Source organism: Lissotriton helveticus, chromosome 7 (genome assembly GCF_964261635.1).
Source record: "Lissotriton helveticus chromosome 7, aLisHel1.1, whole genome shotgun sequence".
Lineage (NCBI taxonomy): Eukaryota > Metazoa > Chordata > Amphibia > Caudata > Salamandridae > Lissotriton > Lissotriton helveticus.
In genome coordinates, this window is record NC_136068.1 from 671,794,851 (window position 1) to 672,083,208 (window position 288,358).

A 288,358-nucleotide genomic window follows, 5' to 3' on the forward strand; every position below is an offset into this window, starting at 1 on the left:
CCCAAGAGCATTACCCGTCCACAGTGCTAATGTTCTGATTAACACACTGCTTGTAAACTAGATTACTGCAACAATCTAATACTGCAACCCAATATACTGTTTCAGAGCACAAGAACATTTTGAATGTTGCTACATATACACTGTTCAAATTGCACCGCTAATCACCAAGCACTGCACAATAAAACGAGGGAGGCTGACTCTAATACACAAAGTGCACAGGACATACCCTTATTTCCTCACAATATTAAATTGTGTGAGTTTCTTTGCCTAAATTGGATGTGCTTCCATCCTACCTGTGCGCCTCGAGGCGCTGAACGAACTGCCAGTAAGACAGACCACCCACACCTCAAGGACAACCCTCCCAGGCCCCTTGTGTAGCGCGGCCTGGGAGGGTTGTCCCAGGCTGGGTAATGTGTGTCCCGGCTGGGTTAAGAAGTGACATGGCGAAGCTGAAGTAAGTAAAGAAACACGTTTAATAGGCAAAGTGCCCAGGACACTGGCTCCCTGTGCCCACCCCTCAACAGAAGACATTACCGTCAAAGACAACCCAACCTGCGTCCAGCAAAAATCAGTTTAAACCAAAATGCACTATTCCACGAAGTGTAACAGCTATATCCATGCAGACTAACACGCCGTCTACATGCCATGTTGCTTTTAGAAAGAAGCAACATTTTTGGGAGATTTGAAAATGAAAAAATAGTTAGACAATTCCGCCATTGTTAGGCATGGAAATAAAACACATACCCTATAATACTGAAACAATGAATGTAAAATGCATTGGAATTTTTCTAGCCAAGTTTGCTCCGGTTTCTGAATCTGCGCATTTGTCTATGTGAAGTGACACAATTAATATAGCCATACATAAGAGGACATCAATGCGACATGTCAGAATGCATACATTATAGCTGATCTTATAGCGCAACGAAGCACATCATGAATGATTTCTCACCACGTTTTTAAAATCTGCAATATAAGTTATGCTGTCAACTATAAACTACAGAGCTCGATGGAGCATTGGTATTACTGTCGGCTATTGTACAGTTTATGTTCAATTATTATCTCTCATGTCAGCAGCTCTTTGCATTTATACCTTCTACTGACGATCACATGTTATTGCAGGTAAAATAGAAGAAACACAGAGATGGCGAATATAATCAGAGTCTGAACAGACAATGTAGCCGCAAAATCTCTGAGAAGGTTACGGGTTAATCCAGATAATACATCTGTCTCAGCCAACTCAGACGCCAGTCATAATGGCTTCAATCTGATGTGAAAAAGCGACGTTACTTCGCCTTTAATGAGCAAAACAATCTAAACTCTTGCATGATCGATCGACCACTCTGAGGACGTAAAAAGTAGGAGCAAGTACAAAATGTTTAAGGCAATGAACGGGTTAAAAGCAGGAGATGTTGGGGGAAAACAGATGGAAAATATGAAAGATGACGGACTTCCCCATTCCACAATGCATAATCCACCACAGTAAACATAATAACAGTACCCCACGTCCCTGCTGCTGCTGCAGAAATGGTCTGGACCATTAGGGATGCCTGGGGTAGACCTTGCAATTGTTTAAATTTCTTGCTAGTATATGTGACCGGAATGCTGTACTATCAACTCTGTTTTCACGAGCGTTGTGACTAAAGGACAACTAACCCTGCTGAAAAAGTATTACTAAATCAGCCGAATTGTTTATTTACATTCCTGTGGCGTGAAAATGGAAACAAATAATAAATAAACTTACCAGGCATCTCCCGCTCCGGTCCCGCGTATCATCACCCACAAGACGTCAGTGGAAATAACTTCTCCCCACTCTTTTCTTTGAAGTGGACTGGCAAATCGGAAGACTGGGGGCGGCTACTCGGCTGTATCCTGGCATGGGACAGGGCATAGGGCGACTCTACATCACCGCCCGAGCAGGATCCTATCCTCAGACTCCACCACTACACTAGGCATGCGCAGCATACCTAATGTAATGTCAATGGAGTGGGGATCTGAAAAACGAAAGCGCCCTTCTCGCAGATGCGCAGTCGGAGTCCAGTTCTGGACTCCTGCTGCTCTCACCTGCATGCGCTGTGCATCTGTTGACTCATGCGCACTTTCACTTGTGAAGCTGCTGCCGGCACATGTCGGAATTGTAAACAGACAATAGTCTGTCTGCTTGCATTCTTGCCCGATTTAGTGAGCAGTTTCTCTTTGTGATTGCTTAGTGGGGTGCTGCCCAGCTGCCCCTATGGACCAGCCACCGCTGCAGGCATCAATGATACCATAACTAATTCCACTGTGGATCTTCCAGGTCGAATATACTCATTTCTGCTTGCTGATCCTTGATTTTTCAACTTTTACAGGACCCTATGTTTTTGCTGGCTTTGCAACTCTGTGCACTTTAACTCTGCTAGCCTGTGGTAAACAGATTATGCTCCCCCTTTAAACATGGTTGAACTGGCATATTCCTAGTTGCTATATTTCACTTGCCTATAGGCTGCTAGTGTACGGTACTCAGTGTACCCATGACCTAGAAGTTAAATGCTAACAGTGGACAGCAGAACCAATTGTGCCATCCAATACAGTGGAACTACAAATATGGCTTCAGTTGTACCATTGTGGCCTGACTATAGTAGTTCAAATACTACAAATGTACCTATCAAAATAAACCATTTTAAGGTCAAAACCAACCTTTCAAATTTTAATAAGTCACCCAATGTAGGCCTTGTAACCCACAAGGCAGGGTGCATGGTATCTAAAAGTAAAACATGTTGAAACTGAATGTTAGCACATACTTACAGTGACTGACTAGCACCCAAAAACTATTTTTCATTGCACAAGGCTGATCTATCTTTTGTAGAAAACCAGAGTACATATTAAAATCCTAATATTGTATCTTGGGAATAGGACTAGCTAGAAAAATAATGACTAATTATTTTTAAAAGTTATTAAAAATCTAAGTCAATTTTGAAGTCAGATTTTTAATAAATAGTAGGGGAAAGTAGCTTTTAGAAAGTTACCGTTTCCCTGTCTGAAGTTCCTGGAGGCTAATTTGTACTTTCTCTACAACTTCTTCATGTCTGTGATTAGCATTTGATAGGTGTGAAAAAATATAAAATGCCTCTCAGAAGCAAACAACAGGCTCTCCTTTAGGGGCAGAGATGACTCCCTTGTGGGTAGAGACGACTCCCTTGAATCTAACAGAATATACAGGGTGGGGGCTGTTGACATCTTCTTTAAAACTACAGTGTCAAATCCTGCTGGAGTGTAAAATTCTGCTTGACCAGTCTTCTGGGTTTACATGTAATACGGGACACACTTGAGTGGAAGAAAACAGGATGCAAACACAATTCTTGTCTATCTACTATCTGGTTGTTGTAAAACCACCGCTTTTGTCTTACTGAACTTCTGTCTCTGGATTTATTGGAGGTACAGTGGCTGATCCAAACTAGATTTTAATGTTAGATGTGGGAGGTCAGCACGATTAGCATTGAACACTTCTCCACACCCTCCCAGCCCTCAGAGGGCAGGTTTTGTGCTGTGGAAGATGTTCATCATCTTGAAAATGCCCAGAGTGGGTAGGGTTGGCCCAAGTAACCCATTGGTTAGGACATGCCTAGAAGTCTTTCTCACCTGCTAGCTTGTGCAAGGTATCATTGTGGCATCTCCAGGAACCCACTTCAGAACACTACTGGACTTGCAGAAGAATAGACGAGGACTTGATCTGCTGTCTCCAAGTTGGGAGGAGAGCTGAAAGGCTGGCCTTACTCCCTCTTGTACTCAGGCCAAACAAGTGGACTTCAAGGGTCATAAGATGGGCCTCTTGTTCAAGCTATAGGACAGAAATCAGAAGGTGCATTCTTTGACAAGGATGAACCATCCCAGTAAGTCTCAAATTGGGACTGGGTCCCTGGCCAACATGACCACTTTGTGCTTCTTAGCTCTATATCTATTTAAAAAATCATATCTCAGTTCCCCCTTATTACATTTTTATCATTTTGGTGTAATTATTATTATGTTGGTCTTTTAGTTTGGGATTTGTATTGTTTAGCAATTTGACTTAATAACTGTTTTTGTACTGCATAAATATTTTACACAGTGCCTGTCTCCTCTGTGCCATTGCTACCAGAGGGTTCAGCTCAGGTCAATTTATTGACTTTGGAGGTTCACCCTGATAACAGTTGTGATTATTCCTTAAGATAGGTAGTCATTCAATCCAATTAATTATCCAATTTCATACGCTGTCATTCTAGAAATAAAAACAGGCTGGTAATCTGCTGGCTCTAAATGGTAGTCTACCACGGCAGCAATTTGTTTTTGAAAGCCTTATTATCACTACAATCAAAGCAACCATCAATGGAACTGGTCTGGGCTTCCTTTCTACCACTGGGTTTCTAGCCCTGATTAAAGAAACTACTACCCTTAAGTGTTTACCCCTGAAGGTAGACCTGGAATGGTGATGGGCATTCTGCAAAACACATTCTGTTTATTCTGCTGAAGTTCTTCTACACAGCTAACTTAGTCAGCTGTTTCACCCTGCCCATTCTGGCCTGCCTTGTTTTGATAATAATTAATCTGCAATTATAGCCACCAGTTTGGAAACCTCATTTGAGATTCAGCCAAGTGGTGCGTCAGCTGCAAGAAACGTGCTATCAACAATAGGATGCAAAATAAGTTGTTGTTTTCCACCTAGACAACCAATCACCAAAATTATATTTTGCCCTTTGTGCCAAAGGCTTCTTGTGTCTCTTTAGCTCTTGCTTGCATTTTTAAAGTTTAGATTGTTTTGGCGTGGCGCGTGCCCTAACCTTTGAATCTCGGTGTCATTCATGCTGCTGTACTCCATCAAATTACTGTGACTCAACTGGTTTTACCTGAGATGGCTTATTTAAGCCATTGTCATTCCTTCGTACTTATGTTCTGCTTCTCACAAGCTCACTCAAATCTAGTTACTTTTTAGTCACAATGAATGAAAACAATTATCTAAGCCAACATTTTACGTTCTTTTCAACACAAATGTACAGCCATGCAGCTGGAGCACTTCAAATTGTCCCTTGCAAAATGAATATAAAATGCAGGTCAATTGATTTACGTTAATTATCAATAAAGGGGACATCTCCCTTTTCCCTCCCACATTTTTCAACCCAACCACCCACCAGACAGCTCCTTCTTGATAGTGACAGGTGGATAAGAGGAGGATTAGGTCAAAGGACAAAGGGCCAGGCCTGGGACCGCTCACCCTTCCCTTCTGCAATCCGGAATCCTTGTCTAATATCCATTGTTTGAAATTGATTTTTCTTTCTGGAAACCCACAAAACAGGGGCGGCTCGTTTGCTAAGGCGGAGCAGTGTCGCCCCACTGCTTTAAAGCAATGAAAAGTATTAATAAAATGATAATAACAGACGTACGTTATTATCATATTTTTTCAATGATTTTAGTTGAATGAATGAAATGAATGAAATGTGATTTATTCACGCGCTACTATGCCCAGTGGGCGTCAAGGCGCCTAACTCAAAAAATTCGCTGCGGGCAGACAGAGACACGAGCTCACTGATAGGCTTTGGAAAAACACCAAGTTTTCAGAGCTTTCTTGAAAAGATCAAGTGAGGGCTGTAATTTGATCTCCAAGGGAAGAGTGTTCCAAAGTTGAGGTGCAAGGATGGAGAAGGCCTTGCTCCCCCATCTTGCCATCTTAGCGCGTGGGACTACCAGTTGATTAAGCTCTAACGAGCGAAGACATCTGGTAGGAACATACCTAGAGAGCAAAGAACCCAAGGCATCAATCGGGCCTGCCCTCAGGGCGCTGTAGGTAAGACAGAGAAGTTTAAAAGAGACTCTGAAAGGGATAGGCAACCAATGGAGACTCTTCCTTGCCGAGGTCGCAGAGGACATCCACGGCAGGGCCAGAACGAAACGCGCCGCGGCATTTTGCACAACCTGCAGGCGTTGAAGAAGGCCCTTGTTGGCCCCGGCATAGAGTGAATTACAGTAATCCAGCCTTGAGCCAACAAGGGCGATCACAACCTGTTTTCGTGCCTGTGGGGAAAGATAGTACGCGATTCTTTTCAGAATCCTGATAACGCCCCAACAGGTGGCCACTGTCCTATTCACCTGCAGTTCCATGGAGAGCCGGGTGTCAAAAATGACGCCTAGGTTCCTAGCAGATTGTGTGGGTGTGGGGCAGATGCCTAAAGATGAGGGCCACCACTCACCTGACCACATTTCCTGGTCTTTGCCGAAGACCAGGACCTCCGTTTTGTCACCGTTCAACTTTAATGAGTTGAGAATCATCCAGTCTGCAACAAGTTGCATACAGGACTTAAAGTTGGACGCGGTGACATTCACGGAGTGAGTCAGGGACACCATAATCTGCGTGTCATCGGCGTACGACACTACCTCCATCCCCTGAGATCTTACAAGTCTTGCAAGGGGGGCCACGTAGATATTGAACAGGGTCGGACTCAATGCCGACCCCTGTGGCACCCCACATTGCAACGACTTGACAGGGGAGAGGTGATCCCCAAGCATCACTCGTTGCTCTCGCTGATGTAGAAAGGAATTCAGGAGACTCAGGGCCGGTCCTGCTACCCCTGCCTCCCTTAACCTAGATGTTAAAGTACCGGGAGACAGGGTATCAAATGCTGCTGTAAGATCCAGCAGCACTAGCACGGTAGTCTGTCCAAGATCGACTTTCCGACTGCAGTACATCCCAGCTGATGGGGCGAGCCGGCCTCCCCTGACGTCGAGGCCTGAAGAGGAGTGGAGGCTGCACCTAAAGAGCGCATGGCAGTTTGGCCGGATGTCTCGGCCAGCCAAACCATAATGATCACTGTGCATGTTCTCCACAGGCTGTATTTTTATCCAGACTTGGTGGAGAACATGGTGGGACAATGCTGCTTAAGGCATCATTGTCATTGGTCAAGGGATTCTGGGAGGCTGGGTGCTTCCTTGTGGAGAAAACTCAGCACCTGCGAATGCGACCATGACTTCCAGGTAAGTTTTCTTTTCTTTGTTCTTATTTATTATTTTTAATTCCCTCCCCCCGCCCCCTCATGCCCGTTCGGTAGCAGCCGCTACTGCCATAAAATCGATGTCATGGTGTGGCACCAATAAGGGCGGGGCTACTTGGGGCAAGATCTTAAAATCAACGTCCACATGCATTAAAAAATATCTCTGCCACAAAGGAATTGCCAACAAGTGCCATGAATAGCAAATCTGTTCTGGTTTAATTAACTTGTTTCAAACAGACTGTTTTTAAAATATCTTACTGTTTAAGACACCTGCTACAGAGATCTTTGTGTACCCTGCTATTTGCCAAGGTATAATAACAGTATGATAACTGTACTTGTTAGTGCACTTGCTACAAAGTTCTGTGTGCAGTCCAGTCACTGGTTTGACTCATCATAAAAAAGCAGAAAGTGTTAATGTCCTTCTTGAAGCACAATGTGTGACATGCATGTCACAGATTTGTACGGTAAGCAGATAGTTCAATGGATTACTGGTTTTGAAGCAAAAGTCCTTGCTTTATCAAAATGTCACACGTTAACATCTTTACATTAGAGCTCAATGAGTTATGAGCATGCATCATGGAGCTTAATGCAAACTGCAGGGCACAAGGATAGAACCTTGCCATTTTTTCTCAATTGTTCATTATTCTAATGTTGCTAGAAAATACTCCTTCTGGCTGTAACAAACACTATAAAGTTAGCACTAAATAAAAGGTTTTCAGTGTATTTATTCATATAGATAGAAATGTCGGACCTGTTTTTGCTAAGCACTCTTACATACAAGACTTGGAAAAGTCAGTAACCTGCACCAAATCATAGCATAGCTCCAGTGCTTCATTTGAGCCAGTAGTTTCCGGTGCTCAGCACTGGCAATAAATCATCAACACAGGCACTTTTCATGAGCACCAGTTAAGACCTCATTAATTAATTAATAGGTAGATTGAGTGATTTGCCAAGAATCACAGGATGTTGAACAGCTCCAAAGAAGTCAGCTCTGGCCTCTACGTCACATCCTCACCCCACTTTCATGGTTAGTAGTTAGTTCTGTTTTAGGTGGGCGAAGAGGAGAAATGGGCTGGTGCAAGCTGCCTCCTGACGAGAGCCCCACCACTTTTTTTTTTTACAAATTAACCATAAATGCACACGTCAAGTGACAATATCAGTGCCCCTGTTTCCAGACATCATGGTCTTAAGCTCCACCTACTTCCCAGACCACACTGAGAATCCTGGCATTATTAGTTTAGGAAAGAAGGGAAAATGTAGGGGTGTGCGAAATTCTCGTAATTTGTTTTTGCGTAACTGGCAGAATTTCAGCAAATTTAAAACAATACATTTATTGTGACGTGTGAAATTATACAAGATTACCACAGTGTAACAAAACTTTTGCCTGGCCTTTTAAAACAGGCGCATGATTGATACAGATTTTTAAAAACAATCAATATATTGATTGATAAAATTATATGGGCTACTTAAAGACAAATCGGTTGCTGTTTACCCTTGGAAAATACATTGTTGCCTGTTAAAGATTGCAGCAATATTGTTGCACAAGATGTAGTCAGTAACATCATAAAAATAAATTAAATGTTTGCCAATCTGGCTGAATTATAAAATTTTACAGCCACTGTTTTTCTTCTAGAATTGCCATGTCATTGCCTCAAACTGTCTACATCATCTTTTATTCCAAGCCTCACTGACGGTGCCATCCAATCAGGTTGGCCGGTTCCACTACACTTTTTAAACTATGGGAGGGACAGTTCCATAAATGCAGTGCTTTCAAAACACAGTGGGAATGTTTACGGTATAACAATGTTTAATGGCAAACATGCTGGCCACTTCAAGGAGCCATGCCACAGACCAGGTTAGGAAGTTTTCCAGCGCACCACTGGGGCACGTGCCTTGAAGCCAGCGCTGGAAGCAGCCTGTGTGGAGTGCAAGAGTCTGACTCCCAAAACTGTTTCCAAACTCCATTGGAAGCAGTCAAGTTACATTAAGAATAATAGAGGTTATTATTACCCAAGTTGGTGGTACTCATCTTACTAGTCTTTGGAGGGTGAAATGTCGAGTTGTCTACCACCAAATTTAAAATGGTGACCTTCAAGTTGTACACAGAATAACACAGAATGAAAATATTACCATCTCTCTATACATTTCTTCAAAGAAAAACAAAATTAAAGTGAAGGTATGATTAACTTTGTTTATGGCACCTCAAGGTATTTTTAAAAGCATCAGAAGTTCACCTAAAGACAAGAGTTAAAGGGTGGCTATGTTTACGAATGAATACCGAAAAACCACTGGAATTCACAAGTTGATTAGGAGCACAATCCATAACTCACGCAACATCCATACAACCATTATTTGCACACCAAGTGCAATGCTCCTGACGCATGGTGTAGCACGGCGCAGCCGAGGGGCAGAGGGCCTTGCGCAGCGCTAAAGAGCTGGCACACCAGACAGCATTTAGGTGGTGGCAGGAAGACCCAGAGCGGTCTCCCGTCATTTATTTAACTCCTTGGGTCGAGCCCGCCCGAGGAATGCATGCATTGGATACATTGTGTGGGAGAGCCTGGATGGCTCTCTACATCCCTCCTTTTCTTTAGTGCCAGTCCAACGGGATCTGCATACTTACGGGGATGTGCACATGAAGTCCTTGAGCTTCTGGCTGGGTGCAGGGTTCGGCCGGAGACCACACTTCTGGCTTCAGAAGTAGAAACAAGCTCCTGCTTCCGCCTGGACATTTGGGCGAGATGCAGCCATTATGCCTTGGTTGGACCTCTTGGCAACAAGGACAGCTTCTCCATTTCCTGCATGCAGAGACCCTGGTGGCGAGACCGCAGGGCCAGGTGAGTCGGTATGGGCATGACTCGTGCCTATGCTGGGTTCCTCGAGCTCCTCCTGGTCGACACTCACCTGGTGTGCCTTTTTGAAACAGGAGACATTCCGGGTGACCACCTGCTGTCCTCTTTGGGTGGTGATCATGGTCTCCTGTACTTGGACCACAGTCCATGTTTCTGGTGCATAGGGTGTCTGGAATTTCCAGTCAAGGTGTCTGTCTCTGACTACTACACAGTCCCCCACTCTCAACTGCAGTTCTTTTGCTCCTCTGGCTGCACTTGCTTTCTGATTGGTCACTGTCCTCCTGGCTTGGGTAGCTGCACTGTCTCTCTCTGGGGGTGTCCACGTGGATTCCGTCAGGATGCTGTCCCGCAGGACTCTCTTAAAGATCAGATGGGACGGGGCTCACTGTGTGGTGTTGTGAGGTGTTTGTCTATAGGCATCCAAAAAATGGTTGAGTGCTGACTCAGCATCCTCCCCTTGATTCACAGCGATGCTCAGGGCCCGGTTGAGGATTTCCATGAAGCGCTCCACTTCCCCGTTGGCCTGTGGCCACAGAGGAGTGATCTTCCTGTGTCAAATTGCTTTCCTCCCCAAATATTCTTGGAAGTCTCGGCCTTGGAAGGGGGGTCCATTGTCGGAGCGGACTTCCTCCGGTAGGCCCATGAGCACAAAGATCTTGTCGAGAGCTCTTTTCATGTGTGTGAACGCTGTTAAGGCGACCGCCTCGACGATTGGGCACTTTGAAAAGGTGTCTACGAGCACCAGCGTGTTGTGACCATCTGGGAACCTCCCAAAGTGGATGCTGATTTTGGACCACAGTAGCTCACTCTGCTCTTCAGTGATGACCGGCACTGGCACATGATTGCCTCCGGTGATGATGCACGAGTGGCACAGCCTCACCATATCTTCCACCATGGCATCCATAGCCGGGAACCAGACTTTGTTCTGCAGTCGTGCCTTAGTCTTTGCCATGCACTAATCTCACGATCCTGTCCTGCAGCACCTTTAGAATGATGATGACATGACCTCTTAGTCTGACACCCTGTTCTCATTCACTCAGCTCGTTTGCAAATTTTCCAGAGCTGCTGCTGGGCATGGCTGTCTATGGCCAAGAGCAACTGAGCCCCATCTAGGAAATGTGCCCATCCATTGTTCAGCAGGACGCTTTTCACTATGACCAGCGTTTCATCATTGGCAGTCGCTATGCTGATGTCTTCCAATGTCATGGCTTTAGGGCATGCTTCGTGGGGGATCATCTAAACGAAGGCTTTTGAGTACGCTACATCCAGGGGTGGCCTTTGTGCGACGGGTGCTTCCGAATATCTGGAAAGGTAATCTGCTGGGTTTTGTGCTCCTGGGCAGAACACAACATTGAAGTTGTACACGTGCTGGTGCACAGCCCACCTCTCGATCCTAGGAGGTGCCAGTCTTGATGACCCTGCGAACAGTGGGAGCAGCGGCTTGTGGTCCATCACCACATTGAATTCCTTCCCGTACAAATACAGATGGAAGTGTTAGCATGCCTACTTAATTGCCAGAGCCTCCCTTTCGATTTAGGCATACCTCGTTTCTGTGTCTGACAGTGCCCGGCTGGCATAGGCAACGGGCTTCCAGGTTCTGTGTTCATGTTCCTGGAGGAGGACTTCTCCTAAACCTACAGGGCTAGCATCCACAACTAATTCAGTGTGCCGTCCTGGATGAAAGTAGGCCATAACAGTTCTATCCATCAGCCGCGGTCGGTCGCGAATTTCGTTGCGTGCACTGCATCACAAATCCGATGCAGTGCGTGCAACGAAATTCGTTTTATTTATTTATATGTTTACTTACCTGTTAAACTCCGTAATCCATACGTTACTACCCCCCACCCTGCCCCTCCCCCTCCCCACGCCACCGCCCTGCAGAAACTCCTACTACCGACCGCGGCTGCTATCCATTACTGCTGATTTGATCTTGTTAAAGGCAGCGTTGGCAGCCACGGTCCACTCCCAGAGATGGTCGCTGTGAGTGAGTACACAATGTGGTTCTGACAGGGACGCTAGGTTCGAAATGAACCTTTAAGAGTAGGTGGCCATCCCAAGGAAATGGCAGACTTCGATGGGAGTGTTTGGGGTGCTGGTCGCCCGGATGGCCGCTGCTTTCTTGGTATCCACCCTTAGCCCTTCTCTCGTGAAAATGTATCCAAAAAAGTCTATCGATTTTTGGTAGAAAGAACACTTTTCCTTGCGGAGGGTCAAACCGCATTTTTCTATCCGTTGAAGGGTGGCCCGAAGGTGAGTGTGGTGGTCTTCCAGAGTGTTCGAGAACACTAGGATGTCCTTGCTCAGATTTATATTGTCTGGCAGGCCGGAAAAAGCTTCCTTGATTGCATTCTGGAAGACTTCATCTGCGAATGACACCCCGAAGCTCAATCTCGTGTACCTCCAGAGGCCTATGTGGGTAGAGAAGGTGGTGATATACCTGCTCTCCAGCTCAAGCTCAAGCTGGTGATATCCAGCATTCAAGTCCAACTTTCAGAACCATTTGGTGCCATTAAGGTCCACTACAATGTCGTCCATGGTGGTGGTAAGATGATGTTCCCTCTTGGCTTGATTTGGGAGTCGCATATCTACACAGAGGCATGGGGCTCCAGGTTGTTTTGGTGTTGGGGCTACGACCAGCAGAGGTGCCCATGGATTCATGCCGTACACCTTCCAGCTTCTGCAGCTCTGCTTCCACCTGCAGGCGGCGATTTAATGGTTCCCTCCGATGTCGTAGGGCTGTGGCCCTTACCGAAGTGTCGATGTGAAGCCTGAACTGTTTCCCCTTCCATTTTCCCAGTCCTGTGAGCAGCTTTGAGAACTCTTGCAAGATGGATTTGGCATGTGACTCATGCACTTGATTCGTGAAGAAGACCAGGCCAAGGTCCTCCGCAGTGTGGCAGCTGAGAGAGTGCCTTTCTTCCCTTCTGTGATTTGAAAGCGGGTCGTCGTAGCAGGCCTGCTGCTGGAAACCGCTGCCTCTATCACACCTCTATGGGGAAGTGGGCGAGTGCCGCCATATGTGTAAATTCATGCTTTCGTAGGTGCAAGCGGAGGCCGCGGAGACAGGCGCTCATATTGCTCAGAGTCCATCACGTTTACAGATGCGCCAGTGTCGATTAGCACTTGGATGGTGGACCCTTCAACTTGGATTCAGCACATCGATGGCAGTCGCCTGTATTTGTCTAATCTACTGACAAAGGAGATGACAAACACGTCATCGTTGTCCTCTTCCAACGTGAGGCGGTGCCCACGTGGTGGGCTGGTATCCTGTGCTTGGGTGTCTTCAAGCGAAAGCTGGTGTTCTTGTTGTGTTACTCCCTGGAGTTTAGCAGTGGTCTGTTGGTATCTACTGCTTCTGCACTTTGGCAAAGTGGTTGAGTTTTCCGCAGTAGGAGCAAGTCTTCCCCTTTGTTCCACACGCTCCTGTCGGCGAGTGTTCTCCACCACAGTTGCCACACTCCCTGCGCAGTGACGGCGGGATGTGCCTGGGCGTCATTGTATGGTCTCGACCCTCTCGTCTTTGATGGATGCATACTTGGGGTCCTGGGACCAAGCGGTTCTTCGGTGCAACACAGTTTCCATTTTGCCCACCCTGGCATCTGAGAGTTCGTGGGACCTGGCTAAGATAAGGATCTTGTCCAGAGATATAACAGGTTGTTGGAGGATCAGTTTTCTCAGCAGCGCCGAGCAGCACCCTTGGATCACTTGGGCGTGAATCTCCTCTCTAGGGTCAGTGAACGTGCATGTGCTCCCTAGCCTGCGCAGCTGCCCATAGAACATATCCACTGACTCTGTGTCTGCGTGCATCACTTGCCGCAACTTGAAACGCTCAAAGTCAGGGTTGAGCTGGCTGTCAAAATGTCTGTTGAGCGCGGGAACCGGCAACTCATAGTCATCATCGTTCCTTGTGTTGGGTAGTGTTTAAAAAACATCGTAGATCTCAGCACCACTACAGTAAATGAGCGGCAACCTTTTTACTGTTTCATCGGTCTCCCTGGTACCTTTAAAATAATGGTTCAAACATCTTATCCATGCCTTCCATCGTGGGGCTACAATTGCTGGGCCAGCGGTTTTGCTGAAGGGGGTAGTGGGAAGACGGCTGCATGAGTGTACCCTGGAGGTGGGGCGTTGGCTCCTCTTTGTGATCCACAGGCCGGCCATGCCCACGGGGGTGACGTGCTCATGGCTTAGGCACATTTGTGCGCAGTTGTAACATCGCAGTCGCTGTGCTGTGGGGTCCAGAGGGCAACTGCAGGTCAGTGTAGGGGCACGTGCCTGTCAGGTCTGAGGCAAGTGTCTAACTTCGTCACTGCAGTAACAGGGCCTTCCTTGGGAGGTGGAGTGACTGTCTTTGCCCCAGGGTGACAGGTGCTGCACTTATTCCCTCTCGGGGGCCTGAATTGTCTGCCCCAGGTGACAGTTGCTGCAGGCACTGTCTGCTGTGCGGGTGCCGTGGTCTTTCACTGTGGTGCTGTTCTTTTTTTCACTTTTCTGTACGTGGGGCACTGAAGTGCTGTGTTCACTGAGGCCTGCTGCCCGCGGCGCTCCCCCAGGGCCCTGATGACTCACCAGCCATGCAGCAGATGAGTCGTCATTGGCGGCAGGCGTAAGACAACTTCAGGCATGACGGCCAAGCGGTACGAGACGCTGCAGCGGGACTGTACACCGCGTGGCTGAAGCTTGCACACGGTGGTGGCGATGACGGCCACAACATAAGAGGGGCTTGTGGGGGCATGGTGAGGCAGCCAGCATCGGGGCATAGGAGGCACGGGCCGGATCGTTGACAACAGGCTCGCAAGACGGGTGCGACCTTGCCCCTCAGATGACAGAACGTCGCGGATTGGCACAGTGTCCTCCACAGGTGGGCTGCTGGGCACAGGGGTTTGACCGGCCTTGTCACCAGTGTAGCGCGGCCAGGGGTCTCAGCTGCCAACCGTGGTACTCCTGGCACTGTTTTACATCTGATGCCAGAGATGGCAAAATCAGAGTCAAGAACACAGGGGCAGAGCTGTATTCCGTATTTTCTGCCTGTTTCTCATTATACTAACAGTGAATAATGCTCTACTAGTGTAATAATAACTGGAGAGGGTCTAGCTGGAACGAGACCTTTGGTGGCTCTTGTAGCAAGTAAAAATGATTTTAAATGTATGTTCTCTGCATGCTTGCATTTCAGAGTATGTTTATGTGAGAGAGCATGTTTGTGTGACCATGTGTGTCTATACATGCAAGCTGTGTGTTTGAGTGAATGAGAGTAAGAGTGACAGGTAGTGAATGTTTTTGTGTGAGATTGAGTGTAGAAAACATGAGTGACAATGAGCGAATGAGATTAAGAGAGAATCAAAGTGAATGAGATTGCATAAGAATGAGTGTTCGGTGTGTTAGAAAGTGAGAGTGTGAGTGAGAATGAATGAATTCAAGTAAGTGAGAATGAGTGGATGTGAGTTTGAATGTGATATGATGCTTGCACGTTTGTCAGAGGCCTTAGCACACTGAAGGTAATTCTTGTTTTATAGAGACAACCAGGGCAAAATACTAATACTGGCAATGGCATACCCGAGGTAATTTTTAGAATGCCAGGCACCTGTGACAAAAAAGTCTGGCACTGGCACACTGGGGGTAATTCTTGGCAGAAAGGGTACCAATGGTAAAATACTGTTTTTTTTGTTAAATAATTTTAATTGAAGCCAGAAATTTTTAACATAAACAAAAGATCAATGCATCATTAAAAACTCCCTTAGGGCAAATACACAAAAAAATTCATAATACACAAAGCATCAACCAAAGATCAATAAATGCATTTACACAATAATAAAATGCAGGACCACCACCCAACCTACTTGAGCATAATAAAACAGTCTCCCAACCCTGTTTTAATCAAAATAAATACCCCAAACCTTGTTGAATTTCTTAATACCTCCCACCCGCAATGCAAAAATACGTTCACTTTTCTTAACTATTTTCATCTTATGACCCCATTCAAAAACAGAGGGAATCGAATCTGTTCGCCATTTTTGTAATAAAAGCTATCTAGCTACTGCCATTGCTATATATAAAAATGTTACCATTGGATCCATAAACGGAAGATCAGGATCGAACCCGAAAATAATCAATTTGTCATTCACAGCCAATTGGATGCCACATTCATACTCCAAATAACTGAATAGATCTACCCAAAACTTATGAATTTTGGGACAACTCAACATAACATGAGACCAATTAGCCAATGAATAATTCATACAGTGAAAACATTGAGAAGATTGGCTGGCATACATTTTTGATAGAGAGTAGGGAGTTCGATAGAGCCACCATTTGCTAAAAAACAGCATCCTTCGCCAATGCGCCCCTCTCAATGTACTAAAGTTGAGTTTATTGATAGCTGACCAAATATGAGATGACATCTCTAAATTTTCATGATCCGACCATTTTTTAATTGCCTTTTGCTCAAGATCCACTCCCTTGACTGTAGCTAGATATTTCTTCCAGGCACCTGGCTTTTTATCCAATGCCCTCACTAGTAATTCATCAACCAACTGGCTCCGTCCAACCAGATGAGAAACATCTATTTCCGCAAAAAATCTATACAATGTGCTGTATGAACTTAGCAAAATAAAGTCATTAAAGATCAATTGTGACATTTCAGCTACAGTCAACCATCTGCCATTTCTCAAAAAATCCAAAACTTTTAAGAATCCGGCCGCCGCCCATTTTGACGCAAGATGTAACGATTGTTTAACCCCAGCCAGTTGCAGGATCCCTTCTAACAATGTAGCTGAATTAATTACAGGAATAGAATATCTTGTGAACAACGCCTGCCGTTTTTAAAAAAAATAGTGAAGGCACTTATAACGAACAAGTTTCGGGGATCTAAAAATCAACAAGAGGGAATGAATTTGACTGTCTTTACACATCAAATTCATAAAACTATTGCCCAAAAATTTGATTGTGGTAAAAATTTAAATCTAGATAAATATTGTGCAAAATACGCATAGTAATAATCCCTAAGATTTTGAAGAGCTAATCCTCCCTGATCCAAATCTTCATATAAAGTGCTAAGTGCTATACAAGGTGTTTTTTTTTGCCCAAAGGAAGGCTGTAAACATGGACTCTATCTGAGTGAAGAAAGAACCTGATAAAGTGCATGGAATAGTTGAAAAAAGAAAATTAAATAACGGAAGAACAGACATTTTAATTAAAGCCACACGTCCCAAAATAGAAAGGGGAAGCGAGCTCCACCGAGAGAACAGGCCCTGAACTTTCCGAAGAAGAGGAGCAAAATTCAGATGATATCAATTGCTGACAGATTCAGTAAAGAATACCCCAAGGTATCTCTTTGGATTAGTATTGACAGAGGTATGAATATCAGGGTGCAGATCTAAAGCTACTCACCCGCATTGCAAAACTTCGGTCTTCCCTTTATTAATACGATAACCACCTAAGGCCTCAAAGTCTTCAAAAAGCTGGAAGACTTTGGCTTGGACCTCTATTTTTGGTTTAATTATAAGCATGATGTCATCAGCATATAATTTCAATTTTGGCATTAATGGAATTGGGGGACAAATATCAGCACAGTTCCTAATTGCTATCGCCAAGGGCTCGATGAAAAAAGCAAATAGAACTAGCGATAAGGGGCACCCTTGCCTTGTGCCTCGTTTAATTTTGAGTGTCCCTGCCACAGCCATATTAATGACTACATTGGCTACAGCATCAGCATATAGATTACGGATCAAGGATATAATCTGCGATGGAATACCAAAATGCTGCAAGATTGGAAACAATGTCTCCCACACCACGAGGTCAAAAGTCTTCTCGGCATCTAATAATAAAACTAAAGCTGGTATCCTCTGTGTGTCAAAATAATCCAAGGTGTTAGACCTGTCTGCCTTTGGGTAGCCCCTCCTATTAATTATTTATTTGTGTCCCCTTTTTGCCCCTCATAACCTTTCATTCTTTTTATGTCCACTAGATTTTTGAGATGTTGGCCTAGGGGTTAGGTGTTCTTGCCCACATAGTCTTTTCTTGAGGCCTTGGCGCCTTTCTGACTAGATTCACAACCCACAAAATGGTGGCCAGTAACTGCCACAACTGCCACCTTAGGGACTGGACCCATGGGTTAGCATAGGAATGTTCCAGAACCCTCTGGATCCTTCTGGACCCTCCGGGGACAGCCTATATAAGGCGGAATGTTTGGCAACCATTTTGAGCAGTGACCAGTGGGTGTTGTGGAGACTGGACACAGGAGGAGTGAGGCAAAATTGGCAGAGGAGAGGCGCATTAAGCTAAGGGAGATCTTCTTTAGATCGACTACCTACTTGGATGACGTTCTCCCCCTGCTATTGGACCCAGCCCTTCTAACAAGGATTGACTCCAGTCTAACTGCGGGTGCCCAGCACGCTTAGAGACAACTGGAAACTATTGAGGAAAGCGAGGCGCAGGAGTCCCTGAAAACGTGGGCCCACTCACGGTGTGGAAGAGGCTGTCGCGTTGTCTCCAGGCGTCTACTGAGACCCCCCATCCGCGCCGAGGTGCGCCGTCATTGTGGTGCGCTCCCTCCATGGTGGCTAAGGAAGGAGTGGGCAAGATCTGTGGTGGCGCTGGCGGAGGCGGAAGAACCCCGTGGAGGCGGCCGAGCAGACGGAGGAGTCGGCTTGAGCGGACTTGGTCAGCTGTATTGCCGGAAGCAGGGAAGCGCCGCAAGCGGCGTGGCGTTGTGAAAGGAGGCGGAGCGGAGGTGTGACTGAGGAAGAAGAAACCAGCCGCATCCCTGGAAGAGGCCGTTTGCCCTTGAGAGAGGCGGAGAGAAGGCAGAGCCTACGACGGAAGGAGCCGGTGAAGGAAGGGTTCCCGAAGTCTCGTCGAGTGCGGTGAGGAACGCCGGATTTCCATTTCCCCCCCCCCTGTTCCCTGAACTGTAGTGAGGAAGAGTGTAGGACCCCCAGCCCCGCCGAGGACGGAGTCATCGGGGACAGGACACTGAACCAGCCAGCTGTCTCGCCAAGTAAGCGGGGAGAGTGGGCGGAGATTGCAGGAGCTGCTGTGACGGATCCTTCGACCGCCGGCAGTCCCGAAAGAGAGGCAAGGGTGTAGGAGCTGTCTGAGTCTTGGGTTGGAAGTAAGCGGGACCATTCCTTAGTTGCCTCTCGGAAGTTCATCAAGAGTGTGTGGAGGCCCGGGGTGTTGACAGGGTGACACTTTGGGCAGGAACCACGCTTGACTGAGGCCTTTTCATACTTGAATGCTGACAGGCCCGAATTGGGGATTTTGTTACCGGTTGAAGCTGAGTGTAGCCATAAAATTGTGGAAATCCCCACCGCTCTTTCTACCTAGAGTGAATAGTAAACTGACCAGTTAATGTGAATAACTTTCTACCTGCACTAATTTACTATTGTGAATTTTCTCCTTAAATGAATGTGAAATGTTTCCATTGTGTAACTGAGCAATTGTTCTATTCTGCAGGCAGCCTTTCAGTTAACATCTCTTGGTTCCTGGAGATAAGATATCAGAGCTGTGGAAGTATTATTGAAAATTGCCCTTTGGCAAGAGGGGTAATGTAAAGAGTTTCTGTTGATAAACGCATTGCTCCTCCTAATTTAGAGAAAGCTGAAATACTTTGCAAATGTAAATTGGACCGGGCTCTTTAGAAAAAGAAGACCTGCTAATGCTAGTGCTCCAGAAGTAATGTTTATAATGTGGTGTATTGAATGAAGTGCAACTGAAAAACTCACTGAAGGAAGGATAAAGCTTTTCTACTTTTATAAAAAGAAAGGTGTAGTGTCATTTTTGGATGGATGGGTACTGAGTTACAGAGTGGGTGTGACGCAAACTTTACACATGTACTGTGGAATTAGACCTTCCTGTTTAGTGCCAAGCTACCCTATGTGACTTGGAGACCCCAGGTCTAACACAAGGCCTCTGTCAAAAAGTGAGTATTAGTAACTAATTGTCTGCCGGTGATAAAACCATTTTGATCCAAGTGTATCAATTTTGCTGCATGCTGATTGAACCTAAGTGACAGAAGTTTGGTGACAATTTTGTAATCAGAATTTAGTAGCATTATTGGGCGATAAGAATTAGGATCCCCACTATTCTTACCTTTCTTCAAAAAGCTCACTATGTTTCCCTGTCTAAAGGATTCTGGAACTACCCCTCCTTCTAACATAGAGTTTACCAATTGAAGAAAGAAATCTGAAAATGAACCAAAAAAACCTTTATAAAATTCTGATGGAAGCCCATCCGCACCACAGGCCTTACCATTAGGTAAATTCTTGACAACGTCCTCCAACTCTTTCATAGAAAAGGGATTTGTCATAGATAATTTCTCTGTTTCCGAGAGTGTTGGTAGTCGATTAACTTGGAGAAATTTTTCTAATAATAGACCATCCACCATCTGAAGTTTACCATAAATGGACTCATAATGATGAAGCGTTATTTCCCCAATTTTCACCGGGTCCACCGGGTCCTCTATAGACTAGGCAGTCAAGGGGCAAGGTAATGCTCTAATTTCATTTCCAGCCGCCTGCTCCCTGGCCTGCCACGCCAAGAATCTGCCCGTGAAATTGCTCTCCTCATACGTCTTCTGACGATACTGTTGATAAACAGTTTCACTTTGAGAATAGCAAGCAGAACTTAGTTCACGTTTAGCCTGATCGAGCCGGCTTTTGTTAGCTTGAATATTCCAAATTTTTCTTATCTTCCCCAACTTTTTTAGAAATTGCTGCATCCTTTCCAATAATTAACCCATGAATAAAAGCCTTAAATGAGTCCCAGACTACATTTATTGAAGCAGACTGATTATTCCGAATTAAAAAATCTTCGATCTCTGACCCCATAGATTTCACCCAGTCCTCATCATTAAAATATTGTTTATTTAATATCCAATGCTTCCGGAGTCTAACACCAACCCCCAAGTCTATTTTCAACGCCAGCATTGCGTGATCGGAGAATCCGTTATAAAAAAACTTTTGCTGAAAAAAATGTAAACACTGGGAAACCCAAAGAAAATCAATACGAGATGAAGAACGAAACAGTCCTGACCAACACGTGTACTTAACTTTAGAAAGACATGCTGCTCGCCAGGGGTCATGCAAATCTAGAATTGCTCCATAATTTTGCAAAACCTTGAGAGACTTAGGTTTCGCCTGTCTTTTCCCTCGTACCGAAAAATCGAATTGGAGATTCATAAGAATGTTAAAATCCCCCCCTACAATTCTGTCATCAGGGGCCTGAATCAAAGATTGACACAACTCCTCGTAGGCTTTAGGACTGTCTTCCACTGGTGCATAAAAACGAATAAATGTTAACGGTCTATATCTCTCTAAATGAACATGTAACCCAGCACCAACGCCCATGTTGATCTTTACCAGCTTGTAGATTTTTACTCACAAATATGGAAGTCCCTCTATGAGAGGCAGAGGACGACGAAAATCCCCTATAAGCTGCCCAAGATCTAAACATGGGAAATTCTGGAAGTTTTACAGTTGAAATATGGGTTTCTTGCAAGAGAATCACCCCCGGATTTTCAGTTTTTAACCACATTTCAATTGCACGTATTTTTTTGTGATTCTTAAGACCAATCACATTAAATGAAACCACTTTCAACAGTTGCTTATTAGCCATAAACTGAACAAAACCAAAACTTAAGCCCACCCACCATCTTACCTAAATTCATTATAGTCAATAGATGCATATAATCAAAACAGACTTGGAAAATAACGGGCTTCATTTTTCCACCTTCTATGCTGTCACCCCCCCGAAACCCAACCCTTCTCCTAACCCTTCTCCTACCCCCCCAGCCCTCCCCCACAAGAGATGAAACCCCTGCTTCCCCACACACTCCACCTCTTACCCTCCCCTGCTACTTTTAGGGGTGCCATGTAATTGCATCCAGGTTAACCCTCACCCTGTGGTATTTTTCTATCTTATAATTAACCTGCCTAGAAATTACAGCCTTTAAAAGCTTGCTAGATTCATTTTGGATTCATTTTCTCATCATCTCATCTTTCCTTTTTCCAAATCATAGAAAGTAAGAAACACAAACACCCCTCTTCAAACCTTTCAGCTAAGAAACAGATGTCAACCACTTTACTGAGGCCCTGACATTTCCTTAAGGAGCTCCAGTGCATCATCTATGTTGGTAAACACGTGGAACTTCCCTTTAACAAGGGCGCGTAATTTAGACTGTTGGGCAATAGATGCCTGCACTCCTTGTGCCTTAAACAGAAAAAGCAATTTAACAAAATACTTCCGTCTCCGGGCAGCAGCTGCCAACATATCTGGAAAAAACCTACATTTCGACGTTTCATTTACTGGAAACTGCTTTTGTTGTATGGCCCTAGTAAGGATCTTCTCCTTAATCCGGTAATCTGAAAAATTAACTAATATCGTACGTGGACCAGTTGAACTTGGTAAAGGATGAAACGGAACCCTATGGGCCCTTGTAATAGTCAAGTCTCCACTGAAATCCGGAATAACCTTTTCTTTAATGAAGGACTCCACCCATTGAGGTACCTGAGCTCCGCCCACCCTCTCTGGTACACCCACAATGCAAGGATTTGATCGCCGAGAGTGGTTCTCCAACTCCTCAAGTTTATTTTCCAGTAAAAGTTTATCCTTATTAGCATCACGCACTTTAGTGAGCAGTCCCAACTTCTGATCCTCCAACTGAGAGATCCGCGACTCTGCTTCCTGTACTCTGCCCGGAAGACATATGACTGCCTCCTCTATTTTATTTAATCTGGAATGTAGAGAAGCGTTTTCATTCGCTTGGGACTTCTTCATTTATCTAATTTCTTCAAGGATAAGATTGAGCAGCGTTCTGATTTCCAATTGTTTAGTAGCACCAGTCACTGCTGCTGGACCCTCAGTAAGAGCATTCAACAATTCCATATCGTGCTCGGGGGTAAGCACTTGCTGGCTTTGTATGGCCTGTGTTTGTGAGAAAGGGGCCAGATTGCTCCCATTTGAGATCTGCGCTTGATTCGCCTGGATAGGCGGAACTGAAGGCTGGACTGAAGCTTGCAGCACTGAATTACTGCAAGATGGAGAGGCCGGAGAGGCCGGATTTGGCAGGTTCAATTCTGGTTCTTGCGGCAGAGTGATGAGGGTTGAGCTTGAGGGGGAAGGTAGCCGGTTTTGATTGTTGAAGCAACTGGCACCACCATGGAATTTTCTGGAGTTGTTGAAGTTGACAAACTTAAGTCCAACGGACACGGGCCAGGAGAGGCAAGATCAGGAGCAGTATTCTGAGATGGAGATAGATTGGGCCGCAGGGGGGTAGGCTGTACCAATTTTTTCACAAACAGGGGGAACTCCTTTCTACCCCCTTCCTCCTTTTTGCCAATTTTGCCCTTTGAAGATGCTTCTATCTGATTTTCAATGTCTCCTGATTTACTAGCAGATGTTGTGGGGGGGTTATGGCTTCCGTAAGAGTCCCAGGAGACTCGGTTGTTGCTTCCAACACTAGCTCCTCCTCTTCTGAGCTCTCAAAGCTGGAATTATGCAGATGAGACTCCCCCATTACTCCTGGCTTACTACCTCCTGCTGCCAAATGTTTATTCTGTGCCTTAGCCAACCGTGTTTTTACTTGTAGGCCAATGATCGTATCCCCTCTGGTTACCAACAGACCCAATTTTTTGTGTCTCCCCATGTTAACCTGATTCAATCAGACTGTAATCATAAGGAAAAGCCAGCGGGCACGCAGCGGCAGCACCACTCCAATGTCCAATGTCTAAAAGCCTTATATTACCAGCCAGCAAAAACTTTTCTTTATCTAGATGTACCAAATGTTCGTTTTTGCTGCTATATTGCTGCACGTTATATTGCTGCACTTTATGCCCCTTTTATATCTCTTTGGAGGCGTTACCTTTCATCCTCTATTCTCCTGCCCCTCCTCACCTGTTCGCCTCTCCCCGTTCTCTCCGCTTCAGAGCCCCGGGCCGCCGGAGCCCACACCTCCTCCTCCTCTACCGCAGGTCACCTGGTAGCTTCTTACTAGCTCTCACCAGACGTTTAGAGCTCCGGCACTGCCCAGGCCTTTTCCCAATTTCGTATTGACTGCTGCTTTGGCAAGCCACTTTCCTTGGTGTTTTTTGTCCCCCAGACCTCTCTGCCGCCGCCACGCTTATGTCCAAAACACCATATCCAGCCGGGTCACAACAGAAGCATTTTTCTGAAAAAAAAGCAGCCGCCTCCTCTCACTTCCTCAGCCGCGGCTTTGAATCTCAAACCAAAGTTTTCGCTGCAATCACCGAAGCGGTCCCAGCATACACACTAGCCAGGTAAACACGGAGAATCGCCATCACTTGGGCGTGGTCACCTACGACTACCCGGAGGTGTGGCTCTCCGGCATAGCCTCCTGACCGCCAGTAAAATACTGTTACTAGCATACTATAGGTAATATAAAGCACCGGTGCAAAAATATTGGCATACTTAAAAAAATTATTGGCATGTGGGCACCAGTGGCAAAATGCTGATAATAGCACACTGGAGGTAATTTTCAGCATAAAGCTGGAAAACATGGTTGGCAGCCATGACATAATGCTGGGCCTGACATACTGAGGTATTTTTTCAAATAAGGGTCACCTATGCTATATGAACGGCTTAAATTGCCAAATTGTGTCATTGCCTTATTTTATATAATTTTATTATAACAGGGCATCCTTGGCTTATGGGGCTTCCATAAAAAATATGCTAGCCCTGACTTTAGAGAGGTAATAGTTTAAATGTGTGGAGCACCCATAGCACATTTTGAAAAAAACGTAAGGTGTCATGTGCGTAGCACACTGTGAAAGGATTTGCATACTAAGGGGCCTATTACGATTGCGGTTTTTCCGCATCCTCCGGGCCGGCGGAAGCCACCGCCGGCCCGGAGGATGCGGAAAAACCGCAGCGGACCCACCAAAGACCCACCGCCACATTAGGATGGCTGGTGGGTCCTGGTTTCCGTCCGCAGCTTTTCCGTCGCAGTTGGCTTACAACCGCGGCGGAAAAGCTCTAATATGGTGGCGGTGTCTCTCAGACACCGCCAGCCATATTAGGATAGGCTTTAAAAAATGCTTTTCCGCGGCGGGTTTTCCGCCGTGGAAAAGCATGTGGAACTTCACTGCGGGGGCCCGTTGCGGGCCCCCTGGGTGAAGGGGGGTGGGGGTGCACATGGGGGTACCTATGGTACCCCCCTGCATTTGTATGCAGAAATTGGCAGGCACCGCACGGTGCCTGTCGCTTTCTGCATACAAATGCAATGTATGCATTTTTACCATTGCATCTTGAAGCCGCACCCGCCGCAATGGTAAAAATAGAGGATGTGACCGCCAGGGTGGCGGTCACATCCTAATTGGACAGGAGGGAACTCCGCAGGCCATGCGGAGGTTCCCTCCTCCTCTATGGTCGCGGACGGACTCAAGTCCGTCCGCGATCATAATGGGCCCCTTAATGTGTGGCTTTTCGGGACCTGTGACATTTTAACAAATTTGTGTGCAAATTGTGCTTTAAAATACACTATTTCACCCCGGAAAAACCACTAGAAGAGGTCTCGCTTAATTGCTTTGCTCACTCACTACACTCAGGGCAAGTATTCTACCCCAAAATTTCAAAGATCAAATTTTAAAACCCAAGAGTTGACAAAGTCAATATGTCTGGCCTTGGTGGTGATGGTGCAATGGTTATTTTATACATTTTTATTACAAACATATGCCAGTGTAAGCCACAAAATGTAAAGAAGAGGAAAAAAAGAAAATAAGTTACCAAAATGTGGCGGCCATATGCTTGCATTAAAAATTGTAAACTTGAAAAAATAATTGCTAGTATTTTTAATAGAATAATATTGGTGCTTCCTAAAAGGTAGGTTTACTAATGGCAGGCGTAGAAAACCTTTTTAGCTTTAGTGCTTATCACAAGAAAGTATGATTCTTAAAGGTAGAAAGACAAGGTACTATTGGCTTGGAGTTACTGTAGTTTGAAGACATCGTTTAAAAGCCAAGAATGACTACAAAATAAAAGAAGATTAATGAATGGAAAGAAAAAATCATTAGCCAAGTAAAATATTGGGCTACAGGCATTTGCACAGGAGTGCCCTTCTACTGTTGATGTGCACATCTTATCAGGCAAAGTGTCATCATTCACAGTGCAAAAGCCAATGGCTGAAGTGGGCTGATTGACTTCCCCATGTTGTATGCTGTGGCGGGGAGTAGTAAAATGTGAATGACAGTGAAATAGACCAGTGTATTAAGAGGGATGACCCAAAGACTCTCTATGTATGAGATACCATCAGAACATCATTGTCAATTTTAGCCAGGATGGAGGAGTGGTCTGGTTACATTATGATGGGGAGGTGGGGGAGGGGGGTGATATGCATCACATGGAATGGGTAGAAGGTATATCATGGAATCTAAAGGATCAAGAAGAACATAAATGAATTTCGGTAACTATCTGGTGCACCTTACCACAAGTACCATAGGATATAATGCACGTGTAATAAGATGGATGGGATATCTCTCACATTTGTGACACAGTAACCCATCCACTAAACTCTAAATCAGGCCTTTAGTCCCACTGAACGGACTTACCTGGTTCCTGTAGGAGAACAGTCCTTAGGGCAAGTAAACAAGGAAGATATAGGATGTTATGTGAGCATAAGCACCGGGTAAGTGTGATCATGGGCTCACTTCCCCCAATCAGAGGTGTAAAAACTAGCCTCCAGTTGTGCAGCTATCCTTCCACAGACTTGGACCCTTTCCTTAGTTACAGCAGGTGGTGGACACCAGCACTCATTTTTGAGGATGCTGACTTATTTTTCATCATCATACTTCCCCCAAACTAAAAAAATAGAAAGGTAGAAACAGGAAAAAGACAGAGCAAAACAATAGGGAAGATCCAAGAAAGCATGAAAGTAGGGATGATAAATATCTTGCAAGGGAAGTGTAGAGTAGTCGAAGAAAGGGACCTGAGGTGGAAACACAACTAGGCAGCCTTGATGTTCGACAACCCTACACTTGGTAGTGCTAGTGGTAGGTTCCTAAGAAAAACTCTGGGCCCTGCCCTCATTTATTCTTTTTCAAACTAAGCAGCGTGTTCACGAGAGTCTATTGGACTGATATTTTTGGGTCAAGACACTTACTCTCTACAGGTCTCTTTTTCTGGCTGCCTCACACAGTTGTATCACATTCACTGGATAGGTGGCAGAATATAAATCAAAAAGGTTCAAATAAGCGATAGCAGAGCACCTCATCGGATCTACAGGCATAAAGCCTACCCTGATTGAGGAACTTATTTTCTGTACTTTGACAGCAAAAAGAGTGTGGCCTTTCACCCTGTCCTGAAATCTTATACATGTTTTTTGGTAACTCATATTGAATGAGGCAGGGGTTGGGCTGATTGTGAGCAGACCCGAGCATTCATTGTGAGTCACACTTGCCAAAGCTATGCCCTATTGATGCTGAGGAATATAAAATAGCATTGTAGTTTAGTTGGGGGCTATACCCTGGCTTATTTGTGTGTCCATGTTCTCCGTGGCTTGGGTCTCCCTGCCTATCCTTCTGACCTCGTCTTTGTGTCTACATATAAAGTTCCTGAGACATCTTGTCCTAGTGTTAATGATCTTGGACAAGTTTCTGCGTCTGTGCCAATTATACTGTCCCATTGTCAGTGTTGCAAGTGACAGTATACCAATGTCACTGTCAGGCTCTGAATTCATCTGTCACTGTTTCAAAACAGTGCATACATTTCAGTGGCCATATAATTATTGGTGTCCCCATGCTTAAATTTGCCATATTCAGTGTCCTGCTGCCAACATCCCGATCTCAATTTCTGTGCCACTGTCCCTGTGTACCTATTCCAATGTTAGTGTTCCCATGACGATTAACTGTCACAGTGGGGAAACCATTACAACCCAGTCATTACAACACATTACTTTTACAACGCAGCTGTTACAACGCAAACACCTTTACATTGCATGCCATTACAGCACAAATGCCGTTACAACACATGTCACTACAATGCATGCCATTACAACGCATACCATTACAACACATGCCATTGAAACGCATTATACGGTAAGTAATGGAGATTTTTCAGTTTTAGGGTGGGTATGGGTTCTGGGGTACATGGGTATAGTAGTTTTCACCCCTACACTATCCAACACTTTCCCCACTGTTTCACTCACAGGAGTATGAATAGTCATTTTACCCCTACACTATCCAACACTTACCCTACTGTTGCACTCACTCGTGGGAATAGTAATAAATATTTACCCGTGCACTATCCAACACTTACCCCAGTGTTACCCTAAAGGTATTATGCTTTGAAATGGTTTGCGTTGTAATGGTAGTTTTAAAAAATGCAATGTAATGACATGCGTTGGAAAATCATGCGATGTAATGGTAGTTGTCATGTAAAAACAGCTTTGTAAAGGCATGCATTGTAATTGTTTGCATTGTAACGTCATATATTTGTCACAGTGCCAGTGTCTCATTGTCTCTAGGTCTCAGTGACAGCAATGGACTTCCCAATGTCTGTACTAGTGTTCCTGTGTCAGTATCCATATCCTTGTTTAACTTTGTCAATGTCAGTCCTCTTTTGTCAGTGTCCCAGTGCCAGCACATGTGTCATTGCCCACTGTCAGTATTCATGGGCAAATGTTAGTTCGGCAAGCAGCGGAGTGTGTTAGGTCGCAGCATTATAATTATCCCACACTGCAGAATTTTTTGTAGATGATCATGCAGAAGCACTTACATTACTCATTTGGAAATTAGTGTAATGGTTTGATGTTTTTTTCACAATGCAGTGCAGGTACTTCATTGCAGCTTGCATGCTGAACATATTCAGAGGTGAGCAAAGTGTTACCTGTGCTAAGCTTTGTTTGGAAAACAACTTCTGTGAGACTCGCCTACTGCCACTCGTATTGGGGGTGGGTTGTCAAACATTAATATGAGAGTGTTAGGTCCTGCCAGGTATCCCGTGTGGCTATGGTCCTAGACATGAGGGGTATAATTGTGAACATGTAAAGCCAGATGTACAATGCTTTTTGTCATTATACCGGCTGCACTGCACAAATGGAAGATTTTGTGATTGACAAATCAAAATTGCTTATATTTTCAGTCTGTAGCCATTCGCACAGCACGATATTTTCTTGAGGGGCAGCTTTTTTCAATGGCAGCTGTGGGCATTGGAGGGAGTAGCCAGCTGATGTACCTTTCACAATGTGCCATAGTTACTAGGTATCACACAGCAGCGGCTCTTCCACTATGGCGGAGGAGCATTGCCCCCCCCACTACCAGCAGCCAAAAAAAATGACAAATAAAATGATAGTAAACCGTTATTTATTATTCTTTTATTTTTGCTTTCGGAGCTTAGGCTTGCAGGCGGGCCACGGTATGAGAGGCACTAGGGAGAGTGGTTGCACTGCTCTCAGTGAGCATGACAGTTTGGCCGGCCATCTCAGTGATTCAGCGGTAAATCAGCATCAGATACTCCAACAACGTATACTCATCTGGGCCCATAAACACACCCTCACACACCTATGCTAGTAAAACCGCTGGAGTCAAAGTTTGTGATGTTTTCCAACTTCAAGACTAGTTACCCATTATTCCTAACTAATCTTTCACTGATCAAAAAGTTCTTTCCTCTGGTCAATGGAACATTAGTTGAACTACTTGATGGTGAAACGACATACATTTTTTCTCTTGACCACAGACTCGGGTAGAAATTTAAAGACTTTATCTAAATTAATTTCATGTTAATCACTTTCAAAGCACAGTACAGTCTCCGTTACTCATAGGAGGAAAGTTTCAATTAATCAGCCAATCAACAAATAATCAATACGTTGCTCAGAAAGGAGAGGATAGAGAGAGGAAAGCACATCTGCACAGACAAGAAAGTATAGTTACCAATGATGGTGTGAAAACCAGTCCCCTGGCCAAGGAGCTGCGAAGGGTCCCCCGGGAAAGATCAGGCGACAAAGGCTTCAGAGCAGGAATCAGGACAGGATAGATGACCTCTCTAACACTGACGCTTGCGTAGCACCCCTCTCTGACACTCTCTTCCTCCTCGAGATTCTTCCGCGATCTTCTTCCAAGTAAATTATTTCTAAGATAGATGGTTCTGCATTTGATTTTCTCTCCGACATCACCCCGAGCTACGCAGCATTCAGAAAATCTTGGTCTCACTCGGGCAGCATCCCGTTTTCAAGTTCTAACTAACTAGCTAAAACTACCTCAATTATACCCTACAATATTAATGGACCACCCATTAATGTTTCAATATCATGAAACTACTAATACTGATTGGACAGGCAAAGGGGAGATGATCATCACACCATGCTTATTTTTCAATTTTGTCTTTCAGTTCATTGTTCAAAGATCCCACCCCATAATTTTTATTCATAACTTTTTATTCCCACCCGTATTCACATTTCATTGGACACAATAGTATAAAATGTATGTGCTCCCATTCGGTTTCATAGGACTTTAGTACTGGTTCCCAGGGTACGTATCATTTTCATCCCTGGACTGTGTCCAAGAGTCACATCACTTCTTCCGGCTCACTCATGCTGCGCATGTGCAGAGATCAGGTGGGTTATGGACTCCACACTTGCACGAGAAGCCCAAATGTATATTATTAGGAAAGCCAAAAAGACAAATATTAATTTAAAAATAAAATGGTTTCACTGTATACCACCTATCTCTACTCTAACCCCCTTTACTTTGAAATGCTTTTCCCGCATTAGCACTAGTAAAACAGCTAAGTTTAGTTTCAGCAGAGCAGATGCTTAGCATGTGAGCTTTCGAGCACCCATTTTAAAAGCGCCTGAGCACGCGCAAGAAATTCCCTCCAAGCGACAGCTCGTCATACTGCGTAGATGCAGTTGACGCATGCGCATTACAGGTTTCCCCGTTAGCGGACATTTTAGAATTTCACTCGAGTTACTTGTTAATAAAACATGTAGGCAAGCTTCTCTTTCTTTTATGTCAAGTGTAATGTGTATTAATTTCACAATACATAGTTAGTACAAGGTCAAACTCTGGGCCGTCCTTCTTGATCTTGGTATACCTACACACCTTTTGATGGTTTTGATGAGGCTCCACGAGGCGAACTTTGGGTAGGTCGGGTGTGGGAAAAATGGTTCACTCTCTTCTAGATTTCCCATTGACAGGGGGGTAAGACAGGGTTGTGTCCTTGCACCGACCCTGTTCTGCCTCTATGTTCACGGAGTGATCAAGCACCTTAATGATGTTCCCCACAACGATGCTCCAAAGTTGGCCGGCAACAGGGTACCGGCAATTATGTTTGCCGATGATACCCTTTTGCTGTCCAAAACCCCGATGGGGATCCAGAGAATACTGGATGGTTTCCAGGATTTTTGTAACATTCGTGGTTTGGAGATCAATTCTTTAAAAATGAAATTTATGATCTTTAATCCTCCACGAATGACCAGGGGGAATCCCAGTTTGGGGCCGACATCCTTGGGTCACGTTAAATGACAATCTTACCTGGGGCCCCCAACAGATAAAATCTCAGTTAAAACTGGCCCAACTTTCGGGTGGCATCCTCAAAACATCTAATAAATCTTCAATCAAACCTCTGAGACCACCTATTGAGATCTATTAGGCAAAAGCCAGGGGTGCTATTATGTATGGGGGGGAACTGTGGAGCTACTCATTGAGGTCTGAAATCATTAAGACTGAGAATAAATTTTTAAGAGGGCTTCTAGCTCTACCACCGAGTACACCGCTGCTTCCCCTGAGGCTCGACCTGGGTATAAGACCAATACAAGAGGAGTTAGCACTTAAACGCTTGAGATTCTGGCGCAGACTCTGGGTTACCCCTGAGCTGCTACACTATAGAAATGAACTCAAGGAGATCTTGTCCTTTCCCGGGTCGGGTAAATTCCCCATGCTTGCTTATATAAAGAAAGAATTTATAAAGTTAAAACTTCCAGAGCTTTGGTACAATCCAGAACAGGGGTGTACTAAACGTTCACGTACACAGCTCACGAATGTCCTTCGTGCAGATACTCTGACCACTTCACAAAGCAACCCTCATACTGGTTCCATAACAGCCTCTTTTCTTTTGGTCAAAGATTCTTATCTCTATGAGGAATTTTTAGATAACATCTATCCTCTACTGGCAAAAAAATCACACATGCAGTGGAGACACAGTGTTTTGCCGCTCCGAGCCATCACTTGCAAGTGGTCACTCTCTGCCCCGTCCAACTGTCTAGCCTGTAATTCTGTCACTGAAAATGAGTTGCATGTCCTATTTTTTTGTCCCGGTTATTCTAAGGCTAGGAACTATTGGTTGGTTCCCCTATGTAAAAACCTGGGCCTTCGAAGAAGCATGCAGGCATTCAGAATTTTAAAGACTGACACTACTGGAGTGACTGTATTTGCCGTGTCAAAATTCTTGGCTGCTATGTGGTTTAAGCGCAGGCTATTGATCGAACGAGCTTAACCCTGTATTCTTAGCTCTTGGTACAACAAGACTTTTTATATGTTCTTAAATGTCAGATGATACTATTTATTGTTTTAATTTCTTTTAAATGACAGCTGATACCTATGTAACCTATTAACCCTTATGTGTTGTTAATTCTGCTGTAATTGCTTCTTTCACGATGAATTTATACTGTTATAATGTCATAATGTTTTTTAACAACTGTTTTCTTTTATGGCGCAGTGCCGAAATAAAGATCTTTTGAATGAAAAACAAGGTTATGAGTTAAATGAGAGGATTACTTTCGAGCAAGTCTCTTTTTACGAGTCCTTGCTCCATCAATCCCCTCTCTGATGGCATTTTTAAGCCATCACAAAATCACCCATCCCAACCAGATGCCAACTTTAACATATCTCATTTTCTTTCTGTTTTTCGTTCTTGATCTCATCCTTATTCTTCAAATCTTTTATCCTATCATATAATTTCCCCTCATTTCCTCTAACTGTATCTCTTCATATTTTCTTTTTGTTCCCTTTTCATTTATTTCATATCGTCTTCTTCCCAATTTATTTGTGCAACATTTACACCATATTACAATTGTTAAGACTATCATCTTTATACCAACCAATGGAAGAACTGCTTAAGCTAAAGAACTTTCTCCCAGGTTTGACAACCAAGTCCCTATTGAGAAAATACTCTTTGGTAGTCTCTCCCATACACTGTCAACCTCCAGTGGTTTCAAATTTTCATGAGGTTTTGATAATATTTCTAATGTAGCCTCTAATCTCTTTACTTTTATCTGGTATGTAAGTGCAACAATGTTTACTCCGCCTTTCTTTGCCAATATTAGTTCAAGCGCAAGTCGATTTTGCATAACCAGACACGTAATTACAACCATTTTCGTATTAATCATCAAGAAACCTCCACCAGTGTCAGTCGATAGACGATCAACTACTGTTGACAGTTGGCAGATTCTATGTGAATTTAGAACAACTCCCACTGAAGGTATCAATGTACTAAATATGTCACCTTTTATTTCTGCAAAACTAGCTCTCTTTCCTCGTGTTAGTTCATTAGTGTTTTCATTACTATTTTTCACAGTCGATTGCCCAGACTGACTAATAATCTCATTTACTTGTTCAGGATTTTCGCTTGTCTTCCTCAAATGATATTTTAATCTTCTGACTCCACCTAGCCAGTTATCACCTTTTCTCACACTATTAGCTTGCACTCCACTTTCACCTTCTTGATCTCTTTCATGAGCTCTTTTATTTTCACTATCTTGTGGCACAATCTGATTTTCTTCTTTTCCAGAGTCCCTTGCTCTCTGTCCTTGCTCAGGTCTGGGTATTGTAGATTCATTTGCCTGAACATATTCTTCGTCCTCTATCTGTTTCTGTTCGGGTATTATCTTATACTGTTCTTCTTCCACCCAAACTTGTTCTTCTCCTCCTAACTGATCCTGTTTAGGACTTACTGCAATTGGTTCTCCTGCTGCCTGAACGTGTTCTTCTATACCTGTCTTTCCTTGCTCAGGTCTCTTGATTGATCTAGTTCCCTGAGTGTGTTCTTCTTTCCCTGTCTGGTCCTGCTCAAGGTTCTCCAGTAGCTTTGTTCACCGTTTCCTGAGCCTGTTCTTCTACACCTATCTGATCCTCTCTAGTTTCTTGTCTTTCTAATCTTGTTCTGCTTCTTCTTTGAATAATCACTTCAAGTATGTCAACCACCGGTATCCAGTCCTCCTGACTTGTGCTCGGTTGTTCTTTGTCAGCCTCTTCAGAATTTGTTACTTTAGATTCTTCGTCTGTACAACCTTCAGCAGGTTCAACAGTTTGGGTCAATTGTGGTCTCTCTTCATCAGGGGCTCGAGCCCTTTTGTGCGGCTAGCATGAATCCAATTGGGCAAACATGCACACTTCACTGCTGTAGTAGTGGCCAGTATAGCCTGCCATGGATCATCCCACATGGGTGATAGGCACAATTTTCTGGTGTGATTCTTCACCACCACGCAATCTCCAGGATTCAAATCATGCGCTTAATCCAGCTGCCTGGCAACTGCGTCTTCTCAAATCTGATAAGAGACAGAACGCACTAGGTCAGCCAATCCTTTGCGATAGTCTAATACCAATCAGATATATTCAGTAATTTATGTCCTGGTATAAAGGCTTGTCTAATTGCTCTTCCCATTAGAATTTCATGGGGACTCAGGCCTGTGTTTTTGTCAGGAATACTTCTGCGTCCCATCAGTACAAGAGGCAAACTCAATGATGTGGATGCACACACTTTTGCCAGGCTTGACTTGATTGTGCCATTCAATTGCCCTACCACTCCAGAAGCCTCTGGGTGGTATGCAGAGTGCAGTTTTTGTTCAATTTTAAATGCTTCACACATTAACTCAATTATTTCATTATTAAAATGAGGTCCTCTATCTGATGATTCCAAAGTTCCAAAATGTGGAATTAACTCTCTGAACAACAATTTGACAACTGTTATACTGTCATTTCTCCTAGTAAGGTATGCCTCCACCCATCGTGAAAACAAACATACTATGACAAGGACATACTTAATTCCCCTGCATGGTGGTAAAGATATAAAATCTAGTTGTAATCTTATGAATGGTCCTTCTGCCTTTCAATTTTTCCCCAACTGACCACTGTTTTCCTACCTGGATTTATTTGTTGTCAAATTAAACATCGCTTGTAAAGACTTTCTGCGACTACTCTACACCTTGGATTATACCAATCTTGTTTGAAAAGTCTGATCATGTTGTCCCTGCCTACATGAATATCTCCGTGAAACATTCTGGCCATTTGTGAGAGCAAACAGTCTGGCATGACTGGTCGGCCATCAGGATAAACCCATACATCATCATCTGCTATCCGTTCACAACCTGAACCAGTTCTCTTTTTCACTCACTTCCACCTCATCCTGCAATTGTCTCACTTCATCCTATGCTTCAAAAGCTGAGAATAGCATACGTTTGCAGCTGATTCCACATGTTAAACCCTTTTTGTTTAATGCTATATAAGTTCTGGCACAGTATTGAGCAATCTGGTCTGCGTATCGATTACCAGCCGCTACATAGTAATTTCCTGACTGGTGAGCAGCACATTTGACCAGTGTAAGTTCCTTTGGCAATTGTATTGCTTCCAAAGGTTCTTTCACAGATTTCCCATTTCTTATAGGAGACCCTGAAGATAGTCAGAAATCCCCTCTGCATCCAAAGTTGGCCAAAGTCATGCACAACCCCGTAACCATATTGGCTATCAGTAAATATGGTCACTTTCCTATTTTCCCCAATTTTGCATGCTTTATAAAGCTATCAATTCAGGTACTTGTGCAGACTTGACTTCTGGTAAACAGGATGCTTCAATGACCCCAGATATCTTGCAAACAGCATAGGCTGCACTCATTCCTCCTCCTTCGAGCCTTAAACAAGAGCCATAGACAAAAAGTCCATGGTCGGGCTCTTTCAGAGGTTCTCCCTGTATGTCAGGGCGGGGCTTAGTACACAATTCTGTCACATCTAAGCAATCATGATCTACTTCATCCTTCACTTCTTCACAACGTGCATCTGGCAATAGGGTAGTTGGATTTATCATTGTGCACCTAATCACTGTCATCCGACTAGGGGTCAGATGCTGTGTTCGAGTTCTTGTTAAAAGAATCTCGGCTGAATGTCGAACATAAACTTTCGCCGGATGTCCCATCACAATTGACTTGCTTTGTCCCAGACTCATACAAGTAGCAGCCACTGCTTTTAAGCAGCCAGGTAATTCTGAGGCCACAGGATCCAAGGTTGCAGAGAAATATGCTACTGGACTTCGGCTTAATCCATGTCTCTGGGTTAAGACTGAAAGTGTACAACCCTCTCTCTCACAACAGAACAATGAAAATGATTTCTTGTAATCAGGCATACCTAGGGCAGGGGTCTCACACAAACAATTTCGCAACTATACAAATGCTTCCACAATTTCATCATCCCAAACTATTGGATCTTTCACTCTTTTTCATGTCATCTGAATTTATGGTTTTGCTAGTAAGGAAAAACCTACAATCGACACTACCGTACCACTCCAAGAAACATTCTGATCTCTCTTTGGGGTATATTATCAACAAACATATTGCCGCTTTTCCGGCACATAACGCCGGAAAAGCAGTGATTTCAGTAAATCACTATTTACAAGGACTCGCTTACGCGAGTTTCCTTGAGTTAGCTGCTTTTTTCCCCCCACTTTGCATGTCAGCGATGAACATCACTAAAGACTTGCAAAGTGGGCGTTCATGCCCACAACTCCATGTAAATACTCGCGTGCATAGTTTCACAATATTTACAACCCTGCAGCAAATCCGCAAAGCTATATAAAAAACCGCGCTAACCTCGGTTTTCACTCTAATTTAATGTCTCCTTTCAAATCGCCTTAGCTATACTGATATTGGGAGGTGGATTGCCTGGTTAGGTCCACGCTCCCCTATCAGCAAGCATTTCAGTAGCGCTGTGAAATCTTCGCCAGATTTCACACGCTAATGCCGATTCCCGCCGTGTATCGCTGGAAATTACATCGCCTGTGCGCTAAGCGTTGCTAATACGCCGCTAATAAGGCAATGTCAACCAGCGATACATGGCGATATTGAAAAACGTGCTAAGCTAGTTTAGCGATAATTATCGCTACTTGTTGTTGATATGACCCTTTGTGTGTCTGTGGTAGTTGCATTTGCTTTATTATTTTAATTCTTTCAGGGGTCACCTTCCTCACTCCCCTTTCTATTTGATGAACCAAGTATTTGACTCCTGCTCAGCAAAATTGCTATTTTTCTGGTGACACCTTGTGTTCCCGTCAGCCAAATGATTCAGTAATGCAATTGAATCGTCTTAGAAATGGGATTCCTGGCTGGCTGAGGTTGGCACCAAAGCCAGACAGAAATCACCACTCCAATCAGGGCAAGGGAACTACTCCTCAGAATGACCCCTGCTCACCCTTTTAGGTAGCGTGGCGCGAGCAGACAAGGCTAAACTTCGGGGCGCTACAGTTAAGCATTCATGACCTCTTACAGTAAAACACACTGATTCCCCCCCCCCCCACAAATAGACACCAGGCTTAGGTTCTGTAAAAATATGGTTCCTTTATGTAAAAATATATCTATGCAGCAATGACTTATCACAAGACCAATTCAACACAGTATTAGGCCACAAGATCTAAGAAAATAGGCAATTGTTCTTTTTGTTATAGTTCAAATTACTAAAGTTCCAACACCCACAGGGTTAGTTTACTTGGCAAGGGTGTTGATCCTTTAAAATGCTTCTTCGAGGGTTTTTAGGTGCTCTCTTATGCCTCAAGATAACCTTTGTAGGGTTTCAGCAATTTTGGGGCCCTTGGGGACAAGCTCTGCATTTCGTAGTGCTTCTGGGAGCTTTAAATGGGTGAAAACATGGACCCCTTCCGATGCTCACACCTCACGCGTGAGCAGGTGTACGCGGCGTACCGCTTTAAGTTACAAGGCGTACGGGGCAGTCACTAGGTCACGCACCAGCTGCGCTCGGCAACTTCAGCGCACAGGTTGGTCACTCTCAAGGGCCGCACAGTCTGGGAGGCAGGGTGCGAGGCGTCCTGGTCCTAACTGACCTGGGGTACGCGACGAACAGAGTGCCAGCAGAGTGCGGGAGGTACCGGTGGAATTCTGGGTGTGCAGCGCTTGGCTCTGATTTCACTGACAAGCGCACACTGCTGTAGACTGCGAAATAAAACGTTGCGGGCCCGAGCCCTGTGAAAGTTAAAATCCTCTTGGTGTAGATGATCGGTGCGCTGCGGCGTCGTTAAGAGGGCGTGCTGAAAACTGGTACGCTTGGCTCTGATTTTAATGACAAGCGCACACTACAGTGGACGGGGAAATAAAACGTTGCGGGCCCCGAGCCTGGTGAAAGTTAAAATCCTCTTGGTGTAGATGATCGGTGTGCTGCAGCATTGTCAGGGGGACACGCTGAGCCCTGGTTGAGGCAAGCGTACTGTCCGCTCAGGGAGGGAAGGTGTGCACGGAGATCCTCAGGGCACCGAGAACCCAGGACAGGCGTACTTGGTGAATTAGTCGTCCCTCGGGCAGCGGGACGGCTCGAGGGAGTCTGGGGCACCTGGGGGCACCAGTGTGGCTTCGGGTCTTCACTGCAGCGATTGTACTGGGGTCTCCCAAAGGGGGCGGCGCGGCCTGTAAAGTCTCAAAGGGGGGTGAAGCTGGGCAGCAGGGCACGTTCCTACGTGCGGGCGGCTGTCCCAGCGACGATCACCAGCCTCGGAGAAATTCCAGCGGGAGGGGCGAGCGAGCGCTTCAGCGCGCTCTTAATGGCAGGCAGGGGCAGAGAAGCAGGCAGCCTGACCCGGGGACAGAGAGCGACTCCAACAGAGCGAGGCTCTCATGGGTAAAGGGCAGGCAAGCTCCCAAGTGCCACAGCCCTAGGAGGGGTCGATGGGGGCGCAGCCTCAGCTCCAGCAAGAGGCACACACGGCTCGCAGTACAAGGCGAGCGAAGGCACAAGGAACCCACTGGTCCTGGGGTTCCGTTCAGGGGGCAAGCTCAGACAAGCCCTTGGAGAAATTCTCAAGCACAATTCTGCAAAGTCCTTTTCATGTCTTCTCCTCTCCTTACTCAGAATGGCAGACAGCAGGCCAGTCCTTCAGCTTCTTCCTTCTAGTTGGGCAGAGGTTCGTTGTGAGAAACAGGATCTGGTTTCTTGGGAGCAGGGCTCCTACGTTTATACAGCTTTTCTTTTGTTCTGGCAGGCCAGGGGGGCCTCTGCCTATCTTCTTTCCGTCCCTGAGCACTGTGTTGGGTAAACTTGGGTCTCTCCTTTCAGGGAGCAGGGATGGCACATCAGACGCTCCACAGGAGGTGAAGCCGGCATTGTGTGGACAGGGGCAGCCAGGAGTACTTTGTTGACAGGCTTCCCCCTTCCTGGGCCAGGTGTCGGGCTGAGTTATCAGTCGCTCCCCAGGAGGTGGAGCCAGCATTGTGGTGGCAGAGCATAGCCCTATTCAGAGTCCAGGGGCACTCCCACCTCCCACCAAGGTGTAATCCTTGCATTCACCACCTTTCATCCCCCAGCCCTGTCAATCACACAACCCAGACAGCAGATCCACATCCTAGCAGAGACGGGCTGAAATGGTTAGGCAAGCAAATGCTAGCTTTCTAAAACTAGCATTTGCAAACACAGGATATTAAAATAAACTTTACTAAAAGAAGTATTTTATTATTCTGAGTTCAGGCATACTAAACTTGATTTTCTACCATGTTCCCTGAGCCTTCTGGGATTATAGGGTGTAATAATTCCAGCAGCCCATCTTGGCCTATGAGAACAGGTAGCCTTACAATAGTGAAAAACGAAATTGGCTGTAATTCACTATTAGGACATGCCGCACACATCAGGGCTTGTCCTACCTTACACTTACAATGCACCCTGCCCTAGGGCCTACCATAGGGGTGACTAATATGAAGCCGAGGGAAGGTTTAGAGGCTGGCAAGTGTGTGCACTTGCCTAGCCAGCATGACAGTACCAGACTGCACGCGGGTTCTGCAATGGCAGACCTAGACACATTTTAAAAGGCTGATTCTGTGGGTGGCGCAACCAGCGCTGCAGGCCCACTAGCAGTATTGGCATTCACAAGCCCTGGCACTCCTGGTGCACTTTACTGGGGACTGACAGTAAATCCAATGAGCCAATCATGGAGATCAATTATAGGTACACTTTACATTGGGAGCACTTGCACTGCGGCGCGGATTGGCCGTGGCGCAGTGCCCTGAGCAGCGAACACCAGCAAAAACATCTGAGGCACATCAGCAAAAAGTGGAAGGGAGACTCACGACAAAGTGCCAGGTCTAAAAAATCGGTAGCACAGTCATCTCGAGATTTCGATGACACACGTAGGTCATTGATATACTGCACTAAGATTGAATTTCTGAGCATAACTAACTTTTCTAGACACTTTTTCAAAATCTGATTGAAAATTGAAGGACTTTCTGTGTACCCTTGAGGAACTTGGTTGCATGACAAAATATGATCCTCAAATGTAAAAGAAAAAAGATACTGGCTATCTGGATGCAATGGAATTAAGAAAAAGGCTTGGCACAAATCAATTACAGGAAACCATCCTGCATTCCAGGGTATCTGATACAGATGCTGGGTTTGGTACTACGGGACAACAAGGCACCACAATTTTGTTTATTTTTCTTAAATCCTGTACTATCCTGCACTTTCCGCTAGGCTTTTTAAGACCTATTATGGGTGAATTACAAGGACTGTTCAATATTTCTTTTAAAAAGCCTGGTTTAATCATTCGATCAATTTCTGAAGCCACTCCTGCTTAGACTTCTGGACTCATTTTTGTATTTTCTGGTGTTGGGGTAAAATGTGCCTTCTTTCACTGTCACTTTTACTGGTTCTACATCTGCCATTAGCCCTATTTCTTTTCCTGTGAAATCCCATACTTCAGAATTCACAGTTGTTTTCAGCTCTTCTGGTAGGTCATCTTTTGTCATCAAAGAATACATCTCATCTATTTCTGTGCCTTGTTTAGCTAACATTATTTTGTCGTCATCAAGGGTTTGAAGAGCAACAACATCCGGTGTACAATATATTGTGCAATTCATTTTGCACAGTAAGTCTCTGCCTAATAGATTCACTGAACTGGATTCGCACACGACAAATTTGTGCATGTCTCTAAAATTTCCGATACGCACCTCCATTGGTTCTGTAATTGGCGTTCTAATCTGCTTATTTGAAACACCTACTACTTGGATGGCTTCTCCCAAGAGGGATATGTTTGGGATGTCTGCTGTTCTCACAGTAGAAAGGGCAGCACCAGTATCCAACAGAAAGTGATATAATTGCCTTCCACTTTCCCATTGATAAATGGACCTGACTGATCTACTGGCAAGGATGCACCAAGTACGCTTTCCTCTTCCTCCCCCCTCAGGCACCATCATTGTTCATGCTCACAGGCACTGTTATTTTACAAAAAGTATTGTGAAATCACAGAATTTTTCTTACCGCTTCCTTGAAATCCGGCGTCTGTACTGTTTTTGATGGTTCACAAAGTTTGGCATGGGGCAGGTGGCACCTGATACTGTTGATTAACAACCTGCTGCGCTTGATTCATAAGCATCTCATTCTGCATCGGTGGATTTAACATTTTGTTTGGGCCATTATTATTCTGAATATTCTTACGCTCATTTTTCCAATGTCCAAGCTTTCTGCACCCATGACATGGAAACTTCTTCTATGCATCCTCTCTACTCATTCGTCCTCTTGATTTACCACCACTCACGGCAATATCACTCTTACCCTGTACTTTAATTTGACCATCAGCCTCACTATTTAATTAAAGTGCCAATTTCACTTGTGCCCACATCATTTTCTCTTGTAACATTTTATGTCTTGCCTCAATATCATCCCTACAGCATTTTGCATATTTTAAAATGTCATCAAAGGGCTTTCCCTGCCAGCACAACATGTGCTGTTGAATCATCTGACTAATTTCTGGTTTCAGACCATACACAAACCGATACACAAAATGACCCATATCTTTATCTCCAATATTCTCAAAGCCACTGTACTGCTTAAATACTTGCAGCAACTGTTCATAAAATGCATGAACAGATTCGTTTGGCTCTTGGGTCGCTCTATCTATCTTTACCCAATCTGTTTCTTTAGGAGGAATTTTCTCTTTCAAAAAAGTAATTACTTTGTGATCTTTCTTCATCACATTATCTGAGGGTGCTCCTGTTTTTGAGTCTCTTGGATACTCTTCACTAGGCCAATCAACTGTGATCTTACATTCTGTCTATAAATCAGCAGGTACCACTATGTCAAACAGACCATCTAAGTCTTTCAACAAAACCTTCAAAACTTTTGCAAACCTTTCAACCTGTTTATACCATTCAACTGGTTTCTCTCTCAACTTAGGAAAATCATTTGTAAATGACAAAATATCTTGTTGACTCCATGGAACATGAACATATCCACCACCAGGTACCTCTCTCATGGGACAGAATCTTTCTACTTTCCTTGACTTTTTTCAACATATATGCATTAGACACCTCCTGTGCCTGTGCTTCCTCCTTCTTCTTTGTCCACCTTGTTCTCCACTTGTCTATGTCTCCCCATGTTTGCAAAATGTTCATCAACTCTTTTAATTGTAATTTCTTTCCAGATACATTCATATTTTCTAAATCTTTGTCAGTGAATTCCACTAGATATGGTTTCTGTAGTAATTTTGATCTCCCTTCATCTAGTCCCATCTCTGAATCAAGTTCTGTACATTTTTCATGAAACAACCTCGCATTCCTGGTTATACTCCTACATATACTTCATTGTAAGTATTTAATCTGTCTATTCCCACATTCCCAGCTATCATTTCTTCCAATTCTACTTTCAGTTTGTAAATATCTAAAATCTTTGGGGGTGAGCTTTGCTTTTCTATTCGTTGTGCCCATCTCTCCAGATCTTATGGAGTTACCACTGTTGCACTTCTGACTCCTGAGGATATTACCGACCTTCGTCTTTTGAACTACTGGGTGTAACTCTTTTCGGGGTCTCATTTACCTGTTCCCTTATTGGCACATCCATTAATAAAATTACTGACTCGCACTCACTGGCTTGATCATAGGTTATTACAATTTATTTTCTAGAATTATTCAAAGGATTTGTTACAGCTTGTGTTATTGGCCAATTTACCTTGTCTCTGTACAATGGAACAATGGGACCTTTAGTTACGGGTATTGTCAATGCTTCAGGGTTTATATTTAGTTGACTTATTTTCTGTGATAATTCATCTCTATGTTTATTCAATGCTTCATTTTCTTTGTCATGAAGTACTCTATTAACTGTCGGATCATGTATAATTTGTGGAATCAAAGGAGTTCCCAGGACTGGTGCACTTGGAATGACTCTACTAGGTCCTTCCTGATATGGGAAAGGGTTCTTAGTTAGAACATCTTCCATGAATTCATCATCTAATTCACCATAACCTGTCACTTGCATGTGCTTTGTTTTCTCTTTACACTTGCCTCCTGTCTGTTCATCAACTGTTAATACTGGATATAACTCTTCTGATACCATTGCTTTTCTCCATTGCTTCATCTGACCTTCACGTGACTCACACAAATACCTAGGAAAATGACCCATATATCTTCCACTCCTTGTCTTCTCCGGCCCATATGATTCAGTCTCCCATTCTTCTAATGCCTCATACTACGTAATCCTGGATCTCGGATCTAAGTCACTCATATGCATTCTCAAATTCTGCAAAATTCTTCCATTAAAGGTACCATGTTCTGGAGAAGCCAAAACACCATCACCTTTTGTGTGCTCTATCCAATTCTCCATCCATACACACTCCATCATCATAAATGAAGCAGGCGTTTTTGGCGGCGATGTAGGAATTCCCTCTCTAGTCAATACAGGCTTGTCTTTCTTAAAGAAATTATTAATTTTCTTTATTAATGACATTTTTGTCTTTTCACCATACATTCTATACTGTGAATACATAAAACACTAATTTGTAAACCCTTGAGCTTTCTGTCGGTGCGACTCACACCATATAGCAAATGAGACTCAAGCATACAAATTTTTCACCAACCAATCTAAAAGCAACTTTTATCCAATCACCCAATTCGATTTGCAGCTCACGCTCCTGAGCTGATCAATACCAGTGCAGCCTCCTCAATGTCGTCACTTCTGCTCCTTACTACTGACCCCTCCTTTACAAATCCGCGTCAGTCACACATCCGCTATTTTAACCTATCCCAGCCTGGCTCACTGTGACGTCAGTGCCACTCCAGCGACTGACCCCTCCTTTACAAGGTAATACGAAAACGTATTTTGTAATACTTTTCATTAAATTCTTTGTTAATAACGACATAAAACATTTGCTACTCTGCCTGTTCCATTAAAACTAACCCTGGGCGAAGCACTACGCTACGCTCGTGGAGTTTGCGAAGTTTTCGCAACTTCGCACTACGCGAGCTGCACGTAGCACAGTGCGAACATGCGTAGTGCAGCGTAGCGTAGTGCAGCGGTCATTTTTTGCTTGTTCGCGGTCCTGAACATCATGTTCGCGACCGCGAGCAAGCAAAATGACATCCCGGCGAGATTCTCAACGCGAGGAGGTCAGGTTTCTCATTGTGAGTAGTTGCGCATGCTCGCGACCGCTCTCAATGAGAAACTACCTGTTCGCGTTGAGAAAGCTGCCGCTCTAGTAATAATCTACTCGAGCAGCAGAAAACCACAGCTCGCACTGTGCAAGATGCCATTTTCAATGCTTGCACAGTGCCGGATGCTTGTCCGCACTGTGCAATCATTGAAAACGCATCTTGCACAGTGCGAACATGCTACTACGCAGCTCGCGTAGTGCTACGTGAAGTTCGCGTAGTGCGAAGTGCACTTCGCGTAGCTTAGCGTAACACTACTTCGCGAACTACGCCCACCCCTAATTAAAACCAAAGGATGGATTATTTTTTTCACTGCGAGTAAAACTTTCCGCTTACTCTTCATACACTGCAAGTAAATCCTTCCGTTTACCTTCCAATCAAGCTCAAATTATCCTGCTACTCCTTCAGTGTTACCCTTTCTTGGTGATATAAGACTAAAGTTTCACCAGTGAACCTTTTTGTTTTTGTTCATGCTCAACTTACATATGAAATAGTCTTTAATTTAACACTTGCAGCCCGGTGTAGCTTCCAGTGCTATTCCAACAGACGAGTAACCTCACTGCAGTATGGCTTCTATCACCACCCGCTATTCATTCCCCGGGAATTTCCCGCCAACATAAAACAAGACGCTAACTCTTTTTGTTAGACACAAATCAATAAATCAATAATTATCACCAAACTAGTCAATAATAACCATAGCTCTGCTACCAGAAAACGGATCCAGGGGTAAACCAGCAACAGCCAAAAAAATGATAAATAAAAAGATAGTAAACCGTTATTTATTATTCTTTTATTTTTGCTTTCGGAGCCGAGGCTTGCAGGCAGGCCACGGTATGAGAGGCACTGTGGAGAGTGGTTGCACTGCTCTCAGTGAGCATGACAGTTTGGCCGGCCATCTCAGTGATCCAGCGGTAAACCAGCAACAGATACTCCAATACTTTATCCTCACCTGGTCCCATAAACACACCTTCACGCACCTAGGCTAGGAAAACTGCTGGAGTCAAAGTTTGTGTTGTTTCCCAACTTCAAGATTAGTTACCCATTATTCCTAACTAATCTTTCACTGATCAAAAAGTTCTTTCCTCTGGTCAATGGACCATTAGTTGAACTAGTTGATGGTGAAATGACATAAATTTTTTCTCTTGCAATGAAATGACCACAGACTCGGGTAGAAATGTTAAGGCTTTATCTAAATTTCATGTGAACCACTTTCAAAGCACCGTACACTCTCCGTTACTCATAGGAAGGAAGTTTCAATTAATCAGTCAAACAACAAATAATCAATACTCAAACAAGGACGTTGCTTAGAAAGGAGAGGATAGAGAGAGAAAAGCCGATCTGAACAGACACGAAACTATAGTTACCAAGGATGGTGTGAAAACCAGCCCCCTTGCCAAGGAGCTGGGAAGGGTCCCCGGGAAAGATCAGGCAATAAAGGGTTCAGGACAGGAATCAGGACATGATAGATGACCTCTCTAACAACGATGCTTGCGAAGCACCCCTCTCTGACACTCTCTTCCTCCTCGATATTCTTCCACGATCTTCTTCTAACTAAATTATTTCTAAGATGGATGGTTCTGCATTCGATTTTTATTCTCTCCAAAGCAACCCGAGCTCCGCAGCATTCAACAAATCTTCGTCTCACTCGGGCAGCATCCGGTCTCAAGCCCTAACTAGCTAGCTAAAACTACCTCAATTATACCCTACAATATTCATTTACCACCCATTAATGTTTCAATATCATGAAACTTCTAACACTGATTGGACAGGCCAACTGGACATGATCATCACACCATGCTTATTTTTCAATTTTGTCTTCCAGTTCATCGTTCAAAGATCCCACGCCTTAATCTTTATTCATAACTTTTTATTCCCACCGCATTCACATTCTATTAGACACAATAGTATAAACTTTATGTGCTCCCATTCGGTTTTATAGGACTTGAGGACTGGTTCCCAGGCTATGTACCATGAATCTCTGACAGAATATCGAGGCTGAAAATATCGACAGACAAAATATCGACGCTGGAATATCGAAGGCAAGTATATCGACACCCTATCTACAACATGGTAAGTACAAAAATATCGAAACTAAAATATCGATGTTAAAAATATCGTAATTAAAAATATCATTTTTTTTCTGTTAAAAAAAGGTAAAATTAAGTAAATAAGACTTATATATAATTTAAACTTATGTTAAAATTTGTTATAATGTTTAAAATGAATAAATAATACATATTTACTATTAAACATTTAATTAAAATTAAAAATACAATATATAATATATACTTAATTAATTATAATATATACATAATTTTTTAAATTATTAAAACATATTAACAAATACTACAAATAAAAAATACATCAACACTCATAAAATAATAACATAAATAATAATAAATAATTATATTTAATACATAACAACAATTAAATATACTTTCAATATTTTTAAAATTAATTAAATACAACATTATGTAACATCTTAAATACATAAATAAATATAAATAATATTGAATAGCATAAGGGTAAAAATTACTATTCAAACTCCAGAGGGTGCAACAGTAGATAAAGCGTTGGATAGCGTAAGGGTAAAAATTACTATTCCAACTCCAGTGAGTGCAACAGTAGGGAAAGCGTTGGATCGTGGGTATGTAAAAATGACTATTCCCACTCCAATGAGTACAACATTAGGGAAAGCGTTGGATAGCGTAAGAGTAAACGTTACTATTCCCACTCCAGAGAGTGCAACAGTAGGGAAAGCGTTGGATAGCGGGTGGGTAAAAATTACTATTCCAACTCCAGTGAGTGGAACAGTAGGGAAAGCGTTGGATAGCGGGCATGTAAAAATGACTATTCCCACTCCAATGAGTGCAACATTAGGGAAAGCGTTGGATAGCGTAAGAGTAAAAATTACTATTCCCACTCCGGAGAGTGCAACAGTAGGGAAAACGTTGGATAGCGGGTGGGTAAAAATTACTATTCCAACTCCAGTGAGTGGAACAGTAGGGAAAGCGTTGGATAGCGGGTATGTAAAAATGACTATTCCCACTCCAATGAGTGCAACATTAGGAAAAGCGTTGGATAGCGTAAGAGTAAAAATTACTATTCCCACTCCAGAGAGTGCAACAGTAGGGAAAACGTTGGATAGCCGGTGGGTAAAAATTACTATTCCCACTCCAGTGAGTGGAACAGTAGGGAAAGCGTTGGATAGCGTATGGGTAAAAATTACTATGCCAACTCCAAAGGATGCAAAAGTAGGGAAAGCGTTGGATAGCCTAGAGGGAAAAATTACTATTCCAACTCCAAAAGATGCAACAGTATGGATAGCGTTGGATAGCGTAGAGGGAAAAATTACTATTCCAACTCCAGAGGGTGCAACAGTAGGGAAAAGGTTGGATAGCGTAGGGGGTAAAATTACTATTCCCACTCCAGAGAGTGCAACAGTAGGGAAAGCGTTGGACAGCGTAGGGAGAAAAATGACTATTCCCACTCCAATGAGTGCAACATTAGGGAAAGTGTTGGATAGCGTAAGGGTAAAAATTACTATTCCAACTCCAAAGGGTACAACAGTAGGGAAAGCGTTGGATAGCGTAGGGGAAAAAAATTACTATTCCCACTCCAGAGACTTCAACAGTAGGGAAAGCGTTGGATAGCGTAGGGGGGAAAATTACTATTCCTACTTCAGTGAGTGCTACAGTAGGGAAAGCGTTGGATAGCGTACGGGTATAAATTACTATTCCAACTCCAGAGGGTGCAACAGTAGTGAAAGCGTTGGATAGCGTACGGGTGAAAATTACTATTCCAACTCCAGAGGGTGCAACAGTAGTGAAATGGTTAGATAGCGTAGGGGGAAAAATAACTATTCCAACTCCAAAGAGTGCAACAGTAGGGAAAGCTTTGGATAGCGTAGGGGGAAAAATTACTATTCCAACTCCAAAGGATGCAACAGTATGGATAGCGTTGGATAGCGTAGAGGGAAAAATTACTATTCCCACTCCAGAGAGTGCAATAGTAGGGAAAGCGTTGGATAGCGTAGAGGAAAAAATTACTATTCCCACTCAAGTGAGTGCAACAGTAGGGAAAGCGTTGGATCGCGGGTATGTAAAAATGACTATTCCCACTCCAATGACTGCAACATTAGGGAAAGCGTTGGATAGCGTAAGAGTAAAAATTACTATTCCCACTCCAGAGAGTGCAACAGTATGGAAAGCGTTGGATAGCGGGTGGGTAAAAATTACTATTCCCACTCCAGTGAGTGGAACAGTAGGGAAAGCGTTGGATAGCGTATGGGTAAAAATTACTATTCCAACTCCAAAGGGTGAAACAGTATTGAAAGCGTTGGATAGCGTGGGTGGGAAAATTACTATTCCAACTCCAGAGGGTGCAACAGTAGGGAAAACTTTGGATAGCGTTGGGGGAAAAATTACTATTCCCACTCTAGAGAGTGCAACAGTAGGGAAAGCATTGGATAGCGTAGGGAGAAAAATTACTATTTCAACTCCAAAGGGTGCAACAGTAGTGAAAGCGTTTAATAGCGTAGGATTTTATTTTAACATACTTATAAATATTGTTTCAATTTGAAATAATGTATAATTCATTTTTTAAATACATCAACATCTATAATAAACAATTAATAATTAATAAAACCAATTACATTTGAATAATTAATTGACAATAAATTAACAACAAACACAAATAAGTATTAATTATTAAATATTAGTCACCAAATAATAACTATAAAAAATAAACTAGGTATCATAAAAACAAATTAATTTTTTTGTAAATTTAAATCACAATTAAAATGTAAGAAACAATATACTAAATAAAAGAAAAATGTTAACAATTAATTAATGAATTTTTCTAGTTGATAAAAAATAACTACAAATTAAAAATATTAATTGCAAATTAAAAAAATTAATTATGTTTTAAATAAATTATTTGCAAATTAATAATTAATTAATACATTAATTATCCCTAACAAAAAATGTATAAATAATTAAATATTTACAATTAAATTACTTCCCACCCAATACCCCTATAAACCCACAACACGCTCCGGTACTAAAACATAACATTTAATAAAAATTAACATTAATTACCAATTAAATAATTAATTTATCAATTAAAATAATTAATTGCCAAATAATAAATATTTACAAAATATATTATACATAAAAAAATGTAATTAATTACAATTAAATTACTTCCCACCCTATTCCCCTATAAACCCACAACCCACTCTGGTACTAAAACATAACATTTTATAAAAATTAACATTAATTACCAATTAAATAATTAATTTATCAATTAAATTAATTAATTGCCAATTAATAAATATTTACTAAATATATTATACATAACATTTTTTAATTAATTACAATTAAATTACTTCCCACCCTATTCCCCTATAAACCCACAACCCGCTCTGGTACTAAAACATAACATTTAATAAAAATTAACATTAATTACAAATTAAATAATTAATTTATCAATTAAAATAATTAATTGGCAATTAATAATTAAATAAAAAATTAATTAATTACAATTAAGTTACTTCCCACCCTATTCCCCTATAAACCCACAACCCGCTCCGGTACTAAAACATATAATTTACTTAAAAATAAATGTATTAATATATAAAAATAATACACATTTAATATAAATTAATTTAAATAGTTAACAAAAACATATAACACATACATAATAAAAATCAAAAAAATAATACAAATATCGATATTAGTAACATCAAAATTAGTTACATCGATATATATGCTATCGATATTACTAACTTCTATATTACTTACATCGATATAAATGAATTCGATATTACTTACCTTAGAGTCGATATTCTGTCCTACGATATTCTTGACATCGATATTCTGTACCTTCGAATTTTTAAACACGATATTTTGGTAGGTCGAAATTTTCAACTCGATATTTTGACTGTGTATCATGTACCATTTTCGTCCTTGGACTGTGTTGAAGAGTCACATCACTTCTTCCGGCTCACCCAGACTGCGCATGTGCAGAGACCAGGCGGGTTATGGACTCCAGACTCGCACAAGAGGCCCAAATGTACACTAATAGGAAATTCAAAAAGACAAATATTAATTTCAGAATAAAATGGTTTCACTATATGCCACCTATCTCTACTCTAACCCCCTTTACTTTTAAATGCTTTCCCCAGCATTAGCATTAGTTAAACAGCTTGATTTAGTTTCAGCAGTGCAGATGCTTAGCGTGTGAGCTTTCGAGCTGCCATTTTAAAAGCGTCTGCACAAGCGCAAGAAATTCCCTCAAAGCGACAGCTCGTCATACTGCGTAGATGCAGTTGACGCATGAGCATTACAGTTTGACCCGTTAGCGGCCATTTTAAAATTTCCCTCGAGTTACTTGTTAGTAAAACACGTAGGCAAGCTTCTCATTCTTTTATGTCAGTGTAATGTGTATTAATTTTACAATACATAGTTACTACAAGGTTATGAGTTATATGAGAGGATTGCTTTTGAGGAAATCTCTTTTCTACGAGTCCTTGCTCCATCATCAGGATGGCCAAATCATCATGTGCACTGAAGCTCTCTCAAACTGAAGCTGTGGTGCTGGGTTGGAAACAGCAGTCACAGGCTCCCTGTCTAATTGGGAGCGCAAATTGAGTGCACTCAGGCCAATACTGATGCTCCTCTCATGCATGAAAGCAGTATCAGTACTGGTCGCAGTGGAGTCTGGGAGCCTGTACCTGCAGTGGAGAGGCGCACGATGCACAGATGTGGAAGGTAAGTGTTTGGTTTTTCTTTGTCTGGCCATCTGTCCGTTTTCCCTCACCAGTCTATTAAGACACCGGCCGCTAAAGGTATGACAGCTATTACAGCTCTTGTCGGATTAAAGTTGAAATACCAACACTGTGGGAATATGAATGCAGAGATGAAGGTGTGCTGCCACTTGACCATCTCCAATTCTCCATTTACATCCTTTTCATGAGTATTTGCCAAGGAAACCCTATTACATGAATATTCATGAATCTGTGTTTTAAGGATTTATTTGCATTGTGATCAACACTAGTAATTCTGTCACATCTACGTTGGCCAAGGTGCGTCACAGACAGTGTGCAAAAATAGGGCTACACTACGCCTTGACAATCGTACATCCAGCCCAAAGGTCAGGAAACAAGTAAGCTTATATTACGAATTACGCGCTACTCGAACATTCACCGCCTTTTACCTTGGACTGCCGTTTGGAACTCTCGCCACCCTTGACTGACTGTGGGGGTTCTCGCTGTATACTGAGGGTATTTGTACCGCCTGTTTGCCGCCGCCTCTTCCATCTCGCGGACCGCATGCTGCGCAGGACTCCACGGTCTCGGGAGAGGCGTGAGGCACTTCCCCCGCCCCAGGGGCTTCAAATTCCTGCGCGGACTCCCACGGCGCAGGACGCGCGCGGGCTCGCCTGGGCAAAGCCAGGGCCAAGAGCGGGCCCGTCCGCTCCCGTTGTAGCCAGGAGGAGGCAGGGCGAGGCCGCCCCCCTTACAACGTTGCAGCGGGGACCCTAAAAGACTTGGTTAGTGATCCCGGACTCTTAAATAAGGTGAACTTGAGCTACAATTGCTAGATAATTGACACATCTACCCATTTGCAGGTAGCATTCTTGATTTGAGGGAGAAAATTGACAAGGTTGTTGCTTGATATATATTTTCGGGGGTACTATTTGTTCTAGCTAAATAGAGTTTATTACTCCTAAGCCCCACTCATGGGGAGACGCAAGACACATGCAAACCAGGATGAGGTTCTGGGTAAAGCAAAAGCAACCGTGACTACTATGGACGCCTTTTTGACTAGAGCGGCCATGGTGATAAATAGGGAGATTGAGCTGGTAAACAGACGCCTTTCTAGATCACCAACGGCAGGCTCAGTAGTGCTTCTGGAGGGGGGTATAATTCAATCAATTAATGGTACAGATGAAATCATGAGCACTACTCATACACAAGGGTTGGAGAATGGTTTTCTTTATTCGGGTATGCTTTCCCCAGTTTTGGAGGTTCAGCAGGACACTATAGCTACTCCCCTATTTCCTATTGTTACTGTGATTAATAAGCAGGGGGTTGCCCACCCGTGCATCCAATTCCTGATAGAACGGGTGTGGGAAATAGCCCGACTGTTACTACTCGTAGTAACACCAAGGCTGTCAATAAGTCTACCTCACTGCAACATTTGGGGGGGGCACGCTGACCTGCTGGTAGCACTAAGAGAAAGGGAAAAGAAATGGACAGTCAAGCGAAAAAATCCAATCAACTGTACCAATGATACCCGCACCACTAAGTGGGGCAGTACCGCCTGCCCTTGATCTCCCATTAATAGAGGTGTTCAAATCTACTCTATATAGCGTACTGGATGATAAACTACGCCCAATCATGATCAAATTGTATAATATTGAGCAAAGTATAGCTGATCAGCGCAAAATTATGCAATCCTTTCAAAACCATAGTCGTACAGCAGCAGCAGTCCCACCTGATACAAATTCTGAATTTACAGAGGCGCTTGCTGAGGGGAAGGTTGGTGCTCCCTGCCAACCAAGTAATTGTGTTCCAACGGCTATAGATTTAATTAATAGTAGTGCGGGGGCAGAATGATAAGATTTTGGATTGTTTGTCAACAGATGGAAATCGTGTAGAAGAGAGATCTGGTGTAGTAACTAATGTTGTGGGAAGGAATGGGGGCTTGTCACAGGATCAAACCATTGATGTCCCACAGATCTACCTTTCATTGATCTACCTCCAACTCCAGAGGGTGCAACAGTAGATAAAGCGTTGGATAGCGTAAGGGTAAAAATTACTATTCCAACTCCAGTGAGGGCAACAGTAGGGAAAGCGTTGGATCGTGGGTATGTAAAAATGACTATTCCCACTCCAATGAGTACAACATTAGGGAAAGCGTTGGATAGCGTAAGAGGAAACGTTACTATTCCCACTCCAGAGAGTGCAACAGTAGGGAAAGCGTTGGATAGCGGGTGGGTAAAAATTACTGTTCCAACTCCAGTGAGTGGAACAGTAGGGAAAGCGTTGGATAGCGGGCATGTAAAAATGACTATTCCCACTTCAATGAGTGCAACATTAGGGAAAGCGTTGGATAGCGTAAGAGTAAAAATTACTATTCCCACTCCAGAGAGTGCAACAATAGGGAAAACGTTGGATAGCGGGTGGGTAAAAATTACTATTCCAACTCCAGTGAGTGGAACAGTAGGGAAAGCGTTGTATAGCGGGTATGTAAAAATGACTATTCCCACTCCAAAGAGTGCAACATTAGGAAAAGCGTTGGATAGCGTAAGAGTAAAAATTACTATTCCCACTCCAGAGAGTGCAACAGTAGGGAAAACGTTGGATAGCGGGTGGGTAAAAATTACTATTCCCACTCCAGTGAGTGGAACAGTAGGGAAAGCGTTGGATAGCGTATGGGTAAAAATTACTATGCCAACTCCAAAGGATGCAACAGTGGGGAAAGCGTTGGATAGCCTAGAGGGAAAAATTACTATTCCAACTCCAAAAGATGCAACAGTATGGATAGCGTTGGATAGCGTAGAGGGAAAAATTACTATTCCAACTCCAGAGGGTGCAACAGTAGGGAAAACGTTGGATAGTGTAGGGGGTAAAATTACTATTCCCACTCCAGAGAGTGCAACAGTAGGGAAAGCGTTGGATAGCGTAGGGAGAAAAATGACTATTCCCACTCCAATGAGTGCAACATTAGGGAAATTGTTGGATAGCGTAAGGGTAAAAATTACTATTCCAACTCCAAAGGGTACAACAGTAGGGAAAGCGTTGGATAGCGTAGGGGGAAAAATTACTATTCCCACTCCAGAGACTTCAACAGTAGGGAAAGCGTTGGATAGCGTAGGGGGAAAAATTACTATTCCTACTTCAGTGAGTGCTACAGTAGGGAAAGCGTTGGATAGCGTACGGGTATAAATTACTATTCCAACTCCAGAGGGTGCAACAGTAGTGAAAGCGTTGGATAGCGTACGGGTGAAAATTACTATTCCAACTCCAAAGGGTGCAACAGTAGTGAAATGGTTAGATAGCGTAGGGGGAAACATAACTATTCCAACTCCAAAGAGTGCAACAGTAGGGAAAGCTTTGGATAGCGTAGGGGGAAAAATTACTATTCCAACTCCAAAGGATGCAACAGTAGGGAAAGCGTTTGATAGCCTAGAGGGAAAAATTACTATTCCAACTCCAAAAGATGCAACAGTATGGATAGCATTGGATAGCGTAGAGGGAAAAATGACTATTCCCACTCCAGAGAGTGCAATAGTAGGGAAAGCGTTGGATAGCGTAGAGGAAAAAATTACTATTCCCACTCAAGTGAGTGCAACAGTAGGGAAAGCGTTGGATCGCGGGTATGTAAAAATGAATATTCCCACTCCAATGACTGCAACATTAGGGAAAGCGTTGGATAGCGTAAGAGTAAAAATTTCTATTCCCACTCCAGAGAGTGCAACAGTATGGAAAGCGTTGGATAGCGGGTCGGTAAAAATTACTATTCCCACTCCAGTGAGTGGAACAGTAGGGAAAGCGTTGGATAGCGTATGGGTAAAAATTACTATTCCAACTCCAAAGGGTGAAACAGTATTGAAAGCGTTGGATAGCGTAGGTGGGAAAATTACTATTCCAACTCCAGAGGGTGCCACAGTAGGGAAAACTTTGGATAGCGTTGGGGGAAAAATTACTATTCCTACTCTAGAGAGTGCAACAGTAGGGAAAGCATTGGATAGCGTAGGGAGAAAAATTACTATTCCAACTCCAAAGGGTGCAACAGTAGTGAAAGCGTTTAATAGCGTAGGATTTTATTTTAACATACTTATAAATATTGATTTAATTTGAAATAATGTATAATTAATTTTTTAAATACATCAACATCTATAATAAACAATTAATAATTAATAAAACCAATTACATTTGAATAATTAATTGACAATAAATTAACAACAAACACAAATAAGTATTAATTATTAAATATTATTCACCAAATTATAACTATAAAAAATAAACTAGGTATCATAAAAACAAATTAATTTTTTTTGTAAATTTAAATCACAATTAAAATTCAAGAAACATAGGAGGAGCTTCGCGCGCGCCCAAGATGGTCGCGTGAGCATGGGCTCCCAGACCCTCACCGCCTCCACCGACTATCCTGTACTTTATCCTGTTTTGGACGACGGGTGTTTATGGGCGAAGATGTGCTGATTCTTTATCTGTTCTCTGAACTTTATTTGGACTTCGGGGTCCAGAGCTACGGATCGCCACATTTTCGGGCCTGCTCCATGGTGACCCCCCGGGCTATCCTGTCTTGGCCGGCTGTCCAGTAAGTGAACAACAACGGATTGCTGGATTCGCCTGGGCTTGGCAATCACTTTCGGTTTCGATTCCTGTCCAGAGACCAGCTTGACTTTGCCAGTTGCGCGGCAAGCCCGAAGTGTTTTTGCTTTTTGGTCTCTCCGTTTCTGATGCCGATCTATTGTGGCTTCCAGTTCTGAGACTGGCACCGACTTCATCCCTCTTGGTCCTGCTCATGCTACCGCAGTAACCATTTTCACCCGACAACAGGCGACCCTCAAGGGTCCGGGATCTAAGATGGCCACCAAGCCGGAAAGTGAGAGACGCAAGACCAAAACGGGCGTTCGAGGTAGTGCTTTACAAACGAACATCATGGACCGGTACACCCTTACTAAAGGATCGCCGGGTGCAGAATCTAAACCCGCGACGACTATTCCGGAGGACTCATCGATTGAAGAAGAGCTCTCGCTGCGGGATGTCATGGGTGCCATTTCCGAAATGAAGGCTTCTTTGGGACAACAATATGAGGCCTTGACTCTCAAACTAGATACTGTTTCGATAGACGTCAATTTGATCAGGACGGACCTGGCGAAGACGAACGAAAAGGTCAAGTCCCTGGATCTCAAGACCTCTAGCCTAATCACTGACGTCTCCGACTTACAAGCCGAAGTCGGGAACTTGCGGAAAGCTAATGATTATTTCTCTGGGCGTCTGGAGGACTTTGAAAGCCGTGCCAGGCGCAACAATATTCGCCTAATTGGGGTCCCGGAATCATCGACTGCTGCCTCGACGGACTTATTGGTGGAAGACCTGGTGCTGAATCACTTGGCACCCAAGGGTCTCAGTAAATTTTTCGCTGTCGAGCGTGCACATAGGGTCCCTGGTGGCAAGCCTAAAGTGGGTGCTAACCCACGTCCCATCATTGCGAGGATCTTCAATTTCCGGGACAGAGACGCTATCCTGCAGGCTTCGAGACAGTCAGGTCCCATTGCCTTTGAGAACTCTACAGTCAGCTTCTATCCAGACTTTACACAACAGGTCCAGAAACAGAGGCTGGGGTTTCAAGGTGTCAAGAAGAGACTCAGGGAAAGATCTATGAAGTATGCCATGCTCTTCCCGGCCCGTCTGCGGGTGGTGCATAATGATCGCACTTTTTTCTTCGACCATCCTGGGGTCGTGAGTGACTGGCTTGACTCGCTGCCTACGGATCATGAACGTTCTGAGGACTCTGGCAAATCGGATCGAGCGGAGGGTGGCCTAATGGAGCAGGAGTAGATGTCGTCTTCGACCCCCGTTCCCTTACAGTTGACTTTGATTTGTGCTAATGCCGTGACATTAATGTCTGCAAGTATTAGTCCATATGGGGGCGGGTGGGGGGTGGGCAGGTCCTTTCTCCTCCTGGGTTTTCTTTTCGTAGACTAGTTGGGTGGTTGGGCGACAGGCACACTGCAAGTTTATGGGGCTCTTTGGTCTTCAGCAGGGGTGCAGGGTGGGGGGTGAAGTTGTTTGGGTATTGTTGGGGAAACGGGGATGTTGGTTTGAATTTTATTGTTATTTGCAAGGCGAAGGAAAGACGAACTCCTGTTTTTTGAAGTTGCCTCGGGTGTGGGGCGGGGGGGATTGACTTCGGGGATGGGGGGTAGGGGACTTCGGGTGCTGTGTTGGAACGTAAATGGGTTGGGGGATGGGATTAAGAGGAGGGTGGTATTGCAACTGCTGAAACGTTTGTCTCCTGATGTTGTCTTACTGCAGGAGACACATTTGCTCGGCAACAAGTGCTATGCTCTGAACAGGCGTGGTTATCGCCTTGTGGCGCACTCGGGTTTCACTTCGGGATCCAGAGGTGCGGGCATTTTGGTTCGGACCTCCCTCCCCTTGGCCATTGATGATGTCATACTGGATGATAAGGGACGATACGCCGCCATTGTTGGGCGTTGGGAAGGGAAGGTTGTTATCCTGATTTCCGTATACGTGCCCCCGGGCCTCCAAGCCACCACATTCGCTGACTTGAGTGGACTTATCCTGGGTCTCCCCGAGGGTCTGCTTCTGGTTGGGGGTGATTTTAATGCAGTGGTCTCGGGGATGTGTGACCGCCACCCTCCCCGGGAACTGCCTAAGGCCCAGACTTGGTTGAGCGACTTTCTGGAAACGCTGGGGCTAACTGACTGCTGGCGTTTGCTCCACCCGGGGCAGTCGCAATATACTTTTCATTCTGGTGCTCATGGTAGTCTCTCGAGGTTGGATCATATCCTACTGCCTTCTGCCCATGCTTCCATCATACGGGAAGTTAAACACCTAGCGAGGGGTATCTCAGATCACTCTCCGCTTTGGCTGGTGGTTGATGCACGGCAGGGTTCGGCGGGCCGTGTGGCTCCGATTAACCCCTGGTATTTGCGGGATCCCAGGGTCAGGGCTGAGCTAGTCACAACGCACGATTGTTATTTTGCTGAGAATGTGGGCTCTGTTTCCTCTCCAAGTTTGCTCTGGGAGGCTTACAAAACTGTCATTCGTGGCCAGGCCCTCTCGTTGATTGGTGGCGTGAAGTGGGCTAACTGTGCTGAGGTGGTTCGCCTCGAGGGAGAGGTCACGGCTTTGGAGGGGAACTTGGAATCTGGGGTCACCGCTGAGGGGCTACACTTGTTGGGGCTGAAACAATATGACTACAGGGCTTTGGTTACGGACGCAGCTAACGAAATGGGCAGGGACCAGCAGGGCCGCCTGTATGATGTGGGTGATAAAGCCGGGAAGCTGCTTGCTTGGCTGGATAAGAGGGAGAACGCAAGTCGAGTCGTCCCTGTGATTGTTGCGGAGAATGGTGAGTGTTATACTGACCCTGCTGATGTGGTTACATGTTTTGCTGACTACTTCCGCGAGGTGTATTCCCCGGTGTCTGATCGGTCTGAGCAGGATTCCCACTTGCTATTGCGGGATATCGCACTTCCCCGATTGTCTGACATTGATAGGGATGCTCTAGATGCGCCGCCTAGTGTGGAGGAGATCGCCGCTGCCATCCGTTCGGTCCAATCCGGCAAGCATCAGGCCCTAATGGACTCCCCATTGAGCTCTATAAACTGCGTCCGGAGACGCTGGCCCCGCACCTACGCTCGATGTTTCTCGAGTCTTTGGAGGTGGGCTCCCTCCCGCCGGACCAGAGACTGGCCTCTATAGTCGTCATTCACAAGGATGGAAAACCTCAGGATCGCTGTGCCTCTTTTAGACCCATTTCGTTGATTAATGCTGAGCCTAAAATCCTGGCCAAACTGCTGGCGATGCGTTTGGCGACTGTCATTGGGGACCTTGTTCACCCTGATCAGTCCGGCTTTATACCGCACCGCAACACGGCATTTGACCTCCGAAGGTTGCACGGAGTCTTGGCGCGAGCCGAGACGCTACGTGAGCCCGCCATCTTGGCGTCCTTGGACGCTACGATGGCGTTTGATACTATAGAATGGCCATATTTGTGGGCGGTTCTTGCAAAGGTTGGTTTTGGTCCGGACTTCGTTCGGTGGGTCAGGTTGCTTTACACCGATCCCATGGCTCAGGTGGTGGTAAATGGTCGGGTCTCTGCTCCCTTTGCATTGGGCAGGGGAACGCGACAGGGCTGTCCTCTGTCCCCTTTGTTGTTTGCTCTTGCCTTGGAACCACTGGCAGCTTGGTTGCGGTGGGAACCGTCCCTGAAGGGCATTAGATGGAATTCGGAGTTTGAAGACCGTGCATCTCTCTACGCGGATGATATTCTGCTGTATCTCACATCTCCCCGTAAATCCCTCATTGTACTGTTTGATGTCCTGACGTCCTTTCGTAAAAATTCGGGTGGGCTCATTAGTTGGTCGAAGTCCTGTATATACGTCCTGTCGGGAGACGCTCCTCTTTTGCCCAGTGGGTGCCCCATCGCGATTGCGCGTGATTGATTTCGATACCTAGGCATTTTTATCACTCTGAAGCCTGAACTGCGGTTTGACCGGAACTTGTTGCCCCCTCTTCAGCGCCTTCGGGCAGATGTTGTTGCTTGGGGGAAACTTCCTCTCTCTCCCCTGGGTAGAGCGGCATTGTTCAAGATGAGGTCGCTGCCCCGCTTCCTCTATGCGTTGCAGAACACACTTGACATAGTCCCGGCCAAATATTTCCGTGAGATTGAGAACCTACAGAGACAATTGGTGTGGGGGGGTAGATCCCGAATCGCCATTGCTAAACTGACGCTCCCGTGGTATGACGGGGGAATTGCCTTACCTGATATCCGTCGCTATTATTGGGCGTCTCAATTGGGGGCGATAAATCACTGTATGTACGGCCCTTCACCGAACCCAGCCTTCGAGATGGATAAGTGGCTATTGCCAGGGGGTGACTATAACAGAGCCCTTTACTCCAGACTCACCCCTCGAAATGTAACGGGCCCCACTAGGACGGCTGTCCAAGTGTGGAGACATGCCTCCATGGCGCTTGGGTGGTCTGATAAATTGACTCGTGCCACCCCATTGTATGCATCTGATAGACTTGGATCTCTCTGGCAGTCGAAGGGGTTTGACAGGTGGGACTTGATAGGCATCAGTAGGGTGGATGACGTTTGGACCAAAGGGAGAATTAAAACGTTTGAGGAATTGAAAACCGAGTACGCTTTGGGCGATTGCGAATCTTTTCGCTATGCGCAGGTCCGTCACGCGGTACTCTGGGTCTTCCCTCTGGGAGTTGAGATACCGGAAGCGTCCCCGCTTGAGGATAGGGTACTGGACGGACATGTTCCTGATAGTACTATTTCGCTTATTTATAAAAAACTCATCAACTCCAGATCCGATCTCCTGTTTCGTCTTAGAGAGCTCTGGACTAGTGATGGGCTGGAGCTTGACGACGAGGATTGGCAAGCGGCGATCTCCTCCCCTAAAGAGGTGGCTATCCCGGCGCGCCTTAGATTTGTTCAGCTCAAAATCCTACATAGAGTGTACGTGACTGGTCCCCGCTTGATACACATGGGCTTTTCTGTGGATGGTTTGTGCCGGCGTGGCTGCGGTCTCCTGGGCACATTTCTGCATATCATTTGGGAATGCCCTGAGATAGTGCGATTCTGGACCCGTGTGCATGAGGTGATGAGTGAGGTTACGGGTGTGCGATCGATGCCGGAGGCTAGGAGATGTTTGCTGAATGTGTGGGAACCGAACGACTATAATGTATCGCAGCTTCGATGGGTGACCTTGGGAAACATGATAGCCAAGAGAGACATTGCGCAACTGTGGGGTGCTCAAGGACCACCCGGGATTCGGAATTGGAAACAAAATATGGATTGGTGCATGTTCAGGGAAAAAACTGTGTATATTTCTCGTGGTACACCCCGTAAATGGGGGAAGATATGGACTCAATGGAACTCTTACCGTGGTGATATATGTACCCCCCCTCTCCCAGACCCAGATATTGAACCTGTGTCCCCATAGCCCGTTGGTTCCTCCACTTACTACTATATACTAGACTATTTTGTGCTTCCTCTGCTCCCCCACACGAGACTCTTTATTTGAATAACCCTTCTGCTCAATGGTTGACCTTTCCCGCTCACACACCACACAGTGCAACGTTATTTGTAATGATGTCTTCTCCTGTTCCTTGTTCCTTGCAAGTTGTTTGTGTTTATAAAATCAATAAAAAAAGTTTCAAAAAAAAAAAAATGTAAGAAACAATATACTAAATATAAAAAAATGTTAACAATTAATTAATTAATTTTTCTAGTTAATAAAAAATAACTACGAATTAAAAATATTAATTGCAAATTAAAAAAATTAATTATGTTTTAAATAAATTATTTGCAAATTAATAATTAATTAATACATTAATTATCCCTAACAAAAAATGTATAAATAATTAAATATTTACAATTAAATTACTTCCCACCCAATACCCCTATAAACCCACAACACGCTCCGGTACTAAAACATAACATTTAATAAAAATTAACATTAATTACCAATTAAATAATTAATTTATCAATTAAAATATTTAATTGCCAATTAATAAATATTTACAAAATATATTATACATAAAAAAATGTAATTAATTACAATTAAATTACTTCCCACCCTATTCCCCTATAAACCCACAACCCACTCTGGTACTAAAACATAACATTTAATAAAAATTAACATTAATTACCAATTAAATAATTAATTTATCAATTAAATTAATTAATTGCCAATTAATAAATATTTACTAAATATATTATACATATTTTTTTTTAATTAATTACAATTAAATTACTTCCCACCCTATTCCCCTATAAACCCACAACCCGCTCTGGTACTAAAACATAACATTTAATAAAAATTAACATTAATTACCAATTACAAAATTAATTTATCAATTAAAATAATTAATTGCCAATTAATAATTACATAAAAAATTATTTAATTACAATTAAATTACTTCCCACCCTATTCCCCTATAAACCCACAACCCGCTCCGGTACTAAAACATATAATTTACTTAAAAATAAATGTATTAATATATAAAAATAATACACATTTAATATAAATTAATTTAAATAGTTAACAAAAACATATAACACATACATAATAAAAATCAAAAAAATAATACAAATATCGATATTAGTAACATCGAAATTAGTTACATCGATATATATGCTATCGATATTACTAACTTCGATATTACTTACATCGATATAAATGAATTCGATATTACTTACCTTAGAGTCGATATTCTGTCCTACGATATTCTTGACATCGATATTCTGTACCTTCGAAATTTTAAACACGATATTTTGGTAGGTCGAAATTTTCAACTCGATATTTTGACTGTGTACCATGTACCATTTTCGTCCTTGGACTGTGTTGAAGAGTCACATCACTTCTTCCGGCTCACCCAGACTGCGCATGTGCAGAGATCAGGCGGGTTATGGACTCCAGACTCGCACAAGAGGCCCAAATGTACACTAATAGGAAATTCAAAAAGACAAATATTAATTTCAGAATAAAATGGTTTCACTATATGCCACCTATCTCTACTCTAACCCCCTTTACTTTTAAATGCTTTCCCCAGCATTAGCATTAGTTAAACAGCTTGATTTAGTTTCAGCAGTGCAGATGCTTAGCGTGTGAGCTTTCGAGCTGCCATTTTAAAAGCGTCTGCACAAGCGCAAGAAATTCCCTCCAAGCGACAGCTCGTCATACTGCGTAGATGCAGTTGACGCATGAGCATTACAGTTTGGCCCGTTAGCGGCCATTTTAAAATTTCCCTCGAGTTACTTGTTAGTAAAACACGTAGGCAAGCTTCTCATTCTTTTATGTCAGTGTAATGTGTATTAATTTCACAATACATAGTTACTACAAGGTTATGAGTTATATGAGAGGATTGCTTTTGAGGAAATCTCTTTTCTACGAGTCCTTGCTCCATCATCAGGATGGCCAAATCATCATGTGCACTGAAGCTCTCTCAAACTGAAGCTGTGGTGCTGGGTTGGAAACAGCAGTCACAGGCTCCCTGTCTAATTGGGAGCGCAAATTGAGTGCACTCAGGCCAATACTGATGCTCCTCTCATGCATGAAAGCAGTATCAGTACTGGTCGCAGTGGAGTCTGGGAGCCTGTACCTGCAGTGGTGAGGCGCACGATGCACAGATGTGGAAGGTAAGTGTTTGGTTTTTCTTTGTCTGGCCATCTGTCCGTTTTCCCTCACCAGTCTATTAAGACACCGGCCGCTAAAGGTATGACAGCTATTACAGCTCTTGTCGGATTAAAGTTGAAATACCAACACTGTGGGAATATGAATGCAGAGATGAAGGTGTGCTGCCACTTGACCATCTCCAATTCTACATTTACATCCTTTTCATGAGTATTTGCCAAGGAAACCCTAATTCATGAATATTCATGAATCTGTGTTTTAAGGATTTATTTGCATTGTGATCAACACTAGTAATTCTGTCACATCTACGTTGGCCAAGGTGCGTCACAGACAGTGTGCAAAAATAGGGCTACACTACGCCTTGACAATCCTACATCCAGCCCAAAGGTCAGGAAACAAGTAAGCTTATATTACGAATTACGCGCTACTCGAACATTCACCGCCTTTTACCTTGGACTGCCGTTTGGAACTCTCGCCACCCTTGACTGATTGTGGGGGTTCTCGCTGTATACTGAGGGGATTTGTACCGCCTGTTTGCCGCCGCCTCTTCCATCTCGCGGACCGTGTGCTGCGCAGGACTCCACGGTTTCGCGAGAGGCGTGAGGCACTTCCCCCGCCCCAGGGGCTTCAAATTCCTGCGCGGACTCCCACGGCGCAGGACGCGCGCGGGCTCGCCCGGGCAAAGCCAGGGCCAAGAGCGGGCCCGTCCGCTCCCGTTGTAGCCAGGAGGAGGCAGGGCGAGGCCGCCCCCCTTACAACGTTGCAGCGGGGACCCTAAAAGACTTGGTTAGTGATCACGGACTCTTAAATAAGGTGAACTTGAGCTACAATTGCTAGATAATTGACACATCTACCCATTTGCAGGTAGCATTCTTGATTTGAGGGAGAAAATTGACAAGGTTGTTGCTTGATATATATTTTCGGGGGTACTATTTGTTCTAGCTAAATAGAGTTTATTGCTCCTAAGCCCCACTCATGGGGAGACGCAAGACACATGCAAACCAGGATGAGGTTCTGGGTAAAGCAAAAGCAACCGTGACTACTATGGATGCCTTTTTGACTAGAGCGGCCATGGTGATAAATAGGGAGATTGAGCTGGTAAACAGACGCCTTTCTAGATCGCCAACGGCAGGCTCAGTAGTGCTTCTGGAGGGGGGTATAATTCAATCAATTAATGGTACAGATGAAATCATGAGCACTACTCATACACAAGGGTTGGAGAATGGTTTTCTTTATTCGGGTGTGCTTTCCCCAGTTTTAGAGGTTCAGCAGGGCACTATAGCTACTCCCCTATTTCCTATTGTTACTGTGATTAATAAGCAGGGGGTTGCCCACCCGTGCATCCAATCCCTGATAGAACGGGTGTGGGAAATAGCCCGACTGTTACTACTCGTAGTAACACCAAGGCTGTCAATAAGTCTACCTCACTGCAACATTTGGGGGGGGCACGCTGCCCTGCTGGTAGCACTAAGAGAAAGGGAAAAGAAATGGACAGTCAAGCGAAAAAATCCAATCAACTGTACCAATGATACCCGCACCACTAAGTGGGGCAGTACCGCCTGCGCTTGATCTCCCATTAATAGAGGTGTTCAAATCTACTCTATATAGCGTACTGGATGATAAACTACGCCCAATCATGATCAAATTGCATAATATTGAGCAAAGTATAGCTGATCAGCACACAATTATGCAATCCTTTCAAAACCATGGTCGTACAGCAGCAGCAGTCCCACCTGATACAAATTCTGAATTTACGGAGGCGCTTGCTGAGGGGAAGGTTGGTGCTCCCTGCCAACCAAGTAATTGTGTTCCAACGGCTATAGATTTGATTAATAGTAGTGCGGGGGCAGAATGATAAGATTTTGGATTGTTTGTCAACAGATGGAAATCGTGTAGAAGAGAGATCTGGTGTAGTAACTAATGTTGTGGGAAGGAATGGGGGCTTGTCGCAGGATCAAACCATTGATGTCCCACAGATCTACCTTTCATTGATCTACCTCCTCAATCAACCCCGCTGGTGTTAATCTTAGGTAATGTGCCACATCTCCCAGTTGGAATAAAGGAGGACTATGGTCAACTCAAAAATAAGGTAACTTACTGGCTGTCCCGCAATACTGCTGTAGGCCTAACTACTGTACACAACATCATTATGGTCCGTTGTGTAGCTTGGCTGGGAAGCTCTAGGAAAACAAGAAGGGGGGACTGCATTGTGGTAAATTCTAGCAACCCACAGCCTGTAGAAAGAATTTTTAGGGAGGCCAATGCAGGTTTGGCATATAGGGTTTAAGGAATTCAGATACTGCCTTTGGGATTCTTCTATAAGGTAGAGAACCCCAGGCAGAACAATCTGAACACAGAGCATCACATTTGGCCTAATAAGCCTGTGGAACAGTGTAGGACTGGTATTTCTAACTCATGGGTAGAAAGGGCTAACCTGTGGGGTGACAAGGATTTTTCCTCCTTTTCCCAGGGGCAAAATAGATTTGCAGTTCTGTCAGAGCTGAATGACTGTGATTGACTGAGTGGAAAAGTAGCTCACTTAGATCAAATACCCCATTGCTTCTGTTTTTCCAGGTCTAGGGCTACCAACCGAAACACCAATAGTGATTTCAAATGGGGAGGCACCAGACGTCATTATAGGCGAGGGGCCAGAGGAACGAGAGCAGACAGGAATATCACCTGTTGCTCCATCGCAGGATTCAAATATTGTGCCCCGTGAGGACCATCTTGAGACTCAGGTATATAATGTGTTGTCGTGGAATAATGCGGGGTTGGCCGAGAAGTTTGCAGACCCAGTATGGGTGCAGTTTGTTAGCCAATTCCCTTTAATATGTCTCCAGGAGACATGGTTGGTTAATTGTAATCTCTTTCTGGAGGGGTATAAAGCGTTCTTTGTTCCTGCAATTCCAGCATCTAGTGGTAGAGCTAGGGGCGGTCTGGTTATTTTTACCTCCCTGTCCCTGAAATGTAGATTTCAGGTTATCTCCCCTGCCCACAGTGATTTTCAGGCAATCGCTCTTGGGCAAGGAAACCTTAGTCTATGTTTGATTAACTTTTATAACGCAGTACATAGACAAGAGGCATGCAAGATAACCGAGCTGGACACCTTTATTAAGCAGTATTGTGGTCCCTTTAGAAATAGTCTTTTGATTGTTGGTGATTTTAACGTTCACCCGTGTGGTGAACCGGAATCTACCAACATGGGTGACCTGGGATGTCCAAGGTTTTGGGGCCTCATTTTGAGCACTCTCCACAGGATGAAGTTCCTAATGATATGCTCAATGAATATGACCTGTTCTCAGCTATGAGTTTTGTATCACTTAGCAAACAAAATGAACCGACTTTTAAAGGTCGTAGTGGTGGATCGTTTATAGACCACATTTTGATTTCCACAAGCGTCCACCCTTTCTTATTGGGCTTCGCAATTTTAGCGAGTGCCTTTAGTGATCACAATCCTGTGTGTGTGCGCCTGGGAGGGACTATACTGAAAAAGAAGGAATCAGTGAGAGTTCCAGGCACACTGAAGCCAACTGATGGTAGGCGACGCCTGAAATGGACCCAAGTAACCCTGTCCCTTTTTCATGAAAAGCTCCAAGAAGTCTGTGCGGTAGAACTTTCCTATTGTATGAATCCTGATTCAACTGCCCTGGGTACCCTTAATGCTTTTAATGGGATTGTTTCCAAAGTAGGGACACTGTTATCTGTCCCGGGCCAAAGTAGGAATACCGATGACCCTAAGTGGTTTAGTCCATCATGCTCCAAAGCCGCAAGAGAACTAAAGGCTGCTCTGAAAGTAAAACCTAGGGATAAATCACAGATCCGCACTCTTCCTATTAACTATAAAAAGATGTTGGCCACTCGAAAAAAGGAACTGAAGGAGGCCACATGGTGGGAGATTCTAGATCCCATGACTATATCCTGTAGCTCCAGATTTTGGAGCCTTATTAACAGACCTCTTTTTACAAGGGAAAGAGATGAGGATTTGGGTACCAATATAACGGAAGAGGAATTGGTGTCTCACTTTAGTGCTATTTTTAAAAGTGTTTCAACTTTACCCCGGCTGCAAGCAAGAACATTGAATGAGGATGCAGTTGTATTCACTGTAAGAGAAGTGGAGGAAGGCATTACCAGTCTTTCATGTAACAAGGCACCTGGTCTGGATGGTATTCCACCGGATCTTTTTAAATCTAACCCCACTCTTTGGGCATCAATCCTGGTGGGGGTGATTAATGCTGCCGCCAAGGAAGGGTGCCCAAAATCATGTGGAGTCTCCACAATTGTTCCTGTGTTTAAAAAGGGAGACCGTAACTGTACCGTGAATTACAGACCAATCTCCCTTATCGACTCCGTGGTTAAGGTCGTAGGCGGAGTCGTATTAAATAGATTGACTGCCTGGGCGGAAGTAAATAAGATTATTTCTGATATTCCGTATGGGTTCCGCCCAGGTCACTCGACCATGGCACAATGTCTTAATCTATATCTAATCCTCGGAAAGTACACCATTGCCCGTCAGGGGACAATCTACATGGCCTTCATGGATCTTTCTTCCGCTTTTGACTGTGTCAATCGGGGAAAGCTGTGGCAGTCCATGAGGGCCATGGGGGTGGAGGCAAACTTGGTGGACTTTCTGATGGAATTACATAGAGATACTAGGGCAAACATTAGATATGCCCAGGATCTGAGGGTCACCAGGTATTTGAATACAGAAAGGGGGGTACGACAGGGGTGTATTTTAGCCCCTTTTCTTTTCAACCTCTACATTAACGACCTAGATAAGACCTTGCTGGAAACTGGGGTTGACTTCCCGGATGTGGGACGCAGGGGCATGCCCGTCTTGCTATATGCAGACGACGCTGTCCTCCTGGCACATACCCCTAAAAGTTTGCAGATCCTGCTTGACACTTTTCGTGGGTTTATGGCCGACCGGTATCTGGTCATAAACAATTCTAAATCCTACGCAATGTAGGTAGGGCTGCGCCCCAAAAAGCAGTATTCCTTTAAGGTGAATGGAGAAAGAGTGCCAATATCTTCGACTTTCTCCTACTTGGGCGTCCTACTGGACGATCGCCTGGACTGGGGTGCTCTACTCAAGAAGAAAAGGGGAGAGGTGACCAGGTCCAATGCAGCGATATTTAACTTTGCAGCTAAAATGGGCAATCGCCCAGTGGCTGCAATGTTAAAGATCTATCAAGCCAAGAGTGTATCGATCGCTAGCTATGGGAGCGAACTGTGGGGATATACAGGTCTGGAGGGTATCCAGGTGACGGAAAATAATTTTTTTAAGCAGTTGCTGGGGGTCCCCAAAGGGACTGCAAATTTTATAGTCCATGAAGAAACTGGCCTTACATACATTTGTGGTTTTCTGGCTATGCGTCCATTGCTTTTTTGGCTCAAATGCTGGTTAACTAAAGATCTTGACCTTACACAAAAACTATTAATAGAGATCTTGAGCCTGGACCACATGATTGATATACCGTGGCTAAAGTATCTAAAGGTGTTCTTTAGTGAGCTGGCGCATCCGGATCTTTTTTTAACACCTGATTGTATTACTAGGGCAGATATGGCTTTTGTGAAACAATCTTTTATTATGCACAAAAAAGCTAAAAGAGAGGAGATGGAATTGATGAAAAATAGTGTCCGTTGCGGGCTCTTTCCGATGAGGGACGTGACCGGCTGGATCTCCCGCTATCGATGGTGGAGCTGGATGCGGCACTCGGATAATTGAACACTGGTAAGGCCCCCGGGCCTAATGGATTCCCTTGTGAATTCACAAAGACATTTCATCTCCAGCTGGGTACGCGCTACAGAAGGGCACTGGAGGCAGCCAGGGACCGTGGGCGCCTTCCGGCGGACTGGCGAAACGCCGAGATTGTGGTCTTCTGTAAGCCTGGGAGACCTCCGGAACAGCATGCATCATATAGGCCAATATCGCTCCTCAATGTTGAAGCGAAAATACTGGCGAAAGCCCTGGCTAATCGCCTCCTTCCATACATTACGGATCTGGTTCATCCTGACCTGGCCGGGTTTATGCCCCATAGGGCGACGAGGCACAATATCAGACGCACGCAGGTGGTGATAGAGGCGGCCCGAGCTGCCGAGATCCCAGCGGCGCTCCTCCTGGCTGACATTGATAGAGCCTTCGATTCGTTAAGTTGGGTCTTTCTCCGTGCGCTTCTGTCTCGCCTGAACCTTGGGCCCCGCTTCCTCTCGTACTTACAGTTGCTATACACGGACCTGACGGCGTCAGTGAGAGTGGCGGGAGCGGTGTCGGATCCCTTGCCTATCGGCCGAGGCACCCGACAGGGCTGCCCCCTCTCACCCTATTTATTCGCCCTGGCCATGGAGCCGCTGGCGGCGTGGGTGCGAATGGACGCGCAGATGCGAATTTCCTAGCGCACCCTGCATCGCAAAATGCGATGCAGTGCGCGGTACGAAATTAGTTTTATTTATTAAATTGTTTACTCACCTGCAATTATCCATATTCCATTGTTTACCACCCACCACCCTGACCCTCCCCCGCACTGCCTCCCTGCCCCACCGAACTCCCTCCAAGGGCCGCGGCTGGGGACAGTGACATGCATGCAAACAATTAGCAAAGCGCTTTGAGGGCCCATTAAACAGAAATAATGTTCCAAAAAACCAAAGCTTCAAAAACTACATGTAGTCGCAACCAGACATTGGTAAAAAATTAGAAATTAGATACAGCAACAAAAACAAGTCCAACGTGCTGAGGCTCACCAGGTTGGGGGCTTTGCAGTAGACACCTCCAGCAGTCGTAGACTACAGTTCCTATGGGGGGGCGTTGAGGGGGTTTGTGTGGTGTGGTTAAGAGAAGATCTTTAGACTTGCACCCAATTGTATTGGACTGTAATTGCTGGGATTACAGTGGATGCAATGTTACCAAACAACTCCAGCACTATACGCTGTACAAAAACTAAAGCAAAGCGTTTGAAGGCACAATAGCTTACCCATCTAATTTTATGCAGGTGCTCTGTAGTTTATGCAATACTTTTGTGGGGCATAACACTCAGAAGTATGGCAATTACAAGATGGTGCATTTTACAATCCTACCATTCATTTCAGTACTTGCAAACATATAGCAGTCCTCTAAAAGGTTTATCACTGCACACATCAGCAGCCTTCCCCTGTAAATTCAAGTGCTGGAGGTCAGTCCAAGTTTAGAAACGGACACCTCCTCCAGCAGGCACCTGCATTATTGCATACACTTCTGCATGATGTTTTTAAAGCACCCTCAACCAGACAGCTGAAGAAACAAGGCTTCCAGTAAGAGTGTAATGGCTCTGAAATGGTGTAATGGCCAGAGCTGCCAACTTGGAGCTGGGGAACCAGGTTTGAGTCTCTGCATTGGCTCAACATCCTGTGATTCTGGGCAGGTCACCAAATCTCCCCATGCATACCAAAAAATGTATGTTTCATCGTGTAAGATAACTGGGGTTCCAATAATGTGCTTTAATACCTTCAAGTCCATTGTGCTGTCTAAAAAAAGGAGGAAAACATTTTTCCACAAGGATTGCGGTGACACTACAGGGAGGGTGACAGACATGTAAACAATCATCGCAGCGCTTCGAGGGTCCATTACACAGAATTGATGTTCCAAAAAACTGCATGCAGTCACAAAAAGACATTGATTACAAAGTAAAAATAAGCTCCAGCAACAAAAAGAAGACCATCGCGCTGAGTGTTCCCGGTTTGGGGCTTCGTAGTGGATACCTCCAGCAGCCGTAGACAACAGTTCCTATGAGAGGGAGGCCATGTTGAGGGGGGTTTGCGAAGTGACTCTTGTGTAAGAAATACAATTTACAGCACGAGTGAAACCAAATCCAGATAACCTAATGAAACATATCAAATGGCGAAAACTTTTGACAAACTAGTTAAGCCTCCAAACAGAAATGACAGCATTTAAAAAATAAAAACTATGCACAACCGTAAGCAAATAGTACCACAAAAGCAGATGGAAACAGTACTTGGTCGCGAGGAAACTAATAAGAAAAGCACACAAGGAAAACATGAGGAACAACAGGAAACAGTATGCTATAGCCAACAGAAGTGGAGGAAAAGTAAGTGGCAAGCACAGGAACCAATGAAAAGCAAGGAAAGCAAGGGGGCGGGGTGTAAACCCTTTTAAGATCTACATTGAATACAATAGATTTCACAAGCACAGCGTGGGAGCGCGAGAGCAAGAAGCAGGAGAGCAGAGCAGAGAACGGCGTGGCGGAGAACGGCATGGCGTGAGGTGGGGGCGACCAGCGGAGATTGGGGATACCGCTGCCCATCGCTCACACACCGTCCTCGCACGGTACAGCACAGCACAGCTGCAACACGAGTGCACCGCCGAGTCCATCACCGAGCCGAGCCGAGCCAAGCTGAGCACCGCGAGCACAGGTAGCTTAGGTGCAAACAGCACAGGTGGTAAGGCGGCGAAAGCAGGTCAGGAGCCCCGAGATCCACACTCCACTGCATCTGCTTCCTGTTGGCCTGTTTGCTGGTTTGCTGGTTGTCTGCTTCTGCCAGCATACAAGTGGCTGGGGCACTCAGAGGCAGAGGCAGGCTGGGAAGGCTGAGAAGGGCTTTGAAGGCTCTGGCGTTCTTGGAGATTTTGGAGGCTCCAGGGAACTCTGCGGCTTGCAATTCCTTCTTTCTGCGGCAGCTTCTGGTCTCTGAGACTCTGGGAGTGTGACGATTCCAGTCTGGGGTTTCTCGTCCGTGTCTGCGCCTGGTCTGGGTGACTGAGCGGACCGAACACGGGAGTAGCAAGAGCTGAGGCAGAGAACCGGTGTGGTGAAGTGGTAGTGGGTGATCCCGTTGGAGAGAACCCCGCGGGGGTCGCCGCTACGGGCCGCCACTGAAGGCAAGGTGAGGAGCATAAGCATAAGCAGGAGCAGGAGCAGGAGCGGAGCAGGAGCAGAGACGCAGCCTGCTTCCCTACTTGCCTGCCACCCCCCACTACTCGGGAGGAGTTGACAGATGGCTTCCTGCAGTGGCCGGAGCTGCGGTCAGTTTCTTTGCGAGGCAGGAGCCGCGAGATCACTTTCATCTGCGGCCGAAAGCCGCTACACATATTCATTCATATGCCCTTATGCCCTTATATTTCTTAACGGCGGCTGCTAAGACACTCTTGCAAGCACCATGAGCCCAAAGCTGTTTGAAACTTTGCCAATGTCCCCCAGCACGTTTTCTACTTTGGAGTAGCCTGACTGCTCAATTGTTGGATCACGGAGTGCAGCAGAGCGCAAGAGCAGCGTGAGCACGTCTCCTGAGCAGGGGGGATCGAGCCCGCAGCAGCGAGGAAAGAGGCGCTAAGTGAGGCGCAGCTGGGAGTGTCGCGAGCCATCCTGCTAGTGACACAGCACTTACAAGGGCACCTAATACCTATAGGTAGGAGCTGGCACGTTAGTCCTAGGTGTTATTGGCGGCCAGCTAGAGTGTTAAGGCTGCTGAGGAGCACTCAGTTTGCCTTTTCCACATCAACCACGTCATATGATATATTGTGGCGTATAATTAAACCAACACTTAATAGTTGATTAAGTAAGGTATCTACCAGAAATGCGATCAGGTAAAGAAAGAACTGTGGGCACTCCAAAGGAACTCGCCCGAAAAAATCAGGCACCCAACGTATTAAAAAAGGCTAGAGCTAAGGCGCAAACAAAGGGGGTGACACAGACACTAATTTCACCAATAGCTAGGATATTTGAAAGATTTACAAAAATCCCACAGAAATTTGATTTTATGAGAGATCCAGCCACGGCACTCATGTCAATGCAATTAGAACCAGAACTAAAAACACTACAGTCCCCAATCAAACCAACAAATGTATTGAAAGAGAACTTGGATTTAATTGATGAAGTTGGGGTTTGTGACCATACTTCAGATCAGCAAGTGAACGTTAGGAACGTTATCAATGGGCAAAGCAATGTACAATTCACTGAACTTAATGAATACACAGAGGAAACACACTTTTTACATCTAGAAAATCCTCTGTATCAAATATTCACACAGGAAACGAAATGTAGAGTATTGGAAAAATAACATGACGGTAGTAAGACCAAAGGATCTTAATCATCTTGAAACCACCAAGAAAACATTCAATGAAGGGGCTCCAATCCCACTAGAGGCCAAAGTGGTCATCAGGAAAAAACAGGACAATATACTCAACGAATATCTACTGGATGCTACAGCAGGGCACCGAAAGAACAGCGAGAAGGAAACAATTGACCATATATTAGGAAACCAACATGCAGACATTATTGGATCAATCAAATTGGAACATGGCCTAACTTTGCAAACAAAAGCTGTCGGAGAAAACATCATAGTGCAAAGCCATGAAAACCAAGAACTATCACAACAGGTGAATTCTAACCAAATGCAGAAATGTGTTATTACCAATGACACAATAGGTAGTAATGAACAACCAGCATCTGCAAACGAACTTGCAACCGTAAATGAAAGTGCCATTAATAAAACCAGTGGCTCAACGGCAAATTATGTATCAGCAACTGTAGACAAAGAAATTGCAGGCAAAGAAAGTAATTATGAGGATACCAATAACATGCCAGGTTTCAAAGAAACAAACTGGAATAAAAAAGCAAAAGAACAAGAAAAATTGGATGCAGGAACGATATGGGACATACACTATCAGACCTCAGTACTAACTCTTGAAGCACTGTCAGCACAGTCAAATAAAATGGACATTCAAATAGACATTCTGGGATTTATAGCTAATGCAGTTGCCGGAATTGAGAATAAATTAGCTGAACCAAATAATCTAATAACAAAAGCACAAAGGGAATCAGCACCAAGTTATATCGAGTGCACATGTGCTCCAATAATTAAGAAACTAGTAACTATACCGGAGGTTGTTAAAACAATCTTGGAGGATGTCAAAGAAATTGTCTGCACAAGAAAAAAGGATAACTGTAAGGAGGATGGTCACCAACCTAACTTAAGGGAATCTACATCAGTAACAAAACAGGAGAAACCAACAAAAATGGGTACCGATGACGTTAATATATTAAACGTGACCAAACAACCAAACACAAATCAAGAAATAAATAACACTAAAGCTAATAAAATATCGTCGGACTCACCGTGTGAACGGAATGAAGAAGGAGTAAAAAATGAGGACTTGGTAGCCTTTGAAACAACAAAAAGACAGAAAAAAGCTGCGTAAAGCAAGAAATAAGGCAATAAAGGAAAACATTTTGCAAATTAATATTGAAATGGCTACATCTAACAAAGAAAGAGGAACAACAATAGATACTAATTTAGACTCATTGCCCAACACAAATGAAGTAGGAAGAAAAAATACAAAGATAAAATCAACAGATGGCAACACCTATGGGATGAAACAAACTAAAGTTAAAAAAAACAGTGATTGAGATGGCAAATATTATGACATTTTTTCTAAACCAACTGGCCAAACGTAATACCAGTACACTAACTGAAATTCCCAACCAACCCTCTAGTCCCCGTAAAGTCGAACAAAACAAAGTCCAGGAAGAAGAAGTAAAACGTAAAATTAATGGAAATGGTTGCACAATAGAAGACCTTACTACTTCCGATATCCGAAGCGACCAAATCAAAAGTATGACGAAAGAAAAGATGTCATGGACTATACCAGAATGCGGAACACCATTACCTATCGAGAATGATTCACAAAATGATACATGTCCATCACCTCGAAAGCTAATAGAGCGAGATGAAAAAAACCTCGCCCGGCCTCGGTAGGAACTGTAACCAAAAAGATGACCTTGTGGCAAGGAACAAAATGGGATTGATAGATCAAAGATATATTCTTAGAAAGAAAAAGAAACAATAAACGACTTGGCATACCCAAAAACCCAAGACAACCTAGTAATTGTAAGAAGAGGTCAGAACAGGCAGATTACTTATGCGGAATACGGAAGAAATTAAGAAAAAAATTGTTATAGTTGGCCACTAAAAAAAAGGTCCACACAACTTGCTCTCCATTGCGATTGCTTCTACAAATTGGCTCCCTTGAGCTTTGAGCCGACGGGCTACTGGACGACGCACCTGCGTGCCGGTTCTGGCATCGAAGCCTTTGACGGTTGTTTGGCGGCCTCCTCTTCCACCCCTAACTATTTTCTCTACTGATGAGGGAAGTTATCCCGAAACCCGAGCCATGTCTCGGGTGATATCCGAAAACCCGGGACATGTATCGGGTCTAGAGATCATCAATTCTACAAGTACTGACTTGCACGCACTGGGGTGAACCACTCAAGAACTCCATGTACCAGAGTCCCTAGGGGCGACCCGGAGGAGGGGCTAGCGGTGTGCGCTCCATTGCGATTGCTTCTACAAATTGGCTCCCTTGAGCTTTGAGCCGACGGGCTCCTGCACGACCCACCTGCGTGCCGGTTCTGGCATCGAGGCCTTTGACGGTTGTTTGGCGGCCTTCTCTTCCACCCCTAACTATTTTCTCTACTGATGAGGGAAGTTTTCCCGAAACCCGAGCCATGTCTCGGGCGATATCCAAAAACCCGGGACATGTATCGGGTCTAGAGATCATCAGTTCTACAAGTACCGACTTGCACGCACTGGGGTGAACCACTCAAGAACTCCATGTACCAGAGTCCCTAGGGGCGACCCGGAGGAGGGGCTAGCGGTGTGCGCTCCATTGCGATTGCTTCTACAAATTGGCTCCCTTGAGCTTTGAGCCGACGGGCTCTTGGACGACGCACCTGCGTGCCGGTTCTGGCATCGAGGCCTTTGACGGTTGTTTGGCGGCCTTCTCTTCCACCCCTAACTATTTTCTCTACTGATGAGGGAAGTTATCCCGAAACCCGAGCCATGTCTCGGGCGATATCCAAAAACCCGGGACATGTATTGGGTCTAGAGATCATCAGTTCAACAAGTACCTACTTGCACCCACTGGGGTGAACTACTCAAGAACTCCATGTACCAGAGTCCCTAGGGGCGATCCGGAGGAGGGGCTAGCGGTGTGCGGTCCATTGCGATTGCTTCTACAAATTGGCTCCCTTGAGCTTTGAGCCGACGGGCTACTGGACGACGCACCTGCATGCCGGTTCTGGCATCGAAGCCTTTGACGGTTGTTTGGCGGCCTCCTCTTCCACCCCTAACTATTTTCTCTACTGATGAGGGAAGTTATCCCGAAACCCGAGCCATGTCTCGGGCGATATCCAAAAACCCGGGACATGTATCGGGTCTAGAGATCATCAGTTCAACAAGTACCTACTTGCACCCACTGGGGTGAACCACTCAAGAACTCCATGCACCAGAGTCCCTAGGGGCGATCCGGAGGAGGGGCGAGCGGTGTGCGGTCCATTGCGATTGCTTCTACAATTTGGCTCCCTTGAGCTTTGAGCCGACGGGCTACTGGACGACGCACCTGCGTGCTGGTTCTGGCATCGAAGCCTTTGACGGTTGTTTGGCGGCCTCCTCTTCCACCCCTAACTATTTTCTCTACTGATGAGGGAAGTTATCCCGAAACCCGAGCCATGTCTCGGGCGATATCCAAAAACCCGGGACATGTATCGGGTCTAGAGATCATCAGTTCAACAAGTACCTACTTGCACCCACTGGGGTTACCCCACTCAAGAACCAGAGTCCCTAGGGGCGATCCGGAGGAGGGGCTAGCGGTGTGCGGTCCATTGCGATTGCTTCTATTCCTTTTAGCTCAGTTCAATCCTTCCTGCAAATTTGCTGAGCCGAGACATCCTGTGCAAGCTCAATTGCATTGTGTTATTTACCCGAGATGATGTTGACATAAACAAACTTCAACAGTGTGAGAACTAAGGACATATTATCAAGGACCGGTGTTAAAATTATCGCCGTTTTATCGGCAGGAAATTGGTGATAAAAGGGCGATAATCGGCTTGATAATACTTCCTTGTTAATTCCCATAGAAGCCCATGTTAACATTAGAACATGGGCTTCTATGGGAATTAACAAGGGCGTATTATCAAGCCCATTATCGCCGTTTTATCAGCAGTTACCTGCCGATAAAATGGCGATAATTTTAACACCGGTCCTTGATAATATGCCCCCTAGTACTCACTCTCCTATGAGAAAATACTAATTGTCAACCTAGTGGAAAAAACTGTTGTTACCAGATTTGGCCAATTTGTTTTTCCAGGTACCACTCACATTGTAGTCCACAGTGGCCAATGATGTGAGATTTATTGATGGAGCCCATAAAAACAAAGGTCCACTCCCAGAAAAAGCTACACAACATTCTCCAGTACACACTGAATCCTGAGGAAGAGGAAGGGATCTGTCCTGCAATAGCAGTTTTGACTGAGCAGGGAGTTTTAGTACCAATTGTACCCCTGACCCAAAAGGGGGAAAGTGCCAACTTGTACAGATATGCATGCAAGTAATAATGGAGGTATCCCAAGTTTCCCCATGGTTCCTTACCCTGCCACCTTCCTTTTCCTGCATCCGTGTAAATTACGAATGGTTCACAGCTGTGGACCAGTGTTCTGCTTTCTTTTCTTTTTTCAATTCACAAGGAAAGCCAATATCATCATTATTTGTCCCAAGCTTTAAAGAAAGATCTGGACACACTGGTTTTCCAACAGTGTTACACTTTGGTTCCATACATTGATGATTTGTTGTTGGCCTCTTTTAGTCAGGAACACCACAAGAGGGACTCCATATACCTCTTTACCAAATTGGCTAAGGCCATAAGGATTCAAAACATAACTTGCAGTTCTGTTGTTTTCCCTGAGTGTGGAACCCTTACAAGATCAGAAAAAACACCCCCGAAACTCTTGCAGTGGACTGGGGAGGCCAAAAATGCATTAGTTAAAATCAAGATGGTATTGGCTTCTGTGCCTGCCCTTGGGCTTTCTGGTGTCCACCCCAGAAATTCTTGATTATGCTAAACACTTTACTTTGTATTGCCATGGCCATAATTGTTTTGCATTTGTAGTGTTTGTTCAGAGCCATGGAGATCAGAAAAATTCTGTAGCTTATTATTCCTTAGACTTGACCTAAGAGCATCTAGGCTCCCACCATGTTTGCGCTCTGTAACTGCCACTACAAATCTTGTTGAAGTTTCTGAAATATTGTACTGAGATACCCTTTAACTGTTGCTGTATCACAAGCTGATGTTGCTTTCCAGCTCACCACAAAGACCCAACACCTCTCAACAGCCCTGTAGACCTGGTACAAGATTATTTTGTTGTCAGCTTCTCACATCCCCCTTGTCAACTCTAAAACCTACTTTCCTGATTCTTACTTTGGTTGTGAAGAATACCTTATCTATTTGCTTGTCACTGCCCATTTTACTAAGCTCCAGATCGACCTGACTTTGAAGATGGTAGTCTTGTTATATGGTATACAGTGTGTCTAGTATACCTTATTGTGGAGAGTTTCCACTTACCAAAACTGATGTATCACCAAATGGTTGAGCTTGTCACTCTTACCAGAGTCTGCATTTTGGCCAAAGAAAAGATTGGGACTGTATACGCAGACTCAAAGTATGTGTTTAGACGGGCAATGACTTTGAGCTACTTTGGATGTTAAGGAGGTTCTTCACAAATGCTGGAAACCACTTTAATAAAGAGCAGTATGTTCAAAATCTTCTCAGTGCACTGTAATTACCAAAGAAGGTGGTGAAGATTGAGAGCAGTGCATACCTACACCCACCTGAAAAAGTTTCTAAAGGGAACACCCTGACTGGATAAGCTGCTAAACATGCTGCCTGGTCTGAACATGCTGATGCTGCCTTGAATGTTGTGAGAACTGTTTCTGATACCATCTCTGGAAGATATGTTTCTGATAAAGGATCAAGTATCTGGATGCGAGAAATAATATTGGATCAAATAGAAATATGAAAAGCAGTGGCAGCCACTAGCATGGAAAAGGGTTGGGGAAGCACTGAGGACAATAAAAAAAAAACTTACCTCCTGCTGCCCACGAAGCTCTTCATCTCCCAATGCATAGGAGCTACACACTAGTGCAAATAGTGTAAATATTCATCATAGGACTGGACACAGTAAAATGAATCACGCACTTGGTGTGGGAAATGCACGATCTCTATTTTGTAGTGCCAGTATCTGAGCTTTTAGTTCCACCAACTGCGCTGTGCAGTCCCCTAGGGACTGAGTGTGTGTTTTCCCAGGACTGAACTTTCCATCATGCATGCACCCTTTCACAATTGCACATGTCGCGGAATATTGCTGTTTTATTCCTACGGCCAACTGGGCTGAACCATCGGTATAAATAATGCATTCATATCGATCTAGATGCATAATTTCATATGGCAGAGGTTATTCTTGCTCGTACTGCAGGAATGCTTGTGTTTGCAATGTAGAGTCGAATCTGTAATCTACATCTGTTGCAGGGAGTGAGTTAGCCCATTGAATCCATCGTGGATGTAATGCTTTTAGCATATGGGATGCTTCCTTTTGCAACGGCCTCTAGGGTCGGTACCGTCGTCACAACAATTATGCATTTCTCCTGCGCTATTGCATACTCTCTCAGTACAGCAATCTGTACTGCTGTCAGTATTTCCTCTGTTGGTTCAAAACGCATTTCAGCGTTCGTGTACACATTTGGTTTGTCTGCAATAGGGACTGTATCGCCTTCATTTAAAGTGATATGTGTGTACCCAGTTGGTCCAACAACTAAGCGCAACACCAGGTTACTTGTGTTAACACATGTATGTAAATGTTTGGGAACTATCATGTCAGATTGTACGGAATGCGGAATAGCTGTATGTTACTGTGTCCAATGATGTACTGAAAATCAGGTCTAATTAAGTCGTAGAAAGGCTTCACCCTTTCTGCGTAATTCAAAATGTTTGTCCTACCAAAATTAAGAAATCCTAAAGGGGATTGGAGTCTTTTCAGAGTCGCTGGAGGCTGGAACAGTGTACATTTTTCTAAAAACGGTGCCACCAGGCTTTTTCCTTCACTTGACAACTCGTCTCCTGGAAATAGGACATTGAGGTGGGCATTTTTTGATTTTTTTAAATTAAATTTGTATCCCAGGTGGGCCAACCCAAGAAATATGTAGTTCACCCTAGACAAGTGTTCCATTAATTCATTGTCCCTCAGATATATGTCATCTACATAGGACAATGCCTCCTCATCCACATTTTGAAGTAACTCCGTTACTCTGGCTCGAAACAGCCCAGGGCTATTCTTATACCCCTGTGGTAATCAACAAAATTGGCTTTAGGAACCTAGCGCTGAGAATGCTGTCAAATATCTGCTCCCAGGTGCTATATTTTTGCAGAAATATCCATTTGAGATGACTAGTGTTGTTTTGCATTTTTTCCACACTAGGTTATTCATTAGAGCGCCACTAAGTGAATTTTGTACTGCAAATGTACATGTGGATGCGTTTAAAATGTCTAAAATCTAAGACTAGACTATGTGAATTGTCGGGTTACATTACTGTAAACTAGGGGTTATTCATGGGTGAGGTGCAATTCTCTATCACACCCTGGTATTCAAGTTGCTCTAGGATCTCCCTGACTTGTCTCTTTGCCTCATGCTTAATTGGGTATTGTCCCTGTGCTTTAGGAATCAATTTTAATGAGGTTTTGTGATGAGGTGACTCATTATCCCACCCAACACGATTGCAGTAAAATGTTGAAGCTAGCCCTAACGCCCTGTTCCCAACACATAAATTTTTAACTGATTCTGGTATGGGGTTGGAGAAAGCAGGTAAAATAACTTCTTCTCCCATTGGGAAATCCACTATAAAATCAGGTGGCCAATCTTTTTCGGCCAAAAGAATGGTGTAAGACACCTTTCACTTGCCTGGGTATGTCCCCCTCAATTTGGAGTGTTTTTTCATTTAAACGATGTGGGACACTTACCCTTGTTTAAGTTATTTCCACTATGATATGCTTACTAAGCGCTACTGCCGCCAGATAAGCAATTAGGTTCCGGCGAGCTATTGTGACCTCTGCTGCACTGTCTAGCAAAGTCACTGACGATTCCCCATTCTGAAGCAGAGTCCTCAGTAGCTCGGGCATTTCTAATTTTAATTCCAGCTCCCTTCTTCTTTTTAAATTGAGGTTTAGAAGCCTTTTGTTTGTCTCCCTGTTTTATGATGTAGTCCGAAGTGTGATGTGACTCCCTTTTTGGCTTGACTCATTCTTCTGATCTGTGCTCTGACCATCCGTCTCTCTCGAAACGTTTCTCGGATGACTTCTGAAAGGAACGAGAGGAATGTGTATCAGTATCCTGCTATATTTCAGGCTTCCTAATATTGTCACGGTTTCTCAAATTGTATTTTTTCTTGGTGTGTTCCTGTTGAGGAGACTGTGTTTTGTTCCGTTTTTTATTATTTTTTATTATCCCATTTCTACTTTGAAGGATCGGCTGCTTGCTTAGAGTTATCCATTTCAGAATTGCTCTCAACCATTGGTTTCCCAAGTCTGGCTCCCAGATTATCTCTACCAAGCAAAGCATATGTATCTTAGGCAATTCTTGCTCCTGCTGTGCTGGAGCGAATTTTCTCAGGCATTGGCATTGAGCCACTGCAGCTGCCTCTCATTTTATATTACTTAACATAATGGCAGATACCTGGGCTAAATTGCCCATCAGTTTCATCCCCAGATCTAGGGCAGGCTCTGCCCTGTACTCATTCTGTATTCGTTTTAGTTCATCAGGTATTACTGCTATAGTGGGGGTACCATGAGCTCTGGTATAAACTGCAGCAAAGATTGTACCCCAAGTGACACAATCTTCTATCGGGGTTGCCATCCCCATTGGCAAACAAGTTGTTAGTATTCTGTGTTTTTCCTGCGGGTCTTTGTGGGAAAAACCTGCTTCAAATCTCTGCTGTTTTCTGTGCTATCCAGAATGGGATTAGCTCCCAGCTGGTGGAAATCTTTCTAATTACAGCATTCAGTGTTTGGGGGCTAATACCTGTAGTAGTAATTTGGGGTTGTTCAGCTTGATCAGCCCTTGCAGGTTGAACTGTCAATGTTCTCATTGTGTATTGTGTAAGATTCATGTACATTTTTACTAAATCTCTATAAAGTGTTTGCATTCCTGCAGCTGTTAAAGTAGCAATGTCTGGATGTGGTGTATATGAAGCTAAGAGCAGCCAGGTAGCTCCTTCCTTGCTGAGCAGACCAAGTCTTCTGTTTTCTTTGGTATGGAGGAGGGCGCGTTTAATCCAAATATTATGCTCTTGGTAAGTTAATGGGACTTCTATGTCCCAGTCCGTTGATCTTTGTTGTAAGTATGGAACAACTGTCTACGTGCATCTGCAGGCAGGAATTTAACCCAGGAGTAGCATACCTCTGTACGGCATGCTTCGTGTACCTCAACCACGAAGGTAACATCTCCACCCATTGCCGGGAGGCAATGTTGTAATCATTTCTTAGTAACAGCCTGTCTGCATTTTTCTGTAATATTTAGAGCTGCTACATGCTCCTTAGCATCCTCAGCTTGTCAGTCATTGTCATAGAAGAAGTATTTTGTTAAAATATTTATAGAGATATGGTATGCACAATGTGGGAACTTCTACTCCTCCAAGCTTGAATTACCTACAGCCCATGCATATGGTATACCTCCTCAGCTGCGGCAGATTTGTTTCCCTTCACCACATCGGACGTCTCCGGTTTAAATGTGAGTAGGGCTCTCTGAGAAAGCAAGACTAAACTACTCAGATTGACCTTTAAATAAGATTCTAATCAACACTTGTGGTGACATAGCATGTAGTTCCTACTAATCTGTAGTGTCTGTGCATTTGTTTGGACAATATAAACCAGGGGCTTGGTGCCAAGACTGATTCTGGACACCCCCGCAAGATATGTCAGCCTATAAACCCGCTAGCTCACAGTGCCACTGTAAGCCCCCCTAACCAACCAGGGAGCGAATGGTTTTTGGCACCCACTGAACAAAACAACCCTGACCCCTCAGGGATCGTGGAAACAGTACAGAACCTGTTGCTCAGTCACTCGTGCTCTCTTATTCTCAGAAGTATACAGAGAATAGACAGTGAGACATTTTCAATACATTTATTGAACCAATGTTATTCTTACATAAAATACACGTGCCGCAATGATTAATAAACAGAAGCAGATAAACATGATTACAAGCACCAAAAGCGTGAATAATAGATGTAGTTCTACCATGGTGCTAAAACAATTTTTATATGCAGGCATATATAACAAGGCAGTAATCAAGCGTACTCTTACTATGCGAACCCAACTCTAAGTGTACCCAGAGTGTGTGTAGGTGTAGAGCCAAGAATCCCCTCAGGGAACGATCTAACCCTATTACCTGGTGGGGTAGAATGAAGGACCCCATCTTGGTCACAAACTGGACACCCATTACGAGATGCCAGACCACTGCATGGTGAAGTCTCAGCATGTAGGGATTCTCTGTGTTAGCTGAAGTGCCTCCTCACTAATCTATTGGGCTGCTCATCTTTTATGATAGAAAGCAGCCTTGCAATGTGTGTATAGATTAATGTTGTTATGGATATGTAGATAGCCCTGTCTCCCCATGGATGAAGATAGAGATGACATTTGTAAATAGTGCAAAAAGAGAACTTGTGCATGATGTTCAGGGCATTGTGATAATGTAGTGCGACGCTAGATGTGTAAACAAGTTTACTTGAACGGAAACTAATCCAAAATTGTCGTGCACGCAAATACAAGCCAAAGGTCACAGCTGAAATGTTATTGTAAGGACAATGTAAGAAATGCTTCGTGACATGGGCCTAACTTGGCAATATAACCACCATTGTCAGTTGATATCCAACTGTAGCTCAATATCTCTAAGAACAGGGTTTCATATGTCTTGCCAACGTTCTGGAGCACAGTCAAAACTGAATGTGATCAAACTACCCGACGGTGAATCTGACTAAATCAGGATTCATCCTCCCATTTTGGTTTCCCACCATTGTTCAAATAGAGAACTGGATGTCGGCTCTCACTTTGGTGCAGGTGACACCAACAATTGTCTCTAATGCAAAGCTGCACTGAGAGCTCCATTTAAAAAACATAACACTAGCAGCACACTTCCAATTATGGCTCAAAGGAATCATACCTGTCATACTCGGCTACAGAACAAATCTTATGGTCTGGCAGCCAAGGTTATTTACAGTACAATCGGATATGTTCACTACTATGTCATTTGCTGATATGTCTTTCAAAAATTCATCTGTAAATATACACATTATTGCTTTCCTCCATGTAAAGCTTTCTGACAAACTAATGACCTGGTTCTTGTAGTGCTGTCTTTCTAGTCTAGTGCATCTATTAACACACAATGCGGGAGATTTACAAAAAAGTCACACAATTCAGCGCAGCCCCCTGCAAGGTTGCGCTGTGTTGTGCAACAGGAAGGGAGCAGGAGAGCACCATATCATCAGACATATGGCTCCCTCCTCCCCATTCCCTTGCGCCAGCGCTGATTTCAGTGGCTGTGTGCATGCACACACCTTAGCGCCATAGCGCTTGGGTGTGCGCATGAGTCTAGCATCTGTTTTGTACAGGAAGGGTACTTTACTTGTAATAAATACTATGCCCAGACCCGATGGAAAGCTTTTCCCACATTGTATGCAGGCTGCACAGTGCAGCATGCATTTAAAGTCGGAAAAGCACGGAGAAATGAAAGCATTTCTTCTGTTAGCACCTCCTTTGAAGGGGCGTTAACTTTTGCCCCAAAACCATGTCTACCAATCTTTGTAAATATGGTTATGCGCCGAAAGGCATGGGTGGTTGCATGGGGACGCCCATGTTCCACCTATGTAATGCCCCCTCGGCGCTAAGTAACGCATAGAAGTGCTTTGAGCTGCTTTGACGCTACTTTGAGGGTGCTTTCCAGCGCAAAACAAGTTTTGCGCTGAAAGTACATAATAAGGACTAGAACTAGATAAAGAACTAGAAACACTAGAAACAACAAGAAGAGGATACCCCAAATAGTCTATATACTATTCACAAGATTCTTTTGCAATCCTCAAATATGGAGGAAAACAACCTGGAACTAGTAAGCAGGAACACTCATATCATAAAATACCCAGCCAAGCTCTCCAAGAATGCAGCCAAAATATTCAAACATAACCTTATGAGGAAAAACCCGGACACCCTGATCTCTGACACTGCCTCCTGCACGGTTAATGGCATCATCACGAAAGATATGATATTCTTCACAAGAAGAACAGCAAAATGGAGAAATGCCGTTATAAAGATGTTTAACATAAAATCCTCAACTAACATCCCACATGGGACCAAATTCATGACCATAGCATCACAGAGAACCAGAGCGGACCTTTGCATAACTATCTTCAAGAACGGAATAGTGATGATCCAAGCTTCCAACAACGAACTAGAAAAATTTGACGAGATATTCCTAACATTACAAAGAATTGTAGAAAACTCAAGTCCAATACAATACAAGAGACCACTAGCACACAATCCAGTCTCATCTGACATCACCATCACAGCTGGCAGTCCAACTAGAGAGCACCTGGAACCAGAACAACTCTCGCAACCAGAAGACACCAACCCACTACTACATCAGGGTCCTATAGAAGACAACCCAGTCCCACTTGATTGCACCAACACAATTAACACACCAACCAGAGAACTACTGGAATCCGATCAATCTTCGCAAACAGGAGACTCAATTCAACCACAGCTCCAGAGACCGCCAGAAGACATCCCAACCTCGTACGTCTCAACCACCTCACCCAGCACACCGATTAGAGACCTCCGGGAACCAGAACACTCCACGCAACCAGAAGACACTAACAGAATAGATGTCTCGTTGATATGGAATGACACAGAGAGAAAACAAAATGCCCTTAGCAACAGAGAGCCTCCTACGAGAGAAGAAGCAACCTTAGACAGCATACCTACAGAATCAGACCAATTACCGCTACAAAAAGGCATTAGCAAAACAGGAGGCCCAACATTTGAGAAAATTAATCAGAGAAAAGAAATGTATACACATCACAAGTATAAGGGTACAGATAATTCCCAGTGGGAAGAAATTATGCCGCACATCAGTGACAAAACATATTATAGGAGCAAATTACAAAATGAAAACCTAGAAATAGCTAACCCGGAAAGAGCCGCCCATTCTATACCCCAAAATATGTCTACACTAAGCTCTCCTAGAGCGGTAGGCTCCTCAATCAAGACCTTAGGAACACAAAACAAAGATAAAGACTCAAACAAGGCAAACAATGGTAAAATAGACAACCGAGATAAGGGCATACAGAACAAGATCCAGGTGAAAAGCTCAAAACGTAAACTGAGGAAGTTGTGAACCTCAAAATGAGCGGATGATCAATCCCAATACGTCTCCCGGGTTCATGAGAAGAAAGATCACAGAGCTCCAAACACAAATGAACAAACTGTCACAGGATTTACTAAGCATCCTCATAGGAATAGAAAGACTGCGGGATATCACGGGAAATACCCACACAGAAGTCGAGCACATCCGAAAACTATTACATACATCTCAAGGTAAGGGCAAAAAGAAGGCAATGCCAATTTCAGAAAGACAAAACAGACTAAATAGGATTCAGAACTGTTTAACCGAAGAAGAGACCCAAGCCCTAATCCACGACTATGAGCCTACTGACCACATTAGAGGGGAGGAAATCAAAAGAGTTCCGATAAATGCCAATAGAATGCCAAAGCTGAATGGAAGGAAACCTAATCATAACAACCTGCAAAAAGTCCAACTGATCACCGAATCGCAAAATACAAACTCAAGTACAACATAAAAATCCTTCAAATGCCTTCTGCTCAACATTCGATCTGCACCTAAACATGCATCTGACATAGCCGACATCATTATTAACCAGGAAATAGACATAACAATCCTCACAGAAACATGGCTATCTGAATCGTCGTCCCCAGTCATGGACCTCCTGGTACCCCCCACTACAACATTGTGAGACTGGACAGGCAAAAGAAGATAGGAGGTGGAATAGCCTGCATACATAGATCGGACTTAGAAATTAGCCAAATTCCATCCGACCCTTTAGAGGCTTGCGAATACCTAGGTCTCAATATAAGATCAGCTAACAAACCAAATTGCATTCTACATGCACTGTACCACCCATCGGGAAACAACAATGCGACCTTCATTAAACAGCTAATGGAGATACTCGCGGCTTACACTAACACCGAAGCTAATAACATATTTTTAGGTGATTTTAATCTACACTGGAACGACAACAACGACAAACAGGTCAACACTCTGAAAGACTTCTTAACCGAACTAAACCTATCCCAAGCATGCCTACAACCAACACACTCGAAGGGAGCAACATTGGACTGGATAATCTCTAAAAAGGAAAATATCTCAATTCTCGCAATAGAGCCTTGCGACTGGTCAGACCACCATGCCATAACCTTCACGATACCTACATGGATGAAGACACAGACCTTTCAACCAATCAAAATTCAAAGATGGATGCTTGATACCAGAGACTCGAACATGGAACTACTAATTGAAAGATGCAAGAAAGACCTAAACCCACCTCTCAACGTGCAAAATGTGGATGAGCTCACGAACCATTACACCACCTTAGTAACGGAAATTGTCAACTCTACCATGCCGCTAAAGCTGAAAAGAGTAACTGAGAAGGATAAAAACCCATGGTTCAATGGATCTTTGAATGAAGACAGACGAAAATTGAGATGTGCGGAAAGAAAATGGAGGCATCACCCATCATCCCCTGAGCTGAAATCCCTCAGAAGAATCAGAAATGAATACAACAAAAAGATCCTCAACGCAAAAAAGGAGTTTATTAGAAATGAACTACATAACGCCAAAAACAGACCACAGAAACTATTTGAGATCATAAAACAGCAATCAAACAAGCAAGCCAAATCTGCCCAAGAAGTCATTAACACGCAACTAAGCTGCAAAGAATTTTCCAACTTTTTCATCGACAAAGCCAACAAGCTGGAAAGAGAACTCAAGATGGCAGCAGACAACCCTGACCACCACACACAATCATGTCACAACACTTCTCCAAAAGATGGGGATATTAAGATAAAAAACAAAGCACACTGGGACACCTTCAAATTATTGAATCAGTACGACATTGCTAAAATGCTAGCCGACATCAAACCGAACAACCACTATAATGACCCACTACCGGCAAAATGCCTAAAAGAAATCAGCCATATCGTGATCCCTATTTGGACAGAAATCGTAAATGCCTCTCTCTCCCAGGGGATCCTTCCAGAATGCCTTAAAACAGGTCAAGTAGTACCAATCATCAAAAAACCTACAGTGGACCCAACAGATCCAAACAACTATCGTCCAGTGACCAACATTCCACTTCTGGCCAAAGTAATGGAGAAATGTGTACAGAATCAGCTGAGCCAACATATCGGCAATTTCTCATTATTAGATGACTGCCAATCAGGATTTAGAACAGGTCGGAGTACAGAAACGGCAATCCTACACATTGTCGATGATGCACTCCAAGCCCTAGATCAAAACCAATCTTGTCTACTCATCCTCCTCGACTTATCATCTGCATTTGATACAGTCAACCACGAAAAATTGCTGAACAGACTCCAGGACAGGATGGGAATATCTGGCAAAGTACTGAGATGGTTCGAGTCCTTCCTACAAAACAGAAGTCAGAGATTCCTGGTCAACCAATCTCTCTCACCTTCATGTCTAAACACAATAGGAGCACCTCAAGGATCTACACTATCTCCATCACTGTTTAATTTGTACATCGAACCCCTCACAGAAATTCTGCGAAATTCCAAAATATCTTACCACATGTATGCAGATGACATGCAGATCTACATCAATATCGAGAACATGGAAGACATCATCTTAATGAACGAGGCCCTCAAAATGACATTAAAAGGGCTAACTACCAATCATCTGAAGCTAAATGCACACAAAACAGAATTCCTACTCATCTCTCCACAAAAGAACCAATCAGAAATGAAGGAATGGTCGAAAACTATCACAGCGTTAAATTGCACCCCCACGCTAGTTGATTCGGCAAAATCACTCGGAATCACACTGGATGAGAACCTAGACATGAAAGCGAACATCAAAGCAATGAAAAAAACCGCCCGTTTTCATCTGAACTACTTAAGAAAAATGAAATCATTTTTAACTGAGGCGGATCTAAAACCTGCAGTACAATCTCTGGTGATCTCGAGGGTCGAATATGGGTGTACTACGTTAGCAGGCTTACCAAAAATCTCCACAGCACCCCTAAAAGCTTGCCTCAACGCATCAGCAAGACTGATCACAGGAATGAGGACATTTGACCATATATCCTCGCACCTGAAATCTTTAAATTGGCTACCCTACGAAGCTAGAATTCAGCTAAAAATGGCATGCATTACCCACAAGGCGATTCATTACAACACACCAAGATACCTAGCTCAGAAAATTGAAATATCGGGAAGAAACAGACCGGCCAGGAAGGCCAAGGAGCTGACGCTGAGACCAGCCATCTTCAAGAAGAAGAAAACCGACGACAGAGCATTTTCAGGAGCGGCCCCTAGAATCTGGAACTCTCTCCCTCCGATCATTAGAAAAATTCCGAACACCGCAACATTTAAGAGGGAAGCAAAGATCTTTCTCATGAGCAAGTTCCTTCCATAGACAAACAGGTCATCATCTAAGCCCGAATTAGAGAGGGCTACTCTACAACCATACAGGAAGAAACTAGGAAATCGCCAATTCTATATTGATAGGAGTGGTCGACATGATACTAATTCTGGGTCTAATAAACACAAGGGACTATGAAAAAGTCATTAAAACTTTATTATACAGGAGAATATAATTATTACCGATCCTACCTCAGATCTTTTTATATTCCTTGTTGTTCTTGTATTGTACATTACCTATTTTACTTCTTTGCTATCTTCCTTTTCATCTAGCATGAGAGGAAGCACACCTATCGAACTTCATTTCATATACTATTGTCTTGTTAAGCGCTCTGATACCCAAGGGTCTTGTTCGCGCTATAGAAAACTTTAAATAAATAAATAAATAAATCTTCGGTGGCAAATGTTTGTGCTTCTAAAACGTTTCTCTGACTACTCTTACCAACAACAGATGATCGGAGGTCAAATTAGCAGTTGTATGAAAAGCGCCCAGACTCCACATTCCGCAGCGCATCTTCTACAGTAGTTTTTTTCAGAACTTAGTGCCAGATGTAGGTAGGCAAATACCGGTCGGTAACGGCCGAAATCGGTCATTTCGGCCGTTACCGACCGGTATTTGGAAAATGAGATGTAGGGCCACCTAAAATACAGATTCGGTAATTTTACAGATTCGGTAATTTTACAGATTCTGTAAAATTACCGAATCTGTATTATGAGATGTAGGTAGCACTGTAATCAGTGCTACAGGGCTTTAAGAATTCGTTATTTACCACCAACTAGAAGTTGGTGGTAAATAATGAAAAGCCTTGAAAAAGCATTTTTTTTGCTTTTCAAACGCTGCTATGTTGCAGACATACATGCCCTTAGGGCATGTATGTCTGCAACATGTGCACCCATACACGATTGAGGGGTGCAACAGGGTGTCAAACTGACACCCTGCCACCCTTCACTGTTTCCCTCAATTACCGAATCGGTATTTACCGATTCGGCAATTGACATTCATTCCTATGGGCCTCCAGGCCTATAGGAATGAATGGCAGTTACCGAATCGGTAAATACCGACTCGGTAATTACCGAATCTTACCGATTCGGTAATTTAAAAAGAGAAATTACCTACATCCCATTTACCTACTCTTAAATACCGAATCGGTATGATTCGGTATTTAAGAGTAGGTAAATCGAGATTACCTACATCTGGCCCCAAGTTTGATTTATAAACTTATTTTTTATTTTGACAAAGCCGGTTGATTCAGCCTAGCACACTTGATTTTTGTACTTGTCGAGGGTGGTGAAAGGAAAGGTGCTCGACGAGGAGCTTTGAAGGCCACAATGGTTCCTATGGACATTTTGGAAACCTTTTAGTAGCATATACTCTGAGCCCTTCTCTTCTCACAGTATTAACCCTGTAACTGCTCCTTTTATTGATCGACCAGGATCAGCCTGGCTGATTCACTTTGAAAACACGGGGGTATCCTCACAATGTTGTACATTTTTGGGTTTTTCTGGGTTTGTCTGCTACACCGATCACCCTGGCTAGTGTTATGTGTGAGACTCAACAATATACTAAACCATGTGTCTCCTGTGCCCAGAATACAATTTGATACTTGCATTAAATCTGGATGGGCAATGGAAGACCTCCAAACAGGCCAAAAGTCAATGGTGCATGCGGGTAGACAACGTCTACCCACTCTTTTCACATGGTGGATGTCATTTCACCTGCCAAGAAGTTGGAACACACAGAAATATGCTGAAGTCATCCCGTTGTGGTTTCAGACAACGTCTACCCACTCTTTTCACATGGTGGATGTCATTTCACCTGCCAAGAAGTTGGAACACACAGAAATATGCTGAAGTATCCCGGTGTGATTTCAGACACCTGGACAGCTTCAGCAGGGCCTGCACGTTGTCTGCTATAATTCCGAGCAGCAACGTTCGTTCGGGGACAGGGCTTATCAGGGTCCATCTGGGTCCATAACAAAGGCAGAAGTTAAGGGGCCATCAGCTCTCCTTTTGTTGGAGTATCCTGGCTGGGAGCTACAGAGATTTTCACACCTTAATGCAATAGGGGGGAAACAAAGGCACACTGATTGTTATTACTTCACATTACTTGAGAGGCACACTTTTGGCTTTGTTCAGTCCCTATAAATAAGACATATGCATGCACTGTAACAATGTCAGATGTGTTGGTCTGTCCCAGTATTTACACAAATATGTGTTGACCTGTCCCAGTCTTTGCAGAAATAACAATGTAAATACCAATATTTAGTTTTATTTATTTTATAGCAATACTCATCCTAATCCATGGTGTCAGAGTGCTTTACATCACATGTACAGATTATACATTGACAATAAATCATATGTGTGTAAATCAATTTATAGGTGTGTTATATAAAACAGTGAGAAATACAAGCTATAGGAGCCACATTTCCTTCATTGCTCACTGTGATATATTAGAAGGATTGCAATTCATGAACTGAAAATAACAAAAGGATCTATGTGTTAAAAGCAGTAACACACTTACCTATCTACATAAAATAAAAATCTGTCAACTGCAGGAGACATAGTAACCATTTATGCTACTGTAATTCATAACTGAGACAAGACAAAACACAGATATTGCCAGCAAGTGCATTAACTTCCAGAGAAGTCTTACCATTATTATTATTCCCTGAGATTTACTGAGCACATACAGATCTATGAAGCAGGTGCCTTAACCCCATAAGGTATGTTTTAAATGCAGACTTTGTAAACAATTAAGCAGAACAGATTTACTGTACTGCCACTTTTCTCCTTGTTACTAACTTCTTTGTGGCAGAGTTTTAAAAAATAAAGATTTATGTTGAAGTCACTATTTCGCTTCAGGGTTGTGTACATTTTTGGCCCAACTCTGACACAAAATCTCATCTGTTAAATACAGCAATGCACTCAAATGTAGTTATGATAGACCAGCTAAACATATGTGTGAGTTCTTAAAGATCTGATGTCACTTCTTGTGAGGTCATGGGTTGTGAATGCATTTGCTGTGATGTCACACTCTGTGATGTCATGCGCTGTGATTTCACTTACATACTGCCTAACGTTTTTAGGACTTGTGCCCTGCCCCCAAATATGAGACATCTTTTTTTCATTAAAAAGGATGGGATTGATCTTGCTGGTGCCAAATATCTGTTCTCACTGACCATTCCTATGCACTATTAATAATGGTTCAATACCTCTTTAACGATGAGGTAAAAACACACGCGCACTAGTGAGTTATTTTATGATTATACCAGTTCTTTCCCCTTCCTGCGCTCAACTCCTCGTGGCCCACCGTTAAGCCACTGAAAATAAAATACAAACAACAATATAGAAGGAGGGCAATACAATTACAAACATCAATAATCAAATATTGAAGTCCATAAATAATCCAGTTCCACTGCAAGCTCCTTTTTTCTAGATCCAGTCTTTTATTGGTATACGTTGTTTTTACTTTTCATCTCCTTTTAATTAGTTCTTCAAGAAGACATTCACAGAATGTGTTATTAAACGTACATTCCACAGCCTTCGTGTTTCGTCCCTCATGGGACATCATCAGGGCTGTAAAGAAAAGAACATAGTAAGAAATTATGTACTCCAATACCTTACTTCGACAAATACTTCATTAGTATTTAGTTTTCTTCGTCTACACCATAACTGTAAATACAAGTATCTTATAAAGTGGAAACCGGCCTATATACCACAATAACAACTGTTTTTTACATTCATGCACCTGCCTATATAACAATCTACTTCACCAATATCCCTTAATAAACCACCAAATGGTTGGAAAATACAAATCATAATATGCATAAAACAAATTCTCAAACCAGCATCATCCAAAACATTTGAAACTTCTTCTTAACCGTGAATGGCCTTATTATAGCATTCCTCCCCTATAAATTAATACTAATACTGCATACTTCCAAAATTGATTAGTCCTTGGGTGGAAGAAAAATATATAGTTTGTGTCTCTGTTAGTGTATCCTTCCGTTCCTGATTCCTATTACTGGTCTTATATCCAAATGTACCACTCTCTGTGAAAACAAAGCTTTGCATGAGGTCGATAGGAAAAGGACTCCCTTTTTTCACCAAAAATCACATTATCTTACTTTATCATATACCGTCCAAGACCTCACCTTGGGTCCTTAATATGATTGATTTTTGTTATATGCTTCCTCCCTTCTTTTTTCTTCAGTGTAGCCCCGCCTAATCAATGTTTCCCTGGTACCTATTATGTAAAAACGAAACTACATTTTAATTTAAACTTAATTTAGTTATGTGCATTAATAATGATAAGGGGGAGCAAGCTCTGAACTATTTTCTAGGTAGTCGTATGGAGAGGATCGAAGAATGATTTGACGGAATATTTTGAATACTTAAATCAGAATGATTTTAATGTAACCTTGACAATAAATCACCATCATGAAAGAATAGAGTTTTTGGACGTGGAATTATTTGTGGAAGGGGATTCTATTAGGAGCAGGTTATACAGAAAAAGTATGGCTAAGAGCTGACAGTGTCTTTGTGTGAATCGCAACTCAAAATAGATACAAAACTATAGGTCACAATAGACAACTATAAGTCACAGGGAAAAGTACATACAAGGAAACCAGCACGAAGATTAGTTTTTTTTAAAAATAAATCTGATTAATTTAATAACAATCATATTAAAAAGTAGACATCAACTGTCATACTGACATATACATACATTTAATAATTAAAAGCAAAAAACAAATTAGACAATTTTGCTATACTTCAATACATCTAAATTGACAAGAAGTAAAAGATAATAAGTAGCAATGATTATAGTTCGACGTGCGTTTCGGCGTTGCAAAAAACGCCTTCTTCAGGAGCCACAATTTTCATCTAGAGAAATAAAAAATGCACATAGTCAACATAACATATATCAAAAAAGCCTTTTCTCTAACAGTCTTTATAAAAGCCAAAAAGGCATAAGCTTCTTTTACAATATTATTAAAATACATAGAAACAATCATAGGTGCAGAACCTTGAAAACACTTTCCCTATATTGTCAAAGTAATCTGGATATTACTCAACATAATACAGACTAATATTTTTATATTTGAGCAGTTGTGAATCAATTGTCCCGAGCCCACTAGACAATAACCTTCAGTAGGCTAGGATCAATTGATAATTTTATATATTGCAATGGTAAAGCAGGGGTCAATTTCTCATTATGACCATTATTTCGAGGCGAGCATCTAATTATAAGCACCTCGGTTTGACATCAACTTGTGTATTCGTCACATGGGGCCTCTTTAAAAAGTAAACTATTCGATGTCTACTGGCCTAGTTCTATAATATGCACTTCATTGATTGTCCTACAATTATGATGCATAATGAGACTAAATTTACATTATTATTGAACCTGGAAGGCCTCGCTTATTCGTTGGTTTTTAAAATCTTAACACTATGGTCTCACTCTTACCAGATAGATATTTGTCGATCACTTGCATCAGCGTTCTAATATGTTATTGGCCAGGATATAACCACCCTTTGCTGTTAATACGGACGAATTATAAATCTATGGCAAAAGATACATAAAATATGCATGTAAGCGCACTAACAGTTCTTCAATTAGTAAACACATTGTTGTTTTCGCCCACTGTTCTTACCTAAAATGAATGGTGCTGCATCTGTGTATAGATAAAAGGTGCACACGGAAGCGGTTTGCGTCTTGCAGTTATTTGGATAGGTGTTGACTGCTCCTGATATGAGCTTGTCTGTACACTCGGGACAAAAACGCCCTGTCTGTCATGAACACAATAAGTTTAAATTTTAACCTTTGAAATTTACAACTATTGCTGTTATTCAACTTTCAGTAATTTCATTGTTAGTACAAACATCCCTATAGAGATGCGCGACTGTGCACAATAAAACGACTTGCGTCCTAAAATCAAATAAATCAGCTCTGCCTATGTGTGATACAAGCTTATCTGTATATTCGATGTCAAAAAACTACCTGCTTTAAAACGCATTAAGTTTAAGTTTGACCTTTAACATTCGCAGCATTCACATTCATTACTTCTGCTGTTGTTATCTGCTCGATGTAAATAGAGCCTTTAACACTCAGTATTCCTGCTGCTACTCGGTTATCAATGAAATAATATGTTACTATACACATTTCATATTTAAAATGCGTAGCTCCGACATCTACTAACAACTATCGGCTTATACACTTTGTTTCAGTTTCCGACGGGAAAACGCTGTCAATGTCGCTAACGAATAACGTAAGGGCAGAAAAAATGCTAACATAGGTTTCTTTAGCTATTCTTACCCATATAAAATGTCAGGCTTGTCCGCCCCGGTTGATTTAAGGGTCCACTAATTGCAGGCACTGCACCTTTTCGTGATGTAAAAGGGAACAAAAAAGCCGCTCCAAACGGAGTCTGTATAAAAAGCAACAGACACGTATGAATTCGTTAGCCATACTGAGTAAAGGCTATTTCTACTTCCTACCCTGGCTCAATCATTCAAAATAGTAGAATATTTACCGTTTTGGTGGTTGGATAGTGCAGAGATACGCCCGGGTGCTGCAAAGGATAACTGCTCGCGACCCGCCGACGGTTAAAATGTTATCGCTAGCAGCAGTTACAAATACGCCTATATACGTGAGGAATGCGTGGCTATTCCCGCTTGCGTCTTACGTTCCCTTGAATCTTAAAGGGGAACCGGCTCTTAAATTATGTGCGCGGAACTTGAAACTCTCCACAACCTCTCGGGCTAATTGTTTGTTTATACGGTGAACTGCAAAATAGCGGCAATTTCTAAATGCTAGCCTGCTACATTAAACAATCTAAAAATGTGAGTTATAGAGTTCAAAAATTAGTACAGATTATTCGTTCATTTCCTTATTTTACTATTTCATTACTTTTAAAGAAGGACACTCATAACCTACTGTGTGCTACTCACAGTTAATTTCTTGTGATCAGAAAAACAACTAATATAAAATATGACAGTTTTTAACCATTACAGGTGAAAATCACAGTGTTTGACTATTGGTCTTATACTGTGAAATTTCATCTGAATGGACTCAAAAAAATAATCTAGAGTAGACCTACACATTACTGAGGATATACTGGAAGAAGATTCATGAAATAGCATTCTCCCACGGGATTTCGTTGTTCAATCCTTTTTTAAAAGTATTAAGAACAAACACCCAATACACTTCTCTTTTCTTTCTGATGGCCTGTCCACCTTTACTGTCAGGTGTCCTAATTCTCTCCAAAATTCTCCAGCTAAATTCGTCGGGTTTGTGGTTTTGTTCCAAAAAATGTTTGACCAAAGGCGCTGTCAATTTACTTGTTCTTATTGCGGATCTATGTTCGGTCAAACGTACCTGGATTGTTCTGCAAGTTTCACCGACGTAGCCCAAGCCACAAGGGCACTGAAGGAAATAAACCACATTAGTGGTTTTACAATTCCATAGCTCATTCGCCTTGGCCACAAAACCGTTATGAGACAGCTCCATGCCACCAAGAATGTTTTTACACGATTTGCATGAGGAGCATGGAACTGTTCCATATACCGGACAGTTGCCCAATAAAGATCTTTGTTTTAAACATGTGCCAGACTGGTTATTACCAAATCTCGAATGCACAATCTTGTCCTTTAAGTTTCTATTCCTCCTATGTGCAAACAGTGGTTTCACTAGTGACACATTGGAGGTAGGATTACAGTTGAGGATGTGCCAGTTAGCGTTGATAATTTGTCTCACACGTTCATTCATTGTGGAGTGCGTTGTCACGCAGACAAGTTGGTCTGTCACTTTTTGTTCTTTCGGACTCAGTAAAGCATCACGATCAAAAAAACGCGCTCTTTTGTAAGAGTTCCTTATGAGCCTATGTGGATATCCACGTTCAAGGAATTTTTTCCTCATGAGAGACGCCTGTCTGTCAAAATCTACCAAATTTGTACAGTTCCTGCGAACTCTGAGGAATTGGGAGAACGGGATACTCTCACGCTGACTTTTCGGATGAAAACTACTAAAATGTAGTAATGTATTTCGGGCCGTGGGTTTCACGAATAAGTCCACCTCTAATTTGTTATTGTTTTCTCTTATTAACAAATCTAGGAACTCAACCTGCTCAGTACTATATTGAGCGGTGAATTTCAAATTATTGTCAGTTAAGTTGATCCATTCGAGGAATTCCAGGAGGGATTCTTTCCCATTGGTCCAGATAAAGAAGATATCGTCAATGTATCTGGACCAATGGGAAATAGATTCAAAGAACGGAGCTATTTCATTATCAATGAATTTGTCCTCAAAGAAAGACATGTAAATATTTGCAACCGAAGGGGCAACAGAGGCCCCCATGCTTACTCCCTTTAGTTGGCGATATAAAAGGTCACCAAATTCAAAAATGTTCTCGGTCAACACGATGAACAAACAGTCAATCAAGAACTTCTTGGGGCAAGCTATTCCATGCTTGTCAATAAACCAATCTGTGGCCCTAATGGCATCATCAAGTGGGATGTTACTATATAAGGACGCAATGTCCATTGTAACCATTATATCTCTGTTGGGTGCAAATTCAAGATTCTCCACTATATTAATCATATGGCTTGTATCTTTCACATATGACTTAATCATTGGTATGCAAGGTCTTAAATAGTGATCTATGAATTTGGATAAAGGTTCAGTTGGTGTGCCGATGGTAGACACAATTGGTCTATATGGGGGGTTGCTAATGTCTTTGTGTATCTTTGGAAGACCATAGATACAAGCAGTTTTGTTCTTATGACTATTCAAGAAATCAAACTCCTTGACATTAATATCACCATTCGACAGGGCTTCATCAGTTAAAAGATGTATCTTTCTTATAACACTTTTGATGGGATTAGAATTGATCTTAATGTAGGTAGAACTATCATTTAACATGGAGATCATATTCCGTTCATAGTCATTTGAGTTGAGAACAACAATGCCTCCTCCTTTGTCACATCCCTTTATGGTTAATTTTTTGTTCTCAGTGATTCTTTTCAAGGCTAAGGACTCTTCCCTGTTTAAATTGTATACTGGTTTAGGGATGAATCCTAATGATCTTTCCAATTTTTGAAGGACTACTAATTCAAAAGCGGCCACTTCCGGACCTAATTGATCTAGCCCTGGACTAAAGGTGGAGGGTAGTGATATCTATCTCTGCCTTAAGGAACCTTGGTCTATATTTTCCTGATCTTGAAAGAACTTTCTAAGTCTAATCTTTCTAAAGAATGATATAATGTCTTTGTACAAATCAAAAATGTTAGCAGTTGCATGTGGTACAAACGAAAGACCCTTGGACAGCAAGGCCTCGCTATAATGATCCAATTCGAAAGATGACAAATTGAAGATAGGAATTACATTCCTTGGCCCCAATATTGTCTGTTCCGTGTCTCTCGGATAAATTGGGGTTCTTGTTGTTGGTGCTGTTGTGGATGCTGTTGGTGTTGTACCTGATGTTGATGCTGATTCATGAGGAAGTTCCCCCTGGTTTGTCCCTGGCCTTGGAACCTCACTCTGGGGCGACCACGTCGAGGCCCCCGGTTGGATAAAAAAGGCCGCCTTTGTGCTCTTGAACCAGCATAGGAATTAAATCCTCCATCTGACTCATAATAGTTGCTGTTAGAACCCTCCCCTTCAGAGTCTGATGTATCTGTAAAGTTATTAACTCTCTGTTGGGTATTCCTGGACTCATCCATATAATGAATCTGCTGATAAAAGTCTTTATGTAGAAAAGGGTAAGCTACTTCTTCTGTATAGAATCTCTTATCTTTATTAAGTTTATCTGTTTTCCATTTGTTTAAATAACTACTAAAGGACTCTATTTCTTTATTGTATTCTTCTATTTTTTTCAAGGCTTCATCTACCCCATTCAATTGCTTAAGTTTTTCTTCTAGATCATCAATTTCGCTCTTTATGGCTGCTGCCAATTCTTTTGAAGTTTCAACGATCAATATCATCAGATCGCGGGAGCATCTGTTAGCTATCAAGCTCCATCTCTCTAGAAATGGTCTGTGATGTACAAAAAGACCGGGTATATTACGTACCCTCAGACCAATTGGGATGACGCCTGTTTTAAGGTAGGATAACATGAACTCACCGTGAGCTTCCATACGGATGAGTTTTTTCTTTAGCTCTATAAGTTTCCTACCTTCATCATTTTCCCTGGTGTGAGAGTTAGTATTACTAGACGTGGCCGAAAAGCCAACCAAAGTGGCAAAGTCCTCATCGGAGAAGCCAAAGGTTTTCATATTGGCCATGGCTAGCTGACCTGACCGGCCACGTCTAGTAATACTAACTCTCACACCAGGGGAAATGATGAAGGTAGGAAACTTATAGAGCTAAAGAAAAAACTCATCCGTATGGAAGCTCACGGTGAGTTCATGTTATCCTACCTTAAAACAGGCGTCATCCCAATTGGTCTGAGGGTACGTAATATACCCGGTCTTTTTGTACATCACAGACCATTTCTAGAGAGATGGAGCTTGATAGCTAACAGATGCTCCCGCGATCTGATGATATTGATCGTTGAAACTTCAAAAGAATTGGCAGCAGCCATAAAGAGCGAAATTGATGATCTAGAAGAAAAACTTAAGCAATTGAATGGGGTAGATGAAGCCTTGAAAAAAATAGAAGAATACAATAAAGAAATAGAGTCCTTTAGTAGTTATTTAAACAAACGGAAAACAGATAAACTTAATAAAGATAAGAGATTCTATACAGAAGAAGTAGCTTACCCTTTTCTACATAAAGACTTTTATCAGCAGAATCATTATATGGATGAGTCCAGGAATACCCAACAGAGAGTTAATAACTTTACAGATACATCAGACTCTGAAGGGGAGGGTTCTAACAGCAACTATTATGAGTCAGATGGAGGATTTAATTCCTATGCTGGTTCAAGAGCACAAAGGCGGCCTTTTTTATCCAACCGGGGGCCTCGACGTGGTCGCCCCAGAGTGAGGTTCCAAGGCCAGGGACAAACCAGGGGGAACTTCCTCATGAATCAGCATCAACATCAGGTACAACACCAACAGCATCCACAACAGCACCAACAACAAGAACCCCAATTTATCCGAGAGACACGGAACAGACAATATTGGGGCCAAGGAATGTAATTCCTATCTTCAATTTGTCATCTTTCGAATTGGATCATTATAGCGAGGCCTTGCTGTCCAAGGGTCTTTCGTTTGTACCACATGCAACTGCTAACATTTTTGATTTGTACAAAGACATTATATCATTCTTTAGAAAGATTAGACTTAGAAAGTTCTTTCAAGATCAGGAAAATATAGACCAAGGTTCCTTAAGGCAGAGAGAGATATCACTACCCTCCACCTTTAGTCCAGGGCTAGATCAATTAGGTCCGGAAGTGGCCGCTTTTGAATTAGTAGTCCTTCAAAAATTGGAAAGATCATTAGGATTCATCCCTAAACCAGTATACAATTTAAACAGGGAAGAGTCCTTAGCCTTGAAAAGAATCACTGAGAACAAAAAATTAACCATAAAGGGATGTGACAAAGGAGGAGGCATTGTTGTTCTCAACTCAAATGACTATGAACGGAATATGATCTCCATGTTAAATGATAGTTCTACCTACATTAAGATCAATTCTAATCCCATCGAAAGTGTTATAAGAAAGATACATCTTTTAACTGATGAAGTCCTGTCGAATGGTGATATTAATGTCAAGGAGTTTGATTTCTTGAATAGTCATAAGAACAAAACTGCTTGTATCTATGGTCTTCCAAGGATACACAAAGACATTAGCAACCCCCCATATAGACCAATTGTGTCTACCATCGGCACACCAACTGAACCTTTATCCAAATTCATAGATCACTATTTAAGACCTTGCATACCAATGATTAAGTCATATGTGAAAGATACAAGCCATATGATTAATATAGTGGAGAATCTTGAATTTGCACCCAACAGAGATATAATGGTTACAATGGACATTGCGTCCTTATATAGTAACATCCCACTTGATGATGCCATTAGGGCCACAGATTGGTTTATTGACAAGCATGGAATAGCTTGCCCCAAGAAGTTCTTGATTGACTGTTTGTTCATCGTGTTGACCGAGAACATTTTTGAATTTGGTGACCTTTTATATCGCCAACTAAAGGGAGTAAGCATGGGAGCCTCTGTTGCCCCTTCGGTTGCAAATATTTACATGTCTTTCTTTGAGGACAAATTCATTGATAATGAAATAGCTCCGTTCTTTGAATCTATTTCCCATTGGTCCAGATACATTGACGATATCTTCTTTATCTGGACCAATGGGAAAGAATCCCTCCTGGAATTCCTCGAATGGATCAACTTAACGGACAATAATTTGAAATTCACCGCTCAATATAGTACTGAGCAGGTTGAGTTCCTAAATTTGTTAATAAGAGAAAACAATAACAAATTAGAGGTGGACTTATTCGTGAAACCCACGGCCCGAAATACATTACTACATTTTAGTAGTTTTCATCCGAAAAGTCAGCGTGAGAGTATCCCGTTCTCCCAATTCCTCAGAGTTCGCAGGAACTGTACAAATTTGGTAGATTTTGACAGACAGGCGTCTCTCATGAGGAAAAAAATCCTTGAACGTGGATATCCACATAGGCTCATAAGGAACTCTTACAAAAGAGCGCGTTTTTTTGATCGTGACGCTTTACTGAGTCCGAAAGAACAAAAAGTGACAGACCAACTTGTCTGCGTGACAACGCACTCCACAATGAATGAACGGGTGAGACAAATTATCAACGCTAACTGGCACATCCTCAACTGTAATCCTACCTGCAATGTGTCACTAGTGAAACCACTGTTTGCACATAGGAGGAATAGAAACTTAAAGGACAAGATTGTGCATTCGAGATTTGGTAATAACCAGTCTGGCACATGTTTAAAACAAAGATCTTTATTGGGCAACTGTCCGGTATATGAAACAGTTCCATGCTCCTCATGCAAATCGTGTAAAAACATTCTTGGTGGCGTGGAGCTGTCCCATAACGGTTTTGTGGCCAAGGCGAATGAGCTATGGAATTGTAAAACCACTAATGTGGTTTATTTCCTTCAGTGCCCTTGTGGCTTGGGCTACGTCTGTGAAACTTGCAGAACAATCCAGGTACGTTTGACCGAACATAGATCCGCAATAAGAACAAGTAAATTGACAGCGCCTTTGGTCAAACATTTTTTGGAACAAAACCACAAACCCGACTAATTTAGCTGGAGAATTTTGGAGAGAATTAGGACACCTGACAGTAAAGGTGGACAGGCCATCAGAAAGAAAAGAGAAGTGTATTGGGTGTTTGTTCTTAATACTTTTAAAAAAGGATTGAACAACGAAATCCCGTGGGAGAATGCTATTTCATGAATCTTCTTCCAGTATATCCTCAGTAATGTGTAGGTCTACTCTAGATAATTTTTTTGAGTCCATTCAGATGAAATTTCACAGTATAAGACCAATAGTCAAACACTGTGATTTTCACCTGTAATGGTTAAAAACTGTCATATTTTATATTAGTTGTTTTTCTGATCACAAGAAATTAACTGTGAGTAGCACACAGTAGGTTATGAGTGTCCTTCTTTAAAAGTAATGAAATAGTAAAATAAGGAAATGAACGAATAATCTGTACTAATTTTTGAACTCTATAACTCACATTTTTAGATTGTTTAATGTAGCAGGCTAGCATTTAGAAATTGCCGCTATTTTGCAGTTCACCGTATAAACAAACAATTAGCCCGAGAGGTTGTGGAGAGTTTCAAGTTCCGCGCACATAATTTAAGAGCCGGTTCCCCTTTAAGATTCAAGGGAACGTAAGACGCAAGCGGGAATAGCCACGCATTCCTCACGTATATAGGCGTATTTGTAACTGCTGCTAGCGATAACATTTTAACCGTCGGCGGGTCGCGAGCAGTTATCCTTTGCAGCTCCCGGGCGTATCTCTGCACTATCCAACCACCAAAACGGTAAATATTCTACTATTTTGAATGATTAAGCCAGGGTAGGAAGTAGAAATAGCCTTTACTCAGTATGGCTAACGAATTCGTACGTGTCTGTTGCTTTTTATACAGACTCCGTTTGGAGCGGCTTTTTTGTTCCCTTTTACATCACGAAAAGGTGCAGTGCCTGCAATTAGTGGACCCTTAAATCAACCGGGGCGGACAAGCCTGACATTTTATATGGGTAAGAATAGCTAAAGAAACCTATGTTAGCATTTTTTCTGCCCTTACGTTATTCGTTAGCGACATTGACAGGGTTTTCCCGTCGGAAACTGAAACAAAGTGTATAAGCCGATAGTTGTTAGTAGATGTCGGAGCTACGCATATTAAATATGAAATGTGTATAGTAACATATTATTTCATTGATAACCGAGTAGCAGCAGGAATACTGAGTGTTAAAGGCTCTATTTACATCGAGCAGATAACAACAGCAGAAGTAATGAATGTGAATGCTGCGAATGTTAAAGGTCAAACTTAAACTTAATGCGTTTTAAAGCAGGTAGTTTTTTGACATTGAATATACAGATAAGCTTGTATCACAAATAGGCAGAGCTGATTTATTTGATTTTAGGACGCAAGTCGTTTTATTGTGCACAGTCGCGCATCTCTATAGGGATGTTTGTACTAACAATGAAATTACTGAAAGTTGAATAACAGCAATAGTTGTGAATTTCAAAGGTTAAAATTTAAACTTATTGTGTTCATGACAGACAGGGCGTTTTTGTCCCGAGTGTACAGACAAGCTAATATCAGGAGCAGTCAACACCTATCCAAATAACTGCAAGACGCAAACCGCTTCCGTGTGCACCTTTTATCTATACACAGATGCAGCACCATTCATTTTAGGTAAGAACAGTGGGCGAAAACAACAATGTGTTTACTAATTGAAGAACTGTTAGTGCGCTTACATGCATATTTTATGTATCTTTTGCCATAGATTTATAATTTGTCCGTATTAACCGCAAAGGGTGGTTATATCCTGGCCAATAACATATTAGAACGCTGATGCAAGTGATCGACAAATATCTATCTGGTAAGAGTGAGACCATAGTGTTAAGATTTTAAAAACCAACGAATAAGCGAGGCCTTCCAGGTTCAATAATAATGTAAATTTAGTCTCATTATGCATCATAATTGTAGGACAATCAATGAAGTGCATATTATAGAACTAGGCCAGTAGACATCGAATAGTTTACTTTTTAAAGAGGCCCCATGTGACGAATACACAAGTTGATGTCAAACCGAGGTGCTTATAATTAGATGCTCGCCTCGAAATAATGGTCATAATGAGAAATTGACCCCTGCTTTACCATTGCAATATATAAAATTATCAATTGATCCTAGCCTACTGAAGGTTATTGTCTAGTGGGCTCGGGACAATTGATTCACAACTGCTCAAATATAAAAATATTAGTCTGTATTATGTTGAGTAATATCCAGATTACTTTGACAATATAGGGAAAGTGTTTTCAAGGTTCTGCACCTATGATTGTTTCTATGTATTTTAATAATATTGTAAAAGAAGCTTATGCCTTTTTGGCTTTTATAAAGACTGTTAGAGAAAAGGCTTTTTTGATATATGTTATGTTGACTATGTGCATTTTTTATTTCTCTAGATGAAAATTGTGGCTCCTGAAGAAGGCGTTTTTTGCAACGCCGAAACGCGCGTCGAACTATAATCATTGCCACTTATTATCTTTTACTTCTTGTCAATTTAGATGTATTGAAGTATAGCAAAATTGTCTAATTTGTTTTTTGCTTTTAATTATTAAATGTATGTATATGTCAGTATGACAGTTGATGTCTACTTTTTAATATGATTGTTATTAAATGAATCAGATTTATTTTTTAAAAAAACTAATCTTCGTGCTGGTTTCCTTGTATGTACTTTTCCCTGTGACTTATAGTTGTCTATTGTGACCTATAGTTTTGTATCTATTTTGAGTTGCGATTCACACACAGTTTTTGTCCCTGCCCTGAGAACTATCTATTCGAATAGCAGGGGGCCCTTGATATTTACAGTGTAAGAGCTGACAGTGCCCATCCGGCGTCCGTAATTAATGGAATACCGTTTGGGCAGATGGTGAGAACTCGTAAGAACTGTAGCTTGAAAAGTGATTTTAGAGAAGAACTGGACAAATTAAATCACATACTACAAAACAGAGGTTACGCGAAAAGAATTTAGAAAGAGCTAAAAATAGAGTTATGTCCATTAAGAGAGAAACCACACTGGTGCAGAAGGACAGGTCTGAATTCAAACAACAATTGACTTTTGTGACTACATTTTGTACACAAAAAGACAACATTTTTAGAGGACTGGGAAAAAATTGGCATTTACTTAAAGGAGTTCCTGGTTTAGTGAATGTAATAGGAGATAAACCAGGAAAAATTTACAGAAAGAGCCCGACCATAGGAAGTTTGATAATGAGGAATTACATTGAACCCACAGTAGGAATTAAAACAAATTGGTTACCGCAGCTGCCGAAAGGTTTTTATATTTGCGGTTCTTGCAGTATTTGTAACTTGGGTATCAATCAAGAGTTCTGTTACAATACAGATAGGTGCTATCAAATTAATGATTTCATGAATTGTAGTAGTAAAATCTACATTGGTAGTACCAAAAGAAATCTGAAAATCAAGATTCAGGAGCACAAACGTGCTATAGTAAATCAAGATCTTAAATCACCCATTTACCAGCACATAATGGAACATCATAGTACACTAAAGGAGTTTAAGTTTCATGGAATACAGAAAATAATTCCTAGGACTAGAGGAGGTGACTGGGAACTCATGATGAGAAAACAGGAAGCAAGGTGGATCAGTCGTTGTAGAACAGTTTCTTTGGGATTGAATATCGTTTCTGAACTGCACTATTTTTTGGAGTAATATTTGGTTGTTAACAGATCATAATGGTCAATTTGTTTTTTCTGCAAGTCTGAACCCAGGAACTCTTTGTGTGTGGTGGAGTGAATGGTTAGAAACAAATGATTGGATTGATAAATTGTGTGGAAATTCATACTTATGGTACTAATGGTGGCAATCACCTTCAGTACTGTTCACAGTAGCAATAGCATAATGCCCAGTAGTAAGGGTTGAGAATGGCACTCATTGATAGATGCTAATAAATATTGTGGTTTTACCCTCAAGATGGCACAGGGTATGGAGGTACTCTTAGGAAATTTGGAATGAATGAAGAAGGAAGTACTAACTTAATGGATTGTTTGTTAGCTGGGAAGCACAGCTACAAGGGTGAGATATGGAAGTAATGACGTAATGATGGGTAACACGAAGCATTGTGCTAATATTATAAATGTTGTTTGGAAGTTGATCAGGCACACACACATGAACAGCAGTAGTGAAAGGAGATGTGGACTTCATGAGGCTTTTATGGTTGGAATGGATTTGCTGTTGACGCAAACATCAAAATATTGCATACACCTCCGTTGGGACGGTAATTAATACTGGAGGTGATAGAGGCAACCAGTGTTGTCCTTTTTTTAGACTCTATCTACTAGGGATGAAAATTGAAGGTTGATGTTTTTTAAGCATTGTGGAAAAAGAAGAAGCAGTGTGAATGAAAATTGCAATAACCAGAGTGAGAAGTACGGGTTCGTTCAAGACGCGAGGAGGCAGGCTGAGCTACATGGCAAGGTGATTGGATGAGGCAGAAATGTCGAGCAATAGTATGATTGGTAGGGCAAGAGACGGTCCTGGTAAACAGAAGTGGGAGAGGACCGGAGAGGAAACCTGTTGGAGGCTTGAAAAATTAGAAGGTGATTGGACGATGCGTGAGGCCTGGATAAATCACCATGTATTTCTGGAACCTAATGGGGAGGATACCGGATGCACTTTGTAGTGGACCGGAATGAGCACCGGGAGGATTCATCAGCTCAAACTAGGGCCTGAATAGGAAAATTATGATTGGTTAATGGGGGTTTAAAAACGGTAATGTCACAGGCCAGTATTCGCAGTGGGATTTATCAGTCCAGGCTGTCGAGGACGGAGGATGCACAACGAGTAGAGCTTTCAGAAGGTGGGAGGTGGAGAGCTTTCTAAAACATTGGATTGTCGATTGCCTGATATTGGGGCAAGTGATAAGCATAGTAAAATGAGCTATTTTGTTTATATTTCAAATAAAGATGGGATGCTATTGACAAATAATAGGCACTTTGAATTAGAGATTGAATGTATTTGGACCATGGTTCTATGACATTGATCATATGGAGGTGAGTGAGTTAAGAGTGTAGTAATTAATGAATACAGTATATGGCTGTTTTGTGCCTGAAAGGGGTTTCTCCTTGCGCTTTATAGGTGCTTCGGAACTAACACTGTGATTTAGGAAGATTGAACATTAATTGAGGAGACTTACCAAGGATATCTTATCGCTGATGAGAGGTGAGAGGGTTGTCTGTGGTGGAGGTAGAGAACAAAGGAAGGAGATATAGGCAGCTTACAGAACATTTACAATAGCTTGTTTTTTTCACAGATAGAGGTGCGTCGTTTATAAAACCATGAATATGAATGGTGGAGCATCGAGGTAAGCTTTTCTTAGGTGAGTCAACTTAGGAGGGAATGAGGATCAATGATATCCCATTTAATCAATATAGGTATATTAAAATTTCGTTTCGTTTTCACATAAAAGGTACCAGGGAAACATTGATTAGGTGGGGCAACACTGAAGAAAAAAAGAATGGAGGAAGCTTATAACAAAAATCAATCATAATAAGGACCCAAGGTGAGGTCTTGGACAGTATATGATAAATTAAGATAATGTGTTTTTTGGTGAAAAAAGGCAGTCCTTTTCCTATCGACCTCATGCAAAGCTTTGTATTCACAGATAGTGGTACATTTGGATATAAGACCACAAATAGGAATCAGGAACGGAAGGATACACTAACAGAGACACGAAATATATATTTTTCTTCCATCCAAGGACTAGTCAATTTTTGAAGGTACACAGTATTAGTATTAATTTAAAGGGGAAGAATGTTATAATAAGGCCATTCACGGTTAAGAAGAAGTCTCAAATGTTTTGGATGATGCTATTTTGAGAATTTGTTTTAATGCAGATTATGATTTGTATTTTCCAACCATTTGGTGATTTATTAAGGGATATTGGTGAAGTAAATTGTTATATAGGCAGGTACCTGAATGTAAAAAACAGTTGTTAGTGTGGTATATAGGCAGGCTTCTGCTTTATAAGATACTTGTATTTACAGTTATGGTGTAGACGAAGAAAACTAAATACTAATTAAGTATTTGTCGAAGTAAGGTATTGGAGTACAGAGTTTCTTATTATGTTCTTTTCTTTACAGCCCTGATGATGTCCCATGAGGGACGAAATGTGTAGGCTGTGGGGTGTACGTTTAATAATACATTCTATGAATGTCCTCTTGAAGAACTAATTGAGAATTAAAAGGAGATGAAAAAGTAAAAACAACGTATACCAATAAAAGACTGGATCTAGAAAATAGGGAGCTTGCAGTGTAACTGGATTATTTATGGACTTCAATATTTGATTGTTGATTTGTGTAATTACAATGCGCTCCTTCTATTTCACTATTAATAATGCTATGCTGGCACTGAAATCAAAGTTGAGAGAGGCAATGTATAAAGTGCATCTACGCTCATGGATTGTGGTGGAGCCCATCATTGGGGAAGCCGTTCCTTGTATCACTCAGTTCACAGCCTCTAATTTATGCAACTTTTGACACAGACTCTGGCTGACTGGTAACCAGATAGGTGCCATTCTGCAGCCTCAGGCTGAAGTGTGGGCCCATAGCCAAGGATCAGGTGGTGCAGATCTGTGTATTGGGACATTTCTTACTAAAAGGCAGCGACAGAGCTGCAGAATACAAGAGACTCTACCTAACTGGCGTGAGAGGCAGGGGAGTTTGCTTATAGACAGCCTAGGCCAGCAGCTGCTGGCACGGTTCCGAGGTAGAGGGGGTGGCGTGAGGGGGGAGCATGGGGTGGAAGCGGGTATAAAAAATAAAATAACAAATCACAACATTCCTTCTCGCCTCTTCCTCGCCTTTTCTCGCTGTGCCTCTCCTCCTCAGTCCCCCTTCACTCGGCCTCAACAGGAAGCACACTCAGGCTCCCTGTCAGCCAATCACAACACTGCCTTAGCAGCACTGTGATTGGTCTGAGCACCATGTTTCGGCGCTCAGACGCTAACTGGGAGCCAGGGCATGGTCACGATGCAGGCTGTACTGCAACCTGCATGGAGAACATGCGAAGGGCACAAGAATGTTTTGAGCGGCCCAAGAGGGCCGGCCAAGCAAACATTGCGCACTTAGGAGAATCATACTACTCCCCCTCTGCCCCCATTCCCTCACTCAAAGCTGCGGTGGTTGGAGAAAATAAAATGATAATAATGCGAGCTATTATCATTTTATTTTCCCTTTGGTTCACTCCAAAAAAAGCAGTGGGGCAATGCTCCTCCACCTTAGTGGAGGGGCCTCCACTGGCCTGGGCTGTCATGTGTAGAGGAGAGTATAGCCCTCCCTGAATAGTATGTGGAAATTGGCTTCACTAGCAGCCGCGGTGCGTCCATTGGGGCGTAGGGGCGTAGCCCCACTAAGCCTCGACGCACCGTGACAAGAGCAGCGAGCACCTCAATAAAATAGAAATAATTACAAATAATAAAGAGCCACAGCGCTGCGCTTCAGTCCGGGACCGGGAAAAAAAACCAGATGGAATGCGGAGTGCTTAGGGGGTGGGGCTGGCCAGCTTGAGTGACAGTCTGAGTCTGCAGCAGGCCAGCAGCAGTACTGTCTCTGCGCATGAGGATTTTAGGGCTGCATCTAGCCCAAGCATGCGCGTTACAAGGCTGACACTGAAGTTCCACTGAGAGGGGCCGGGGGTGCTGCTTTAGCCGGGCCCCGGGGTTTCAAAGGCACCAGAGGGCGAGTAGTCAGTGTGCCCCCCTAGCCAATCCTGGCGCTGCATGCATCGCCAGGATTTGCTGGTCTACCGCGCATAAGGGCAGGCAATCCATTATTGGATGCCGCGCGTGGGTGGTGGTGGGTGGCACACTGCCTCAGCACTGACTGCATATCCTGGCCAATCACAGCATGTGAAGCCATGCAGTGATTGGCCATTCGTGATGTGCGCGCGCCGTGACGTCGTTTTCACTTTTTCAGTAGTTTCTGTTGTTTCCAATCTACTGTACTTTTAGTCCCAGGCATCCGGCCACCTGTCCTGCCCCCTGGCCCGGATTAGACATTTGGTCACCGAGGGACTCTTAAAACCATTTTTGGAGCCTTTCTCGGGGGCCTGATGCTGCGGGGGGATGGCTGAGAGCGCAGTGAGTAAGCTACAGCCTGCAACCCTTCACAATTGGCACCCGGCTCTCTCTGCCCAAATCAAATGAAATGCACCGATGGAGACCCCGGCATGGCCGCCCTGGACAACGGCAGCCTGCACCAGTGCATCCCAACCTTAACGACCGCGTGTCCCTCTACCTGGCGCGGGCCTAAGCGGGTTCCGGCCAGCCCTGCTCCCCCACAGCCGGGGCCCCAAGGGGGGCCCAGCCCCACAGACTCCATCACCGAGGAGGACCAGATGAACCGGAACGCGCTGGCCACCCGCGCCATCAGGAAGATCACTCTGTCCAACTGGAGAGGAGGCCCGACTGGGGTCACCGAGGGGACCCCCAGGGGCTCCCCACCGGGCTCTGAGCGGAACCTCAACAACAACAACAGTCGGATGAGCCGGGATCTACCACGCATGGCCGGCATGCACCGCGAGAACCGACCCCAGGTGAGGGTAAGTCACTGACTGAGCATGCTGCCAACTGAGCGCAGGGCGTGTCTGACAACTTGGGCCAGCAATGGCTCCTTAAACAACACCACTAGGGTTTTTGGGACTTGTAGTTTCAAATTTGCTGTTGGTTTGGGCCTGAAAGACCCAGAAACATAGGCATGGTTCAGTGTCTCACACATGGCATGGGGCTTCTTGAAGCTATGTTTAGAGTGTAATGTAATATATGTTTATCAATTTGTAAAGCCACAGCGCTTACTCTGAGCTCCCAAGCTGTCTCACTGCAGGTGTGAGGTAAATGCTGTTGCTTGTCCATTTACATTCTCTACTATAAACGGAGCAATACAAGTACCAGAATGCAAAGGGACAAACACATACAGTGCTGACTGCACATCAAACCTCACTCCTGACATGGAACGAGCTGCCTCGCTGCTCTGCGCTTTCCACTTACCACAGAAATGTTTTAAAAACACATTTTTTTCTGCTGTCTAATGCCGCTGCCTGGCAGTGTTTGTTCGGTTGCTGAGTCCAGTGAGTCGTCGCCACGTGCGTGCAGTCAGCTGAGTGAGCAGCAGACGTCCGACTCCGACACTTCAGTCACTGGAGCCCGAGCCTACCCTACTCGAGATACAGTCAGACAGAAAGTAAGCTGCTGTGACAGAAGACAGAAGACAATAGAATAGTAGGTGCAGTGCTGCTGTAAAAAAATGTTACTATGAATAGAATTAGAATAATCTGTAGTACTAGTAATTACAAACTCAGTCATTGACGAATTGATCCTCCTCGTCACGTCTCGAAACGCTCTCGGAAAAGAACACAGACATTAGGGCAGGTCGGCAATAAAGCATTTGTGGAGCATATGTGGGGGACAAATTAAACAAAACGCATCGAGCCGCTAGTGACTGACTGGTGCTTCAGAGACAGGATTTTTTTTGCTCAAGCCACCCCAATGACGCCATGTGCCAGTATGGTGTTATTTCGAAAAAAAAGGGTAAGGAAAATGTTGGATATTATGCAAATTACAATAGTCACTGACATTTTGCCTGTTGCTATATAAACCCATTGTCGATTTCCACATGGCCCCATGTTGAAATTATAGTTTTTAATTGTACTAAAAAACATAATATAAATTTCAGCTCCAAAACCACCTAAATATTATTCATGATCATGAATACAGATACCAGAGTCCACAGTTCACCCCCTTCGCCATCCTCTTTACAGAAAAACACAGATGAAAATTAAGAAAAAACTCAAATTCCTCCGCAAATAACCAAAAGCAATAATTATTTGTAATGATGGAGCATGGTCTCCCTCCAGCACCTGCAGAATTATCACAGCTAATGGATTCCTGAGCCTTCATTTCTTGTGGGGTGGTTTTAATTGGAAAATGCACAAAATGCAATAGATGGCTGAGGCTCTTTCTCAAAAGAGTTGAGGTGAGGATTGGCGTCAATTTACCAACTTTTGAGGGGCAGAGGATGTGACATCATGCAGTCTCTAAAACTATTGATTACATCACAGGTTTAATCCTTGGACCAACCATTGCCCCTCAACGGTACCTATTTGCCTTAAAGTAAACGTTTACGATGAGAAAATCACGATGAGATGAGGCAATATTTCTCTCCATGTGTTCCCATTCCTGACGTGTCACACAGTTTGGTGCTTATTTCCCATGTTAAAGAACAATAGATGTTGCAGCACCCAGGCTAATGTGCTGTATAGCTCAATACATATAAGGTCCCAAAGGCGAGAACGATTGGATTGCAAATGCTTGTTGTTGAGTAGACTTGAATACAAATGCAAATTGCAAATGCTTGTTGTTGAGTAGGCTTGAATACAAAAGGCCATGATTTGGGCGTAAAAGAATGCGACATGTGACTTTGGACCGTTCAAACTCTTTCTTATCTGCACTCTTAACAAAGGAATGACTTGGAAGCTGGCCTTGTGATACGACCTCCGCATGCTTTGTCTTGTGGTCAAGATCCTTAGGCTTGTGATATATTTTTAAGACACTATAGAATCTTTCAAAAAGAATATAATGGACAGGGAGGGTCATGGTGTACTTTTAAATTGTTTTGAGGGAGGGATGTATTGAAAAAAAGGCTAGAGGATGGTGGCGCTCGAGGGAAGCTTCCTCAAAAAACACGGGCGAGTTGTTTGTGAAAAAACACGTAAATGGAGCAAGAGCATAAACCAGTTCCCTTGTAGACTGGTTTTATTAATTCTACCTGTAGAAGGCCATTGTGCAGGCCAATAACTATGTTTTGCATTTACTATACAATGAATTGTAGCTACTTTGCAGGTTTGAGACCACACTTCCCACAAAGATGAACAGTAGAGAGTGTGCATGCATAACACAGGATGTAGACTCTGGTCAGTATGCAGGTCAAGGTTTAAACCTTTTTATATGTGTGACCTGTGATCAGTTCACAGTCAAGCAATGTACATTTTCATGAATATGTCTTGTGGTCAGGGTACTGTTCTAGGACTTGATGTTTTGATAGATGTAATGTGTTGAAAATGTGCAGATCTGTTACTGGAAAAGCTCATACATGCGGCCTGTGGTCAGTGCCAGTAAAAGAGTAAAACCTTTTTATTTGTGTGACTTATGCTCAATGTGTGGGTCTCAGATTGGACCTTTTCATATCTGTCACTTGTAGTCAGTCTGCAGGTCTCAGACTGGACCTATCATACATGTGACTTCAGGACCATGTGCAGTCCAAAGACTTGATCATTTCACATATGTGGCTTATAGTTTGCATGTAGGACAAACAATGGACGGTTTGATATACATGATTTATGGTCTGTGTGCAGGCCTACGACTAGACCCTTCATATACAGTTAACTATGACTCTAACCAGAGTAATGAAGCATGGCTTTAATTCAGGGCCATCAACCATGACTCTAATCCAAGGCAATAAACCATGATACTAATCCAGGTTCTGACAATAAATTATGTCGGTGAATTGAACTCAGACCTGCACACTTACCGTGACCACAAGTCACATTTATAAAGTTGCCTAGTCCTAGTCCTGGACACTGACCACAGGTCAGGCCTTCTAGCAATGGCCCACACCGCGGTCATGTTAAATTGTGTCAGGTGCTCTTGAATGGCACATTCCCACCATAACTATGGCCTCAGCGCCTCTTGTGAATGCTGCCGTCTTCGCTGTTCTCTGTTGACTTGGAATTTAGTATAGTTTCTTGTTCTCTTGAGGAGAGTAGTCTTACTGGATAGTGGTTGTCATGGCATGATGGACCCGATTAACGTATTGCCCAGTGATTGACTATGTTGGAGGAGGTGGTGGCTAAATCCTACTACTGGTGTCTGTGTTCACCACCCTCCCTGTCTGTCTTTGCTATTCCTTGCTCCGTGCAGTTGTTTCTGAATTTGTAAAGGCTGTTTCCCAACTGCTGTGCAACTTCTGCTACTCTTAGAGCTGAGATTTTCATGAAAGTCTTATAGTCTGAATTCAGCAGCGTAATAGGACGGAATGTATGAAGCTCTGTGGTTATACTGAATAAGCACCTACCTATGTTATGACATCTATTAATGTAATACCTGCACTTTCACAATTGCTTTATTAACCTTCCGGCTTTCTCAAATTTGCTTGAAAATGCACGATTTATCTTCTTTTTTTCAAAATTTTCTTGGGGGGGGGGTAAGCTCCCCAAACCCCCCTTTTGGGGTTCGGGATCACTCGCTACGCTCGCTCGCTACGGTGCTGTATGCAAATCACTTTGCGCCCCACCACTTTCAAATGTCACCCACCGCCCCTGTTCGCTAGAGCTAGTGTGAATGCACCCTCACAGCAGCGTTTGTGACTCCAGGGAGAAGGCATTGGGACAAATCCCAAGAGGAGAGGAAGTTAACAGCAGGCTGCTGACCCACTTGGGCACTGCTAGTGGTATGGCCTGAATCATGACATGGTATCACACCAAAAAATGTAGTTGAAGAACTTCTTCCAAAAGCTGAACATGTGGATCCTCGGACATCAGTTGGAGCTATAATGAAAGGGCAGTAAGGGATGATGGAGGCACTGGACCCGAGTTAAAAACTAATTGGACAAGGTGGAAAAAACTTCTATGGCAAAGGAGGCATGCGTAGTCAAAATGGAGGCCTCTATGACTGAATTTGGCACAAAGGCTCATCAGACGGAGGTTGAATGTGGTAGGGTTCTTAGTGAGAGGTTTATGGAGCAGTGAGAAGTCTGACGTCAATTCTCTGGTGCATAGTTGAGCTTGGACACTCAGTTGGAGACACATAAGAACCTGAAATGCTCGGATCATATTAGGGTATTGGAATATCTAGTGGTTGACCCTCTAACCTCTGTGGCAGAGGTGATGGTGTTGTTCTCTGGACATCTGTCACTTCCTGATGGTGCTGGTGGAAGCCTGCTGGTAGTCAGAGCACACTGAAGGATTAGACTCTCAGGAATCCTGACATATGGGTGTTCAAGCCTGAAAAAATATGACCCTCCCAAAGCAGCATTTACAAGTGATTTTTTTCTTTTTCCTGATCACTGCTGAACGACACAGACAGGAGAAGGGAGCTTCTGTTGGTTCCAAAGGAGTTGCTGACTCTTAGTATTTCCTCTTCTGGTTGCTGTCCAGTCAGACGCCATGTAATGATGCAGGGTACAACATATGACTTTAAGCATGCCGACGCAGGGAGATCCTATCATGAGGAAGCTAATAATGGAGTTAATTAATGGAACGGAGTTGTTTGCTCACTACTAGATTGCTCTGCTTGGACCATTGGACTTGGGTGGAGAGGAGTTTCTCAGGAATATTCCTCAAGAAGACCCAAGGTACTACCCCAAACTGTCCCCTGTGTCTGTGTTTTTCCTGGTTGCACCTTGTCGTGTACATTATTCCAAGTGTCCTCATTCCTTCATTACTTTCCTTATATGGACTTCCTTGTTTGTGTATTTTACGAGGGACTATTATGTACGAAAATTGTCACTCATATTTCTGAGATGCAATTTCACACATTTAATTGCATGGTAGGAATTACTGTATATGATTATTCTGTGTTTTGATTCTAATAAAGCGAATACAGCTAAGGACCGTGGATTAAGAGAGAAGGATTTGTTAAATTGATATCTTACGTTTCCTCAGAATACTAATGCCAGAACATGAGAATTATTATTTTCCACTTTCTTCTTCCAAAAACTGTGATAAATGTATATGTCCTTCCTTCACTCCCCCAGTTTTTTTTGCAAAACAGATGATGGACAGTGTAGCATGAGCAAACTGTAGGCTTTGGATGATCCCACACACCTTGCAGTGCATCTCTACCACCACTTGCTAGAATTTAGTTTGCTCACATATGTCTTCGGTGATAGTCTGGCTGGGGTTGAAGGAGAAGGTAGTGTTGATTAATTGAATCTCCCTCTGCTTATCAGCATACTTTCTCTCCGCAAACTGCACAGCTTCATGAACACTGTAAAAAGCCAGCTGCTCTGGGTCAGAACCACCCTGGATGAAGTAACCACCCTCTTGAAGGGAACGTCTCACTGAAGGATTGCAATTGGCAAGGAATACACGCACATCAATGTTGTTATAGTCGCTGTAGATCTCCTTTAGCATGAAGAGGCCAACTGTGTCAATGAACTGCATGGCTCCGCAGTCAATGATCAAGGAATGCATGCCAATCTTTGGCATGGGGAACTCAGCTGAATTTTGGTGTCTGCTGGATGATTTTGTGGCAATATACTTGGAGAAGAACCCACAATCAGTGGATTTGGCAACTGCCTCCTGAGCTTTTTTGGCCTTTCGTTGCATTACCGCAATGTCTAAAGGGTTCACCTTTGTCTTCTCGTAGAGCATATTCTTGAAATAGGCCTTGTTGACATAATACAGGGAAGCATCAAAACGAAAGATTTTGATATCTGGAATGTCGCTGAGCTCTTTGTAAGTGAACTGGTCCTCATAGATCTCAGTATTACTTACTTTAGCCAAGAGGGTAGCTCTGGGTCTCTGGGTGCGGAAGATGACGCAGAGTATGGAGAAACAAACCGCCACCAGCAGACCAATTTCAGTGGAAATAAGAGAAGAGGCAAGCATGCTGACCCACCAAATGACAGTGTCAATTTTGCTGAGACGCCACATGTTTGGTGTGTCTGCAAACTTTTTCAGGGCCCCCCTGAGATTTGCAATTGTGATGACACCTAAGATGCAATTCTGCAGGGAGTAGAAGAGTGGGGCAATGGCCAATAGTGTTAGCAAAAGAACCAGGGCAGTGACCAAACCAGTGATTTGAGTCTTGGCTCCTGTTGATTCTCTAAGAAGTGTTTTAGCCAATGCAGCAGAGCATGCAAAAGAGTGGAAGAAAGATGGGATGAAGTTGCACATGCCTATAGCTAACATCTCCTGATTTGCCCTGATAGGGTATCCATGCTTTTTGCCGAACATCTCAGCCAACGAGACCGACATTGCAAAGCTGATGATAGCTATGGGTAAAGCATCTGAAGCTAGGCTGGAAATGAGGCTAACATCTGCTGCCTTGGGTGGCAGGAAGCCTGTGGGGATCTTCCCACAGATAGAAGAATTGTATTTTCCCTTGAAGTTAAAGTAGTGGGAAATCAGTGTGGCCACAACAAGGATCAAAAACTCCACAGGAAATGGAACCTTCATTTTGCTTTTGAATCGGTCATTGATCTCCTTGACAGGTACGATGACAGCCAATGCAACAATGCTGGTAATGAGGTCACAAACATTTGTCTTTCCAATGTATGTGAAGATGTCAATCCAGGTGAGTACAAGGGCCCCTGCTCCATCATGGCTCGGAATTTTCAGTCCAAAGAGATATTTCACTTGGGACGTGAGGATTGTCAGGGAAGATCCTGTCACAAATCCGCTCAGCAGTGGCTCGGACAAATACACAGCTATGAAGCCCAGCTGGAACATCCAAAATAGGATCTAAAAATACAAAGTTAATTATGTTAAACTTTTAACAGCTGTGCAAAAAATATAGAAAGACGTTTTTTAAAAGCCATTACAGGTGTAAGAAGCACACATAAATTACAAACATATTTACAATACATTCTATAGCGAGGTCCTGCCACCATCCCCATGCTGAGCGCAGCCATAGGTCATGCACATTGAAGAATGGCCTCTTGCAGGGGCTTGAGCACAGGGCCTCATTAGAGATGACATTTAACATGCCAGGAGTGATGTAATATGTGAGGTGATAAGTAGTGCATGGCAGGGGAAGCAAGTTATATTTAGATCACTAAAGAACAACTAGTGAATTCTAGTGGTTATTGATTTGTAAACATTCGTTTTTATGTTATTTTAATCCCTACCTATAATGACATTTTAACCTATTTTTATATATATTGTGTTATAGTTAGGATCGCCAGGTATAGGAATACTATGCATTTTTGCATATTAATCCCTTTGCGCCCATTTGACGAATCCCCACTGACTTTGCAAACCTGTAGCTTTTTGTAGAGTGACAGAGGATGCAAAGTTTCATGGTGATTTGCGAAGGGGTTGCAAAGGAAAAAGGGGGGCCCAAACACGTTTTTTCACTAATGCATTTTTCACAGACATACTGTATCTCGCTTAGCACAAAAATGGGCAGTCTGGTTTTGATTAAATTTGGGAGGATTAGAGATTATGGTGTACAGAGGATTTGTTTTGGCATTCCAGGTAAAATGCATTTAAGGGTAGTGAGATCTGTGACCATGGCACTTTTGTGAAATTTCTCTAAATTCCACAAAACTAACTTGGCACAAGTCGATGATAAGTCATTAGCTGATTAGATAATGACTACCTTTACTAAACTTTAAGGCAACCATGTTATTTCAAAGCCACCATGCCTGTGTTCTGGTATAGGGCCTTAGATATAGGTGTTAAGATTATGTTTTTTCGCAGCCTATTCCCACTTTAGTAAAGTGATAATGGATGGGAAAAATAATGATTAGTTTCTATATATTTAAAAAAATATTTACTGAGTATCGTGGTCCTACCTAGGAAGTACCCCAGCACTTGAAAACATATATATATATATATATATATCTTAAGAAATCGAAAACACATTGTAGTACACTATAGTTTACAAATACAGAGTAGTACAAACTATTTACAATTTTTAACATATTTAATTTTCTAAATAAAAAAGTGTATAGAATACTGCAGAAATACTGAATAAATACTGCATAATTACTGCTCAACTTAAAAAAATTAAAAAAGAAACATTTCCCAAAAAATATGGGACTTACTAGGTAATAGTACGGCACTCCGTAAAGTACTATACGTACATTTCCTAACCTATTACCACGTTAATAAAGTGGAAATAGGTAGGGAACAACAATAAAACCTACTACTTACCAATATCTAAGGCCCAAACATAGAACACAGCCAAAGTGTAGCAAAAACAATATGGCTGCCTTTCAATTTCCTAAAGACAGGCATCACCCAATTATATACTGGCTTATCATTGCTATCAACCATGGTATACCTTGAAGTTACCACAGTATACCATGGCCCTAAATATGACTAAGTCCTAGCTGAATTATTGTCTTATGGTACACTTCCCTCATGCATGTCAAATTTGCATAGCAATGCAAGGCCACCTTGCATGGCCCTGTGTTGCTCAGTCCGCCACTCTACTGTACGCCACTAGACTATACACCACTTCACTCTATGGTAGTCCAGTATACGCCACTCTTGTGTACAGCACTCCACTCTACATCCCTTCACTCAACGCCATTCAACTATACATTATTCCACTCTATGCCACTCCACTGTACACAATTCCACTCTATGCTTTTACATTGTATGCAACACCACAGTACTCCAGCCTACTCTGCGCTATTTAAGTGTATGCAACTTCACTCATTGCCACTCTGTTCTGCGACAATTCACTGTACGCCACTCCACTGTATGCTATCTCACACTCACGGCCCCGGAAGTCACGTGGTGTGAGAGAGCGGAGAGCACCAGGTGCCACAGGAATCACTGGAGCCGCAGAAATCGGTGGAGCCATTTCGGCGGTGTACAGACCACGGACAAGGACCACCGGCGTAGAGCAGCAGAGCAGAGCTGGGTGTGGGAACTGTGGAGGAACAGGCAGAGCAGAGACAGAGAGGGGCTGTATGTGGTTGCGGCGGTTGCGGCTGTGTCTGTGAGCGGCTGCAGGTGAGCGTGAGCGGTGAAATCTAGCGGGTCACTCGCCTAAGCAGACCGCTAGCCGCAGAATTGCCCCTTCGCTCCCCCCTCCCCTTTACATCTTTAGTCCTGGCTTCACCAAAAGATGCTGCTCAGCCCTTAGCCCATGCCTAACACTTGGTGCAAGGGAGCCTGATGCTGAGGCTGATGCTGAGGCTGAGATAGGTTGTTGCTCATGATAGAAGGTGCACTAAGGGGGCTGTGCAAAATAAAATAACATGTGCCACTCATTGCCAGGGTTAATTCAGAGTTAAAGGAGCTAAAGAACAGAGCAGCATTGCAGCATTGCAGCACAAAGCAGCACAAAATACTAAGTAGCATTTGCATTGCATTGCATTTGCATAATTTGATTCTGCTGCTGCTGCTGCTGCTTTGCCTTGCCGGAGAGGGCCCAAGAGACCTTGGTGCTGCGCCAGGGACAGGAGGAGCCAACGCCAGTTCCCCATTGCATCACATCGCACTGCGGGCCTGCCCATGCCCGTCTTTGCACGTCAGGGGCCAGAAGAGGCTGTGCAGGGCTTACCCTCTTTCCATGTTGCCAGGAAAATCATCGTTGCAAGGATTTTTGACCGCTACCAATTTGTAGATTAGGGTAGGGAGGCGGTGGTCCCTATAATCGCACCTACCTATATCCTATATCCATTTAATTGTGGCATTGTCAAGACACCGCTAAGAAAGTTAAAAACTTAACTCGGGGAGATCTGCATAGATAAATAAATAAATAAGGGCAACAATGAATAAAAGAAAGAACCCCAAGGAGAAGCAAGGAACTGATCATGTTGGTACCTTGGATGCCTTTCTAACAAGAGCAGAATCTGTTTTGGCGCATGAAATTGAACTCACGGAGAGAAGGCTTTCCTTGGACACCTTGATCATGCCAAAGCGTTCTTCCTTAGGACAAGGGCATTTAGCTACTGCCGCTGATTGATTGAACCCGAGCCAACTTGTAGGTGATTCTGGCACTGTTGGAGATTCGACTGTTGATCCATCTTTACCACCTAATAAAATCATATATGGAGACCCCAATATTACCCACAAGCAAAACCAAGTGGGAATAAACCAACCAGATTCAAACGCTAAAAAGAGAAAAGGGGGTGGTCCCATAAAGCAAAGAACTACAAAGCGGATTTGTAAGGAGAAAGATACCGGGGGTAACAACTCGGACTCAGGTCTCTCATTGTAGCTAAGATCTACTAGATGTGCTGGACAAAACGAATATGTTAATAATCCTGCTTTGGGGGCTGTGTATCCTTGTGACTCGGACCTAATGAAGAGACTAGAAACTATGATGACTGTGTTATTGAATCCTGTACAGTACAAATTGTCTCAAATTGAGGATAAACTAACAGCTCTGGAGCCCTCTTATCTTACAATTCACTCCACTTCCAATACCACTGCAATAACTGACGTAGCTAGACCTTACTCTCAGCTAAGCATAGACCCATTTGTAAGGTCTAATGCTGTCACTGATAGAATGGGAAACACTGCCCTACAACAAACTACTGGTCTTTCTTCTGTTCCTTCTAGCTTCGTCCGTGACTCTAGTTCTGCTAATAATCCGAGAGCTTATGATGGGTCCCAAATGCAGATCCAGCTACAAGGCAAGCTACAAGGCAATCTTGAGACTATTGGTCGCTCAAGGCTATATGGTGAACAACAATTATCCGCTAGTTCTGCCACTCCTCTCTCATGCCCTATTAGACCTATACCTGCGATCTGTCAGGAGAGTGGGCTACAGGGAGGGTGACAGCCTTTAGGCTCAAATAGGGGAGTCTCTCAGTATCAAGCTGAATTTAGGCAGCCTAAGTTAACATTAGATCTCCCTCCAGTTGCCTGTCCCTATGTCATGGTTTTAGTAAACGTCCCAGAACTCAACTCTAACACAATAGAAAATATGGAGCAGCTTATTTATAAATCCCATCATTGGTTATCTAAATGCCTAGGTGAAAAATCAAATCTTCATCTTCATCGTAACATCATCATGGCGAGGAGGGTATCCTGGGTAGGGAGAGCCCCTAAAACTATCAAAGGTGATTGTATTGTAGTACATTTTGATAGTTCCCATGTAGTGGGCAAATTATTATCAATTCTTCCAAATATGTCTTCATTTCTTTCCAAGATATTTGTTTCACCTTTGGGTTTCTTTTATAAACCTCATTCTATCCCTCAGATGTCACAGTTGCCACATTTTAGGTGGCAAATCAGCTGGAGGCCTCCCCGACACCTACTCAATCAACCTCCCTCTACTTTAGTTCCCCCACTTCCCTTAAAAAATAGATATGCCGCATTAGAAGGCCTCTCTGTTTGTGATTGACTGGATCTTCAGACTATGTCAACCAGTGGGAATGTTCCTTTAGATTTACATAAAAGGTTTCCTTTTCCCACTATCACTTCGGTCACTCCTCCAGTGACCTTAGTCAGCCGCAAAAACATTTCTAACCTGTCTCAGTGCCAGACATTTCAAGGGAACTCTACCGGTTTTATATCGGTCATGTCTTTGAACATTGCTGGTTATAATCAAAAAAGGTCTAATAATGATTGCCTTTCCTTGTTAACTTCCACTGATATAGTGTGTCTACAAGAGAGCTGGGAAAAGGTCCCAATATATCTGAATGGTTACCGCTCCTTTTGTATTGCAGCTGCTCTGTCATCTGCTGGTCGAGCTACGGGCGGGCTTCTGACATTGTTCTCTAATACTTTTCCGTTTAAGGTAAAGGCATTTTTAAATGATTCTCCTTATTATCATAATATCTTATTTGAATATTCTCTGGATTATTGTTGGATTTTCGTTAATTACTACAATAAAAATGTTGGTAGAAACTAATCAGCGGTGTTGGCTACGCTGGAAAGAGATGTTACTGAGCTACATGATAAATCAAGGAAAACTTGTAATAAAATCTGGCTTGGGGATTTCAATGCTCACCCTTGTGACAAATACAGGAGGAGGCAGGAGACTGTGTCCCCCATTTCTGTCATACTGAATATGGTAATACCCTAAATAGATTAGTAATGATAAATAATCTTGCTTTTTTAAATGTTGTTGATAACTTAACTGGTCAGTTTGAACGTACTTTTTTAAATCATTTTTCGTTTTCTACTCTTGATTATGTTTTAGTTTCTGATGCAATGCTAGGCCTTTTTGTCTCATTTTAAGATCTCGTTTTATCCATTTAGTGACCATGCTGCAGTAACTTTCTGCATTCAAAACACTAAGGAAATTGAGTGTCCGTATAAACTCCCAATAAATCCTGTGATCGCAAGTGAGAACGGTATTGTTTTAAAGTGGAAAAGGTGAACATGGGGAGATATTTGGCAAATTTAGGGGCATTTTATGCCCAGGAATTTGCCACCAGTACCAACCGCTCAAAACTGATTTTTAAGGTACTGAAGGACCTAATGAAAAATAGATCCTCAGCAGAGGCGATTTGCACAGACTCACACTGTGATAAACTGGCCTCTTTTTTTGTGGAGAAAGTGGAAAAAATATATCACGGGTTCGACACACTCCACCAGGATCGAGAAGCCACTGTCTCTGATACATTGGATCATGAGCCTCTGGCTATCTTACCTGAATTGTCGGTTGAGGCTTTTGACAGACTCAGCCTCAAGGTCAAATCAGGTTCCCCGGCGGACCCGCTGAAGCCTGCCTTCATTAATACACTCTCCCCGCTGTGTCGTAATCCCATACTGGATCTCATTAATATGTCCCTGTCTTCTGGAACTGTACCCGCGGCCTGGAAGCAGGCAGTGGTTACCCCCATATTAAAAAAAGCAAATTCTGACCCCCGACTGCCAGAAAATTACCGACCTATCTCCCTGTTGCCGTGGATTGCCAAGGTAACAGAAGCGCATGTCAACTCGGTTCTGTCCGAGCATCTGGCTTGCAACCAGATCTTGGACCCCAGCCAGAATGGATTTAGGTCAGGACACAGTACCGAGACGGCACTACTTTACATCTTGGAACATCTTCGCCAGGTACTTGACATGGGTCATACCGCAGCGCTTATATTATTAGATTTAAGCGCTGCTTTCGATACTGTGTCCCACCAAATACTTATCCAGCGCTTACAGAAGGCGGGAGTGACGGATGTCGCTCTCCAATGGTTCCGGTCCTTTCTGGCTGATCGTACTTTTAAAGTGGCTATACCACCTGGCCAATCCACTACTTACCCCCTGAAGACGGGGGTTCCTCAGGGATCTTCACTGAGCCCGACTATATTTAATCTCTATGTGAAACCGTTGGCTGGTGTCGTCAAACAGTGGGGCCTTACGATGGCCTCATATGCGGACGACACACAGCTAGCGGTGACACTTAGCGGAGACCCCGAGGTAGCAGCTTCGAGATTCCGTGCGGGTCTCTTGGCAGTAGCAAGCTGGCTTCGCACCAACTGCCTCCAGTTGAATGCCACCAAAACGGAGGTATTGGTTCTTGGGAAGCAAGCTGAGCTATGGGGTAATCAGTGGTGGCCGTCAGAGCTTGGTGTCACACCTATTCCAGTGGCTGGAGTGAGAAATCTAGGAGTCTGGGTAGACTCTGCACTTTCCTTCAAGGACCACACCATGAAGGTGGCTGCCACATGTTATGGAATACTGCGTGGTATTAGGCCAGTCTTGAAGTACTTTGATCCCCCTACCAGACAGCTCGTAGTTCAGGCCTCAATACTATCTAGGCTGGACTACGGTAGCTCACTGTTGTTAGGGGTGAATCAAGCGGAGGCCTCTAGGCTCCAAAGAGTACAAAATGCCGCGGCACGAGCCATTGTGGGCCTTCCCAGACACTGTTCGGTGTCGGGCACCATCATGGCCTTGCATTGGCTCCCGGTCAGACAGCGAATCAAGTTCAAGGCGCTGTGTCTGGCCTTCAAAATTTTGAAAACTTCTTCGCCACCGGCACTTGTTACTCTGCTTACACCCTATGTGCCATCGAGATCTTTAAGATCGGAGGGTCTCCATTTGGCTGTCTGCCCACGCTTCAGGTTGAGCAGGATGGGTGGCCGTTCTTTTAGGGTTCTAGCGGCTGGCCTATGGAACTCGCTACCAGTCCACATTCGTGCTCTTGAGGATATGTTTGCCTTCAGGCAGGCCATTAAAACTTTCCTCTTTCCAGTTTCTGGCTAATCTTTTTAGTGTGTTATGTTATAGCATCTGTCAAAGCGCCAGGACGCCCCTTTGCTGGGGCAGCTGTGCGCTCTAGAAATTTTAATAACATAACATAACATAACATATTATCAAGGGGGGCGGTTTGGCCGCTAAACGGCAAAAATTCTATTGCCCTATTAGCAAGCTGTCGCTAACAGCAGTTAGCGACAGCTCGAAGGCGATAGCGAGCGGTTTGGGGCCCGCTTTGCATGTCAGCGATATTTATCGCTAATGACATGCAAAGTGGGCGTACCCAACCCGTTAGGGACTGAAAGCAGTCGATAACGTCGCTATCGCCTATTAACAAGGTTGGCGTAGCGATGGAAATATTCCCGCTATCGCCAAAAACTAACGCCTGCTCTGACCAGTTCTTAGCCATGTTATCCAATGGGAGGTGGATAACATGGCTAAGAGCATTTAGTCGCTAATGCGAGAATATCGCTGTATTCTCAGCGATATTCTCGCATTTCGCCGCTATCGCTGGATATTTTAGCGCAATGGAGAAAAACGTTGCTAATAGCATGTTTTCTCCGCTAAAATATCCAGCGATGGGCAGCGATAAAAAAAAGTCGCTAAGCGCATTTAGCGATAAATATCGTTAGTTGTTGGTAATATGCCCCTTAGTTTCTAAATGTTATGGGGAAATAATCAGCTGTTTAGACTTGGATTTGCATGACAAAATGCTCCTGGATTTTGACTTGATTTTAACTGATGTTAAAAATAATTTAACCCGTTTGATCCGGAATGGCCAACCTACAAAATGTAGTTGGTTCGATAACAACTGTGATAAAACCCTTAAGAGTCTGCATGTAGCTTTGAAGGCCAGACCGCGAGATGGGTAAAAAGCTTGCGTCAAGCCTACAAAAATGCATGGACCACTAGGTTGAGGTTTATAAAAGAAGAGTGATGGGAAAACTTGCAAAAGGCTGCTATACTAAAAAGTTCACAAGCTTTCTGGTCTTTGATTAATGCCCCATGTTTAAAGGATGAGCAAGCTATGACCACAGATACTAATGTTGACCAAGAGGCATGGGTAACACACATTTGAAGTCGTCTTTGGAACGGAGGATATGACAACCCCCCAATCTTTTCTCCATGTTTTGGAGACTGATGAGCCTCCTGTCAGATTTACACTCATTGAAGCAAAATGTTTTAAATCAATGTAAACAAGCAAAGGCTCCAGGACCGGATGGAGTTCCTATAGATTTATTGTTAGATAATCAAGATCTATGGGCTCCACTTTTAACAAATGTTTTTAACAAAATTGCTCAATCAAAAGCACCACCATCTTGGAAAACAACTGTAATCGTTCTCATGTATTAAAAAGGGGATAGGTCGATCCCGAAAAACTAAAGACCTATCTCCTTAATAGACTCTACTGCAAAGCTAATGGGCATATTGATCTTAAATAGACTAGAAGACTGGGTACTGGAAAAGCATGTTATTATCCCATGCCAATTTGGCTTTAGAAAAAGGAAAGGTGCATTAGAACCTGAGTCAATTATGGCAAAATACACGGCTGCAAAAAAAGGCCATCTCCACTTAGCCTTCATGGATCTGTCCGCAGCCTTTGACTGTGTGGCACAGTCTAGGCTGTGGCAGATCATGGGGGAGCTGGTCATTGACCTGAAGATTATTAATATTATACGTGACCTTTATACAGAGGCTTCCGCCTGTGTTCGTTATGGGAGGAATGGTGAGTGCACAAGCCCTATTAAAATTGCAAGAGGCGTGAGGCAGGGGTGCGTTCTCGCCCCCTTCTTATTCGCACTCTATACTATTGGTGTGGAATCCACACTGTTGGGCTCTACACCAGATGTCCCTTATAATAATTCAATGCAAATGCTCATTTTATTATATGCAGATGACGCTGTACTCTTAGCTCGTACTGGTAATGCACTGTGTCGTCTAGTCCAGGATTATACACAATTTATGTGTAATTTAGGCATGAAAGTGAATTATTCAAAGTCATTTATCTGAGTAGCAGGATCAAAATATCGAAAATACCTACGGGGAAATACATCGAGCAACCTTTTGTTATAAGTTATGTTTGTTGTTTATTGTCCTTTATTGGATGCAGAACTATCGCTCGACAGATTGTATGTTGAATAAGCGTTATTGTGTCATGAGGGTCTCAAGTACATATGTTAACTATAAGCGCATGGCTGCTGGGAATACTCCGAGTGCAACAGATGTAAATTGATACCTAACAAATGAGCTCTGATTCCTGATACATAAGCTTTTGTAATGCTAAATGTGTTATATTGATTGCAAAACCAATAAAGCTATATATGAAAAAATGGATAACTGTGACACAGTCTGTGATCTATTATTTAGACCATCAGTTTTACTGACACAATTAAGAAAAAATATGATATAATTTGGCAAATTACCAAAGCGTATTTTCGGGCCTGTTGTTCCATATCACTGAAAGCTTCAATTATATTTTTTAAATCTCATTTTAATTGTTCTCAAGTTCTTCTGGAATTCCTCTGTGGTAGGAATAAACATAAACTAAAGAAATGGTTTATGCACATACCTGTTTCTTTGTACATCTGCGGGAGTTTTGCACATAAAAAATTATTGTCATTACAAATCCAGTTGTGGCTTAATCAATGGTTGCGGCTGTAGCATTTCCTGATGAGGAAATGCTGTTTTTATTTACCTGCATCTTGGAATTCCAGGAGGGTTTTAACACAAGATTGGCCGAGGCTTGAAAGACACTCCTCAAAGCAGGTTTTGCATTCTTTATTACCATTGTGGGTGCTACATTCGGTTATTTATGTCGTTGTTAGTGATTTGTTATACACAAGTTTTTTTGCAGGCCATCGTGGGTTGTCTCTTCATAAGTTGGACATCCTGGAAGCTAAGGGGCATATTATCAAGCCCCTTATCGCCGCGTCATCGTCACTTTTCTGCCGATAACGCTGCGATATTTGCATCGCCCTATTATCAAGGAGGCGTGAAGTCAATTAACGTGGCTTAAAGCCATCTTAATTGGCTTAACGCTGACTTGGTAATAGGGCCCCTTTCACGATAAACTGATCGTGAAAGGGGGCGTGCAGTGGGTGTTGCGGTGGGCGTTCCACCGCAACACCCATTCACTTTGACGCAGCCAGCTATTGTCATGAGAGGCGATAATAGGTGGCAGCGCCGAATTTAAGAACAGGACCTGTTCTTAAGGTGGCGAAACGAGGAGAAATGCTTCATTTCTCCTCGTTTTGCTTTTTCCATGTGTGCTGCACAAAGCAAAAGAAGGACCTTCCTGTGGATAAACAAACCTTTCCTGCCTGCGCTGGCGTTAAGTTGTAAAACTTATCTCCATCGCAGGGGGAATCGCTAGGCTGCACCATATCCTTGGTAATATGGTGCAGCCTAGCGTTTCCGAAGTGGGAAGAGAGGCGTTAAGCCAAGGAGGCTAACACCTCTCTTCGCCACTTTGTTGGTAATATGCCCCCTCTTCCTCCTGCAAACGAAACAAGCGGGCACCATTGGGGACAGTGTGTGATGAGCTTTAGCCAAAATAAATGTCCCATAACATGGACCAATACGTATGCCCCAAGGTTCCCAAATATACGTCAAACTACACAAATCTAAGAGTTTCCGATTCCAAACAGTAGACACCCCAGCTGCTGACTTGCCCTTCATTCTATTTACTGTAATGTATGCAAGAGTGCCTTGTTTACATATGGCAAAGTCACCCGTGGATCAGCCCCCATGTTTTCACTCAAAAGGAAGCAGACGTCTCTAACTATATATTCAGGTCTGCAGCGCTTTCAACATATGTCAGCACTTACCAGCATATGACTGTTCTCTCTATGACACCAGTGATGGGAATGATAGGGACTGAACATGTGTCATCAAGGCATTCTTCGTGAGCATCAGCTCCTGTTTGTGTCAGTTTGAAATAGAGTAGCTTGGGTTCAGGAATGTGGGTGACAAGTTTTCCCGGAACAAGATGGCAATGTAGTAACAAACAATTTAATATATACAGGTTAGGATAAACAAACCTGTGTGAAAATTATGTACTACTATATTAATGTTTCATGCGTGTATGCACTTCCATGTTATGTAACCATATTTAGATATTGTTTCTGGATTGCTTTAAAGAAATTTGAGTCTTAATAAACATGCTGGGTTTTCGGTCTCCAGTATTGCAGATTTCAGTAGAAGCATAGCGTCACTTCGAATGATTGGCAACTATGTTATGTTGTTATGTTATAGTTATTTGCATAGGCAGCTGACGCCTGGAGAGGTTAGTCGAAGAGCCAAGTTTGTAGCTTCTTGTAGAAATCAGTAAGCGAAGAGGAGGCTCTGATGAGGTGAGGGAGGTTGTTCCAAGCTTTAGGAGAGAGATAAGAGAAGGCACAGCTCCTGGCTGTGGCTTTGCAGAGGTGCAGTTTGCTTGTTAGTGATAGTCCAGTTAAGTGGTGGTCTCTGGGAGGTGTGTATTAGTGTATGCTGCTGTTAGCTATGCAGGGCTGATTTTATCCTATGTGTGTGTTAGCAATTTGAATTGGATGTGGTTGTGGATTGGGGATCCGTGTAGTTCCCTGAGATGTAGTTTGATGTGGGTACGGCCAGGAAGGTCCAGTATGAGACTTGCACCAGTGTTTTGAATGGGCTGGAGCCGGTTCAGTACCTTTGTAGTGATTCCTGCGTAGAGTGTTTTGCCGTAGTCCAGTCTGCTGGTGATCAAGGCCTGATGTCTGTTTATACAGTGTTTTACAGAGGCTGTTTGAATATCATTCGTAGCATCTTGAGAATGTGGAAGCAGGTGGCGCTCGCTGTGTTTATTTTGGCGAGCTTGTCCTCTAAAATGAGTCTCAAATTTCTTACTTTATGGTGCATGTGGTTGGGATGTCCCATGTTACTAGGCCACCAGATGAAGTCCCAAGGGAATGTTTTCTTTCCAAAGATCACTACATCAGTTTAGTCTGTGTTGTTTCAGGCAGTTTGTTTTCATCCATGGATTACGACAATCATGGATGTGGCAGAGTTGGTTTTCGTGATGGGAGTCTTTGTCCGACTGAGATCAGCTGGGTGTCATCTGCGTAGAAGAGTATGTTAATGTTGTAAGATCCGATGAGCTCCATCAGTGGGTGTTTCATAAATATTGAATGGTGTTGGGCTAACAGATGATCCTTGGGGTACTCCACAGATTAATAGTTTGGCCTTTGATGTGTAGGGTGGTAGGTTGATTCTTTGTGTCCTTTTCATGAGGAAGGAACAGATACAGTTGGTGGTGGTTCCTTGTATGCCTGTGTCATGTAGTCTTCTGATTAGGGTTGTTAGAAATGGGAGTCTCTAGTTGGCAATGGTTTGAATCTTTGTCCAAATAGGGACCCTTCCTTCTAGTCAGGATTAGGGGTTACTCTACTGAAATAACCCCTGCTCACCCCCTTGGTAGCATGGCACGAGCAGTCAGGCTTATCTCAGAGGTAGTGTCTAAAGCATTTGCATATAACCCACAGTAATACAGTGAAAACACTACAAAAGGAAACCACGCCAGTTTTAGAAAAATAACCAATGTTTATCTGTGCAAACAAGACCAACATGATAAAGGACCAACATACAGTAATCAAAAATATGCACGTTGCAAAAATAACTTTAAAATGCAGTTCCTTGAAGCCAGTAGCATTGTCTGGGGCTACAGCGGTGCTGAAAACAACAGAATTCAACAGTTCCGGCTGACTGCGTTGTTGCGGACCGGCTTTAGTGTCAGCTCACTCATAAACAGTGCCTTTGGTTCCGGCCGAACCCATCGGTACCATCCGGTCATGGCAACCGTCGTGGTTGCGATGTGAAGCACATCGGTGCCACACCCTCAAGTCGTGGTGCAGGCAACGGCTCAGTGACGGTTGTCCAGCGGCGTTTGTGAGACCAGGGCTGCGGTGCGGAGTGTGGTGGTGCTCGTTGTAGTGCTTACAGGTCACGGTGCAAGCAGAAGTACCGGTAGATGGGAGCTGGCATTGGTCTGTCCAGACTGCAATGTGGGATGGGGGTGGTGCATCATGTGACTTACAAGCAGTGCACCCAAACCACGGTGCAGTCACGGGTGTCGAGGTCAGAGTGCAGCAACATTGTCGGTGAGACCGGGGCGGCAGAGTGAAGTGAGGCGATGCGCAGTGCAGTGCCCACAGGTCATGGTGCAAGCAGTGGCGCGGTGGCGGTCGTCATCGTCAGTAAGACCAGGGTTGCTGTGCAAAGTGTGGTGCTTCTCTCTGCGGTGCCTTAAGGACACAGAGCCAGCAGCTGTTTTGGTGACGGTGTCGGCTGCTTTGCCCCTCTGTGGCAACTGAAACCCACAGTTCCAGAGGGATACCCAGAGGTAAGTGAAGTCTTTGCTGTCCCCGAGACCTCCTGAACAGGAGGCAAGCTCTATTTCAAGCACTTGGGAATACTCAGCAACAAGTCAAGAAAGTTCAGTCCAGTTCTTTCACTGCTCAAGGCTGAAGCAGCAACTGCAAGACAACCCAGCAAAGCAACAACACAGCAAAAGGACAGTACTCCTCCTGGCAGTTCTTTCAGCTGTTCTTCTTGGCAGGTTCCTTGTTCCAAGCGAGTTTTAAAGTTCTGGGGTCTGGGCCCCAATACTTATACTCAGTTTCTCTTTATTCTCTTGGGTAGAAAGTGTCTGTGCTCAGTCCAAACCAGTTAGGTCCTCTGTGGGCCAGCTTCTTGGCAGGAGGTGGAGACAGCATTGTCCAAGGCACCGCTCAAGGCTGAAGCAGCAACTGCAAGACAACCCAGCAAAGCAACAACACAGCAAAGGGACAGTACTCCTCCTGGCAGTTCTTCCAGCTCTTCTTGGCAGGTTCTTTGTTCCAAGCGAGTTCTAAAGTTCTGGGGTCTGAGCCCCAATATGTATACTCAGTTTCTCTTTGTTCTCTTGGGTAGAAAGTGTCTGTGCTCAGTCCAAACCAGTTAGGTCCTCTCTGGCCCAGCTTCCTGGCAGGAGGTGGAGACAGCATTGTCCAAGGCAGACCAGGCCCATTCGGGTGCAAGGAAATCTCCTCCCACTACTCTAAATGCGGCCCAGGTCTGTTCATCCCAGCCCTGAATTATCTAGGAAAGGCAGGACAAAGCTCGATCCCCCCCACCCCTGTGACTGTCTGAAGATAATGCAAATCCCCAGCCCCTGTCACTCTAAAGCCAGACAGTGAATCCACAACCCAGTGGAGGCACACAAGAAGTCTAAGCAAGAAAATACCTACATAAAAATCATCCATACTAAAAGATGCATTTCGATATTTGGAATTCAGGCATACTAAACTCCATTTCTCCATCTTCTCCCAATGGGAAGATATACTCTCAAAATATTATCAAGTATTCTCCATTCAATCCCATGGGACAGATACCTTTCAACAGAAAAAAACAAAAATACACTGTTGTTTACTATCAGGACATGTCACACACACCAAGACATGTCCTACCTTTCACATACACTGCACCATGCCCCTAGGGGTACATTGGACCTACCTTAGGGGTGACTCTCATGTAATAAAAGTGAAGGTTAGGGCTTTGCAAGTGGGCGCATTAGCCAGGTCGACATGGCAGTAAAAACTATGAGCAGACATTGCAGTGGAAGGTCTGAGAACCCTTTGAAAGTCTGCTCATGTAGATGGCACAATCAGTGCTACAAGCCCACGAGCAGCATTTGATTTGCAGGCCCTGGCACTCTGAGTGCACTTTACTAGAGACTTACCAGTAAATCAAATATGCCAAATTATAGAAACACCAATCCATAATCTAATTTACAATAGGAGCACTTGCACTTTAACACTGGACAGCAGTGAGTAAGTGCACAGAGACACGAAACCAGCAAAAACAGAGTCAAAACCAGGAGGTCAGAAAGTAAAAAGACAGGGGAAACACGCCAAAAGATGCCAGGTCCAACAAAAGTGGAGTGGGAGACTGTGTTGAAGGCGATGGAAAGGTCAAGTAGTATCAGGGCTGCTGTGTCCCCATGACCTAGGATCCTCCTGATTTTGTCAGTTGCCGCAATTAGGGCAGTCTCGGTGCTGTGGTTTGGCTGGAAACCTGATTGTGACTTGTCCGAGAGCTGGTGTGTTTTGAGGTGGTAGGAGAGCTGTGTATTTATGCTTTTTCCATTACTTTGGCAGGGTAGGCTAGAGGAGAGATGGAGCAAACCTTTACTGAGTAAATGGTGTCTGTTGAGGGTTTCTTGAGCAGAGCGTTGATCACTGTGAGTTTAAAGGCATCCGGGAATGTCTCAGAAGTGTGTAAGTGTTCATAATGCAGGTGAGGACTATGCTGATGGGAACGGCTCTCCTGCTGTAAATGTGGTGGGGTAGGGGTCAGTAGGTTCCGCATAATGGATGATTCTCATGATACTGGCCATTTCTTGCATGTTAAGTGTTTTTCAGGCCGTCAGGGGTTTGTCACGGGAGGCTTATGTAGGAGTTTGGTTGAGGGTTGAAGTTGTTATATAGAGGCTGTCACAAAATTCCAGCGAGGGGGGGATGCAGTTGGTGGTGCGCTTGGAAAGGTGGTGCCTTTGGTGATTTATTTTCCGCTGTTGGAGATGTTGCCTATTCGCTCCTCTTCTGCCTTCTTCTTTGTTACTTTGACTTGTTGGTGGTAGCGTCTCAGGGATGTCTTTTACGACTTTTTTTCACCTCCCAGTTGGTTTGTTCTCCATTTACTTTCCAGTTGTTTTGCTTTGCAGAATTCCTCCATGTACCAGCTGGCTTGACAAGAACTAGAAGCATGATTTCAGGAAAAGCAATGAAGTCATAAGTGTATTCCTGAAATTATCACATTCTAAATTGCATTTTGAGTCTTCTTCATGCGAACGCCTGGCCAACTGCTTCACAAGATAAGTCTCATTAGAGTAAGAAATATGACGTGTATTTTTGTTGAATAGACTTGCATTGAGCAGAAGTGTATATAAGCTGTTGGAATTTTTCTATGTTTCAGTACTATGCTCCAACTGACTCTAGTTTTGAGTAAGATCTCTGGTAAGTTAAAATGGCAATTGCTTTTTAATTATTTGAAATGCTATGTACTGTTTTTGGCAATAGAAGCACGTTAGACTGTTGGATTTTGCTTTAGCAGATGATAGGTTGCGGAATTGAGCCATCTGTGACTGGCAAAAAGGCTTTTTCAAATGTACAAAATGCATTTTGCATTTGTCATTCGGTATTTGGAAGGGACATGTTTGAGGCGTACCTTCCAAATACCGAATCAGTATTGTATGTGTCACTGTTTTGCAACCAAATGTTGGTCACTAAACATTAATACTTTACCACCAGTTTAAAATGCATTGTGCCGTGTGTACGTAATGTCGGGTAACGTGAGAGTAGCTATAACCGCGCAACCATTTAGACTTGGTGTTTGTTAACTACGGAGGCGAATACCCCGTTGGAAGATGAAATAAAGAAGGTAAGGAGCTCATTAGAGAAGAGAGGTGACTCCTTTAACTCATGAAGGTTATTGTGGAGCCCGGGTTTTTTTTTAAAATAAGGGTGACATATAATTCAAATATATTTCTAATTACGATGAGTACCCATATGGAAGTGTTGAGTTGAGAGAGACCTGTCTCCTTGTGTGAGGGCTGTCCTATACGGTGTAAGCATATATTGTTTGAACCTCACAATTTCTAGATTCAAAATATTAATGCCAGAAGTGTGTATGTGTGGGGAATCAAGGTATTTCCACAACTATACCTAAGTTAGATCTGGGTATTATAATCTTACTTTGTATGAATGGGTTTTTTGATGTACGTGCTATTATGTGGAATATCACCAGGATATAAATATTGCTTTAGTGGGGCCAGGAATGTTGGGCTATGTTTAATGTTTATGTTCTTCTTTTTTTCTTTCCCCCTTTCTAATGCGGTGTATAGATAATGATTTTAAGCTGGGAGATATTGATTTTTCCTGAAGAAGGTGGCTGTTGAATACTAGTACCCACCGAAACACATCGATGCTTGGTTGAGAAATTCTACACTAGATCTCTGGGACATTTGTTAGCATAATAAATTTGAGCAGATATATGATTCTTACTTGGAAACAAATGATCTAAGTTAGACTAGTGAGGTTTCAATGACATGACATTTTTGTCTAATATGTTCTCCCACTGTGTTTGCGTAATAGGAAAGTCTTTTGTTCAATTGGGGTGGTTTGAAGTGAATTGGAATAGAAAACATTTTTTTTATGTTTAATTACATGAATCTGTGTATTATTAATTATTAGTAACTGTAATGTGTTTTTAATGTAACAACATCTAATAAATTGTTGAAGGATTACTTGGCCCACATTAAATTTACTAAGAATGCACTTTTTCCAAGTTGTATTTATGCTTTGGTGATATTGTTTATTGATATTGGTGTGAGAGTTTTGTGATTGAGCCTACCAAAGGGGACCTTTCTCTTGACTGTGGTCTATTTGGTGCCCTATAACTTTGGTTTTAAAGGGCACCTCTCTTCCATTGAGATAAAATTGGTTGTAAACCTTTGACAAAGTAAATAAAAATATTTTTAAGGGCAGGCAGTGGTCTCACGGAGCACTGCCTACTCGTAAAAAATTAAACTTCAATGATTATTTTTTTTTTTTTTAACGCAAATTGTTGTCCTTTAAGGAAAACGGGTTGTATTTTTAAAAAAAATGCTTTAATAAAAAGCAGTCACAGTCCACTATCCCTGTGATGGCTGTAATTCCTATTGGGTCACAATTGGCAACCTATCTCATAAAGATTCATGAGGTAACTCTATTTGCAACCCATAAGGAATTCCTAAATGAAACTCAATGAGCTTCATACATTAGGAATAATCCCAATAAGGAAATCGGTATTCCTTATGTTTATACATCTGGCCGGATGTTATGTTTTGTCTTAAGAGATGGTGCATTTGCCTGTGGGAAAATTTGGCACGAAGCCTGCAGATCCATATCCTTGTTACCAGTGAGCGAATGAATGATAAAGTGCAGTGATGGTGGCTGGAAAATCTAAACATAGTGATCCGTCACTGAAAGGGACATCTTCCCGTATTAGTATGTATCAACAAAACAGTAAAGTCGTGTACAATTACTTAAGAGTGAGAGAGACTGACTAATCAGGAGAGGAAGAAGTATTTTCCAGAACATGGAACCTTTGACATAGAAAGTTTAACAATTTTGAAAAAGAAACTAAAGGATCTCAAGAATAAGATAGATGTTGAACAATGGCCACTCTTCCTTCAGCGACATGATGGGGCTAAGTAGCATAAGCACACATTCCAAGGTATGATAATACACAGGAGAAGCTACAATATCAAATTAGTCACCTTAGGGACAGAGTTGGGGCTTTTTCTCCAACTCCCCTCCTCTTTCGTATCTATTTCCCCAGATTATTGGACCACAGGAGGAAGCAAAGGAAGGCCATGGCAAAAGAGAAAAGGATATTTTGAATATGTTCCCCATGCCATCCAAGGGACCTGGTGGTAAAGCCATAGATGCACCCAGAATTAGAGTAATATATGTGGGAAAGCTGGTGACAGAGGCACAGGGAGGTAACATGCAAGCGAGAGCTGCCATGTGACTGACTGAAGTAAAGCGCCTGACAGAGAGGTGCAAATGACTAGGTAAGAAGCCACAATGAAAACTGTGGTTCAGTCAAAGATGCATATGAGATCCTTTTCAGACACAGCTCGACCATTAACAGAAGCGTTCTAAAATAAAGTGCAGAGTGACTGTCCAGAAAGCATTTCGCTTCCATTCATTCAAGTTACACTGACGATAAGGATTGTTAGGATGAGTGAATAGGATATTGATGTATACCGTGATGTGTGCAGGCCTGACAGCGGCAATAACCTATGCCTGCGTAACAATTTCAATACCATGCCATGTTAATGAATGCCATGAACTATGCCCGCATAACAGTTCTGTTACCGGTAGAAACAATGTCAAGGTATGTCATAATCCATTCGTGCATAACAATGTCAATACCTGTGGAAACTATGTCAATGTACGCCATGATGGAGATACACATAACAATGTCAAAATCAGTAGAGACAATATCAATGTACACTATGACAACTACACACATAATATTGAGGATGTTGGTAAAAATTATATCAATGTCTGCCACATTATTCATAGAAGTTCTTGCGAACTTGTCAGTGCTCGTGATGAGCCCTGTCCTGTTTCTTGCAATTCTGTGAGGGTGGCGCTAGCCTTGGGGATCGGGGGACTACATATCCCATGAACCCCCAGCGGTGGCAAGTCGCGCACGCAGGGCAATGGAAGGGATTTATACACACTTCCGTCCCGGCGGCGCTGCCGAGTACTGTTTGTTTGAAGCGAGTGGAGGTTCGCTTTGCGTCTATCCACCCCTGTTGGTTTGGGAGCCCCAGCATGGAGATCAGCTATTGGCACCCTGGTGCGGGGACACATTTCTCGAGATTCCGGTGAGGAGTTTGATTGTCGGAGCCCAGGTATGGGACTCAGTCTGGGAAACTTGAGCAGGAACATGTCCGGGTCCGGTAAGGGTGCGGCTGCACCACCTTTGTTAATCATGCTAGTCTTATAGTCCTATCTTGAAAGTCTCTAGGGACACTCCTATTGAATCCATTGTGCTAGGTGTTCCTCCTCATTGGTGAGACACACGTATGTGGTTTCTTGCGAGTTGTAGGGATACCAGTACAAGGTGTAAGGAGTGTGAGGTACACTGAAATTACCAGCCACTTACTGGATGTAACTTACTGAGCACTGGTCAGTAGCTACGCTATAAGATATAACATTGAAGAGTATTTCTCCTCACAAACTTAGGTCCATCTAAACTTTATTTTGTATTGTGTATTCTACTAGCAGGGGAATGTGGTAGAGCCAGGTTTGGTCTCTTACGTCCTCTGTAAAGCAAGGCTCAAAGGGAACATGGGTATGTGTACATACATTTATTGATTCACAGAGGGAGTTGATGAGGCAATGCTAATAGGGAGATGCACACAGGCATATGTATGACAATGTGACATCTTCTTTTCTGTATTGCCTTATATGGTACCTTGTTCACGCTGGGTCTGACGCATACCCGCTTTCTGTTCTTGGGAGGTACACGTTGAGCTGGATCAACTAGACGGAACCCGTCATTATTTTCCTTTACAGGTAGTTAATTTGTTTGTGTTCCTCATAAATACAGGAAGGAGGAGAATAGTATGTTAGTAGATGTTTATTGATGCCTTTTGTTTCGTGTCATTACAGGTCTCCTTCCCCACTGTCCCCTTCCATTCCTTCCCTCGCTTAATTGCTTCACTGATCTGCACTATAATAGCACTCAGACTTGAAGCTACCGAGAGGTGGACCATTTAAGAGCATTGTTCTGATCCAGAGGAGTTGAGGAGCCTGACAGAACTTGTATCATTGATGTCGTATTCCCCCAAGGTGACCTCCTCATCAACCCTGAGTCAGAGATACCTGTTTAATTTAAAGAGAGATTCTAATCAATTTCGAGAGGAATTGCAGAGTGAGCTTGAAATGTACCGACCTAATTAGGCAGATATGAATCAGTTTTCAAGGTTGATAGTACCAAGTGAAGAAGAGTTGAATGCAGAGAAGTATGCATTGTTGAATGTGGTTATTAAAGTGTGTCCAGTGAAGACAGAGATTGGAGCAGGAATTCAAAATGTATGCAAAATGAGGGAGAAGCACTGGCTAATTATTTAGACAGACTTAAGGATGTGTTTGAAGATATTCTGGCATTGTCTGTCTGATGGAGGTGGCTCAGGAAGCTGTAGGTGCTCAGATTGTTATTAAATGTTAGAAGCCAGTTGGTTGATGACTATCTGCATTGGATGGCAGACAAAGAAGCTGGCAGAGTTAGTGACAGTTGCCTCACAGGAACGAAAGAAAGAGAAAGCTGAGCCTAATTTGATGTCATTGAAGTTGGAAAATATGCAGAGATCTACTAAGTGGACAGGACGACCAACAGCCCAGATGGAAGAAAGACGAGGGATGGAAGAGGAGGACAGGGAGTTGGAAAGCAGGAATGCGGACTAGACCTTTGACATTCTTCAAGCATACAAAAATGCTGCTCAGCATGATACATTGGTGTCTGTCTAAAAACCTTTTTTATTTTTGACAAGCAAGTCTACATGCAAATCAAGGGGACGGCTAAGGCCACCTGATTTACACCCATCTATGATAATTTGCGTATGGGCTAGTGGGAAGAGCAGGTGCTTATTAAAAATATGCAGATAGATGGGCACATAATGGGATCCTGCAGACCTGGTACATCGATGATTTGTTTAAAATTCGGAGGGGGTCTACAAGCTCCACAGAACAGTTTGTCAAAAAGATTAATGATAGTTGTTTAAACTTGCAATTTGGCCATTAAGTCAGCACCCATGAAGTTCATTTTAGATCTGACTATTTATGTAAAAAATGGAAGGGTGAATATGAAAGCATATAAAAAGCCGACAGCAGGCAATACGATACTACATGTTTAGGAGACTCCATCCACATAAGCTAAAAAACAGCATTCCCTATACAAAAAAACATATGTTTCGAGCACAGAAAGAATTGAGTTCCAGATTTATTTTAATTAAGGGGCTATAGACTAGAGACCATCCAAGCAACTAAAGAAAAACCTAACACCAGAACGCAAACAGACTTGTTGTTCTCCAATAGAGTCCAAGGGAAGGGTCTGAGCCAAGAGATTAAAATGAATGGACTACCGGGCAATAAGAAAAATTCTGACCAAACATTGTCACTTGATTAAAAGTGAACCAGATATTGTCCAAATCATGCATAATCTGCCCCAAATTACCTTCAGAAGAGCAAAGACTATGAGGCAGGAATTCTCAGCAGTACCCCTGAGATGACGATCATGAAAAACTGTTGTTGTATTCATTGGGGGTTTATTCTTGCATTACTAGAATGTATTGTCATCACATGCATTCTCTATTCTGTATTCTGTTCGGGGTTTTCTATGATGGGCGGTTGGTAGATGGGACTAAGGGAAGATATTGGAGCAGAGTGGTTGCGTAAGCTGTCCTCTACATATACCTGAATAAACATCTTTTATTGAGAACTATTTATGATGTCTACTTGGATTACATCAACTGTCTAACAGAAAGCAAGAGTTTTCGTAAATGCAATAACTGTGAGGCTTAAAGGGATGGCATCAATAAATATGAGGTGACATCATCTCTCACTAAAACACCATATAAAATACGAGGGGCAATCCACTGTAAAAGTGAGTATGTAGTATGTGTCTTGGAGTGACCATGTCCCAAAATGTATGTGGGGAGACAATTCAGCAGGTGCACAAGAGAATATTACAACATGTACGGGCTATTAAAAAACAATGATCAAAGTTACTCTGTTGCCAGACACTTTCAACAAACATAAAAGCAATGATCAGAAACTGAAATATTTTGTGATACATTCAATACCCTCAAATATGAGAGGTGAAAACAGGGAAAGACAACTGAGAAGACTAGAATCCGGTTACATATTGGGTTTAAACACTGAAACACCAGAAGGTCTAAATACCGAAAAGGAAACTGTACAGACACTGTTAACCTCTCTCCCCCTCTTGAGTCAATAGAGTTAACCGGATATACAAACCATTAGTTCACATGCTCACTAGCTAATATAATTATAATTGTGGTTTTGTTCGTTTGCCCGCTTAAGAAAGTAATATTTTCATAAATAATTTAATCGTATCCTGCACAAATCAAGTAACTACTACCCACTAGGGTCATCAGATGTTCACAAGCCACAAAGGTGCTACTGGGGCTTAATGATGATGTGTTATGCATTGGGATAAAAGGATTTTCCCCGGCTGCTATACCTCGATTATGTGCTCTATAACAAGCAAATAGTAAATTGCGATACATATCAACATAAAGGTATTGTGGAAAATGATGTAAATGCTTTAATCAGTATAATGCTGGTTAGATACACAACACTGTTTATATTTTATCATGATGAATTCATATTAATTGATTTTTATATGCTTCATACGAGCAATGATCCAAAGTATTTTTTGTATATCTGTCACAAAATAATGCCTATGAATGGGTAAGCTTAATATACATCAGTATTTTGCGGGATAAGAATTTAATTGAATTCAATTTCATGTTGATTCCTGTTCCACTTGTAAATAATTATGATGCGGATTTCTACAAGCACTAAGGCCCACATGCATCAAGCATTTTTGTAGTCGCAAACGGTGCGATTCCTTAAAATCGGCCGTTTGCGAATGCAAAAGTGCTTGTTGGGATGCATCATGCCATTTTAGAAGTCGCATCTTTTTTACGATTTCTAAAATTGCGTTAGCATTTAAGAAATCGCAATTGTGCGATTTCTTAAATGCTATGCATCATTACAGAAAAATATGCGATTTTTAAAATTGGAAGTGCAAATTACTACGAAGTTCAACTTCGTGGTAATTTGCGAAATTGATTAAAAATGCACAAAAATGCATTTTTTAAACTGTAAAGTTACAGACACACATGTCCTTAGGACATGTGTGTATGTAACTTATGCTGAAAAGTACATTTCATGGGTGCAGGGGGGGGTCATTTTGACCCCCCTCTCAACCCTTGAAATGCATTGATGAATTGCAATTGCACATTGCGAATTCGCAATTCCCATTCATTCCTATGGGCATTTTGGCCCATAGGAATGAATGGGAATTGTGAATTCGCAATTTAAAATTCGCATTTTTTATGCATTTCGGTAAAAATAGCGATTTTTACCGAATTGCAAAAAAAATAAGAAAAAATTCATGCATAGGCTTTTGCGAAGTCTAAATTGCGAATCGTTATTTTTCGCAATTTAGAACTCGCAAAAGCCGATATTGATGCATGTGGGCCTAAGCATCAACAGTGATTAATTTAACTGAAGTATTTCTCTGCTGTTATAGTCAAGAAATAGAATTTTAAAAACCTTAGAAATTCACTAACAAACCAAAGTTTATAGCGTCATTATAGCTAGGTTCAGCTTTTACCCTCATAAAACCATAGAAATGCAGCAGTAATAGTTATCTCAAGAAACTATAACTCATGCCCCTGGGGAACTATAACTCGCTCTCTCACCATGCATAGTATTCCCATCAATAATTTTATTGCAAAAGTTGCAGTGATATTATCAATTATGTTATAGAAGACATGACTGATGCAGTATGTGGAGTAATTAGAAGTGCACAGCAAGGGCGCGAGTTATAATTACCTTAGGGTGCGAGTTATACTTTCTTGAGATAACTATAACTATAAAATGCTGAATTTCTATGGTTTTACCTATGTACATCTGAAACAATCTATAATGTCACTGTAAACTGTGTTTTTTTGTGGTGAATTTTTACAGTTTTTTAAAGTTAATTCCTAACTATAACATCCGTGTGATCTTTGGCTGTTTTAGAAATATGTCTAGTTTCTTTTTAACGTAAAGTAATATCTAACTACCATACGTTAATCTAACCGCTGCCATGCATTGTCCTGTGGCCAACCCCAAACAAGAACAAAAAACCTCTCCTAGAAAACACGCTTAATCTATAGGTAATATATTCATAAATTCATATATATTAACATTGTCCCACACAGGTAAATTTATTTAAAAAAAACATTTCTTATTTATTTTTTATGTACATAGACCAATACTGTTTCATGAAAATATACAAAGCAAGTTACCAATGTATATGTACACCACAACCCCCAATCAACCTGAAGCAGCCAGACATCCTCACAAACAATCAATCAACCATACACAATTCCACAACAATACATAAATATACAATATGAAAAAAAACAATACAATCAAAAGAACAAGAAGAACAATACAGCAATAATCAAATAGTACAAAAAAGCAAGCAAAAAGGGCCGACGCGCGTTTCGGAAAGGACAACTATCCACAGTTCCTTCGTCAGGGCGCAGACAAATATATAGACAGTTTCTTCTGAAGCGTTGCTTTCTTCAATTTTCATATGGTCGATCAACAATTCAAGTAATGACCAAACAAGGGGGCTCAATCTTGAACTTAATCAATACAATTTGTATTATCTCTGTAGGGACAATAGAGCAAAATAAGCATACATATACATAATTAAAAAATGATTAAACAATTCAGCTGCTGGAGAAACCTATACCGAGGTATATAGCCAAAGGGAGCTCCATGTGTAAGAAATAAGAAATAAAAAAGGTGCCCAAAATACAAAGAGGAAGTTAAAATAACGAGATGCAAGAACAAAAACAAATAAAGAAGAGAATTATAGTCCGTGAAGTCCAACACCGTGTATAAGTGAAAAAAGGCGACCTGTATAATAATCAAACATGCACCCAAGGCCAGGAATCACAAAGGAACCTACCAGATGTCCAAAGCGGGCAATAAGTCCAAGCAAGGCTTGCAGTTCCTTGAGAAGGTGGCCCGCCACACTTCTCGGGGCTCAAGAGCCTAATATAAAGACAAATACATATAGGTCCTAAGTAAAATGAGAGCACATATAGGCTAAGATCAAAGACGGTAACGGTCGCCATGATTCCAGGGACAACTCCTGAACTCAATGGTCCACTAAACACATAGAAAGCAAAAGATCAAGGATCTAATCTAACACAAGGACCATCACACAAAGTATCCTAACCGGGCCTTAACCCAACCTCCACTAGACCAGGTATATACTGGGCCGGGCACCGTACTAAGGGGAGGTAAGCACAGTATACCAAAGGGGTTCTCATAATGGGATGAACCAAAGTGTGACTTACCCTCGGGGGATAAGACCCGCCGACAAGACTATCGGGAAAGTAACTCCACTTGAAAGAAATACAAGAATACTGCACAAAAAATAAAAACACACAAGCGATAGCTTTAAGCAAGGTCCCATCTACAGGTAGGGTATAAGAGATAGACAATAAACATAGAAAGAAAAATGACATACCCCAAACTAAAGTTATCTTGATAACATCAGAGGCAGCAGATTTCAAAATTGATAGTTCAGGGAATGCCGCAGAATACAGACTCCCTCACAAAAATGGGGACTATAAGGAGATAAGAAAGACACAACCAACGAGGTCGATTAATCAGACCAATCTAACTCTCTGGCCCTAATGTATACACTCGATTCCAACTAGCGGCAACGAGTCAGGATAAAGCCTACACATCCCATTCACATACCTGGGGCCAAAAGAACACGTCCTCAAAGATTTAAAAGTTGATGGTTCAGGGAATGCCACGGAATACAGACTCCCTCACAAAAACAGGGACTATAAGGAGATAAGAAAGACACAACCGACGAGGTCGATGAAACAGACCCATCTTACTCACTGACCCCCATGTATACACTCGATTCCAACTAGCGTCAGGATAAAGCCTACACCTCCCAGTCACATACATGGGGGCAAACGAACACGTCCTCGAGCGAAAATGATGTCTCCAAAGAACGCCGATGGAATGAAAAACTCAACCGTTCGGCCTCCATGTATATACCCGCTGGCAAAAGGCAAACAGCATACACCTGGATAGAGCGCAAGAGCATTCGCATAGAAAGGAGACTAGCGAGTAAACGTCTGTACTACACGGGCGCCATATTAAAACGAACAGCCAAGAGGAAACACTGTATGTATCTGCATAGCACACAAGGATACTGAGAGAATTAACGTGATACCAAAGATAAATCCAACTCCTACATACAGCCAATCCTATGCTGCACTCAGGCTTTGGGTGTGTGCGGAGGGGGTTGGCTGCAGGACTTGGCCTGTAGCCAGACCCTGTGGCTGTCCCCCAAAGGAAGCCAACTATCCCCAGACTGCTTTTAGCCCCAGGGTCCCCATATCCTGGGGCCCGGTACATTCTTTAGGGGGAAGTGGCATGGGTACTCCCTCCCTGGGCCACTTTTGGACCAGTAACCCCATCCCTTGGGGCCCAACAACATATTTCAGGTGGGAGGTGGGATGCGTTTTCACTCCTCAGGCCTAATTCAGGCTTTTGGACCCCATCCACAGGGTCTGGCACCATATTAAATGGGAAGGAGGGCAGGCAGCCCGCCTACCAGGCTTATTTTGACCCTGGAACCCCATTCCTTTGGGCCAGTCAACAAAGGGTGGGTGCCCTGGTGCCCACCCAGGGCACCCACTACACTCTATTTGGAGGTAGTGGAGAGCCCCTAGGCCCCTACAGCCTCAGCCGGATCCCCTCCTCCAGCGAGAGCTGGCATTGCTCCCACCTGCAGTGAGCAGCTAAGATGCTGCTCCATGCAGGCAGAAGCAATTTATTCATCTTTTTCCCTGCCAGCAGAAAACAGATAAAAACTCTGCTCCCAGTGGCCAGAACTATTTTTCATCCTCCCGCCCACTTTGAGCGGACTTGGTGTTTGCTCCCGCTTAGTGAGAGTTTAGAAATTTGTCCTCCCAAGCGAGAATAAACAGGTTTTCCTGCCCACACAAATGGGGGCAGGGAAACCACTATGTCCTGCAGAAGGCCTATGTCTATGCCCCAGGACAATGCATGAAGCGGCCCTGGGGGATGGGGTCCCCCTGGCCATTGATGGCTCAGGGAGGGGACCCCACCCCATTTCATGCACGGCCGGGCTGTGGGGGAGGGGGCCCCAGGGGTCGATCGCGGCCTGCCGATGGGGACAAAACGCGAGCCAGGGAGGGGACCTGCGTACCCCATCCCCCTTTATTTAGCAACCAGTGGGCCCCTCCTTCTTTTTTGACATGGCCAGGCCACATGAGATGGGGTCCACAGGGCGGAAATTGGCATGGGAGGGGGGCCACGTTGCCCCCCTCCCTATGGGACCAAAAACAGCAGGGGAAGGGAGACCACATGTGCACCCTTCCTCCAAATATATCTATCCCCCGGTCCATGGCCTGGCCCACCTTCAATCCATTTTAAAAAATACAAGCACAGAACACTGCACTTGGTTTTTTCTTTATTTTGCTGTAGGTCCTTCGCGAATTCAGGGCAAAAGCTGAAACAGATTTGAAATGTTTTGGGCCCCACAAGTGGTCCCTATAGTAATCCCAATACCAGCTCTTGGGGTCAGGGTATTCCTACCCTGCCTCTTTGTGTTTGTTGTGCCTTTTGTTATGGCTGAGGTGGTTGCAGCCAATCACAGCATTGCTGTTGGTGCTTGGCTCAGCAGAATCACTATGGTGGAACAGCATCTCTAGATCTAGATAAAACTTTTTTAAATTACATTTAACTACAAGAATGCTTAACATATTTACACCAAATTACAAAAAGCACTCTTTCTGGACCAATAGTTAACTTTCTGCCAAATTTGATGTAATTCCATTCAGCGGTTCATGATGCATTTGTATCTAAAATCCCTATGGAAAATTCTATGGGGAAAACATCTATTTGGACCCCCTCCTTTTTCTCGGCCCGCTTGACAAATCACCACAAAACTTTCCAAATAGCAGCTTAAGTGAGTGACAAACTAGTTTTGAAAATGTTGTGAAGATTGGTCAAACGGAACCAAATCTATTAGCAAAACAAAAAATGCTTTTTCTACAGAAATTAGGACCTAACTATAACTACCTACTGGCGACCGCCAGTAGGTTATTAATATATATATATATATATAAAGCAGGAAGGGTCCTTCAGGGATCGGCTCCCACGTCAGGTGGCGCGTTGATTGGCGAACCCAAAAGCCGGTCAAAATTTTAATCAAAAATCCAAAAGTTGCGTAAAAGCAAACACGCACTTAGTGGTTGGTCTTTGCTGCAAAATGTATTCTTTGGTAACGCTATGCGTTTCGACACAAACTTGTGTCTTGATCACACGGTAAGCATCAAGTCAATAACGGAATATTTAAATAAGAGACATAAAAGAGGCATCGTTGTGTATGTCACATGACTTCAAAAATGGCAGCCATTACTAAGTAGTCAAAAATAATTGAGCATGAGGGAAACATATACATAGGATTGTAATTTTATGGTCACTTTGACTAGAATGACTAATAGATGATTGAATCACGTCATCATACCTGTGCCTTTATGGAATTAAACATGTTTTTTCTAGGACTTTGGCCCTAGACCGAGGTAAAAAAATCAATCACCCCTGTTTATAATTTGTTTACAATTTAATTTCAAGACGTATGGGGCCAAACTACATTAATTTGAATACTGTAAATATTTCGGAGTATTTGATGCATTTTGTATTTACTGTAATTAAGTGTACAAAAACAGTTGCAATAGGCATGAATGTCCTATGTATATGTTTCCCTTATGCTCAAACAATTATTTTTGACTACTTAGTAATGGCTGCCATTTTCGAAGTCATGTGACTTATACACAACGATGCCTCGTTTATGTCTATTATTTAAATATGCCGTTATTGACTTGATGGTTACCGTGTGATCAAGACACAAGTTTGTGTCGAAAAGCGTAGCGTTACCAAAGAATACATTTTGCAGCAAAGACCAACCTCTGAGTGCGCGTTTGCTTTTTCGCAACTTTTGGATTTTTGATATATATCTATCTATCTATATATATATCTATATATATATATATATATATTCACTGAAAAAAACATAGGTTTCACATCAGTTATAGTTAGCTGGAAATTTTACTCGCATAAAACTATTGAAATTCCCACGTTATAGTTAGTTGGACTCACTATAACTTGCGCGTGCAATGCACTGCTGATGACGTCACATATTACATCACTCATGACATGGTCAGTGACATCACTCATGACATCACTGATGACACCATCCAGTGAATATGTGTCTTTTTAAAAAATAAATGTGTTATATATGTATATGTAAAAGCTGATGGAAGAATAAATGTTTAAATAAGTGTTTACATGGATTTTTTTTTTAAATTGATTGGTTAACTGGTTTATTAAGTGTATCTTAGTGAATACATATATTAGAGAGTAATGTTTAAATATTTAAATATATGTATTAGTGTTTCACTTTGTGTATAAGTGGCTGCATGGGTTGGTGAGTAGCTACATGTGTATGTATATGGGTTATTAGATGTTTTTCTTAGTATTAGTATGAGTGTTTGTATGGTTTGGTGGGGGTATTACTTAGCACATAGATGCATGAATGACTGACTCTCTCTTTGTATGTGTTTTGAAGACAGCAAATGTGCAGGACCGTATGGGTGGATGAGTGTGTATATGTGTGTGTTAGTGAGTGAATGACTGTCTCACTAGTGTCTTTATCAGTAACTACATATGTTTTAATCTAGTATATGTGAATATTGATGTATATAAGTGAGTATATGTGAGAGTGAGGAATTGTAAGAGTTCCTGTTTAAATTAGTATGTGTTTCTATAAGTGATTGTTTAAGAGAGTAAGTATGTGTAAGTTTCCTTAGAAGTAAAGTGGTAGTGTGTGTATAGCTGTATATGCAAATAAATGGATGTTCAATAGTTTATTTGCATGTGTGAGTATCTTTTGGATGACTGTCGGTGTGTAAGAGGATGTATAGGTGTATCACTACATATGATGAGTAAGTATATGTATGAGTGACTATATAGAACTGTTGGTGAATGAGTGGATGTGTATATAGATGGTGGAATTATTGAATTGGTTGTTGTAACTGGTATGGGTATCTCCATTTTTTTGAAAATTTTAGTTTCTAATTTTGAATATGTGTTTCAAGGGTTACATTACAGTGAAAGGAGGTCTGTCACTCTGTCACAAGGATGGTGTCATCAGTGATGTCATGAGTGATGTCACTGACCATGTCATGAGTGATGTAATATGTGACGTCATCAGCAGTGCATTGCACGCGCAAGTTATAGTGAGTCCAACTAACTATAACGTGGGAATTTCAATGGTTTTATGCGAGTAAAATTTCCAGCTAACTATAACTGGTGTGAAACCTATGGTTTTTTCAGTGAATTTAATAGGTTTTTTAAATGCTAATTCCTAACTATAACTGGTGTGAAACCTATGGTTTTTTCAATGAATTTTCATAGGTTTTTTAATAGCTAATTTCTATTTTATAATGAATCCTATATTGTATATTTATGTAATACTATTTTATATATATATATATATTTTTTTTTTGCCCTGGAGCGCTCCCGGTGCGCGTACCGGAGCGCTCACCGGTAAGCGCAGTCTTGCGGTGCGGCCTGGTGCGCGTACCGGTAAGCGTCCCGTTAGCGCTATTGCTGCGAACGAAAACATCATCGTGACGTATCGCGTAGCCGCGAGATGCGTCTTATGACGCACAGCGTAAGCGCACCCGGAAGCACCTACCTTCGCGCCGCGTGAGCGCCCCCGGAAGCGCCTACGTTCGCGCCACGTGAGCGCCCCCGGAAGCGCTCCGGTGCGCGTAGCGTAAGCGCGTCAAGTCATGTGACCTTAAAATAACTCTTTTCATTAATCCCCACCCATTTCCTTCACTTCTTCTTTCACTTTTGTGACTGCAAGACCTCTCATTTTTGCTCTCGGATCTTTGTTGGATTACTATCTTGAATTACCATGGCTGCCAGAGCATCCAGCAGTGAAGATGACACAGAGGGATTTCTTGATGAAGAAGTTCCTCAGCCGAAGATAAAAGAACACTTCATATGGAAGTTTTTTTCCATTCCAACTGATCAGAAAAAAGTAAATGCTCCAAAGGTGGAGTGCAGGATTTGTCACACTGTCCTGTCACGGGGTGACCCCACAAAGAAATATTCATTTGGAAACTCCACAATGATTCAACATGTCGAGAGGAGGCACCCCCAGAATTTTGCCCGGGAAAGTGTCAGGGCTCTGGCACAAGAGGCTCGCAGTGATGGGGCCTCTACTTCAACCGGAGGACAAACTGCATCAGGGAGGGAGCAATCACAAGAGCAGATTCCCAACATCCAGCCTGCTTTTAATAAAGGCGTTATTAAATGCAGATATTGCGATAAGTTACTTTGCTATGGGGAACAAAGTGTTCTGCTCACGGTTCGAGCATTGGATAACCATCGCTGCCGTTCCCAGCCCTAATTTTGTTTTGTTTTTTTGCTCCTGTTGAGCAGTTTCCCATTCCCTGTTTTTGTTTTTGTTCTAAAAAAAGAAAAGAAGAAAAAAGAAAGTTATTTTCAGAACTACCTCCAATTCTCATCAAAGAGCTGTGTTCTTAAAAAATTGAAAAACAGTAAGTGAAGTGGAGTGCATTTATTTATTTATTTATTTATGAGTTTGTATAGCGCTAGAATCACTCCGCCAGGAGTATCTCTGCGCTTTATGCCCAGTAAATTAGCAACTACACAATGGAGAAATGTTTAGATTTCGTTTTTAAACAAGATAGTTTTTAACTGTTTCCGGAAGGTTAGGTGCTCTTTACATAACCTTAGGGCCAAAGGAAGCTTATTCCACATCTTGGGACCCATGGTGGACAGGGCTCTACCTCCGTGTCTAACTTTTTTGACATATGGAACCACAAGGAGAAAATTATTGCTTGATCTGAGAGATCGTGAAGGAACATATGGTTTGAATTTCCTTTCCAGGTAGGTGGGTCCTTGTCCGTTCAAGTATTTGTGGATTAGGCAGCATATTTTGAATTTTGCCCTTTGTCTGACTGTAAGCCAGTGTAATTATTCAAAGAGGGGTTTGGATGCAGTTCTCGGGGGGGCATTCAGAACAAGGCGAGCCGCCGTGTTCTGAACAACCTGCAATTTGTCCAGTACTCCTTCATTGACAGAGAGTAACAACCCATTACAATAATCAATCCGGCTCAGGATAAGTGCCTGAACCAAAGTTTTTCTTGTTGAGTTGGGTAAGAGTGGAAAGATTTTGCGGAGTAAGCCAATGGTGTGAAAGCATATCCCCGAAATGTAACTGACATGTTGTTTTAAAGACAGGTCGTGATCAAGTCGAATTCCAAGATTCTTCACGACCTGTTTGGGTTCAGGGACTGCTCCCAACTCAGATGGCCACCAGTCAGGGGTCCAAAGTATCTTGGCTTCCCCAAATAGCATGATCTCCGTCTTGCTGACGTTACATTGGAGATAGTTGTTCGACATCCAATTAGCCACTTCCTCCATACCAGATGAGAAAGAGTTCTTAACCTCAGCGGAAAGAGTCTTAAAAGGGAACAGGAGCTGAGTGTCATCTGCGTAAGATACGGGAACAAACCCGTATCTACGCAGCACTCCTGCCAGGGGTGCCACATAGATATTAAAGAGCGTGGGGCTCAAACATGAGCCTTGTGGCACCCCCTTAGAAATCTCTGTTTCCGCCGAGCGAAATGCACCCATGGTGACTGTCTGGGTGCGATCTGTTAAGAAGCTCCTTATCCAATCAAGGGCTTTGTTCTTAAGGCCAGCGTTCGACAACCGTTGAGTCAAGATGGAATGAGACACGGTGTCGAACGCTGCCGATAGATCTAGTAGAACCATGATGACAGAAAGACCCTTGTCCTGGTAGGCGTGGAGGTCATCGGTAACAGACAGCAAGGTGGATTCAGTACTATATCTGGGGCGGAATCCTGATTGGGATTCATCAAGAGCTTTTACTTGTTCAATGTGTATGGACAGGTGCTTGTTAACGTGTTTTTCTATAACTTTCCCCAAGAAGGGTAGCAGAGAGATGGGTCTTAAATTACTCAAGTCAGACCAAGGTATGGTGGTATTTTTCCTGGTAGGTCTGACGAGTGCTCGCTTCCATACCTTGGGGACAGTACCCGACGTGAGTGATAGGTTTACTAGTTCTGTGACCAGTGGACTTAAATGTTCTTCCAGAATAGGCATTAACTTAGCAGGAATAACGTCCTCTGGACTTCCACTCTTAATCCGTTTTAAAAGGGTAGAGGTTTCTAGACATGAGATAAGGGGAAAACTGTCCAGGGATTGTATGTCCACGATGGAATTTACAGGATCAGAGGGGAATGTCATATTGGTGGGTATGGACTGATTTGTACATAAAATCTTGTCATAAATTCTATCAATTTTGCTAGTAAAAAAACAGGAAACTTCGTCACACAATTTTTGCGATGACATGTCAGGGGCTTCACATGCTGATGGTTTAGCAAGTGTCTGCACTATCTGAAAAAGAACTCTAGGGGAGTTCCCAGCCTCCTGTATTTGGATAGCAATGTGTGCTTTCCGTGCACACCGTATTGCTTTGTGATAAGAGGATAGTGCAGCCCAGTATCTTTCTTTATCCTCAAGGAGATGGGAAGTTCTCCATCTTTTCTCCAGTTTCCTGCATTGATAAACGAGAAGAAAATGAGTGAGAAAGCACAGAAAGGGATGAGAGGAGAAGGGAAGTGAAGTAGGGGGCCTGAAAGAAGGTGAGTGTCTGACCTCACCTCATCTGCACCCTGTTACCATCAATTATACCCAATACATTGAGGCCTGTCCATGGGGCACAGAGGAGGTGAGTCTTGTCCAAGGGTAGAGGAGGTGAGTCCTCTCCACTGCACTCATGGACACAGGCCTCACCTCTTTTGCACCCCTGGACATACCTCACCTCATCTGCACAATCTACTTCCTAATCTGAGGAAACACAGGTGACATGATTGTAAAAGGTTCAAATATATTTATTTAATCTTGCAGACACTATTTATTCCTTCTCAAAAATGTAAAAGCCATTCATTTGCCACAAAATCGTTTTTTAAATAACATTTAATAAATCGTGCGCAGATCCTATGTACAAGCATTCAATTTCACTAGTGAAACATTACTATTTTACAAAATACAATTCCTCTATCTTGCAAATGTTGATACCAAGCTTTATCAAAAAACATGACACACACCAACAAGAAAGAAGCTCAATCTGATTCCTAATCTGAGGTAACACAGGTGACATGATTGTGAAAGGTTGAAATATATTTATTTAATCATGCAGACATTATTTATTCCTTCTCAAAAATGTAAAAGCCATTCATTTGCCCCAAAATCATTTTTTAAATAACATTTTAGAAGCAAACCGCAGGTCCTATGTACAAGGATTCAATTTCACTACTGAAACCTTACTATTTCACAAAATACAATTCCTCTATCTTGCAAATGTTGATACCAAGCATTATCAAAAAACATGACACAAACCAACAAGAAAGAAGCTCAATCTGCTTCCTAATCTGAGGTAACACAGGTGACATGATTGTGAAAGGTTCAAATATATTTATTTAATCATGCAGACCCATGGTACGCTCCCCGGTACGCTCCCCGGTGCACGTACCGGGCGCTCCCCCCGCGAAAATCGAAATTTTATTATATTTTTTTCCCCGCGGGGTGCTTTTATAGCCCCCACATCAAACCTAGGGGGTCAGGGGGGTTTACCCTGCCCCCTTTTGGTCATTTCCCCCTTTGTTTTTGCCACCTCTTGTGTCTCGATCCTACCGAGACACAAGATGGCGGCCGCTCCAGACTGTTGACAGACACCCGAGAGCCAATCAGCTTTCCGCGCGCGAACTCGCGTTACGCGCTGGTACGCGCCCCGGTGCGCGTACCGGGGCGCGCTTATAGATATATATATTTTTTTGAACCTAAATTACTCAAAATCCACTAAAGCACATAGTGGGCGCCGCGGGGCAAAAAAAAATATGTATGTTTTTCGATTTTCCCGGGGGGAGCGCCCGGTACGCGCACCGGGGAGCGTACCGGGGAGTGTACTTTGGTGAAAAATAGTGAAAAAAGTTAGTGTAAAATAATTATTTTGAGTGATCAGAGGTAGGGTAGCTGAGAAAAGAGCTTTTGGGTTCTGTGGCTGATTTAGGTACCTATAAGTACATCCCACACACATCCATATGCACACACCCCATACACACACCCACACACACTTCACACACCCACACCTCCACTCACACCCAAACACCCCACTCACCCACACCCACACACACACCTTACACACCCCCACCCCCACCCACACCCACACACCCCACACACCCATACCCACACACACCTCCCCCCCCACACACACACACCTCACAGACACACCCCCACACATCCCCCCCACACACCTCCCCCCCACACATGGGGAAAACCCAGTGAAACAGTAAAATAATAATTTAAAGTGCTTAGAGGTAGGGTAGCTCTGAATAGAGTTGTTGTGTTGTGTGGGTGATTTAAGTACCAGCATGTAGGTACCAATACAGAGTCTTAAATTCAATGTACACCGTCTCCTCTGTAGATATCTGGCATGTTGTTACAGAAGTTATTGTGGTATATGGAATCTATACCATAGTCTGTCAGGAAAGCAGAAACAACATGGAGGCAGGAGATGAAAAAGAGATGTCAAATACACATTGGAGATAATATAGTGGGAGAAAGGAAGTAACTATGAGCAAACTTACTATGTAACACAAAAAAGTTGCACAGTATACTATAAGTCTCAGTTTATATTATATTCATTTTGGTAGTATTTAATGAATTACATATAAAAATGAATAATGTCTCGAACAATTTTTAATTATTAACTAAACATTTATTGTTGAGATTGTTCATAATTTAATAACACTTCTAACATTACATCATCCGGAATGTCCTCCAAATTTTCATTACATGATTCAAATGATTCAAGACAGTCAATTAGTTGTTGATCCTCAGACTCATCCATGAAATCCAAGTCTTCGTTAAGAATATCTTTCTCCATAATTTCAAAAGAAATTGTATTGCTCTCCTCTTTACCTTCCATTTTTGCTGTAAATTGGATAAAAAATAACTATATCAGTAGAGTTAGGGCACTGTTGGGTTTAAGTTCAGACAGGTACTTCTGAGTTTTAAACAGTGAAGTTATTTTTGGGCAGTGTATGGTATCAGGCAGGAAGTAGAAATATAAAAAAGTGCATGTGATGAAGCCTAAGTAAATTCATAATTATACCAGAGAAGCCTAACTCAATCTATAACTATAACAGAGAAGCCTATCTCAATCTATAACGATAACAGAGGGACAGTAAATAACTATCAGAAAACGTTTTTACAAATTAACTTAAAGTGCCCCTTACAAATTAACAACTTACCTTATTAAAAGGTGAAGAAGATAAATGGAGAAAATTGTTTCAAGATGTACCTCAGGTAGGTGTAGTCAAAATGGCCGTGTTTCCCTCTCATTTTACATTTATATTCATGTACATAACCAATCAAATGTCAGGAAAAAATAGTAGAAAATGAAAGTAACATTTTAATTGGTTGTAAATCCTAACTCTTCATATGTGTTTTTGTCATGTAATTTACCTCAGGATATTTAGACAGGGCTACAGGGCAAATGGCTCAATGGAATTCCACCAAATTTGGGAAAATGGTAGGGACTGGTATGTAGTATGGCCTATTCTATATTTGGTGAACATCTCTACAGAGGTTTTTATGTAAATTAACTTTTAAAAAAGTTTGGGAGCGCTTACCGGTGCGCGCCCCGGTACGCGTACCGGCAGCGCTACGGGAGTCCTCCATCTTGTGTTTCGGTAGATTTGAGACACAAGATGGAGGACAAACAATGTTGGGAATGGGTAAAAGGGGGCACGGTAGACAATCCCTGACCCCCTAGGTTTTCTGAGGGGGACTTAGGAGGCCCATATAGGCCCAAAAAAAACATTTTTTTAAAAAAACTTTTGCGGGGGAAGCGCCCGGTACGCGTACCGGGGAGCGTAGCGGGGAGCGTACTTTAGTGAAAAACAGTGAAAAAAGTTAAAGAAAAATTATCATTTTGAGTGATCAGAGGTAGGGTAGCCCTGAAAAGAGCTTTTGGGTTCTGTGGCTGATTTAGGTACCTACGAGTAGGTTCCAATGCACAGTCTTATATTCAGGAGGAATATTCTATTCCCCTCATCTGTGAAGTGCACACCATCTCCTCTATAGATATCTTGCATGTTGTAACGCAAGTTATTGTTGTATATTGAACCCATTCCATAGTCTCTCATGTAAGCAGAAACAGATTTATTCACATGTTTCCGTGCTTTCTCAAATTGTGGAAAAAATTGGTTGGACCACTTCCATTTCTGTCTTTGGCATATATTGGAAAATACCAAGGCAATTTGAGGAAAAAGTGCCATCAATTGCTCAAAGGTGTCCTTTAAAAGCATTTCCAGACCTACCCCAGTCAAAGTGCCTAAGTCATTTCCACCACAGTGCAGAATTATGAGGTGAGGGTGTGGCAGATGCAAAAAGGTTTTCACCAATGGTATCAATTGATGACATCTCAATCCTCTCTGGCCAATCCATTTGATGTTCACATTTGGTAAATCAAGGTTGTGAAAATTTCTGGTAGCTGCATACCTTTGAGCCCAGTGTATGTAGCTATGTCCAATAATCCAGACAGAATACATGGTAAGAGGAGGTTCTGGTGCAGTCAGATGAAGTGTGGAAATGAAATGGCAGTTGGAACAGTAGGAGTTTGCAAAAAAAAACTGTGGACTTTCAGTGCTCTTGAATCACAAGCAATGATTGGTGGATTCAGATAGTTGAAAACTGAAAGTTAGGGTGCATGGTTCTGTTTTGTGACAGAAGCAATTTGAGTGGTTAATAAAAAGTCATTTAAAGAAACATTGCACTGGATAAGCTGGGGTATTGAGAGGTCAAACATCCTTGCTAAGTTCAATTGCAACATTGTAGAATAAACTTTTAAACCTGGGAGCTCAGTGAGGAGGGAGTTGCCATGGTAACAGGTAGAAAGGGCTGAGGGGGGGGGTGTTGATTTGAAAATAGAGAGGGAAGAGTTTTGATTGGTTACCATGAGGAATATGTGTGTAGAATTAGAGGTTCTCTGTGCCATTCATGGTTGCAGTGCCTGGAGTACATACCTTTTGCTCTGCTAAAGAAATATTGGTGTGTGTGTCTGACACTGTTCTCAATCTCCTAAAGCATTTGTAAAGGTGAGTAATGATTCATTTAATATAGATAGAGACTTGTATACTCTATGGAGAAGATTTGGAAGCAAATTGTGGTTTTTTAATGTTGCTTTGTGTCATGATTTTTGATAATGCTTGGTAAAAAGTTTTTACTGCATAGAGGAATTGTATTTTGTAAAATTGTGAAGTTTCAGTAGTGACATGGAATGCTTGTACATAGGACCTGTGCTGTGTTTCTTAAATGTGATGTCAAAAACGATTTTGGGGAAAATGAATGGCTTTTACATTTTTTAGAAGGAATAAATAATGTCTGCATGCTTAAAGAAATAAATCTGACCCTTTCACAATGATGTTACCTGTGTTAACTCAGTGTAGGAAGCACATTGAATTTCTTTGCATAGAGGAATTGTATTTTGTAAAATTGTGAAGTTTCAGTAGTGACATGGAATGCTTGTACATAGGACCTGTGCTGTGTTTCTTAAATGTGATGTCAAAAACGATTTTGGGGAAAATGAATGGCTTTTACATTTTTGAGAAGGAATAAATAATGTCTGCATGCTTAAAGAAAAAAATGTGACCCTTTCACAATGATGTTACCTGTGTTAACTCAGAGTAGGAAGCACATTGAGTTTCTTTGCTGTTGGTTTGTGTCATGTTTTTTGATAATGGTGGAATTTCAGTAGTGAAATTGAATGCTTGTACATAGGACCTGTGCTGTGTTTCTTAAATGTGATGTCAAAAACGATTTTCGGGAAAATGAATGGCTTTTACATTTTTTAGAAGGAATAAACAATGTGTGCATGCTTAAAGAAATAAATTTGACTCTTTCACAATGATGTTACCTGTGTTAACTCAGTGTAGGAAGCACATTGAGTTTCTTTGCATAGAGGAATTGTATTTTGTAAAATAGTGATATTTCAGTAGTGACATGGAATGCTTTTACATAGGACCTGTGCTGTGTTTCTTAAATGTGATGTCAAAAACGATTTTGGGGGAAATGAATGGCTTTTACATTTTTTAGAAGGAATAAACAATGTGTGCATGCTTAAAGAAATAAATTTGACTCTTTCACAATGATGTTACCTGTGTTAACTCAGTGTAGGAAGCACATTGAGTTTCTTTGCATAGAGGATTTGTATTTTGTAAAATAGTGATATTTCAGTAGTGACATGGAATGCTTGTACATAGGACCTGTGCTGTGTTTCTTAAATGTGATGTCAAAAACGATTTTGGGGGAAATGAATGGCTTTTACATTTTTGAGAAGGAATAAATAGTGTCTGCATGCTTAAAGAAATAAATGTGACCCTTTCACAATGATGTTACCTGTGTTAACTCAGTGTAGGAAGCACATTGAGTTTCTTTGCATAGAGGAATTGTATTTTGTAAAATTGTGAAGTTTCAGTAGTGACATGGAATGCTTGTACATAGGACCTGTGCTGTGTTTCTTAAATGTGATGTCAAAAACGATTTTGGGGAAAATGAATGGCTTTTACATTTTTGAGAAGGAATAAATAGTGTCTGCATGCTTAAAGAAAAAAATGTGACCCTTTCACAATGATGTTACCTGTGTTAACTCAGAGTAGGAAGCACATTGAGTTTCTTTGCTGTTGGTTTGTGTCATGTTTTTTGATAATGGTTGAATTTCAGTAGTGACATTGAATGCTTGTACATAGGACCTGTGCTGTGTTTCTTAAATGTGATGTCAAAAACGATTTTGGGGAAAATGAATGGCTTTTACATTTGTTAGAAGGAATAAACAATGTCTGCATGCTTAAAGAAATAAATTTGACTCTTTCACAATGATGTTACCTGTGTTAACTCAGTGTAGGAAGCACATTGAGTTTCTTTGCATAGAGGAATTGTATTTTGTAAAATTGTGAAGTTTCAGTAGTGACATGGAATGCTTGTAAATAGGACCTGTGCTGTGTTTCTTAAATGTGATGTCAAAAACGATTTTGGGGAAAATGAATGGCTTTTACATTTTTGAGAAGGAATAAATAGTGTCTGCATGCTTAAAGAAATACATTTGACCCTTTCACAATGATGTTACCTGTGTTAACTCAGTGTAGGAAGCACATTGAGTTTCTTTGCATAGAGGAATTGTATTTTGTAAAATTGTGAAGTTTCAGTAGTGACATGGAATGCTTGTACATAGGGCCTGTGCTGTGTTTCTTAAATGTGATGTCAAAAACGATTTTGGGGAAAATGAATGGCTTTTACATTTTTGAGAAGGAATAAATAGTGTCTGCATGCTTAAAGAAATAAATGTGACTCTTTCACAATGATGTCACCTGTGTTACCTCAGATTAGGAAGTAGATTGTGCAGATGAGGTGAGGCATGTCCAGAGGTACAGAGGAGGTGAGGCCTTTGTTCAAGACTGTAGTGGGAGAGAGGCCTTTCCTGGGGAGCATAGGTGGTGAGGCATGTGTCTAAGAGTGCAGTGGACTAGGCTTCATGAAGCCTATCCCCCACTGCACTCTTAGACACAGGCGACACCTCCTCTGCACCCCTGGACAATCTTCACCTCATCTGCAACCGTGAATAGACCTCAACTGATCTGCATTCTTAGACAGACCTCAGCTTATTTACACTCCTGGACATGCGTGACCTCATCTGCACCCAGTTACCATCAATTATACCCATTATATTGAGGCCTGTCCAGAGGACACAGATGAGGTAAGGCTTGTCCAAGGGTCAGAGGAGGTCAGTCCTCTCCACTGTACTCATGGAGACTGAATGCTTGTTCATAGGACCTGCGCTTTGTGTCTAAAATGTTATTTAAAAAACGATTTTGGTGCAAATCAATGACTTTTAGATTTTTGAGAAGGAATAAATAGTGTCTGCATGATTAAATAAATATATTTCAACCTTTCACAATAATGTCACCTGTGTTATCTCAGATTAGGAAGTAGATTGTGCAGATAAGGTGAGGCATGTCCAGAGGGACAGAGGAGGTGAGGTCTATGTTCAAGACTGTAGTGGGAGAGAGGCCTTTCCTGGGGAGCATAGGTGGTGAGGCCTGTGTCTAAGAGTGCAGTGGAGTAGGCTTCATGAAGCCTATCCCCCACTGCACTCTTAGACACAGGTCTCACCTTCTTTGTACCCGTGGACAGACCTCTCATTCTACTACACTCTTCAATACAGGCCTCACCTCTTCTGCACCCCTGGACAATCCTCACCTGATCTGTAACCCTGAATAGACCGTTTGCTTTTTGTCATTGCTTTGTTGTCTGGTAATAGTGGTCTATAATGTGCTATTTTTTTCTTTATCACAGATTGAAATCAAGATTTCAAGAGTAAGGAAATATGCCCTCAAGGCAGAGGAGAAGGAAAGATGATAAGCGGAAAAAATCAAAAACAGCAATGGAATTACAGCACTCCTCTACAACAAATACTTCAAAAAACAGGAAAAAAGCTCCTGGTAAGACAACTAAGTCTTTCTTATGGAACATATGTAGATAAAAGAAAAATGTTGGACAGAATGTAGAAAAAGAGAAGGAGAGAGCAAATTTGAAAAGGAAGGAGAGGCCCTAAAAAAATGTTATTACTGGAGCAGGAGAGAATAATATGTCTACGAATAGAAGGCAGAATCAGTTTAGAGACATTCGTAAACGTATGTTTCGCAATAGGGTGGTTTTAAATTTGTTAAAAAACATTAGGAAAGGTAAACAGAGAGCTGCTTTTTATAAGAAAAAGAAAAGTGTAGAGAAGATTGTTGATCAGGCTTTTGAAGTTAAGAAAAAATAATTTATTTTAATAATCAATAGAGTTAGAACACTTAACAAGACAATTGATGTTTTCAAATCAAACAGTAGATGGAAAAGAGTAATTAATCGGACTCATTTTTGTAAAGTTTTTTCAGGAGAATGGATGCACAGTTCAAGTTGTGAGCCATTTTTTAATGAGTAGAGTTACTTCCAGGAGAATGATTTAGTGCATGCAGTTGACACCGGTGGGCGAGCATATGAGGTGAAAGACGGTTGTCCGATTGAAAAAGAGAAACTTGTGCCTAGAGAACCAGAAGAGGTGTTAACTGATGAAGTTTTAGGGAGAGGTACTAAGGGTCCAGTGTACACTTGGAAGTGTAGTAGTATTTGTAGTGTGCGACAGGAATCAATTGATTTGTTTTGTAATTTCTTACGTACATATAGTAAGAAAAGTCTAAAACAGAAAATGAAGATGTTGCAAGAGTTAGATCCTTGCAGAGTGAGAGAAAACACAGGTTTGCAAGGGCATTCACTGACTTGTCTCTCTAGAAAAGTCTGTCAGAGTGTTTATCATCATTTTAGGATGTTAGCAGTGCATCATAACAAAATGAGGAAATTAGTGAGAAGGTTGTATTATGCAAAAAGTCCAGCACTTAAGCTTAAACAATTAAACAGTGCTCTTTTGCATGGAACTGAATTAGATGTGAAGAAGATTTGTGAAGAAATTGAGATTTGTTATTTTGGTGAAAAAGAGGACAGTGTAGAAATTGACACAGAAATTCAAGGTAATGTGGAAGACAATGTACAGATTTCAAGTACAGAAAAGTTTGACTAGGAAATTACCAGGTTTAAGGTGAAATCAAGTGAAAGGCCGAATTTTACTTGTGTGTGTTGTCGACGAACTCATTATAAGCATCAAACTAGATTAGTTGATTTATACGTAAAAAGTGAAAAGATAAATAATTATGAGTGGAAGGATTTTGCAACTTATTTGTGGGTGGAGAATTGTTTTGATTTGAGTTCTGATCAGCGTATTTGTAAATATTGTTATGATAAATTAAATCAAAACAGAATGCCTGCTAGAGCTGTTCATAATAATCTGGAGTTGGTAGACATTCCCCCTGAATTGATGGATTTAAATACATATGAGTCTATTTTGATTCAATGTGTCCATCCTTTTCAGCTATTGTTCGCATGGAGCCTAAGATAGGGAAATTGCCTCCTTCTGATTTACAGAGGGGATTAAAGGGAAGAGTTGTTTATTTGCCTCTAGATTTGAAGAAAAATATTGATACCATTGGTGTAGAGAAAGTGGAAGAGGAACCTCTGGTTATTCTAGTTAATGGGGTTCCGACAAAGAGTAAGAAAATCTGGCAAGATTTAGTGGCTGTTAGGAAAGTCAAAAAGGCAACGTTGTATTTGGTCAAAAACAATGAGTACTATAAACATGTATGTGTTGAAGCAGAAGAAACAGCTGCAGATGAAGACAGTGATTGTTCAGCTGGCCAAATTGAAAAAGTTGATGTGTCTAGAAGTGAAGAAATATATGAACATTATACCGTTTATCATTTGCATTCCAAAGAAGTGATGGGGAATGCAATTGACTTGTTTCAAATCAAAGCAGCAAAAGGAAGTCCCATTAGTGTATGGGAAGAAAGTTTGGAAGCTCGTTGTTTTCCACATTTATTTCCAACAGGTCGAGGTGGACGATATGACGATCGACCACTTCAAATTCCTGCATCTGAATATCGAACTGTAAGATTATATGCTGAAGATCCAAGGTTTCATCAATGCATTCCCTATTTGTTTCATCTACTGTATGAAAGTGACTTGTCTGGGCTTTCGTATGCAGTAAACTATATACTGAAAAGTGGAGCACATCTGCAAAATGTTTCGGCGAGGGACTTTATGGAGAAAGTGAATCTGCAAGATAATATTTTGGAATCTCATCTAATCAATCTCATGGCATGTCAGCGTGGTACAAATGAGTATTGGTACCGTCGTCATGGGGAATTGAAATGTATGCTAAGAAACTTAGGAACTCCTACATGGTTCCTCACTCTTAGCTGTGCCGAGTATGCATGGGACGACTTACTTCATTTTCTACGAGAGGCAAATGCAAATATACAAAATATAGTATTCAAAACTGCTGGAGAACTGTGTTCTTTGGATCCAGTGAATGTATGCAGATATTTCAATCATAGATTTGAAGCTATGATGTCTTTTATTACCAACAAAAAAAAACTCCCCTTGGAGAGGTTTTGGATTTCTTCTGGAGAAAGGAGTATCAAGCGAGAGGTGCTCCTCACATACATATGTTGTTGTGGATTAAAGATGCACCCAAATTTGGAACAGATTCGGATGAGACAGTGATGAGCTTCATTGAAGAGTATTCAACATGTGCTGTTCCTAAAACTACCGAAGAAAACAGTTTAAGGCAACAAGTTTTACGCTTTCAATCCCATCGTTGTGGAAAGTACTGTCATTGAAAATTCAGAAACAAGGACAAATTCTACACAAAATGACGTTTCGGGTTTCCACGACCAGTGATTTCTAAAGGAAGAGTAAATAATTTGATGTCTTCTCCGCGACATACTGTGACGAGGAAATCACCAAAAAATACATACAATTTAAAAAGAAACGAAGAGTCCAAGTACATCAACGACTACAACCCAGTGATTTTGTCCATGTGGAATGCTAACATGGATATTCAGTTCGTTGCTGACAACTCTATTGCTGTGGCTCGATATGTGACGTCTTACATCACAAAAAAATAAAAGACAGAACTGAAGGAAATGTGGGAGGATATTTCACATGAAAAGTCTAAGCAAGAAATTATACAGTTACAGTCTGAAGATGTTGTCACATCGAGAAATTGGAGCATATGAATGTTCCGATCGATTGTCATCAGCAAGTCTATATGCCAAATCTAGAACCATCATTTGGGTGAGTCTAGGTCTTGCTGCAACACGAAACCGAGTTTTGAAATCTGTACAAGAAATAGAGTATTAGGCGGAGAAAGAACCAGAAAGTACAGATATTTTGAAGACAAACATGTTGGATACATGCTATCCAAATAGAAGTCCTTACCTTGAGAACGCTTGTCTCTATGAAGTTCTGCAAAGATATATTTATAAGAGGAACATCAGAGAAGATATCAATAATGGAATATATGCTGTCATTGGGTGTGAAGGATGTCTAGTGAAGCAGAGAAAAGGTCATTTGATTAATCATCGAAAAATGAGTTGCAAAAATCCAGAGAAAATGGAATTTTACTATTTAGCTCTTTTGCAACTCTTTAAGCCATGGCGTACAGAAGAGGAACTACTTGGAGATTTTCTCTGTTACGAAGATTCTTTTAATGCAACCAAGGATACCATAGAATGTCCTGTTTTTCCAAATTATCTGCAAATGTTGAACGAAGAAATAGAGCAAGAAGCCACAATTGCTGTAGAGATTGCTAGAGACAGTTCTCAAGACAGTCAGAGTTCTGCTTCATTGAGTCAGGATCCACTTGGAGGACCAATTATTCAAAATGAAGCTGCCACTGCCATGGATGAGGTGGAAAGAGCTATGGAACAAGCTCAAGATGATGTAGTTAACTTAGAAGATTTGGTGAAACAACTAAACCTTGAGCAGAAACAGATATATGACGAAGTCACAGAACAGATTGAACATGGATTCAGTCATGAGAAAAAAGAGTGCTCATGTACATCATTTAAGCCTATCCGACTGTACGTGAGTGGGGAAGCGGGAACTGGAAAAAGTTTTCTGATTAAAGCAATTGCAACTTATCTGCAGAAAAGGACTGAATCACCGCTGTCTTGTGTTGTTACCGCTCCAACTGGGCTGGCAGCTCATAACATTAAAGGGATTACTTTACATCGTTTACTGATGCTGCCAGTGGAGCATGATAACAAATTGCAATACCACAAGCTATCTGGAGATGCGTGTTCCGAAGTTTCGAGAGTCCTGAAGAAAATGAAACTTCTTATCATTGATGAAGTAAGCATGGTCTCAAATCTAATGCTTGCTTTTGTGCATTTGAGAATGCAAGAAATGCTTAGAACAGAGTATGATGTGTTATTTGGAGGGAAACACATTATTGTTTTTGGAGATCTACTGCAGTTGACTCCAGTGAAAGGACAACCAGTGTTTAAAATGGTCACGCATGAAGATACCAGGAAGTGCCTAGGAAGCATTGGAAACGTTAATATATGGTTAAATTTCAAATATGCAGAACTACTCCAAGATATGCGACAGGCAAAGGATGAAGATTATAAAAATATTCTACAAGATGTAAGAATCAGAAAAGTAAGTCAGCATGGGAAAGAAGCTTTACATGCACGATTAATTTCAAATTTGTACCCAAATGAAAACATTCTTCCAGAGAATATTTTTAAGAAAATTAACGAGAAGAAATCTGGGATATGTTTGATGCCAACTCTGAAAGAATGTTCTATCTTCAACAACAAAATGTTAAAGTTAGAAAATGAAGAGATTGTGAAACTGGAAGCTATAGATAAAATAGAGCATATGGGAGCAACAATTATTTTGTCAGAAAATTTGAAATCAAAATTGGATTCATTAGAGAAGACTATATCCAAAACAGCTGGTTTTGAAAAGACTCTGAATGTGTGTTTAAATTGTCGTATCATTTTGAGAAAGAATTTAAATGTTGAAAGAGGTCTGGTAAATGGAGCAATGGGTCATGTTGTTGATTTTGTAAATTACAAAAATAGAGATGGAATTGAAATTTTAAAAATTAAATTTGATGGCATTGACGAAATAGAACAAATTTGTCGTTGTTCAGCTAGATTTTTGCTTGTGAAAGACTTATATGTTCGCCGAAAACAGTTTCCTGTTTGTTTGGCATATGCGGTGACAATTCATAAATCTCAAGGTTTAAGTGTAGATAGTGCTTTGGTGAACATTGGAAGTTCTGTGTTTAAAGAGGGTATGGCATATGTGGCATTATCACGAGTAAGAACTTTATCAGGATTGTACTTGATTGAGTGTGATGAAACAAAGATGTGTGCAGATCTAGATTGTGTTAAAGAATACAATAGGTTAAGAAGAGAGTATGCTCCACATTTGCCTCAATATCCTCTGTTTGAAAAACGTGTGGTAGGCCAAAAAAGAAGAAATGAGAATAATTGCAGTGAGGTAGTAGCAAAAAGACAAAAAGTAGATGAAACTGTAATCGTAAGCAGAAGGAAAAAGGATTCTGTTGAAGATGTTGTTGGATTTCAGTTTGAAAACAGTTCTGGTGTCAACTGCTATGCTAATGTAGTGGTTAATGTTGTTTTTTTTCTTCAAAATTTACAAGAACAGATTGTTGAAAATCGGGATGAAACACTCTGCTGTTTATTGAATTCTGTGTTTGAGAAATGTAGCAGTGATAGAGCAAACATAGAAAGTGTTTCAGAAATTCTAAATCTTCTAGACATATGTTCTGGTCAAAATCAATTTTCACAGAATATTCAGCAGGATTGTCAGGAATTTTTAATGTATATGTTTGATGTATTGGGAAGATGAAGGTGTAGATATAAAAAATCTTTTTAGCCTTTCTTATCAATGGCAGCATGACTGCGACAACTGTAGTTTATCAAGTAGTACTACAATAGACACTGAAAGATTTATATATTTGACTTTACCAGACTGCAAATCAGTGTCTTTTAATAATCTAGTTAAAGCAGCTGATCACAATATGGTGTGTAGCCAATGTAAGTCTGCAATGCTGTCCACATTATTTATACAAAATTAAGGTCAGTATGTCATTTTAATGTTCCAACGATGTAGACCTGATGGAAGTAAATTGACAACTTCTATTAAAAATTTCGTGGCTTCTCAGTTATCAATTTCAGGAAGAACTTTTGCAACTGTAGCTAATATTTATCATGACGGTCCTTCAACAACATCAGGGCATTACACATGCTACTTAAAATGACGTAAAGATTGGACCCACTGTAATGACAGTCATTTGACTTTCAAACAACGTTTGCCTTTTGACTTAAAAAATTCATACCTAGTCGTTTTAGAACCAAAATTTAAGTAAAGGTAATTGCCCTATGAAGACGGGAGCAGTTAATAAAAGTTAGTTTGCTGTTTAAAATGATATTGTGAGTAACAGTGATGAAGATAATATAAAAATTATAGTTCTCATAAAGGTATGGTAAGTGGATCGAATAGTAAGTGATATCAGTATTATAGGAAATGTTCAACATGAGAGAGCCAGAGATAGAATTATGAATGTTTAAATATTGTGAAAATGTTGTTTGAGCCTTTCTTTCAGAACGTCGGGAAAACGGTAATTTTAGAGTTTGTTTAATATATACTGATACATCTGGCACTATTTGGCCTTAAGGAAAGGTGAAGGAATGAGGAAAGAGTCATGACTGAACAGAAGGAGTATATAAAACCATTGAAACATATTTCAGATGTTCTTGGAGCTTTTCTTCTAGAAAGTCGATGAAATGGATTTTTTAGTGAACAGCAGAGTACTTTCCAACGAAAAGGACCTTCATGATATACTATTTGGCCTAAAGGAAAAGTAAGTGAATCAAAGATTAGTGTACATTTGTGATTTTTAAGTTTCTAAGGTTTTTTTTAAAACACAATCTTTTAGATTGTGGGTTTTTTCCCCGCTGTCATATGATGAGTAATTTGAACTCACTGTTTTAAGTGAAATTCAATATATTCTGAGAACAGCAAAAATAAACTATGTAACATGTTGTACAAGTTATTCTATAGTTTGTATTGAGTAATTTAAATTGTATTCCCATTGTCTCACACTCACTTTCCTTTTCCCACCCTCTTTCAGCTCTTTTTACTCACTTATAATGTCTTTCTCTCACTCTCTTTCACCCCCGTTCCTTTACTCCACTTCTTTCACAACATCTCATTCCCATTTCAACTGTCTGCATCCCCTCTCTCCCTTGCATAACTTTTCAGCTTTCAGTCTCTCTGCTTTGCTTCCCTTTTCCGTCTTTTCCTCCTTTGCTCTTTTAGTAATTCCTGTTTACTCACTCAGCAGTATTGTCGCACTCTATTACTATAACTCACCCACTCTTCCTCGCTTATCTTTGTTTGCTCTTTTCTTTTGACCTCTTCTCTCTATTTTCCGTTCACTACCTCTATGTCCTCAGTGCCTCACTCTCCTTGTGCTATGTTCACTTGTGTTTATATACCTTCTATCATTTCTCTTACAACAACTTCACTGCTCCTCTCTCATCGTTCTTCATCCCATTTCTTCTACTGTGGTTCCATTACTACCCCTCATTTCCTATCTTTCAGTGTCCTTCTCTTTACTTTCATAACCGAATCACTTTCTCTCAGTACCACTGTTTTAGTCCTCTTCTCCTCTCTTTCCTTTTTTTGCTCCCTTACTCATTTCCTTTCCTCAATCAGTGTACTCCACTTCACTCAGTCCTTCTCTTAGTCTCTCTGTCTACTAACTTCCTCACTCCTTTTCCCACAATCCTTCTATATTATCCTCTCTCCCTTCATCCCTTGACTCTATGACTCTCCTTCACTTACTCTCAGTTATCTTCCATTCCTCATTCTTCTAAATGCATCCTTAATTAGACTCCTTTCCCTCTCAATCATTATCTTTTTACTTACTCCTGTTTCATGATTTAGTTTTGCTAACTCACATTCTTTTAGTATCTTTCTTACCTTCAGTTCATTTTTCTCTTCTTCTCTTCCTCTCTGTCAGTGAATCTATATGCCTTACTCTTAGTAATTTGCTCTCCTTCTATTTCTTTTTCCCTCTTTTTGTCCTTCTACCTTACTTTATTTCCCTTTCTGTGTCCTTCACTCTTACTTTATTTCTAAATACTCTGTTATGATTTTTAACCTCTTCATTTGTATCTTTTATTTTAAAATACATATTTTACTAATTATAACTTATTTTTTCTTCTCTCTTTCACAGATACAAAATGTAGTAAAAAAATGTAATTAAAGTTACATTTATTATATGGTAAGTGTGACAAAAAAATTTAGTTTGTCATCACCCTTTGCTTTAACCTCACTACTATTTTCTCAACCTACCTCACTCCTGTTTCTTTACTCTGCTTCCCTCACTTATTCATATTCTCCATGTTTACTACCCTTTCCCTATTTCCCCTCCCACATTCAACTTCTTTCAGTCCCCATTCTTTACTTCCCTTACCCTCTGTTCCCTTCCTTTGCTGCCTCACTCATTCTCTTTCCCTTAATCATTTACTTCACTCCTACACACACACCTCCCCCCCAACACACACACACCTCTGACATACACCCCACACACACACATCACACACACACCTCACACACACACACACACAGCCACACACACACTCCTCACACACACACACCCACACAACCCACACACACACACACACACTCCACACACATACCCCCCACACACCCCCCACACATATCTCACACACCCACACCTCCACCCACACCCAAACACCCCACACACTCACACCCACACACACACACACGTTACACACCCACACCCCCACCTACACCCACTGACTCCCTATAAGTCACCCACACTGCCTTACTTACCTTTCTTTCCTGTTTCACTCAGACTCTTTCAGTCACTCCTTCCTTTACTCTCTCTCTCTTTTCTCTCTGTCACTCCCCATGTCTTACCCTTATTCACTTTTACCCACCCTCTTTCACCCCTCTTTACTTACACTCACTGCTCTTTTCTCACCCTCCATCACCGTTGTTCATTTATTCCGGTTCCGTCACTACCCCTCATTCCCCATTCTTTACTGTCTTTCCTTTTACTTTCAACACCCACTCACATTCTACCAGTACCTCTACTTTAGTCTTCTTTTTCTCTCTTCCCTTCTTTCGCTCCCTTATTCATTTTCCTTTTCTCACTTACACCCTATTACACTTTCTCTGTTTTTTACTATGTGATAAACAATCCCTCTGTGTTGCTCCCTCTAGCTCTTTTTCTCTTAACATTACTCTCTCTGTGCTCTTCCCTCATGCTCACTCTTTCTTTCTTTATTTTTTTGGGTGCGCGCCTCGGTGCGCGCCCCGGTGCACGTACCGGTACGCGTACCCTGCAGAAAAAAGATTGACAGAGATTCTTTAAAAATATAGGTTTATTTTTATAAATTAAAGGTAGTTCTAAAAAGAACAGTTTTTTTTATTCTTTTTGTTGTTTTATATTTTTTTATTGTTTTTTTGAATTTTTTTTACTTTTTTTGGCTTTTCTGAACAGTTTTATATATTTTTTTATTTTTTATGGGGAGAAACAAAAAACAGGGAATTGTAAATGGCTCAACTGGAGCAAAAAAAAATCTGAAAAAATTAGGGGTTTTTCGGGCACTTATGGTTATCACCAGCAGAGATGATAAGTTTTATACTTTGCTCACCATAGCAAAGTGTCTTTCCACAATATTTGCACACGATTTTAAAATCATTAAATTTTGGTTGTATGATGGACATCGTCTCTCTTGCCTCTGAACCCGATGGAGTTGGTTCTTTGGATGTTGAGGGTCTGGATGTTGATGGGGGTAGCTTACTGCAGAGGTCCCTTACCTCTGAAGCAGAATAGTTGTTTGGGTGCAAACGCATCATGTGCCGAATCATGGTATGATTCCCGAAGGAATATTTTTTGTTAGGGTTCCCCCTGGACAGCTCAGCACCACAAATCAAACAAGTCACCTTCGCAGCGTTGACTTTTTTTAAAACCCCTTGGGATTTTGAAATACTCCCATATGAAGTGCTCTTTGGGTTTGTATGGGGATTATCTTCAGGCAGGAAGACCCTTGTCTGTTCCTCCTCTTCATCATCCTCCTCCTCTTCTTCTTGACCACCAATGTGATCTTCTGGTGGTCTTTTTGATGGTGGTGGTGGTGGTGGTGGGGCAGATGCTCCAGCTGCTGATATGACTGTAGCCATCTCTGTAAGGAAAAAGCAGGTCTTCCTCACTCAAATAACAAAGTGTAAATGAGGAAAAAAGGTGGGGGCTTTCATCATTTGGAAAACAAAAGTGTTCTTAACCAATGAAAAGTGTTATTTCCAAGTCACATGAGCAGGGCTTTCATCATTTGGAAACCAAAAGTGTTGTGAACCAATGAAAAGTGTTATTTTCAGGTCACATGACCCGACGCGCTTACGCTACGCGCCCCGGGGCGCGCCCGTAGTCGCGCCCCGGGACGCGCTCGTAGTCGCGCCCCGGGGCGCGCCCGGAGGCGCGTTGCGTAAGCACGTCAGGACGTTTCGCGTTCGTATGCGCTCGCGTACTTCCGGGTGCGCTTACGCTGTGCGTCATATGACGCATCACGCGGCTACGCGATACGTCACGATGTTGTTTTCATTCGCGGCCATAGCGCTAACGGGACGCTTACCGGTACGCGCCCCGGGGCGCACCGTAGCACTGCGCTTACCGCTGAACGCATCAGTACGCGCCCCCGGAGCGCTCCGGGGCAAAAAAAAAAAATACATAATTATACAATATAACATTCATTATAAAAAATATTACATTTCATACCTATAGAGATTTGCTATTAAAAAACCTATGAAATTCACTGAAAAAACCATAGTGATGTCATGAGTGATGTCACTGACCATGTCATGAGTGATGTAATATGTGACGTCATCAGCAGTGCATTGCACGCGCAAGTTATAGTGAGTCCAACTAACTATAACGTTGGAATTTCAATGGTTTTATGCGAGTAAAACTTCCAGCTAACTATAACTGGTGTAAAACCTATGGTTTTTTCAGTGAATTTAATAGGTTTTTTTAATGCTAATTCCTAACTATAACTGGTGTGAAACCTATGGTTTTTTCAGTGAATTTCAATGGTTTTTTAATAGCAAATCTTTATAGGTATAAAAAATAATAAATTTTAAAACAAATTTTATATTGTATAATTATGTCCAATTTTTTTATTTTTAACCCGGGGGCGCTCCCGGGGCGCATACCGGTGAACGCACGGGTAAGCGCAATATTACGGCGCGCCCTGGGGCGCGTACCGGGGAACGTCCCGTTAGCGCTATTCTCGCGAACGAAAACAACATCGTGATCTATCGCGTAGACGCGTGATGCGTCATATGACGCACAGCGTAAGCGCACCCGGAAGCACGCGTGCACATACGATCGTGCAACGTCTCGACGCGCTTACGCCGCGCGCCCCGGAGCGCGACTACGGGCGCGCTCCGGGGCGCGTAGCGTAAGTGCGTCGGGTCATGTGACCTGAAAATAGCACTTTCTATTGGTGCAGAACAGTTTTGGTTTCCAAATGAGTAAAGCCCGGGTCATATGACCTGAAAATAACACTTCTCATTGGTTCAGGACAGTTTTGTTTTTCCAAATGATGAAAGACCCCACCTTTTTTCCTTATTCTGACTTTGTCCTTTGACTGAGGAAGACCTGTTTCAGCAATAGAGAGAGAACTATTTTGTACTTTGAAATGGCTACTGTAGCTGCAACAGCTGGAGCATCTGCACCACCACCACCACCACCACCAAGAGGACCACCACAACAGTACATTGGTGGTCAGGAAGATGAGGAGGAGGAAGAGGAAGAGGAGGAGGGGAGAACATGGCTGCCTGAACAAAATACCCCATACAAGCCCAAGTCACACATTGTATGGGAGTTTTTTTCACTCCCAGAGGGCAAGAAAAAAGTGAATGCAGCCAAGGTAACTTGCCTAATCTGTGGCGAACAACTCTCAAGGGGCAACCCAAACAAAAAATATTCCTTTGGTAATAATACCATGATTCGACATATGACCCGGAAGCATCCTAACAACTATTCTCGTGCAGAGCTCAGGGAACTGGCCAGTAACCTCCCCCAGTCTTCAAGGACCACCTCCAAAAGAACACAACCCACTCCATCGGGACCAGAAACAACAGAGATGATGCCTTGTATTCAGCCACAGTTTGCTGATTTTAGAATCACATGTATTGAATGTGGCAAGCTCATCGCCTATGGTGAAAAGAGCGTAAAGCTCGTCGTCCTTGCTGGTGACAATCACAATTGCCCCAAAAAAAAGTAATTTTTTGCGGTTTTTTTTTTGCTCCAGTTGAGCCATTTTCAATTCCCTTTTTTTTGTTTCTCCCCATAAAAAATACAAAAAAAATATAAAACTGTTTTGAAAAGCCAAAAAAAGTACAAAATGTTCAAAAAAACATTAAAAAAAATATAAAACAACAAAAAGAAGAAAAAAACAGTTATTTTTAGAACTACCTTTCATTTATAAAAATAAACCTATATTTTTAATGAATCTCTGTCATTTTTTTTTCTTAGGGTATGCGTACCGGGGCGCGCCACCCAAAAAAATAGAAAAAAAAATTTAATGAAGGAGTTAGCATGAGGGAAGAACACAAAGAGAGTAATGTTAAGAGGAAGAGAGCTACAGGATGAACACAGAGGGATTGTTTATTACATAGTAAAAAACAGAGAAGGTGTAATAGGGTGAAAGTGAAAAAAGTAAAATGACTAAAGGAGCGAAAGAAGGGAAGAGAGAGGAAGAAGACTGAAGTAGAGATAGTGGGAGAATGTGAGTGGGTGTTGAAAGAAAAAGAAAGGACAGTAAAAAATTGAGAATGAAGGGTAGTGGCGTAAACGGGATAAATGAAGAACGGTGAGTGAGGGTAAGAAAAGACCAGTTAGTGTAAGTAAAGAGGGGTGAAAGAGGGTGAAAAATTGAAATAGGATAAGACATGAGGAGTGACAAAGAGAAAGGACAAAGAGAGTAAAGAAAACAGTACCTGAATGGGTTTGAGTGAAACAGCAAAGAAAGATAAGTAATGCAGTGTGTGTGACTTATAGGGAGTCAGTGGGTGTAGGTCGGGGTGTGGGTGTGTAAGGTGTGTCTGTGGGTGTGGCTGTGTGGGGTGTTTTGGTGTGGGTGGAGGTGAGGGTGTGTGAAGTATGTGTGAGGAGTGTATGGGTGTGGGGTGTATATGTGTGCGATGTATGTGTGTGTATGGAATGTGTGTGTGTATGTGAAGAGTGTGTGTGGGGGGATTTTTTGTGTGTATGAGGTGTGTGTGTGGTGTGTGTGTGGGGTGTATGTTAGAGGTGTGTGTATGTGTTGAGAGGGGGATGAGGTGTGTGTGTAGGAGTAAGGTAAATAATTAAGAAAAACAAAATGAGTGAAGAAGCACAGGAAGGGAACAGAGGGTAAGTGAAGTAAAGAATAGGGATTAAAAGAAGTTGAATATGAGAGGGGAAATAGGGAAATTGGAGTAAACATGGAGAATAAGAATAAGTGAGGGAAGCAGAATAAAGACACAGGAGTGAGGTTGGTTGAGAAAATATTAGTAAGCTTAAAGCAAAGGGTGATGCCAAACTACATTTTTTAGTCATACTTACCATATAATAAATGTAACTTTAATTATTATTTTCTACTACACTTTGTATCTGTGAAAGAGAGAAGGAAAAATAAGTTATAATTAGTAAAATGTGTATTTTAAATTAAAATATACAAATGAAGAGGTTAAAAATCATAACAGTGTATTTAGAAATAAAGTAAGAGTCAAGGACACAGAAAGGGAAATAAAGTAAGGTAGAAGGATAAAAAGAGAAAAAAAGAAATAGAATGAGAGCAAATTACTAAGAGTAAGGCATATAGATTCACTGACACAGAGGAAGAGAAGAACAGAGAAATAAACTGACGGTAAGAAAGATACTAAAACAATGTGAGTTAGCAAAACTAAATCAGGAAACAGTAGTAAGTAAAAAGATAATGACTGAGACAGAAAACAGTCTAATTAAGGATGCATTTAGAAGAATGAGGAATAGAAGATAACTGAGAGTAAGTGAAGAACAGTCATAGAGTGAAAGGATGAAGGGAGAGAGGATAATATACAACGATTGAGGGAAATGGAGTGAGGAAGTTAGTAGACAGACACACTAAGAGAAAAACTGAGTGAGGTGGAGTACAATGAGTGAGAAAAGGAAATGAGTAAGGGAGCGAAAAAAGGAAAGAGAGGAGAAGACGATTAAAACAGTGGTACTGAGAGAAAATAATTTGGTGGTGAAAGTAAAGAGAAGGACATTGAAAGAAAGGAAATAAGGGATAGTAATGAAACCAGAGTAAAAGAAATGGGATGAAGAACGATGAGAGAGGAGCAGTGAAGTTGTTGTAAAAGAAATAATAGAAGGTAGATAAACACAAGTGAACATAACACAAGGAGAGTGAGGCACTGAGGACATAGAAGTAGTGAACGAAAAATAGAGAGAAGAGGTCAAAAGTAAGGAGCAAACAAAGATAAGCGAGGGAGAGTGGGTGATTTTTAGTGATAGAGTGCGATAATACTGCTGAGTGAGTAAAGGAATTACTAAAAGAGCAAAGGAGGAAAATACGCAAAAGGGAAGTAAAGCAGAGAGACTGAAAGCTGAAAAGTTATGCAAGGGAGAGAGGGATGCAGACAGTTGAAATGAGAATGAGGGGTTGTCAAAGAAGTGGAGTAAAGGAACGGGGGTTACAGAGAGTGAGAGAAAGACATTATAAGTGAGTAAAAAGAGCTGAAAGAGGATGGAAAAAGGAAAGTGAGTGTCAGAGAATGGGAATACAATTTAATTTACACAATCCAAAGTATAGAATAACTTGTACAACATGTTACATAGTTTATTTTTGCTGTTCTCAGAATATATTGAATTTCACTTAAAACAGTGAGTTCAAATTACTCATCATATGACAGCGGGGAAAAAAAACCACAATCTAAAAGATTGTGTTTTAAAAAAAACCTTAGATAGTGACAAATGACAAATGTACACTAATCTTTGATTGACTTACTTTTCCTTGAGGCCAAATAGTATATCATGGAGGTCCTTTTCTCGTTGCAAAGTACTTTGCTGTTTACTAAAAAATCCATTTCATCGACTTTCTAGAAGAAAAGCTCCAAAAACATCTGAAATATTTTCATTATTTTCATATACTCCTTTTTTTCAGTCATGACTCTTTACTCATTCCTGTACCTTTCCTTTTGGCCAAATAGTGTCAGATGTATGAGTATATTTTCAAATTAATTCAAAGAAACTCTGAAATGACCTTTTTTCCGACGTTCTGAAAGAAAGGCTCTACAACATTTTCACAATATTTAAGTATTTGTAAAACCATCTCTGACTCACTCATGTTCATCATTTTGTATAATACTAATATCACTTACTATAAGAACCATTTACAGTACCTATATGACAAGTCAATTTTTTATATTACCTGGATCACTTTTACTCAGAATATATTTTTACACAGCAAAATAACCTTTATTAACTGCTCCCGTCTTCATAGGCCAATTACCTTTACCTAAATTTTGGTTGTAAAAACACTAGGTATGAGTTTTTTAAGCCAAAAGGCAAACGTTGTTTGAAAGTCAAATGAGTGTCGTTACATTGGGTGCAACCTTTACAACTTTTTAAATAGCATGTGTAATGCCCTGATGTTGTAGAAGGACCGTCATGAAAAATAATAGCTACAGTTGCAAAGGTTCTTCCTGATATCGATAACTGAAAAGCCACAACATTTTTAATAGAAGTTGTCAATTTAGTTCCATAAGGTCTACATCGTTGGAACATTAAAATGACATACTGACCATAATTTTGAAGAAATAATGTGGACAGCATTGTAGACTTACATTGGGTACACACCATATTGTGATCCGCTGCTTTAACTAGATTATTAAAAGGCACTGATTTGCAGTCTGGTAAAGTCAAATATATAAATCTTTCATTGTCTATTCTAGTAGTACTTGATAAAGTACAGTTGTCGCAGTCATGCTGCCATTGATAAGAAAGGCTAAAAAGATTTTTTATATCTACACCTTCATCTTCCAATACATCAAACATATACATAAAAAATTCCTGACAATCCTGCTGAATATTCTGTGAAAATTGATTTTCACCAGAACATACGTCTAGAAGATTTCGAATTTCTGAAACACTTTCTATTTTTGCTCTATCACTGGTACATTTCTCAAACACGGAATTCAACAAACAACAGAATCTTTGATCCCGATTTTCAACAATCTGTTCTTGTATATTTTGAAGAAAAAAACAACATTAACCACTACATTAGCATAGCAGTTGACACCAGAACTGTTTTCAAACTGAAATCCAACAACATCTTCAACAGAATCCTTTTTCCTTCTGCTTACAATTACAGTTTCATCTACTTTTTGTCTTTTTGCTACTACCTCACTGCAATTACTCTCATTTCTTCTTTTTCGGCCTACCACACGTTTTTCAATCAGAGGATATTGAGGCAAATGTGGAGCATACTCTCTTCTTAACCTATTGTATTCTTTAACACAATGTAGATCTGCACAAATCTTTGTTTCATCACACTCAACTGGCTAAAATAGTGGAGAAAGCAATGAACAGCCAACTAGCTGAATACATTGAACAAAACAACCTCCTGGATGAGTCTCAGTTTGGGTTCCGGAAACTTCATGGAACAGAGACTGCCCTCATAAAGGCCGCCGATGACATCAGAACCATCAGGGACCAAGGAGGAACAGCGATACTGGTCCTGCTGGATCTCTCGGCGGCTTTCGACACGGTCAATCATGCTGTCCTGATTGACCGTGTCGAGGAAATGGGCATCTGCTCAAGGGCCAGGGAGCTTCTGGCTTCATTTCTGTCCAACAGAACGCAAGCAGTGACACTCGGCGCATTTCAATCTACCGAGCTCGCCCTCCCATGTGGCGTTCCGCAAGGCTCATCCCTAAGTCCGACACTGTTTAACATCTATGTGTCGGACTTAGCAAGGGTAATTAAGAACTACCGGATGAGCCTTACCTCATACGCCGACGACACCCAATTGGTGATCGCAATTAAGAATGATGGTGAGGAGTTAGCCGCCAGGTTCCAAGAAGGCATGCTGGCCATTAAGGAATGGATGTCTGAAAACTGCTTGCGCCTCAACTCCGATAAAACTGAGGTAATGATCTTTGGAAAACTATTGCCACAGTGGTCCACCGTTTGGTGGCCGACCCCACTCGGAGCCCCCCCAGAACCTGTGCAAAAGGTCAGGAACTTAGGAATTATATTCGACGACAATCTTAACTTCTCCAGCCATGCCAATCAGGTTGCGTCGTCTGCCTTCTATAAGCTTAAGATCATCAGGAAAATCCTGCCCTATCTTCCTGAGAGTACAAGGAAAACAGTGGTGAGTTCCTTAGTACTCTCATCACTTGATTATTGCAATGGGTTATTTGTAAATGCTCAGGCACGGGTGGTGGCCAAACTGCAGCTTATACAAAACGCTGCCGCAAGGCTACTAGCTGGCATTCCCAAGTTTCATTCCACCAAGCAAGCCATAAGGAACTACCACTGGTTAACAGTGAGAAATCGCATCAGATTCAAGACCTTGTGTCTCACCTACAAAGCTCTCAAAGGTCTTGGACCAGCATTTCTCAAACAGAAACTTGTCTACTACCTACCGAAAAGATCCTTACGATCAGAACAGAAACATTCACTGGTAGTGCCACGCACTAGGTCGGTGACATGGGGCGATAGATGCTTCACCAACTCTGCAGCCAGACTTTGGAATACGCTTCCAAAGGAAATAAAACTGGCACCCTCGCTACTTCAATTCAGAAAACTGGTAAAAACCTGGTTATTTGCCCAATAAACTGATCTGGACAATACTCTTTAAGGTAGATACACGCTCCATCTGGGATTTTCAGCTAAGTCATAGCGCCAAGACACCCACGGGTATATGCTGCGCTTTATACATTTTTAAAATAAATAAATAAATAAATCAAGTACAATCCTGATAAAGTTCTGACTCGTGATAATGCCACATATGCCATACCCTCTTTAAACACAGAACTTCCAATGTTCACCAAAGCGCTATCTATACTTAAACCTTGAGATTTATGAATTGTCACTGCATATGCCAAACAAATAGGAAACTGTTTTCGGCGAACATATAAGTCTTTCACGAGCAAAAATCTAGCTGAACAACGACAAATTTGTTCTATTTCATCAATGCCATCAAATTTAATTTTTAAAATTTCAATTCCATCTCTATTTTTGTAATTCACAAAACCAACAACATGGCCCATTGCTCCATTTACCAGACCTCTTTCAACATTTAAATTCCTTCTCAAAATGATACGACAATTCAAACACACATTCTGAGTCTTTTCAAAACCAGCAGTTTTAGATATAGTCTTCTCTAATTAATCCAATTTTGATTTCAAATTTTCAGACAAAATAATTGTTGCTCCCATATGCTCTATTTTATCTGTAGCTTCCAGTTTCAATATCTCTTCATTTTCTAACTTTAACATTTTGTAGTTGAACATGGAACATTCTTTCAGAGTTGGCATCAAACATATGCCAGATTTCTTCTCGTTAATTTTCTTAAAAATATTCTCTGAAAGAATGTTTTCATTTGGGTACAAATTTGAAATTAACCGTCCATGTAAAGCTTCTTTTCCTTGCTGACTTACTTTTCCGATTCTTACATTTTGTAAAATATTTTTATAATCTTCATCCTTTGCCTGCCGCATATTTTGAAGCAGTTCTGCATATTTGAAGTTTAACCATATATTAACATTTCCAATGCTTCCTAGGCACTTCCTGGTATCTTCATGCGTGAGCATTTTGAACACAGGTTGTCCTTTCACTGGAGTCAACTGCAGAAGATCTCCAAAAACAATAATATGTTTTCCTCCAAATAAGACATCATAGTCTGTTCTAAGAATTTCTTGCATTCTCAAATGCACAAAAGTAAGCATTATATTTGACACCATGCTTACTTCATCAATGATAAGAAGTTTAATTTTCTTCAGGACTCTCGAACCTTCGGAACACGCATCTCCAGATAGCTTGTGATATTGCAATTTGTTATCATGCTCCACTGGCAGCATCAGTAAACAATGTAAAGTAATCCCTTTAATGTTATGTGCAGCCAGCCCAGTTGGAGCAGTAACAACACAAGACAGCGGTGATTCAGTCCTTTTCTGCAGATAAGTTGCAATTGCTTTAATCAGAAAACTTTTTCCAGTTCCCGCTTCTCCACTCACGTACAGTTGGACTGGTTTAAAAGATAAACATGAGCACTCTTTTTTCTCATGAGTGAATCCATGTTCAACCTGATCTGTGACTTCGTCATATATCTGTTTCTGCTCAAGGTTTAGTTGTTTCACCAAATCTTCTAAGTTAACTACATCATCTTGAGCTTGTTCCATAGCTCTTTCCACCTCACCCATGGCAGTGGCAGCTTCATTTTGAATAATTGGTCCTCCAAGTGGATCCTGACTCAATGAAGCAGTACTCTGACTGTCTTGAGAACTGTCTCTAGCAATCTCTGCAGCAATTGTGGCTTCTTGCTCTATTTCTTCGTTCAACATTTGCAGATAATTTGGAAAAACAGGACATTCTATGGTATCCTTGGTTGCATTAAAAGAATCTTCGTAACAGAGAAAATCTCCAAGTAGTTCCTCTTCTGTACGCCATGGCTTAAAGAGATGCAAAAGAGCTAAATAGTAAAATTCCCTTTTCTCTGGATTTTCGCAACTCAATTTTCGATGATTAATCAAATGGCCTTTTTTCTGTCTCACTAGACATCCTTCACACCCAATGATAGCATATATTCCATTGTTAATATCTTCTCTGATGGTTCTCTTATAAATATAGTTTTGCAGAACTTCATACAAACAACTGTTCTCAAGATGATTACTTCTATTTGGATAGTATGTATCCAACATGTTTGTCTTCAAAATATCTGTACTTTCTGGTTCTTTCTCCGCCAAATACTCTATTTCTTGTACAGATTTCAAAACTCGATTTCGTGTTGCAGCAAGACCTAGACTCACCCGAATGATGGTTCTAGATTTGGCATAGAGACTTGCTGACGACAATCGATCAGAACATTCATATGCTCCAATTTCTCGATGCGACAACATCTTCAGACTGTAACTGTATAATTTCTTGCTTAGACTCTTTTCATGTGAAATGTCCTCCCACATTTCCTTCAGTTCTGTCTTTTCTTTTTGTGTGATGTAAGACGTCACATATTGAGCCACAGCAATAGAGTTGTCAGCAACGAATTGAATATCCATGTTAGCATTCCACATGGACAAAATCACTGGGTTGTAGTCGTTGATGTACTTGGACTCTTCGTTTCTTTTTAAATTGTATGTATTTTTTGGTGATTTCCTCGTCACAGTATGTCGCAGAGAAGACATCAAATTATTTACTCTTCCTTTAGAAATCACTGGTCGTGGAAAGCCGAAACGACATTTTGTGTAAAACTTGTCCTTATTTCTGAATTTTCGACGACAGTACTTTCCACATCGATGGGATTGAAAGCGTAAAACTTGTTGCCTTAAACTGTTTTCTTCGGTAGTTTTCGGAACAGCACATGTTGAATACTCTTCAATGAAGCGCATCACTGTCTCATCCGAATCTGTTCCAAATTTGGGTGCATCTTTAATCCACAACAACATATGTATGTGAGGAGCACCTCTCGCTTGATACTCCTTTCTCCAAAAGAAATCCAAAACCTCTCCAAGGGGAGGATTTTTTTTGTTGGTAATAAAAGACATCATAGCTTCAAATCTATGATTGAAATATCTGCATACATTCACTGGATCCAAAGAACACAGTTCTCCAGGTGTTTTGAATTCTATATTTTATATATTTGCATTTGCCTCTCGTAGAAATTGAAGTAAGTCGTCCCATGCATACTCGGCACAGCTAAGAGTGAGGAACCATGTAGGAGTTCCTAAGTTTCTTAGCATACATTTCAATTCCCCATGACGACGGTACCAATACTCGTTTGTACCACGCTGACATGCCATGAGATTGATTAGATGAGATTCTAAAATATTATCTTGCAGATTCACTTTCTCCATAAAGTCCCTCGCCGAAACATTTTGCAAATGTGCTCCACTTTTCAGTATATGGTTTACTGCATAAGAAAGCCCAGACAAGTCACTTTCATACAGTAGATGAAACAAATAGGGAATGCATTGACGAAACCTTGGATCTTCAGCATATAATCTTACAGTTTGATATTCAGATGCAGGAATTTGAAGTGGTCGATCGTCATATCGTCCACCTCGACCTGTTGGAAATAGCTGTGGAAAACAACGAGCTTCCAAACTTTCTTCCCATACACTAATGGGACTTCCTTTTGCTGCTTTCATTTGAAACAATTCAATTGCATTCCCCATTACTTCTTTGGAATGCAAATGATGAACAGTATAATGTTCATATATTTCTTCACTTCTAGACACATCAACTTTTTCAATTTGGCCACCTGAACAATCACTGTCTTCATCTGCAGCTGTTTCCTCTGCTGCAACACATACATCTTTGTAATACTCATTGTTTTTGACTAAATACAACGTTGCCTTTTTGACTTTCCTAACATCCACTAAATCTTGCCAGATTTTCTTACTCTTTGTCAGAACCCCATTAACTAGAATAACTAAAGGTTCCTCATCTACTTTTTCTATACCCATTGTATCAATATTGTTTTTTAAATCTAGAGGGAAATAAACAACTCTTCCCTTTAATCCTCTCTGCAAATCTGTAGGAGGCAATTTCCCTATCTTAGGCTCCATGCGAACAATTGCCTGAAAAGGATGGACACATTGAATCAAAATAGACTCATATGTATTTAAATCCATCAATTCACGGGGAATGTCTACCAACTCCAGATTATTATGAACAGCTCTAGCAGGCATTCTGTTTTGATTTAATTTATCATAACAATATTTACAAATACGCTGATCAGAACTCAAATCAAAAGATTTCTCCACCCACAAATAAGTTGCAAAATCCTTCCACTCATAATTATTCATCTTATCACTTTTTACGTATAAATCAACTAATCTAGTTTGATGCTTATAATGACTTCGTCGACAACACACACAAGTAAAATTCGGCCTTTCACTTGATTTCACCTTAAACCTGGTAATTTCCTAGTCAAACTTTTCTGTACTTGAAATCTGTACATTGTCTTCCACATTACCTTGAATTGCTGTGTCAATTTCTACACTGTCCTCTTTTTCACCAAAATAACAAATCTCAATTTCTTCACAAATCTTCTTCACATCTAATTCAGTTCCATGCAAAAGAGCACTGTTTAATTGTTTAAGCTTAAGTGCTGGACTTTTTGCATAATACAACATTCTCACTAATTTCCTCATTTTGGTATGATGCACTGCTAACATCCTAAAATGATGAAAAACACTCTGACAGACTTTTCTAGAAAGACAAACCAGTGAATGCCCTTGCAAACCTGTGTTTTCTCTCACTCTGCAAGGATCTAAGTCTTGCAACAACTTCACTTTCTGCTTTAGACTTTTCTTACTATATGTACGTAAGAAATTACAAAACAAATCAATTGATTCCTGTCGCACACTACAAATACGACTACACTTCCAAGTGTACACTGGACCCTTAGTATGTCTCCCTAAAACTTCATCAGTTAACACCTCTTCTGGTTCTCTAGGCACAAGTTTCTCTTTTTCAATCGGACAACCGTCTTTCACTTCATACGCTCGACCACTGGTGTCAACTGCATGCACTAAATCATTCTCCTGGAAGTAACTCTCCTCATTAAAAAATGGCTCACAACTTGAACTGTGCATCCATTCTCCTGAAAAAACTTTACAAAAATTAGTCCGATTAATTACTCTTTTCCATCTACTGTTTGATTTGAAAACATCAATTGTCTTGTTAAGTGTCCTAATTCTATTGATTATTAAAATTAATATTTTTGTCTTAACTTCAAAAGCCTGATCAACAATCTTCTCTACATTTTTCTTTTTCTTATAAAAAGCAGCTCTCTGTTTACCTTTCCTAATGTTTTTTAACAAATTTAAAACCGCCCTATTGCGAAACATTCGTTTACGAATGTCTCTAAACTGATTCTGCCTTCTATTCCGATACATATTATTCTCTCCTGCTCCAGTAGTAACATTTTCTGACGGTCTCTCCTTCCTTTTCAAAATTACTCTCTCCTTCTCTTTTTCTACATGCTGTCCAACATTTTTTTTTGTTTTACATATATTCCGTAAGAAAGACTTAGTTATCTTACCAGAAGTCTTTGTTGTGGAGGACTGCTGTAATTCCGATGCTGTTTTTGTTTTAAACCGTATTTCTAATTTTCTTGTTCTTTGCCTTGAGGGCATCTTTCCTTACTCTTGAAATCTTGTTTTCAATCTGTGTTAAAGAAAAATATAACACATTATAGACCACTATTATCAAACATCAAAGCAATGACAAAAAGCAAACAATCTATTCAGGGTTACAGATCAAGTGAGTATTCTCCTGGGTTGCAGAAGAGATATGGCCTCTATTGAAGAGTGTAGTAGAAGAGAGATCTGTCCACGGGTGCAAAGAACTTGAGACCTGTGTCTAAGAGTGCAGTTGGGGATAGACTTCATGAAGCCTAGTCCACTGCACTCTTAGACACAGGTCTCACCACCTACACTCTCCAAGAAAAGCCTCTCTCCCACTACAGTCTTGAACACAGGCCTCACCTCCTCTGTCCCTCTGGACATGCCTCACCTCATCTGCACAATCTACTTCCTAATCTGAGGTAACACAGGTGACATGATTGTGAAAAGGTCAATTTTTTTTATCTAATCATTCACACACTACTTATTCTTTCTCAAAAATGTAAAAGACATTAATTTGCCCTAAAAATGTTTCAGTAGTGTAATGAAAGGCTTATACATATAACCTTTTCTCTGTTTTTCAAATGTTATTCTTAAAAAAGATTATGAGGCCTAAGCAGGAGTGCAGATGTAATGAAGCCTGTCCAGGGGAGCACAAAAGGTGAGGCTTGTGTCCAAGAGTGCAGTGGACAGGACTAAACTGGAGTAGTGTGCAAAAAAAAGATGAACCTCATTTATAAAGCCCTGCATCAGTTTTCCACTGCTGATGCGTCACTTTTTGTGACGCATCGGCGGCATAAAAAATGTACCTTGTTGCGCCATATTTAAAAAGTCACGCATATAGGTAGATGCGTCACTTTTTAAACCTCTGCGCCACATTAAACCTCTGTCAGGTGTAATGTACACAGAGGGGTCATTTCTCCGCAGAAAGCCTCATAAAAGTGACGCAGTGAAATGAATGAGATTTCACTGCGTCACTTTTAGGACACTGTTACGTCAAAATCTTGCGCCTGCCTCACAGCAGACATAAGACTGAGGCAAACGCTTTCACATGGAGCTTTCCCCATGTGAAAGGATACATTGCTGGAGTACAAGCATTCCATTTCAGTACTGAAAACTCACTATTTTACAAAATACATTTCCTCTCTCTTGCAAACAATCCTACCGCATGTCCAAGGCTGTAAATAAGCTGAGGCTTATTTTACTTAATCATGCACACATTTTTTATTTTTTCTCAAAAATGTAAAAGCTATTAATTTGCCCCAAAATCGTTTTTTCAATAACATTTTAGAAACACAGTGCAAGTCCTATGTACAATCATTCCATTTCAGTACTGAAAAGTCACTATTTTACAAAATACATTTCCTATCTCTTGCAAACATTCCTACCAAGCATTACCCAAAATATTAAGCAAACCAACAGCAAAGAAACTCAATCTGTTTCCCAATCTGAGGTAAAACAGGTAACATGTTTGTAAAAGATTCAAATATTTTTATGTAATTAAACACACACTATTTATTCCTTCTTAAAAATGTGAAAGCCATGGATTTGCACTAAAATCTTTTTTCAATTACCATTTTAGGAACAGAACACAGGTCCTATGTACAAGCAATCATTTTCACTACTGAAAGCCATTAATTTGCCCTAAAACCATTTTTTATTTACTATTTTATGAACAAAGCACAGATCCTATTTACAGGCATTCATTTTCACTACTAAAACCCATTGTTTTACCCTAAAATTGATTTTTAAAATAACATTTTAGAAACAGAGCACAGATTCTATATACAAGCATTCATTTTCACTACTGAAACCCATTGATTTACCCTAAAATTGATTTTTAAAATAACATTTTAGATACAGAGTGCAAGTCCTATGTACAACCATTCAACTTCACTATTGAAACATCACTATTTCACAAAATACAAATCCTCTATTTTGCAAATATAGAAAACATGTATTTTTAAAAAGCATCATACAAACCAAAAGCAAAGAAAATCAATGTGCTTCTGAATCTAAACTTTTTGTTGTGCACTTTAAGTTAATTTGGAAAACATTTTCTGATAGTTACATACTATCCCTCTGTAATAGTTATAGATTGAGATAGACTTCTCTGTTATAGTTATGGATGGAGTTAGGCTTCTCTTGTATAATTATGAATTTACTTAGGCTTCATGATATACACTTTTTTATATTTCTACTTCCAGCCTGATACCATACACTGCCCAAAGATAACTTCACTGTTAAAAAATCCAAACTACCTGTCTGAACTTAAACCCAACAGTGCCCTATCTCTACTGATATATTTATTTTTTATACAAATTACAGCAAGAAAATGGAAGGAGAGCAGAATATTTCCTTCGAAATTGTTCTGGAGAGCAACAATGAACAAGTTATTGAACCCAATGATGACTTAGAATTCATGGATGAATCACGGGACTATGAATTAGTTCAATGTGTAGAATCAGTAGATTCGCTGATTCAAAATGAGGACATTTCCGACAATCTGTTATTAGAAGTTCTGTTAAATTTGGAAAAAGAATCAGAAAAATAAATTTATATTTAATAATTCTAAAATTGTTTGAGACATTATTCATTTTTATATAAATTCATAAACTAGTACCAGATTGATTATAATGTAAAGTCAGACTTATAGTATACTGTGCAACTTTTTTATGTTACATAGTAATTTTGCTCATAGATACTTCCTTTCTCCCACTATATTATCTCCAATGTGTATTTGACATCTCTTTTTCATCTCCTGCCTCCATGTTGTTTCTGCTTTCCTGACAGACTATGATATGGATTCCATATACCACAAAACTTCTGTAACAACATGCAAGATATCTACAGAGGAAACGGTGTACATTAAATTTAAGACTCAGCATTCGTACCTATATGTTGGTACTTAAAACACCCAAACAACTCAACAACTCTATGCAGAGCTACCCTACCTCTAATCACTTCAGCATTGGTACCTACATGTTGGTACTTAAAACACCCAAACAACACAACAACTCAATGCAGAGCTACCCTACCTCTAATCATTTTCAATTATTATTTTCCTGTTTCACTGGGTTTTCCCCGTGGTACGCTCCCCGGTACGCTCCCCGGTGCGCGTACCGGGCGCTCCCCCCGCGAAAATCGAAAAAAAAAAAAATGTTATGTCCCGCAGGACCCTTTGATGACCCCCACATTATGCCCCCTTTTGGTCATTTCCCCCTTTGTTTTTTGCCACCTCTTGTGTCTCGATCCTACAGAGACACAAGATGGTGGCCGCTGAGGACTGTTTCGAATGTTTACAGACACCCGAGAGCCAATCAGCTTTCCGTGCGCAAGTCGCGTGGCGCGCCCGGAGCGCTCCCCGGTGCACATACCGGGGCGCGGCTATAGATATATAATTTTTTTTAACCTAAATTACTCAAAATCCTCTGGAGCACATATCTTGACACATAGCAAAGGCACATCGGGCTACCAGTCCCTACAATTTTACCAAGTTTGGTGAAAATCCATTCAGCTAAAAGTGAGTTCGAACGCCCTATGGAAATTAACATGGGGAAAACACGTTTTGGGACCCCCCTTTTATCTCGGCCCCCGATTGACGAATCCCCCCCAAAGTTTCAGGGAAGGAGCGGAGATCCGCGAGGCAAAGTTGAGGAAAAATTCAGGCAGATTTCTCAACCAACGCCAAAGTTATTCCCAATAGAATGTTGCGACTTCCCTATGGAAATCAATCCTAACTATAACTACCTACTGGCGACCGCCAGTAGGTAATATATATATATATATTCACTGAAAAAACCATAGGTTATAGACCATATATAGTTAGGAATTAGCATTTACAAAACCTTGAAAATTCACTGAAAAAACCATAGGTTATAGACCATATATAGTTAGGAATTATCATTTACAAAACCTTGAAAATTCACTGAAAAAACCATAGGTTATAGACCATATATAGTTAGGAATTAGCATTTAAAAAACCTTATTTTACTCACACAAAACCATTGAAATTCCATATATAGTTAGTTGCACTAACTATATATCGCGCACCCGCAATCCACTGCTGATGATGTCACATATTACATCATTCATGACATGGTCAGTGACATCACTGATGACATCACTGATGACATCTCAAATGACATCACTGATGACATCACTGATGACATCATCCAGTGACTGTGTGTTTCTGTAAAGTTTAAATATGTTTTACATATTGAAGAATGAGTAGATGTAGAAGTGTCTGGATGAAGGATTTAGTAGGTGCGTGACTGACTGTATGAGTGAGTGATTAAATGTGTCTCACTGAGTGCATGGGTTAGTGACTAAACTGTCTTAATTTGTGCATCATTATGTCTGTTGTTCTGTAAACTGCTGCATGTGTTGATCAGTAGCTATATGAGTAACTATATGGGTTATTGATTGATTGCCCAAGTATTTGTATGGGAGACTGAGTGTGTGTGTGGCTGGCTGGGAGGTGTGTGACTCTGTGCAGATCAATGTGTACTTGTATCAATGATTGTATAAGAGAGTAATTATGTGTTAGTATATGTTTCAAATGTAAGGTGCTCTATGTTTAACTGTATAGATTAGAAAATGGAAGTGTGATTGATTCTTTACAGGACTGACTAGGTGTGTGAGTAACTCCATGGATGAGTGACAGAGTGTGAGAGTCTGTATAGGTGTATGAGTGCATATGATAGTGTTGTAAAGATGAGTGATTGTATGTATGAATGATTGTATGGGTAAATGAGTGAATGTGTGTGTAAACATAGGAATCACTGAGTGCGTATGTAGTAACTAGTATTGGTGTGTCAATGGTTTCAAAAATTATACTCTGTATTTAACACTGGGTGTAACAGAGGTTATATTAAAGTATGAGGAGAAGCATTGTATTGTCACATGAATGATATCATCAGTGATGTGGTCATTGATGTCAAATGAGATGTCATCAGTGATGTCATCAGTGATGTCATTTGAGATGTCATCAGTGATGTCATCAGTGATGTCACTGACCATGTCATGAATGATGTAATATGTGACATCATCAGCAGTGGATTGCGGGTGCGCGATATATAGTTAGTGCAACTAACTATATATGGAATTTCAATGGTTTTGTGTGAGTAAAATAAGGTTTTTTAAATGCTAATTCCTAACTATATATGGTCTATAACCTATGGTTTTTTCAGTGAATTTTCAAGGTTTTGTAAATGATAATTCCTAACTATATATGGTCTATAACCTATGGTTTTTTCAGTGAATTTTCAAGGTTTTGTAAATGCTAATTCCTAACTATATATGGTCTATAACCTATGGTTTTTTCAGTGAATTTCAATGGTTTTTTAATAGCAAATATCATAAGCTGTCGAATGTCAAGTACGTGGTAAGTAAAAACATTTTCGTGTTTATGCACACTGATCTGCTTTGATTGCTGCCCCCCACCCCTCATTTCTATTAGGAGTACTCTCTCTTTGCAGATAGTGAAGGGTAGTTAACGCAGCCCTTTGCCCCCTTTGTAATCCGTCGTGCCTGCTTCTCTCTCCATTTGATTGATTGTTCTCTTTGGTTCATTCTCTATTTACAAACAAGCACAGAGTCGCAATACTCTGTTTAGTCTTTGCAGATAGCGAAAAATCGTGTAAAAAAACAAAAGGAATCGAGCAAAATCAGTAGGCCACTAATGGGATCTCTTTTGACCTCGCTAAAATAGAAACATTAGGAACAACCTGTTGAAAATAGCAATGCGTATGTATATAAGCGGCGTTCATTTGTGTTCACAGTACCCCTTGTTGATTGTTTCAATCGAGCATTGAATTGTTCGAAGTTAATTCTCTTAAGGATCTTCTCTACCTGCAAACGAGGAAGAATAGGAATATTCTATCTCCCTTTGCAGATAGTGAAGGGTAGGTAACGCAAGCCTTTAACACGTCATACCTATTTCATTCCTCATTGATTGATTGATTGTCCGAACATTGACTGTTTGGGAATTAGTTCTTTTTGGAGGTATTCCCTGTTTGCAAATAAACGTAGGAAAATCTTTGCAAGTAGTGAAAGGGTACGTAATGCGGACCGTTCTCCCCCGTTGTAATCTGTCATGCCTATCTACTCCCCACTGATTGATGCACCTTTTTCACCCGGACCATTTACTAGTGATACGTCATCTGGCCCGACCAGAGAGCACCCCTAGTGAAAAGGACATATGCAATAATAACAAAGTGATCACTGTATCCTGTTAACAGAAACTTTACCATGAAACAACCTGGAAAGAAAAAAATAGGAAAACGAAAATCAGTAGGCCACTGATGAACATGAACTTTTATTAAACAACGAACAAAGAAACGATAACATAACGTAATGATAAAACCTATTAATGTCCTAGAAACAAGAAAACGTTAAAATATGCCAGTGGTGAGAGACCAGAAAAACAGTAAGAGAAACCAAATCACCCCTCGCTGTCCCACCGCCTGCCACGCCCAAAAAATCGATAGACTAGGGAAAATGCAAGTCAGTAGAACATCCACCCCCACTCTGGAAACTTCCAAGGTGGGGCAGGGTTCCGGCTACGCCCAGCCGGGAGCAGCCCATATAAGGCAGGTCCTGCTGCCACGCCTCGGCTAGGAGATCCTAACGTAGGGTGTAGCCGAAGGAGAGGCCGAGGCCAGCGGGACCCGGCCAGGGGATTGCCTTTACAACGCTGAACAGTTGCAGGGGGGGGGAATGTCTCCTCGACCCTCCCCTCTCTCTCCCAGTCCGGCCGCGGTGGCCCTTGAGAGTTGCAGGTAGTCCCGCCACATGCTCTTCCGGTCCGACCACCAACGGTCGGGGGGCCGAGGCCGACGGGATCCGGCTGCAGCCGATAAACCAAGAAACCCGTTCATGGGGCCAGAGCCAGGGGCGTCCGGCCGACATCCACCGGAAGCCCGGCCCGAAGACGGACGGGACACTTCTTTCTTTTATAATGGCTGCGACAACACTGGGGGGGGATGTCTTGCACATGCCTCCGACCCCCCCCTCGTCCTCATCGCCTGGTCCGGCCATAACAAATCTCAAGCGAGACGCCGTGGGGTGCACTGGGAGGGAGAGACGGTGCGAACAGGCCTCTCCCGCCTCCCCAGGTGGAGACTTCCCAGCTGCACCCTCAGCGCTCCAGGCGCCCGGAAAACGGTTCTTCCACTGTGGCCATGCTGCAACGTCTCGCCCGGCAGGGTGGAGCCCGTCCGCTCATGTGACCCCGCAATCGCCGGTAGCTGCCGAACTCTCAAAATGGCGGTCGACCTGGCAAGAGCGGGCCCAGCATAAAGAAATGGCCCGGTCACTGGTTGACTCCACCACCGTAGTCCTCCACGACCTTGAAGATTCTAGAGGAGCCGCCGGAGTCTCCGACCCCCGATGGGGAATGACTGCCATGATCGCCCGTGGAGTGACGAAACTGTATCCGCGGGACGTCGGCGCTCCCATGCTGGCGCCAGCCTCACTTTGAATTACTAGAATCCTGCAGACCTCACTTCTGGTGAAAGCACAGTGTGACCCGGTAGGAAAAATTATTGCACCCCCTCCCCTTTTTGACTGATAGTTCAAACCACCGATCCTTTCCTTTGCCCTTTTAACGGAACTTTGGACTGCCTCCCCCTCTTTTACATTTTCTAGAGAAAACAAAACATTAACCACTACATTAGCATAGCAGTTGACACCAGAACTGTTTTGAAATTGAAAACCAACAACATCTTCAACAGAATCCTTTTTGTTTCTGCTGTGACCCTGCTACAGCACAGGCATTGTCCCCAGCAGTAATTCTGCAATGCCGGTAAGAATAGCTGTGGTGCCTACTGGACTCACTCACCCCCGCGGCGCCCCACGCCGTTTTTTGCTGGGCGGCAACTTACTAGACATCACTTTCGTGCCATCTAGATTTCAGCGCGTTCTGCTGCCTTGGAACTATTCGCACAACAGACCGCTACTGACAAGAATATTTCATTATTGGTGCTGTCAATTTCAATAAATCTATTGGATAATTAAAAAGAAATTGCCACGGTCTCTTCGTTGTTTAAATGTTTTTACTGTTTTTGTTTTGTTGTATATATTTATATGTTATTAAAGTTTTATATACCTACTACTTTGTTGGAGTGCTATATATTTTTAATGTGACACATAATTGTAAAAACTTTGATGTACAAAGAGTCATTCCTGGAATCTTCCGCTTCAGGCTCGGTCCCCTCCCCAATCACAATACAGGATGGTTTTCAGATAGTAGGAACACGTGTGGTGTGACGGATCTCATCGAGTGTGGGCCTTGATCTACTATAACTCCTTTGAAGAGGGGTGATTCTTTACAGCTGGGGCCATAAACTACATCTGCAGGGCTAGCTGATAGCCTGGACAATCGGACACAGAGAAAGAGGAGTGTCAGAGGGTGCGGTAGTGAATAGGGCGAAAGGGAGGTGTCGGGCGGGCACAGAGTGTGATTCTCAGGGAAGAGCAGCGCAGATGGGGGGAGGTTTATTGCCCATGCATAAGACAGAGAGCGGTGGTGACCAGTGCCTAGGGAAGATGCTTGCGTGGGTGAGGAGCCATGCTACGAATCGACAGCGTGCAGAGAGTGGGTCTGGTCAAGACACCTAAAATGGCTGCCGTGCACGACAAAAGTGTGGCATTTCAAAAAAGGCAAGATGGCGCAGACAATGTTTTTCAACACTTCCTCATTTCCTTCGAATCGAACGTTAACAGACGTTGGGGCATATTACCAAAGTTAAGCGATATTTATCGCTAACGATGCTTACCAACCAATTTTTTACCACTAAGCATCGTCAGAAATTATCGAAGATAAACCTTACTATTATCAAGGTTTATCGCAAATGCGATAATAAACGGCCGCAATGCATGAATATCGCTAAAAACTCAGCGATATTCATGCATTACCGAGCTAATGCTCTTAGCCATGTTATCCACCTCCCATTGGATAACATGGCTAAGAACTGCTCAGGGCAGGTGTTACTTTTTGGAGATATTCGCGCTTAGCGCGAATATCTCCAAAAGTTGGTAATAGGAGATAGATATCTTGCATGTTGTAATGCAAGTTATTGTGGTATATGGAACTCATACCATAATCTCTCAGGAAAGCAGAAACTGATCCTTTTGGGACCGCCTAAAAAGGCCTAGGGGGTGAGGAGTACTCTACTTTGCCCCCTTTTCACGTTCCGAACTATTTTATTTTACTCTCTTCTGTAATTACACAAAATACCAGCGATAAGATGCATCGGAGACACACAGTGAGAGAAAGGAGGCCGGAGATGAAGAAGACATGTCAAATACACATTGGAGATAATATAGTGGCAGAAGGGAAGTAAATATGAGTAAACTTACCATGTAACATAAAAATGTTGCACTCTATACTATAAGTCTCATTTTATACTACAATCACTTCGCTACAACCTCATAAATTAAAAATAAAAATGAATAATGTCTCAAACAATTTTTGATTTCTAAATATAAATTTATTCTTCAGAATTTTCTAAATTTGAAAGAACTAGTAACATGTCCTCATCAGCAATGTCCTCATTAAAAGTCTCCAATGATGATTCTTGTAACTCTATGGTCTCCAAACACTCGATAAATTCGCCATCAAGAGATTGATCAAAAAAATCATTCAAGTCATCTCCTCCTTGTGACAATATTTCATTATTGGTGCTGTCAATTTCAATCAATGTAGTCGAATCATTCAAGTCATCTCCTCGTGACAATATTTCATTATTGGTGCTCTCAATTTCAATCAATGTAGTGGAATCATTCAAGTCATCTCCTCCTTGTGACAATATTTCATTATTGGTGCTGTCCATTTCAATCAATCTAATGGAATCATACAAGCCATCTCCTCCTTGTGACAATATTTCATTATTGGTGCTCTCAATTTCAATCAATGTAGTGGAATCATTCAAGTCATCTCCTTGTGACAATATTTCATTCTTGGTGCTGTCCATTTCAATCAATCTAATGGAATCATACAAGTCATGTCCTCCTTGTGACAATATTTCATTATTGGTGCTCTCAATTTCAATCAATGTGTTGGACAATTCAAAAGAAATTGCCACGGTCTCTTCATTGTGAGCCATTTTATTTTGAAATTGCTTGCTGTAAATTGCAGAAAAAAATAATCACTTTCATTTATCGTTTTTAGTAATACATAATATAAAACTAACTTTATCAAGTATTTAGTATAACAGAAGGACTGCAAATAAATAACAGAAAACATTTTTCAAATTATCTTCAAGTGTACAACATAGTTCCCCTTACAAATTAACAACTCACCTTTTTAAAAGTAGCAGAAGTGTTAGTACTGTGTAAATCAAACACCAGAAATTCACCACCAAAAATTCCTCACAAATGTACCTCAGACAGTAGTATCACAAAATGGCTGTGGTTTCCTCTCATTTGACATATATACATAACCAATTAACTTTCATCACACACAAATACAAAACCAAAGTAACATTTTAATTGGTTCTAAATTTCAACACTTTCAAATGTGTTTTCCCCATGCAATTTTCCATAGGACATTTACATACGTCTACAGCCTGAATGGCTGAACGGAATTACACCAAACTTGGCAAAATGGTACATCAAACCTAAGAGGTCAGGAAGGATCTACTATGCCCCCTTATGGTCATTTCCCCCTTCGCTTTGGCCTCCTCTTGTCTCTCAATCCTACCGAGGGACAAGATGGCGGCCGCTACGGACTGTTTGGAATGTTGACAGACGCCGGAGAACCAATCAGCTTCGCAAAGCTCCGTAACGCGAAAAGTACGCGAAGCGGAGCGCTGTTACAGATATATATCTTTTTTTGAACGTTAATTTCTCAAAATCCACTGGAGCACATATATTGAGACCTAGCAAAGGCACATCGGGCTAGCAGTCCCTAATATTTTGCCAAGTTTCGTGCAAATTCATTAACCCGTTCGATTATTATTATTTTGTTTTTTTTTGCCCCGCGGGGCCCTTTTAAAACCTCCACATCAAAACTAGGGGGTCAGCGAGGATCTACTATGCCCCCTTATAGTTATTTCCCCCTTTGTTTTGACCTCCTCTTGTCTCTCGATCCTACCGAGAGACAAGATGGCGGCCGCTACGGACTGTTTGGAATGTTGACAGACGCCGGAGAACCAATCAGCTTCGCTTCACAAAGCTCCGTTGCGCGAAAGGTCCGCGAACCAGTGCGCTGCCCGGTCCGCTGTTACAGATATATATCTTTTTTTAAACGTTAATTTCTCAAAATCCACTGGAGCACATATATTGAGACCTACAAAAGGCACATCGGGCTACCAGTCCCTACAATTTTGCCAAGTTTCGTGCAAATCCATTCAGCCGTTCGGGCTAAAAGTGAGGCCAACCGCCCTATGGAAAACTCAATGTTAAAAACACGTTTTGGGACCCCCCTTTTTTCTCGGCCCCCCCTTGACGAACCCCCCCCCAAATTTTCAAGGGCTGCTCAGAAACAAAATGTGCCATTTTCCTGAAAATTTCAGCCAATTCCGTCCACAAACGCCAAAGTTATTAGACATAGAATTTTCAAAAAACCCATAGAGAAAAAATCCTAACTATATATACCTACTGGCGACCGCCAGTAGGTAATATATATATATATATATATATATATATATATATATATATATATATATATATATATATTCACAGAAAAAACCATAGGTTATAGACCATATATAGTTAGGAATTAGCATTTACAAAACCTTGAAAATTCACTGAAAAAACCATAGGTTATAGACCATATATAGTTAGGAATTAGCATTTAGAAAACCTTATTTTACTCACACAAAACCATTGAAATTCCATATATAGTTAGTTGCACTAACTATATATCGCGCACCCGCAATCCACTGCTGATGATGTCACATATTACATCATTCATGACATGGTCAGTGACATCACTGATGACATCACTGATGACATCTCAAATGACATCACTGATGACATCATCTAGTGTCTGTGTGTTTTTGTAAAGTTTAAATACGTTTTACATATTGAAGAATGAGTGGATGTATGGAAGACTGAGTGTGTGTGTGGCTGGCTGGGAGGTGTGTGACTCTGTGCATATCAATGTGTACTCGGCTCAGTTTTCAATCCGAGGCAACGACGGAGAGTGCGTGGCCTCCTTCCAACCTGAGCTGTTGCCAGGTGAGGTGAGGTTTTTTCTCCCTACAATCAGGGAGAAGATGCACCATCTTCCTCTTAATCAATTGGAGAGTGGTTGTAAATCACGTCTTATATCACGATAAGTAAGTGTTGCAGTAGCAAATCATAGGTCCTGAAGAAAGCCGCTCTAGGCTGAAAACATGTCGACCAATCAACACACATGATAGATAGCAATTCCTTGCATGCTATCAGCGCACTGCTTTTAATTATACCACTTTGATGGTCAGACCCAATAAAGTTTTTTATGTCATCAAAGTAGGTATTTTTAAATCACGAGGATTATTTTCCTTTTCTGTTCTTCTTTTGAGCACTGCAACTTTTCGCCCCTTCCGCTCACATACTGTCTTCTGTTGGTTGGATGCTTGATCCCAGGGTCCATCATTAGGCAACCTCAGACTCTCCCTGAGGAAGAGCCTACAGGACACCTTTTTCCAACATTGAACAACCCAGATGACGAGATTCCACTTTTGAGTGGGCTGATGGGTACTTTTTCTAGTCTTTCAGACTCTGTATCTTCTCTGTCTCACTTCTCTGACATGACACTGTCATTTGTTTAGATTAACGGTGTGGTCTGAACATGAATACGGGACACAATTAGGTTCCAGTAGACTTCTCATTTCTAGACTCTTAGTACCTCTCGTGTTTTTTGCAATTTTTTAAAATTCCCAAAGGTCAGAAAAAAGTAAATGCAAGATACGTAACTTGCCTTATATGTCAAGATAGACTGTCCAGAGGAACCGAGAAAAAATACAGTTTCGGAAACTACACAATGCATCGCCATATGACTAGGTGGCATCCTAACAACTACAGTGCTGCACAGTTTCGGAACGACCTAGATAATCTCCCTATTATGGCCAGAAGATCTGTTGTACCGGAAGTAACGGGACCAGAGGGCAGGGAGATGGTGCCAAATATACAAATGAGATGTGGTGAAGTAAAACACATCTGCGTATTTTGCGATGGATTCATTTGCTACGGAGAAAGAAGCATCACTCTGATCAACAGAGCTATTGACTATCATATGCAAGTTTGTACGAAACGCCCAAAATAATAAATACTTCTTTTTTTGTTTTGTTGCTCCTGTTGAGCCCTTTACAATGAATCGTTTTCATTGCCCCCTCCAAGAAAAACCCAAAAAAATATAAAACTGTTCAGAAAAATTCAAAAAAAGTAAAAAAAATTCCGAAAAATAATAAAAAAAATATAAAACAACAAAAACAATAAAAAAAAAAGTTCTTTTCAGAACTACCTCCCCGTTATTAAAAAATTGGTACAATATTTGGAACTGTGCCAACCTCTATTTCTCTTAGTTCGCTTCCCAGTTCGCTCGCCGGTACGCGAACCGGAAGCGAACCAAAAACAGTAAGTATAAGGGAAGGAAACAGACACTTATGTTAAAAGAAAGACAGCTATAGGGGAGTAAACTAGAGGTACTATTACCCGTAATCCACTGCTGATGATGTCACATATTACATCATTCATGACATGCTCAGTGACATCATCAGCAGAGGATTGCGGGTTTTTTGGCAACGTGCCTTATCCACGGTTTAATAACGCTGCCTTTTGCTTTATATAAGTTTTCAAATTGTATGAAATATATACCAATAGGTCGTTATGAACCTTTAGGTAGTGCTTTTCTTCATGAGGTCTGGTCGCTTCCATACACATACAGATGTTTCAAAGATGATCAAGAAGTTTATCTGAATGGAGAGGAATGCACTGAGACGCCAGATCATTCACTAATGTGTAGGCACATACAGTTACACGGTTCATGCAACAAACACCGACCAAATATGGCTTGCATGTTGCAAGGCACGCCAGTTCCTGCTATCATCCCCACGTTCAAGTTGTTGGAAAATGGTAGTTATTTGATGCTCAATAATGAAGATTGTTCTGAGTTAATTAAAAGTATTCCTTTTATCGTAACAGTAAGTGAACGGGTTATTTGCTGCAGAAATGTTCTATTTCCTCCCACACATGAACATAGGGAGTTTTCAATCTGGCCACAAATACCAACCTTGGGACAGATTTCAACGGCATGGCAAGAATAAGAGCTCTTTTGTCTCAGAGAGAGGTGGCCTTGAGTTCGGCCCGTGAAACTTTCGTGCTTCACATAGCGAACACCCGTACAGAGGTGCAGACCCTTTTCAATTCAGATTTGCCTTTCAATTTCAGCAAGATGGTTCCGACTATCTTTAACGCATCCTCCACAAAGACCCTGGCGCACTTTTTTAAAGTTGTTACCAGTGGTCTCGTGACTTCATTTGAGAAAATCTTTGGAGTCATCCCTGCTTCCTTTCATTCTATTTTCTCCACTCTGGTTCGTGGATTGGCATTTTTACTTGCATTACCAGCGGACGCTCTTGTGCTTTTTTACATTTTTAAATATGGATGTCCCTCCTATGCAACCTCCCACCCTGCAGCTGCTGACACTGTTCCGCAATCGCATGCTAGAATATTATGGCACAATGCCGTTGGCGATATTAAGCACGGCATATGGATTATCTTTTCGATTCTCCTACTTCACCTGTGTCCAGCCTGTATTTCACTGCCTGACCTGTGATTTCGATTGGGCCATTGATTTGTGTCTCTGCGGACCGGTTTCTCCTGACGTCGACTTTAATCAGCTGATGACTCCTATCATTACTCACGAGTTGGTTTGTCCTGGCGAAAGGATTATGGCTGTGGCATTGATGCATGGACTACTTGGTCCCTGGAATTTACTGGCGGCAGCACAGTCTTTCTTGGAACAGAGCTTTCTTGAAAACCCACCGAGCTGTCCTCTGATGGTGATAGAGGATCCGGTGCTGGGAGAGCACGTATGTTCTTTTCCGCTTTTAAATTGGATGGCTGAACTGTTTTCGGATGAAGACGGTGACTTCCTATTGGAGGCTGTTGCAGCTTATTTTGCATACACAGTTATGTCATAGACCTTTTTCATGTTTGATATGCTGAGTACTAGCATTTCATTGACAATTCATTGACTTATTTGTCAAGTTTTTATTATTTACCTTGCCTATTGGCTTAAGACTCGATAAAGTACTTGGCTGTTTTATTTTTCTTTAGCATTAAATTTTCCTAGTTTTTAATGCTTTACCTTGCGGACCGTCCACATATAAACTTGCAATCTGCTCTCATGAGATGGCACTTCTATTATCTTATTCAGTTCGTTTCCGGATCATGGGGAGGTGTCATCTAGGTCCTGGATATCTTTACACCGTGTTAAGTTAGCATGGGCTCATTACCGGTTTAAACGCCATTTTTCCTTTTTTGCAACTTCTGCACACGACACTTAGTTGTTGCTTTAGCTTTCCACCTAGTAGTTCATCGTGGTTTACATGAGAATAATATGTTATTGCTCTACTATCTGCTTTGCTTGTTAAACTATATCTGTACAGCGAGTGCTAAAGTTTCAAGAACAACACGATACAGAATTGTTATGAGGTCTGATCTCCACGACTTCATACTCATAACATAAGTGCAACTTCTGCCAATTCTGGGCATGAGGCGGGTTTTATATTGCTTTGCCGAACACACATACACAACAGTTGATGCGGTTCACATGAAGAGAGAGCTGGTGTATGCTGATGTGATTCCTTCAAATCTAAGACACTAAAGTATGGGCACGCCCTAAACCAACACAAAGAGACCTTCTTAGCAAATAATATAATATGTGTATTAGGGAGGGTGAGATATAAGCAGCCGCGGGCCGTGGAGGGAGTTACGGTGAGGCAGGGAGGCGGGGAGGGGGAGAAGCAGGGTGGAGCCCTCTCTACCTTGCCCCTCCCCCTCCCCGCCTCCCTGCCCCACCGTAACTCCCTCCACGGCCCGCGGCTGCTTATAAGTGTTGCTAACTCTTATTCATTTACAGCATGTTAACATACTGTCACCATTCGCTTTTTATGTACTAGTAACTATGCTGGTAATTTTGCTACTGATAATATGTGTACTTGTATTCTCCACCCTGCTTCTCCCCCTCCCCGCCTCCCTGCCTCACCGTAACTCCCTCCACGGCCCGCGGCTGCTTATAAGTGTTGCTAACTCTTATTCATTTACAGCATGTTAACATACTATCACCATTCGCTTTTTATGTACTAGTAACTATGCTGGTAATTTTGCTACTGATAATATGTGTACTTGTATTATCTAAGATACTACGCCTGAGAAGACGGCATTAGTAAATAAACATTTCAAATACACATGTGTTCTTCTTAACTCCATGTTCTGGTTTCTAAGAAATATATAACGACCGACTGTTCATGAGTTCCACGTATCCTGAGGTACTATAAGTTCATATTCTGGATTGTCTAAACATTGAGAGTTTGTTATATCCAATGTGACACTGTACCTAGCTTGCTAAGGAGTTTTTGATTACTAACGTGAGTTTTGGGACACCCTAATTCGCCGAGGTTCCAATCCTCTGTCCACAGTTCTGTGTGAGAACAGAAACCCTGCGACAGGGGCACCCCCGACCCTTGCTGGAGCTTCATCACACTTGCGATACAACTCCAGCAATGCGCCACCTTTACGGCACAGATACATCACGCATCTGTGCTGTTTTTGCCCCATGATGCGCCGCATTGTAAATGCAGCACACCATAGGTGACGGAACAGCGGCACAGAATGACTAACACATCCCTGGTGATGCGCCAGTCATCATAAATGTATCCCTATGCTTCTTATCTTGTTAGAGATGAACCGCCATATGTATCATCAAAGTTTTTTGCATTTCCTAAATAGCGAACTTTAAGGAATAAATAGCGATTCTTTACCATTCCTAGTTTGCGATTAGCTATTTGCTAATTACAAATTACCCATTCATTTCCTTCATTTCCATAGGGCGGTTGGACTCACTTTTAGCTCGAACGGCTGAATGGATTTCCACGAAACTTGGCAAAATTGTAGGGACTGGTAGCCCGATGTGCCTTTGCTATGTCTCAAGATATATGCTCCAGTGGTTTTCACGAAAATTAACTTTGAAAAATATATATTGGGCTACATTGGCCTATATATATGTTGGAGCCCAAATGTAGCCCAATGTAGCCCAATGAAGCCCAATGTAGCCCAATGTAGCCCAAAGATGGCCGCCAGACACACAAAAAAACAAATGTAGCCCAAACATCAGCCAGATGTAGCCCAACTATAGCCCAGTGACAGAATGACCAATCAGCTTCGCAAACCTCCGTTACGCGAAGCGGAGCGCTGTTACAGATATATATCTTTTTTTGAACGTTAATTTCTCAAAATCCACTGGAGCACATATATTGAGACCTAGCAAAGGCACATCGGGCTACCAGTCCCTAATATTTTGCCAAGTTTCGTGCAAATCCATTCAGCCGTTCGATTATTATTATAATTATTTTTTTTTGCCCCGCGGGGCCCTTTTAAAACCTCCACATCAAACCTAGGGGGTCAGCGAGGATCTACTATGCCCCCTTATAGTTATTTCCCCCTTTGTTTTGACCTCCTCTTGTCTCTCGATCCTACCGAGAGACAAGATGACGGCCGCTACGGACTTTTTGGAATGTTGACAGACGCCGGAGAACCAATCAGCTTCGCTTCACAAAGCTCCGTTGCGCGAAAAGTACGCGTCCTGGGACGCTGCCAGGTCCGCTGTTACAGATATATATCTTTTTTTAAACGTTAATTTCTCAAAATCCACTGGAGCACATATATTGAGACCTACAAAAGGCACATCGGGCTACCAGTCCCTACAATTTTGCCAAGTTTCGTGCAAATCCATTCAGCCGTTCGGGCTAAAAGTGAGGCCAACCGCCCTATGGAAAACTCAATGTTAAAAACACGTTTTGGGACCCCCCTTTTTTCTCGGCCCCCCCTTGACAACCCCCCCCCAAATTTTCAAGGGCTGCTCAGAAACAAAATGTGCCATTTTCCTGAAAATTTCAGCCAATTCCGTCTACAAACGCCAAAGTTATTAGACATAGAATTTTCAAAAATCCCATAGAGAAAAAATCCTAACTATATATACCTACTGGCGACCGCCAGTAGGTAATATATATATATATTCACTGAAAAAACCATAGGTTTTACACACGTTATAGTTAGGAAGTAGCATTTACAAAACCTATGAAATTCACCGAAAAAACCATAGGTTTGACACCAGTTATAGTTAGCTGTAATTTTACTGATATAAAACCAATGAAATTCCACGTTATAGTTAGTTGGACTCACTATAACTTGCGCGTGTAATGCACTGCTGATGACGTCACATATTACATCACTCATGACATCACTGATGACACCATCCAGTGAATGTGTGTCTTTCTGAAAAATAAATATGTGTTATATATGTATATATTATTGAATATCTTAGTGAATACATATATTACTGAGTAATGCTTAAATATTTAAATATATGTATTAGTGTTTCACTTTGTGTATAAGTGGCTGCATGGGTTGATGAGTAGGTACATGTGTATGTATATAGATTATTAGATGTTTTTCTTAGTATCAGTATGAGTGTTTGCATGGTTTGGTGGGGGTATTACTTACTACATAGATGCAAGAATGACTGAGTCTCTGTTTGTATGTGTTTTGAAGACAGCATATGTGCAGGACTGTATGGGTGGATTAGTGTGCATATGTCTGTGTTAGTGAGTGAATGACTGTCTTATTAGTGTCTTTATCAGTAACTACATATGTTTTAATGTAGTATATGTGAATATTGATGTATATAAGTGACTATATGTGAGAGTGAGGGATTGTAAGAGTTCCTGTTTAAATCAGTATGTGTTTCTATAAGTGATTTTTTAAGAGAGTAAGTATGTGTAAGTTTCCTTAGAAGTAAAGTGGTAGCGTGTGTATAGCTGTTTATGCAAATAAATGGATGTTCAATAGTTTATTTGCATGTGTGAGTATGTGTGTGAATAACTTTTGGATGACTGTCGGTGTGTAACAGGATGTGTAGGTGTATCACTACATATGATTAGTGAATATATGTATGAGTGACTATATAGAACTGTTGGTGAATTAGTGCATGTGTATATAGATGGTGGAATTATTGAATTGGTTGTTGTAACTGGTATGGGTATCTCCATTTTTTTGAAAATTTTAGTTTCTATTTTTGAATATGCATTTCAACGGTTAGATTACAGTGAAAGGAGGTCTGTCACTGCGTCACAAGGATGGTGTCATCAGTGATGTCATGAGTGATGTAATATGTGACGTCATCAGCAGTGCATTACACGCGCAAGTTATAGTGAGTCCAACTAACTATAACGTGGAATTTCATTGGTTTTATATCAGTAAAATTACAGCTAACTATAACTGGTGTCAAACCTATGGTTTTTTCAGTGAATTTCATAGGTTTTGTAAATGCTACTTCCTAACTATAACGTGTGTAAAACCTATGGGTTTTTCAGTGAATTTCATTGGTTTTTAAAATGCTAATTCAGAAATATCTCGTGTATACAACCTATACTTTTGTCAATAAAGTTCTGGCAATATTTTTTTCGGAAACAAGCCGTTTTCTTCACTGTTCAAGTTGCATAGAGACTCCTTGTAAAGCGATACAGAATTAGAAAGTCTGTACCTTGCCTTTTTTCAACGCATTAAAATTTGTCTGTAAATAAAAATAGCCTTTCTAAACTTTCATGCACGACCCGGTGTGCGCACTCTCGGCAACAGTTCTCAATAAAATGGATAGCGCATTTCCAGGCTTTCGTGCGCAACCGACTGCGCGCACCCGCCTATATATTTCGTGAAAACTTTGCAATCTGAACTTATTGAATTTCTTCATAGACCCATCAAAGAACTTATAATACGTCAAAGAGACTAAATCTAGGCTTCTTTTTTAATTTTATGAAAATTTTCATTAAATGGAGCCGAATGTCTTTTTAAACTTTCGTGTGTGACCGAATGTACACACCTTGGTATTTTAAAAAAAAATATAAAAGGTTTTATACTTTAACAATTGTATACTTGAATCGAGCTCAGAAGATATATTAAATCCGGATATGTTTGGATTTACTCCTTTTCATGTTTTGAAACTTCGCTGAATTAGACCGCTACTTCCAAATGGCGTACGTGACCAGATACTATCACCGCGTACACGTCCTGAGACGCGCATGTGAAGTCATGTGACTTGAAAGCAACACTTCCAATTGGTTCTTAGTAGTTTCTATTCTGCAATTTACACAGAGCACTCCACCCACTTCTCTCACTATCTTTTCTACTCTCAAAAGAGAACAACGTTCAACACCCTTCGGAAGACTTTGCTGAAATGGCTGCCGTCCCGCATTCATCTTCCAAATCTGAAGGAAATGAGCGACTACCTTTAAAAAGAAAAAAGGAATCTTTTATTTGGCAATTTTTCACTTATCCTGAAGAACAAAAGAAAGTAAATGCGCCAAAAGTTACCTGCACAATATGCAATTCGATTCTCTCAAGAGGAAATCCAAGAAAAAAATATTCCTTTTCCATACATACCATGGTGCGGCATGTCAAACAAGTGCACCCTGTGGAATTTGCACAGGCATCAACAAGAGCCCTGGCCACGCTATTACCATCAGAGGTGGCCAGCACATCTTCTGGTGGACGACCTGTATCTCCATCAAGTGCTGTGATGGACTTGAGACCATATCTTGCAAAGGTGTACATGAAATGCAACGAGTGTGGAGAAATTCTTCTGTACGGAGAGCAGAGCCTCATTCTTATTAAATTAAAAATTGAGAGTCATAAATGCCCCGAGTGAACATTAATTTCTTCATTTCATTTTGATCCTGTGTCACACATGAAAATGTTGTTGCAAGTTAAAAAAATCAAAAACAACATAACACTTGTTTAAAAAAAAAAAAAAATAAGTTCTTTTCAGAACTAACTCATTCTACCAAAAGGAGCTCCAGGAGCATATTATAAAGGGGGTTTATCTCCGCTTTCTTGGCTTTCGTTCGTGCGCGCCGTGTGTCCCATTTCTGTTGAAGCACTAACACCGTGGAAAATTCCACCGATAGCAGTGATATTTTTAACGCCGAGCACCGGCGATTTTTATCACTTAGAAGCCTTCCTATTATGAAGGTTTATCTCCTAAGTCTCTGATTCTCAAACTGTGCAACGCGGCTCCCCTGTGTGCCGTAATAAGGTGCTAGGGGCGCCGCGCGCACTCTAGTGTGACTAACCATCCATAAATTCCACGGACATCTCTACCCTGTTATCTGCAATTGTGAACATCAAAAGGAGCTGCGCTACGCCCCTGTAAGAGGCCTCACTCCCACTGCTGCAACGGCTTGGCAGTCCTCCAGATGCACAGGAACAGCCCCTCCGATCCATTGAAGTTCTGTGTCGGTCTCAATACCACTTACGAAATGAAAATAAGCACTGAAGAATATTTATGCTGTAGCAGGAGGAGTACTACATGCTTGCAGAATGCATTCTATTACCTATAAAAAAGTGAAACACCCACGCTACAATCATATAGAATACTTCCTCTAAAGAAGCCTGTGAATAACTTTAAAACATCAGGTTAACCTTTTTTTACTCTCTCATCATTGTTAAAGATACGTATTTACAATACTATATTAAACAATGCCATGGTTGTTGCTTTTTAATTTTAAAAATCTTGCAATCTTTCACAAACCCAATGCTCATGGCTTCTTTTTCGTGACAAAAATATTGCAATATTACATACCTACATAGAATAACAGAAAAAACATAAAACTACAAAGGCCAAACAGTCTACTTAACGCGGATTTGTAACCTATGGGGCAGATTTATGTTAACTACTTCATACCCAGATATGCACCAGTTAATGTGCACCACAGTATGCTAGTGCTCCGTTGCCCATGGTGTGCCACATTTGAAATGTGGCGCACCATGGTACAAAAACACCATACATGCGTAACACATCTGTGCTGAAAAAGTAATACATTGCTAGAGTTGCATCGCAACTGTGATGCAGCTCCAGCAAGGCTCACCAATGCACTATATTCACAAAGCTGCGTCAATACCTACGCCTGCTTCAAGCACATGCACAGTTTTGAAACAGCATGGGCCCGAAAGTCAGAGTGAAATATCATACATTACAGTCAGCCACTTTCAAGACGCATTCCTTCAGAGGAACACTTACCGTTTATTAGAGGTAGATCGTCCGACTCCACCGGAGGACACCCCTAATAAAAAAGACATATATATAAAATGCGGACTAGCCGCTGTATCGTGCTAGCAAACTTTAACTTAAAAATCGTTAGAAAAAACAAAAGGAATCGAGCAAAATCAGTACCACTGATAGGATCTCTTTTTGACCTCGCTAAAATAGAAACATTAGGAACAACCCTTCATGAGAAATATGAAACTAGTGAGAGAAACCGAGCTCGACGCCATGATGGCTGCAAGATAGCTCGGCTCCGCCGCCCACCCCGCCCAAAATAACGACAATCCCTATGCAAATATTATAAATAAATACAACACACCAGCAAAGTAACAGGGTAAAACGTTTTATTAAATAACTATTTACATGGCAGCCTGCTGCAACATGAAAACAACACTTCCAATTGGTTCTTACTAGTTTCTATTCTGGAATTTACATGCAGCACTCCACCCACTTCTCTCACTATCTTTTCTACTCTCAAGAGAGAACAACGTCCTACATTTTTCGGAAGACTTTGGTGAAATGGCTACCGTATCTCATTCATCTTCCGAATCTGAACAAAATGATCGACTACCTTTAAGAAGAAAAAAAGAATCTTTCATCTGGCAATTTTTCACTTATCCTGAAGATCAAAAGAAAGTAAATGCACCAAAAGTAACCTGCACGATATGTGACTCGTTTCTCTCAAGAGGAAATCCAACAAAAAAATATTCCTTTTCCAAACATACCATGGTGCGGCATGTCAAACAAGTGCACCCTGTGCAATTTGCAGAGGCATCGACAAAAGCCCTGGCCACGCTATTACCATTAGAGGTGGCCAGCACATTTTCTGATCGACGACCTGTATCTCCATCGAGTGCAGAGATGGACTTGCGATATTTAACTATATATGGTCTATAACCTATGGTTTTTTCAGTGAATTTTCAAGGTTTTGTAAATGCTAATTCCTAACTATATATGGTCTATAACCTATGGTTATTTCAGTGAATTTGCTCCGCCGCCCACCCCGCCCAAAATAACGACAAACCCTATGCAAATATTATAAATATACACAACACACCAACAAAGTAACAGGGTAAAACGTTTCATTAAATAACTATTTACATGGCAGCCTGCTGCAACATCGATCCAAATGCATGACACTGTTCCTGTCAAGGTAGCATAGCTGGCGGCCTAGGGGTGGAGGACCTTTGTGCAAATACCCCGGGGAGGACTCTGGATATGCTTGGTCCCTGAGATTCTTCGATGTCACTGCCTTCCACAAATGGCATAAGTCCTGGATGTTCGGTGCCATACTTGAGGGTTTGACCTAAAGACACGTCCTGCGGTGCCCTGGTCCAACCATCACATATACCTCCGCCAGGAGACGGCGTGGGGTGCACTGGAAGGGAGAGGCGGCGCGAACGAGCCTCCCCCACCTCCCCAGGTGGAGGTTTCTCAGCTACACCCCTAAAGACACGTCCTGCGGTGCCCTGGTCCAACCATCACATATACCTGCGCCAGGAGACGGTGTGGGGTGCACTGGAAGAGAGAGGCGGCGCGAACGAGCCTCCCTCACCTCCCCAGGTGGAGGTTTCTCAGCTACACCCCAGCGCTTCACTGATCTCCTTGTCCTCAGTCAAGCATCAATAGTAAGATTTTCATAGGTGAGTGTAGGTTCATAGTTTGCCATCCACAGACTAAAAGCCTGGAGTGGGATTGAAAAAACCATAACTAGGTAAGAAGGAACGCAGAGGCTGTAGGAAGGACTCTGCATATGCTTGGTCCCTGAGATGCTTCGATGTCACTGTCTTCCACAAATGGCATAAGTCCTGGATGTTGGGTGCCATAGTTGAGGGTTTGACCTAAAGACACGTCCTGCGGTGCCCTGGTCCAACCATCACATATACCTGCGCCAGGAGACGGCGTGGGGTGCACTGGAAGGGAGAGGCGGCGCGAACGAGCCTCCCCCACCTCCCCAGGTGGAGGTTTCTCAGCTGCACCCCAGCACTTCACTCGACATAGGCGGCCGGCTCCCGGGGTCCGGCGGAACTTTTAGCCTTTTGGTGACTCTTCCATTCTGGACCTTGTCCCACAATCCGTTTGACCTGAAGACACGTCCTGCGGTGCCCTGGTCCAACCATCACATATACCTGCGCCAGGAGACGGCGTGGGGTGCACTGGAAGGGAGAGGCGGCGCGAACGAGCCTCCCCCACCTCCCCAGGTGGAGGTTTCTCAGCTGCACCCCAGCGCTTCACTCGACAAGATGAGTTGCGCCCGCTCCTGCGGCACATTGCCTCGCTCGGCCAGCTGAATTACGCCTGCTCTTGCTATTACAGCGTCTCACCCGCCATCCGGCTGAATTGCACCCACTCTTGCGGTACAGCGACAGGCGGCTGCCACAGAGCTCAGGAAATGGCGGTCGGCTCCACAGACTTGGGCCTGGCCTGCAAGGATGGCTCTGGACAACCCCGGAACTCGGACGCTTGACTGCTACGGCATGGGCCCCATTCCCAAAAGCGTCCCATCAGCCTTGAAGATTCTACAAGAGTCACCGGGGCCCCCGACTCCCGCAGAGTTCCGGTGGGGAGCTTCTGCCATGATTGCTCGCAGAATGGCCACGACGTAGCCACGGGGTGCTCTCATGCTGACGCCAGCTTCAGTCTGAAACTTCCAGAAACACTGTAGACTACCAATTCAATCAGTTCCGGTGGAGCCCCAACGACGTATCGCGTTGTTGCATAATGCGTCATATGACACGCCGCGTTAGCGCACCCGGAAGTGCTCCGGTGCGCGAGGCGCGAAGCGCAGCTTCCCGGAAGCAATCCGGGGCGCGGAGCGCGTAACGTAAGCATAACAGGTCATGTGACTTGTTAATAAAACTTTTCATTGGTTTAGAAATACTTTTTGTCCCAAATGATGAAAACCCCTCCTTGTTTCCTCTTGGCTCCTGCCCCCTCCCCAAGTCTTGCTCGGCCAGCTGAGTTTCGCCCACTCTTGCGGCCTACGACATGGATACGCCGGGGCGTTATGGATCAGTATGAGCAAATATACACTTGGGGATTCACAAGCAACAACAAGCCTTTGTATTTGGGGCTCTAAATCAACAACAGTGACAGAGGACAGAACCGAACTAAGCACTCAGGGGCTACGTTTAAACGTAACATCATCTCCCCGGAGGTACATCACCTTACACACACATGCACTCTGATCTCCTTGGCCTCAGTCAAGCATCAATAGTAGGATTTTCATAGGTGAGTCTAGGTTCATGGATTTCCATCCACAGACTAAAAGCCTGGAGTGGGAGTGAAAAAACCATAACTAAGTAAGAAGGAAGGCAGAAACAGAATCTTCCTCTGCAACATCCGGCTCTGCATCGCTACTTACTTATAAATGCAGAAAAAACTCAATTAACACAAGGGCTCTTTTCAGAGCCACCTTATATCAAAGCACTCAAACTTCTGATTTATGTCCATTTTCACACTTTTATAAATAGGTGTGCGCCCGAGTGCGCGCACCCCGCAACTTTAAAAAAAAATATATATATATTTTCGCCTTTAAGGACCTTACTGCACACCCTGAGAAAACCTACGCAGCAAAACAATCTCTACCTTCTCCCCTTTCCATGTTCCAACGCTTTGAAATGAACAATATATTTACTCGCAGTGACAAAATGGCGGTCAACACTTCCTGATTTCCTTCGAATCGAACGTTAACAGACGTCACGCAGCAACAAAAAAAATTCCGCTCGCGCACAGCCGCTTGAGTGCGCGCACCCGTGCGCGCGTATAGATATATAATTGACTTCAACTTTAATTTTCTCAGCAACTACTGAACGGATTTACACCATTCCAAAAAAAGCGTAATCTGCGAGCCGGACTCTACAGTTTTGCCAAATTTCTTATAAATCCATTCAGCCGTTCGACCAGTAGCCGTGTCTAAACGTCCTACCCCCCACTTCACCAATCCCCCCAAACTTTCAGGGAAGGAGCGCAGCGGACCGAGCCATCTTCTTTGAGAAATTCGCAAAGATTCATCCACCAGGGCCAAAGGTAATCCAAATAGAATGTTGAGGATTTCCTATGGAAACTAGGTCCTAACTATAACTACCTACTGGCGACCGCCAGTAGGTAATATATATATATATATATATATATATATATATATATATATATATATATATTCACTGAAAAAACCATAGGTTTCACATCAGTTATAGTTAGGAATTAGCATTTAAAAAACCTATAAAATGCACTGAAAAAACCATAGGTTTGACACCAGTTATAGTTAGCTGGAAATTTTACTCGCATAAAACCAATGAAATTCCCACGTTATAGTTAGTTGGACTCACTATAACTTGCGCGTGCAATGCACTGCTGATGACGTCACATATTACATCACTCATGACATGGTCAGTGACATCACTCATGACATCACTGATGACACCATCCAGTGAATGTGTGTCTTTCTGAAAAATAAATATGTTATATATGTATATGTAAAAGTTGATGGAAGAATAAATGTTTAAATAAGTGTCTAAATGGATGTTTTTTTTAATAAAAAATTGATTGGTTAACTGGCTTATTAAGTGTAACTTAGTGAATACATATATTAGTGAGTAATGTTTAAATATTTAAATATATGGATTAGTGTTTCACTTTGTGTATAAGTGGCTGCATGGGTCGGTGAGTAGCTACATGTGTAGGTATATGGGTTATTATTAGATGTTTTTTTTAGTATCAGTATGAGTGTTTGTATGGTTGGGTGGGGGTATTACCTAGCACATAGATGCATGAATGACTGACTCTCTCTTTGTATGTGTTTTGAAGAAAGCATATGTGCAGGGCTGTATGGGTGGATGAGTGTATATATGTGTGTTTTAGTGACTGAATGACTATCTCAGTAGTGTCTTTATTAGTAACTACATATGTTTTAATCTAATATATGTGAGTATTGATGTATATAAGTGAGTATATGTGAGAGTAAGACATTGTAAGAGTTCCTGTTTAAATAAGTATGTGTTTCTATAAGTGATTCTTTAACAGAGTAAGTATGTGTAAGTTTCCTTAGAAGTAAGGTGGTTGTGTGTGTATAGCTGTATATGCAAATAAATGGATGTTCAATAGTTTTTTTGCATGTGTGAGTATGTGTGAGAGTATCTTTTGGATGACTGTCGGTGTGTAACAGGATGTATAGGTGTATCACTACATATGATCAGTGAGTATATGTATGAGTGACTACATAGAACTGTTGGTCAATGAGTGGATGTGTATATAGATTGTGGAATTATTGAATTGATTGTTGTAACTGGTATGGGTATCTCCCTTTTTTTGAAAATTTTAGTTTCTATTTTTGAATATGTGTTTCAAGGGTTACATTACAGTGAAAAGAGGTCTGTCACTCTGTCACAAGGATGGTTTCATCAGTGATGTAATGAGTGATGTCACTGACCATGTCATGAGTGATGTAATATGTGACGTCATCAGCAGTGCATTGCACGCGCAAGTTATAGTGAGTCCAACTAACTATAACGTGGGAATTTCATTGGTTTTATGCGAGTAACATTTCCAGCTAACTATAACTGGTGTCAAACCTATGTTTTTTTCAGTGAATTTTATAGGTTTTTTAAATGCTAATTCCTAACTATAACTGATGTGAGACCTATGGTTTTTTCAGTGAATTTCATAGGTTTTTTAATAGCAAATCTCTATAGGTATGAAATGTAATATTTTTTATAATGAATTTTATATTTTATAATTATGTAATACTATTTTTTTAATGGGTTTTTTTTTTTGCCCCGGAGCGCTCCCGGGGCGCGTACCGATGTGCTCACCGGTAAGCGCAGTGTTACGGCACGCCCCGGGGCGCGTACCGGTGAGCGTCCCGTTAGCGCTATTGCCGCGAACGAAAACAACATCGTGACGTATCGCACTGCGCAAGCGCACCCGATGCACCCGAGCGCATACGATCGCGCAACGTAAGCGCCGCCGGGCGCGCCCCGGGGCGGGACGACGGGCATGCACCGGGGCGCGTAGCGTAAGCGCGTCGGGTCATATGATCTGAAAATAACACTTTTCATTGGTTCAGATCAGTTTTGGTTTCCAAATGATGAAAGCCTGGATCATGTGACTTGAAAATAACACTTTTCATTGGTTCAGAACAGTTTTGTTTTCCAAATGATGAAAGCCCCCACCTTTTTTGTTCATTCTCACTTTGTTCTTTGAGTGAGGAAGACCTGCTTTTGTCTTACCGATATGGCTACAGTCATATCAGCAGCTGGAGCATCTGCCCCACCACCACCACCACCACCACCATCAAAAAGAGCACCAGAAGATTACATTGGTGGTCAAGAAGAAGAGGAAGAAGAGGAGGTAGAGACAAGGCAGTTCCTGCCTGAAGACAATCCCCCATACAAACCAAAAGAGCACTTCATATGGGAGTTTTACAAAATCCCAACGGGTTTCAAAAAAGTAAACGCTCAAAAGGTGACTTGTCTCATCTGTGGTGCTGTGCTATCCAGGGGGAACCCTGCAAAAAAATATTCCTTTGGGAATCATACTATGATTCGGCACATGCAGCGTTTACACCCAAATAACTATTCTGCAGCAGAGGTGAGGGAACTCTGCAAAAACCTACCCTAATCATCATCCAGAACCTCAACAACCAAAGATCCCACTCCAGCGGGTCCAGAGGCAAGTGAGGTGATTCCAAATATACAAACAAAGTTTGGGGGATACAAAATTGTTTGTATATATTGCAACAAAACAATTAGTTATGGTCAGCAAAGCATCACACTAATTAATGTTGCTATAGATAACCACAAATGCCCGAGGAAACCATAATTTTTCCTGTTTTTTTTTTGCTCCAGTTGAGCCATTTACAATTCCTTGTTTTTTGTTTCTCCCCATAAAAAATACAAAAAAAATATAAAACTGTTCAGAAAAGGCAAAAAAGTAAAAAATTTTCAAAAAAACAATAAAAAAAATATAAAACAACAAAAAGAATAAAAAAACAGTTCTTTTCAGAACTACCTCTAATTTATAAAAAAATGCTACATTTTTTGGAAAGTCTGTCATTCTTTTTTCTCCAGGGTACGCGTATCGGTACGCTCCCCGGTACACGTACCGGGGAGCGCACCCCAAAAAAAAAAATAAAGGAGTGAGCATGAGGGAAAGACACAGAGAGAGACTGATGTTAAGAGGAAGAGAGCTAGAGGGAGCAACACAGAGGGACTGTGTATTAGATAGTAAGACAGAGAGAAGGTGTAATAGCGTGTAAGTGAGAAAAGGAAAATGAATAAGGGAGCGAAAGAAGGGAAGAGAGAGGAAGAAGACTAAAGCGGAGGTACTAGGAGAATGTGAGTGGGTGTTGAAAGTAAAAGGAAGGACAGTAAAGGATGGGGAATAAGGGGTAGTGACGGAACCGGAGTGAAGGAACAACGGTGAGGGAGGGTGAGAAAAGAGCAGTGAGTGTAAGTAAAGAGGGGTGAAAGAGGGTGGATAAAAGTGAATAAGGGTAAGACATGGGGAGTGACAGAGAGAAAAGACAGAGACAGGAAAGGAAGGAGTGACTGAAAGGGTCTGACTGAAGCAGCAAAGAAAGGTAAGTAAGGGAGTGTGGGTGAGTTGTAGGGAGTGAGCATGACGAAAGAGTAGTGACAGAGTGAGGGGACAGAGACAGCGACGGTAAGAGAGACAGAGTGAGGGAACGGAAGTGAGGAACTGTGAGGACAGACGGACTGAGAGAAGGAGTGAGAGGAGTGAAGTAAATGAGTAAGGGAATGAGTGAGATAATCTGATGTTAGAAGTTTTAATAGAGTATGAAAAATCTCAATAATAAATTTTTATTTAATAATTCAAAATTGTTTCAGACATTATTCATTTTTATATGTAATTCTTATGTAATTCTTGAAGTCGTACCAAAAAGATTATATTATAAATTGAGACTTATACTATACTGTGCAATTTTTTGGAGTTACATAGTAAGTTTGCTCATAGTTACTTCCTTTCTCCCACTATATTATCTCCAAAGTGTATTTGACATCTGTTTTTCATCTCCTGCCTCCTTTCTCTCACTGTCTGTCTCTAATCCACGATATCACCAACAATTTTATGTAAATGTAGAAGAGATTAAATGTAATACTGGAAAACATTATAAGGGAGCAGGATAGACTACCTATGATCCCCTAGACCTTCTCAGGGTGTGCTTAAAGGATCTGTTTCTACTTTCCTGACAGACTATGCTATGGATTCCATATACCACAATAACTTCTGTAACAACATGGAAATTATCTACAAAGGAGACGGTCTACATTGAATTTAAAACTCTGCATTGGTACCTACATGTTCGTACTTAAATCACCCACAGAACACAACAACTCTATTCACAGCTACCCTACCTCTAAGCACTTTCAATTATTATTTTACTGTTTCACTGGGTTTTCCCCTTGGTATGCTCCCTCTCTCGATTTTTTTTTTTTTTTTGCCCCGCGGGGCCCTTTTATTGCCCCCACATCAAACCTAGGGGGTCAGGGGGGGTCTACCCTGCCCCCTTATGGTCATTTCCCCCTTTGTTTTTGCCACCTCTTGTGTCTCGATCCTACCGAGACACAAGATGGCGGCCGCTCCGGACTGTTTGGAATGTTCACAGACACCCGAGAGCCAATCAGCTTTCCGCTCGCGTACTCGCGTAGCGCGCTGGTGCGCGCCCCGGTGCGCGTACCGGGGCGCGCTTACAGATATATATTTTTTTTAACTTAAATTACTCAAAATCCTCTGGAGCACATATCTTGAGACATAGCAAAGGCACATCGGGCTAACAGTCCCTACAATTTTGCCAAGTTTGGTGGAAATCCATTCAGCCGTTCAGGCTAAAAGGGAGTCCTACCGCCCAATGGAAATTAACATGGGGAAAACACGTTTTGGGACCCCCCTTTTATATCGGCCCCCGCTTGACGAATCCCCCACAAACTTTCAGGAAAGGAGCGGAGCGCAGCGAGGCAAATTTGAGGAAAATTACAGGCAGATCCCTCAATCTGCGCCAAAGTTATTCCCAATAGAATGTTGCGGATTTCCTATGGAAAATAATCCTAACTATAACTACCTACTGGCGACCGCCAGTAGGTAATATATATATATATATATTCACTGAAAAAACCATAGGTTATAGACCATATATAGTTAGGAATTAGCATTTACAAAACCTTGAAAATTCACTGAAAAAACCATAGGTTATAGACCATATATAGTTAGGAATTAGCATTTAGAAAACCTTATTTTACTCACACAAAACCATTGAAATTCCATATATAGTTAGTTGCACTAACTATATATCGCGCACCCGCAATCCACTGCTGATGATGTCACATATTACATCATTCTGGTACGCTTACCGAGTCGCAAAGCACAGGTTTCTGGAAGTAAACCGGGAGGCCCTGCAAAGCGCGTAACGTAAACACAGCAGGTCATGTGACTTGGTAATAACACTTTTCATTGGTTCATTTCACTTTTGGTTTCCTAATGATGTAAGACTAGGTCATATAATATAAAATGAACACTTTTCATTGGTTGAGAACTATTGTTTTTCCCAAATGATAAAAATCCCTCCTTCTTTCCTCACTCTGACTTTCATCATTGTGAGAGAAAGACCCTTTGTTACCAGTGAGCAATGGCTTCTTTAGTAGCTTCAGCTGGTGCTTCCCCACCACCTCCACCACATCCAAGGAAGAGTGGACCACCTGCTGAAGTTATAATTCAGCAAGAAGAGGAAGAAGAGGAACAGGACGACGAGCACGAAGAGAGGCACTTTTTGCCTGAGGAGCCTAGGACGTCTCACCGGAAAGAAAACTTCATTTGGCAATTTTTTTAAATTCCCAAAGGTCAGAAAAAAGTAAATGCAAGATACGTAACTTGCCTTATATGTCAAGATAGACTGTCCAGAGGGACCGACAAAAAATACAGTTTCGGAAACTACACAATGCATCGCCATATGACTAGGTGGCATCCTAACAACTACAGTGCTGCACAGTTTCGTAACGACCTAGATAATCTCCCTATTATGGCCAGAAGATCTGTTGTACCGGAAGTAACTGGACCAGAGGGCAGGGAGATGGTGCCAAATATACAAACAAGATTTCGTGAAGTAAAACAAGTCTGCGTACATTGCAGTGGATTCATTTGCTACGGAGAAAGAAGCATCACTCTGATCAACAGAGCTATTGACTATCATATGCAAGTTTGTACGAAACGCCCCAAATAATAAATTCTTTTTTTTGTTTTTGCTCCTGTTGAGCCCTTTACAATGAATCGTTTTCGTTGCCCCCTCCGAAAAAAACCCAAAAAAAATATAAAACTGTTCAGAAAAATTCAAAAAAAGTAAAAAAATGTTCAGAAAAATAATAAAAAAAATATAAAACAACAAAAACAATAAAAAAAAAGTTCTTTACAGAACTACCTCCCCGTTATTAAAAAATTGGTACAATATTTGGAACTGTGCCAACCTCTATTTCTCTTAGTTCGCTTCCCAGTTCGCTCCCCGCTACGCGAACCGGAAGCGAACCCAAAAATGTTTTTTAAAAAAAAGAACAGTAAGTATAAGGGAAGGAAACAGACAGTTATGTTAAAAGAAAGACAGCTATAGGGGAGTAAACTAGAGATACTATTACCCGTAATCCACTGCTGATGATGTCACATATTACATCATTCATGACATGCTCAATGACATCATCAGCAGAGGATTGCGGGTAACAGTATCCCTAGTTTATTCCCTATAGCTGTGTTTCTTTTAACATAACTGTCTGTTTCCTTCCCTTATACTTACTGTTCTTTTTAAAAAAAAAATTTTAGATCAGTCAGAAACAGTGAAAGTAATGAAATATAAAAGACTACGTAGAATATGAGCACTGTATGCAACAACTTTGACACTTACAGAAGCCTCACCTTCTCCATGCCTCCTACACAGTTGTACATGTACATCATAAATGCAAACAGAACAGAATTAATTATACATGTTAAATGGTTTATTTTTGCTGTTCTCAGAATGTATCAAATTTCACTAAAACAGTGACTTGAAGGTATTCATCATATAACAGCGGGGAAAAAAAACACAATCAAAATGATTGTGTTTAAAAAACCCATACAACATAACAAATCAGAATTCAGAACTCCTTAAAGTTAACTTACTTTCCATGACGGCCAAGGATGTCCTATGAACAGCTTACACTCTGTTGTGCTGTTATTACTTTCAACCCGCCACTTTCTGAAAGAAAACCTCCATCGTTTTCAAAAACATGTTACATACAATAAATGACTTCTCGCTCTCTACCACACGTTTCCACAAGGCCAAATCGTGTCTGAGCCATTTATAACTCTTAGAATTCTTTTAAACCAATCCCGTCATGTTGTATTTCCGCAACTTTCACAATTAAAATGTTGAAGATCATTTTCACAATCCTGGACTAGTAATATCTTCCCCTTCTTGCTCAATCATGTTCTACATTTCCTATCACACTGATACTTCTTACTATGAAGCAGACTTACACTACCTTTATGACTAGTACAATTATTTAATTCTCTACATCACTTTTAATCACAAAGCAATGTAAAACAGTAGACAGCATTGCAGACTTACATTCCCTCTACTCCATGTTTTGATTGGCTGCTTCAATTAGCTTATAAAAAGAAACAGTTTTTCTGAACTCATTCAAAGTGCACGTATTTCTCCATGACGTCCAGTGTTATGGTAAGAAGTTATGTCTCTATACTACACTTATCCTCAAGGCCAAATCGTGTAGGAGCCATTAGAACTTCTTGAAATTCCTCAGAGCACATCCCGAGATTCTTTCTCTAAAATTTTAGTTTTAAAAACACCAGGTAAGAGTTTTTAAGGTCATACGGCAATTTTTTTTTGAAAATTAAAACAGAATCATTGCAGAATGACCAGCCATTTCTACACTTTAAATAAGCTGTATAATGTCCTGATGTTATTGAAGGACCATCATGATATATAATTGCTACAGTTACAAAAGTCCTTCCTGATATTGACAACTGTGAAGCCACAAAATTTTTAATTAAAGTTGTCAATTTTGTTCCATCAGGCCTACATCGTTGGAACATTAAAATGACATACTGGCCATATGTTCGTATAAATAATGTGGACATCATTTCAGATTTACATTGGCTACACTCCATGTTGTGATCAGCTGCTTTTACTAGCTTATTAAAGGAGACTGATTTACTGTCTGGCAAAGTTAAATATATAAATCTTTCGGAGTCTACACTAGTAGTACTTGATACCCTACAGTTCTCGCAGTCATGCTGCCATTGATAAGAAAGCCCAAACAGGTGATCTACATCTACACCTTCATCATGCAATACATCAAGCATATACATTAAAAACTCCTGACAATCTTGCTGACTATTTTGAGAGAATTGTGTTTGGCCTGAACATCTGTCTAACAGATTTCGAATTTCAGACACACTTTCTATGTTTGTTCTATCAGTGCTACATTTCTCTAACACAGAATTTAACAAACTGCAAAATCTTTGATCAGAATTGACCACAATCTCTTCTTTTACATTTTCTAGAGAAAACAAAACATTAACCACTACATTAGCATAGCAGTTGACACCAGAACTGTTTTCAAATTGAAAACCAACAACATCTTCAACAGAATCCTTTTTGTTTCTGCTTATAATTTCAGGTTCATCAACTTTTCGTCTTTTTGCTACAACCTCCCCAGTATTGGTCACATTTCTTCGTTTCCGGCCTACCACACGTTTCTCAAACAAAGGATACTGAGTCAAATGTGGCGCATACTCTCTTCTTAACCTATTGTATTCCTTAACACAATCTAGATCTGCACAAATGTTTGTGACATCACACTCAATCAAGTACAATCCCGATAAAGTTCTAACTCGTGACAATGCCACATATGCCATACCCTCCTTGAACACAGAACTGCCAATATTCACCAATGCACAGTCTACACTTAAACCTTGCGATTTATGGATTGTCACCGCATATGCCAAGCAAACAGGAAACTGCTTACGACGAACATATAAGTCTTTTACAAGCAAAAATCTAGCAGAACAACGAGCAATTAGCTGTACTTCCTCAATGCCATCAAATTTAATTTTTAAAAATTCAATTCCATCTCTATTTCTGTATTTCACAAAATCAACAACATTACCCATTGATCCATTTACCAGACCTCTTTCAACATGTAAATTCCTTCTTAAAATTATACGGCAGTTCAAGCACACATTCAGAGTCTTTTCAAAACCCGCAGTTTTAGATATACTCTTCTCTAATGAATCCAATTTTGTTTTCAGATTCTCAGACAAAATAATTGTTGATCCCATATGCTCTACTCTGTCAATAGCTTCCAGTTTCACAATCTCTTGCTTTTCTAAATGCAACATTTTGTTGTTGAATTTGGCACATTCTGCAAGAGTTGGCATCAAACATATTCCAGATTTTTTCTCAGTAACTTTCTGAAAAATATTCTCAGGCACAACATCTTCGTCTGGATATAAATTTGTCAGTAATCGTGCATGTAAAGCTTCTTTCCCATGCTCGGTCACTTTTCCAATTCTAACATCTTGTAGAATAGTCTTGTAAACTTCATCTTTTGCCTGACGCATATTTTCATGCAGTTCAGCATAATTGAAGTTTAACCATATATTGACCTTGCCAATGCTCCCTAAGCACTTCCTGGTATCTTCATGCGTGAGCATTTTGAACACAGGTTGCCCTTTCACTGGTGTCAGCTGCAGAAGATCTCCGAAAACAATGATGTGTTTGCCACCAAATAACACATCATACTCTGTTTTGAGAACTTCTTGCATTCTCAAATGCACAAAGGCAAGCATGACATTGGAAACCATGCTTACTTCGTCAATGATAAGAAGTTTCATTTTCCTCAAGACTCTTGAAACTTCAAAACAAGCATCTCCAGATAGCTTGTGATATTCTAATTTGTTATCATGCTCCACTGGCAGCATCAGTAAACGATGTAAAGTAATCCCTTTAATGTTATGTGCTGCCAGTCCAGTTGGAGCGGTGACAACACAAGACAGCGATGACTCTGTCCTTTCCTGCAAATAACATGAAATTGCTTTAATAAGGAAACTTTTTCCAGTTCCCGCTTCTCCACTCACGTACAGTCGGACAGGCTTCAACGACGTACATGAGCACCCTTTCTTGTCATGACTTAATCCATGATCAATTTGCATGGTAATCTCGTCATATATTTTCCTCTGCTCAACGTTGAGTTGTCTTTCCAACTCTTCTAAGTTAACCGCATCCTCCTGAGCATGTGCCATGGCTCTTTCCACTTCATTCATAGCAGTGGCAGCTTCATTTTCGATAAGAGGTCCTCCTAGTGGATCCTGACTCAATGAAGCAGAACTCTGACTGTCCTGAGAACTGTCTCTGGCAATCTCGGCTGCAATCGTTGCTTCCTGCTCAATTTCCACATTCAACATTTCTACATATTTGGGAAAAGCAGGACATTCTATGGTCTCCTTGGCAGCATTGAATGAGTCTTCGTAACAAAGGAAATCTCCAAGCAGTTCCTCTTCTGCACGCCAAGGCTTAAAAAGTTGCAAAAGTGCTAAATAGAAAAACTCCTTTTTTTCAGGACATTCGCCACTCAATTTTCGATGGTTTATCAAGTGGCATTTTCTTTGCTTGACCAGACATCCCTCACTTCCTATTACAGCATACACTCCTTTCTCAGTATCTTCTTTGATGTTCCTCTTGAATATGTAATTTTGCAGAACCTCATACAGACAAACATTCTTGAGGTGACTGCTTCGATTTGGATAATATGTATCCAACATGTTGCTCTTCAAAATGTCGGTACTATTTGGCTCCTTTTCCGCCAAATACTCAATTTCCCGCACAGGTTTCAGAACTCGATTACGCGTTGCAGCAAGACCAACACTCGCCCAAACGATACTCCTGGACTTGGCATAGAGACTTGCTGAAGACAACCGGTCAGAACATTCGTAAGCTCCGATTTCTCGATGCGACAACATCTTCAGACTGAAACTGTACAACTTCTTGCTGAGGCTCTTTTCATGGGAAATGTCCTCCCACATATCCTTCAATTCTGTCTTCTCTTTTTTGGTGATGTAAGATGTCACATACCGAGCCACAGCCATACAGTTATCAGCCACAAACTGTATATCCATGTTAGCATTCCACATGGACAAAATCACCGGGTTGTAGTCGTTGATGTACTTAGACTCTTCGTTCCTCTTCAAATTGTATGTGTTTTTAGGTGATTTCTTCATCACATTATGTCGCAGCGAAGACATCAAACTGTTCACTCTTCCTTTAGAAATCACCGGTCGTGGAAAGCCGAAACGACATTTGGTGTAGAACTTGTCTTTGTTCCGGAATTTACGACGACAGTACTTTCCACATCGATGGCTTTGGAAACGTAGAACTTTTTCTCTTAGGCTTTTTTTCTCCTTTGCGTTTGGAACAGCACCCGTAGAATACTGTTCTATGAAACTCATCACTGAGTCTTCTGCATCCGTTCCAAATTTAGGTGCATCCTTGATCCACAGCAACATATGTATATGAGGAGCACCTCTTGCTTGGTACTCCTTCCTCCAGAAGAAATCCAACACCTCTCCAAGAGGTGGATTCTTCTTATTCATGATGAAAGACATCATACCTTCAAATCTATGATTGAAGTACCTACATACATTGACTGGATCCAAAGAGCACAGTTCTCCGGGTGTCTTGAATTCGATGTTTTCTACGTTAGCATTTGCCTCTCGTAGAAATTCAAGTAAGTCTTCCCAGCCATACTCAGCACAGCTCAAAGTGAGGAACCATGTGGGAGTTCCTAAGTTCCTCAGCATACATTTTAAATCACCATGACGACGGTACCAGTACTCATTAGTACCACGCTGACACGCCATGAGATTAATCAGGTGAGAATCCAAAATAATGTCTTGGACATTGACTTTATCCATAAAGTCACTTGCCGAGATGTTTTGCATGTGTATACCCTTTTTCAAGATGTGGTTCACTGCATATGACAGTCCAGACAGATCGCTTTCAAACAGGAGATGAAACAAATAAGGAATGCATTGTCGAAACCTAGGATCTCCTGCATACAATCGCAAAGTCCGGTATTCAGAAGCAGGAATTTGATGAGGTCGCTCATCATATCTTCCTCCCTGACCTGTTGGAAAAAGCTGTGGGAAACACCGAGCTTCCAAACTTTCCTCCCAAACACTAATGGGACTCCCTTTCGCTTGTTTCATTTGAAACAACTCAATAGCATTCCTCATGACTTCCTTGGAATGCAAAGGATGAACACTATAATGTTCATATATTTCTTCACTAGTACAGGGTTCTACTTTCTCAATTTGACCAGCACACAAATCGCTATCCTCTTCCTCACTTACTTCCTCTTCTGCAACATATACATTTTTATAGTATTTATTATATTTTTTCAAATACAATGTTGCCCTTTTGACTTTCCTAACATCTACTAAATCTTGCCATATTTTCTTATTCTTTGTCGGAACCCCATTAACTAAGATAACAAGAGGTTCCTCTTCCACTTTTTCTACTCCAATTGTGTTAATGTTTTTCTTCAAATCTAGAGGCAAATAAACAACTCTTCCCTTTAATCCTCTCTGTAAATCTGATGGAGGCAATTTCCCTGTCTTTGGCTCCATTCTTACAATAGCCTGAAAGGGATGGATACTTTGAATCAAAATAGATTCATAAGTATTTAAATCCTTCAATTCAGAAGGAATCTCAACCAATTCCAGATTATTATGAACTGCTCTAGCAGGCATCTGGTTTTGATTTAATTTGTTACAACAATAAGTACACACACGTTGATCCAATCCCAAATCAAAACAATTTTCTACCATCAAGTATGTTGTAAAATCCTTCCATTCACTATTATTTTCCCTTTCACTTTTTGCATATAAATCCACTAACTTAGTCTGATTCTTATAATAAGTGCGTCGACAACACACACAAGTGAAATTTGGCCTCTCACTTGATTTCACCTCAAACGTCGCAATTTCCCTCTGGAAATTATCTGTACTGGAAACCTGTACACTATCTTCCACATTACTCTCTTCTTCTTGGTCAATTTCAACATTCTCCTCTTTACTTCCAAAGTAACAAAACTCAATTTCTTCACATATATTCTTCACATCTATTTCAGAACCATGCAAAAGAGCAGCGCATAATTGTTTAAGCATAATTGCTGGACTCTTAGCATAATACAACATTCTAACTAATTTCCTCACTTTATTATGATGCACTGCTAGCATCCTGAAATGATGAAAAACACTCTGGCATACTCTCCTGGAAAGACAAGCCAGTGAATGACCATGCAAACCTATCACTTCTCTCACTCTGCAAGGATCTAATTCTTGCAACAACTTCATTTTCTGCTTCAAACTTTTCTTATTAAATGACCGTATAAAATCACAAAGCAAATTGATGGAATCCTGTCGTACACTGCAAATACTACTACACTTCCAGGTGTACACAGGACCCTTAGGACGTCTCCCTAAAACCTCATTACCTAACACCTCTTCTATCTCTGTTGTCACAAGTTTTTCTTTTTCAACTGGACAACCATCTTTCACTTCATAAGCTCGACCACTGGTGTCAACTGCATGCACCAAATCATTATCCTGGAAATAACTCTCCTCATTAAAAAATGCCTCAGAGCTTGAACTATGCATCCATTCTCCAGAAAAAACTTCACAAAAATTACTACGATTAACTATTCTCTTCCATCTACTATTTCTTTTGAAATCATAAATTGCCTTGTTTAGCTTCCTAATTCTATTGATTGTCAAAATAAATAACTTACGTTTAATTTCAAATGCCTGATCAATAACTTTCTCAACTATTTTTTTTCTCTTATAAAAAACCACTGTCTGTTGACCTTTCTTAATATTTTTTAACAAATTGCCAATTATCCTGTTGCGGAACATTCGTTTATGAATGTCCCTAAACTGTTGTTTCCTTCTACTTTCATGCATAGAGTTATCTCTTACTCTAGCAGTAACATTTCTCATTGGCCTTTCCTTACCGTTTGAATTGCTTCTCCTTTTCTGGACTGAAACATTTTCTGTAGTAATATTTTTTTTACTAGAGATATTTCTTATGAATGTTTTTGTACTCTTACCCGGTGCTTTCTTGGTGACTTGACAAATCTTTTTGTTAGAGGACTGCTGCTTTTTTTCATTCAACTGCTGTCTTTGACGTTTTGCAGCCTTTCTCACTCTTTCTTTGCTTGGCATCCTAAAATCTTGAAATAATCTGCAGTTGAATCTGTGGTAAAATATAATAAAAAATGTTATTAACCACTATTACCCAACAGTAAATTAATAACAGTCATCAAAAACTTAACACACTACTTAACATTTTTACATAGAAGAATTTTTTGTACATGGCAAATTTAGAATACAGAAATAGCAGAAAAGAAATGGAATTTATATTCATTTTACCTGTCCTGTTTTATATATGAATCTGATCTAATTTTATGACCATATTTTAATATTTTATTGAAGACACTACACATAACCTGTTTTTGAAGGTGTCTTTATTTTTAAATTAAACGGTTTACATATTTACTTTTTATTTATTATAAATTTATAAAATAAATGTTTATAGTTCCATAGGCTCAAGCAAGTCAGCTTCCCATCCTATGTCATACAATTCTGACAAATCTGCATCCTCATCACGTTCTTCTTCATCCTCAGGATTGAAATCATCCAAGGGATCAACATCCACTGATGTTTCAATTACGAGTTCAATGATGAGGTCGAAATCAACTGATTGCTGATTGTCGCTCATGTTGATGTTGTCTTTATCTTTAAAGAAAGATAACAACAATGAGATGTTGCACAGTAAGAGACAAATCTCAGAGATTATAATAGTAAAATTGTTTAACAAGAGTAACATTTTGCAGCTATTATTTAACCATGTCCAACGATGCTGAGGAGCAGAGGAGGTGAAGCCTATCTCCAATTTTTCACTGAACAGGACTCATCTCTTCTTAACCTTGGATAAACCTCACCGACTCTGTGTCCCCTGCACATAATTAAATGTAAAGGGGCAGATTTATATTAACTAGCACATCCCCAGGGATGCACCAGTTAACGTGCACCGCTGCTCTGCCACCCACGGTGTGCCGCATTTACAATCAGATAGGACAAAGCTACATCAAAACCCTGCACCTGCTTGAAGCAGGCATAGATCTTGACGCAGGTAGGCTGAAAGCTAAAGCAACAACTAAGTGTCGTGTGCAGAAGTTGCAAAAAAGGAAAAATGGCGTTTAAACCAGTAATGAGCCCATGCTAACTTAACACAGAGTAAAGATATCCAGGATCTACATCAGTTTGGGGTTCACGAACCTGGCAGGTACAAGGCACTGAGGCTTTGCACCGTGCATGTCTCATCCCAAATCATATGTTGTTTGTGAATGAAACAATTTCCCAGACCAAATGCTTTGGATTGGCTACTTCTAAAAAATTAAACACCCCTACTATCCCGGAGTTACAGGAATATGATGGTTGGAGTAATTTTACTCGTTGTCCATTAAAGATTTACAGGCCCTACTCCGTAATTCTTCCTTTAACATTTCCACTATAAATCTAAAAGGTTGACTGCTTTGGCAACGTGCCTTATCCACGGTTTAATAACGCTGCCTTTTGCTTTATATAAGTTTTCAAATTGTATGAAATATATACAAATAGGTTGTTATTAACCTTTAGGTAGTGGTTTTCTTCATGAGGTCTGGTCGCTTCCATACACATACAGATTTTCAAAGATGATCAAGAAGTTTATCTGAATGGAGAGGAATGCACTGAGACGCCAGATCATTCACTAATGTGTAGGCACATACAGTTACACGGTTCATGCAACAAACACCGACCAAATATGGCTTGCGTGTTGCAAGGCACGCCAGTTCCTGCTATCATCCCCACGTTCAAGTTGTTGGAAAATGGTAGTTATTTGATGCTCAATAATGAAGATTGTTCTGGGTTAATTAAAAGTATTCCTTTTATCGTAACAGTAAGTGAACGGGTTATTTGCTGCAGAAATGTTCTATTTCCTCCCACACATGAACATAGGGAGTTTTCAATCTGGCCACAAATACCAACCTTGGGAGCACATTTCAACGGCATGGCAAGAATAAGAGCTCTTTTGTCTCAGAGAGAGGTGGCCTTGACTTCGGCCCGTGAAACTTTCGTGCTTCACATAGCGAACACCCGTACAGAGGTGCAGACCCTTTTAAATACAGATTCGCCTTTCCATTTCAGCAAGATGGTTCGGACTATCTCTAACGCGTCCTCCACAAAGGGCCTGGCGCACTTTTTTAAAGTTGTTACCAGTGGTCTCGTGACTTCATTTGAGAAAATCTTTGGAATCATCCCTGCTTTCTTTCATTCTATTTTTTCCACTGTGCTTGGTGGATTCCCATTTTTACTTGCATTACCACCGGACGCTCTTGTGCTTTTTTACATTTTTAAATATGGATGTCCCTCCTGTGCAAGCTCCCGCCCTGCAGCTGCTGACGCTGTTCCGCAATCGCATGCTTGAATATTATGGCACAATGCCGTTGGCCATATTAAGCACGGCATATGGATTATCTTTTCGATTCTCCTACTTCACCTGTGTCCAGCCTGTATTTCACTGCCTGACCTGTGATTTCGATTGGGCCATTGATTTGTGTCTCTGCGGACCGGTTTCTCCTGACGTCGACTTTAATCAGCTGATGAGTCCTATCATTACTCACGAGTTGGTTTGTCCTGGCGAAAGGATTATGGCTGTGGCATTGATCCATGGACTAATTGGTCCCTGGAATTTACTGGCGGCAACACAGTCTTTCTTGGAACAGAGCTTTCTTGAAAACCCACCGAGCTGTCCTCTGATGGTGATAGAGGATCCGGTGCTGGGAGAGCACGTATGTTCTTTTCCGCTTTTAAATTGGATGGCTGAACTCTTTTCGGATGAAGACGGTGACTTCCTATTAGAGGCTGTTGCAGCTTATTTTGCATACACAGTTATGTCATAGACCTTTTTCATGTTTGATATGCTGAGTACTAGCATTTCATTGACAATTCATTGACTTATTTGTCAAGTTTTTATTATTTAGCTTGCCTATTGGCTTACGCCTCGATAAAGTAGTTGGCTGTTTTATTTTTCTTTAGCATTAAATTTTCCTAGTTTTTAATGTTTTACCTTGCGGACCGTCCACATATAAAGTTGCAATCTGCTCTCATGAGATGGCACTTCTATTATCTTATTCAGTTCGTTTCCGGATCATGGGGAGGTGTCATGTAGATCCTGGATATCTTTACACCGTGTTAAGTTAGCATGGACTCATTACCGGTTTAAACGCCATTTTTCCTTTTTTGCAACTTCTGCACACGACACTTAGTTGTTGCTTTAGCTTTCAACCTAATAGTTCATCGTGATTTACATGAGAATAATATGTTATTGCTCTACTATCTGCTTTACTTGTTAAACTATATCTGTACAGCGAGTGCTGAAGTTTCAAGAACAACACGATACAGAATTGTTATGAGGTCTGATCTCCACGACTTCATACTCATAACATAAGTGCAGCTTCTGCCAATTCTGGGCATGAGGCGGGTTTTATATTGCTTTGCCGAACACACATACACAAAACTTGATGCGGTTCACATGAAGAGAGAGCTGGTGTATGCTGATGTGATTCCTTCAAATCTAAGACACTAAAGTATCGGCACGCCCTAAACCAACACAAAGAGACCTTCTTAGCAAATAATATAATATGTGTATTAGGGAGGGTGAGATATAAGCAGCCGCGGGCCGTGGAGGGAGTTACGGTGGGGCAGGGAGGCGGGGAGGGGGAGGGGCAGGGTGGAGCCCTCTCCACCCTGCCCCTCCCCCTCCCCGCCTCCCTGCCCCACCGTAACTCCCTCCACGGCCCGCGGCTGCTTATAAGTAATGCTAACTCTTATTCATTTACAGCATGTTAACATACTGTCACCATTCGCTTTTTATGTACTAGTAACTATGCTGGTAATTTTGCTACTGATAATATGTGTACTTGTATTATCTAAGATACTACGCCTGAGAAGACGGCATTAGTAAATAAACATTTCAAATACACATGTGTTCTTCTTAACTCCATGTTCTGGTTTCTAAGAAATATATAACGACCGACTGTTCATGAGTTCCACGTATCCTGAGGTACTATAAGTTCATATTCTGGATTGTCTAAACATTGAGAGTTTGTTATATCCAATGTGACACTGTACCTAGCTTGCTAAGGGATTTTGATTACTAAGGTGAGTTTTGGGGCACCCTAATTCGCCGAGGTTCCAATCCTCTGTCCACAGTTCTGCGTGAGAACAGAAACCCTGCGACAGCGGCACCCCTGAGCCTTGCTGGAGCTTCATCACACTTGCGATACAACTCCAGCAATGCGCCACCTTTACGGCACAGATACGTCACGCATCTGTGCTGTTTTTGCCCCATGATGCGCCGCATTGTAAATGCAGCACACCATAGGTGACGGAACAGCGGCACAGAATGACTAACACATCCCTGGTGATGCGCCAGTCATCATAAATCTATCCCTATGCTTCTTATCTTGTTAGACATGAACCGCCATATGTATCATCAAAGTTTTTTGCATTTCCTAAATAGCGAACTTTAAGGAATAAATAGCGATTCTTTACCATTCCTAGTTTGCGATGAGCTATTTGCTAATTACAAATTACCCATTCATTTCCATGCAGCAGGAGGCCCATAGGAATGAAGGTGCAATTTGCGATTAGCAATTACCTCATCGCAAATTACGAATTTTTCCGAGGGTGCAGGAGTGTCTCAAGAACACCCTGCTGCACCCCTGAAAAAGAAATTTGGGGGCATATGGCGCACATACATTTTGAAAACATTCCTTTACCTCAAAAACGATTTTCAACTCATAATTTGAAAACACTGCACATGGGGAAATGACTTAAAATGTCCTTAAGACACATAAAAGCGTTTTTTGATTGCCTTTGCAGCATGTTTCAGTCACCTTTAACATGCCTATATAACGCAAACATTCAAAATCTAAATGTGCCATGCACAGGTGGGAGCATATTTACAAGCAATTTGCTCCACAGACAAACTTCTTACATTGAAATGGGAAAAATAACATCAGAGACTCTCAATTACCTTATAAAGAAGCAGACACCATTATGTCCTTCTCATCAATATTAAAACCATTGCTTTTTCTCAAAAACGATTTACAAGTCATAATTCGAAAACACTCCACAGCTCCTATGCACATAAAAACCCTGTCAGTACTAATACTTCACATTTTCTCCAATTACAATTTCTCAAACAAACAAAATCTATTTGTAAAACACTTGAGACAAAGCAACATTTGAAAAACACAACTTTCTTCATAATTTTCTCCTTAAAGCACACTATTTTCTATCTAAATTAAAGAAATCTTTTCTCACCTTAGCAAATACTTTGAGTTTCAAAACAGTCTCAGAAACACACCAATTTGTCTTCAGCAGAGCAAAAGGTATGCACTCCAGAGTCTGCAGCTATCAAAAGCACAGAAATGCTGTAATTCTTCACACATATCTCTCATGTCACCCAATCAAAACTCTTCCCTCACTTTTTTTCAAAGCAAAACCCTTCCCCCCTCTGCCCCCTCTCTGCTTTTTCTGCATAGCAACCACCTCTTGCAAGACCTCTGGTGTTTCCAAGTTCACACAACAATGTTGCAATTGAACTCTGAACTCTCAGTGCACCTGCATATCCAGTGCAATCTTTCATTTAATGATTTTTTCTTCGCCACTCAAAATACATCTTTCAACGAACTCATCCATGCACCCTAACTTTCTGTTTTCAGCAATCAAAATCCACCAATCACTCTTACTGCTTCATTAACACAGAAACTCCTCAGTTTTTTTCATTTTACACTCTCATTTTTTCAACTGCCATTTCATTGCCACACTTCATCTGACTGCAGGAGAACCTTCTCTCGCCATGTTTTCTGTCTGGATTGTTGGACATAGTTACATCTATTGGGCTCAGACGTACGCTGAAAACAGGAATTTATCTAACCTCAATTTACAAGATGTGGAAATTAAGTGGCTTGGCCACAGAGGATTAAAATGTCACCAATTGATACCATTGGTGAAAACCTTTATGCATTTGCCAAAACCTGACCTGTTAATTGTGCACTGTGGAGGTAATGATTTGGGCACTTTGACTGGGGTAGGTCTGGAAATGCTTTTAAAGGACACCTTTGAGCAATTGATGGCACTTTTTCCTCAGACTGCCTTGGTATATTCAAATATATGCCAAAGACAAAAATGGAGGTGGTCGAACCAATTTTGTCCACAAATTGAGAAATCGAGGAAGCATGTAAACAAATCTGTTTCAGCTTACATGAGAGACCATGGAATGGGCTCCCTGTACAACAATAACTTGCGTTACTACATGCAAGATATCTACAGAGGAGATGGAGTTCACTTCTCAGATGAGGGCAACAGAATTTTCACTCTGAATTTAAGACTGTGCATTGGTACCTACTTATAAGTACCTAAATGTACCATAAACCCAAAAGCTCTTCTCAGAGCTACCCTACATCTGATCACTCACAATTATTATTTTACTCTAACTTTTTTCACTAATTTTCAAGAAAGTACGCTCCCCAGAACGCTTCCCGGTTCGCGAACCGGGCGCACTCCACGCAAAAAAACTAAAAAAACAGTATATTTTTTTTTTGCCCTGCGAGACCCTTTTAAAGCCTCCACATCAAACCTAGGGGGTCAGGGACGATCTACTATGCCCCCTTATGGTCATTTGCCCCTTCGCTTTGGCCTCCTCTTGTCTCTAGATCCTACCGAGAGACAAGATGGCGTCCGCTACGGACTGTTTGGAATGTTTACAGACGCCGAAGAACCAATCAGCTTCGCAAACCTCCGTAACGCGAAAAGTACGCGAAGCGGAGCGCTGTTACAGATATATATCTTTTTTTGAACGTTAATTTCTCAAAATCCACTGGAGCACATATATTGAGACCTAGCAAAGGCACATCGGGCTACCAGTCCCTACAATTTTGCCAAGTTTCGTGCAAATCCATTCAGCCGTTCGATTATTATTATTATTATTTTTTTTTGCCCCACGGGGCCCTTTTAAAACCTCCACATCAAACCTAGGGGGTCAGCGACAATCTACTATGCCCCCTTATGGTCATTTGCCCCTTCGCTTTGGCCTCCTCTTGTCTCTCGATCCTACCGAGAGACAAGATGGTGGCCGCTACGGACTGTTTGGAATGTTTACAGACGCCGGAGAACCAATCAGCTTCGCTTCGCAAAGCTCCGTTGCGCGAAAAGTACGCGAACTGGAGCGCTGCCCGGTCCGCTGTTACAGATATATATCTTTTTTTAAACGTTAATTTCTCAAAATCCATTGGAGCACATATATTGAGACCTACAAAAGGCACATCGGGCTACCAGTCCCTACAATTTTGCCAAGTTTCGTGCAAATCCATTCAGCCGTTCGGGCTAAAAGTGAGGCCAACCGCCCTATGGAAAACTCAATGTTAAAAACACGTTTTGGGACCCCCCTTTTTTCTCGACCCCCCCCCTGGACGACCCCCCCCAAATTTTCAGGGGCTGCTCAGAAACAAAATGTGCCATTTTCCTGAAAATTTCAGCCAATTCCGTCCACAAACGCCAAAGTTATTAGACATAGAATTTTCAAAAATCCCATAGAGAAAAAATCCTAACTATATATACCTACTGGCGACCGCCAGTAGGTAATACATATATATATATAGACCATTTTTATATATATCATTTGGCCTTAAGATTTCAGATGTACTATGTTTGCAGTTTCTGGAACATTGTATCCTGGGAGTCCTGCCAATTCCAGACATTTTTATGGACATTCGAACTACGAAAAATTAAAGAGATTTGATTTGCATGTAAATAAACGTACGTCATAGAAGATTAGCTGGCCTGAATATTTGGTATGTCAGCTGCTTTTGGAGGATCTGGTTTTTTTAAAATGGGGTTTGTGTGATGTCTGTATTTTATGGCGGTGTGTTCATGGGTGTAGCTTCTATTGGTGCAGCAGGTGCAGGCCTGAGGACCCCGCTGTACCCTGATTATTGCTGTACCTTATAATTCAAACAGGGGCCCATTTCCATGCCTTACTCTAGGGCCCAGGACAAATTGGCTACTCTACTGGATGATTTTTTTGGTTGGCACAAATGGAAACTTGCCAGCCGAACACAATCTTCAAAATTAGAAACCAGAAAGAAACTAAGATAATGTTCCTTACCTGGAAAGCACAAGCTTCCCTTACTTATTCCACCCTACAAATGTCAATCTAGGGCAGAGAAACATTATTTTATGGTACCTTGTGCTGTAAAAGACCAATATTTGCTGTCAATTGCAACGTTCCTATCATTTAGTATTCACCAGTTCTCCTGATGAAATCAGTGACCTAGCTATCTATAATCCCAAGATAATTGCTCGCCAAATTATTCTTTGCATGAGAACTGTTGTGGAACAGATGCAAAAGAATCTGCCTCAAAATCAACTCGGAGAAAACAGAGGTAACAATCTTTGGCAATGATACCTCCTTCTGGAGTACAACTTGGTGGCCCTCCAATTTGGGCTTTCTCCCAGTGCCAGTTCAAAAACTGAGAAACGTAGGGGTCATGTTTGACACCAAGTTGGTGTTTTCTGATCATGTAAATCAGGTAGCTTCTGCCTGTTTTTTTACTTTGAAGGTGCTGAAAAAGATTATCTGTTTTCTTTTCCTTGAGCTAAAGAAAACTAATTGTGGCCCTGGTAACCTCGAGACTTGATTACTTTAATGCTCTGTATGTGGGCTTTCAGCAGTGCATACTCAGTAAGTTGCAAATGTTCCAAAATGCAGCAGCCCGAATTCTATTGAATCTTCAAAATTCATTTCTATCTCTCAGGTCATTTGCAATTTGCATTGGTTACCTGTCAGGCAGTGGATTTAATTCAAGGACCTATTCTGGGGGGGGCCTTCACAAGGTTGACCCTCTCTACCTCCAGTTGCAATCCTCAACTGCCAACAAGGTAGTGATCTAGGATCAAGAAGGCCCATTGAGGAGTGAGAAGTTTCTCCCACACTACCTGTAAATGGTGGAATGCACTGCCAGACCACAGTAGAACATAGACTATTCTGACTAGTTTTAGAAAGCAATTAAAGACCTGATGATCTCTGAGTGTCTCTAAGTAGGTCTTTTTTCCTTTTCTTTATTTTCCGTCAGATACCGTTCAGACACACCAGCAAGATGCCTCTTTTGGTATGTGCACGCTCTACAAAATATAGTAACACAACATGACACATGGGTGACACACAAAGTCTATTTTCCAAGATATGGACTTGACATGGTTGCAATTGTGTCCGATTCTCCTCCTGTAAAATATGCCAATCAACATGATTGGATTTCATTGGTAGAGTTGTGGAAAGGGGATTCTTTTGAATTGATCATACATTTTTCTATTTTCTTTCACGTTATTCTCAGGACATTTTGTTTTTTAGATTATCTAGGTAAACAATAGACAGAATCACTGTTAAGTCAGCCATCCTCATTTTCCTCTGGGTGTCTAACTTTGAAAAATGGGTAAAATGTACATTCACTGTTTTGTATTTTCAATGAGAAATTCGTTTATGAAACCCTTAACTATTGTCAACTTTTCTGACCTGTATTGCTCTCTGGGTTCACCTCTGGGGTTCATACTTATATTTCTCACAAACTATAAGCAAGCAAAATCCACAAAAATAGGAAGTATAGACTACCACGTACCACTACTAGAAATTCAAAAATATGACTGAAACCCCTTTTTCTTCTCAGCCTGGTCCAATGAGGTAGAAAGAGTACAATTTTAGGGAGTGCTGTATTAAGTTATGAAGAATGATTCCTCACAAACATGTTTTAAACTTTGCGAATAAGCAATAAGCCGGAAAACTGTAAACAAATTGGGGGAGAGGCAAAAAAGGTACTCTCCTATGTAGTGTGACTAATCTTACTGCCTCACAGGTCCAAGATCGTACCACTAAGCAGCCACATATCGTCTGCCTATTTCTGTAGTGTTGTATAGATCTCATTCCCGCTTCCAGTATGCATGGGGCTTGACCTCTCTCAGCGGCGCATAAGGTATATGGCTGCTGACCAGCAGCTAGTGTTTATTCCCATCCGGGCAGCCTTGAATCACCAAAAGAAAACACAATTCTCTTTAGTCCATGTTGTGCGCAATCTCCAGCTGCAGGGTATGGGTAGACACCCTAAGTGTGATGGATGCCCAGATATGGATCCCAAGAACAATGTAACATTGGTTTAAGCTATACCTCACTGATAAGGCCTTAGTAGGCTCAAACGGAGATGGCGTTGACTCTATTCCCATCTTGCAGGGAACTGTCCTGGCACTTTCTTGCACAGCACTTATTTTCCATTTTTGAAAAAAACCTAAATTGGACCAGATTTGTGCTGTTCTCTTAGACTGCTAAAAAAATCAAAATCCCTGGGTATCTTTACAATTTCCAAAATGTGTGAAAAAATGCTGCAACTTTGGCTTGGCTATCATTTGTGTAATCAAAGCTATTAAGATCTAAGATTGTAAGATTGAAGTTTCCCAAATGTGAAAACGGTCTTTGAACAAGGAGAGATGGTGAGGGAATGCATATCACTTAAACGATTCATTGCACTATACTGTGTCTTGCTTAACATTCACAACACCTCGCATCAGTGGCATTGACCACCAAGGTAACCAGGAAGTTTAAGGAGGCTTGTGAATTTAAATCACAGATAAAAAATCTAGTATTTCCATAAGAATTTAGCACATGAAGCCTGAGTGTTGTGCTGCTAGGGTGGTACTTACAACCACAGAATCTGAGAGAAATCCTGACAGAGCATATACTGTAAGTCACTTCTCACAAGCTTGACTTCACTGAACAGGCATTTAAATGTTGTGAATCCGTGCCAGCCTCTTAGACCCTCTGATTAGGCAACTAAATCACAGGTGATTCCTGTACATTTCTGAGGTAAACACTAGGCACCTTTCCAATTAGTTATTTCATCCCACAAGCTCTTGAGCAGCTTTTACTAGCACCCAGATCACATGTAAACTAATAACCAGACAATCATTAGGGCACAAAACTTGATAAATAAGTGCTCACTATTAATGTCAAGAAGACACTCTCCCTGTCATATTCTAGGAAAAGGCGAGGTATTGGCCTTTCCTCGCTGGAGGTGTCAAGGCACTCCCCTAAACCTCATTTCAAATAGTTGAAGCCAAGCTTATTTACGCCAATATCTCCACTTACTACTGGGTCTGAGCTTTCAGTACAGTGGATAGCCAGAATATTAGGGTAAAATCACCTTTCGGTGGAGGTCAAAGTCCCTGCGGTTAAGCTAGGATAACTTTAATCGAGTTCGGAGGCCTACAATAAAAGGGGGGCACACTGCACTTGAAAGAACAAATCATATGTTAAAAGAAACTGATGCTTCTAAAAGTAGATGCTTTGCTATTCGTCGGAAAGAAATACCATTAAATAATTAGAAGAGGTGAGAATACATTACCCTTTGAGAACTGTCAAATTTCCAAGACTGCCGGTTCCAGCCCATTCTGATGCAGGGTAATACTCAAATGATGATATTGGTAAGAACATATGAGCGGCCAGTGACTTTCTGGGGAGGGTATCTATCATGAGTGCAGCAGGTGCAAGGGACTATTGGTTTGCTGGACCCACAGAAGCTTAATTATTGATGACTTTTAATACTCAACAAGAGGAAAGGGACCAATTTCTTTGATCACTTTCTGGACTATGGCAGCTTTCCTTCACCACTGGTGACTAGACTATGCCAACAGAATTAATTCTCGCAATTTACCTGGTAAACCCCAACAAGAAAAGTCAAGGATGTGGCAACCTTGATCGCAAAACAGCTTTTGTCACAGACGTCAGTGGCATTGATTGGTAAGGATGAGTTTATAAATGACCCTGTAACAGTTCCTCCATCTGTCGCAAATCCAGCAGCTTTCAACTGCTTGCTAACTGACTGGCCAATCATCAGGCACAGCACTCCATAGGTCCCAACGCAGTTATGGCGTGATGTGCCAAAGGCAATGTAAACAAGGCAGCAAAAGAAGTTTGTGTATAGTCCATAAATAGGATCCAGGTTGGCCAAGAGGGCATACGCAATAGACTGCGGAATGGTGACAACTCCAACGATGAGCCCTGAGACAATGTCATTCAGGAGCTGCTGTTTGATCTTATAACGAGGGACCCATTCCAGCACAGGGAGGGTCTGAATGAGGGATTTTGTGATCATTTTTGGTGTGCACGTGCAGATCTCCTTGGCCTTCTTGAGGATCAACTCCTTGGTGCTGGGCTTGCATTGCTCATGCTCCTCCAGATGGACTTGCATGTAAGCTAAGGACGTGCGATGAAAAGACGGCAAGTCTGCGTCCTGCTCAGATAACTCTTTTTGCTGGGATGTCATCTTGTGGTGCCAACTAAATAAAGGAAGGAAATGAGAGCATCATGAGGAATAAAGTCAGTTCCACCATATTATTCCAAGCATCAAAAACTAATGCAGTGTTAATGTATTTCTTCCTCAAGCAGACATTTGCTGATGCCCGTCTTCACTAGTGACAATCCAGCAGTGTGAAGCCACATTTACTATTGTGAAAATACAGATTTCTTAAGTCCTAGTCTTTTGAACATTTCCCATAGATTTTTCAAATTATCCTTTGATGATACAGGTTTGCTTGAAATTTCAGGTTGAGGATAGGCATGCAGTACCATCACAATACAAGGCGCTAAGGAAGCATGACAGAGATAGAGCCACAGTGACAGCAAAAGTCATAGACCAGAACTGGTAATGGCACTTGGGCACAAATGCATTTGAACCTCATCCTTCCGAACCTCTCGGGACCTTCAACATGGCATCACACCCCACCATCATCAGATGTCTACAAGAGATTGGCATTCAAGCATCTGCTCTCTGCTAGAACTGCCCCTTTCTGATGGAAAGGATGGAAACAGTCAGCTTAACAAAGAGCTCCTCAGAAGCTTGTGATTTCATCTGCTGAGTGCCTCAAGGTTTAGCCCTTAGCCCTAACCTCTTCAACACATATATGGCTCCACTAGCCAATGTCACCCACGCCCACAGCAACATCCTCTCATATGCCAATGACTCACATCTTTTATTGTCCCTCTCAACAAAACCCCCACATAAGGAACAAGTTTACCAACTGCGTGACAGACGTCACCACCTGGATAAAATCTAACTGTCTCAAGCGCAACACCAATAAGACAGAAGTAGTGATCGGTGTAAAAAAAACACCTCATCCTGGGTCTCCACCTGGTTGCTGGCAGACCTCCGACTCACACCTACTTCATCTCCTACCCAGGAACCTCGGGATTAATATTGCCCACAAACTAGACTAGTTTGCATAAGTCAATGCCGTCACAGATTCCTGCTTTCACACCCTGAGGATGCTGAGGAAGATCTTCAAATAGCTCCCCAGCAACAGCAGAAAAACCATCACCTGCACCCTTGTCTCAAGCAGGCTGGACTACAGGAACGCCATCTGTACTTAAAAGTCGACGCAACTCCTCCTCAACCTTGCACTCAGAACTCACATCACACCACACCTCAGGGAGCTCCACTGCTCCTAATTCACAATTATGCTTAGTTCAGACTCCTTACCCTCACATTCATAAAACTAGCCTGGATTGCCTGAACAGTTGCATCTCCTTCCATCAACCAGCTAGACAACTCCACTCATCCAGACTTACTTGCACACATCCCACCCATACACAGAAAAGAGCAAGAGGTCACAATTTTCTCAGAAATCATTCTACGGTTAACATGGAACAGCTTCCCACTACACATTAGAGCCTCCTTCTCTCTAATTGCGTCTCACAGGAAGCTGAAGACTTGGCTCTTCGAGTAACCCCGGCCTCTAGACAAGGACCGTATGCCTGCTCTGTGTCAGGATAGCCTAGTGGATGATTGCACGCTCTACGAATACATATAATATACCATAATCCCCGGATTAACAGTCTATGGGCTAGATAGGCCTGATAAAGGATTGCAAGGTTGTGAAAGACCCTGTTATTGGTACTATCGCCAGGTTGTATGGATGAATTTGTTTATTTTAGATCATATTAAAAAGATTGTGATTTATATTTTTTATCAATCAAAAGTGTGGTATAAAACTAACAATTTATTTGTTATTAAAATACATTTAGGTGGACCACCACTCCTATGATAATGTATGCCCAACTACAATACAAGCACCCCCTTCAGTCTCACTCAGTTAGTGAGATTCACACTTTAAGAAACAAATGACACCAGGTTAGCAATAGATGGTCAATTGATTTTGACATCATATGAGATTTTCAAATGTGGGAACCCATACTTTTTCTGTTAAAATATCAATTTACCTAAAAGCCTTAAATTGCCCAGCAAGTGTGTGTGGAGTGTACGTATTCTTCATGGAAAGTTCAATCTCTACATGGTATTTTGCTCTGTGTATAGGCAGAGCTCCCTTGCTGCTCAATGGACATGTGGGCAATTTTCGCCTCACAGCATATCTTTTCATTGTTGGGAGACCGCTCTGCAACGGAAGCACTTTGCACTTTCAGGGAGGACCCTGACTTGTCTGGGCACACCGCACTTTACCCCTGATCGCCGGAGGATGCAATAACTTCACGGAGCCGGTCCGCCAGCGCCGGGCAAAGAACGGGCCAAGACGGGTACATCTGAGCCCGCCTGAGCCCGTCCTTGCCCGAACAAGGCTGGGCTGGGCCCACTCTCTGTATCCTGTGTTCCAGAGATACTATTTATTGACAGTGGACTCATAGAGTGGCAAGTGAGTAAGTAAGATCACACACAGAGAGGTAGCCTTTGCCTTTGCATTAACGAAATTGTGGTACTAGCTTCCCATATCGTCTTTTATGATAACTATTCGTGTGCAACTCTTCTATTAGCCTGCTATTATAATTCCCGTATTGTACATTTTCGTAGTACTAGGTACCATGGGGCCGACTGCGGGGCCAATTAGTGCAATAGCAGGAGGGGATGGGCCTTTGGTGGGGGGGATTTCAAAGGACACTATACACCAGAATTATTGCATTCAAAACGTACCAAGCCAAGTAATACTTAGTGATTCTGATTCCTTCTCACAACCCCGACTGAAGTGGCAAAAAAATCCAATACATATAGATAAGCAGAGAGAGGAAACAGAGGTGGAGGGGAATTTAACGATCACCAAGACCATCACACCAACCACCCCTAATGTTGCTAAACAAGGTAAAAAAGCAACTGTAACTAAAAAAAGTATCCACAAGTGACAGGTAATAATGCAAAACCCCAGGGGAGCGATATAAAGAACTTAGGGCCATATGTATCATCCTCACCATTTGCGATTTCTAAATAGCGAATTTTAAGGAATCGCTATTTAGAAATCGCAAAACGGTATGTATGTAGGAATTTGCTTCTTTTTAGCGATTCCTTAACATTCCTAAATTGCAATTAGCAAATTGCTAATCGCAAATTTACCATTCATTTCTGTGGGCCAGGAGGCCCATAGGAATGAAGGGGAAATTTGCGATTAGCAATTTGCTAATCGCAATTTAGGAATATTTTCAAGGGTGCAGGGGTGTCACAAGAACACCCTGCTGCACCCCTGAAAATGACATGTGTGGGCATATGGCGCACATACATGCCCTAAGGGCATGTATGAGCGTCATATGCCACCTTTGGATTTTAAAAAAATTACTTTTTCAAAAGAATTCGCAAATTACCACCAACTAGAAGTTGGTGGTAATTTGCGAATCCTTATGGGCATTTTTGCATTTATTTTTATTTGATACATTGCATTTAAGGAATCGCTAAATTTGCGATTCCTTAAGTGCAATCGCAAAATAAGGAATGGCAAATTTGGCGATTCCTTATTTTGCTGCGAAAATGTTTCATACATTCCATTTAGCAAATTAGCATTCGCAAAGGCGAATGCTAATTTGCTTGATACATATGGCCCTTAACTTTGTTAGTTGAAAAATGTGATCTTTTTCTGAGAGACTCACTACATAAGATAGGTAGAAGAGTAGATCAGGAAGAGGTACGGCTGACTAATTTCGTAGCCGGGGAGGGAAGTGCTAAACACATAATTAATGATCCAAGAAAAGAGGGTAATGGAAATCCCAGGATATGAATGAGTTCTAACTTACGTAGTGAGGGTATCATACTAACCAGAAGGGAGAACCCATAAGACCTAGCACGACTACTTTACATCAACTAGGTCGACTGCCCCCTTCACATACTTCCATACATAACACAACTGCCCAGTATTCAAGGGATGTATTAAACAAGGGCAGGAAGGGAGTAGCCGCACAAGAGCATACTTCCATCACAACTTCTTGTAACCAACCCACAGCACCCCTCCTAGGCAGGACACTCCCTAACGAACCCCCAAACCACCTTACTTAGACTCACCTTAAGCAGTTACACCACACATGGTTGTTATTGCGAATGTACCTAAGCTGAGGCCCCAAGATAGTGAATCCTGGGAAACCTTAAGAAATAAATCATTGCACTGGTTAAGTACGAAGGTTAGGCTCACGGACCAACTTTTTATGGAGTTCAAGATGGCGCCTAGGGTCGAGTGGGTTGGAAAAGATCAAAAAACGTTACCAGGTGATTGCGTGGTACTAACGTTTAAAACACCCCAGTTAGTGGAGAACATTTTATGAAAAGCAAGGAATAACACCGCGATAGTAGGGGGCATTAACATACTGCCCCTCGGCTACTTCTATCAACCACCTTTTATGCCGGAGAATGGCATTAATGGCAGACATACCGAGGTGAGAAATAATCATACATATAATATACCAGTTGGAAATCGGTTTGCATTACTCCCTTCCCTAGAAGAGATAGATTGACTGGCCCAGCTTCCAATAACAACTTTTAACAAACAGTTAATCCATACTTTTCCCAGACACTAAAATCTATCGAAATGAGCTCGGAAAGTGTTCCTTCAGGAGAGGAAGATTCACTGAAGATTCAGATTGAAACCCCAGATGATAACTGTTTGAGTAGCAGACCCACCTTAATTTCTAGCCCTGAGATCGAGCAGGGAATATATACCATCAAAAGTACTGACATAGCAACACCTATTGCTGTGGTATCTGACACTCTAAATAAACAGATTGTTATTGAGAATAGCATCACAATACTATATCGGAATACAGCAGGATTATGGCCATAATTAACCTACCCTCTCTGGCCTGAATCTGTGGGGAAATGTAAAAATTTTTGTTTGCAGGAGACGTGGTCTGTGATTGAAACCCATCTTGAAGGGTACAAGACCTACCAAACACCTGCTATACCGTCCATTTATGGGAGGCCCAAGGGAGGACTGAGCATACATGTCTCAAATTTGATGTCGATAAACAAAATATCTTTTAGAATCTCAGAACCGAATGATCAAATAGTGACTTTAAACATGGGTAAACAAAATCTGGTTGTCCTGATTAATTTTTATATTAATGCACAGAAGGAGCACTTGATGGACATGTTAAAACAGTTCAGAAATACCTTATAGGAAATTCAGAACACCTGCAAAGAGAATGTTTTATTTGTATGAGGGGGATTTTAATACATCTTTGTGCCCACATAATAATAATGTAACCTGTGGATTGTCTGATGAAGATAACTGCAACTTACCCCACTTTCCTCACTCTGTATATTTTGATTTGTTAAACGAGATTTTGTTTGTCCTAGATCTAGGTTTTGTGAATGTATTATGCTCACCACCAGTTCCATTTTCTCAGACCTTTAATGGGAGAGGATTGAGCACTATCATTGATTTTATAATAGTTCCTAATAGGTTCAGTCTTCACTTGTTGAATTTTAAAACACATAAGAATGCAATAAGTGACCATTTTCCCTTGAGTGAGTCAATATCTTTCCCTTCAAAAACCTGTAGTTTCTATAATGAGAGGATATATGCGGTTCAAGATTTGATAATCGCCAAAATAAATGGTTATTCCCTAATATGGGATAAGGTAGAACCGCATGAGTTTACTAAGACAGTGGTCAAGAAAAGTCTTAAATCAATGATGAAATGCTTGGCCAATTCCTCATCATGTGAGGAAGTGCTAGCGACCTATGTACAAATAATAGAAACAATTAGGAACACCCTGAAAGTTGGATCAAAAAAGGTGAATGTGAAGAAGAAGGGGTGGTTCAATAGTATATGCACGAAAGCCTATACTGATTTAAAATTTACATTACATAAAAAGAAAGGGATAGAAATGAAGTTAAGCAATGTAGGAAGGCTTATAACCAGGCCGTGAAAATACGAAACGGAGAATTAAAAAACAAGACATGGGCTGACCTACATAAGGCAAGTGTCAATAAGGATAGTATCACTTTTTGGCGCCTGGTAAGATACCCATTCCTGACAGTTGAAGACACCTCTACCATAGAAATTGCCATCGATGAAGGACATTGGGTGGAACATTTTGCTAAGATTTTGGACTGCCTAGGGAGGAGGAAGGCATAATTGCAAATGCTGTAGGCCCAAGTCTCCCACCAATAGATTTCCTATTAGACCTGGATTTTACCAAAGAAGAGGTAGAATGTGCACTAAAAGCTAATAAGGGTGGAAAGGCCTGGGGCCCAGACGGAGTACCCGTCGACATTTTTAAACACAATATTGAGTTATGGGGCCCATTGTAAACACGAGTGCTAGAGGCCTGAGCACAATTGGACTTATAGACTCTTGGTTAGATTCTATTATAGTACCAATTTTTAAAAAAGGAGACCAACAGAATCTAGCATGTTATCGCCCCATCTCATTGCTGGACTCGGTGGGCAAAGTGTCAGGTCGCATAGTCCTAAATCGTCTTCAACAATGGACTGTGGATAACAATGTCATATCGTACCTTCAGTTTGGCTTTACGGAGGGGATAGGTACAATAGAATAGGGCCTCAATCCGACCATTCTCATGGGAAAATATACAAAGGCGAGAAAGGGAAAATGTTACCTGGTCTTTGTCGACCTAACGGCCGCATTTGATTGAGCAAGTCACGCCAAAATATGGAGTACCTTGACGGTATTGGGGGTGGAGACTCCCATAATCCTTTTTTTAAGCAAACTCTATACAAATGCAGGAGCCCGGGTAAGATATGGCTTTACGGGTGAATGTACGGCGATGTTTCAAGTGGAGAGGAGGGTTAGACAGGGCTGTGTCCTGGCACCTTTCCTATTTACATGATATACCCACGGTCTGGAACAATCCATGCTGGAAAGGTGCCGAGACCTACCCCAGCTACAACAACACCCCATTCGTGATTATGGCCCGCATCACTATAGGGCTACAATGGGCTCTTGACAGCTATAATGACTTTATGAAAAACCTAGACTTAAAAATTAACATTACAAAAACTTTTATAATGAGTTGTGGGTCAGGTGGAAGGAAGGTGAGGGATATAGATATATATATTTAGGAATTAGCATTTAAAAAACCTTTCAAATTCACTGAAAAAACATAGGTTTCACACCAGTTATAGTTAGCTGAACATTTTACTCATGCAAAACCATTGAAATTCCAACGTTATAGTTAGTTGGACTCACTATAACTCGCGCGCGCGCAATCCACTGCTGATGATGTCACATATTACATCATTCATGACATGGTCAGTGACGTCACTGATGACATCACTGATGACATCTCAAATGACATCACTGATGACATCACTGATGACATCATCCAGTGAATGTGTGTTCCAATAAAGTTAAAATATGTTTTACATATTGAAGAATGAGTGTATGCATGAGTGTCTGCATGAAGGATTTAGTAGGTGCGTAGCTGACTGTATGAGTGAATGATTAAATGTGTCTTACTGAATGCATAGGTTAGCGACTAAACTGTCTGAATGTGTGCATCATTATGTCTGTTGTTGTGTAAGCTGCTGCATGTGTTGATTAGTAGCTATATGACTGGCTATATGGGTTATTGATTGGTTGCCCAAGTATTTGTATGTGAGGCTGAGTGTGTGTGGTAGTGGCTGGGAGGTGTGCATAGATGTGTGAGCAGTTGATTCACTTGGTGTTTGGGTTCAAGAGTACATGTGGAAACAGCTGTATGTGCGTTTGACTGTGTGCATGGGTGTGTTGGTGAGTAAATGGATTTCTCAGTGCTACATGTCCAAGTAAGTACATATGTAAAACACAGTGCATGTGAGAGTTGGCATATATAAATGACTAAACATGAGAGCCTGTGATTGCGTAAGTGACTGTATGGATCAATGTGTACTTGTATCAGTGATTGTAAAAGAGAGTTAGTATGTGTTAGTATATGTTTGAATAAGTACGGTTTACTGTGTATAACTGTGTAGTTGAGGAAATGGGAGTGTGATTGATTCTTTGCATAACTGACTAGGTGTTTGAGTAACTTTGTGGGTGAGTGTCAGCATGTGAGTGTCTGTATAGGTGTATGAGTGGATATGATAGTGTTCTATTGATGAGTGACTGTAGGTATGAGTGATTGTATGGGTGAATGAGTGGATGTGTGTGTAGACCTAGGAATCAGTGAGTGCGTATGTAGTTACGGGTATTGGTGTGTCAATAATTTCAGGAATGGTAGTTTGTATTTAACACTGGGTGTATCAAAGGTTAGATTAGAGTGTGAGGAGGTGCATCGTATTATCACATGGATGATGTCATCAGTGATGTCATCAATGATGTCATTTGAGATGTCATCAGTGATGTCATCAGTGATGTCACTGATCATGTCATGAATGATGTAATATGTGACATCATCAGCAGTGGATTGCGGGCGCGCGAGTTATAGTGAGTCCAACTAACTATAACTTGGGAATTTCAATGGTTTTGTATGAGTAAAATGTTCAGCTAACTATAACTGGTGTGAAACCTATGTGTATGTTTTCTTAGAAATAAGGTGGTAGTGTGTGTATAGCTGTATATGCAAATAAATGGATGTTCAATAGTTTATTTGCATGTGTGAGTATGTGTATGAGTAACTTTTGGATGACTGTCGTTGTGTAACAGGATATATAGGTGTATCACTATATATGATGAGTGAGTATATGTATGATGACTACATAGAACTGTTGGTGAATGAGTGGATGTGTATATAGATGGTGGAATTACTGAATTGGTTGTTGTAACTGGTATGGGTATGTCCATTTTTTTGAAAATGTTAGTTTCTATTTTTGAATATGTGTTTCAAGGGTTACATTACAGTGAAATGAGGTCTGTCACTCTGTCACAAGGATGGTGTCATCAGTGATGTCATGAGTGATGTCACTGACCATGTCATGAGTGATGTAATATGTGACGTCATCAGCAGTGCATTGCACGCGCAAGTTATAGTGAGTTCAACTAACTATAACGTGGGAATTTCAATGGTTTTATGCGAGTAAAACTTCCAGCTAACTATAACTGGTGTGAAACCTATGGTTTTTTCAGTGAATTTGAAAGGTTTTTTAAATGCTAATTCCTAACTATAACGAGTGTGAAACCTATGGTTTTTTCAGTGAATTTCAAAGGTTTTTTAAATGCTAATTCCTAACTATAACGATTGTGAAACCTATGTTTTTTTTAGTGAATTTCAAAGGTTTTTTAAAAACGAATTCCTAACTATAACGTTTCTGAAACCTATGGTTTTTTCAGTGAATTTCAGTTTTTTAAAAAGCTAATTCCTTTGTATATCGACTTTGTACCCTACGATTTTTTTTTTATTAGCTGTTTTTACAACAATTAATTATATATTTTAAAAAAAAATTGTTTGTACAATGAATATATATATATTTTTTATTTTTTTCGGGTGCGCTCAGGGTGCGCGCTCCGGTAAGCTCTCCCGAGAGCACACCGAGAGCGCTATTTCTGCTTTCGTAAAAAAAAATATGTATAAAAAGTAAATAATAATGCAAGACATATAGTACCATACTTATAAAAGCAGTATTTTTGATTTACGAAATGAAAATGATTTTGCATTTCCGTAAAGCTATCAAAACGTCACTCAGGCGCGCCGTGTAAGCGCCCCCGGAAGCGCCTACGTTCGCGCCGCGTAAGCGCCCCCGGAAGCGCTCCGGTGCGCGCAGCGTAAGCGCGTCAAGTCATGTGACCTTAAAATAACTCTTTTCATTGGTTGCTAACAGTTTCTTTTTACAAAGAATGAAATCCCAACCCATTTCCTTCACTTCTTCTTTCACTTTTGTGACTGCAAGACCTGTCTTTTTGCTCTTGAATCTTTGTTGGATTATTATGGCTGCCAGAGCATCAAGCAGCAATGATGACTCTGATGGATTCATTGATGAAGAGGTTCCTCAGCCTAGAGTTAAGGAACATTTTATCTGGACATTTTTTGACATTCCTGAGGGACATAAGAAAGTAAATACTGCAAATGTGGAGTGCAAGATCTGCCATACTGTGCTATCCAGAGGAGACCCCACAAGGAAGTACAGTTTTGGTAATTCTACCATGATTCGCCACGTCGAGAGAAGGCATCCCCAGAACTATGCCCGGGAGAGTGTCAGGGCTCTGGCACGAGAGGCTCCCAGGGATGGTGCCTCTACTTCAACCAGAGGACCAACTACATCGGTGAGGGGGCGAACAGAAGAGCTGATCCCTAATATTCAGCCTGCCTTTAATGAAGCCGTAATTAAATGCAGAAAATGTGATCAGCTACTTTGTTATGGGGAACAAAGTGTTATGCTCATGGTTCGAGCATTAGAGAACCACCGCTGCCGTCCCCAGTCCTAATTTTGATTATTTTTTTTGCTCCTGTTGAGCAGTTTCCCATTCCCTGTTTTTGTTTTTGTTCAAAAAAAAGGAAAAAAGAAGAAAAAAAAGTTCTTTTCAGAACTACCTCCAATTCTCATCAAAGAGCTGTATTCTTAAAAAAATGAAAAAGAGTAACTGAAGTGGAGTGCAGTGAGAGAGGAGACGAAAATGAGTGAGAAAGCAAAGAAAGGGACGAGAGGGGAAGGGAAGTGAAGTAGGGGGACTGAAAGAAGGTGAGTGTGGGGAAGGAGAGTGAGGAGAAGGAGAGTGAACATGGGGAATGTGGATAAGTGAAGAAAATGTAGTAAAAGAACGGTGGTGTGGAAGGGTAAGAAAAGAGCAGTGATGTTTAGGAAAGAGTGGAGATACAGACTGGATAAAGACAATTGAGTGTGAGACAAGGTGAGTAAGGCAGTGAAGAAACAGAGAAAGTTTAAATGTGAGATTAAATATGAGATTTCACGGCGTCACTTTTAGGACACCGTTGCGTCAAAATCTTGCGCATGCCTCACAGCAAGCGTAAGAGTGACGCAGGCCCTTTCACATGGGGTTGGCCCCATGTGAAAGGATGCATTGCTGGAGTTTAGTCACTTTTGTGACACACTCCAGCAATGCATCACTTTTGCGCTCACAGATACGTCAGAAATACTTACTCATCTGTAACTCCTTGCGACATAATGCGTCATACATTAAATATGACGCATGAGTAGAAGACAGAAGGCCTCATTTATGAGGCCATGCGTCACTTTTATGCCACCGGTGCGTCACTTTTTGTGACACAACAGTGCTGTATAAAATGCACCTTGTTGAGTCATATTTACGACGTGACGCATCTAGGTAGATGCGTCACTTTGTAAAACCCTGCGCCACATTATACCTGCGCCAGCTGTAATGTATGCAAAGGGGGCGTATTGACATAAGGAGAGTCGTAGAAGTGACGCAGTGAAATCTATGAGATTTAACTGCGTCACTTTTACGACGCTGTTGCGTCTAAATCTTGCGCCTGCCTCACAGCAGGCGTAAGACTGACGCAGGCCCTTTCACATGGGACTGGCCCCATGTGAAAGGATGCATTGCTGGAGTTGCATCATTTTTGTGACACACTCCAGCAATGCATCACTATCCTCTAAACACTCTACTTTATTTTTGTACTCTATTTTTTTACACTGTTTTTCCCCCTGGTGCGCTCAGGGTGCGCGTACCGGAGCGCGCACCTGGGAACGCACCCAGCACTTACCCCACGAAAATTTCAACAAAATAACAAAACGTTTGTTTGCCCTTCAGGGTCCTTCTAGGCCCCCTCAGAAAACCTAGGGGGTCAGGGGGTGTCTACTCTGCCCCCTTTTAATTATCTCCCCCTTTCTTTTTCACCTCTTGTGTCTCGATTCTACCGAGACACAAGATGGCGGACTCTCCGGACTGTTTAGAATGTTGACAGACACCCGACAGCCAATCAGCTTTCCGCTCGCGCACTCCCGTAGCGCGCCGGGTGCGCTCCCCGGTACGCGCACCTGTGAACGCTCGGAGAGCGCCTATAGATATACATGTGTTTTTGAAGTTAATTTTCAAAAAAAACACTGGCGCAATTTTCAGCAAATATAGCAAAGTTACATCTGCGTACCAGTCGCTACAATTTTGCCAAGTTTGGCGTAATTCCGTTCAGCGGGTCGGGCTGTAGACTTGTCAGACCGTCCTATGGAAATTAACATGGGGAAAACACGTTTGGGACCCCCCTTTTTCTCAGCCCCCACTTCACGAATCTCCCCGAACATTTTAGGGAAGGAGCGGAGCGGAGCTGGCCAAATTTGGGAAAATTACACACAAATTCCTCAACCGGCGCCAGAGTTATTACCAATAGAATGTTGCGGATTTCCTATGGTAGCCAATCCTAACTATAACTACCTACTGGCGACCGCCAGTAGGTAATATATATATATATATATATATATATATATATATATATATATATATATATTCACTGAAAAAACCATAGGTTATAGACCATATATAGTTAGGAATTAGCATTTACAAAACCTTATTTTACTCACACAAAACCATTGAAATTCCATATATAGTTAGTTGCACTAACTATATATCGCGCACCCGCAATCCACTGCTGATGATGTCACATATTACATCATTCATGACATGGTCAGTGACATCACTGATGACATCACTGATGACATCTCAAATGACATCACTGATGACATCACTGATGACATCTCAAATGACATCATCTAGTGTCTGTGTGATTTTGTAAAGTTTAAATATGTTTTACATATTGAAGAATGAGTGGATGTATGGAAGACTGAGTGTGTGTGTGGCTGGCTGGGAGGTGTGTGACTCTGTGCATATCAATGTGTACTTGTATCAGTGATTGTATAAGAGAGTAAGTATGTGTTAGTATATGTGTGAAAAAGTATGGTGTTCTGTGTTTAACTGTATAGATGAGGAAATCGAAGTGTGATTGATTCTTCACAGGACTGACTAGGTGTATGAGTGCATATGATAGTGTTGTAATAATGAGTGACTGTATGTATGAGTGATTGTATGGGTGAATGAGTGAATGTGTGTGTAGACGTAGGAATCAGTGAGTGCGTATGTAGTAACTGGTATTGGTGTGTCATGATGTCATCAGTGATGTCATTTGAGATGTCATCAGTGATGTCATTTGAGGTGTCATCAGTGATGTCATCAGTGATGTCACTGAAGTATGGTGTTCTGTGTTTAACTGTATAGATGAGGAAATGGAAGTGTGATTGATTCTTTACAGGACTGACTAGGTGTGTGAGTAACTCCATGGATGAGTGGCAGTGTGTGAGTGTCTGCATAGGTGTATGAGTGCATATGATAGTGTTGTAATAATGAGTGACTGTATGTATGAGTGATTGTATGGGTGAATGAGTGAATGTGTGTGTAGACGTAGGAATCAGTGAGTGCGTATGTAGTAACTGGTATTGGTGTGTCATGATGTCATCAGTGATGTCATTTGAGATGTCATCAGTGATGTCATCAGTGATGTCATTTGAGATGTCATCAGTGATGTCATCAGGGATGTCACTGACCATGTCATGAATGATGTAATATGTGACATCATCAGCAGTGGATTGCGGGTGCGCGATATATAGTTAATGCAACTAACTATATATGGAATTTCAATGGTTTTGTGTGAGTAAAATAAGGTTTTGTAAATGCTAATTCCTAACTATATATGGTCTATAACCTATGGTTTTTTCAGTGAATTTTCAAGGTTTTGTAAATGCTAATTCCTAACTATATATGGTCTATAACCTATGGTTTTTTCAGTGAATTTCATTGGTTTTTTAACAGCTAATATCTGTAGCTGTAAAATGTATTCTTCTTTAAATCCAAAAATATATTTTATATGTTTATGAATCATTTTTTTTTTAAATATTTTTTTTTCTTCGTTCCCGCTTCGCGAATCGGGAAGCTTCCCGTTAGCTGACCTTGATGCCGCGAAATAGACCGCGAGCCGGTAAACGTTTCTTTACCGCAACTGCCGCGTTAGAAAACAACATCGTGACGCCTCCCGTCCGCATGACGTTTCACGTTGTCGCGTGATACGTCATATGACGTGCTACGTTAGCGAACTGGTACGCGAAGCGAGTCGCAAAGCGCAGGTTTCTGGAAGCAAACCGGGAGGCCCTGCAAAGCGCTTAACGTAAACACAGCAGGTCATGTGACTTGGTAATAACACTTTTCATTGGTTCATTTCACTTTTGGTTTCCTAATGATGTAAGACTAGGTCATATAATCTAAAATGAACACTTTTCATTGGTTGAGAACTCTTGTTTTTCCCAAATGATGAAAATCCCTCCTTCTTTCCTCACTCTGACTTTCATCATTGTGAGAGAAAGACCCTTTGTGATCACTGAGCAATGGCTTCTTTAGTAGCTTCAGCTGGTGCTTCCCCACCACCTCCACCACATCCAAGGAAGAGTGGACCACCTGCTCAAGTTATAATTCAACAAGAAGAGGAAGAAGAGGAACAGAACGACGAGCACGAAGAGAGGCAGTTTTTGCCTGAGGAGCCCAGGACGTCTCACCGGAAAGAAAACTTCATTTGGCAATTTTTTAAAATTCCCAAAGGTCAGAAAAAAGTAAATGCAAGATACGTAACTTGCCGTATATGTCAAGATAGACTGTCCAGAGGAACCGAGAAAAAATACAGTTTCGGAAACTACACAATGCATCGCCATATGACTAGGTGGCATCCTAACGACTACAGTGCTGCACAGTTTCGAAACGACCTAGATAATCTCCCTATTATGGCCAGAAGATATGTTGTACTGGAAGTAACGGGACCAGAGGGCAGGGAGATGGTGCCAAATATACAAATGAGATTTGGTGAAGTAAAACACATCTGCGTATTTTGCGATGGATTCATTTGCTACGGAGAAAGAAGCATCACTCTGATCAACAGAGCTATTGACTATCATATGCAAGTTTGTACGAAACGCCCAAAATAATAAATACTTTTTTTTTGTTTTGTTGCTCCTGTTGAGCCCTTTACAATGAATCGTTTTCATTGCCCCCTCCAAGAAAAACCCAAAAAAATATAAAACTGTTCAGAAAAATTCAAAAAAAGTAAAAAAATGTTCCGAAAAATAATAAAAAAAATATAAAACAACAAAAACAATTTAAAAAAAAATTCTTTTCAGAACTACCTCCCCGTTATTAAAAAATTGGTACAATATTTGGAACTGTGCCAACCTCTATTTCTCTTAGTTCGCTTCCCAGTTCGCTCGCCGGTACGCGAACCGGAAGCGAACCAAAAACAGTAAGTATAAGGGAAGGAAACAGACACTTATGTTAAAAGAAAGACAGCTATAGGGGAGTAAACTAGAGATACTATTACCCGTAATCCACTGCTGATGATGTCACATATTACATCATTCATGACATGCTCAGTGACATCATCAGCAGAGGATTGCGGGTTTTTTGGCAACGTGCCTTATCCACGGTTTAATAACGCTGCCTTTTGCTTTATATAAGTTTTCAAATTGTATGAAATATATACCAATAGGTCGTTATGAACCTTTAGGTAGTGCTTTTCTTCATGAGGTCTGGTCGCTTCCATACACATACAGATGTTTCAAAGATGATCAAGAAGTTTATCTGAATGGAGAGGAATGCACTGAGACACCAGATCATTCACTAATGTGTAGGCACATACAGTTACACGGTTCATGCAACAAACACCGACCAAATATGGCTTGCGTGTTGCAAGGCACGCCAGTTCCTGCTATCATCCCCACGTTCAAGTTGTTGGAAAATGGTAGTTATTTGATGCTCAATAATGAAGATTGTTCTGGGTTAATTAAAAGTATTCCTTTTATCGTAACAGTAAGTGAACGGGTTATTTGCTGCAGAAATGTTCTATTTCCTCCCACACATGAACATAGGGAGTTTTCAATCTCGCCACAAATACCAACCTTGGGAGCAGATTTCAACGGCATGGCAAGAATAAGAGCTCTTTTGTCTCAGAGAGAGGTGGCCTTGAGTTCGGCCCGTGAAACTTTCGTGCTTCACATAGCGAACACCCGTACAGAGGTGCAGACCCTTTTCAATTCAGATTTGCCTTTCCATTTCAGCAAGATGGTTCGGACTATCTTTAACGCATCCTCCACAAAGGCCCTGGCGCACTTTTTTAAAGTTGTTACCAGTGGTCTCGTGACTTCATTTGAGATAATCTTTGGAGTCATCCCTGCTTTCTTTCATTCCATTTTTTCCACTCTGCTTCGTGGATTGCCATTTTTACTTGCATTACCAGCGGACGCTCTTGTGCTTTTTTACATTTTTAAATATGGATGTCCCTCCTATGCAACCTCCCGCCCTGCAGCTGCTGACACTGTTCCGCAATCGCATGCTAGAATATTATGGCACAATGCCGTTGGCGATATTAAGCACGGCATATGGATTATCTTTTCGATTCTCCTACTTCACCTGTGTCCAGCCTGTATTTCACTGCCTGACCTGTGATTTCGATTGGGCCATTGATTTGTGTCTCTGCGGACCGGTTTCTCCTGACGTCGACTTTAATCAGCTGATGACTCCTATCATTACTCACGAGTTGGTTTGTCCTGGCGAAAGGATTATGGCTGTGGCATTGATGCATGGACTAATTGGTCCCTGGAATTTACTGGCGGCAACACAGTCTTTCTTGGAACAGAGCTTTCTTGAAAACCCACCGAGCTGTCCTCTGATGGTGATAGAGGATCCGGTGCTGGGAGAGCATGTATGTTCTTTTCCGCTTTTAAATTGGATGGCTGAACTGTTTTCGGAAGAAGACGGTGACTTCCTATTGGAGGCTGTTGCAGCTTATTTTGCATACACAGTTATGTCATAGACCTTTTTCATGTTTGATATGCTGAGTACTAGCATTTCATTGACAATTCATTGACTTATTTGTCAAGTTTTTATTATTTACCTTGCCTATTGGCTTAAGACTCGATAAAGTACTTGGCTGTTTTATTTTTCTTTAGCATTAAATTTTCCTAGTTTTTAATGCTTTACCTTGCGGACCGTCCACATATAAACTTGCAATCTGCTCTCATGAGATGGCACTTCTTTTATCTTATTCAGTTCGTTTCCGGATCATGGGGAGGTGTCATCTAGGTCCTGGATATCTTTACACCGTGTTAAGTTAGCATGGGCTCATTACCGGTTTAAACGCCATTTTTCCTTTTTTGCAACTTCTGCACACGACACTTAGTTGTTGCTTTAGCTTTCAACCTAGTAGTTCATCGTGGTTTACATGAGAATAATATGTTATTGCTCTACTATCTGCTTTGCTTGTTAAACTATATCTGTACAGCGAGTGCTAAAGTTTCAAGAACAACACGATACAGAATTGTTATGAGGTCTGATCTCCACGACTTCATACTCATAACATAAGTGCAACTTCTGCCAATTCTGGGCATGAGGCGGGTTTTATATTGCTTTGCCGAACACACATACACAACACTTGATGCGGTTCACATGAAGAGAGAGCTGGTGTATGCTGATGTGATTCCTTCAAATCTAAGACACTAAAGTATGGGCACGCCCTAAACCAACACAAAGAGACCTTCTTAGCAAATAATATAATATGTGTATTAGGGAGGGTGAGATATAAGCAGCCGCGGGCCGTGGAGGGAGTTACGGTGAGGCAGGGAGGCGGGGAGGGGGAGAAGCAGGGTGGAGCCCTCTCCACCCTGCCCCTCCCCCTCCCCGCCTCCCTGCCCCACCGTAACTCCCTCCACGGCCCGCGGCTGCTTATAAGTGTTGCTAACTCTTATTCATTTACAGCATGTTAACATACTGTCACCATTCGCTTTTTATGTACTAGTAACTATGCTGGTAATTTTGCTACTGATAATATGTGTACTTGTATTATCTAAGATACTACGCCTGAGAAGACGGCATTAGTAAATAAACATTTCAAATACACATGTGTTCTTCTTAACTCCATGTTCTGGTTTCTAAGAAATATATAACGACCGACTGTTCATGAGTTCCACGTATCCTGAGGTACTATAAGTTCATATTCTGGATTGTCTAAACATTGAGAGTTTGTTATATCCAATGTAACACTGTACCTAGCTTGCTAAGGGGTTTTTGATTACTAAGGTGAGTTTTGGGACACCCTAATTCGCCGAGGTTCCAATCCTCTGTCCACAGTTCTGTGTGAGAACAGAAACCCTGCGACAGGGGCACCCCCGACCCTTGCTGGAGCTTCATCACACTTGCGATACAACTCCAGCAATGCGCCACCTTTACGGCACAGATACATCACGCATCTGTGCTGTTTTTGCCCCATGATGCGCCGCATTGTAAATGCAGCACACCATAGGTGACGGAACAGCGGCACAGAATGACTAACACATCCCTGGTGATGCGCCAGTCATCATAAATCTATCCCTATGCTTCTTATCTTGTTAGAGATGAACCGCCATATGTATCATCAAAGTTTTTTGCATTTCCTAAATAGCGAACTTTAAGGAATAAATAGCGATTCTTTACCATTCCTAGTTTGCGATGAGCTATTTGCTAATTACAAATTACCCATTCATTTCCTTCATTTCCATAGGGCGGTTGGACTCACTTTTAGCTCGAACGGCTGAATGGATTTCCACGAAACTTGGCAAAATTGTAGGGACTGGTAGCCCGATGTGCCTTTGCTATGTCTCAAGATATATGCTCCAGTGGTTTTTACGAAAATTAACTTTGAAAAATATATATTGCCCAATATATATTTTTCAAAGTTAATTTTCGTAAAAACCACTGGAGCATATATCTTGAGACATAGCAAAGGCACATCGGGCTACCAGTCCCTACAATTTTGCCAAGTTTCGTGGAAATCCATTCAGCCGTTCGAGCTAAAAGTGAGTCCAACCGCCCTATGGAAATGAAGGAAATGAATGGGTAATTTGTAATTAGCAAATAGCTAATCGCAAACTAGGAATGGTAAAGAATCGCTATTTATTCCTTAAAGTTCGCTATTTAGGAAATGCAAAAAACTTTGATGATACATATGGCGGTTCATCTCTAACAAGATAAGAAGCATAGGGATACATTTATGATGACTGGCGCATCACCAGGGATGTGTTAGTCATTCTGTGCCGCTGTTCCGTCACCTATGGTGTGCTGCATTTACAATGCGGCGCATCATGGGGCAAAAACAGCACAGATGCGTGATGTATCTGTGCCGTAAAGGTGGCGCATTGCTGGAGTTGTATCGCAAGTGTGATGAAGCTCCAGCAAGGGTCGGGGGTGCCCCTGTCGCAGGGTTTCTGTTCTCACACAGAACTGTGGACAGAGGATTGGAACCTCGGCGAATTAGGGTGTCCCAAAACTCACGTTAGTAATCAAAAACTCCTTAGCAAGCTAGGTACAGTGTCACATTGGATATAACAAACTCTCAATGTTTAGACAATCCAGAATATGAACTTATAGTACCTCAGGATACGTGGAACTCATGAACAGTCGGTCGTTATATATTTCTTAGAAACCAGAACATGGAGTTAAGAAGAACACATGTGTATTTGAAATGTTTATTTACTAATGCCGTCTTCTCAGGCGTAGTATCTTAGATAATACAAGTACACATATTATCAGTAGCAAAATTACCAGCATAGTTACTAGTACATAAAAAGCGAATGGTGATAGTATGTTAACATGCTGTAAATGAATAAGAGTTAGCAACACTTATAAGCAGCCGCGGGCCGTGGAGGGAGTTACGGTGAGGCAGGGAGGCGGGGAGGGGGAGAAGCAGGGTGGAGAATACAAGTACACATATTATCAGTAGCAAAATTACCAGCATAGTTACTAGTACATAAAAAGCGAATGGTGACAGTATGTTAACATGCTGTAAATGAATAAGAGTTAGCAACACTTATAAGCAGCCGCGGGCCGTGGAGGGAGTTACGGTGGGGCAGGGAGGCGGGGAGGGGGAGGGGCAGGGTAGAGAGGGCTCCACCCTGCTTCTCCCCCTCCCCGCCTCCCTGCCTCACCGTAACTCCCTCCACGGCCCGCGGCTGCTTATATCTCACCCTCCCTAATACACATATTATATTATTTGCTAAGAAGGTCTCTTTGTGTTGGTTTAGGGCGTGCCCATACTTTAGTGTCTTAGATTTGAAGGAATCACATCAGCATACACCAGCTCTCTCTTCATGTGAACCGCATCAACTGTTGTGTATGTGTGTTCGGCAAAGCAATATAAAACCCGCCTCATGCCCAGAATTGGCAGAAGTTGCACTTATGTTATGAGTATGAAGTCGTGGAGATCAGACCTCATAACAATTCTGTATCGTGTTGTTCTTGAAACTTTAGCACTCGCTGTACAGATATAGTTTAACAAGCAAAGCAGATAGTAGAGCAATAACATATTATTCTCATGTAAACCACGATGAACTACTAGGTGGAAAGCTAAAGCAACAACTAAGTGTCGTGTGCAGAAGTTGCAAAAAAGGAAAAATGGCGTTTAAACCGGTAATGAGCCCATGCTAACTTAACACGGTGTAAAGATATCCAGGACCTAGATGACACCTCCCCATGATCCGGAAACGAACTGAATAAGATAATAGAAGTGCCATCTCATGAGAGCAGATTGCAAGTTTATATGTGGACGGTCCGCAAGGTAAAGCATTAAAAACTAGGAAAATGTAATGCTAAAGAAAAATAAAACAGCCAAGTACTTTATCGAGTCTTAAGCCAATAGGCAAGGTAAATAATAAAAACTTGACAAATAAGTCAATGAATTGTCAATGAAATGCTAGTACTCAGCATATCAAACATGAAAAAGGTCTATGACATAACTGTGTATGCAAAATAAGCTGCAACAGCCTCCAATAGGAAGTCACCGTCTTCATCCGAAAACAGTTCAGCCATCCAATTTAAAAGCGGAAAAGAACATACGTGCTCTCCCAGCACCGGATCCTCTATCACCATCAGAGGACAGCTCGGTGGGTTTTCAAGAAAGCTCTGTTCCAAGAAAGACTGTGCTGCCGCCAATAAATTCCAGGGACCAATTAGTCCATGCATCAATGCCACAGCCATAATCCTTTCGCCAGGACAAACCAACTCGTGAGTAATGATAGGAGTCATCAGCTGATTAAAGTCGACGTCAGGAGAAACCGGTCCGCAGAGACACAAATCAATGGCCCAATCGAAATCACAGGTCAGGCAGTGAAATACAGGCTGGACACAGGTGAAGTAGGAGAATCGAAAAGATAATCCATATGCCGTGCTTAATATCGCCAACGGCATTGTGCCATAATATTCTAGCATGCGATTGCGGAACAGTGTCAGCAGCTGCAGGGTGGGAGGTTGCATAGGAGGGACATCCATATTTAAAAATGTAAAAAAGCACAAGAGCGTCCGCTGGTAATGCAAGTAAAAATGCCAATCCACGAAGCAGAGTGGAGAAAATAGAATGAAAGAAAGCAGGGATGACTCCAAAGATTTTCTCAAATGAAGTCACGAGACCACTGGTAACAACTTTAAAAAAGTGCGCCAGGGTCTTTGTGGAGGATGTGTTAAAGATAGTCCGAACCATCTTGCTGAAATTGAAAGGCAAATCTGAATTGAAAAGGGTCTGCACCTCTGTACGGGTGTTCGCTATGTAAAGCACGAAAGTTTCACGGGCCGAACTCAAGGCCACCTCTCTCTGAGACAAAAGAGCTCTTATTCTTGCCATGCCGTTGAAATCTCTCCCAAGGTTGGTATTTGTGGCCAGATTGAAAACTCCCTATGTTCATGTGTGGGAGAAAATAGAACATTTCTGCAGCAAATAACCCGTTCACTTACTGTTACGATAAAAGGAATACTTTTAATTAACTCAGAACAATCTTCATTATTGAGCATCAAATAACTACCATTTTCCAACAACTTGAACGTGGGGATGATAGCAGGAACTGGCGTGCCTTGCAACACGCAAGCCATATTTGGTCGGTGTTTGTTGCATGAACCGTGTAACTGTATGTGCCTACACATTAGTGAATGATCTGGCGTCTCAGTGCATTCCTCTCCATTCAGATAAACTTCTTGATCATCTTTGAAACATCTGTATGTGTATGGAAGCGACCAGACCTCATGAAGAAAAGCACTACCTAAAGGTTCATAACGACCTATTGGTATATATTTCATACAATTTGAAAACTTATATAAAGCAAAAGGCAGCGTTATTAAACCGTGGATAAGGCACGTTGCCAAAAAACCCGCAATCCTCTGCTGATGATGTCACTGAGCATGTCATGAATGATGTAATATGTGACATCATCAGCAGTGGATTACGGGTAATAGTATCTCTAGTTTACTCCCCTATAGCTGTCTTTCTTTTAACATAAGTGTCTGTTTCCTTCCCTTATACTTACTGTTTTTGGTTCGCTTCCGGTTCGCGTACCGGCGAGCGAACTGGGAAGCGAACTAAGAGAAATAGAGGTTGGCACAGTTCCAAATATTGTACCAATTTTTTAATAACGGGGAGGTAGTTCTGAAAAGAACTTTTTTTTTTATTGTTTTTGTTGTTTTATATTTTTTTTATTATTTTTCAGAACATTTTTTTACTTTTTTTGAATTTTTCTGAACAGTTTTATATTTTTTGGGGTTTTTCTTGGAGGGGGCAATGAAAACGATTCATTGTAAAGGGCTCAACAGGAGCAACAAAACAAAAAAAAAGTATTTATTATTTTGGGCGTTTCGTACAAACTTGCATATGATAGTCAATAGCTCTGTTGATCAGAGTGATGCTTCTTTCTCCGTAGCAAATGAATCCATCGCAAAATACGCAGATGTGTTTTACTTCACCAAATCTCATTTGTATATTTGGCACCATCTCCCTGCCCTCTGGTCCCGTTACTTCCGGTACAACAGATCTTCTGGCCATAATAGGGAGATTATCTAGGTCGTTCCGAAACTGTGCAGCACTGTAGTTGTTAGGATGCCACCTAGTCATATGGCGATGCATTGTGTAGTTTCCGAAACTGTATTTTTTCTCGGTTCCTCTGGACAGTCTATCTTGACATATAAGGCAAGTTACGTATCTTGCATTTACTTTTTTCTTTCCGGTGAGACGTCCTGGGTTCCTCAGGCAAAAACTGCCTCTCTTCCTGCTCTTCCTCGTCTTCCTCTTCTTCCTCTTCTTGCTGAATTATAACTTGAGCAGGTGGTCCACTCTTCCTTGGATGTGGTGGAGGTGGTGGGGAAGCACCAGCTGAAGCTACTAAAGAAGCCATTGCTCAGTGATCACAAAGGGTCTTTCTCTCACAATGATGAAAGTCAGAGTGAGGAAAGAAGGAGGGATTTTCATCATTTGGGAAAAACAAGAGTTCTCAACCAATCAAAAGTGTTCATTTTAGATTATATGACCTAGTCTTACATCATTAGGAAACCAAAAGTGAAATGAACCAATGAAAAGTGTTATTACCAAGTCACATGACTTGCTGTGTTTACGTTAAGCGCTTTGCAGGGCCTCCCGGTTTGCTTCCAGAAACCTGCGCTTTGCGACTCGCTTCGCGTACCAGTTCGCTAACGTAGCACGTCATATGACGTATCACGCGACAACGTGAAACGTCATGCGGACGGGAGGCGTCACGATGTTGTTTTCTAACGCGGCACTTGCGGTAAAGAAACGTTTACCGGCTCGCGGTCTATTTCGCGGCATCAAGGTCAGCTAACGGGAAGCTTCCCGATTCGCGAAGCGGGAACGAAGAAAAAAAAATATTTAAAAAAAAAATTATTCATAAACATATAAAATATATTTTTGGATTTAAAGAAGAATACATTTTACAGCTACAGATATTAGCTGTTAAAAAACCAATGAAATTCACTGAAAAAACCATAGGTTATAGACCATATATAGTTAGGAATTAGCATTTACAAAACCTTGAAAATTCACTGAAAAAACCATAGGTTATAGACCATATATAGTTAGGAATTAGCATTTAGAAAACCTTATTTTACTCACACAAAACCATTGAAATTCCATATATAGTTAGTTGCACTAACTATATATCGCGCACCCGCAATCCACTGCTGATGATGTCACATATTACATCATTCATGACATGGTCAGTGACATCACTGATGACATCACTGATGACATCTCAAATGACATCACTGATGACATCACTGATGACATCTCAAATGACATCACTGATGACATCATGACACACCAATACCAGTTACTACATACGCACTCACTGATTCCTACGTCTACACACACATTCACTCATTCACCCATACAATAACTCATACATACAGTCACTTATTATTACAACACTATCATATGCACTCATACACCTATGCAGACAGTCACACACTGCCACTCATCCATGGAGTTACTCACACACCAAGTCAGTCCTGTAAAGAGTCAATCACACTTCCATTTCTTCATCTATACAGTTAAACACAGAACACCATACTTCAGTGACATCACTGATGACATCACTAATGACATCTGAAATGACATCACTGATGACATCTCAAATGACATCACTGATGACATCATGACACACCAATACCAGTTACTACATACGCACTCACTGATTCGTACGTCTACACACACATTCACTCATTCACCCATACAATTACTCATACATACAGTCAGTTATTATTAGAACACTATCATATGCACTCATACACCTAGTCAGTCCTGTGAAGAATCAATCACACTTCGATTTCCTCATCTATAGTTAAACACAGAACACCATACTTTTCACACATATACTAACACATACTTACTCTCTTATACAATCACTGATACAAGTACATATTGATATGCACAGAGTCACACACCTCCCAGCCAGCCACACACACACTCAGTCTTCCATACATCCAGTCATTCTTCAATATGTAAAACGTATTTAAACTTTACAAAAACACACAGACACTAGATGATGTCATCAGTGATGTCATTTGAGATGTCATCAGTGATGTCACTGACCATGTCATGAATGATGTAATATGTGACATCATCAGCAGTGGATTGCGGGTGCGCGATATATAGTTAGTGCAACTAACTATATATGGAATTTCAATGGTTTTGTGTGAGTAAAATAAGGTTTTCTAAATGCTAATTCCTAACTATATATGGTCTATAACCTATGGTTTTTTCAGTGAATATATATATATATATATATATATATATATATATATATATATGTGAAAACAATGGAGCGGTGCACAACCAGGATGTTATGAAGTAAGTAATGAAGCTTGATCAGTTTCTTCGTGAAAAAGTTCTTTATTTAGGTATATCCAAGTGCATAGACACAAACATCAACCAACGCGTTTCGTTCTTGAAATGAACTTCGTCAGGGCAAGAGTGATGTGTAACAAGAGTTTAAGCGTCAACGTAGTTCCAGAGCAACAGTAATCCAATTAGCGTCGCTTAGTGGCGACAACGAAATATGCCAGGGCCACCATGATAACGGCCGCAATGCAAAGTCCTGTGCATATGCCAACAGCGTGCCTGAAAATCGAGAAGTGAGACAGGAGGGTGTCTCTAAGTCTTATAAGACTTAGAGACACCCTCCAGTCTCACAGGAGAAATGCTAAGAGCTACACGAAGGGAGAAAAAAAACTAGGTTAAAGTCGGGATGACTGTGTCAATCTAATGAAAGGAGAGAGGAGCAATGAAAAACAACTGTGAAAGCCATTGAGAAAATCAATATACTAAAGCACTAAAAGATGGGAGCGGAAGAAGAGAAAATGGGCAGATTGAAAAAAAGCAGAGGAGGAGTTCTTGTTGGAATCGTTACCATTACCCTTGTAGGTATAGACTCCTTCAACGCAGTGGAGCCTCTGAATGCAAGACTTCCTCGGGCAGGTAGTAGGATGCAATATACGTGCTGCAGTTTGTAGGTGAGAACCTCTAGGAGATATTTGGCCTACTCCTGGGAAGAGTTGGCAGAGTAGCTACGCAGAACTCCCAGAAGTTACCCAAAAACTCTGCCGTGCTACACAGAGTTCTGCAAGCAGCAGAATGTGTTATGTAGCGCCGTTTATCGCAAGGTCTTTGCCCCGTGTTGCACGAACGTCACCACGCACAGTGCAAAAGGGCATTGCTTCTCTCTTCCGCTCAAGTAGATGTTGTACTCGAGCAGCAGCTTCCTCAACGTAAATGGAAGGTTTCTCAACGCGTAACAGCCATCCGCGACTGCCACATTGAGAAATTTTGCTGGGAGGTGGTCTGGAGTGAGATTTTCCTCACTCACAAACTTAACGTTGGCAAGTATGGGCAAGTAAATAAGTGTGAAAAACTCTGCAAGCGGAATATCACACGCCGGCCTAATTTAGACATAGGCATATACAGGAAGCTATCCCTTCTCTGCATGAAGCTCCCACTCGAGTGTACTATTAATCAGCAGATGTTAGACATTAGGAACCACAGGAGCCAGGTTCGGCAAATTATTGGTTGGTCCAAAGTCTTAGGAGCAATTCCATAGAGAGGTGAGATGATGAGCTTGACCAGCAGGCTGGCCTTACAAATATGATGGTCCATGGACAAGACCCTAGAATGAAAGAGCTGACAAGCATAGGCTATGTGCATCAATGTCAGTGTCATGTGATCAAGGCTCACCCCGAGCCGAAACGCGTCAGGCACGAGCAGGCCAATAAAACGTACTTTTTGGCACAATTCAAGTGGTCCGTTTCTGTCCAAGCGTGCATGCTGAGAGTAACGGAGTGCTGCAATATATATATATATATATATATATATATATATATATATATATATATATATATATATATATATATATATATATATATATATATATATATATCACAAGAAAAGCACCCCACGGAAAGAGGCCACTACACCATGATTTGTTCGATCTATCTTTAATTGCAGCTTGCCAGCAGTAATGTTCGTAAAGGCACACAGCAAATAATGTCAGCCAGACGCGTTTCAGGACTTGGCTGTCCTTTCCTCAGTGGCTATCGTTGAAACATTCAAAACGGCAAAGGTCGGCACTTTTGTAATCAACTTCCTGCCCTAGTGGGCGTGGTCCTAACTTGGCCTCCTGGATCTTGTAGTGCCGTAGTTAAACTCCAGTGAGTCCGTTAATTGAATGTTTTTTTCATCACGCTTGTCTTAATCCAAGTGGTGCTGTGGGCAACATTCAACATACCTGCCCCACTTTGTAACTGCAATCAGCGAACTTCGGTGTATCTGTCTGCCAACACCATCTGGCGTCAGCACAGACCCGCTGCACCGCGGTGAGCCTCTTTCAACAGCAGCTGGGCGTAGCTGCTAATTTACATCACACGAAAAGCACCCCACGGAAAGAGGCCACTACACCATGATTTGTTCGATCTATCTTTAATTGCAGCTTGCCAGCAGTAATGTTCGAAAAGGCACACAGCAAATAATGTCAGCCAGACGCGTTTCAGGACTTGGCTGTCCTTTCCTCAGTGGCCATCGTTGAAACATTCAAAACGGCAAAGGTCGGCACTTTTGTAATCAACTTCCTGCCCTAGTGGGCGTGGTCCTAACTTGGCCTACGCCAAGCTGCTGTTGAAAGAGGCTCACCGCGGTGCAGCGGGTCTGTGCTGACGCCAGATGGTGTCGGCAGACAGATACACCGAAGTTCGCTGATTGCAGTTACAAAGCGGGGCAGGTATGTTGAATGTTGCCCACAGCACCACTTGGATTAAGACAAGCGTGATGAAAAAAACATTCAATTAACGGACTCACTGGAGTTTAACTACGGCACTACAAGATCCAGGAGGCCAAGTTAGGACCTCGCCCACTAGGGCAGGAACTTGATTACAAAAGTGTCGACCTTTGCCGTTTTGAATGTTTCAACGATGGCCACTGAGGAAAGGACAGCCAAGTCCTGAAACGCGTCTGGCTGACATTATTTGCTGTGTGCCTTTTCGAACATTACTGCTGGCAAGCTGCAATTAAAGAAAGATCGAACAAATCATGGTGTAGTGGCCTCTTTCCGTGGGGTGCTTTTCGTGTGATGTAAATTAGCAGCTACGCCCAGCTGCTGTTGAAAGAGGCTCACCGCGGTGCAGCGGGTCTGTGCTGACGCCAGATGGTGTTGGCAGACAGATACACCGAAGTTCGCTGATTGCAGTTACAAAGCGGGGCAGGTATGTTGAATGTTGCCCACAGCACCACTTGGATTAAGACAAGCGTGATGAAAAAAACATTCAATTAACGGACTCACTGGAGTTTAACTACGGCACTACAAGATCCAGGAGGCCAAGTTAGGACCACGCCCACTAGGGCAGGAACTTGATTACAAAAGTGCCGCCCTTTGCCGTTTTGAATGTTTCAACGATGGCCACTGAGGAAAGGACAGCCAAGTCCTGAAACGCGTCTGGCTGACATTATTTGCTGTGTGCCTTTTCGAACATTACTGCTGGCAAGCTGCAATTAAAGATAGATCGAACAAATCATGGTGTAGTGGCCTCTTTCCGTGGGGTGATTTTCGTGTGATGTAAATTAGCAGCTACGCCCAGCTGCTGTTGAAAGAGGCTCACCGCGGTGCAGCGGGTCTGTGCTGACGCCAGATGGTGTTGGCAGACAGATACACCGAAGTTCGCTGATTGCAGTTACAAAGCGGGGCAGGTATGTTGAATGTTGCCCACAGCCCCACTTGGATTAAGACAAGCGTGATGAAAAAAACATTCAATTAACGGACTCACTGGAGTTTAACTACGGCACTACAAGATGCAGGAGGCCAAGTTAGGACCACGCCCACTAGGGCAGGAACTTGATTACAAAAGTGCCGACCTTTGCCGTTTTGAATGTTTCAACGATGGCCACTGAGGAAAGGACAGCCAAGTCCTGAAACGCGTCTGGCTGACATTATTTGCTGTGTGCCTTTTCGAACATTACTGCTGGCAAGCTGCAATTAAAGATAGATCGAACAAATCATGGTGTAGTGGCCTCTTTCCGTGGGGTGCTTTTCGTTTGATGTAAATTAGCAGCTACGCCCAGCTGCTGTTGAAAGAGGCTCACCGCGGTGCAGCGGGTCTGTGCTGACGCCAGATGGTGTTGGCAGACAGATACACCGAAGTTCGCTGATTGCAGTTACAAAGCGGGGCAGGTATGTTGAATGTTGCCCACAGCACCACTTGGATTAAGACAAGAGTGATGAAAAAAACATTCAATTAACGGACTCACTGGAGTTTAACTACGACACAACAAGATCCAGGAGGCCAAGTTAGGACCACGCCCACTAGGGCAGGAACTTGATTACAAAAGTGCCAACCTTTGCTGTTTTGAATGTTTCAACGATGGCCACTGAGGAAAGGACAGCCAAGTCCTGAAACGCGTCTGGCTGACATTATTTGCTGTGTGCCTTTTCGAACATTACTGCTGGCAAGCTGCAATTAAAGATAGATCGAACAAATCATGGTGTAGTGGCCTCTTTCCGTGGGGTGCTTTTCGTGTGATATATATATATATATATATTTTTAAATAAAACTATAGGTTTCAGGGGCGTTGTAGTTAGTTGGACATTTCACTCGTACAAAACCATTGAAATTCCCCAGTTATAGGAAGTTCAGCTAACTATAACTCGTGCACCCACAATGCACTGCTGATGACGTCACATATTACATCACTCATGACATGGTCAGTGACATCACTCATGACATCACTCATGACATCTCAAATGACATCACTGATGGCATCATCCTTGTGATAGAGTGGCAGACCTCCTCTCACCCTAATATAACCTTTGATACACACAGTCAAAAATAGAAACTAAAATTTTCAAAACAATGGACATATCAATACCATTTACAACACACCTATTCAGTAATTCCAAGATCTACACACACATCCACTCATTCACCAACAGTCCTATACAGTCACTCATACATGTACTCACTCATCATATGTACTCATACACCTATACATCCTGTTACACACAGACACTGATCCATAGAGTTACTAACACACATAGTCACACATGCAAAGTATCAAACATCCATTAAATTGCATAAACAGTTATACACACACCACCACACTTAGTGCTACAGAAACGTACACATACTTACTCTCTTAAGCAATCACTTACAGAAACACATACTCATTTATACAGGAACTCTTCCAATCTCTCACCCTCACATATACTCAGTTATGTATACCAATACTCACATATACTAGTTTAAAACATATGTAGTTACTCATAAAGACACTATTGAGACAGTCATTCATTCACTAACACACCCATACACACACTCATCCACCCATACAGTCCTGCAAACATGCTGTCTTCCACACATACAAAAAGTGAGTCACTCATTCATGCATCTATGCAATACGTAATACCCCCCACCGAACCATACAGACACTCAGACACTCATATTGATACTCAAAAAACCAACAAATAACCTATATAGACACTCATGTAGCTACTCACCCACCCATGCAGCCACTTATACACAAAGTGAGAGACTGATACAGATATTTATATATTTAAACATTACTCACTAACCCATGTTTTCACTAAGATACACTTAATCAGTCAGTTATACAATCAATGTTTCCCAAAAAATCATCCATTGAGACACTTATATACCCATTTATTCTTCCATCGACAGTCAGATATACATATATAGAAACATATTTAATTTTCAGAAAAACACACATTTACTGGATGATTCTTTTGTACAAGTGAAATGTCTAGCTAACTATAACACCCCTGAAACCTATGTTTTTTTCAGTGAATTTCTAAGGCTTTTTAAATGCTAATTTGTAACTATAACGTGCCTGAAACCTATGGTTTTTTCAGTGAATTTCTACGTTTTTTTAAATGCTAATTTGTAACTATAACGTGCCTGAAACCTATGTTTTTTTCAGTTATTTCAAAGGTTTTTAAAATGCTAGTTTCTAACTATGCCTACAGAGGTTCGGACATGTGAAGAAAGAAGAAAAAACACACAGAAAGAAGAAAAAGAAATGCAGAAAGAAGCAACAGAAGTCCTCAAAGACTAAGGAAAGTGCAGGAAGAAGGAAGACATGCAGAAAGAACAAACAGAGGAGCAGAAAGACATCTTCTTGCAAAATCATCCTGTATCCTCAACTTTTTCAGATGGGTACTGGTGGTAACGGACTCTAACTAACCAGTCCTAGAGCCAGTCCTATGTTAAAAGACACTTAGAATACAATTAAAACACCTACATAAACTAGGGAACACTATGCATTGGGGCACCCCTGTGATTACCATGGCCTGCATAGACCCTATATAAGAACTTGGAAAGGCAAAGGCGTTTGGAGATCACTAAATGGTGGGAGCATTACTCACTAACTAAGTATGCTGACACTGGTCGCTTTCCTAGAGGACTCCGTATTATGCTGGCGCCAAGCTTTGACCGCCCCAACCCCATGATGCTTAAAGAATGGGGGCAACTCAATTTGGCAGCTTCGATGAACTTGGTTCTTTTACTCATAAAATATGCTGCTATCGATAGAACTGAAATCCTTTTAAATATCGATAAGCTTAATGAAGACATCAGCAAAATTAAGGAGTCAGAAACAACAAAAAATCTTTCTAGAAGCCATGGATGACCGCCTAAAGAAACACGAAGACAAAATAAAGGTGAGAAAGGTCAGCAAATTTGCTCGCGACCAGGCTGACTATGCACATGGGCAAATATTTACTTTTGCCCGGAAATACAGTGTAGCAAAACGACAGCAATACAGTGGGAATACCAAAAAGCAGACGGCACCCACTGCCGCGCAAAATGACCATGAAGATGACGGTGGGTTAAATGATGAAGATACAAACAGAGACACGCCATCCACATCTAGTGCCTCAAGTGATGACTCTGACAGAGACTTACAAGCAGCACCCATCCTGAATGTGGCAGAGGAACTTGATTTTTTAGTGGCGGAGAGACTGAGAACATTGCGCCCACGGCTAAACAGTCAAGGTCAGATCATACATAAAAGCAAAAACCAAAAAAGACGAGAACGAAGGAAACAAGCCAGACAAAAAAGCGCAAACAAAGAAAACCAAAGCGCCATGGCAACGAAGGAAATAAGCAACAACAATTCAGTAATCAACCTTTCAAGCGTTGTTCTGGATAAAGCTGAAGAACAATTACTCTCCTTGGGGCTTAATTTCTGTCCGGCCCAATCCTTTAACTATGCGGCAACCCGCATTGATGTTTACCGTTTTATAAGAAAAATGAAATTGCGCAAACACTTCGCCACTCAAAGTTTGAAATCAACCACTGAAACTATCGCACTTGATGATCAAAGCGCCCCGGACGGGGTGCCAGAGGTAAGATTTGCCGATGTTTCCACTTATCTAACACTCAATGACCTTTGCCAAGCCACTGATTCCCAGCCTATGGGTCCAGATATTGAAAGTAACACTCAAACCAGACTGTCAAAGATTAACATTATCCAAAAGGGGGCAGTTATAACGCAATTTAAGAACAAGTCTAAATTTGTCCCTCTAATGGTTAAAGATGCCATAGACACGTTCCACGATTGTATAACCAACGAAATCAAGCAATTACATACTAAATCACGCAAACGGAATAAAACTAACTATGACCATCAACAAGCAAACTACATAGCGCTAATGAAAAAGCTCAGCGCAAACCCTAATATAGTCGTGAAGACGGCAGATAAAGGTGGAAACCTTGTAATCTGGGCGAAAAGTTATTATGTTGTAGAAGCTTTGCGTCAGCTCAACGACACATCTTGCTACAGCAAAGCCAACAAGAAAGAATACTTTAATGCTAAAATTTCTTTGGAAAAACTTTTGAGTAAATATCGACGAGAAGGATTGATCTCAGGAGAGGAATACAAATTTATGTATAAAGAATTCCCTGTCCTCCCTGTTTTCTACCTAATTCCCAAAATTCATAAGAACACCTTGCCTACTCCCGGAACACCGATTATTTCGGCTATTAATAGTGCCGGAGAAAATGTGGGTCGCTACATTGACTATTTTTTACAAGAACTGGTCACCAAATTGCCTAGCTATGTGCGTGAAACTGGCGACTTCCTGTCTAAAATCAATGATTTAGAATGGCAAGACGATATGTTGCTCATTACATTAGACGTAGAGTCCTTATATACAAGTATCGGACACACAGAGGGACTAAGGGCCACCAAACATTTTCTGGACACCCGTTCTGCTGACTTGTATGAACACAACAAAGTCATGTTAAAAGACACTTAGAATACAGTTAAAACACCTACATAAACTAGGGAACACTATGCATTGGGGCCCCCCTGTGATTACCATGGCCTGCTCTGTAAGACCCTAGTACATAAGAGGGCAGGGGGATTAAAACTACCTCTTAAAATGCACCACAGATCGCAGTTGCACACTGGTGAAGGGATGGGGGGTGAGCTGACGTGTGCAAACACGCCCTGTGGCCGTTTTAATTTGGGGGATAAAGTCCCCTTGAATCCTGAGTATCCCTTCAGTCCAACTAGCCCACCAGGTATCGCCAGTTAGCACCACAGAGCTGTGTTACAGAAAGGTGTAAAAAGGAGCACAGCCTGGACCACCTCTCTGCAACGTAGCACAGTGGCGAATACTAGAAGCACCTGGTGGACTAGTTGGCCCGCAGGGGCCTTCAGGATTGAATGGGAATTATTTCCCAAAACGCACCACAGGGTGTGTTTGCACACGTCGCCTCAGGCCTCATCCCCTCCCTTCACCACTGTGTAAACGCGCCCTGCGCCCATTTTAAGTTGTGAGATTAAGTCCCCTTGAATCCTGAGGGTCCCTAGGGTCCAACTAGCCCACTAGGTACCTCCAGTAAGCGCCACAGGGCTGCGTTGCAGAGAGGTGTAAAAAGAGGCACGGCCTGCACCACCTCTACGCAATGCAGCGCTGTGGCACTTACTGGAAGCACCTGGTGGGCTAGTTAGCCCCCAGGGGCCCTCGGGATTGAAGGGAAGTTATTTTCCCAACTTAAAACGCGCCACAGGGCGCGTTTGTGCACTTGTGACATCAGGCCATGCCCCCTACATGCACCACTGTGCAAACGCCCCCTGGTGCGTTGTAAATTGGGAGATTAAGTCCCAGTCTCGCTAACTTGTATGTGCATACCTTCGAACAAACACACGTACTCGCAGACACTAATCCCCATCTTCAGTGTCTGCGAGTATGGAGAAGGTATATAGACGACATCTTGGTCGTGTGGCGAGGTACGGAAGATGAACTCCGCCAATTCCACACTTGGTTAAATGAAAGAAATCAATTCCTGAAATTTACCATGGAGTTTGATAGACACCAACTAGCGTTTCTGGACCTGTTGATTTCTGCATCAGGAGGGGGTTTACAGTCTGAGCTATACCGAAAGCCAATGGCGAGGAATTCCTTGTTAAGCTATGACAGCTTTCATCCAAAAGCATTGAGGGATAATCTGCCCTTTGGGCAATTCCTCCGTATTCAGAGGAATTGTTCCACTAAAATGGCTTTCGCTGCACACTCTCAAGCTCTAGAAAGAAATCTACAAGATAAAAAATACCCTAAACATCTCATTAAAAACTCCAAAAAGCGTGCAGCAAACAATAACAGGCAATGTTTGTTGGAACCAACACCCCCTAAGAATCAACAAGAAAGAATTACTTGTGTAAATACATATAGTACACTTTCTAATCAAGTCCAAAAAATCGTCAAGAAGAATTGGAAAATTCTTAGGACAGGTACTGACCCTATACCTCCTCCGCTGCTTGCCTTTCGGAGAGGCCAAAATTTGAGAGACCAGCTGGTCCATACAAGGCCCAAAATCATGATTCCTCGGGCTGTCGGTACCCTTTGGGACATGCCCGCAGTCACCGGACACCATCCTTGTGGTGGCTGTGCGGCGTGTCCACAAACGACTAAAACACTTACTGTAGATATAGGCACCGACAGACCTTGGCAACTAAAACGGTTCACCAACTGTAATAGCTCGAACCTAATTTATTTAATAACATGTCCCTGTAAATTGAACTACGTGGGGATGACCACCAGAAAAATAAAGCTCAGAATTTCTGAACATAAAAGTTCAATCCGGTGCTGCAAACAAGCCACCAAACTGACCAACCATTTCTTGCAGGTGGGCCATCTACCTACCGACATCATGTGGACAGTATTAGACCAACCGTGGATTCCACCGTCTGTAACTGACATTGCCAAATTTCTGTTCAAATGTGAGCAAAAATGGGTCTACCGTCTTCGTAGTGACGAATGTGGGCTAAATGATGAAATCCTGTGGATGTCCCTCTAATTGCAAGGTGTGTCTCATTAACAGACCCTTATCTCGTTGACAACACAGCACTTGTGACAGATAAACGGGCATGTGGGTCACTACTGAAGAATCATATCTATGTTTGAGTGATGATCTACCCGTTTCAGTACATACAAAGGGTTGACATACATAGCGAATGTACTACGGTTTGGTGCAGAAGACGAGTTGTACTTCATTTGTCCATTTTGTAGGATGACTAGCCGAGTATGGCTTTTACCATATCCATCTGTCTCTTATTAAATGAACGAGAGAGCGGGAAACTGTGGATACTTATGTTATAAGAGGGCAGACATTTCAGCTTATGCTTAAAATGATAAAAAAGTAATAGGGGTGAAGAAATGATTGATCTCAGTGTATTTAAAACCAATACCGTGTTCACTGACGTCCCCCCCTTTTTTTCTGATCAAACAGCAATAGAGTACACTTTCCGGTATAAATAGGGTGTCTACCATTAAATACTGTCTGGGTTATTGCGCTCTGAGCCAGTACTGGGCGCGGGCGCTAGAGACTCAGCATCGCGGTAAATAATGATTTCGGGAACTACATTTCCCATCACGAAAAGCGCACCTACCATGGAGAATGCGCTTGACGTCATCACGCACAGGGTGCGTTGCACTCCGAATGCGGAAGTGAGGGAGGTTTATTTACCTCGCCGGTGCACCGGGTCGGTTCCTCCCTACGATAGAGCTTAGAGGGACGACCGGTGCACCGACGGAGAGGTAAGGCAGAGAACATGCTTGTGTGAGTGAGAGGGGTCGTAATTTTTTGGACATCTAAGTCGATCGACCTTTACTTTTCTGTTTATAATAAGTCCATGCGCATGTTCACATGTATATGTAACAGGGATTGGTGACTCTTTTCAGCGTCTGTACCGATCTGTAACTATTTATTTATAACATACAGCTAAAATGACTAGGTGATTTTCCGTGGTACTGGCAGGAATGTGACGCTTGTTGCGGCGCATGCTTAGACTGGTCAGTTTAGGAATACATTTAGATGTGGATACATCTTTTGATTTGTTGTCTTTTTCTAGTGCGGTGCATCCATTTACCTGAGCTCGTGCCAGGTGAGGTGGAGTGGTTCCTTCCCATCACGTGGGTGAGTGAACCTTAACCTACAAATTTGCTGAATTGGTGATTTGTGACTGAGTTTCACGGTCTAAGTGCTGGGCAATAATAGCTTATGACTAGCATATAATAATGTTGGCACATAATGTGCACGTTATAATCATATGTATACATGACTCTGTACCCTTATATTATAATTTTCTTTCCTATCTTTAGGATGAGAAGATGATTATACATACACTTTCAGGTGATATGGTTTATGTTATTTTGTTCTAGCAGTAGCATTAATGGTCCCGAAGAAGCAGCAGGAGATCGCTAGACTCCGTGCGTCTGCAGAAACATGTCGACCTTACATCTCTAGTGGCTATTTGTTAAACCACTATTGCACTGTTTTTATTGATTTAGGAGTGTGAGGGTGTCTATTAAAATTGTTTTCCCGCTCACTACCTAATTTTAGAGCCTTTTCTTTTCACATCACATATTTTTTTCACGCACTGCTACTCAGTTCCCAACCAGACACGCCATTCTGTTTCACATCTGCAAACAACATTGTGGTTTTTCCTGCGCCTGGCGTATTCATCTGCCAGCACAGGTTTTTTTACCCTTTAATGTGACAGAATCTATGCATAAGAGATCCCAGATGATGAAGGGCGGTCTCGATGGTAGACTGATGGGAACTCATATAGTTTAACAACTATTTCCTTTGCATCTTTATTCGGGTACATTGTTTGCTTGTCTCTTGACTCTCTGTTAATTTTAGGTTGGTGTCACTTATGTACAGGGGGCTTAACAGTAGGGTCCATAAACTTACCCCTGGGACCTCCTCTGTGTGTGGTACCTCCAGTAAGCGCCACAGGGCTGCGTTGCAGAGAGGTGTAAAAAGAGGCATGGCCTGCACCACCTCTACGCAATGCAGCGCTGTGGCACTTACTGGAAGCACCTGGTGGGCTAGTTAGCCCCCAGGGGCCCTCGGGATTGAAGGGAAGTTATTTTCCCAACTTAAAACGCGCCACAGGGCACGTTTGTGCACTTGTGACATCAGGCCACGCTCCCTACATGCACCACTGTGCAAACGCACCCCCTGGTGCGTCGTTGTAAATTGGGAGATTAAGTCCCCTTGAGTCCTGAGGGCCCCTGGGGGCTAACTAGCCCACCACTTACCTCCAGGGAGCGCCACAGTGCTGCGTTGCAGAGTGGTATAAAAAGGGGCACGGCCTCTGAACACCTCTCTGCAACGCAGCTCCCTGGCGCATACTGGAGGTTCCTGGTGGGCTAGTTGGCCCCCAGGGACCCCAGTATTCAAGGGGAATTACTTCCCCATATTATAACGTGCCAGGGGGGTGCATTTGCAGAGTGCTGCAGGGAGGGGGCGGGGCTGCCAGCGCGATGCCGGTCTTTTTTAAATTTATTTTTTAAGAAGGGGGGCTGTGTGTCCCCCCTTCCTTTTCTATCTTATGGGCCCTGGGGATCCCATCCCCTAGGGCCTCACCCCCATTGTTTAAAATATGGGTCCCCCTCCTGTGGCCAATTCCGGCCCAAGGGACCCCATCCCCCGGGGCATGGCCACTTTTTTTTATTATGGAGTGGGGCTGCGTGGCTCCCCTTCTAAGGCCTCTATTGGCCCTGGGGACCCCATCCCCCAGGGCCGGCCTTTATTTATTTATTTTTATTTTTATTTTCTTTGGGAGGCGGCCGTGTGGCCACCCTCCCCGGCCACTTCTGGCCCTGGAGACCCCATCCCCTGGGGCCTGAGCATTGCTTTTTTATTTTTATTTCTTCAGAGGGGAGCCGCGTGACCCCCATCCTCAGACCTTTTATGGCCCCGGGGACCCATCCACAGGGTTCGGCTTTTTTTTTTTACTTATAAGGGAAGGGGGCTGCGTGTTGGGTACCGTGGAGAGGTCCCCAATCCCCCCACGGTCCCGCCCGCTCCCCGCGTCCTGCGGGAGCCTGCATTGCTTTTCCACAAGGGGAGCTGCTGACATGTAGCTCCCCTTATGGAAAATCAATTCTGCTTTGCTTCATTGAAGCAAGAGCAGGTTTCCCAGCTCTTGCTTTAATGAAGCAAAACAGTTTGCAAGGACAGGGTGGGAGCTGCGAGGCTCCCGCCCTGTAATTGCAAACAGCAGTGTCCCGGGGGTGGGCACCCCAGGACATTGCAGGAGCCGGCCCTGGGGGGTGGCGGTCCCCAGGACCATCATTGGCTCCAGGAGGGGGGCTGCGCGGTCTCCCTCCCACTTAATGCAAAGCCCCAGGGGGACGTGGTCCCCAGGGCATGTGGGGTGGCTCAAGCCCCCCCACACAGGTTAAGTTTATTTATTTTAAAAAGCCCCGGGGGGTGGCGGTCCCCACGCCTGCAGGGTGGCCTTAGAGGCCCCCCAACTTTAAACTAACAAGCCCCGGGTATTGCGGTCCCTGGGGCTGCAGGGGGCTGTGTTCCCCCCGCAAATGTTCATGCTTTGCCCCAGGGGTGGCAGTGTGGGGGGGAATGGGCCCCCACACTTTTTTTTCGCATGCCCCCGGGACCTGTCCCACCCGGGGGCTTTAATTAAACGAAGCGCGGGAGCCCGCGCTTCGTTAATTTTTTTTTTGCTGCCGGATCTGTTGTGCATTTCTCGTTTAGAAAAAAAGTATCTTTTTTTGGCCCTGGGGGGTCCATGTGGGACCCCCTAAGCAGGCCTAGGGGGTCAGGTGTGTTTCTACCCTGTCCCCTTTTCTTTTCTTTGGCATTTGTTTTCCTGATTTCTTGTGCCTCAGTTCTACTGAGGTACAAGATGGCTGCTAATACTTCCTGATTGGGAGTGTTGACAGCCAATTAGATTAAATGTCGTGGTCAGGAGGGTCCACAGATCCTCCGTGCCTCTAAATATTGGAAAAAATTAATTTTGATTTTCTCAGCAACTACTGAACGGATTCGTACCATTTAACAAAAAGGGGTCTTTCTGAACCAAGGGCTACCTTTTTGCCAAATTTGGAGTCATTCCGTTCAGCAGTTCGGGCTGTAGCCGTGTCTAAAGTTTCCTATGGGATATTGCATGGGGAAAACACGTTTTGGGACCCCCTTTTTTCTCAGCCCCCCTAGACGAATCACCACGAAATATTCAAGATAGGAGCGAACTGGAGCGTGCCACTAGTTTTGAAAATTTCACGAACATTCGTCAATCGGCGCCAAAGTTATGGCGAATAGAATGTTGCAATTTTCCTATGGTAACTAGGTCCTAACTTTAACTACCTACTGGTGACCGCCAGTAGGTGATTTATATATATATATATATATTCACTGAAAAAACCTTAGGTTTCAGGGACGTTATAGTTAGTTGAACATTTGACTCATATAAAACCAGAGAAATTCGCCTGTTATAGTTAGTTGAGCTAACTATAACTCGCGTGCCCGCAATGCACTGCTGATGACTTCACATATTACATCACTGGCGACATGTGCAGCAACTAACTCTCAGCGACCACAGCACCTCACTCCCTTAGATTAGTGACGAGTATTTACAGATTGAAGTCAGCCGGCAAGTGGTGGCTCAGAATCTGCACTACGCAGGCTGGTGACGCCAGCAAAGTATGCACAAGGCTGTAGGCCCTTCCTCATCGCTACCTCTGACCTACACTAAGGTCAGCAGTCCTCACAATCCAGATAGAGTCCCAAATCCACTTGACGCAGTCCAGTACGCAAGACACATAGCTCCCAGTGCGACCCGTCCACATCAAACATCATCGCAAGCTCCTACACTCTCAATGCTTCTGGTGCCACTAACCCTATTTAACACAAACAAATCCGACATATCTGTGTCCTGAGTCCTGAACAGCAGTGACCCCAACTTCGTGGCAGCGACCACAGCACCAGACTCCCTTCAGTCTTATTTGTTGTTCTTTTCTTTAAATACATTTCTTTATATTTAAATCTATACATGACTAAGATTTTTCTTTGTTTAACTGCACAGGGATACTTCTGGGCCCAAGAAGGTAGTTGGGGGTATGTTGGTAATGTGAAAAAAGGGTACGTTACCTCCTAATGTGGAGAGGGAGCATCCAAAGGGGTATCACTCACAGAAATAACTCTGATATGTTTTCACAAATGCCTTGGACAGATGCCAGCGGACGGACGGCATCACAAAATAGTTTTTCAATACTTATGTAGTGTGAGTTATGAACAGTTTGGACCCACACTCGCACAGCGACAGCTGCGGCCCGTCCGCTCATAGACGCAGTACTACAAACCGTCCGCGTCATTGTGTCTATCCCTGCCCTGTTCCGTCGTTCGCCACACCACTCCGATTACGTCCTGAAGTTGGTCCACATAGCTACCTGTCGCAGGCATACTCGCTGTTGGTGTGCAGGTTAGTGGTCTAGTTTTCAACATCTCACGGCCACTCCCTGTGGACAGGTTTGCACACACACCACACTTATCCGGCACATCTAGCACAGGCCATGAGACCACGAAAATATAATAGATCGACAACGTCACATCCTTTATTGCCGGTGCTCACAAGATGGCGAACAGTCCACGGGTCTCAACCATAAAGACTCCACAAAAACTTGCACATAAGGTTAGTCGCACCCTCAACTATATGGCCGCCAGCAGCCTACCATCTCCTTGGCGCAGAATTCATATGCATAGAGTTACTGCCACCCAAACTCATGTGGCCATCAGGAGCCTACTACCACATGCCACTAACTTGAGTTCCACAAGCTTAGCAGCACCAAACCCTAAGGTGCTCTCTGCCATTGACGACTCACGACTCAGCGGCATCTGTGAGATATGCCAGGCCGCGCAGAAGTTCAAGTGGTCTCCACCATACATGACTCAACGACATCTATCAGATCCGAAAAGAAGCTAATGTGGTCTCCGCCATTCAAGACTCAATGACATCTGTAAGATGCGCGCACAATGTGATATGGTGTCCGCCATTCAGGACTCAGGACTCTGCAACACATCTGAGATCGGCAGGGTTATGACAGGCACGTGCAGTCCACCCACTGCTGTACACTGCAGTAGCACCAAGTAATTATTTGCTAATCGATGCGCAGAGGCGACAGTCTCTCTCTCTCTCTCTCTCTCTCTCTCACTTCCCTCTCTTCTCTCTCTCACTCTCTTCATTCCTTTCCTTCTATCTCTCTCCCTTCTCCCTTTCTCACTCCCTTTCTTTCCTTCCCTCTCTTTTTCTCACTGACTTGTTTTTCCTTCTCAGTTTCTCTCTCTCAGTCCTTTCATATGCACATTACACACATCCTTATTTTGTGCTTTATTTTCCAAGCTCTGTCGTCGACATCCATGGTCCCCACAGGAATCTTCCACCTTGTTGTTTTCTATTATATTTGTTAAATTGTATTTATTGCTTTATTTTTCATATATATGTTAATAAAAAAATTAAATTTGAGAATAGTTTATGGTTTATATAACTTTATAAAAACAATAGAGTTTGACAAAAAAAATCATAAACCTTTTCGATTATTTTTCTTAACTGCTGTGTGACTCTTTCTTGTTCTTATTACTGTTATTTGGTGGTATCCACCATGATGTTAAATTTTAGAACACTTGTCATGAGAATACTATTAATCTCTCCAGTTTGCACCAACTTCTAAGTACTGTATTAGATTTATCTCAACTTTAGTTCCATTAAAGTGCTAATAATGAAATGCAGAGTAGCCGTTCCCGTGCAAAAAGACACGAGGTGCACCTTTGCGATTTATTCTAAATACTGAAATCCTATATTGAATTACTGTGAGGTAATCCCTGAATTTACAGTGTACACACAAAATCAACGAAGAAATCTCATTGTATTTATATTGATTAGAAATAGTGCATCAGATGCTGGATCTTAACGGGATACACTACCCAGTCCGTATATTGTTCTGCACACGAACAAATGACATCACAACTTTCACAACTACATTGCAAAATTAATTCCGGCGATAACCCATGTTACCACCAAGAATTTTACATGTGCTTTCTACTAGTGTTAAGCAGGATGACTTCCTGCAGCATGAAAAGAAACACAGCAAAGAGACACACCAGAACACCCACAGGTGCCATCGAGTCAATGAGCACGATACAGGGATACCCATGACGGCCACAAGACTCATTGCAACAACCCCAGGACCATCAACGCCCACCAAATCCGCATCTGAGCAAGTGTGTCCGTGTGCTCATTGTGTTAGCGTGATATGAAAATGCCCTACAACATCACAGTGTGCTGTCTTCAGCAGACGTTACCATGTCACCTCAGCGTTAGCAGTGACCCTGCACATGCAGCTACGCACGTATCCTCCTGCAAGTACAACACGTGTGTGCTGGTCCGGCCTACACAAGTCAGCGCAGGGGTGTGCCTATCCGGCAAGGGAAACGGGGAGTCTCCCACATGTCCATGTGCAGGAAGTGCAGTAAGTGTGTCTCTGTGTTCTGATGTAACCTGCCACAAAGGCCGCAGCAGACACTGTTGTAAAGTGGCATCCACCACCACCAAACGGCACTCTCATGGTGTAGTTCAAACACCGCACGACATGCCGAAATACGCATTACAATGCTGTGCCGTACGAGTAACACACAATGAACCCGCTCATGTGCCACGTGCTGGACATCTCATCCATGGTGACCACACTCGCACACATCCAACAACACCCACGACCGACCTTTTTACACATTCTATATGAATGCAGCGTGGTTTTCACTTCTATGCTCGTTCAGCACTGTGATGTTGCAGAGTTCTGTGACTTATGCTCCTTGTTGGAGTATTTCATTTTGGCCACTGTTTCTCTATACTTGTGATGTACTTCACTGTACATGTATGCCATTGTGCCCATCTCCCCCCCCCCCCCCCTCCCCCACACTCCCTGCTTCTTCCTCTTCCTGCTGCTCTTCTTTCTATAATTTTGCTCCTCCACACATAAATACATAGAAAGAACAAATTAGAATAGTTCCTTGAATCTTTTGGGTTTCAAAACATCTCTCTATTACTGTCTTTCTAATTTTCCATATAAACAGTTTTTCTAATGCTCAAGTACACATAAGAAATGCAACGTCTTCTATCAACACACGTTCTAGAACATTCTACAACACGTGGAGGTTAAAAGTTCATTAAAACCTAACGATATTTTTTTGCAACATTTTCTCGAACATTTAACGGCACGTGCAGGTTAAAAGTTCATGATTGTTTTAAGTTTTATACAGTGCCTTCCAAATGCAAGTAGCAGGTGTGGTTGAGCTGAGCAAATATGATCCTATAATATGTACTCCGCGTTCAAGCAGCTTTTTCTTAACAAATCACAAAGAGGCTTTTCCACTAAACGAATGGGCACCCTACTTTTAAAAAACAATCCTTTTCATCTCCCAATCAAGTACCGTTTTGTATGCGAAAAGAAACTAGTTCCCCATCTTTAAATATATCTCTTATTCTACGAAGGAACTTCATGTACTACAGACATCTTTCAATACCTTCAAAATGCTAGTGTGGATCATAGGACATAGCTATGTTTTCTGATGCAAGAGGTATGCAGAACAGAGACGTATTGACTTAGACCTAGGTTTACAAAATGTGAACATTAAATGGTTTGCACAGAGAGGATTGAAGTGGCACCAAGTGATGCCTTTGGTTAAAACCTGTTTGCATCTACAACACCCTTACCTCGTCTCGTCATTGTGCACTGTGGTGGAAACGACCTAGGCACATTGACTGGAATAGGTTTGGAAATGCTTATAAAGGACACCTTTGGACAATTGATGTTAATTTTGCCTCAAACTGTCTTTGTGTATTACATTATATTCCAAAGACAAAATTGGAAATAGTCCAAACAATTTTGTCCTCAGATTGAAAAATCTTGGAAGAAAGTCAACAAAGCTGTGTCTGCATACCTCAGAAACCACAAAATGGGGTCCATCTACAACAACAAGATACGTTTTGATATGACTGATATTTACAGAAGTGATGGAGTACACTTCAAAGATCAGGGAAATCAAGTTTTCCTGAATAACTTGAAGCTGTGCATCCGCACTTATATGTAGCCCCAACTAATGAACACAAGCTCTCTTTTTAGAGCCAACCTATAACTTACAACTTAGGCCCACTATTTTAGGACCACATAACGGCAACTCCCGGACCCTCGCCAAAATGGTTTCTCCACACAGCTGTGGCGCAGCAGACAGACCATCTCACTTTCCAGCACAGAGCTCTCGCTTTGATCCCCGTCTCTACTCACCCATAGGGGTGAGTAGTTTGCGCTTTACAAATACCGTATCAATTTACCCTGCACTCCCTATACAACACCACCTAAGCACCATATACAAGTTGGACGGGTGTGACACAGCGCCCAGAGCACATGACTTCACAGCATAGCACACACAGTTTAGGCTCACAGTTGCATCCCCGACTCCAGCAGCAGCTCAATTTAACAGCATCACACTCTACGCAATACCTCACTTAATTTCCGTAACCCGCACTTTCATACCGGTAGGGGTCAGTAGTTCAACAGCTTTACCCCGAGTCCGTCTGCAACTCAGTTTACTCCTCCAGCGCCATCAGACTCATAGGAGCAAGTACTTAGCACTTCACAAATACCGAATTGATTTGATATGCGCAAATTTACCTTAGCAGTCCCTCTATAACAACCCCTAAATACCATACACAAGCTACAATATATGAAACAAAAGTTCCTCCGAGAAGCTATAAATACATGCTGACACTACTTGGACAGATGTGCCACAGTGACCAGAGCACATAACTTCACAGCATATGACACACAGTCTGGGCTCAAGCTTTCATCCCCGAGTCCGGCAGCGGCTCAGCTTAGCACCATGAGACTCTAGACAATACCTCACATATTTTCCTTACCCCAGGACTTTCAGACCAGTACGGGTCAGTAGTTCATCCTAGTAGGTATAAACACATGCTGGCACTACCTCCACAGGTGTAGTGCAGCGGCCACGGCACATGACTTCACAGCATAAGACACACAATTTGGGCTCACGCTTTAATCCCAGAGTCCCGCACCACCTCACCTTAGCAGCATTAGACACTACGTAATACCTCACTTAATTTCCGTAGCCCAGCACTTTCAGACTGGTAGATATGAGTAGTTTGCTTCGCACCCCCTGAATACCACACCCTAAACACCCCACAGAGGTTACAGTGCTCCTACCCTCCTCTTTTCTACGTTTTCTGCCCTTTTTTCCCCTTACTCGCTTCAATGAAATCACAAAATGGCGGCCAACACTTCCTAGTTCTATGAGACTCTAGACAATACCTCACATATTTTCCATACCACAGGCCTTTCACACCGGTACGGATCAGTAGTTCATCCTACAAGGTATAAACACAGGATGACACTACTTCCACAACTGTACTGCAGCAGCCAGGGCACATGACTTCAAAGCATAAATCACACAGTTTGGGCTCACGCTTTAAACCCAGAGTCGCGCACCAGCTCACCTTAGCAACATCACACACTACCAATACCTCACTTAATTTCCGTAGCCCAGCACTTTCACACCGGTAGGGGTGAATACTTCGCTTTGCACTCCCTCTATAACACGCCCTAAACACCCCACAGAGGTTACAGTGCTCCTACCCTCCTCTTTCCAACTTTTTTCCCCTTACTCGCTTCAACAGAATCACAAAATGGCAGCCAACACTTCCTAGTTGCAACCGCTCTCAGCCAATCAGCAGCAAGCTCGTGCTCGTAACACTTCAGCCAATCAGATGGCGGAGTTCCCAAATTACGATATCTGTGAATTTCAATATTTCCCAAAAACTAGTGAACAGATTTACACCAAATAAACAAAAGTGTGCTTTCTAGACCAAGACCCTTCTCACTGCCGAATTTAGGGTAATTACGTTTACCCGTTCGACCTGTAGCCTTGTCTACATTTTCCTATGGAAATTAACATTGAAAAAACACGTTTTTGGACCCCCTTTTTTCTTAGCCCCCACTTGACGAATCACACCCAAACTTTCAACATAGGAGTTGATCTCAACAAAGAATGTTTTGAAAATGTCGCGAAGATTCGTCAATCAGGTCCCAAGTTATTGGGAATAAAATGTTGCCATTTTCCTATGGTAACTAGGTCCTAACTGTAATTACCTACTGGCGACCGCCAGTAGGTAATATATACAAACACACACATACATATATAGATAGATAGATATATTACCCACTGGCGGTCGCCAGTAGGTAGTTATAGTTAGGACCTATTTTCCATAGGAAATCCGCAACATTCTATTCCCAATATCTTTGGCGCAGGTTGATGAATCTTCGCGATATTTTCAAAACTTTTGGCCAGCTTCAGTCCGCTCCTATCCTGAAAGTCTCGGGGTGATTCGGCAAGCGGGGGCTGAGAAAAAAGGGGTTCACAAAACATGTTTTTCCTATGCAATTTTCCATAGGAACCTTTAATCGCAGCTACGCCCCGAACTGCTGAACGGAATTACACCAAATTTGGTATAAAGGTAGTCCTTGGTTCATACTTGTGCCCTTTTGTTAAATGCTGTAAATCTGTTCAGTAGTTTTTTAGATATTTAAAGAAAAAGAAAAATATATATATATCTGGGCGGAGCCTAACAACACATCTCATCGTGAGATCTGATTGGCTGTCAGCACTTCATCCAAGAAGTGTTGGCAGCCATCTTGGGACCAATACACATGATAGCACCTCATTAAAAAGCATTGCAGTTAATAGAAGGTTTTAAGACTTTAGTTACATTATAAATCATTTGTTGATGGTACCATACTCATTTTAGGAATTGTGGTGTGTTCCAAGGTGATTTTAGCATGTGAAAAAGCTTTCTGCTGGGATATCATGAATCATGTTTGAGAGACAACTATTTTCTCATGCTTTTCCACAGAGGTTTGGAAGGTGATCTATGAGCTAAACTGAGAACATGTTTTCTGTAAATTCACATTATCTTTCTCAGTCATGTGAGAATAAAGTCTGACATTCTCAGTAAGGCATTTAATTCCAACAAGGGCAGAGACTGTCAGTTGATTCCTTTGTGTTCTACTGCAGCTTCCCAGAGTGTTCTAAAGAACAACTAGAGTGCTAACAGCCTTACTTATGACAAAAGTATAGCACACCTGAAGCCATCTTGATTGGAATAAAGTGGTAACTCTTAAAACATTTAATTTAAAGAGGAACAAAATGAGGGGCTTCATTTTGCCACAGAAAGTATGATTAGTGCTGCAGAAAGAAAAATTAGGGCACATTTTGAGTGACTTCTCAAATCCTTTTCTATTTCATTAAGAAAAATTCTGACATGCAGACTGAAACATGTACTTTCAATACCGGCAGCAGACATCCCTGGTGAGCAATAGCTTTACTACAGTGATCTAATGAGCAACTAGAGTGCTAACATTCAGAATTTATGGCAAATGTGTGACACATCTGAATGCCTCCTTGATGGAACCAAATTAAAAAACTGAAAGTATTTCCTTCTGAGGAGATTGTAGTAATTGAGGAAATTAGGAAACTTCATAACAAATAGGTCTCCCAAGATGGCCGCCAGAGACAAATGAGCCCAAATGTAGCACAAATATCACCTAGATGTAGCCCAAGTATAGCCCAATGACTGAATGCCCCAGAGTGTTCAAAAGAACAACTAGAGCGCTAACAGTCTTAATTATAACAAAAGTATGGAACACCATTAATCCATCTTGATTGGAATAAAGTGGTAACATTTAATACATTTAATTTGCAAAGGAACAAAATGAGGGGCTACATTTTGCCATAGAAATTATGATTCGTGCTGCAGAAAGAAAAATTAGGGCACATTTTGACTTCTCAAATCCTCTTCGATTTCATTAAAAAATTCTAACATGCAGACTGAAACATGCACTTTGAATACCAGCAGCAGACTTCCCTGGTGAGCAGTAGTTTTACTACAGTGATCTAATGAGCAACTAGAGTGCTAACATTCAGAATTTATGGCAAAAGCGTGACACATCCGAATGCCCTCTTGATGGAACCAAAGTAAACAAGCATTGAAACTGCAATAGGTCTCGCCCTCGTATAAGTTAAAGCAATTCTGTTTGTAATTAGGTCTTTTTAGCTTTGTTTTTATCAGAGTTTTTCAGACTTTCATGTACAGAACATGCATATGTATGCATATATGTATATGTATATGTATAGAGGTAGAGGTAGAGAAGTAGAGGTAGAGAGGTAGAGAGTAGTAGAGAGAGAGGTAGAGAACGGTAGAGAGGTTGAAAGTAGAGAGTGAGTAATAGAGAGTAGAGAGTAGAGAGTGAGTAGTAGAGAGTAGTAGAGAGAGTAGCAGAGAGTGAGTAGTAGAGAGTAGTACAGTGAGTAGTAAAGTGAGTAGTAGAAAGTAGTGGAGTGATAGAGAGTGAGTAGTAGAGAGTAGTAGAGAGTGAGTAGTGGAATGAGTAGTACAGCGTGAGTAGTAGAGTGAGTAGTAGAGAGTGAGTAGTGGAGAGTGAGTAGTAGAGAGCGAGTAGGAGAGAGTGAGTAGTAGAGTGAGTAGTAGAGAGTGAGTAGTAGAGAGAGATTAGTAGAAAGGGAGTAGTAGAAAGGGAGTAGTAGAGAGTAGTAGAGTGAGTAGTAGAGGGTGAGTAGTAGAGAGTGGTTAGTAGAGAGTTGTTAGAGTAGTAGAGAGTGAGTAGTAGAGGGTGAGTAGTAGAGAGTAGTAGAGCATGAGTAGTAGAGTAATAGAGAGTGAGTGGTAGAGAGTAGTACAGAGTAGTAGCAAGAGTAGTACAGAGTAGTAGAGAGTGGGAAGTAGAGAGTAGTAGAGTAGTAGAGAGTGAGTAGTAGAGAGTAGTAGAGAGTGAGTAGTGGAATGAGTAGTACAGCATGAGTAGTAGAGTGAGTAGTAGAGAGTAGTAGAGAGCGAGTAGTGAAGAGCAAGTAGTAGAGAGTTTGTAGTAGAGAGTGAGTAGTAGAGAGTAGTAGAGAGTGAGTAGTAGAGAGTGAGTAGTAGAGAGAGTAGTAGAGAGTAGTAGAGAGTAGTAGAGAGTAGAGAGTGAGTAGTAGCGTGAGTAGTAGAGAGTGAGTAGTAGAGATTGAGTAGTGGAGAGTGAGTAGTAGAGAGTGAGTAGGTGAGAGTGAGTATTAGAGAGTGAGTAGTAGAGAGATTAGTAGAAAGTGAGTAGTAGAGAGTAGTAGAGTGAGTAGTAGAGAGTGAGTAGTAGAGAAGTAGAGAGTGAGAAGTAGAGAGTGAATAGTAGAGAGTAGTAGAGAGAGGGTAGTAGAGAGTAGTAGAACATGAATAGTACAGTAATAGAGAGTGAGTGGTAGAGAGTAGTAGAGAGTAATAGCATGAGTAGTAGAGAGTAGTAGAGAGTGAGAAGTAGAGAGAGTAGTAGAGAGTGAGTAGTAGAGAGTGAGTAGTAGAGAGTTAGTAGTAGAGAGAGTAGTAGAGAATAGTAGAGTAGTAGAGAGTAAGTAGTAGAGAGTAGTGGAGAGCGAGTAGTAGAGAGTGAGTAGTGGAGAGTGAGTTGTAGAGAGTAGTAGAGAGCGAGTAGTAGAGTGAGTAGTAGTCAGTGAATAGTAGAGAGTGAGTAGTAGAAAGAGAGTAGTAGAGAGTGAGTAGTAGAGAGTGAGAAGTAGAGCGAGTAGTAGAGAGTAGTAGAGAATGAGTAGTAGAGTAGTAGAGTGAGTGGTAGAGAGTAGTAGAGTGAGTAGTAGAGAGTAGTAGGGAGTGAGTAGGAGAGAGTAGTAGTAGAGTGTAGTAGAGAATGAGTAGTAGAGAGTGAGTAGTAGAGAGTAGTAGCGAGTGAGTAATAGACAGAGAGATAGTAGTAGAGAATAGTAGAGAGTGAGTAGTAGAGAGTAGTAGAGTAGTAGAGAGTAGTAGAGTAGTAGAGAGTGAGTAATAGAGAGTGAGTAGTAGAGAGTGAGTGGTAAAGAGTGATTAGTAGAGAGAGAGTAGTAGAAAGTGAGTAATAGAGAGTAGTAGAGTAGTAGAGAGTGAGTAATAGACAGTGAGTAGTAGAGAGGAGTAGAGAGTGAGTAGAGAGTGAGTAGTAGAGCGAGAGTAGTAGAGCATGAGTAGTACTGTAATAGAGAGTGAGTGGTAGAGAGTAGTAGAGAGTAGTAGCATGAGCAGTAGAGAGTAGTAGAGACTGAGTAGTAGAGAGTAGTAGAGAGTGAGTAGTAGAGAGTAGTAGAGAGTGAGTAGTGGAGAGTGAGTAGTAGAGGGTAGTTGTCGTGGATTGGCAGCAGCGCAAGCATATAATCGCCACTAACCTTTGCTCAGGATGTCCGGCAGAAACGACGTCTGACGCTAAGTTCCCCAGTCCCTACCTGCTACGGATCTCACAGCGAAAGGATCACTCACTGTGTGAACACGTACCCAGCCGGGAAAGGGTAAGTGGATAAAATAAAAAAACAGGTAGTGATGAATCTTTAGGATCCCTCTGGGTCTGGTCAAGCGGTGGCAGAGAATAGACAAGGGCATCCCACCTGTTCGAGGAAGAGTAAGGAATATAGTTATCACCACTCCCTCTGTACCTATGAATACCGCTAACCCCCCATGGGTTCTGACACTCACCAGAATCACACACCACCCAGGCTGGTTAGGAACAAACAACGGAACTCCTGCGGGACAGATAGCCCTCTGACTGCACAGGTCTGAATGAATCCGGAGAATGGCTGACTTCCTTTTAGCTATGGAGTTCCGGACCGTTGCCTGCAGCGGCAAAAAGTACATATACCGTGACGGCTGTTACTGCACAAGCCGAACACGGCCGTTGTCCAAGGAAGTGTGAGTGTAATCAAAAACAAAGAAGAAAGAGTCTCTGTCTCTTTTGCAATCCCGTCCGGGACACAACAGGAAACTACGTCTCCCAGAATACCT

The 288,358-nt window shown here is 42.0% G+C and overlaps 1 protein-coding gene across 1 annotated transcript; it reads right to left on the bottom strand.

The window, feature by feature from the left end:
• Positions 1-116,953: 116,953 nt before the first annotated feature.
• LOC144766960 (sulfate transporter-like) lies at positions 116,954-237,419 on the bottom strand. Its single transcript, XM_078650642.1, has 2 exons — positions 236,808-237,419; positions 116,954-118,701 (listed from the first exon to the last, which is right to left on the bottom strand). Exons 1-2 carry the CDS (start codon positions 237,417-237,419, stop codon positions 117,088-117,090), a joined length of 2,226 nt encoding a protein of 741 aa, XP_078506768.1. The 3' UTR covers positions 116,954-117,087.
• Positions 237,420-288,358: the final 50,939 nt, after the last annotated feature.

Coding starts and splice junctions, on each gene's coding strand:
- LOC144766960 (XM_078650642.1), bottom strand. CDS start 237,419: ATGACATCCCAGCAAAAAGAGTTATCTGAGCAGGACGCAGACTTGCCG. Junction 118,702..236,807: donor TTCTTGTTGGGGTTTACCAG/GTAAATTGCGAG, acceptor TTGTATTTTTAG/ATCCTATTTTGGATGTTCCA.